This window comes from Arachis hypogaea, chromosome 13 (genome assembly GCF_003086295.3).
Source record: "Arachis hypogaea cultivar Tifrunner chromosome 13, arahy.Tifrunner.gnm2.J5K5, whole genome shotgun sequence".
NCBI classification, from domain to species: domain Eukaryota; kingdom Viridiplantae; phylum Streptophyta; class Magnoliopsida; order Fabales; family Fabaceae; genus Arachis; species Arachis hypogaea.
Genome location: NC_092048.1, coordinates 145655244 through 145939284, shown reverse-complemented (window position 1 = coordinate 145939284; position 284041 = coordinate 145655244). Strand labels below are relative to the sequence as shown.

The following is a 284041-nucleotide window of genomic DNA, read 5'->3' as shown; positions in this document are numbered from 1 at the left end:
AAAAGAAAAGAGAGAGAACGAGGAGGGAAAGGGGAACCGTGAGGGGAAGGGAAGAAGGAGAACGAGGGAAAGGGAAGAAGAAGGGAAAGAAAGGAAGAGGGGGAAGGGGGGACGATGAGGCTTGGAGCCGCCGTCGCCATTAGGAATTAGTCTCTCACCAAGCGTCGCATCATCATCGAAGTTACGCTCGACCGCATTCTAGCCCTCCTTACTGCTGCTGCCACAACAATGACGTCCTCTGCCAGGTCTTCTCCATCACCACTACTGACGATTTTCAATTTTACTAGAGTTCTAATTTTGTTTTTGTTTTTGATTTTGTTAATCAAATTGTTAATTATATATTTCTTATTCTGATTTTGTTAATCACATTGTTTCTAATTTTAATTCTTTGTTCTTCTACTTCTGTTATTTCTGCATTTGATTCTACTTCTATTTCTAATTTTGATGCTTTTGATTCTACTTATATTTCTGTTTTTATTTCTATTTCCAATTTTGCTTTTACTTTTGTTTTCAATTTTGTTTATGCTTGTATTTCTTCTGCTTAGGTTTTTGTTTTTTCTATTTTTAATTTACTTTTGTTTTGGTTTTATTGTTGTTGCTGAAGGAAAAAAAGAAGAGATGTTTTGCTTTATTGTTATTGTTGAAAGATGCTTCATTGTTTTTGCTTCTGATTTATTGTTGTTGCTGTGTATTTTGGTGACGAAGGAGAAGAGTATAATTGTTCGAAGGATGATTTTAAAATTAAGTTAAACTTTAGAGATGATTTTGTATACAAAAAAGATTAAAAACAAAAAAAAATCGACTTATACATTAAAGACCAACTTAATCCTTATTATTATTATTATTATTATTATTATTATTATTATTATTATTATTATTATTATTTAACTTCCACTATGGAAATGTAAAAAAGATTTTATTTTTATTTACATGATATTAATTATTCATTTTTTATTTTTTTCAATTTTTTTTTTTTTTTTTTTTTTTTTTTTTTTTTTTTTTTTTTTTTTTTTTTGTTTGCTGAAGAAAAAAAGAGAGTTTTTGCTTTTTTTTTTAAGATGTTTTTTTTGCTTTGTTTATTTTGTTCTGTGTATTTTGTGACAAGGAAAGAGTATAATTTGAAGGATGATTTTAAAATTAAGTTAAACTTTAAGATGATTTTGTATACAAAAAAGATTAAAAACAAAAAAAAATCACTTATACATTAAAGACCAACTTAATCTTATTATTATTATTATTATTATTATTATTATTATTATTATTATTATTATTATTTTAAACTTCCAACTATGGAAATGTAAAGCACAAAGACACTCTTTTTTTTTCAGGTTGAAATTTAGAGCATGAAACTTGCTTCTAGTCATGAAAATATTTAACTAATTAAGAGTATGTTTGGGATAGAAAGGAAAAGATTATCTAAAATAAAAATTAATAAAATAATAAAATAAAAAATTAATTATTATTAAATTTATAATTTCATTATATATATTTTTATTTTATCAAATTTTTCACTTGCTTGATTTTTAAAAAGAAGTTTGAAATAACAAAAGAATGGAAAGACAAATTAAAAAGGGTACTTACATAAAGTGACTAAAGCTCAATGTTTTTTAGCGGTTTTCATGGGAAGATTCCAAAGAGTGGAAAGGTTAATGTGCAAGGATTCATTGTCTTCATTTAATTCTTATCCTATTTCTCTAATGTATCAAATCGATAATCACTTTCCCGTTGTCTAGAATCACCCTCTTTTAGCTCCATCAAGCAGTTTAATAATTGTACTCTGTTCAATTATTCATAGATTGCCCTTTAATTTGTGTTGTCGTATTATATTGAAGAACTGTTTCAACAATAGAGGAATGCAGAGTTATCTTTTTCCTTAGTCATTGTTTCACTTAATAAAGACAAAATTACATATACAAACAGTCAAACACCCTATTAATTCAACAATATATTTGTACTTTTATGTGATTAAGCAATATTACATATAAAGTAATTACACATGGTACCAAGGAATTTGGTGTGTACAAAATATGCGAAACAACTATTTAATATTTACAATTTAGATACAGTAAAATATCCTAACTATTTTTAAGCCTGCTACACATACAAGTATTTTTGACTTACAAATTATACAAGTTGGCCAAAGTCTAAGAAAAAAACACGCGTACTACTCCTTTAAATTGAGCGTCCAACGCACGTGCCTTACAACACGTTTATTATGCCGCACTCTTCCTCTTCTTCCTCAATCAAAACGCAAACCTTCAAGATTCAAGCGACATTCGAAACAAACTACGATTCTACGAAGAGTAGAAGAAATCAAGAAGAAAAGATACAAATCTCCATAAAAAATCACTCAAAAAAACGAAGAAACATTATTCAAGGTACTGTTTTACTGTTCTTCTAGGTTTTTTTCTAGATTGTCTCTGCTGTGTCTCATTCTTAACCAGCAAAATATTAAAAGATTTCAAAAAGAAATATACTGTCTTTTCCCTGATATTCGGTGTATTTCTTAAATCCTTTGGGTGTATTTCTGTAATCCTTTAGGTGTATTTCTGTAATCGTTTGGGTGTATTTCTGAAGTTCCATTATCTTCAAAACAATTTCAACGCTTGATTTCAGAAACCATGAAAATAAAAAAAAACAGAAGGAGATCGAAGGCAAAGAGAAAACGCACGAAGGAGATCGAAAAAAATTTGGCAAGAAACTCGAAAAAGGAAACAAAATCTTTTGAAAAATGAAAGTTATATATTCACGCGTTAATTGATTTGGATTGATTTAAAAGTTTGTTAAAGAGACACGTAACATAAACAGCGCGTTTAGAAATTTCGTTCTTTTCAGACTTGTAAAGCTTGTAAGCGCAAAATACTTGCACGTAGAGATTAATCCTTTTAAATAATAACCAATGAAACTATGAAAGGAAATAATATTTTTTTTGGGTGTACTGAAAGGAAATAATATATTAGCTGCAGTAGGGGACAATAAAATTGGGCTTTCAAATAATGTTACGGGTCGAAGTTTCTTCAATGCTAGTCCATAATATTATAATAATAAATGCATTGCACAACACATATATTTAGGTTGCTACATTGTCAACTTGGCGTCATGCTATTGTAGTGAGTTCAAGCTAGGTGGGTCAAGTACAAGCCTTTCCCACATACTTGAATAGAAAGTTGGGCCAAAATGGGAACTAAATTAATTTCAACGAATGGGGAAACCCTAATAAATTTGCTCTTCTTGAACTGCTATTGTCCACCAGAATTCCGAACCCACTATGACGCTTGATTGCATTTTAAACTAAACCATAAAATTCATCCACAACACCAAGTCAATTATTTGAGTTTATGCCACCTAAAATGATTGAAGCATATACCATAAGAGCGTATTACATCAAACAAATTTGATAGTATAATACTATAAAGTTTACCCCCGTCTGCTACAACTGTAGTAGTGCATTTCTTAAGGTAAATTTTATTATTAGAAATTTAGCAGCAGAGAAACAAGTAAAAATGAAAGAGAAAAGGACTAAAAAAGACAACTATAACTATGCAGTACAAAAAGGAAAAAAGAAAAAGTAAATATGGAAAACGGACAGTTTATAAAACGACGGCAGAGGTCAAACTCTTTGTTATTGGTGTTTGTACACCAGAGGCAGTAGTATCAAAGTTGACCAGGCTAATTTGAGTCAAGGGTGCATTCAGCAATTTTCTCCCAAGACTTGCAAGTTTTGTCTTCAGTGTCAGTTTTGTACAATGCAAGGCGATTGATCTGAAAGCTCAAGCCATTGAGACTTTCATCAAGAACATTAGCCTTCTCTATAGCCTTCTGCTTCTCTTCCTCAGTTAAATCGCCATAAATAAGACTCAAGTGTGGCATGTAAGCTGCACATGTAAGCAATATATCAACTAGTTTTTTTTTTAATTATTATAAATAAAAAGAAAAACAAAAAGGGGTAAAAGTCATGTTCCATGAATCTCCCACCTACCCTTCACTTCACATTACAGCATTGTCACTTGTACCTAAAAGGGTTTGCCTTTATGATACTGCCTCACAAATCATTTAACCCATGTAAACTAGATAGGCTTTCTGATCTATAAACCCTTGCTGAACAAGTCAACAAAAAGGGTGAACAATGAACACAGTATATCTCTCATCAGAATAGCAGACCTTAAATCCTTAATGATTGGTACTGGCACTACAAAGTCTTAATTAACTGCATGTTAGCTTAAATCTCACAGAATTGATCGAACGATTTACTAATTACTAGCTTAAAGGCTCCTTTCTTTTTCTTTTCTTGAGATAAATTAATATAAAGAGTCAGATTTTGTAATTTGTATCCATCAATTAGTCAAATTAATATTTTTAATGGTGTGATATTATATCTAATAGTATAAAATTACACACATTTTTTTTAATAGTTAAATACCAACTAAATTTTAATAAAAATGCTGGCTCCTAACACTTTTTCATTACCATAAATGCAACAGCAACACTGTGATGTAATAATGTGTGGATCGACAAAGACATAAACAAGGCCGATAAATTGAAATTGGTCCCATGTTTTAATGATCATACCTACTATCTACAGCAATCCTATTCATCAATTTATTATAACAACATATCTTATTCAAAAAATGACTAAATTAATGGTAGGAATTAAGATCTGTAACTTACCAGTTGAACGCTCGTAACCAAAGTGGTTGCAGCAGTGTGAGCTAGCTTCCATAACCTAATAATTAGTTCGACGAAAAAATAGTTTCAGTTTCCCTTCTTCCTTTCCGCAATAACAGAAATGACGAATTGAATTACTGGAAATTGAAAAAATAACCTGAGGATGGGGGTGAAGGAGAAGATAGACACACTGATAGAAAAAGGTGCCAGAGGCGACGCGGTCAACGGTCACATCGTAGGCCTTGAATCCTTCACACGCCGATCGGAGCTTGTTCTGAGCCTCATCGGCGGTCAATCTGATGGCTCCGACCACCGTGATGTGCGGCTCGAAATGCGGACCACCGAACTCCGATCGAAGTCCCGCCATGAGGTTCCCCAGCCTTGCCGCCACGTCAGGCGGTGGAATCGCCCACACAGAATACACTTGCGTCGCCATCATTCACTTAAACCAGATCGAAGAGTGTTAGTAGATGAAGACCACAACTCTTTCGGATTCAGTCCCTCTCTTGGGTTGCGTTATCTATAAGCTGATTCATTCCGTAACTCATTATTCTTTATGTGTCTTAATAAATTCTTAACACTCCCAAGTTAATTAAATTATTAAATCGCACATGTCCGTTATATTATACACCTTTTTCTTTTCTTGAAATATAATTATTTTAATTGGAATTAATTTCTATTGTTATGAAAAACTATTATTTATATATAAAAATTACTCAAATTATTATATGTTTGTGTATAAATAATGTGGTATTTTTCATGTATATATTTTATACAATGAGTTAAGTTGGTGTTAAGTTTTTATATATATTCTTGTAACATAATAATACCTATGCTTTTAATTAATTAACATTAGATTATTTTTAAATTATTCTAGAAAATTTTAATTAATTAAGTTTAATCCTCAGAAAATATTTCATATCTGTTACAAATAATATTCGTCTGAATACTGTTTAACTCAGATCAATCAGTTTATGTTACACGAAAATAATTACAATTATTATTACCTCTATAAAACAAACTCAACATTAAATAAGCGTTTCAGAGAGTTGTATCCTCCTGACCCAAGATATGAAATCAACTTATAAAGAAAGAAAACATACACACATCAATACATTCATTCATTGATACGATAAATAAAAGGGAAAGTAGAGAATTCACAAGTTTTCATTCATTGGAATGGTCCTTCTGGTAACTGTAACTGAAGCCGTAGGTCCTTGAGGTCTGTACTGGTACCTTGTTGAAACCACCAAATACACAAAGAAGTTAATCAAACTCAGCACCGAAAGTAACAAGAAGAACAAGTTCAGATGGTTCCTGTTAATGTTATTCCCCCTCAACCACCCTCCACTTGCAGTGATATTCTTCGTTGCACCATTCACAATCTGAACCATTATGGTACTAAGAAAATAGCCAAGCGCCATGGAGCACCAAAGAAAGCAAGTGGACGTGGACTTAAGCGCTTTTGGCGCCTCCGAATAGAAGAACTCAAGTAAGCCGACGTAGGTGAACATGTCCGCTATTCCAAACACAAAGTACTGAAAAGAGAGCCAGAATATGCTGAGTGGCAATGGCTCAGCTGCATCAAGCATGTTGTTGTCTCTCGCAACGTTCTTTCTTTTGACTTCTATGGCTGCAGCAATTGCCATTGAGATTGAGGAGAGGAGGAGGCCGACGCCTATGCGCTGGAGGTGCGTTATGCCGGTAGGGATGCCGGTGATCTTGCGGAGGAGGGGGACGCAGATGCGGTCGTAGAGAGGGATGATGATGAGCAAGAAGAGGACCGGGATGATTGGGAGAGATGCAGGGGGGATGTTGAAGTGGTTGGTGATTCTTGTGTCCATGGTGTAGCCTTGTTGGACTGAAAAGGTTTGGAGTTGTGCTAAGCAAAGAGTCATTATTATTGTGCATAGGAATATTGGCACCATGCTTGCAATCACTTTTGCATTTTCCACTTGTGTCACTCTGCATACTTTCCATGGACCCCTCTCTGCTTCTTGGATTGCAGCTTTGTCCAAGAATCTAAATAATTACTCTTTTTTGTTAGTATTAGCAGAGAAATTATTATTAAATCATTGCGGAATCGGACTTACCTGTAAATATTTCTATGTGGTAGATATTCCAAGTCTAGGGCTGCTTCTTTGTCCTGTTCAATCTCATAGAGCTCCATAGGATCTGCAGGAAGTTGAAGGTTTCTGTTGCGAATTGCAGCAACATAGACCTGAATGATCTGAATGATGGCGCTTGTTTCACTTAAAACATGGATTCGGTAAAGTGGAATTCCAAAAGCAAAGATTAGGAGGCCTAAGAAAATAGCAACAGTGGAGATTCCAAAGCCCCAATCCCATCCTTTATGGTCTTCTACGTACACAAACAAGGTTAGGCTGACGGTGCCACCAACACAAACAGCAAATAACAGACCGTTGAAGAACGTGGACATCTGCACGGATTCCTTTGGGTGCTTCTCATCAAACTGATCTGCACCGTGCAATGGAAGCGAAGCCTTCACCCCTGCACTCCCCAAGGCCAAGACATAAAGGCCGAGATAGAGAAAAGCTTGATTACTGCCAGCGAGTTTGTCACACTTTGCAGTTGGATCCAGCACGTTGCAAAGTGGGGGTTTGAGGGTTTTGCTGTGTGCTTGAACTGTGAGCAATGCGAGGCCCAAAAACTCGAAGAAGGCAGAGATGAGAACGGATTTGCATCTGCCAATCCAGGTGTCGGCCAGAAGGGCCACAAGAATGGAGAGAATGTAACTGACACCCATGTAGTTGGTGACCATGTTAGCCGCGTCTGATAGCACATAGTGCATGGTGCGGTTGAAGTATGTCACCGAGTTCACTGCTATTGAGAGTGTTGCCATGTTCTCAAATGCAAACATCACTGCATGCATGCAACGTGCGTAAGTGCATGCATGTATGTAACACTCACTAGTTATATATAAGTATACGTACCTAGTGGGAGCACAGCAACTGTGAAGCCACCATGCTTGTTTCTCACAGCTCTTCTTCCTCTCCAATCAACTTTTCCATCCACCACCAACTCTTCTTCCTCCTGCTCCACCCACTCCATATTCCTTCTCCTCTCAACAGCTTCAGAGTTTTCCTGCATATAGTATATGTTTATCTTTATCAGCATATATGCATGCATGCATAGTGTACAGTTCTCTTTAGGAAAAGTTGACACTTGAGAACTGCTCAATAACAATTTAGTTAAATTTATCAAATTATTTAACTGTTCTTAGTTATCAATTTAACGTGAAAACAACTGTATGTGAATTTCCACCGTATAAAAAAATACGTACCATGGTTAATTAATGAACAGAATGAAATGCTTTAATGAGCTAGTATATCGATCTGTCCAATTAATGAGAAAGAGAGGTGGCACGTATATGCTTTGTTTCAACTTATCGTTATCATTATATATAGTGTTATAGGTGCTTGTTGCTTACAAATAATCATGTGTGTGTAATGAGACTGAATACATCACACATACAAATTGAAGGTAGTTGATGACCAGTTCTATGAGAGAGCTGTTATTGGCTGCTAGCAGAATTGAATGATATGCGACTTGCCGGCTTTAACAAAACCAAGATTCCAAAACACTCACCATCAATACTACAAATTTGGATGTTATCCTATTTTAATTTCATATACCTTAATGAAAAATATTAGGTGATCAGCTCTTTTTCTTTATTTTTGTCTTACATTTAAATCTAACAGACTAACACTAATCACTGCTGCAGAGTATCGAAGTAATTGTTAAATTATATATAGCTGCAGAACTATCTAGCTTTTACAGTACATTGAAAATATCAATTTTATGACAGGGATGTGGTTTAACATGCACGTCATAATGCTAAGAAATATCCTTTTTTTTTTTCAAAGTTAGGAGTGAAGTTCGAACCCAAAATCTGAGGAATTCCATAAAAATATTTGAATTTGAACTCTTGTTATGTTTGATTTTAGTGCATGCAAGTGAAGCAAACTATCCGTAAAGAAAAGAACTAAGAGATAGTCCAAAGATACCTTCTAGAGTATATGCGTATGTCTATTCTATTCCTTAGCGAATAACTTTATTCTCTTTGAAGGCGACTCCTAACACTCTTTTAACGATCCTTCGCAATCACTTAGGCTTAAAGTATTAATTAGCACTCAACATTGAAACATCACCACCTTTTGGTGATAATAACTTATAGTGTTCCATAATGAGTGTCACATCTAAGAGAAAATTTTGATGGTACATTTTACATAAAATCCAGAAACAATAATGCAAACAGATTTCACATCAGACTATACATAAATTTGGAGGATGAAGAAAAGTGTATGAGTTGCTATTGCTACCCCGCTTGCCACTTGTTGATTCTAGTTTAAGCTCTCAACTGGTACTGATGGCGTCTCCAATTAAATATATATTGGATTATTTGCCGGCTAATGATAGCTTTGCTGCCAATTATTATATTCAACTAGCTAGAGTGATATTCTTACATAAATAAATGCTCATTTTCAAACCATATATTGGATACCCCATGTCCTGATGATTGCGTTTAATTTATTTTATCTTGCATTGAACAAAATATCTTAGGATGAAAAAGGCATAATCTGTTAACAATATCATTATATTTTAATCAATCATTGAATGGCTTATAAAACTAAACTCACAAATAAACAATTCTACTAAGAATAAAAATGAAAAAGACCCTGTGCAAGGGAAAAAAATAATAATTAAAAGAGAAAGAATGTTAATCAGTAGTTAAGCAAAGAATACTTAATTCTGAGTACAATTTTTCCCTTGTCCACTCCAAGCTTAGCCCCTGTGACTAACCAATGACCAGGAATATCTTGAGGCCCTTTACACATCTCTGTCATGTCCACAATCTTTGCAAGTTTTGCAGTCTTGAGTGAATTCTCTTCCTTTCTATCATCAGAGTTTTTCTTCATCGTCGACGATGAAGAACCGTCCTGCTTATGATCCCAAACAGACCTCCTTATGGTGCATCCAGGTACCTTAGAGTAGAGGAGCTTGAGGTGCAACACATTCTTGGCACCGAAGTCCCAAACACAAAGCTGAGCCCCAGTCACAATGTGAACACCAGAGAGCTCCCCAATACTTGTTTCTGTGTACTCAACTGGTGCAGTGCTTACATGGGAGAACTTCTTCCATTTGATCTTTTCGAACCAACGGCTGTCTTGCTCCTCTGGACCTTGCCACTTGGGAGCACCTATGGCCATGTCTGCATCCCAGTGTGGTACAAGGATTCTTGGCAGGGAGACTAGATGCTGCAAATGAATTGCGAGTCGGTTCTGTTTGATGCCTTCTAGTCCAAGCCTTAGCCCAGTGACTGGTTTGCGTCCAACTGTTACCTGCAAACAACATGTCTAGGAGTGTAACTGCAACTTATTACCAACAACACTATAAATTGATCAACAACGTTAACTGAATCCATATATGGTTTCAGTTCAATTAAAGTTTAGCACTTTTTCTCTGAGTTTTGTATTCTGAATTTGTTAATTCCCTGGATCAAGGTTTGGTAAACAATACCTGATCTGTAGTAATATAAAGCTTTGGTCCCATCAAGCTGAACTGGAGGGATGGACAGACAGGCTCCTTCCTTTGTACATTGCCCTGCTCCGGTGCCCAAACTCGAGATATTTGGAAATCTAAGAATTGCTGAAGATCTTCCATAGGGGGTTTGTCTGGTGGATTAGAAGACAGAAGAACTATTAAAACTAGACAAAACTACTACTAAAACATTAAAAAAAAAGGGAAAAGAGAAAAGGGTATTTGCTGCTTTATTAAGTATCAAACTTGTCAAGAAATCATAATGTTAGGTATGAAGAATCTCCTAAAAGCTTAAGTTATTAAACAAAACTCTTGAATAGTTTAATCTGTATCAATATTTTTAACTTGTATATTTGACAGTTTATGATGTTAACTATTTCAAGGACTAATTGAGTTGCATTATCTCTTAATACATATCCACAAGAATAATGTACAGCACAGTCGTAATAATTATATTAGAACTTACATTCTAGATATAGATCAATTGCACGGGTCAAATGATTTACACCAGCCACTCCTTCAAGAAGAGAAACAATGGGTGTAAATGTCATGTTAACGATATCTGGTGCTAATTTTACAGTCTCAGCCCATTTGGCATGATCTTGCTCAAGATCATTACCACCTCTTCTTCTAAAAATGACAGTAACATCCTACACCAAGAAAATGAAAGGTCGTATATTGACGTAAGTTTAGTTAATCTATGGAATCATTGTCAGCATAATTTTCAATTAAATATATATAGCAACCAAAATGATGTAGCACATGATAGCCAGAACTTACACCTGCTTTTCAAAAAGCCTAGCCAAGTTGTATAAATGATCATGGATTAATAGTAGGAAAATGACATATCTTATACTAACCTTCTCCTTGTATTTTAAAGAGTTAGGGACAGGCAGGTTTTTCACACCAAGAAACCTATCATCTACAATGTCATTTACATACTTCTCAATGTCTTGGTCGCACAAACTAGATGTTTGATGCTGCTTCATATAGATGACATCTCTGCCACCAATTGTTGCAGATGTGACAATGTGTGTGCCGTAGTTCTCAATAAAACTGTGGTGGAGTAAGGGATGAAATGGTGAGTCAGAGTATGTATAGGATTAGATCCTTTTTCTACTCTAGAATTAAGTCAGATTACAAAAAATGCCTTATGCAGTCTATATTGTTAGTTTGTTACTGTACAACTTAGAAAGTATCTGTGATTATATGCTTACTACAAACATTTAGTGCTTAGTGGTTCAAGCATATCAAACCAAAACCATTTTCTACAAAATGAAGTTGAGAACTAGAAAATCATTGTTTACAGGCAATCAATGACAACGTAATTTACCTTGCCAAGGATGCTGGATCCCAAGAGTGAGGAACAGAACACTTGATTTCTTCATTCAAGACCAAATTCAGGCTGGTTAGTCTAACTTCGAAAAGTGGAATGAAATATCCAACAATGGCAAGGGATTTTGTAGCTGCTGCGTCAACTGTGTAGGAGCCATTAAAATTGAACATAGAATTGAAGCTTCCATTTGGAATTTCTCCAGTTAAGCCTGATTTCTCATTGAAATATTTTGCCATCTGCAAAAGTCGATCATCAAATAAGGTTTCAAGTACTCTTCGGGTGAGGAGGAATACTAGAGAACCATCAGAATTTATTATTTTTGGCCATCAGTTAGTCATCAATGTTTAAAAGTATGAGATAAAGTATATTGTTGAATTACTAGACTAAAAAAACTATACTAAAAAAGAATTGAGTTGATGGCTAAGTGATTGCCAAAAATAAGAAATTCTGATTGTCCCCTAATATTTTTCTTCTGGTGAGTCCAATGCGGCGAGAGGAATTACAATGCATGTTTCATGTAAGCAGAACCGAAAGAAAATAACTCATCAACAAGAAGAAACTAAAAACAAGGACTAATGTTTATAATGAATGCAGGTACTAAAAGATGAACAGATTGTAGCAAAAATGGAAATATAGGTTTTGAAGTTCAACACATCAAGAGAGCTACAAGATTATTATTATTATCCATCAAAACACTATATTTCGATTGCAGCATAAGACCAAACATAATGCATGCACTTCATAAACTACCAGTGCAACATTTCATTTCAAAATAAACAATTCTTGCCACCTTGCCACCAAATACACCAAGATTATTTAACAAAAGAAAACAAAACTACATATGAAAAGTAACTGAAAAAAAAAATCTTATGCCCCAACTTCGTTTTTATTCATCAAAACCAGGACAGAGCTATTGTGAAAGCAAAACAATCACCTGATGGAAAGTGCAGACAGGGAGCTTCTTCACGTGACTGTTCTCTGCGGTGCAAGTGATGATACCAATGTCAGCATGCACATTTGGAACAACTAGGCCATCAGAGACAATAAGATCCTTCTTGGCATGTTCCTGATGAAGAAGCCTAGACCCTTTACAGTAGAGAAGGCGAAAATCATTAGAGACATCAAAGCCTCTACCAAGAGCATGGGTTGTGTTGGTGAGAGTTGCAGTGAGGGATTCAGAGCTCATTGTACTTGGATTCTCCATTGCTGATTCTCATAATAAGGATTAACCAATGGACTGCTCGGATCGGTTGTGAATTGCATCATTTTATGTGGAAAGTGAAGTTCTTTTTGTGATTCTTATGAGGGGAAATTGGTGGGGTTGGGATTGGGAACCTTGGACTTTGTGATTGGTGGCCTTTTGTTACATTCATTGTTTCAAAAACATGCGTTTGACTTGAATGACGATAATGTCTGAAAAACGCGTGCTCCATGCAGATATGCAAAACTTTGTTGACAATCAAAGTTTGACAAGAATGAAAATTCATCAATTTTAATTTGAACTGTGACCAACAGTGATGAACTGATGATGACACTATGTTTGAATCATGTATCAAATGTCATTCTCGGAGCACATGTCAATGCGATCATACAACGTACTTTTTAAGTTTTTATTATTTTTATTAGTGTATACAAAAATGTTTTTGTTAAAAAAATTAAATGAAATATATATATAAAATAATTATTATTATAAATATTTTACTACTTAAAAATATTAAAAATAATAATAATATTGTCTTAATATCAATTTAAATTAATTGACTCATTTATTTAAGCAAGTATTAGATATTGAACATTTTTTTCTGTTGATACTTTGGTGGTTGATAATTATGACCAGCTAGAATTATCAATATTCTAATTTGAGGTAAAGGTTCTAGATTTTGTTTCTATGCTAAATTTGCTGACTTTACCCAGTGACTTCAAAGATCTATGAAGCCGTTACAGTATTTGTTGGTTTAAAGATGCATCAATCGTGTGGTACTTTTTGAGTAGCTACCAATTATAAATTCAATTTAATTTTTGTTGTTAATGTGTATATTGATTCAGAAATCAAAATTATGAGAATTGTTACTTATTATAGAAATTTTTGTTGATTTTCTAATACATTTATATACTGAACAAAATATTTTTACTATTGCAAATGAAGCAACAGTAACTCTTACTTTTACTTTTTTGTTGAATTAAATAAAATAAATTTAATTGTCTGTTAGTATGGCTTGATGGTATTTATATATTTTTTTCTTTGATGAGTTACTGAATTTAGTAGTATTTGTTATGTGTATATGTAATTATAGGTTGTTTTATTTAGTTGTTTTTTTTTTGTTATTTAAATATTTAATTATAATTTTGTATTATTGATGCTTAAATACTAGTATTCTCGTTCTAAATATTGAATATCTTAATTTGAATTAAAACAATAATTTTATATTTCATAAGGATTATAAATTGTAATATAATTTGCACTTTTTGTTCTTGATGAGGACATCATCAATTATAAGAAATTATTTAGTCATTTGAATTATGGCCTTCCTAAATAATTAGTGTACGCTTATATTACTTTTCATCTCAATAAAGACAACAATAAAAAATAACTATTTATTTTAAAAAACCAATATCATGCCCAATAATTATCTATTCTAAAAAATTAAACATAATAAATTAATACCTTTTTATAAATGATATCAATCTATGTAAAAAAAGTAACTGAACCACGACAATACGAATAACAATATACTACTTCACAAGTAAAATTGTGTATTTTTCACTTAATCAACACTTCTCTCCTATAAAATCAACAAAATAGGATTTAATTTTTTAATTTACACGTATATCAAAAACAGATAATTACTTTGTATTAAAAAAACAATAACATTTAATTTAATACGATTATCTCATATATAAAATATGATTCATTTATTAAAAAATTATTTTATTTAACAAAAATAAAATACATAATTAATATAAAATTGTTACCTTACCCAATACAAACAACTATTTCCATTCTTCATTATGCATCCATCCTCAATATTTTTTCTCTCCATATTATTCATTTTTCATGATAGAAATGAGCTTAATCACAACAACAAAAAAATTAGAACAAAAACCAAACACAAATTACATATTTTAAAAACTGAATTACATAACATTATTCTACAATCGGCCCAATATCAGGCCTGTAAAAAAATTTCAGCTGAGCCCCACAACAACAAGATAGACGACTCCAGCCGACATTACATCCAGCTTTAGAATTCAACCACTTCACATGAGTGCCACAACAGATTACCATGCCAATCAATTCATCCCGCACCATGGATCCCACGCGTTATATTCTACATTATTAACCAACGCCTCCATCTGAACCATCAACATATTTTAATTTATATCTACACAGTCCACATATTTGCTATACTAAATTTCATCTCTGTACATTGCCATACGGAACACCTTCCAATCTTATAATCTATGGACCTACAGATAGATAAAACAGCATGAATGAATCTTATTCATTAAACAATAAAATTAAAAATCATAAAAAATATTTCGTTAAGTTAATTCCAATCATAAAAAATATTGGCTCTATATCCAAGAGTTTCAGTTACACAACTACAGTGCTATAGTATGTATCAATCAATTTCTTTTTATATAATTAAATCGGGAAATAATAAAAAATATTAAGGACCAATATTTTTAATAAAAAAATAAAAAATTAAGCTAGTGTTAATTTAAATATAAAATAAATATAAAAAAATATTAGTAAATACTAAATAAGAATTTCTTTATTTCATTTTATATGTTATAGTAACAATGAGCAATAACTTGGGAGCAAGAAGAATATATAAAAAACCGTGTCAAAATAAATGAAAGTAGAAGTGCAATTCCCCTTGAAATTAATTTTGGTGAAGAGCACAAGCAGTAGCAGCAGCATTTCAACTGTAATTCCAATTCCCCTTAAAAACTTTTCATGCTTCAATTCCCTTTTTCTTTGATAAACCAAACACCATTTATTGCATGCATCTTCCCTCACTCACTCTCCCTACGTATAAATACACACACTTGTTCATTATCCCCACTTATCTCATCTCATTTTACCATAACCATTTTGTTTACACTTGTGACTTGTGAGAGAAACTAATATGGTGGGAACAGCAAAGAAAACCAGGAGAACTACCAACAAAGATGACTCACTTGCAGTAGTACATGGAGAAAACCCACAAGTTTCAACTATTATTGCTCCTATTGTCTCATCCTACAATGAGAAGATTCGTCCTATTCTTGATGCTGTTGAGAATCTCAGGAGACTCAACATTGCCAAGGAAGGGATTCAGCTTCCAACCATTGTTGTTGTTGGTGATCAAATTTCTGGCAAGTCTAGTGTGCTTGAATCTCTTGCTGGCATCAGCTTGCCACGTGGCCAAGGCATATGCACCAGGGTTCCTCTTGTTATGAGGCTTCAAAGTCATCCTCTTCCAAATCCTGAACTCATGCTTGAGTTCAATGGCAAGAGCATCTCAACAGATGAAGACAATGTGTCTGATGCTATCAACATTGCCACTGATGAACTTGCTGGAAATGCCAAAGGGATTTCAAACACCCCTTTGACATTGGTGGTGAAGAAAAATGGTGTTCCTGACTTGACAATGGTGGATCTTCCTGGTATTACTAGGGTTCCTGTTCATGGCCAGCCTGAAAATATCTATGATCAGATCAAGGATATTATCATGGAGTATATTAGGCCTGAAGAGAGCATTATTCTGAATGTTCTTTCTGCTACCGTTGATTTTACTACTTGTGAATCCATAAGAATGTCTCAGTCTGTGGATAAAACTGGTTTGAGAACCTTGGCTGTTGTAACAAAAGCTGATAAGTCTCCTGAAGGCTTGTTGGAGAAGGTAACTGCTGATGATGTTAACATTGGTCTTGGTTATGTCTGTGTCAGGAACAGAATTGGCGATGAATCTTATGAGGAGGCGAGGATTGAAGAAGAGAGGCTTTTTGAGTCTCATCCAATGCTTTCAAAGATTGACAAATCCATTGTTGGTGTTCCTGTTCTGGCACAGAGGCTAGTTCAAGTTCAAGGCATGATCATATCCAAAACTCTGCCAGAAATTGTGAAGAAAATCAATGAGAAGCTGACTTACAATTTATCTGAGTTGGATAAGTTGCCTGTGAATCTGACTTGTGTTGCTGATGCTATGACTGCATTTATGCATATCATTGGTTTATCCAAAGAGTCATTGAGGAAGATTCTTCTGAGAGGGGAGTTTGATGAGTACCCTGATGAAAAGAATATGCACTGCACTGCAAGATTAGTTGATTTGCTGGATTCATACTCTAATGATCTTCAGTGTTTCTCTGAAAAAGAGGCCACAAAAGATTTTCTCATGGACGAGATTAGGGAGCTGCAGGAAGCTAAATGGATTGGTTTGCCCAACTTCATGCCTAGAACTGCTTTTCTATCAATACATCAGAGGAAGGTTAAGGCAGTTGCTCACATGCCAATTGATTTTGTGCATAATGTGTGGGAGTATCTGGAAACAGTTGTGAGTTCTGTTTTGAACCGTCATTGTGAGAATTATTATCAGCTTCAGGTTTCTACACGGCGTGCCGGCCAGTCTCTTATCTCCAAGATGAAAGATAGTTCCGTTAAGCATGTCTTGGTTGTTGTTGAAATGGAGAAGCTGACTGATTATACATGTAACCCTGAGTTCATTGCGGAGTACAAAAAGTTGATTTTGCAGCAAGATTGTTTTGTCAAAGCTGTTTTGGATCGTCAGAATAATCAAACTTCAAAGGTGAAGCTTGAAGGTGTTGGTGAAATAGATGTTGCTCATCTGAAGCAGTATTCAAGTATGCTTACTCAAGCTTTTGACTTAAAAGTGAGGATGATTGCTTACTGGAGGATCGTACAGAAGAGGTTCATTGATAGCATTGCGATGCATTTGATGCTAAGTATCCATAATCTTGTGAACAAAGACCTGGAAAAAGAAATTGTTCATGACTTGATGTCACCAAAGGGTGGTGGAATTGAAAGGCTGCTGGAGGAGTCACCTTCCATTGCAGGGAAGCGTGACAAGCTAAATCGGAGCGTCAAGGTGCTCCGGGAATCCAAGGAAACTGTTGGAAATCTTATGGACAGGATTGGAACATATGGTGATTAGATATGTAGGCCTTTCTTAGAATGGAGCACTTTTAGTAATTGAATGTGTCTTTTAATATTTGTCAATGGAAGTAGTTTGTTATTTATAATTTTGAAAGTTGAATTAAGTTCTATTATGTCTTCTTTAGACAAAAATACACTAGAGTAATATTGAAGATTTAAAATGCAGTATTCATCCTACACACAAGTTTATACTAGAGTGAAAAATGGCTAAATCTAAGTCTGCTATATGCTAAAAAAGCCTAAACTATTGATCATTAAAATTGTGCTCCCCTATGATTTTGAGCATATCTCATGCATGTCATTGCCAGAGACTGAGGAAGAAGTAGGTACAAAATATCCTATTAAACTGCCTGTTTTGCTTGAAGTCAAACTTTGATTTTCGCCATGTTGATAGATGTCTCTTATGGCTCTAAGCCTTAAATCTTCACGAAAAAAATTTTCCGGTATAACATCTGGGATGCTCATTTTATCTTCAAGCATGTTCACAACCTCTGACATTGTAGGCCTAAGAGACGGCGATACATTCGTACACAGCAGAGCTACTTTCACCATGTTTTCTGCTTCGGTTGGGTTCACCTCTAATCCCAGCCTTTCATCAACCAGTTCCATTATGTTTTCAGTGAATTGAAGATGAAATGCCTGCAATGTTAATAATTATTATCTTTGTTATACAAAAACTGATGTTTGCATTGGATAGCTACCAAAAGAACAAGATGGTTTTGGTTTACAATGCCAAACATGGAAAAGAGATAGTAACATATTAGAATACCTTATCTAAAAGACAAAAACAATCATCACTTGGCATGTAATTTTTATTGTTCTTTCCACTGACAATTTCCAAGACCACAATTCCATAACTGTATACATCAGCCTTGTAAGACAGGTGACCCCATAATGCATATTCCGGTGCCATGTATCCTCTGCAAAACAAAAAGAACAGATTCAGTTCATAATAATGAAAACATTACCCAGATTTTGTATTGCCAGGTGACAGATAACTCACACTGTTCCTGCCACTCTGGTGCTGATGTGAGTCTCTTCCTCTTCATCAAGCCTAGCCAACCCAAAATCGGATATTTTAGGGTTTAAGTTCCCATCCAGTAACACATTAGTAGATTTGATATCTCGATGAACAATCTTGAGTCTTGATTCTTCATGAAGAAATGCAAGACCTTTTGCTATGCCAATACAGATTCTATGCCTTGTTGACCAATCAAGTTTAAGCTGATTCTCTGAGCCTGCAGAATGAACAAAATGAAGTTGTAAAAAATTTCTACTTCTGCTGCTGAATTTGTTGATTGAACTGCTGATATACTTACTGAATAAAGCATGAGCCAGGCTATTATTTTCCATGTACTCATAAACCAGCATTAGTTGATTGTTTTCAATGCAAAATCCATAAAGTTTCACAAGATTAGGGTGTTGCAAACAAGATATCATGGCTATCTCATTTAAAAATTCACGATTCCCCTGCCGTGACTTCGAAGAAAGCTGTTTGACTGCTACCCAAGTACCATCGGATAACTGACCCTGAAATCCAATGTTATTCAGAACTTTACATGTTGAGTCCAAACAACAAAATTCTGTGTGCTTTGCAGGAAGTGTGTTCACTCTTTAATACCTTGTAGACAGGACCAAAACCACCTTCCCCAATCTTGTTAGCAGGAGAGAAATCATTTGTGGCAGCTCTAATTTGTTCTAATGTATATGTCCCTGTCTGATTATATTGTCCATCAACACCTGTCCAATAAGTCAACTAAAATATGAATGTGTGCCAGTGAAATAAAATATTGTAGTTTGGGAAATCTTTTGCACTACCTGACCTACTTCACCATGCAATATATCTCATATGGTCTATCATATTTTCATTACCAAACCGGGATCCCTTAGCCCGGACGCTAAGGCTATGTACGTATCACTATGCGGTTAATTTTAGATGCTTAAACTCGGATATCACTGTAGAAAATTAAATGAACGAATTTTGGAATGATGTGAAAATGAAGGTATTCACCTTTTTCTGTCCTAATTATTCCTTTGAAGAAGAATATCCGCCAAAGGATCCCTACTATAATAAGGACTAGGCAAACAGCTGAAATTCCAAATCCAACTCCAACTATTATATAATTCACTGCTTTCTTTTGGACTGAACAAGGTTTAGAATCTGCAGGAGAAAAGAAGAAAACCATAAGCGAGTCGTCCTTGACATCAAACTTTCATGCACTAGCACTAAAAGGGAATACTGTCAAAAGTATTTAGATATGAAGCCTCCAGTTCAATGTGAAGATGTTTTGATCAAATGTTGCTTAGGCTGATATGACTCACTAGAAACAATAGAGAAAGCTGATATGAGGGGACCATAAGCTGCAGGATAAGGAATCCTTTCAGTTCCCTTGCCAGCATAGTAGAGTCGGATCTCTAGAATATTGTCTGTTACGCTGACGTTAGGAATTGTTGCTATATATGGTTTTTGAGCACCATGTGCTTTCTCTTCAATGTTAAAATCCTTCAAAACTAGTCCATCCTGAAACAGACCAATCTTTTTAAGTCCTGATTTGGACAACAAAACATATTAACTTCATTTTGACTGATACCTGGATATAGATATTGAAAAAGCGTTTCCCAAGACTGTTACATGTCCTATCATTAGTAAACTGTATTTCTGCAAAGTGGAGCTTTACTGTATAGTTCCCATTTTCCAGGCAATAATGGAAATAGGTGAGCGAAATAGGGGACACTCGTGCCGTTGCATATAATTCAGACAAATTTGAAGGTGACAATGCCTTGGTGTAACGTGTATTTTGGATGTCATCATCATCCATGAAGTCACCAGTGCTGCTAAAGCCCCAAAGCTTTTCATGGTCATTATAATATTCAGCAGTACCACCCGGCACACTATCCCCTATATAAAGGATATTTTCACCATTTTCTTTCATCATTACATCCTTACCACCACTATTAACATGCAAACAGCTTGAGTCTGAAACAGTATTAAATTGAAAGTTACATATATATAGAAATGAAAAATCATAGAATAACTAAGAGCATCCATGATAATGCATCTTCTGAGATGATCAATCATGTTAACATTCCAAAGTATTAAAGAGCCCATACTTACATCTAGGACACTTAAAGGTCTTTGAACATGGGAGAACAGCCTGTCTGTCAAAAATCAAGAGCAAAAATGATATCACCAGAACTCCATTTTGCAACATAGTTGAACAGTAAATTATTGAAAGATGAAAGAATTGAAAAAGGGCCTTACAATTTTGTGGTCCCCAAAGAACTCCGGAACAAGTTTAAGTTTAAATTCCTGACAAACTCAAACAAGGTGAAACCATCATCAGTACTAATAGCATCAAATTTGAAGATACTTTACTAATACTTCAAAAGATTTTGCATTTCTAACAAGTTATCTTGACAAGCAGGTTGCCCAGGTCCTTGCCACGTAAGGTTGTTATAAGAAAGATCACTGCATATGAAAAATGAGAAAAATATGTTATCAGTAATGAAATGAACATTTTCATCATACCAAGATGCATACAATTCATATTCAACTGGCGGAGAATTCATCCAATAAAATGACTGTTAAGAGACATACACATTGCCTCCCGCCGCCAAGATTGAGTCAGGTACATTACCAGTTAGTTTGTTGCCAGTTAGGAAGCTGAGGAAAAAAGTGTTACTATTTACATTTGAACACTGCAGTAGATTCTAAAATTTATATAAGCATACTCACATAAAAGTCATTGGTGCTGCAGGTTTAATAGTTGGAATTTCGCCAACCAACTGATTAAAACTCACATCCCTACAAAATTTGAAATAAATTTCCAAACTAAGAAGCTTGTGTGCTTTACTATTCTGAAATACAGTTATGGTAGCATACTACTAAGTTTTGTTCTTGTGAATCACCAAGTTATATGAAGCAATGTTATGTAATTTGCTCTTGGAAGCAAATACTAGTTAATGAATATGCTGTTTAAAACAGCATCCAAGAAACAGTAGATGCAGCCTAAAATGATAAAAGTAGGAAAGCAGGGAAACCATTCCATTTTACACTTAATTATATATGTTAATATAAGCTGCAGTGGCATATACATATGTATCTTTCATGGACATTTATCAATGAACATGTTTTGATGTTACCCCCGAATTTATTCTAGCATACTAGAATTTTCACTTCAGAATCATCACAGAACTCTGTAAAACTAACACAGCTTTGCATATTACCTTAATAACTTTTAGATTCCTCTAAATACTAGTCCCATTTCTTGTGGGCAAAAAGATCCATCTCCTTATACAACAGCATTTTATCAGGTATGAAAAAATGAATACGATGCAGGAGCATAATATTTTTATATACCAATTTATGTATGTCTGTGTACTCATCTATATATACATGGGAAAGTATGTCCTATTGATGTATCAAGGGGCAGAGAGTTATGATACTTGAATTTGATCTCAGTAACAAAAGAACTAAGGGGAAAAAACAAAGAAAAACCTTAGGCATAAAAAAATAAGGGGAAATCAAATGTCTTACTTACAGCATTTTCAAATTCTCCAGTTTCCAGATGTCACTAGGAATCTCTCCAGTAATATTGCAGTTTCTCAAAACCCTAAATTAAAAAGACTGGATTACTTTAAATCAAACAATGGTAGATAATGTGGTATCTACTTTAAACCCATAGAAGATAGAACTCAACATACAATCTTCTCATTTTCTTCATGCTGCTTAAAACTGGAAAAGCCTGACTTGGACCATCTATGTCACTAATCCTCCTGTATAGTATTCACCACAATGAGCTAAATATGATGAACTGGAGGGAAAACATTACAGAAACTAACAGTATAAATTTTACTTACAAAATAGTTAAATTACTCAAAAGAGATATATTTGATGGGATTGGTCCCTCCAGTCCACTTGCATGCATATCTCTTCAAATATGTACATATTTATAGCATCTTGTGAAGACTTGTCACATAGGTAGAATATTTTGTAAAAAGAAAAAAAAGAGCTAAATGCAATCTCACAGTCTTTGAAGTAGCTTCCAGTTCTGAATGAAGCTGGGTATTTTTCCACTGAAACTATTATCACTTATCCTACTGCAATGCATGATGAGAAGATATTTATCAATAAAGGTGACAGTATTTATTTTATAAAGAAAAATATCAATAGAAACTTACAACTCTGTCAAATTATGTAGTAGAGCAAATGTCTCTGGTAGGGTCCCAGACAAATTATTGGATGCTAGAACCCTGCATGAAGGAGTATGACATAAAATAACATTGTTCTTTGCAATAAAATACAAGGGTCTTAGAAAATAAATAGAAATTCATTGTCTTACAATCTTTGCAGGTTAATCAGATTTCCAAGTTGAGAGGGTACATGACCAGAGAATTGGTTTGCTTCAAGGTCCCTATGAGGTGAAAGAATGATAAATGCACTATACCCTATTGCTCAAAGAAATAACACTATTGGATTTCAATCAAAGTAAACCTCCACAAGATAAATGTATGAGAACAATCTTACAGGTTCGTTAGAGTTTCAATATTTCCCAACTCCTTAGGAATCTCCCCCGATAAACGATTAGCCATTAGGGCACTGCATAATTTGTTGCATTCATTAAAAAAAAAAATACAAGTTGTTGGATGCAAGCTTAATTAGTTGATAAGAACTTACATTGTTGTCAGTTTCATTGAAGCCCATTCCTTTGGGATGGTACCATTTAGGTAGTTGAGAGAAAGATCACTATAATGAGAGAATTTTTTTCATTTAAATTAACAAGACAAGAAGTTAAAGTAACTATATTTTAATATAGAATAACTAATGGAGCATTTTAAGGTGTACATAGTTCATACATTTCTCTGAGGTAAGGAAGCTTAACCATCTGAGGTGGAAGAGTGCCAGGAAGATTGTACCATTTGAACTCACTAAAAAAGGGGGAAAAAGTATTAAAATGAATATACATGTTAGACTCATTCCGATTGTGTTCCAACAAAGTTGACAATGAATTGGATTCCTCATATCCATGACCAAAGGGAAATTAAAATTTGAACAAATAAACAGCTAGCTATATCAGAATATAAATGACTCTGTAGCAATCAGATATGAAAAAGAGATTTTTACATCCTTACTACATGAGAGAAGTTGTCCTTTTCAGGATGGTACTCACAACCAATGCTGCTTTTAGCTTCACTGGGTGGCTCTAATGTCACCTTTTTAATTTGACAAGTATCACCATCAAATTCCCAGTGGGTGACACCCATCACGGTAGTGATTTCTCCAAGAGCATCAACTGGAAAACATTTCAGATGATATAAGAAAAGGAAACAAAATGACAAACAATGTTGAAGTCCACAAGGCTGGATTAAGGTATCTCCTTAATTATGATGATCCAACATTATAACTAACTAACTAACATGCTGCAGAGCTGTTAGAAAATGCAGTTGATAAAAGATTTATAGCTAAATTTACATATATCCAGGTAAACTTTTCTACACAGTTCTTACAAACAAGACGCCATTTAGAATAATTTAAAAATTAATGTATACTATATTCTCGAGGAGAAAGTCTAGGGGTAAGCACTTTTATTAAAATTTGGCCAGCACTTAACCAGCAAAAGAAAAGTGAATTAATCCCACACCATTAGATGTAATCTCACACCATTAAAAACACTAATGATGCCTAATTGATAGCTATAAATCACAAAATCTGCTGGCCCTAACACTCCTCATTTTCGAGTCCTATTGCCATGAAGAGAATAGGCTACAACTTTCATATCTCATATCCTCTTTCCAGTTTGCTATCTCAACCAAAAAAACTAACCTAATAAAAATAAGAATTGTCCATCATTTATAAATGCTATTGAAACCATATATTTGAGTAATGTGAAACTTATAACAACATTCATAAGTCACTGTCAAAATAAAATTTCACTATCTATCTAAGATGTGTGTTAGTGGCTTACTACCAAGTGCCAACACAGAAACAGTAAAGCAAAAAACAGATGATCCCAGTTAGATAAAATAAATGTTCTTAGTTCTTACCTTCTTCCTGTGGTAATTTGGATTCTGCAAACCTCATCCATCTGAAACAACTCAAAGCAATGATTGATAAAGCAAAGAAGATTCTGAATTCCATGCTCTCAGATGCAAAAAGTGTTGGCTTTTATATTCAAAGTTGGTTCCTTTTTTATATGAGCTATCTAAGAACTGTGCAGTGAGGACTTAATCAGAAAGAAGCAACAAAAAGGCACAGGCATTGTATTATTATATTGCATCATACATTTGAATACAATGCTACGAACTAACAAACAAGCAACCTTCTTTTCCAACAAAAGCATTACCGGCCATAAATGGCGTAAGAGGAATTGGATATTATCTCTTTGTATATCATGGTGCCACAAACTGTAGTGAATGCAGAATTGTGGGACCTCTATTCCATTATTGCAATTACAACGTCCTATTCTACCATGTAATGATGATGACCAACACTATCTTGCATTGGATGGTATACTTTAATTAATTAAATAACTTTGCTATGGAAAATATTAATTTTGATTCACATACAAAATACAAAATATGATACATACGAGGGGTGTTTGCATCGGTTTAAAAATAAAATAAAATAAAATAATTTGATGTAAAGTATATAAATTGGCTTATTCGAATTATTTTTTAAAAAAATTAAGGTTTATTATTAAAAATTAAAGTGAATTTAAGTTAATAAATAAATAAATAAATAAATTTTACATTCACAAAATATTTATTAATAATAATAGTGATATTCATAATATACAAATAAGATAAAAATGTGTGATAAATTAAATATATTATAAGTAAAATTTTAAATTTATAATAAAAATATATCATATTATGATTAGATTGAACTGATTTTAAAAAATAGATTTGACATTCGATTTCTGTGGTTTATAAATAACGAAATCAAATTAAATTTAAATTAATACAATTTTGATCTTTTTTATTTGAATTGAATTAGATAAACACTTATATTTACATCAATCTATATTTGAACTTCTATTGTATAGTTCCATCAAATTTATATTTTTCTGCTTTTATTTTCTCTATCCACTTTCCATTAGTTCTTTCTATTTTTTAATTTTCTATTCTTGTCTGCTTGGGAGTATATGTATATGAGCTGAACTGAGATAGGGCTAATTATTTAGATTATTCTATTTATACATTTGATGCAATTCAGCATTTTATCCAAAAAGAGAAATTAACAATATTCTAAGAAAATAAATCCTCTTAATTTATTTATTTCATGTCATTCGCTTATAAGATATTCCCACCAAACAATCTTGTTAGAGGTACAATACAAATATATAATAACGGCTCCAAAATCCAAATGCTTAGGTGCCATAAAAAATAGCATTTTGATGAAAATGAGATTCTTTAATTAAGCAATAATGTTTTATTCTGAGTGTGACCCTGTTGAGTCACTATCTATTTGTGTGTGTTGGTACTTGGTACGCAACCCATTTGTCATTTGTCACTATCACTTGTGACTTGTCCCTTTTCCCTTTTTTTTTTTTTAGCTCTCTTGGATTGGACCCTTCATATATCATCATATCATATGCCCAATTACCCATATTATACTTGTGAAGTTGTGAGTTTATAGCTCACGTGAAATTTTCCTAATTTAAGATTTTTTTAAAAAAAATTGTCATTTCAAGAGTTAATCTCTAGCACTCACCTTCTTTTTTTTTTTTTTTTAATAAAGTATCGATTTTATCTCCAATATTTAGAATAAGTTTTAAAATTATCTCTAACGTTTAAATTGTCCTATTTAAGTTTTTAACATTTTAAAATTGGCTCAATGTTGTCATGTCGTTAGAAATTTGTTAACAGAATTAACGGCGGAACAAAATTGAGACGATTTTAAAACGTTAAGAACATAAATAAGACAAAAATGTTAGGGACAAAAATGATACATAGAAATAAATTTTAATTTATCCTTCAATAATATCAATTTTTTATGGTAAATAGTTATTCTATTATTTTTTAATCACATCTAAGTAAATTACACTTAATCACATTACTTTCATTCTAAATAAATTTATTTTTTTATAATTTTACTTTTTAAAGATTTTTACTCTTAAACATTAAAGAATTTCGATACATTAGAGACAAAAGGTACAATTTATACTTTATTTATATGTATCATTTTTTTCGCAAGTTTATGTACTAATCATTCTACAAACATTTCATGATGAGTAAAAATCTTTAAAAATAAAATTATAAAAAATAAATTTATTTAGAATAAAAGTAACGTGATTAAGTTTAATTTACTTAGATGTAGTTAAAAAATAATTGAATAACTATGTACCGTAAAAAATTGATATATTGAAGGATAAAATTAAAATTTATTTTTATGTATTATTTTTGTCTCCAACATTTTTATCCCATTTAAGTCCTAAACATTTTAAAATTGTCTTAATTTTGTTCCGCTGTCAATTCTGTTAAAAGATTCCTAACGGCAGGACAATATTGAGTCAATTTTGAAACGTTAAGGACTTAAATAGGACTATTTAAACGTTAGGAACAATTTTGGGACTTACCCCAAATGTTGGAGACAAAAATGATACTTTACTCTTTTTATTTTCTCTCCTTTATTTGATGTTCTCCCTTCTTCTTTCAATCTTTCTCTTTTCAAAATCCTATTCTCTTTAGTAGTAAAATAGATCTATGCTCACTCTCGCTCTTATCCAACTCATTTTCTTCTTTCCAATTTCAAATCTTTTCCTATAGTTATGAACCATCAAACAGTCTCCAAAATTATGATGGAAATCTATGGAAGCGCAGAGAAATGTCGGGGAAAAACGATCGAACGACGTGATGAGATCCAGCAATAGATTCTTCGGGAGGGAGCAGGAGTGCGCTCACCATCTGGATGGACAAGATGAGCGGCGCGATGAAGTTCAAACGTAGTCTCCAGAATCGGAACCAAATCACGCCCTCTGCCGGTACCCACCTTTCTAATCACTTTTGCCACCTCTGCTATCCCTCAATCCCTCTTTCTATTTTTTTCATATCTGTGGTGAACTCCTTTTATTGTTTTATTTTATATTTTTCTTTTTTATTTAAAAGTCTCTAATTTGTTCTTCTGCTTTGCTTGATTTGTACGGATACATTGGCGATAATGTTTGTTGAGTTTGAAGAACTACAATGTTAAAATGATGACTAAACATTAGTGGATTTTTATCAAATTATTTGTGTGATTTATTTCGTTTAGTGTGCGAAAAATTAATTATATCACACCAGCCCAAGAAACATAAAATACGTGCTCACACGCACAAACAATCATGGCCCAAGAGTTATTTGTTCCATCATAAAAGCTTCTCATCAGATACAAAAACAAGTCTCTAGCAAATAAAAGAAAGAAAACATTGGCTCAAATAAAGGCATGAAGTCCAAACTGGTGATCCATATCCAAATCCATTCTTCCAACTTAGTTTCTAACTAAGTATTTCAAATCCCATTTCATTAGAACACACCACACCACACCACCGAACCAAATCTTCTCTTCTCTCTCTTGTATTTTCTTTCACATCACATCACTCTGAAACAAGAAGAAAGAATGAAAAAATTCTAAAGTTAGGGCAAAGTGAAATTCAAAAAATAAGTTTTTGATTTCAAGCAAGAAGAAAATGTCAAAGGATCTATGGCAAAAAGACAAGATCACATCCAATGGCAAATCACAAAAAGGAGTTTTCATATTTGTGCTTCATTGAAGCTTGGTAAAAAAAATCTTCTCCTTAGAAGTGAAAAGTTAAAAATGTTGAAGATGATAAAGCTCTGCTGTGAATCAACACTCAAAAATCAAATTTAGAGCCAAAGTAAGAAGACACGGTCCATATTTAAGAGGCAAGATAAAAAAGGTTGAAAGAGAGATATTGAAGGTATGGTTGCATGTTTGATTCGGTCACTGCTTCTACCCCCTCTCTCCTCTGTGAACACTGCTGCTACATCTGATTTTGGAGAAGAAGTCAAACAAGGTGCGGAAGCAAGTTTCATCCTAGGAAACTTCATTCCTCTATTAAAGAGATGAACGGCCAAGGATTGAGGCAAGAAGAGAAAACACAAAGTTGGGGTTCCCATAGCTCATTGAGCTATCCATTCTTCTCCTTCATGGTTCTCATTGAATAATTCTTTTTTTCAATTTACTCTTTATGTGTTTCAATAGTAAAAAGCAAATTGGTGAGGTTTGTAAATAAAAGTCATTGAGTGAAAAAAGGCAGAGAGTCAAATTTGGAGAAAAAGTCATAGTTATTTCAGAAATTCTTTGTAAGTGTTTCTGTTTTGTTGTCATGATTTTGAGAGAATTTTCTTGCAAGTTAGGTTAGCACTCTGTAGTTGAAAAAGTTAGGATGAGTTCCTAGTCAAATCTAGTTTGGGTTAAAAACTAGACTTGTCCCAGATATGGTTGGTTAGAATCCTAGGAAAAATTGGTGATTGTAACCTGTTGAAAGATAGTGAAATTTCATCACTATTGTGATGGAGACTTGATGTAGGCTACATTGTACTGAGTAGCTGAACCAGGATACATTTGTGTGTTATTATCCTTTCTCTTTTGTTTTTGGTTATGAATTAAAGGAGATAAAACAGAAGTATCTTCTTATTCCACTATCCTACAACTCTTCTTTATTACTTTCCTTGCACATTACTCAGTTTTGGCTCCTACCACATCAAGAGACAAAACTACAGTCTTTCTAGTTTTCAGCTCATTGAATCTTAACTAAATTCAAGGTTGAAAGCAAGATAAAAAAGGAAAACAAGATTCAACTCCCTTCTCTTAGCCACTGATAACCATCAATATTGATTGTGAAGATGAAGATAAACTATTGCTACGATGGTAAACCCTATCAATATTCAATATGTTCATTTCATTTTCATCATTTTGTGTCGGTCCTGCTTGAAAATAATGTTGATTGTGAATGAACACTACAAGAATAAGGCCTATTAGCTACTACAAAAATAGTCGAAAAATCATCGCTAATCTGATACAAAATATAATTTGTGACGGATTAGCTACTACCTAGCAATAAATGCTTTTCTCACTAATTACAAGTCGCAGATTAGTTAGGCAAACACAACAGTCGCTAATTCATTAGAAAGATTTTTAGCAACCGAATGGATAAGCGCAAATCTATCGCCAAATTATAAGCTAATTCAATAGAATAAATAGACTAATTAACAGGTAGTTGCTAATTAGAAACAAACTCTACTGTAGCTGACTCATCGCTAAATCCAAGCTAACTTCGTAGACAAAATGAAATACTTAGTTGACGCTAATTAGCGAGAAATTTTTTCAAACCTAATTCGTCGCAAGTTGTCTGCTAATATAATCTCAAATCTATCACATTTTGTAGCAAATTTATAGCTAATAATCCTTGAAAATTCTTAATCAAATTGTAGGAATTTTTTCGCTATACCAAAACTATTCTAAATAAAAAAGCAAAGTTAAGAAGTTGTCGCTAATTTGTTAGAAAATAATATGTAGTCAATTAATTGCAATATTATTGCCACTACAAGATAATCAATTTTTTTCCACGTTTTTTTGTACTGTAGATCTGGTGTGCAAAAAAAAACTGTCAATATAAAGATAGTTCAAAATGTACCTATATCAACAAAAAAAAGTGTGTTATTATAATAGGATTTTGTCTTAATATGCAGTCTTATTGCATAATTATATATAACAATAAGAATGTTGAATGTTAACTTTTTTTTAAACAAAGTTTTTTATTTATTTTTTTATTATTGATTTTATATTTATTCTATTATTTTTTCCTGAGATTTTATGCACATTATGATCTCTTGTTGAATATTCAATTTTTAATTTAATTTTCAAGGATTATAGAAAAAACAATACAAATGAAAGAACTGTGAAAAACACATTAACAAAGAAAAAACAAAGGATATCTTGATTTTTTTCTGATTTAATACCATAATATTTTGTTATATGTGTTCTTGATTTTATCATTGTCTTTATAAAGTCATTAGTAGATAAGTATGTTACAAGTAAAGTGTATTGAATACATGAACTATTTTGTATTTTGGGATGTTATGCATAACATCATTTTACAATTTTCATTGTTGTCGTTTTAGTTTGTTGATTTTTTTTGTAAATTATCATTGAAATCATACTAAAAAAATAATTGTTAAATAGATATGTTGTTCTACGTCACTATAAAATCTCAACTAAATATGACATCAAAACTGATCGATTTGTAAGTTTTTATAACTATAATTTTATAATTATTTGTTACTTTATTTTTTAGAGTAATTATCATTTTTTTACATAGTATATCTTGTATCACTTTGCTAAGTTACTATTTTATACCAGAGGATCAAAACACTGAAAGTCAGTTATTCAACCTTTAAAGAATACTAAAAGCTTCGGAACAAATATGTTGAAAAGTAAAAACAGAGAACAAGAGTACAAAATTTGTTCTAAGTGAAAAGATTTTGTGAAAATGTGTTGAGTTAAGAAATTAACTAAAAAAATTTGATGATGACAAACATATTGTTATTGGGTTAAACACCCAATAGGGTTCTGATTGTTTTAATTTAAGTAATGCAGGCCTAAATGATTAGAGCATCCCAATTCAAATGGAACAAAGAAACAAAAGCTACTGAAGTATACAAAGTGCATAAACCAAGCCCAAAAAGAAAAATAACAAAGAAATCACATGGGCTGAGAGGTAAGTGAAGCAAATCCAGCCCAAGATGCATCATTCAAGTGGAAGCCCTCCAAAGTCATCATTCACGAGCTTACTTCGGCCAGAAACATGAAGAAAGAAAGAGAAAGGTCAATCACAAAAGCAAATGTCTAATCACCCAAATCAAAATTGGCCAAGCTTAGTCAAAAGTTAAAGGTAATTTATTTTCATTTGCATGCAATTTATTTTCTTCACTCCTTCTCTAACTTTCTGCGATACCATTTTGGGATAAATGTAGAAATAAATCTCTGATTTATGCTGCTATAAATCAATGGTTCACAAAGTTACTTGAAGTCAAAGCACATTCTTAATGGTGTGAATTTAGGCTTACCACTGAACAACAATCATTGCTGCTCAGTTGACCTCGGTCAAATAAGAAAATCATAATTGAAATCCCTAAATTTAAGGGTTGATTGAAGAAAGTAAGTGGATGAATTATCAAAACTCAAAGTCCAAGAAGTTGACTTGGGGAGAAACTCTATCTGTGATCCAGCACAAAGTACAAAAAGAAAAAAGTTTTCTGGTTGAAAGGTAAGGAGAGAGAACTAGATTTTGAGTTCGTTCTGAAGAGTTTCTCTGTAAAGAGTTCATCAACTTTGGACAGTATTTTCTAAGTTAAAGAAGCATTCCACCAAGATGAAGAACTCAATCAGAGTCAGATGAATCCGGTTCAACTTATAGCAACAAAGGTTGTTGATGCATTAATCTCCTTCATATTTTACAATTTGTATTTCATTTTAAATGTATATCTTTCTGTAATTTTTTGAGAGAAAAGTTTAGAGTGCTTTCAAATTTCTTTAGGTTGTTTCATATGTCTTGTGTCTTGTACCTGTAAGGCACCCCTTACTAAGTTGGGTTATCACTTAGTGTGAAAGAATTAGGTATTAGCATAACCAAGTCAAGTTAGATGAGAACTTGAGAGAGAAAGGATTGAGAGAATCCTAAGAATTGGTGTATGTAATACTTTAACTATAGTAAAAATTTTACCATTGTATGTTGTGGTGGAGATTGGATGTAGGTTGCATTACACAAAGCAACTGAATTAGGATACATGCATGTGTCAACCTTCTTCTCTTTTTTGAAGTTCTGTTTTATGATATTTATAAAACAAAACCGAATTGTCTCATGAAGTTTTCGCTGCACAATTCAAACAGATTCTAGGTGAAAGTTTATAATGAAAGACTTTATTCATTAAAGTCAAAGAAGGTTATAGATTCAACCTCCATTCTCTAAGTCTTCTATAACCTTCAAAATGCATAAACTTAAAACCACATATTTCTGTATTTTTAAGATAGTTTTCAAAAAAGATAATTTAATTCGAGCTCATGAAACTTTGTGATATTACTTTTGGGATTGATATTACATTTTAGAACATAAACTTTTTCATACTCTAAGATTTAAAATATGTATAGTATATGACGTAAAAATGTGAAATCTTTAGTTATTTTTTCTCTTCGTTTATATTAATAATCAAATTAGTATGGTGTTTTTTTAAGTTATAATATTAATTAATATGTTGAATGATTATTATATATACTTTATGATTCTACTTTAATACAGTGATAATTTTTTTGTTATTTGAATATTAAAATATATATATTTTTATATATGTTTTGGTTATATTATGATATTTTTTTATTTGAAAATTTTGAGAAAAAATTTTGATCCCGTATAATTGTACGGATCCTCATGTCAGTTATTCATACATATATTGTACCATTAGAGAATGTTATTTCACATATTACCTTTGTGGGTGACAGAAATTAATTTAGTTATGGATCAAATAATGGTGATAATCATCGATATTGGTGCATGGTGTGTTGTCCACAAATGTGGACCTGCGTTGCTCAGTCATCTGCAAAATGCAGGTAACGTTTTGTATGGGACGAAAAAAAAGCTGCCACCTGTTACAAAACGCAGGATGCAATTAGCAGGGAAGGGCGTTTGGAAAATTGAAACGTATCGGTTGGCTCCTTGCATATAGACAAGAGCAACCTTTGACTAGTCTGGAATGCCCAAAACACAGCTTGCGATTGGCAGTCTCCAGCCTTGTATGCGCGATACATGTTGAATGGGCGGGAAAATCGTTCTTTAAAAGCCAAAACGCAAGCAAGTAAGAGTGAAACAATGTGTTGAGAAAGAGTAAAACATAATGAAAGAGAGGGTAAGTGAACCGAGAGTGAAAGAGAGGGTAAGGGAGTGAAATGTTGTGCTGGTGTGAAGGAAGAAGAAAACCGAAAAGGGATTTAGTCTCAAGTGAGAGAAGAAGAAAAAATGGTGTGTGATTTTACTAGACCTGAAGAATACATCATTAAATACTTGGATCATTCTCAATAGGTACGTTTTTTATTTTAACTTTATGATCAATAAATAAATATATTTATTTGTATTTTATATATTTATGTTTTAAATAGTAATTTTATTATTATTATTATTATTATTATTATTATTATTATTGCGGTTATTGTTATTATTATTATTATTATTGTTAGTGACATTGTTATTTTTGTTAGCCATTATTATGCTTAAGTCTGGGGAAAAAATTGTTATCATAGTTAATATAATAGAATACTGTTTAGGTCTCCAGAAAAAAAAAATTGTTATCATGGTTAGTATAATAGAGTACTGTTAAGATAATAATAATAATAAATTATTATTATTTTTATAATAATAAATAAATAATACTATGTAATAAATAAATATTTATTATTTTTTAATAATTTATTAATATTTATCTAATAATATAATAATTGAATACCATTTAGAATAATAATAATAATAAATTGTTATTATTTTTTAATAATATGTAAATAATGTTTAATAATTTTTTTATTTTTTGAAAATTGTTTAATAAATAAATAAATATTGCTGTTAACATTTTTTGAATAATAATAAATAAATATTATTTAATATTGCTGTTATTATTTATTGAATAAATTATTAACTGATATTATTTAGAATTTAAATAATTATTTTTTTTGTAGGTTATCAAAAATTTGTTGCACAAGAAATTCGATCCGCTAAATATTTTTAATGAGGTAGCTGCAGTGTTATTGGCGTTTTCTGGGTTTTAACATGTTTCGCGAGTAGGCGAAATGCGAGGTCATTCTGCACTGCTGAGTGCATTGGTAGAACGGTGGAGGCCGGAAAGTCACGTTCCACCTTCCAGTTGGGAAAGTGACGGTAACGCTGGAAGACATTACATATATACTTGACCTCTCGGTTAATGGTGGGGAGGCCGTCACAGGTAGAACAGAGACAACAGTCACCAATTTCTGGTGGAGAACTGCATTGCTTGTTTTGGTCGGGAACCAGGTCCACAGGATCACGTCTTGGGTAAGATGAATCTTGCATGGGTTCGGCGGTGCAAAGACACCGAACCGTGTGACACGCAGGAGTCGATTGAGCGGTATATCCGAGTTCACATTTTCTGCGTGCTTGGAACAATTGTGTTTTCGGATAAGTCCACCACTTCATTGAACTCGAAGTTTTTGTCTCTGCTTCACGATTTTCACCGGATTCCAGCTTACAATTGGGGACAGCTGTCTGGCACACTTATACAGATCGTTGTGTCATGCATCACGATACAACTGTAAAGAGATGGATGACTCACTCATACTTCTTTTTGTTTGGGCGTGGGAGCGTATGCCGGTCCTGGCACCTATACCCCGACTGCTGTTCGAACTTAATGTATAGCTCTATCATCGGCACGTAAAATCGGATTTGTTGATAAATACATAACATCTGTTGCATACTAGCATCGTCAGTGATGGGTATTATTTGAAACTGTATCAGCCTACCAAATACTTGTACATGATTTTTGTATAAAATGTTGCTCACCCTTTATGAAATGTGGCTTTGAATGTTATTACAAAACCCATTTTGCAACTCTACAAAATTTATGGTATATGAAATAGCAAATAATAACGAACATTCATAAATAAAGTCACTTCTTCATGTGTATTTGATATAACTTCACCGTTGTAATACACTCATAATTATTAACCTTTATTATTTATGTTTAAATATAAAATTATTAAATACCTAATCAACTAACCTAAGCAAATTCCATACAGCTGCGTGCCGCTATTGTCCCCTAAAAGGACACATGTAAAGCTTATTGCAGATACATTTATTTTCTAAGTGTATTGACATGTGTCTTTTTACATGTGTCAAAATTGTTTTTTTTTACACAATAGCATTTGCCTACATGTGTTTATAATTTATCAAGTTATTTAATGTTGTTTGTCTGCTCGGTTCGTTATTAAGATTTATTTAAATAATTACCTGTATAAAGATGTTTTTTATATAAAAATAATAATAATTAAGACAAAAATATTATTTATATATTAAAATTAATTATTATATATTTATGTATAAATATATATAAAATGTTAATTTAAGATAAAAAAAATTTTAAAGGACGCATGACATATTTGTTACGTAGTTTAGATTTTTGGTTTCATATATACTTAAATACACATTAAAACAATTGAAACAATAATAATAATAATATAGATTCATGGTAATCATATAGCCTAGTGTGAGAGTGATGAACAGTAGCATCTTAGTTATTCTTTATGAAAAAGTCTAAGAATTACTCATTTTTTTTAAAATTTAGTTAGTATTTAACTGATATAAAAAAATATAATTTTATATTATTAAATATAATCTTATACTATTAAAAATATTAATAGTGATTAATCAATGATTATAAATTATAAAAAAAATTTAGGGATCAGTATTTTTTTAAAATTTGGCCAGTATTTAACTATTAAAAGAAAAATGAACAATCTCACACCATTTGATGAAATCTCACACTATTAAAAATACTAATGATAAAGAATCAAACACAGTTGATTATTTATTATTCCAGCATGCTTCTTCTACTCTGATCATTGTGACTTTCTCTTCTACATGCAGCCATAACTTGAGTAAATTTAAAAAGTGAAAAGCAAAAAAATGGTATATACTTTTCCATATACATATCTATGAATGCTGATTATAATATATAACTGAAATACTTACCGAGATACTAATGTCTTGTCGGTGGGTAGAGAGTTATACACATTGCAATGCATGTACACAAAGTAACTTCTTTATTCTTATACAAAAATTCACAATCTTCTACACACTCAATAAGTTCGTCGTCATAATAATTTGGAGGCAAAGGGACTTCAGGAATATTTTTTTTGTGTGGAAGAGAAGGGACTTTAGAAGTAATGACATAGAATTTAGAATGTGCAGAACAAATAATCGTTCCAATAATCATCAATATGGTTATTAACACACATGTCACTTTGCTTATTGTAGCCATAGGAGTTTTCTCTTTTGTCTTGTAATTAGAAGTTTACCATCAACTAATTAAGTTTAGTATATATGCAATATGGTTTTATAATTAAAATATTTTTTATTTAGTTCGTGTCCTCTTCTAATACTAAAAGTTATGAATTGCTAATATAAATAAAATAATTTCATTGTATCAAAGAGTTGTTCTAAAAACAATTTATTATTTTGGTAGGTTAAACTCACAATTACCTCTTACAGTACATTCAAGAAATTTCAATAAACAATAGTTTATTTAAGCATCTATATGAATCTTTCAACAGGTCATCCTTGCTTCTATTGTCATGTTTTGCAGTTGCTCAATATTCCAATTATTATGATAATAAGTTAATTAGTTACTCATAAAGATGTGTCTTATGCCTTTGTATAATAGCCTATTCTGCTTTTATGTACTTTTCCATTTTAAGTGACACATAAATTTCAATTAAGAATGTTGCAATTTTGTGAGCCAAATATAAGTCGATGCTACATACTTGGAATATATTTCTACTCGAATATGTATTAACACCAGTCAATTAAGTAATCCAAGTTCAGTTAGGATTTAATTTTAAAAAAAAAAAATCATAAACAAAAGAGTAGAAGGGCAAACAAAACAATAAACTATATATAGTTCTTTTCTCTTATGATTGGTTTACTTTTCAAGAAGAAGTTCTTATTAAAGTGATGACCGGCTGGTTCTTTCGATAATGGATCCTCTCGATTGTTGAAAAAATTGAGAGTGTAAAGTGTGATTTTTAATCTTTTATTGTTCTTTTTCTCATATTTATTTTTAGTTTCACTTATAAAATTAATGGTAAAAGATCACACTTTATTCCTTTAATTGTTAAAAAAAATTCCCCATTCTTTCAGAATTGTTTTTAACAGGCCGCTTAATAGGCTTCATATGCTTTATTAATTGTGTGATGGCTGTTCTAAAGCATCTTTGCACAACATAATGCATTTCTTCCTTCACTTTTTAGTGTTGGTTTAGATGGGCTTTTTTGAGTTAAAAAATATTTTTTTAAATAAAATATTTTTATTTAATTTTAAATTTATTTGAATATATCTTTTAAAAGGTATTTTTATTAAAAAAATAAATTATTTATTTTTTAAAAAAATAATAATACCTTATTTTAAAAAAATAAAAGACATTTTTAATATTTTTTATAAATCTTTTTTAATTTTTCTTAAAAAATCAATTCAAAAGTAAAAATAGTTTTTGTTTATTAAAAAAAAATTTAAAAAATAAAAAATAAATATTTTTTTAAAAACCAATTCAAACTGACATTTAGTTCTAAGCATATTCTTGCCCATGTCGAGGCACTACATCATGTCATAACTATAATAATAAGAAGGAAGATGCATTTTAGGTTTTTTAGAAAAAAAAAATTATATACTAAAATTAGTCACCAATATATTTTTATATATATAGTTTAATTTACTTTTAATATATATTTATATTTTAATATATATTTTATATTAGAGATTAATTTTAGTGTATCCGTAATATAATCTTTTCAAAAAAATAATCAATCTAATCATCAATATTGTTATTAATACAAGTGTATCACTATTTCTAGTCATAGGTTTAGGTTTTCCTCTCCTTTATGTCTTCTGTTCTTCTTGCAATCACAAATTTTTCATAGGCCAAATATATATATATATATATATATATATATATATATATGTTTTCTTATTTCGCTTACTTTTTATCTCTTCCTAAGAGCTATAAGTTATATATATAAACAAAACAAAAGTAATGAATTAAAACAATTTGTTATTTTCGTTAAACTTGATTGGCTGGCCTCTCTGATATTATTATAAAAACTTACACGCTGTATGTTAGATATGATCAAGCCGTGTTGAATGTTATTTATAGGCTTAAAAAATGACAAGCTACATAAAAGCGTGTATACTCGCAGTGACTGCAATAAATAAATAGATGCTCTAATTATTAAAAAAAAAACATAGTTATATTAGAATTATATATATATATATATATATATATATATATATATATATATATATATATATATATATCAACTATACACATTTAATTTTTCAGTTTAAATTTATACTTTTTACTTTTATTATAATGTAAATTAGAGTATAGTGTAAATTAAGGATGGGTTTGATGCTCTTCTCATAGAACTTAGAAGAGGTTCTCTTCTTATCTACTTATATGATTATTAGTTTTCTTTTCTAGGTAATAGAGATCTTATTAAAGTGTCGACGTATTTGCTTTAGAAACTTCTTTACAATCGATATTATTAGAAATTAGCAAATACATCAACAATGGTCGCTTAATATATAAACTTCGTGTCCTTTATTATTTCACAGTGCTTCTCCAAGTAATTTTCTCTGATAAAAAATTACCTTAGCAAATACAGCAAATTAAAAACATATTATAAAAAAATGAAAATTTTTAGCATAACTCATATATATAAGATAATATAAATTCGTAAGTAAACGAACTATAACTTAAATAACATAATCTTTTTATTCTTACTTAAAAATTTTCGATTCACATCGCATTCCTAACTTTAGAAAAACAAAAATTCTCAAAAAAAAAAATTCACAAGTATTCATTGAATTTTATAAGTAAACGATTTGGATATTTATCATTATACTATTGGAAAGTTGGTGGGCACAAAAATCTGCAATCTTCAATGCATATCTTCATATCATGTTCATGTTCATGAGTCCTAAATAGATCATCACTCTCACGGTCATGGAGACACTGGATTATTGGATTTAATTAATAAATCTAAAATAAAAGAACAATAATAATAATAATAATAATAATAATAATAATAATAATAATAATAATAATAATAATAATAATAATAATATGCAGTAAAATCTACAAGTAATAATTAGGTTTTTTTATTAGTATGCCACATTTTTCGAAACTTATTAATATCAAAATATTCTTCTTTTAAAATTAGTTACTCATCAAATGCCACCTTTTCTTTATAATTATAATTAAAAATAAAATAACAAATCAACTACTACCTTAACAAAAAAAAATAGCATTTAAGTAATTAATTTAAAAATGATGATATTTTAATAATAAGTTTTAGAAAAAGTAGTGTTTTAGTAAAAAAAAGTTGTAATAATTAGATACTTACCATTATTAATGGTGTGATGGTCGTTCGTATGAATTTTTGCACAATGCAATGCACATCTTCATATCTTCTTCATTTAATTCCTTAGTCCTAAACATATCCTCGCACTCTTCGATGCATTCCATCATTTGTTAATTATAATAATAATAATCAGGAAGCGAATAATGCTCTTTAGGATTTTTTCCTCTGGGTGGATGAGGCCTACGAAAACTGCCATCCAAATTAAAATTTTCAAGAAAAATAACCAATCCAATAATCAATATTGTTGTTATTAATACAAGTGTATCACTATTTCTAGTCATAGTTTTTCCTCTCCTTGAATCACAAATTTATCATAGGCCAAGTTTTATATGGATTTACAAATGTTTATTCTTATTTCACTTAGTCAGTATCTCTTGCTTAATCTAAGAGCTATAAATTAGCAAAAAGTATTAGAGAAAGAGAACTAACTTTTAAGTAATTAATATTAGCAAAAAAGATTTTTAAAATTATTTTTTAACTTTTAGTTTTAGAAAATTTAAAATTTAAAATTAAAATTTAGTGCATAGAATTTAAAATTTAAAATAAAAAAAATGACCGACGTTGATAGAAAAAAAATTGACTCCTTACTTGAACATATAAATTTTCTATATATAAAAGGTTTTCATTGTAACAAAGAGTTGCTTTAGAACAACTTGTTATTTTGGTTGAATAATTAAACTTGATTGTCTCTATGATTGCTTTAAAAGGACTATTTAGATTTGCGATAACGTTAGTTAGAAAAACAAAAAAAAAATAATTAAAATTTATTTTATTTTATTTAATATTTATTAATTATTATAATAATTAATGAATATTAAATAAATTACTTTTTTACTATTTGTAAAAGCTTAATTATTTATGATACATTAGATATCATAAGGCGGTGTTGAGTGTTATTTATGTCTCTTTGTTCTCATTCAGCTGCGGGTGTACTTGAACGTTTCTGCCAATGCCACCTCGCGATTCAACGATTTCAATTACACATGTTGCATTAAAATACAAAATGATTAGGATGTCTAGTAATGATATGCAAAATAGTATCTAATTATCCTCTGTCCAATTTTGTTTTTCCCTCTAATTTCGAGTTTGGGTTTAGGTTTTGAGAAAATCTTATGATTTTGGTTATTTAGGGGTGTTCTAGTTTGAGCTATTAATGAGTTTCATTAACTATTTTTATGGGTTAAGGTAAGAATCCTCCAACCCTTATAATTTATGAGATTTTATAAATTCTAGTTTGATGTATGTATGAAATTATACATATCAGAGTATTAGGTGCTTTTGAGTATACATTTAAAATTTGGGATTAGTTTGTAGAGTTTTTGGGTGAGCCTTGAAATGGAGAATTCAAGTGTTGGGTGTGAACCGCCGTCACTAGAGGTAGGTTTAAGTTTGATTTAAGTATCATATGGTGTGATGAGAATTTCTAAGATAGATCTCTCTAGGATTAAATTTGAATTGTGTTTTTGGATGAACTTTATATGTGTAGATGATATGTTGTGATAATTGATGATTTGGATGAGAATAATGTGATGATGGATAGTTGATGTGTTGTTGGAATTGTTGTCGGGTAGTGAATTGTATAATTTTGAGTTATATATATATTGAATTGATAAATATTGGGTCGGAGACTGTGTATTTTGGGTCAGAGGTCGAAAAAAGATAAGAATAGTAAGTTGATGGATGTATTGGGTGAATAATGTTTGAAATTGAATGGAATTTGATAATGATTATCTGAAAAAGTTGGAATGATTGATAGGATATTGGGAATTGAGGATTTAGATGTGAAGTGGATGAAATTTGAGTTGAAATAAGTAAATGAAGTAGGTTTGATTTTGGTTGAGTGTGAATATGTGGATTTGGTTGATTTGGGTTCTCTTTATTGATTGAAAATGGTTAAAACTTGTGAATCTTTGAAAAATTGGTAAATTCTACTTTTGGTAAAAAAAAAAAAATTTTGACCAACTTTGACAGGTCATAACTCAAGTCTCAAAGTTGGAAAAGTTTTTAAATTGGATTTTTATGAAAATTCATTTATCGATATTTCTAACGGTTCAAGAATGATTGAAAAATGAATTTTGTACAAAAAGATATGAATGTTTAAAAATTGAGTTAAAAAACTGAAATTTTCACTTAACAGCTTTTCGCAATTCTGCAATATCGAGCTTATGCAGAGGTGCCACGCGACGCGAGGGAAGGCTGTTGTTTTCAACTCTCGTGTACATAGACAAGGGCTCGCATCGCGACACCCGAATTTTCAACCCGTGCGTACGCGATCAAGTACATGCTTACGCACAACCTTCAGATTTTACAAAAGTGTATTTTTTAAGCCTTTTAACCATTCTTTTAGCCTTTTAAACTTTTATAAACTCCGATAAGAGTATAGAGCTGGTGTAATTAAAATGGAAGAGTTAAAGACCAAATCTAAAGAGAGTTAAGTTAGTGAAATTAAGAAAAATAAAAAAAGATATAAAGCGATGCGTGATGAGGATGAATGTGATGAGGAGTAAAGATTGAATATGATGAGAATGATGATAATAATGAGCAAAATGAGCAATGGGTGTGAGTTATTGATAATTGGTGAATGATGGAAGATTGGGGAGGTTGAGGATTCCTTCCGAGTTATATGTTGTATCAGTGAGTGAAGTTTTGGACAAGATGATGATGGTGAAGTGTGACGAACACTATATTCCAGGATAAATAAGCGAGTTGAGGTAGAGGATTCTCTCTCCCGTGTTGTGATTATGATTAAAGAGACAATAAAATTTATGTTGTGAGGACGGTGGTGTTATTCCGCTCACGTAAAGGCAAGTTGAGATTAAGGATTCTTTCACTTCCTGTGATAAACAAGTTAAGGTCGAGAATTCCCTCTCTTGTTGTGGTAGACGAGCTTGAAGTTGAGGATTTCCTCACTTGTTGCACTAAAGAGTTGAATGGAAGGTCAATGATTCCCTTCAATTTAATTCTGTAATGATTAATTCGGATTGCAGGTATGTTTGCTTGTGTTGAATTGAAATAAGTTTCGAATTGAAATGGTGAGGATGGCGGTTGGATCCGCTCACTGATAGGAAAATTGAGATAGAGAATTTTCTCTCTTGTTGTAATGGACAAGATGAGGTTAAGGTTTCCTCTCTTGTTGTAGTGGGCAAGTGGGGTTGAGGATTCCCTCTTTTGCAACATTGAGAAATTGAATAGAGAAGGTTGAGGATTTCCTTCGATTCGGTTCCTAGCTGTGGTGTGAATGAATTAGATTGAGGATTCCATATCATTACATCACATTCTCTCTCTAAATGGGTGATTGAGGATTTCCTCCTTGAAAGTTGAGGATTTCCTTCGTGTTGAGAGATGATATATGGGTTAACTACCGGGTGTGTTGGATTGGCTATATAACCGACAGATGAGCTCATTGGCCATAGAGTAAGCATACATTATTTGCATATGTTTGATTTGATTGGGTTTACCTAATTGTATTAGTTTGCCTCACTGAATATGTTATATGACTAAATGCTATTTGCTTATTTGCCTTATTTGTGTATTACTTGTTTGTATTATTTGTGTTTGTACAACTGAGAGGTCCTTCATGCTGGTGTTGGTTGACGCTGAGGGCTATCTTTATTGAAATAAAATGATGAAATGATTGATTAAAAATTATGAATACTGAATGAGATGATTTGAGCTCCTTGAGTAGACGTAGTGAAGTGATTTCACTTGCTCCAGGTAAAGATGTGAAGTATTGATATATAATCACTGAGTCAAATTAGCTGGTACTGATTCTGGTCATGGTTTTGCAATGAATTGGAAGTTGGAAAATTGAAAAAGATGATAGATTGAATTAGACTTAGTATCCTCTAAGATAGTTGTCTAAGTTATGGATTAGTGAGAACTTAGGATGAATAATTGATGAAAGGGAGATTAAGATCCTTAATGACTTCTTATTATAATACATTGTATTTATTTGACACTTTTATTTTACTGGTAATTCATGGGTCGAGGATTTTCATTTCGTATATATCTCTTATTTTTCAGATGCAAGTCCAGGTACTCAGCAGTGAATTATACTTCATCTGAGAGATGGCGAAGATCATTGGATTCTGTTTATATTTTGTTTAGAGTCTCTCCATTTTTATTTTGAAAAACTTATATTAAGTATTTATTCCTTTTTGGAAAACTTGCCTATAAAGGCGATGATATATCCTTGGGAGAGATAAGAAATTCTATTGTCAACTACTAATTTTGCGGGTCGTAACCAGTGGCTATTTACTTATGTTATATATTTATATCCTATCCTTATCTTATCCTTCCTTACTCCTTATCTTTACCTTCGCTTTAAGATGAGTTTTATTTTCTGTTTTATTGATACATGAGAGTTTCTGTTCGTAATTTTATTTTACTCCTTTTAAGGCTTATCATTTAATATTTCCTTTCAATTTATATATGTATGTATGTATGCTTGAGAGTCGTACCACCTTATTATCATTGACTTATGAATCGAGTATAAGAATTTGAATGTTTGGGTGTTATAAAAAAGATAATTAAAAATAGGTTTAATTACTTTATTGGTCCCTATAGTTTCACTAAATTTTTAATTAGGTCCTTATACTTTTTTTTCCTTTCAATTGGATCCCTACACTGTTTTTAATTTTGTAATTACGTTTTTTTCATGTTAAAAATATTAAAATTAACATAATAATTTTTCCAAAATACATGCAGTCAAATATTTAATTAAATTTTTAATTATAAATACTTTTAATTTGCAAAGAAATATTCAGTTAACTCTAATATTTTTTATACTAGGAAGGACTTAATTACAAAATTAAAACAATGTAGACGAAAAAAAAGTATAAAAACCTAATTAAAAATTTAATAAAACTATATAAACCAACAGAATAATTAAATCTTAAAAATAAACTTAATTAACAACTTATTATGAATAGACATATTTATCTCATGCGATCTTAGTAATATCATTTAAATATTTATCTGCAACTACAACTATATACAATATCCAAGATTTTGTGCAGAAAATAGTGTCTTAAAAGCATTAGCCACTTAAATATACACTTTTTAATTAATTAAAAAGCTTTTTGTATCAAAGTCTAAAGTACTATGAAACAGAGTCTAAAATCAAATTAGCATTAGAAATGAGTTTACTAATCTATTAATCTTATAAAATTATCAACTAACTACATATGAACTAGCTAGGTAAAGTACAAACCTCAACATTAGAGTTTTATGATTCTATTAGGTTCTGAATTCTATTCGAAAGAATAACAAAACTTTCCTAATTCTGGCTACAAACTTCACAATTTAAAAAAATCAAAACTCTAGAATAAAAAAATCAAAACAAATCAAAAGAGAAGAAATAAAATTGAATTATCAATAATTAATGAGATAAACTCACTTTTGATTAGAAGAGAAATGTGAAAAGCGCCAAGAAAAAGAGAATGAAAAGCTTGTAGATTTCATTGAGTTCTTAATTTAAATTCTGGATTTGAATTCTGAATTTTACTTCAATAAATAACAAATTTATTAATTTTGGTCAATAAAAATAAAATTAAAACCCTAAAATAAGAATAACCGAAACAAATTAACGTAATGTAGTGATTGATATGAGAAATTCACCTTCCATTAAAAGAGGAGAATAAAGCGTGCCAAGAAGAGAGAAAGAACAGAATAAAGCGCACCGAAAAGATAAGAAAAAACGGCACTGAGAAGAGGAGATGAACGGCACCGAGAAGAAGAGAATGAACGGTGCCGCACGGAGAAGAGAAGAAACTGAGGAGCAATGACACCACGCATCGTGATTCTGTTTTGGCGCATAGGTGTATTGTGATTATTTCTATAACACCGTATATGTATATGATATTTTATCATATTTACATACTGCGGCTGAAATTGATATACAAATAATATTTTTGTAATTTTTTAATATTAAAATAATTTTGTAAATCAAATTTTATTTTTTATGGATATAAAATTAAGAGTTTAATTTTAACGTATTAATAGTGTAAAATATTTTATATAGTAATACAATTATATCTATTCTTTTGAATGACTATTTATAAAATCAATATAAAAAATAGTTATTTTATTAATGTGTATTTATATAATTAATTATATATATAAAACTATTTTACACACTAACGATATATCAAAATTAAATTAATAAAATTAATTTTGGTTTTTTATAAATAAATTTATGAACGTTTTGAACATTTGCGAGTAGAAATAAACAAATAGTAGTTCACTCAATCTTTTGAAAATTATGAAAGGCAAATTATCCGTTGTGGCTTGAAAATGGGAGGCAGAGCCGAATTGAGAATAACCAACCGGAAATAACCGAATAACTTCCTAACCAACTAACTTTGCCTCCACATTCGCAATCGCATTTCAATGGACCCCAACGACGACGTTTACTCAGACACCCTCAATGGCTCCGACGACCACGCCAATGACTCACTGGAACCTTTCTCCGCCTCCGCTCCCGCTCTCTGCGATCCTCAACCGCCTCCGCTCCCTCTTTATAGTCCTCCCTCCGCCAAGCTACGCCGCCGCTCCGTTTGCCCCCCATCTCTCTTTACGGAATCTACGGACACCGCTTCCCGGAGCGAAATCATCGATGACGACGACGCCAGAAAGAGCTCCCAAAAGCATCATCGGAACCTCCTAAAATTGAAGGAAATCAAGGCCTCCGAATTTGAGGAGATTCCCGCGAAACCTATTTCGATTCAAGAGAAAAAGGTTCCTCCTTTTCCATCTGCGAGTATTGTGACCAAAGAGAAACGCGAGGAATCGACGTTAACCACAGCTGTATCTGCAAAAGACGATGTTTTTGCTGATTCCGCTGACTCCTCTGAGGTGCCGAGGCTCGTCGATTCTCCTCCGTCGAATACGCTAGAATATGCAGCGGGATTTTTAATTAGGGCAATTTTGTTTCAAATCAAAATCTTGATTTGGTTAATAAAGTTTCCATTGTGGCTCACTGTCCACACTTGCATGTTCATCGTGGACCCTTTCGGAACATGGAGAAAGGGTATTCGTTTTTCGACTCAGGTTTTGGGTTGTGCCTTTGGGTTCGTTGGTATTCCAGCTCGGGTAATTTTTAAGGATCAGAAAGCATTCTGGAACGTTGCGTTTAGGTGTGGATGGGGGTTCTTGTGGTCTATGGTCGTGTGTTGTGTTCTGTTTGCTCTTGCTGTTTCCTCACTTGTTTTTAGTGGGTTTGTGGTCAGCGGGTTAGCGCAGAAGCCAACCCAATTGATAAAAGGTTTCAACTTTGACTACACCAAGCAGAGTCCTGTGGCATATGTGCCTCTAATATCGTGTGCTGCTGTTGTTGGTGGCCATGATTCAGTGAAGGAAATTGCAGCTAGTAAGTGGGTGGGTCAAAGGGTGTTACCTCCTAAACAGAATGTGCAGGTTACTGTTTCATTGGAAGTGCCCGAATCAGGTTACAATAGAAATCTTGGGGTATTTCAGGTACCTATTTATCCGATTCATTTCATTGTAAGCAAACTTTGCTGTTGTGAAGATTTGCTAGTTCTGCATCTTTACTTAATTTAAATGCATATGGTTCTTACGTTAGTTAGTATTGGGATCCTCTGATGGTGAATAACCTAATCTGGGGCCTTTAGCGTCCACGTTTGAATGTAGCTATGTGTGCTTAGCTGCAACTTCATGCTGTCTTAATTTAGTGCCCTTGTCTTTGTAAAATTTTGGTAGGTAACAATAGATTTATTAGCACTGCTCTTTTTCCGTAATTGCCAAGTCCACTTTTGTGTCAAGGTTGTGTTATTAAGATACTATATGGATCTTTTCATGTGAGAATTTCACGACCTTCTCTCATTGAGCCTCATGCTTGGCTCCACCTTCTCCATCGATGGTAAAAATAAACACATGAAAAGATCAAGCGAAATTTATTTTCATGGGAGAGGATCCATTCCCCTTAAGACTTAAGAGGCAGGCATTTGGTTGGCCTTTGCACGATAGCCAAAACGTTTGGCTGAAGTGTTTGTATCTATTATATTTATTTATCACCATGTTGATCAAGAGACTTGAAAACAGCTTAAGATCTACTAGTCAAAGTTCAAGAATATATTATAATTGTATTGGTGTTTGTTCATAGTTTCTTCAAGCATATGGAGGTGCATTCAGTTAAAATTGCCATTTCCTTCTAGAACCTTGACGATGACAAATAGTGCTCACTTATTATTGCTGGTCATGTAGCATTGCTATAATATTATTACTGTGTTGCTTACTTTTTCAGGACTTTCATTTTGGTCTTATTTTGCAGATCAGAACAGACTTCTTAACATATAGTGGTAAAACAATTGCAAGTTTGAGCCAACCTTGCATGTTAAAATTTAGAAGTGAACCTATCCGGCTAATGACGACTCTAGTCAATATTCTTCCTCTTCTTACTGGTTATGCATCAGAAACACAGACTCTGGAAGTGAAGATAAGGGGTTTTGTTGAAAGGGAGGAACCTACTTCGTGCTTAAGAGTAACCCTTGAGCCACGATCAGAGTATATACATGGTGCTGGCCTTCCTCAAATATATGATTCATCTGTGGTAATTGAGGCACAACTCCCATTTTACAAGAGGATCATATGGAATTGGAAGATAAGCTTATTCATATGGATTGCAATGACAACATTCTTTGTGCAGTTTCTGTTTCTCCTAGTGTGTTGTTGGCCGTTCATTATTCCAAGATCCAGGCAAAGGAGAGGTCCTGCTCCCCGTAATGGTAAATAAAGTAAAACATTCTTCACCCTCCATTTTTTTTTTCTCCTAACAGTGTAAAGCTAGCATGTTCTGACATGTTGAATTCATTTTTTCTTCCAATTTTCCTTTCCTATCAGCAGTGTATACATGTTTTATTTCACATTACATTATGTAATTTATAATAAAATATAGAGAGTACTCTTCAGTCAAAGAATGTTACGAGTACAATCTAAGAATTCAGACAGTTACAGTTTATTCGTGTTTTTTTTCCATTTTTTTTCCCTGTCATTAGTTGATTGTAGAAATGGCTTTTGAAATGGAATGTAGGCTTACCTAAAGCCTAGTGCCAGGAAAACCCAAGTGAAGCCAGTGGACCTTGAGAACCCTAATTCAATTCTTCTTTGATATTTGATGAATCAAATACTACTAACTGAAATGAATTGAGAAGAGCATTGATGAGTGTTTATATTCCCATTCTTTATTTAAAAGAAGAGCCAGAGTTGATGACCGCAACAAGTCGTGTTTAAATTTTGATGATCACATTCACGGGTTTTTAATGAGAATGAAAACACCAGGAAACATTGGTGGTTTCCGGGTTGATGCATGATGCATGTGAATCAGACAATCTTTTGATGCAGCCCATATTCCATAACTCTGATCTTATCTGCTTCAGAGTTGACTCAGTTATCGCTTGTTTTACTTTTCAATTTCAATCATCCCTTAAATGCCTGCGTACTAGTAGTAATAGATTTGGGTCCCTACACTCTAATTTTTCATTTTTCAAAGAACAAGACAGCATCTGAGAGGCATAAAATAAAATAAGTTACTACTATTGTGGAATGTGGAGCACTTATTATTATTATTATTACCTGTCAAGTTCAACTAACTAATCTCAAACATAAATGATTGTCTCCTCATTTCAACATTTAAAAGTTGTCCTGTAACGAAACTTGTTGAAATTTTGGTTTTTGCATGATGAGTTAGTCTTCCATTTCAGTTGTTGTTTCTTGACCCAAGTTTTTTATTCTGCGTATTTGGAGACACACACCCCCACCACGACGATTTTACAGAGCCAATTCACCCAACTTTTCCTCTTTGCTTGGAAAATATTAACACAACTAACCCAACTGAAATCATACCAAATTAGACTTGATAATTTATAACATTATGTTGAGAATTGATATAGTAATACAAGTCTAGTCTGTGATTGTGGTACAAGTTGGGCATGAGTCTAAAGACTAGCTTGTCTTTTGACGAAAGAAGCGGTGTTTTTAATAACACGAGAAGGAGGGTTGGCGGTGTGCCTGAGAGCGTTGTAAACCCAAGTACCAGCAACAGCCCCCAAAACTGGACCTACCAAGTATATCCATATCCCTTTGTATTGATTGTGCACTATTGCTGGCCCTATGCTCCTTGCTGGGTTCATTGATGCCCCTGTTATTGCCCTGTCACTCACACCATATTACTCTATTATTATTTATTTCCTTCCAAAATATCATCCTAAATTAATGTTGTAATAATACCATTACCGTACCCTGCAAACATCACATTCAGCAACACCGTGGAGCCAACTGCAAGCCCAGCCAACTCACCTACCTACATCATCCAAAATTAAATTACAATAAATAATAAGCCGTCCAATGCGCTCTCAGTCTCTCAACTGCCGTGTCATGTAATAACAATTATTATATTTACACTCTTCGTCAAATCATGTACCATTTTTTATGCCCTAGTAAGAATCAGAGTCTACCGAATTGGTCACCAAATAATAAAAAATTTAATAGAAAACATTGCAAGCAAGAAAGAAATTTGATGTTACCGCTCTGCTATCGGTTGCAACCCCGGATATGATGAACATAAGATAAAAAGTGATGATGAATTCGATGACAAATGCTTGTAGATCAGAGCCAGCAGGGAGTGTTCCTGCGAATTGGTTTTGATTCCCATCGAATAATAATCTGAGGGTTCCACTTGCAAGTGTAGATCCAACAACCTGAGCTGCTACATAGACCGGTACCTACAACATTAATGTGGAGCCATGAATTTATACATACCTACATGTGTCACATGGTTTTGGTAATTAATGCTCTAGTGTGAGATAAACTTGTTTGTTTGACTCTCTAATTCCTGTTTTATTTTTGTCTCTGTCACTAATATTCTAACCTGCTTGAAGGGGAACCTTCTAGTAGAAGCAAAAGCGATGGTAACAGCAGGGTTGAAGTGGGCACCAGAGATGTGACCGATGGAATACACGAGTGCCATAACGGCCAATCCCCAAACAATAGAAATCCCCGGTAGTGTAACGACATTGTCGTTGTTCTTGTTCACAACCACCGCAGCACACCCTGCAAATATCAAGAAATATGTGCCCACCACTTCTGCCACAAACTGTATTCAAATCTCATGTTATGTTATGTCAGATAGGTTGTGAAGAAAGATTAGGATTAATTATATATAAGTAATACCTTCTGCAACAAAGAGACAGGGAGAGAGGTGGGTGATGATGATGATGAGTTTCCATTGCTTGTGTTGTTGTTGTTGTTTTCTATATTCATAACCACTTCATGCTTTCCATTTGTTTCTGACGATGGATTCGCAGCCATAATTAATCACCTTTGATCCTTGTATTAAGCTTCAATAATGTTTTTAGGTTATAAGAGAAAATTAAAGCGCAACAAGTGCCGAAATTCAACAAGGAAGTTGGAATAGAGATGCTTTCAGATAATCCATATATATATGAACAAAACCAAAATGTTTATTTTGGAGCGATGTGATCTGTTTAATGTTTACATATGAATATGATATTGGAGGCTATGGAGATTTATATAGACACGGTAGGTGGATTTTGATTTTGATTTTGATTTTCTACGAAAGCCAAAATAATGGTGAATCAATAATAAAATACAATAATAATGTAGATAAAGCTTATATGGACTTTTCGTTCCCGGGAAAGCGGTACAAAATAAAAGTGGATACGACTTTCCTTTTTCTTTCATGACTAGTAATAAAAATGTTAATAATAAGTACACGTATACTTTCAATTAAATTCGTGTCTATCATACTGTTTCTTTGGTCAGATTGGACTCTCAATTTTACGTATCAGAAATTTAATATAGCATATTAAAAGGGATTATATATTATCACCTAACTAAAGTCTAATTGCAGCTATTTCTAAGGTGATACTATAAATACAAATATTTATGTAAATCTAACTTAGTCTAAACTCCAGCAAAAATTAACGACATATTAGAGTTTTTTTTATTGATATAGCATAAAAAATTTTGTACATAATATAAAAAATTTTATATATAATACATAAATTTATTGATATAATATAAAAAATTTTATATATAATATAAAAATTTATCAATATAATATAAAAATCTTTGCACATAATACAAAAATTTATCGATATAATATATAAAATTTTTTTTCTATTATATTTTATTTATTGAGTAAGTTAATATTTTAATATATAGTCCTTAAAAAATTTATGTTATGTATCAAATTTTCTATAACGTATTTCTATATTTAGTAGTTTTGCTGAACATTTATATTTTGTTAGTAGATAAGCTAATATTTTGAATATGTGATTATTCATAAATGTCTGTGCATGATAATTTTAATGATCATATTTAGGAGAAGAAGTGGATGAGTTAATATTTTAGACATATTATCTTTTAAAAATTTTTGTATTATATACTAAAATTCTTTGTATTTAATAGTATTGTTAAACATATATACAAGACGAAGAAGAGAATGATAATGACGACGATGCGATAATAATAATGATGACGATGAAAGTGGAAGAAAAGGAGAAAAAAAAATCAAATAAAAAAAAAGAAGGAGAAGGAAGAGAAAAAACAATTAAGAAGGAAAAGAAATCAAATGATAAAAGAAGAAAAAAAAACACACATACATACCAAGAAGAAGAAGCGTAGAATGACTTAGTTTAACTTAATTAAAAAATTATTTCGTTATTTAATATTTTTTATTTTTCAAATAATAAATTTAAAAATTAATTACTTCATGTAGTAACATAACGTAATTGTTTAAAATAATTAGTTTATAAAAATCAAATTTAGTAAACATTATATATCTATGTATATTTATTTTATATATTTTTAATATATATTTTATATTTAAAATATATATTATTTTGTATAAATAATTAATTTAATATCTTATTTTTGGTATTTAGTTATTGTATTATGGTTGAACTAATAAATAATAGCTGTTGAATAGGGTATGGAGCAATTATTATTCTATAAATAAATTAAATGCATGAAGGATGGATTTATTTCAGATTATATAATTTTATTTTTTTGAAGGGGTCAAATATCTAGGTAAATTCGTAGAGTTGATTTAAACTTGACTTATAGACTCGATTCGTAAATTCATACCAGATTATTTGTTATAATTTTTTTTAAAATATATATATATATATAGGCATTTAAATTTAACAATTTCAACATCAAAATACATAATAAATTAACATAATACTACAATTATAACAAATATTCTAAAATACACATTTAAATTTTTTACAAATATGCATTTAGTTCAACATAAAACACACAATCGCACAACCAAAATTTCATATAACACAACCAAAAAAAAATAATAATAACAACAAAACAACAGTTAAATATTCTAATAAACTAAATCAATGCTCCATTTATATAATCTTCAATATGTTCACAATTTCTGCTTCCTGCAATAATCATTTCTAACATGTTATATCAGATTCTTCAAACATGAGCTTTTAGATTTGTCTAAGATAATATGAATGGATGCAAATGCAGAGAGTAAATTAAATGGGATGATACCTTCTTGGAAGCACCAGAGTACAATGATTAATCACAACTGCTTAAGAGAGAATTAGAGATCCAAATAAATTGTAAAGTAAGAAAATCTTCTTGTTTAAAGGAAGAAAACAAGGGACTCAATTAAGATTTTATGATAAATTCACTGCTCAAAATTAGAAAGCTTTTAAACATTCTTGGTTATTCTAATTTTAGTAGGGAGGATTATTTAGTTTGCATATTCTCGCCACCTTTAACCATTTCAATGTTAATGTAACCATCTTAAACTTTCACAATTCGATACTAATCTAACAACCCAAGGTATATCATCATAATAGTTAAATACATGCAATGCAATGCACCTGTTATAAAATTGAGAATCTCTTTGATTAATTTGTTAATTCCTTGCTTCTTGAGGAGCATTGGTTTCGGGACAGCTTGGAGTCAGCTTAGTCAGTGCCGATTCCTCGGAAAGTAAACTAAATAATTAATTTATTTAGGAGAAAGTATGCGGAAGATAATGAGTTCGTGTACAATAGAGCTAAAGTTGAAATTATAATCAGTTAATAATTAATTTAATTAATTCCTAATAATTTCAAATTTTAAATTTTAAAAACATAAGAATTTGGTTAGAAAAGTTACGTATTCTTCCATTTTATGCGTGCGAAGAACGTGCTACAATTTCTTTCTCTTAGCAGTCTCTTTCACTGTTTCCGAACTAACTCCACGAAAATCACCACCGTCCGTCGTCCAGAACGCAACCCGACGCCGTCCACCTGTCCGAAAACGTCCAACGAAGACATTCCTTTGCGCACGTTTTTTCCGTCGCGCAGCCCAAGACCGCCATGGCGCCGCCTTCAATGACGTTGCGGCCTAATCCTTCTCGCCCTCACCGGAAAGACCGACGGTAGTGGCGACCACAAAAGCCCCCTAGTGTCCGTGTGAATTCTTCTCTACGGCTTGGCTTTCGTCATCATTTATATTATGAATTTTACGTTAAAGCATAAATAAATGTTCATGTGATTTTTCCCAATTTTAACCTTTCTCTGGTCCAAAGTATTAATTGGATGATCATGTTCAAATCTCCCACGCCCCAATGAAAAAGCTCCAATGATGCATGGACCATGTCAACAGAAAACTCCATTGGTAACATTGACAAAACCCAGTTCAGTGCGTAGACGTGAAACATTGGCAGCACACAGAGGAGAACCTCATCGTTGTGCGTGCTGTGGAGGTTTTCGGCTACCTTGATTTTTTTGGATTTCGCTCTCTTTACATCTTCAAGATATATACATTAACAAATGAATTTAGATGCTGGATGTTCAAATCACTAGGTATGTAGATGGTTATTTTAATTTTTAATTGGATGTTTTTGTTGTTTGATTCAGTTTAAGTATATACAATTAACAAAAATGTTGGATGGTCATTTAACTAGGTAGTCAGATAATTATTTTAATTGTTTGATGGCCAGTGAGAAAGCTTCTAACGCCGGAGAAGTGGGATGATTGATGAGGATAGGTAGCAGACGGTTGGAGGAGGAGGATGTTTGGGTAAATTCTATTGGTAAATTAGGATTGGGATGGTTAATTTTTGGAAATAACAGTTTGGGTTTTTTTCTTGTATTGAGTCAAATTTAAAATCCATTATACACATTGTCAAGATTCCTCATTGTCTTCCTAGCGAAGTTTTTAATTTAACAAAATTATACATTTATTCTTATCCATCTCTAAATAATGATTAGAAATCATGAAATATGAATTAACAAAGTTAATAAATTCAGATTTCAGAACTTCAGACATTCAGATTCAATAATAACTAACTAACACTAATAAATAACAACTACAAATTACAAAATGTAGCAATTTAGAACAGACTAAACTCACACTAACAAATAACAACTATAAAATGTATTAATTCAGTAACTATTTTTTTAAAACATACCTAAATCTGAATGGCTGAATGAAATAGAATCAGCTGACACTGAGGAACCAAGTGTTGTTGTGCTGTGCAGGAAGGTAAGCGACAGGCTGACAGAACGAATGGCGGAAGCGCGACGACCGAAAGAGAACACAACGAGTGATGGCAGCATGGCGGATGGCAGAGGCTCCACGAGTTCATGTGCTTCGATGCAGAACAGGATCAATACATAGAAGAATGAGAGAGTGGGAGAACGGCGGAGAGAAAGACAGTGACAAGCTGTTTGGAGAACGGCGAACGACAGCAAGAAATAGATGGTGGGGAGGGACGAACGACGAAACGCCAAGACCAAAAAGAATTGGAAAAAGAGAATGAGTGCGAGCAAAGTGAGAGATTTAGCCGTTTAAAGCTCAGAAATTTAATATAACATATTAAAAGGTAGTATATATTATCACTTAACTAAAGTCTAACTGCAACTATTTCTAATGGTGATACTATAAATATAAATATTTATGTAATTAAATCTAATTTAGTATAAAGTCCAGCAAAAGCTAACATACTGTTGCATTACATACTTAGAATTTTTGTTATTGATATAGTATAAAAAAATTTATACATAATATAAAACTTTTATATATAATACAGAATTTTTTACACATAATATAAAAATTTATTGATATAGCATAAAAAAATTTTGTACATAGCACAAAAATTTATCGATATAGTATATACAGAATTTTTTACACATAATATAAAAATTTATTGATATAGCATAAAAAATTTTTGTACATAGCACAAAAATTTATCGATATAGTATATAAATTTTTGTTCTTAATGTATTTTGTTTATTGGGTGAATCATGTGTTCTTTTAAAAATTTATATTATATGCTAAAATTTGTATGTTATGTACCAAATTTTCTGTGACATACTCCAAAATTTTTGTATTTAATAGTTGTCATTAGGTAAGTCAATATTCTAGACATGTGATCAAGACATGTGATCTTTCATAAATATCTGTACATACTAGTTTTGATGATCATACATAAGGAGAAGAAGTGAATAAGTTAATGTTTTAGACATGTTATCTTTTAAGAATTTGTGTTATGTACTAAAAATTTTTGTGTTCAGTAATATTGTTAAACATATATATAAGAAAAAGAAGAGAACGATGATGATAATGATGATTGCGACGACGATAATGATAATGATAATGACGAAGGTAGAAAAAGAGGAGAAAGAGAAAAAAATTCAAATAAAAAAAGAAGAAGAAGGAAGAAAAAAATAATTAAGAAAGAGAAGAAATCAAATGAGAGAAAAAGAAAAAGAAGTGCACATACATGCAAAGAAAAAAAAGTATAGAATAATTTGATTAGATTTAATTAAAAAATTGTTTGACTATTTAATATTTTTATTTTTTAAATAATAAATTTAAAAATTAATTACTTAATGTAGTAAATAACTGTTTAAATTAGTTAGTTTATAAAAATTAAATTTATTAAACATTATGTATCTATGTATATTTATTTTATATATTTTATATTTAAAATATATATTATTTTGTATAAATAATTAATTTAATATCTTATTTTTGGTATTTACTTATTTTATTATGGTTGAACTAATAAATAACAGCTGTTGAATAGGGTATGGAGCAATTATTATTCTATAAATAAATTAAATGCATGAAGGACGGATTTATTCCAAGTTGAATAATTTCATTTCTTTGAAGGAGTCAAAACTTAATATATAAAATAGTATCAGACACCCAAATAGAATGTAATAAGATTCTCAACTGTTATTAGAATAGTATGAGGACGCTGACATGCATGTTTTACTTTTATTTCGTTTTTAGTTTTAATGTGGATACCTTTTTGTGTATTTTTAATATTCAAATTCGTAAAGCCTAAGCCCTAAATAATCCTAAAGACCTAAAGTGTATTCAATAATGAATGAGTTTTGTAAGATACTAATTCTTTTAATTGACAATTTGCTTGAGTCCAAAATTATTAAATAAACATTAATTACATCAAAATCAAAAAGTGATTGTGAAAAAAAAAAAGCTAATGTGAACTGAGGGAGTATGTTTATTCTTTTTCTAGAAAGTAATGGATCAAGTACCTTAGGTTTATTTTAGTTTTATTTCATTTGATTTTTTTTATTTTGATTACATTCAAAGTTTCACATTGTAACTAATGCGAAGTAGTTAGATTAAAATAGTAGATATGTTGATCTCTTAAATAAAAATAAAAAGTTTAAATTCTAAAAATTAAAAAAAATGAAATAAAATAAAAGTGATTGACTGCTATTTATTATTGACACAACATTTAGGTTATATTTGTTTATTAAAATATAGATATTAATTATTAAATACGATAGTATACGTTTATTGTTTGTTTATTAAAATATAAATTTAGATAAATAGAGTGGTACATAAATATATACAAAATATATATATTTAATATTTTTTTTTAAAAAACACAATGTATAAGATACAAAATTTGATTTTTCTATTTTAATGATTTTTAAAATTACTAATACACAAGACACAATACATAAGACACAACAAATAAAATTAACATTTAATTTATATATTTTTATATTTATATATTTACATATGTATTTATATATCTCAAATATACTAACCAAACACAGCATTATGAAATTTGAAACTCTAATCAGAATGAGAAGGTTGGAACAGTAGCGTCATCTCCAGCGTCTTTTCACCATCAATAATTCGATTTAATTAGCACTCTTTCATTGAAGTCTAACGAGGACGCAACAACATAAGAAAAGTTTTTTCTACATAAACGAGAAATATAGGGTGATAAATTATTAATAAAATATTATATGTATACTAAAATTAATTATATAAATATATATATTATTTAATTTATTTTTAATATGTATTTTATATTTTAATATATTATACTAATAATTAATTTTAATATACACCCAATCTAATTTAAAAAAAAATTATTTCTCTAGTGTGTCAGTCGGTTAGATGAATTCAGTACACTATTATTAGTATACGGACTACGGTGTCATGTATTATGGAAGTTGCTTTAAACTATATGAGAGAAGAAAACGCCATTTAATGCAAACAACTTTTTTGTGCTAATTAATCCAGCGTCTAAAGCATTAAATTCATTTGAATAAGAAAAGAAGCCAAATTTTATGTAGAATAAATTTAATTAAATTATTATTTAATAATTTTTAATTATTAATCTCACAACAAATATAATTGCATGTAAACCGTAAATTTAAAAGGAGGAGGGGCAAACTTTCATTTGTATTATTAACTAATAAGGAAGCTAGGCACTTCTCCATTCCATTTCTTTATCAATCCTTTGATGGATAAAAATGATGATGAAGCCTCTCCAATTGAGATAAGAGAAGCGCAAGCAATTATTAATTTGATGGGCAATTATTATTATGAAAATATTTTGCGATCCCATGCATGCAAGCATGATGATGATTCAGTTGAAAGAGGCATTCTTGGTGATCTGAATGATGGGCTTGTCCTTCTTCTCCCTAAGTATGTTGTAGACCCATGCAGCCGCCACAGCTCCAATGGTGGGTGACAACAAGTATATCCATATTCCTCTGTATTCATGGTGCACAAATGCAGGTCCTAGACTCCTTGCTGGGTTCATTGATGCTCCTGACACTTGCCTGTTCATTCATTTTATTTTTATATACACACTATCATCAATATATCTATTTGCTCTACTCTAAGCTCACTTTCATAAATAAAATTATTTTAATTTATAAAAAATATCAATTAAATTTTTATTTTTTGTACTTATTAAATTATTTTTACAACTTATTTTTAAAAAATTAATTTTAAAAACTATTTTTAAAAAATTAAAATTTTACGAAATTGAATCTAAATATTTTCGGTATGATTTTTGAAATGTCAAAATTTTACCAAATTCACGATAAAAACAAAATAATGCTCAACCTAATTAAACTTCAATAATCACAATGCTACCAGTAATTTAATAGGTTTGGGATAGATTAATACGCTGCAATCAGCACATTAATTAGTATGGTAGACCCGATTGCAACTCCAGCCAAGGTACCAACCTGCACAATTATATATATTTAAAGATAAAATTACTAGATACGTTTAAGAATATAGTAAAGACTTACATATAATTGATTAAATTATTATATAATAATTTTTAATTATTAATTTCATATGATGATACTTGTGCATGAGTTTTTTATTTAACAACAATATTATATATAGAACAAGTAACTCTAATATGAACACGCATGCATGCATGTTATATGAGTATTGACTGGCACGAGCGGTGTGTGCCTTGTGGCTTGTGCGATGAAAACGTCAACCAACTCTTGCGCACGCACTTGCACGTCATCATGCAAAGGGTTAAAAACATGCATGCATGGACAATTAGTCAATTTAGGTCCCATTATTTTATTAATATGTAACACGGTAATAAAGATAAGATAAAGAAAAAAGAAAAAGGATTCCGGCAGCAATTGGCTAAAATGGCATACCAGAAAGAAAGATCCCTCATATATTCAATATGATAAAACTTTCTATAAATTTTTAATTATATCATTAAAAATACTTGATTCAATTATTCTTTATTTTAATTCAAAAAATATAAATATATAATTATAACATAACATAAAATTCTTTTATGTTAGCATGCAATGCTTGAATAATATCATTTTTTTTTTAAATTTGGTCAGGGATCAATAATATCAAACTAAAAATATGAAGCGAACATAGTAATCTCCTTTGTACCCATGCCCAATACCGTAGGTGTTGGAATTTATGAATAATAGATAAATAGTGGTCCGCAATTCCGCATATAAATATCATTATAATAACAATAATGTTAGGAAATCAAAAGTATATCAGTAAAAAATCAACTAAAATGTGTTTGGGTTCTGTGAATAACCGGGTTTTAGTTTGTGCTCCGTGATTCTAGGAGTAGTTTTCAAACATATTATTCAAAAGAGCAACACTAGGGAACCAAAAGGGTATTAGCTAAAAATCAGCCAAATATTTTTAGGTGAATTTAAAATCTCTACGAATTAATATATATGGATATTTCTTTTTCATACTAAATGGATGTTCTTTTGCTAAGTATAAGAATATTTCTTTTTCATACTAAATGGATGTTCTTTTATATATTTTTTGAATTTTTTTATATTGCAAATATGAATGTCTCTATTTCTTTAAGAATTTCATTTTTTTTAAAATTTTATAGATTTTTAATTATTTTTTGCTAAAATATAATTGGTTTTTTTTTTTGTTAAATATTATGATGTTTTTTTTTCATATTAAATGAATATTTTTTTTATAATTCATAACATTCACGTTAACAAACAGGATCATCAATGGAGAGTTAAGAAGTGTGAACCCACTATCAAATCCTAAATATTTTGATCCGGTTCGTATATCATCACAATTAGAAAAGTCAGCGAAATACATATTTACCACCCCACATATCCTGTCTAAGGCATGCAGTCCATACCCTTATAAAGATAACACAACAACCGAAGGTATTGGTGTTTATCAAGGGGAAAGATTCTGTGAAATCCTTGAAGAAATTACCAGAGAGCAGCCTCTAAATGTCGTGTCGAATTGGAGATGCAACGGCACTGATAATTTCTGCAGTAAATCAGGTCCCTTTTTATCTGATAAGATAATCAAAACAACAGATGGAGGGTTTCAAGATGTTAAACTTTATATGCGCTTGTTGAGGGCGTTGCGGAGAGTATGGAAGTCGTTGGCGCTTCCAGCAGCGTTGCTGAAAGAGAGAGGTCTGTGTGTGATTGTTGGAGGTGGGTAGGTTAATGTGAGAGAGAAGATGAAAGTTTTTATAGGTTTTAATTAGGTTTACTTAATCAATTTTAAATTTTTTAAATTTTGAATTTAAAAAACTTAAAATTAATGTGGTTTTGTTTAGTTTTTTGCTGATAATTTTTGGTTCCATATACTTTTTCTATTCAAAAAATGATTCTAATTAAACAATTTTGTTTACTTTTTGACTTGTCACATTTTGGTTCCATATACTTTTCCTTATAATAATGAGTACTTTTTCTTCAAGTTTGGCTAAAACAAAGCGCGCGTGATGAGTGGTTAATGGTGGTTATTGTAGTTAAAATCTAGGCAGTTAGGCATGTTGAAAATTGGGAAAAAGGATTATCATATAATTGTCAACGAAATAAGTAGAGAAACAGTAGTGGAAGAAGCATAAAATATATAAAAATGAAAGCGTTGGTTCAGTTAGCTTACCGCTCTGCTATCGGTAGCAACGGCGCAAATGACAAACATAAGGAAAAAAGTGATAATGAATTCAATGACGAAGGATTGGATGTTTGAGCCACTCGGCAACGTTCCTGTGAACTGAACTTCAACGTGGTTCCCACTAAATACTAGTCTCACTGTTCCGCTTGCTAGGATCGCTCCAAGCAATTCAGCTGCTATATAAGCCGGTACCTATGCCCAATAATAATATAATCATAATAATTTAATGTACATATTTAATAAATAAAAATATTAAAATACTATTAAAATTTATTATTTTTAACCGTTATTTACCTTCATCTCAATTTTCTTAGATTAGTCTTTTTAGTTTCATAATTTAATAATATATTTTGTGAAAAATTTTTAAAGATCAATAAGTTTTAGTATTTTTTATTATTATTTTAGTCAGTATAAATATTAAATTATTATTTTAATAAATAAATTTCATTAATTTATACGTACAAACTGTAAAAATATGAATATAAATTATATTGATTTATATGTATAAAATTTTAGTAAATATAGATATAAATTATATATTTATACAAACATTTATAAATATAAGTATAAATTATTGTTAATCAAATACTGATAAAAAATAATAATATTTGTTGATTATATAATATTATTTTATATTTTATTTCATACTTTTAAATATTAATTATTAACTCAAAACAATAAATTTTAACAATTCTGAAGCATTTTGCAATAAATTAATTAACAGAAAATGTGTTTATACCTTACCTATCCTCACATTTCATAATATTGTTGGCAAAGACTATTAACACATTGAAAAGGTGGTAATTGAAATGGTAATGGAAGTCGCCGTTAATGGAAAAATTGGAAAGTTGAAGGTTTACCTGAGTGAGTGGAAACTTTGTGATGGAGGCAAAAGCAATAGTGACGGCAGGGTTGAGATGGGCCCCAGAGACATGACCAACGGAGTAAACGATGACCATGACAACCAATCCCCAAACAGTTGCAATTCCAAGAAGCGTTATTTGCTTCCCGTAGTCGTTGTTCACCGCAATCGCTGCGCACCCTGTAAATATCAAGAAATACGTCCCCACCAACTCCGCCACCATCTGCACTTTCATTCCATTCACATTCACATTATTCCATCTTAATTAATTATTAATCATTAATTAACTACATCATCCTACTAGTACCTTCTGAAACAGAAGAAAATATTTGCCTGTTTTGCAGGTCCCACCTCCTCCTGCTTCCTCCTTACTAGTTACAGAGATAGCAACATCACCGCTTCTTGATGAATACTCACCCATATTTGATGCTTCTTTAATTTAACTTATTGTGTGTCTCTCAACTTATTTTTAGCAGGCCGCTCCTCCATTTTATATATACAGGAAATGCCACTAACACCTCTTTGGAATTTTCCCATAACCTCAGGCGAATCTTAAATTACGTACTGCTTTTGATTTTGAAGATAAAACCTAGGATCCATTAATAATTATCTTTATGGAATATATATCCTGCTAATAATAATCATCGTTTTTACTCATTCCTATTCAAACTTCAATTTTAATACGTTATTAAACTTTTATAAAAACTTAGTAAAATGTACAATTCATATTTTGTGTAAATTTATTGTATTATTTATATACATAATGTGACATGCTTATTTTTTTAACACCGGCGTCAACAATAATGTCAATGTATTTAATTAAACATACACTAATAATTATCATTAACAAATTAATGTTTAAAAAAAAACATATATATATGGATGATCCTATATCTACAACTTTTTAACATACAGTTATTAGATCATTAAGCATTTACTATATATACTAATAAAAAATCTATTTTTCAAAATTAGTTTATGAAAGTTAGTTTTTATAAAATAACTTTTTAAAAATTGTAATAATATCTATATTTGATAAATTAAATTATAAATAATTTTTAGGAAGTACAAACAGTAATAATTATATTTAGTAAAATAATTTTTAAAATTTAAAATATTATAATAGATATAAATGTAAGTTAAATTTAAAAATTAATTAATGTGTGAGATTATATCAAATTTTTAATTTTAATAAATACATAGTAACTTTAAAAAAATTATCTTAAGTATTTTTAAATATCTTTATCTTTTAAAAATTATAAGTATAAGTACATGACTTTTTTATTTATCAAACATAAAATAATAAAATAAAAAAACTTATATTTTTAAAATACAGATGTACCTTTTTAAAAAATTTCATCGAACCAAGTCTAATTAATATGAAAAAAGAAAAAGGTGCTAATAATGTGAAAGGAAAATTAGTTGTCCTAATTAATACAAGAAATTAGACCTAAATTAATAAATTCAAAAGATAAATTAAGTAAAAGTCTTTTATTCTTTTTCGCTGGAACATTCAATTAAGGGTTAGATTTCCTTAAACTGATAAAATTAGTAAAGTGACAAGGTGTATATTTAATCATGTTTAGATCAAAATAATAAAAGTGACACATCAGTATAAAAGTCATATTACTAAAAGTTATAAATTTTCCATTTTTCTCAAATTTCAAGACCACAATGAATCTACCCGAATCAAGGGTGGCAGTTTAGCGCGATGACGAGTAGAGAGGACAAATGAGCTTGCAAACAAGCCACCGCCATCATGAATGCTCTTCAGGATATCCGGCCCAAAATATTACCACCTACAACTTACTTCAGGCCACTACCAATTTATAAAATGGGTCATTATATGACTTATTATAATTATTATGGTATTTTAAAAAATATTATTAAAATAAAAAATATTTTTTATTATTAAATAACACTTTTAAAAAAGTATTATTTAAAAAAAATATTATCAAAATATAAAAAATTGTGATTTTAATTTCAACAACATTTTTATAATTATCATAACTACTATAATATAGTTATATTAGAATTTACTTTATAAAATATGATAAAATGATATGATGAGTTGATGATGATACGATGACGAATAGATGATACAAAATTCCAAGACGTGCGAAATTGTTATTATTTTGAAAGAAACAAAAAACGAACGGAATGAAGAAAGGAAAACCGGAAAGCTATTAGACTTTATTGTAGGAAATGACTGGAATAGATAAATATTTCATATGAAGAGATCAGGGTTCATAAAGAAACAAACTGTATACATATTATTTTAAATAATGAGACTCCAAACGATAAAGACTACATCACTTGTCTTGTGTTTAATACATACCGATTAAAGAAGGTAACACACAGCTTCTCATAGTCACCACCATATAAACATTACATCACATATATACTCTCATGAACCTAGCAATCATCTTTACTACTATAGTCCGTAGCAGTAAGATATATTAAATTGTACAATATCATCAGTATGTATTTTGAATTTAACAATTGTTTTAGAAATTTAATAAATAACGGGCTTAACAATGTGCATATGTTCAAAAAATCTTAAGAGCCAAATTTGTCCATTTACCGTTAACCTACATAATTACTATCTGAATAAAATACACGTGACCTGTAGTGCGCAATAATATACCCATTATTAGTAATATAATATTCTCATTTGGCTATGATGTCGAGCGGCTAATCTTGTCCATAACAGTGTCAATTTTTTGGTATATTTTTTTATATAATCTCTTTTTATAATACAAACTTTTTAGTTTTATACTTTTTATTTTTATTCCGTTCAATGACGGACGAAAAAAATTTATGAGAGAAAAAAATAATATACATTATATTAATTTAAATTTAATAAAATAAAAGTGCACATTAATTATTCAAATACAAAAAAAAAATTAAAAATTACATTATTGTTAATTTTTTTCTTCTTCAAATTTTGAAGGTACTTCTCTTTTTGTTTTCATATTTTAAAAATATTAAATAATTATTTTATTATTAACTTGATTGAATGTCTCTCTATATGTAATCAAACGATCATTACTATTTTAAAATATTTTTCATTGCTATTTTCAAAAACAAAAAAATATATTCTAAATTAATAAATTGATCAATTGACTTTAGAAATTTATATGCGATATAATTACATATAATAAAATACAACGAAAGATAAACAAATAAATAATAAGGATCACTAAATTGAGAATAAAATAAAATATATAAATTCATGAAGAGAATAAAAAATTAGATTACTTTAATTCCTCGAATTAAAATTTGTAATTGAAAATATCAAAAAGAGAAACAATGAAATTGAAAAATACATAGAGTCATAAAGAGGTATATAAACAAATAGAGGATTTAAAATTTACCTTTTGATGAAGAGAAGATAACCACTAAACAAAGAATAGAAAAAAAGGTTTAAAATATAAAACTGAGAAAATGGTTTAAGAGAATAAAGAAGTGGTGACGACTGAGATTTGAGAATGGGAGAAGATTAAATTTGATTAGGTTAGTTAATAGTCAAAATGATAAAAAGATAAAGTGGATTTGTGATTTTAAATAATTGGGCTTAGTTTATTTGTAGTGAGATCATTTAAAATTTAAAATGAAAACATATTATATATGCATTTTTTTATAAAAAAAAATAAATGAGAGTGGGGCAAGTGCCCCTCCTGTCTTATGTATGTAGGTCCGACCATCATTCATTTCAAAAGTTTAAACTGATAAAAAAAATTATAAAAAAAATTAAAACACAATACGTAAATTATATTTTTCACGTTAATATTTACTTTTTTTTAAATATATTTCATATTATTATTTTTACTAAAACATCCTTATATTTTAATAAAAATAAAAAATATTTTGTTATTTAATTTTACAAAAAAATAAATATTTTTTTATATTAGACAAAAATTACTCTTTTGAATGGGTCAAAATTTAAAATTCAATTAACTTTAATTTTATAGTTTTAGATTTTAAATAATTTAGAAAATAAAATAAAACATATTTAAAAAATTAATAAAAAAATTGTTCATCTTTTTTAGATTCTAGTGTTCTTAATCTCCTGTTTTTTTTTTTCGTTTCTTTTTTCTCTGGTAAAGAAGAAGAAAACTCTTTCACTTTCTCCACGACCATCTATCGATGTTAATCTAAACTGTCTCTACTCCTTCCCTGGGGTTTTCTCGTCATTGTGTCTTGCCACCATTAATTCCCACCTGTATCTGTTAATCCTATCACATTCATCATTTTCCTAACTTTTTTCTTTTAAAAAATTCTCCAAATTAATATTAGTGATCAATCCAAGAGCCAAGAAAAAAATGTCTCTAGAAAGCTCGGTTAGGATTTTGACTCAAGAGTACGACTCAGTACAGCGAAGTATCAAGAAAGTGAAAGATCGGACGGAACTCGATCTGAACCAAAGAAATGAGATCAACGAGGAACGTATGCTGGAGGTCGATAATCCGGACTCAAGGGCAAATGTATCCTATAAGAATACACTGCTGATGTCTCTAGAAGTTCTATATTGAGGATGAAAAACCTTATGCTGAAGATAGGTGGTATCCAGAGGAAGGTGAGTCCTCCAAAGAAGATAAACCCTTTGATACTTGCCCTATCATTGCGGTTTCAAAGGATGAATTTGATGAATGGTGCAAACCATGGAAAGCGGCTCTTATTGTCAAAGTTCTTAGAAAAAGGGTGCATCTTGGATTTATGGAACAACGACTCAGTAGAGATTGGATCAAAAAAGGTAAGATTCATGTTATTAATATAGATCGTGATTACTTTCTTGTTCATTTTTCAGAAGAGGAAGATTATAATCATGCTCTTCTCGGAGGTCCTTGGATGGTAGCTAGACATTATCTTATCGTTCAACATTGGAGACCCTTTTTCTTATCAAATGAGAACACAATAACGAAGATAGCAGCATGGATCTGTATTCCTAATCTTTCTGTTGAGCTATACAATCATAAATTTCTGTGGAGGGTTGGATTAACCATCGAAAGCATGCTAAAAGTTGATCGTGCAACCTCTATTCATTCCAGAGGAAGGTTTGTGAGGATATGTGTTAAGATAGGTCTATCTAAAAAGCTGGTGCCTAGAATCTCGGTCATGGGGTATACTTTTAACATTGAATATGAATGTCTTCACCTTATTTGTTTCGAGTGGAAAAAATATGGACACAAATCAGACCAATGCCATGAAGTGGTTGCCGGCGAGAATGTCCAACCGGGAGTGGCAGATCTTGACGATTCAAAAGAGAAGGCAGTCAATCAGGATGTGGACATTAATTAGAGTTAACACGAGAATTAAGGTAATAATGGAAATCAGCATATTCAGCGAGCTAATTAAGATCCTCCGAATTTCGGACCTTGGATGATGGTAAGAAAGCAAATTAGAAGAAAACAAGAGAAAATCTCACTGGGAAATAAAAGAGTGAATAATATGAATGATAATTCCAATAACAGAAATGTTTCCAAAAATGGATCTAAATCTTCGATAGAAGGTGGATCAAGATTTAATATCCTGACAGCAAAAGATGATGAAACAAGAGTAGATAATGAGGCGGGAGTTTCGCAATCTGATTTTAGTCATGCCAATGTTGTGGAGGTTCATCCAAATGACACAAACAATGTTACTATAGTAGCCATGCAAACTGGGCCAGGCTCCTTGCAGGCCCAAAACTTTCCTTTTCTGGGGAGTATTGTCCAAAAAAAGGTGCTGAGGTCAGAAGCAGGCAAAAACCCACAAGGGCCAAGAGAAAATTCGAGCATATGTATTGGGCCCATCCTCCCCAAAAAAAGGATTCAAGACCAAACAAAAATATCAATAAAAGATTCTTGTGAGTGCAAGCAACATAGCTGAATCTTCCCAAGCCAAGACTTCTGCCTCGACGAACCTTAATACACAAGCTATAGAGATGGTGATGCTGGAGAGCATGAGAGAAATAAATCTCCAACTAATTGAGGCTTACGAAATCTCCAAAAAACTTTCTAATGTGCTCAAAAATCATGTGGTTGTTAATGCCTTCATGTCTTAGCAACCCCTGTCCCAGTAAAGTGGCAGTGGTGGCGATCGACAAAGGAATTAAGAAGGTCCCTCCTGATCCAACTTCAAGTAGCACAATGGGGGAATCGAATTTAGGAAAAGGAGGAATGAAGGTTATCCCTTCGGCTCGGATCCCTTTGACAGGTAAGCCTAATTCTCAGAACTTGGGATAAGGTTGTTGGGTCTGTTTGATCTCCCTTCTCGTGATGTTTACCATGAATATCATTGTTTGGAATTGCCGTGGAGTGGAGGGTAAAGCCTTTGCTTCCCTTATCAGAGATATTAGGAGAGATTATGAGGCTCATTTCGTCGTTTACTTGAAATCCACATCAGTGAAAACCATGAAAAATTTGTTAGAGATAGAATGAGCTTTTATAAGTATTGTATTGAAGAGGCTAGAGGCCACTCTGGTAGCATCTGGTGCCTCTGGAACTCGAATTTTCAAAAAGTGGATGCCATTCTTCAGAATTCTCAGCTCATTCATTTAAAAGTGGAACATAAACACTCTATGCCTTGGTTGCTTACTGTTATTTATGGGAATCCCCAGCGTTTGATTCGGAAAGCTCTTTGGAATAATCTGAAAACCTTGAGTAACTCCATTAATTTACCCTGGAGTACGATTGGGAATTTTAATGCCTTGCTCCATGATTTTAAAAGGAGAGGGGGTGCGGGATGGAATCAACATTTTGCCTATATGGAATTTAAATCTTGCATTCAAGAGTATGACCTTATTGACTTAGGTTACTCAAGCTATCCTTTTACGTGGAAAAGAGGCAGGTTAATGAAAAGACTTGATAAAGATCTCTGCAAAATTGACTGGTATGTGACCTTTTTGAATGCTTGTATCAAGCATTTACTTCCCCTAAAGTATGACCATCCTTTGTGCCTTCAGTTTTCAACTCCAGTTGTACCTAATAGAAGACGCAGACTCTTTAGATTCTTGGCTTCTTGGCTCATGCATCCAGATTTTAAGAGACTGATTTCTTCTAACTGAAATTTTAGAAACTCTTAGAATGATTGTATAAAAGAGTTTTAACTATCTCTAAAACATTGGAACACCAATGTCTATAGGAATGCTCAAAAAAAAAGAAAACAAAATTCTGAGAAGGCTTCATGGCATCAATAATAATCTAAACGGAGAAAATAATCGTTTTTTGAAAAACTCCAAAGGATCTTAGTACGAGGATATTTTAGTGTAAGAAAAACTTTTGTGCTTTCAAAAATCAAGATGTAATTAAATTTTATATAAATTGCAAATAATTTTTACATTTAAAAAATGACTTATGCATTTAATTTACTATTTAAAAAGAATATATAAAAGTTCGAAACAGAAATCGACCTTTATTTTAAACATCTTTCGTTATTTAGAAAAAATAGTTTTGTATGTCATAAAAAATTTTAAGAAAAATCATTTGACCAAATTGTCACATTTTTTTTGGGCTTATCCTTCGTTAACACATTTTGGATTATTTCTTTTAGCAATAAAAACTTTTGAATACTATTTTGATAATTTATTCTCAAAGAAACTAATATTTTGTTATATAATAAACTATTATTTTTATTATAAAAATTTAAAATGTTGACAAATTTATCTATAAATGAACGAAATTAATTTTGCACCCACCAAAATATTTAGACATTAATTTTATTCATAGATAAATTTTCTAACATTTTAAACTTGTATAGATAAATATAATAGTCTATTCATTTTTAATTGGTAAAAAATAAATTTTGTTTATCTATGAGTAAATTTATAGATAAAAATAAGAGTCCATTACAGTGCCAATTATGCATGCCAATTATACAAGACAACAGACAAGAAGATGTTGTAGGACCACGAAATCAGTTCTACAAAATAGTAATTTCAAGCCCAACATTAGAGTGATGAGCTAGCTGGAACATAACATAATGTTGCATGTTTAATAAGGTGAATGCTATAGTATCTATCACTTTCTACTTAAGTTGTTAAAAAAGATAAATAAATAATATTTAATAAATTTTATATAATTTATTTTTTATTTTAAATATTTTATTTTTTATTTTAAAAGATAAAATTAGACAATTTAAGTACCATAACAAAAGCACCATATAACTCACCTTTTAATAATGTCACTTCGAAACAGCATGTCGCCATGTCATAAGATTGAGTTGGGACTGGGCATCATATTATTGACTCATCTAACTATTATTACTACCATAAAGATCAGGTATTAATGACTGAGGTCTGAGACACTAATAACTGAATTATTAATTATGTTCAGAGTAAATCAGGTAAGTCCACAATAATCAAGTGTATGTATATAATCTAATCTAATTAAAACACTTATTAAATCTACACTTATTAAAAACTCACTACAGTAATGGGTTGCATTAATGCTCAAGGAATTCTTTTATTATCTGATCTTGTGCTCTAACCACTAACTCATTTCACAATATTTTCATGTCTTGCTTTCTGTTCAAGGTTAAGCAAATCCACAGTTGCTTCTAGTTTACTTTAATTACATTACATGCACAAAAATTTATTTTTCAGTGAGGGTAATAACGATGAAATTGAACAAGAATGATTCTTTAAACAAATAATTCATCAGCCTTAAGATTAAATCAATATAAATAAATAATAAAAATAAATAAAATACAATACTTACTTGTTCTTCACGTCATTTCGAACACCAAACTTGATAGGATCAGATCAACTCAAGCCAAGAAATAGAGAAAAGTCTTCGTCATATCTAATCCAAAAATTGATGGTGCCATCGCAGAGAATGATAACCACGTAAATCAAATAATAACTGATGAACTAATTGTAAAGCGCAGCTAATTAAAGACGAAAAAGAAACAGAGAGCAATAACTACATTTTATGCTAAGAAGTGAAAATTATTTTTCTTAACAAATACACACTTTATTTTATTTCACTTATTTTGATGAAGAGTTTAGATTTCATTAAGGGAAGAAACTCATAATGTATAATACTATAATGTATGAGAAATTGAGAATAAATTTAAAATTTTAATTAAACTTTTTCATATTTAAAATATTGCATTTGAGGTAATAAGAGAAAAAAAAGTACAAAATGACTTCTAAATGTTATTTATTGTAAAATTTCAAATAATGACGAATCACGCGTCACGCACTCTCTTCTCCTCCTCTTCCTTTTATATTTCTTCTTCGTTCTTTCTTTTTCAACATCATCGTTACTATTACCACTGTCGTTATCGTGGTAGCTACAACCATCGTCGTCTTCTTGATAATAGTGTTATTGTTATTTAATTTTTTTTTATTATCCTCTTTTATTAGCCTTATCATGATACTCATCATCTTTATCTTTTTTTTCTATAAATATTTAGAAGATTAGTGAACAGAAATTTTGATGTACAATAAATAAATTTTGGGTATAACACACAAATTTTAGTATATAACACAAAAATTTTGAAAGAAGCATATGTCTAAAACATTGACGCTCAAACAATGAAATACGCATAGTACATAAATTTTGATCAAATTTTTGGAAAACTATATATATAGAATATTGACTTACCCAACTACTAAAATATATTCACAGTAAAAATTTGTGTGCTATATACAAAAATTTATGCACTATATTTAGAGGTGTTCAAAAAAAAAATTAATTTCTTTAATATAAATGATTAAAAGTCTTGTGTCACAGTGTACTTATAAATGTATAATTTTAATTTGATTAATTTATGACCATATTAGAATGAAAGATTTTATAAGAGGATAATAAATAAGAATCTTTGGATCAAAGAATAAAAAATAAAGATAAAAAAAGTTAAATGATGATAGAAAAAAAAAAGGAGGTTGAGAGAGAGGAAAAGAGGGAGGAGAGAGGTAGAGAGAGGGGAGAGAGGTTAAATTTAATTTTTTTATGTTAAAAACTAGTTTTAGTATATAAACTAGTTTAAATTAGTTTTATTTGTATAAATTGGTTTAAATTGGTGTACTATATTTTAAATTGATTTAAAATAAGTTTCTTTGTGAAAAATTGAAACATAAACATCCCTAATTATATTGATAAGTTTGTGCAAAATTTTGTATACTATATTTTGAAAATTTGTGTGCTACGTTTCGAAAACTTGTTTACTATATGTAAAAATTTGTAGACTGTCGATAAATTTGTGTTATATATAAAATTTAGTGTTATATTTCGAAAAATTATGTGTTATACTTTAAAATTTGTATGCTTTTCAATAAAATTTGTGTGCTGCAAAAAAGTGCAACAAATAAAATACACACTTTAATTGGATGCTAGTGCAGCGCGTATATACGTGTGTTATTTTAAGAATAATATCTTTTATTGTTAATAAGTTAACTTAATCATTAAAAAAATTTGTACATATGATATCACTTTTTCTATAATAAGATGTGATATTAAAAAAGAACAATAACAACATTTTTTGGTAGAATTAGAATGTACTACTTTTTTAATTATAAACCAAATTAATTTGTGCAGAAAAAAATTCAAAAGAATATAAACCTATATAGAATTAATCTTTTATTAATTTTTTAAAAAACTTTTGTGTGACATATAGGGCTAATTTTTTATATAAAAAAATATTAGTATTTTTGTTAAAAATAAAATTATTTGGTATAATTATAAATGGATGAATTTTGTAGATAAAGAGTTCATATGTAGAATGTGTGTTGGGTGTTATTATTTGAACATATTTTTTATACATTCATAACATTGTAGAATACTTTAAATATTAATATTTAACCAAAACACCAACTTCATCTCCATATTAAAAATAATTTCTGGACATATAAAGTATATAATTTATGGAAAAGTATAGGGTACCAACATATTATCCGCCAACTTCTGCCAACTCTTATTTATATTTGTGTTTCATGGAAGTGTATTCGTAGATGTGTCTAATAATTAATATATTTTAAATACATATATAAAGAGACACATCCATAAAATATATATATAAAGACACTTTTATTAAACACAGTTATAAAAAAGACATTTTTATTAGACACATCCACAAACACACTCCCATGAAACACAATTATAAATAAGAGTTGGCAGAAGTTGGCAGATATGCTGTTGGTAACGTAGCGGAACCGATAATTTATTTATTAAGTAAATAGTCAAATTAGTCATTGAAAAATCACATGTTCTTCAAATTGGTTTTCGAAATATTTTTTTAATCAAATTCATCTTTTAAAAATTTTAAATTAGTAATATTAGTCCTTATATCACTTTCTTTATTGTGGGTGGCAAAATTTGCTAATGTAACACATTAAGTGACACCACAACACTTACATAGAAGTCTTAATTGACTATTAACATAATAAATTTATAAAATTAAATCAAATCAAAATCTAATTGAAAGGAGAATTTGAGACATTAGAATCTCTCAATTTAAAATTGATGTGATCTAATTTTATAAACTAATCATATTCATAGTCAATTAGAACTATTAGATGTGTATTATTTTGGTGACTATTAGATATGTATTATAATATTACTTAATGTGTTATATCAATAAACTCTAACATCTTTAATAATAAAAATAATGAAATAACTAACATAACTAATTTAAAATTTTTAAAAAACAAATTTAATTAAAAAAATTATTAAAAATTAATTTAAAACGAATAATCTTTTAAGACTAATTTAACCTTTTACTATTTATTTATTTAGTTATTAATGATATGATATCATATCATATTGATATCACATTGATTAGATGAAGATGCGAAACTGGCCCTAAGAATTTGAGGTGTGCTCAAAAGTCAAACAATTCTAGAACACGTAATTTGCATTCGTTGACCGTCCATTCACCGGAAAGAAAAAGAAAAAGAAAAAGAAAAGGGTTATTGAGAAAATACTCTGAACTAACGCGGTTCAACAGAGAAGAAGAAATTGGAAGCCTCTGCGAAGCGTGAAGGACCTTCTTTCATTCTTTCTGCATCTTATCACCTTCTTTCTTTCTTGTTTTTTTCTTCTCTCTTAGCAAAGCTTCGGACCCATAAAACCTCGATCTTTTCTTTATTTTATTTCATTTTCGCTTTTTTAATTTTCATTTGGATTTGATTTGTGAATTATTGTTACTTTCCCTGCAAGCTTCCCCTGATTTGCACGTTCGAGTAAAAAAGAAAAGATTTTTTTTCTTTTTTCTCACTCTTTTGGGGGAATTCAACGTTGTATGATGGTGTAAGATTTGTTTGATCTTTTTGTGGTAAAAAAGAAAACACTTGACTCTTTTTGGGTATTTTGAAGTTTACAAAGGAAAAAGCTGAAAGCTTGTTTTGCTTTGTGATTTTCATGACATAGTGGATCATGGCGCTGTTGCTGAAATTTAAAGTTTTGAGCATGGTTCTTATCTGTAAATAGATTAATGGGGATTCTTAGAAGTTGTTGGTTGTTATTAATTAGGCTCTAGTTTGGTTTTATTGGGTTTTGTCTTCCGCAGGTTTTTAGAAGGAAATTTTGTTATACCTTTTATATTCTGTCATGGCCTTGTAATTCACGAGCGGATTGATCATTGGCTTGGTTTGAAGCTTTTGGAAGGAGTTAATTCGTTTTGGGGTTTTGAATTCGGTAGAGGGTGAGATTTGTGACTGAGGAGATTGGGATTTGAGTGATGGATGAAGCTCAGAGCAGTTCCAATTCCCTACCACCTTTTCTGGCAAAGACTTATGAGATGGTGGATGATCCTTCCACTGATCCCATTGTTTCTTGGAGTGCCTCTAATAGAAGTTTCGTTGTGTGGAATCCTCCGGATTTTGCTAGGGATTTGCTGCCTAGATTCTTCAAGCACAATAACTTCTCAAGCTTTATCAGGCAGCTGAACACTTATGTAAGTTAATTTGAATCTGAGTGATGTTGTTTATGATAATCTCTGGTTGCATTTATTTCCACATTCTGCTTTTTTTGAATTTTGATTGCTAAAATTGATTCTCTAGTCACTACTATTTATTTGGACAGGGTTTTAAGAAGGTTGATCCTGAACAATGGGAATTTGCAAATGATGATTTTGTAAGAGGTCAACCACATCGCATGAAGAATATCCACAGACGAAAACCAGTTCATAGTCATTCTTTACAGAATCTTCAGGCGCAAGCTCCACTGACAGAATCAGAAAGGATGAGTTTACAAGATGAAATAGAGAGGCTTAACCGTGAAAAAGAACAGCTTCTTATGGAGCTACAGAGACATGAACAGGAGTGGCAAGAATATGAGATTCGAATACACTGCTCGAAAGACCGTGTGGAGAAGATGGAGCAGAAGCATCAAAAGATGATCTCTTCTGTTTCCAGTGTACTGCAGAAACCTGGAATTGACTTGAATCAATTGGCATTGCTAGAAACCACAGATAGAAAACGAAGGTTACCAAGAAGTGGCTATCTTAGTGATGAAACTAACATTGAAGATACAACTGAGACCGAACAAATGTTACCCACAGAAAATTCACAGGACACCTCCGTTTTGACAATAATCACAGAGCAGTTGGATCAGCTCGAGTCATCCATGGTATTTTGGGAAACCATTTCAAATGATATTTCTGACACGACCATTCACATTCATTCAAGCTTGGATTTTGATGAATCTACAAGTTGTGCTGATAGTCTGTCTATATCTTGCCCCCTACTAGATATTGAAGTTCTGCCTAAGTCATCTGGAATTGACATGAACTCTGAGCCTGCTTCTGCTCCTGTTTCCGAGCCTGCTTCCGCATCAAAAGAACAAGCTGCCGGCACAACCCCTGTGGTGGTTGGTGTTAATGATGTATTTTGGGAACAATTCTTGACAGAGAATCCTGGTTCATCAGAAGCACAGGAAGTACAATCAGAAAGAAAGTATCATGATACTAGCAAGGGTGAAGGAAAACCTAGTGACCCAGGAAAGTTTTGGTGGAACATGCGAAATACAAGTAATCTTCCAGAACAAATAGGTCATGTTAGTCAAGCAGAAAAAACATAGTGACAATTGAAATTGATTATTTCTTCTAGATTGTGATGCCTCGGAATCAGATGTAATAAAACTAGGTATGCGTGGTTTTCTGTGCAGTTGTTACATATTCCATGCTTCGGGTGGAATAAATGTTTGTATCCTCCATTGTTGTTAGTTAATTATACTGCTCTCTATTATCTTTTAGCTCTTCTATGCCAAAACTTGCATTTACTGGATTGTGATTTGATTCAAGGTTTTAAATTGTGGACTGCATCATGCAGGTGCCACATTGCACAATAACCACAACTGCAATTTGAAGCATTGGTGTGGTCAGTTTCAGCTTGTTCCTTTGTCTGCTTTGATCCTTGCTGATGTTACTATGCTGTATTAACAGAAGCCACCTGCAGATACCTCTGTTACCATTCTTCCACTAATGTCTCTTATATTGATGGAAATCACCTTGCCACTGAAGTTTAGCGATCAATTCGAAATCGCAAAACACCAGTAGTGCATGGCTACACTGGTTTAGAAACTAGAGTTGAAAGAGGATGTTGTTTTTCTATATATAAGAGAGTGCTTGAAACTTGCATAGTATAGTTTGGATACTTGTTCCTTGATTTTCTTCATCCAATAATCTCGAGGTGAAATGTATGAATTCAAGATAGAATAGCATCCAAATCATTCAATTGATGAAGTGAAAATCAACCATATGCCGATCGTCCCTCAATGGGGTGGATGAATGAGTTTTTGGTTTATTTAACTTCTTTGTGTGCTGCTTAGCACATTATGTATGTCAACCTTGTTATTGAAGCTTATTTGGAGTATCGAGGAGGTAATGGAGCTAGACTACATCATGGATATTATCAAACTTATTTGCTCTATTTTAAGTAGCATAGAGTAGTTGACCAAAAGAAAATGGCCTTAACAAAATAATGAATGAAAGAAAATGGCCTTAACGTGCCCATGCCTAATTGCCTCTGTCAGGAAAGTGAATCACTCCTACTACCTCTTAGCGAGGCATTAGCAAATAGCAATGGCTTAGTTTTGTATCTTGTGCGCGAGAGGGGTGAAATGGGAAAAACCAGTTTGCTCAGCCATAACGAAACTGGATGTCAGGACTAAGTTTTAAGTTGCACGATATAAGGGTGAGTATAGCCAGTAGGAACATATTTGATGACCTCTTTTTTGGCATAATAGTTGTTGTTTGTTTTAAGTGTAGTTATTGGTTTGCATGCCTTGTACTGTGGTAGTTCTTATGAAAGAAATTCAGGATGTGTTTATGGTTGTATCAATGTGTATGTGGCTAGTTCTGTTATCAACATTTACGAGTATCTATAGAATGATTGAATGCCAAAGATGTAAATGGGAGTATATATTAGTTTTTCTTAGTAAAGACCACTTGCTACAAGATTAAAGTCGATGGACCTATTTATGAGCCCCCTAGCAAGTTAGGTAAACTTCATTGCTTTTTGCTTTGTTAGATAGTTATCCCAATAACCACCAAGTTGACTTTTATTTAGAATTGTTTTGATCTTTAGGTGTTACTTGGGACCAATTAACTAATTTGGCATTGTGTAGATGTGGCATAAATGCTTCACAAAAGAAGAGGATGATACAGGCTCTAGGTATAGTTATCAAATTTAGCATTGTTGTACCCATCAGTTTCCTGATTGTAATGTTGTCACTGCATCAGTATACAGTGTTAGTAAGCTATGTTAGGTTACATACTTTATTTATCCCCTGAATATTTAGATGGCAGGTGGCAGATAGAACCACACAAGAGCTCTAACTTGATGAACAATGGGCATAGTTGGCACAGAAATGGTAATAATTAAAATTGTGCAGAGGGCCTAGATGGAAATTCATGTTAAGTTTAGAGGATGGGAACAGAAAAGGGATTCTTATATGGTCCTGGTCAACCATGTGAAGATGGACCAAACATAAGGGAGAAGGGATTCTTTCATGGTCCTCACCTTAGTCCTTACCTCTTTCCACCGTTTCTTCAACAAGCTTGAGAATAGTGTTTATACACTTGTTTATAACTTGACTTGGTTCTTTGAAAACTCGAGAACAAAGTGTACCATCTCATTTGTTGATGCAAAAGAAAATAAGATGCAATTACATTCATAATTATCCATATAATGCATTCTTACTCAAGATTCTTAAATTCTTGCTCAAATATGTAGGGGAAAAACACCGAGGAAGGACCGCACTCAAAAAGTATTGGAAGCTATTTTATGAACCTATACGTTTTGGAGAAAATTAATAAAAATTTTATTTGGAAGCTTCTTTATTTTCTTTTTTTAATCCTTGCATTAAGAATATACTCTTCTATAATTTAGGAAGTGTATATTGAAAACTACTTTTACAATCCATGGTCTGTACTAACAAAGAAAGAAAGGGCTCATAATCTCATCACTCCCTTCCATTCTGCCTTTTCTAAACTAACCAAATATAGTTTCTAGGACCGTACCCATGTGCTTAGAAGAAAAGTATTCAATTATGCACGTATTATATGTTCATTAATCATTATCCCTCTTTTAGAATATGCCTCATTTCTTCAGAAGTTTCATTTGTCTCCACTGTTGTTCTGGCTTTTTTCCCCGGTATCCTATGTTGACTGTAACAACTTGCAGTATGCAGTTTGCATGCACAATACATAGAAGTTGAACTTTATCAAATCTGAAAACAGTAGTTTAGTTGAGATCTTGTTGCAACTTGTTTTGAATTTTACACACAAGAAATGAAGAGAATGGTGAAATCCAAGAAGAAAAAATTAAAAAGCATAACTAGAGAAAGAAATGTTTGTAGAGTTAGAATAACTATACACATTTCTTCTAAGTTCTCCTATAAATAAAGCAGCAATTGTTGATCATTGCAACTGCATTGCTTCTGATTTAAGACAACAAACCTTGTTCACATATAACCACACCTCCCTAAAAACCTTGATGATGATATCATGATACTCACTAGAATTCAGTGTGAGATAACATGCCAACAGCTCCTCCATTTCTTCTGGCCTGCTGATCTTCCTCTGCACGATCATCTCCATCATCGAATCTCTGAAGTCTTGTTGCGGATCCATTGAGCATTTCACCACAGCAAAGCTGTCTACACCTGCCGTTTCCTCTGAAATTTCCTCCTCTTTCTTCATCTTTAGTTTTGCTTTCTTCATGTCTTCTATGGCCTTTATTTTGCAGATTTCGACCTTGGAAGCCATCCTCGGAGAATGCACTCTTACCCTTGGACTATTCCTTGGCTTCCTCCTCTGAAGTTCTTTGCTTACATGTATTGATTGCCTTTTCTTGTTAACCTTCACTCTCAACTCTTCAGTATTCTTCCCAGAGTTAACACCACCTTCTTTAATATTTCCATGGCCAGAATTCTTTGAATTTACAGAGGAGATGTACGAATTTGTTCTTGGTGTTCGAATCGTTCTAGGCGATTCGGATTTCAGCACATCATTTTCCAAGGACTTAGAGTTGCTAGATGCAAATTCAGATTCTAGATTATCTGCAGCTTTTTCTAGTTTCAAGAGTTGATCTTGAAAAACCTTTTGTGCTTTCCTTTCATATCTCCTCCTTAAGAATTCAAATTCCTTTCCTCCATGATCACACTCATTCTCACTTGGCAACTTTCTTTCCTCTCCCATTCCAATATCCTTCTGCTTGAACCTCAGACTAGCTTCTCTTCTTCCATGTCTTTTATCACTCAGTCCAAATTGTGCTGAGGACTGAATGACATCATTGGCATGATCACCATCCAAATTGTGCAGTGTTGATTTCAAGATATCTTCACTACTCTTGTTATGCTCATGACTCTCTTCACCAAATGAGAGTCTCCAGAAGGCATCATCTTCCCCTCCATAAAACCTACCTCTATTCCCACATGCATCCTTTGGTGCTGAACCATAAGATGGAACAGAATTCTGCTTTGCATTCTGCCCTGGCTTTCGCTCCGAGTTAATCCTCATCTGCTTGAACTTGGACAGCCATGAAAAAGGAGACACTTGAGAGATGAAAGAATGCTTAGTATTATTATTAATACTATTAGAAGAAGAAGCTGGTGATAATTTTCTTCCACCCCACTTCATCCTTTGTTGTCAAGATGGTTCTCTTGGTTCTTCTTCAGTTCTTTGGGTTAAGGTTTATCAGTTTGTAGTACTGAAGAGAAGGAACAAAAAAGAGAACCAAAACTGAAGTAAAGTGCAAGGTTGTGGGGTTAGATTCTTCTAGCAGTTAGTGGGACGGTTAAGCTGTTAAATAGGAACGTGGGTTTCATACTGCTATGGTTTTCTTTTCTTTCATTTTCTTTTTTGTTTTAATATGTTTTTCAAAAGAGAAACCCGCCCCACAATTCCTGTGATCACTTTAGCCACTTTTCCTGCTTTTTAGTTTTCTTACTTGAAAATTGATTTTTGCCACTCAAGGGGACCACGTTGTGTTAGCCTCAAAGAATAAATTCAAGCAGTTACACTAATTGGCATATTAACACAAGAAGAGAAGATCAAGATAATAATGCGTTAGTACCATACGTGAGGAACATGACATGATTAATTTGAAGGGGACTAAGTTGGAATTGGTTGTGTGGAACTTAAATGTAACAATGAAAACTTGAACTGCATCAACAGGAGTGGTCTTTTTCCCAAACAGCTACTTCAGAATTGGCAGTTGGCAATGGCATTGTTTGTTAATGGTGGCTAGCTAAGCCATGCTTGGAACATTAGGGAGGCTAATGTTGAATAGTCCCTACTTCCATATTTGAATTTTTCACAACAATCCATGCAGAGTTTTGTAAAAGAGGAAATAGTTAAATAACTCAATAGTTCCTTTTTGGATTTTGTGATGGACTTGGAGTGCCTTTCCCGATTTGTCATATTGGACAGCTAAATCCTTGTTTCGTTCGTCTTTTGCTTTTTTTTTTCTGCCTTTATTTTAATTGATTTCTTTGCAATTTCACCAATTATTTTACAGCGAAACAAGTTTGTTATTTTTAGGATTAAAGTTGTGGGTTTGGCTTTTGAGCTGCTCTAAATTTGGTAAAAAAATCCAATATACCTAGAGTAAACTGTTATTTTTAATGATGAAACTTTAACACACTGACAATTTTAACCATGAATAAACGAAGCTAGTTTTGTACTCAGAAAAGATGGTTTCTATATGATTAAAGTACCAAAGTGTTAATTTATTCATGTGTAAATTTGTCAATATTACGAACTTTCGTGAGGGTAAAAATGATAATTTTTCATCTTTTATAGGTACAAAGTTAGTTTCGAGTATTCATGGATAGAAATGGTAGTTTAGTGACTAAAAATTTTGAAGTTTTTATCATTATGGCAGATCTACTATGCATGATTTGGCAATTCCTATAAATTCTTTTGGCTGAGTGTTGGTGTATTAAATTAATTTCAAACTAAAAAAGGGTTTGACTTGCACCACTTTTTAAAAACTTTAAACATGCAGCATGATCCCTAGAAAAAATATCAATCTTTAAGCATGCAAAACTACTGGAATGAATTTGTCAGTCTGTGTGAAATGAATTCAAAGTCTTAATAATAATGTCTACCTCAAAAATTGACTGAATTTGACCCTCTCAGACCCAACACTAGTATAGAATCTATCAAGATTGGACCTTATGTTGTTTCCATTGTGTAAATAGTAGAAATTTACAACTCTCTTTTATGTTATTAAATCGTTATCTGGTTTCTAGTAGTATTCATTCATTTGATCAAAATAACCAAATGGTGATTTAGAGGTCTCATATTAAGAGATCTTCATGGACCTGAACAGAAATATGTGCTAAAATAACATTTAGTTTGTATTTGTACTAATTTCAACACACCTCAAAATTCAAAAGTGGAAAGATATGCCTCATATCTCGGGGCTCTTCAATAATTCTGAATACTCTATCTATCTATCATAGATTTGGGTCCTTTGCAGGATTTTGTGCCAACTGTATTACTTACAAACACTTACAATTATAGAATATAATACTTGATTAATTTTCATGTCATTATTATGAAAAAGAAGCTAAACACAATTTCATGTCTATATCATACAGTTATTATTATATCTTCAGATTCTGCTTTGTCTCCTCTAAATTAATATGTATGGATGGGCTCGAGGTCCAATAGTCCCAAGGAACAGGTTTAATACCAAAAATAAAATATGGTAGGTAAGTCATAAATATTCTGTTAGTTAATGATATTCCTATTAAATTTGTCAACAAATAAGCCTAATCTACTTGATTCTTAATTTAGGGGTTGACCCAAAACATCAGCAAAGTAAGGAATAGGCTTTTGGCTCATAATCTTTATGGAAGCTATTTCCTTTGCATTCACTACAAGAAATCAATTCTATTGACTCACAAGAATCATATCATATGCTTCTTTTTCACTCTGACATGATCAAGTCTTTGATATTATTAACTTGGATTGAAAGAGAATCTTTTTCTTTGTACTCTATTATTGTATAAGATTGCATGTATGTATGAATTTGAAGCTGGTAGAGAAAAAGTGGTCATTCAATTCAATATATAAAGGAAGAAACTTCCATGCCCTTTTTCTTGTTTAATTCAATCTATTAAAATAAATAGTTAGGTTTGTAATATGCTAATCTTTCTATGGCTTTTGTATAACATAGATAATTTGGGGTGGTATGATCCTTTTTCATCAAGTTACTTAATATCACAGTAACTGTTGTGTTGACAGACATTGGGGTTTGGTTGGATTTGCCAAAAGTCAATAAATTAATATTGGAAATATATGAATCATTATTCCCTTTTGGGAATTATGGTTACTTTTGAATCTTTTCTCTTCCCTTGATCTTCTAACAAAAGAATAATTAGCAGTAATGGCAGAACTCTATCTAATATAGCTAAAATTCATCTTTGGCTGCTGCTCATAAGAGCTTCCCTATTTTAAATTTTAGTTCCATGCTCTAAGAAGTAAGAAGTGCTTTTAGCACTTCAAAACACAAGTACCAAAATTTTTAATTAATGTATATATGCTACTGAAGTGGGGGAAGAGGAAGAGCAGTCCCTACTCTTAAGAGGTTTGATTATTTGGTTTAAAACCTCCCCTCATTCTAATTATCCTCTTCATTACTGATTAACACCCAACAACTGGGGCCTTATTATGATAATCACCTGATATTCCTTTTCATCAGTATTATTTATGATATGAGTTAGTATCTATGTACAAACGTGTGATTTTGCATGTAATTTACTTTCCATATGCTTTTGCGCTATCATATATAGGAAATGTTTATTTTTGAGTCATGTATTGCTTAGCCACTAGACAATTATGTGCCAAGTTAAAAATTTCGAAACTACCAAGTTTGCAAGAAAAGTGTGGGACTGTCATTCTCATATCTTGTTGGTAAATGGCAATGGTTTTGCTGCAAGTGTAACTCTACAACTTGTGGAATTTTTTCAAACAAATTCAGATTGGATCTCCTCCACTTGCTGAGCAACAAGGACCAAAATACTATAAACAAAGCACATAATAATAAAAGAAAGAAGACTAATAACAGTAAACAGTTTTTCTATGATTCCCTTACCTCCTTGTGTTTGGAAAATTATACAAGAGACAGAGACAGTGCATGACTGAGTTTTCTTTCATTCGTTATTGGTCTTTTAACTAATGGACAAAAATAGGAGTACCTGTTTTCTCTTTGCTCTTTTTGATTTGCTAGTCCTTTCAACAGCTCATTTCGCGAGTGGTGTTGAGTATGTATCGGCCTTAGGCGACCCAGGGATGAGAAGGGATGGCCTGAGATTGGCAATAGAGTCATGGAATCAGTGCAATGAAGTTGGAGAAGAAGTTCCACAAATGGGTAGCCCAAGAGCTGCTGATTGTTTTGATATTTATAAGGCAGAAGAACCACAGACCAAAGGTAAGCTTAAAATTCTTAAGATACTGTTTTATACTTGTAAACATTAACACTTGTTGCTTCATAATAGTCATAAACTGTACTCTAATCATGAACCTTGATTGTCATGTTTGTTTCCCTTAAGAGAAGAACTGTTCTATGTGCAACTTTTCTCCCTACACTGTGGTCCATAAAGTCACAGAAGATGACAACAAGCTTGGCATTGGTGATACCTTTCATGGAATGCAAGTCCAAGCCCTTTACAATGCAGATCTTTATGCTGCAGAGAAAGAACTCTATTTGGGATCTAAATGTGAGGTTGAAGACATCCCTAATCCATGGCAATTCTGGATGATCATGCTTAAGAATGGAAACATGGATACATTGGCAGCCAAGTGTCCTCGGAACGGCCAGAGAGCCGCACCGTTTTTACCGGATGGTAGCTTCCCTTGCTTCGGCATAGGCTGCATGAATCAACCATTGATTTATCATGAATATACCACACTGCAAGGGCCCAATAGGACAATGCTCAAGGGAAGATTTTTTGGATCATGGGACTTGGATGCTGACTTGAGTTCAGGATTAGTGCAAAACAGATCTTACTACTCTGTGACATGGGAGAAGGAAATTAGCAAGGGAAGCTGGATTTTCCATCACACTTTGAGGACCTCAATAAAGTATCCATGGTTAATGCTTTACCTAAGATCAGATGCTACAACTGGTTTTTCTGGAGGATACCATTACCCTTCTAGGGGAATGTTCAAAATTGTGAGTCACATTGTTTTTCTGTACTCTTACTCAAAACTTGTCTTTCAAGCTATCCAAAATAAAGTGACTGATTTCAGATTAACTTACAAGTATGTGTATTGGTCAGATTCCAGAATCACCTAACTTCAAAGTGAGATTCACTCTGAATGTGGTTCAAGGCGGTGGAAATAGCAGCCAGTTCTACCTGATTGACATTGGAAGCTGTTGGAAGAACAATGGGAAGCCATGTGATGGTGATGTGAAGTCAGATGTGACCAGATACAATGAGATGATTATTAACCCAAGCACAACTCCATGGTGCAATGCAAACAGCCTAAGCCTATGTCCACCTTATCATACATTCCCCAACGGCACGCGAGTGCTTCGCAATGACACTGCTCGCTTCCCTTACGCGGCGTACCACTTATACTGCTCTCCAGGGAATGGAGAGCATCTTGAGGCTCCATACATGTTGTGTGATCCATACAGCAATCCTCAGCCTCAGGAGATATTGCAGATTCTGCCACATCCAGTGTGGGGTGAATATGGTTATCCTACCATCAAAGGACAAGGTTGGATTGGAAGTCCAAAGACATGGGACCTTGATGTTGGAAGATTGTCACAATCACTTTACTTTTATCAGGTTATCACCTTCTGTGGATCTATATTCTACATCTATATTGTATCATCATGTCAACCCAATTTTTATTGAATACCATTTCTAGCAGGATCCTGGAACTTCACCAGCTAGAAGGCAATGGACATCTGTTGATTTGGGAACAGAAATTTTCAAAGATCCTCAACAGATTGCTGAATGGACTGTGAGCGACTTTGACATTCTCATACCTAAGCAATGAAGCCAATTCATCAGAGATTAATGAGTTTCTCTGTGGACATACATATTCAATATTATACATATTTTATTGCTTGTAATCTTTTCATCCTCACTCTCCAAAAATGTTGGAGCAAATAAAACAGAATTTAAATTTATTACTTGAAGAGCTTGCATAGTTAGCATTACCTTAACTCCCAACTTATTTAAGGTATATTTGCGACCATTCGTGACATGTAAGATACCACCAGGTATTAAAGATTCACTCTTTCAACAAAGCTTTTTTTTTTCAAAGTTCGCTACACCGATGCAAAGACGTCATTATATAATTTATACTGCGTCTATGTTTTGAGATGCGTCAAATTTTTATATAAGTCTTGGCAAGCCTAACACAACCCATGTTGTTACCAAAAAATAGCATAATTTTGTCTCATTTTAATGACATTAAATAATTGTTATAATTTATTGTTAATAACTAATTCTTTTATTTATTATGTCATTAGACTATTCAGTAAATTGGTTTTTGATAATTTATTATTATTTTTTTTGTTAGTTTGTTGTTAGAATCAACCATAAAAAATTATTTAACTTTTTTTAATTAATAACAATGTTCTTTAAACTTAATATTTTAAGATTAGTCTAATTTTTATTTTTTTAAGAGAAGTGAACAAATTTTAGTTATAAAAATTTTAATTGAAAAATATAAATTTTTTTATTATTTTATATTTTAATAAATAAATATATTTATTATTTAAATATGATATTATATTAATAAAAGATAAAATTATCTACTACAAAATATTAATTTTTGATAAATATTCTAAATAATAGAATTCAATTCAATTCTATAATTTACTAATTCATTTTAAATAATAGAATTTAATTCAATTTTATACTATTAAATTTTTTTCAAATAGATGGTTAATTTTATAATTAATTATAAAACAATCTATATAATTCTTCAAAATGAATAATTATATCATAATAGATTCTATAAAATAATAAAAACTAATTCTGTCTATCTATATTATATATATTGAAGCATTTAATTAAGTAGAATATTTTTTACTCTTAAAACAAAGAGTTGTATCATAATAAATTCAATAGTATAATAGAAAAGAGTAAGTATTGTTTTGCTTCCTAACGTTTAGGGTCAGAATCGAAATCCTCTTTGACGTAATTTTTGGTTTAGAATCGTCTTTAATGTTGTATTTGATTTTGAAATCGTCATTGGACCCTCTTCATTATTATTCCCGTTGTTTCCATGGTTTATTTGGTTACCCAGTGCCTCGGCTGTAGCCTGTATAGCCGTAGCCATGTTTTCAAGGGCAACCATGAAGTCTACAGGATTACTCCTTGTCGGTTCAGGAGTAGCATTGTCTATTCTACCTCTACCTCGCCCGCGACCGCGTCCACAAGGTGCCATCTGGTTTCTATACACACCAAACAAGTGATATTAAGTTGATCAATATCAATATCGCAGGTCTAATGCTTCAAGTCCCAAATGCATGCTCATGAACGTTTATGCCACATATATCAACTAGATATCCTAATAGCACATAGACACATACACAGAGAATGCATAGAAGCATAGTCAGTCCGTCCCTCAGACTCTATAGGAACGAACTGCTCTGATACCATAATATAACACCCTACCACACAAAGCTTTACGTTTAAGCTATAAAATAGAGGTGGTGTGGTATTACGACCTCTAAAATAAAAATATATACAGATAGTAACTGAAGGATATAATATATACAAAGAGTCTTGAAAAATAGGTAAAACAAAATTTCAAAGTTAAAAGCCAATGCTCAAGATTAAGGATTACTTGCGTGCGAAGAAAAACTAAAGCTCATAAGTATAACTAAAAAGAAGGTAGGAATAGAGGGTCAAGAGATACGAAATAATAAGCTCCTAACTTAGCATGTGAAGCTAAGGCTAGCCGGAGAATATTTACATACAAAATATACAATCTCATAACCCAAAATACATGTTTAAAATCCTAATTCTCCATAAACCTCTAAGAGGTGCAACAGTAAAGCATATATATACATGAGGAGAGTCTATACATATATAGTAAAAGACCAAAAATAAAACCCCAAAATGAATTCATTTCGCTGCAGAAGCTCTAGACACCTACCGAGGTGCCTCTCGACTTGCATCTGAAAAATAACAACATAGTATGGGATGAGAATAGAAGGCTCTCAGTATGGTAAAGGTGCTACGCACATAAGATATAAGATCCTAGAAATGCCAGAGGCAATCCTAGAGCGTCGCACTCAGATTATAAGACTTAAAGGACTAAAAATAGAAACCATAAGCGGGTGGTCTTCTAAGGATTTCTAAGCATAACTAAAACTTAATTTAAACATTAAATCTTTCCACCTTTCCTTCGTAACTCCATCTCTGGTAAGTTTGCACAGACAGACAAGCAGACAAAGACAAACACAGGTAGAGTACAAATAATACAGATAGCAAGTATAACAATTAGCATATTATAATCAATTAGGCATTCCCAATTAATGCACAACAAGCAAGGAAAATAATATGTACATGATGCATGCCTGCCCTATGACTGATGAGTCTCATTTGTCGGTTATCAAGCCAATCCGACAAGTCTAGCTGCTAAACCCTGGACTATCCCCCGTCATGTATCCTCATGAGTCTATACATAGTTTTTTCTCTTATATATATATATATATATATATATATATATATATATATATATATATATATATATATATATTATAAGTTTACTCAATGAGGGTTAACATTCCCGAGAATTTATAAGTGCCCGGTCACCCTTACGACATAGGGTGAATAGAGTATCGAGTCTTAACCTGGAACACGTGGTGGCAAGTCACGGTACTTTACTCAAGAAAACTCGTATATCAGATAAGTAAGTGCATAAGCCAATAAACATTCATAATCATTTGAAACCATGGAATAATCATATCATCAAAGTCATAGCATCAAATGCACTCCAAGTATTCACATTTCCATATATAATTTATCAATTTTCCAACCTTATTTCACCCTCAAGTTACCTCTGTTTCATCTTATTACTAAACTTAATACTATGAATTAGGTTTAAAGGAATGAAAATAGAGGTTTAAAAGTTCAAAATTTAGCTTTAAAACATAAAACCTTGATTTGCTGAAATAGGGGCAACGCATACGTGAGATGCCCAACCCAAAAAGGTTGGTCGCGTCGCGTGCAGGTAGTTGCGTATGCAACCCCTAAAAAACCATTGTTCGCGTACGCAAACACACTGCTCGTGTACGTAAGATGCCAAACCCAAAGAGTTTGGTCGCGCCGCATGCAGTGTCGCGTACGCAAGCTGTGCAGAACAACAAAAATGCTGAATGCTGCAGAATTTTCAATTTTGCCCTCCGAACTTTCGACGCGCATAACTTTTTTGTTTTAAAACATTTTTCATCCGTTCTTTGAACAGCATAAACTTCACGGACCCAATTTTCATTTGAAACAAGTTTGAAACACTTTAGGGTCCGAAAGCCGAGTTATGGCTCTTCGAAGTTCGGTCAAAAATAAGTTTTTTACAAACACTTCAAACCTCAATTTTCGTTACAAACCAAACTCAAATCCTACTTCCTTTACACATATTCAACACAGCAACATACCATTTAAAATGCGAAAACCTCCACATCCTACCTCAATCAATTATACCTCAACATATATATAATCTCATACCAAACATTCATTACTTAATCAACAAGATTCATTAACAAATCACCACAAACTCACATTTATTCTCCTACCTTGTCAAACACCAATATCAACAACAGACCAAAATTCAACCTTGTGCAAGATATATCATTAAAGCACTAAACAATTTACATACTCGAGCATTCATTTTTATCCTAAGGTCGTCTAGTCTAAGTTTTCACAGAATATTATATATTAAATACGAGAAACTTAAACAATATGGCCGATTTCCACGTATTACCCAAGGCAACCCACTTAGGCGAAAAAGCAAGCCCTCAACACCAAAAATTCAGCTCTAGCGCCAACCCAAAAGTCCAACTGTATTCGATGCATTTTCCTTAACTTCTTTGGATAAAAAATTCTAAATTTCCTTATGACAGGAATCTGATTGCAGAAAATCAGATGGCCCCTCTATTTTCAAAACCTCACATATCTCTCAAAGTGCAGAAAGCATCTATTGTGCGACCTTCCTTGGTTTGAACTTTATAGGAGAAAAAGACTATTATGTCATAGGGGACCCTTATTAGTACATTCCTGGTATTGTCCAAATACATTGGTGTATGACTCTATTCATTTTTCATTGATTTCAATCAATTGTATGGTTTGACACTTAAACATTCTAAACGAAGTTTAACGTTTTATGTCTTGTTAGTTAAAATAATAAATAAATATAATCCATACAGTGAGAAACAGAGTTTAATCAAATTAGAACGAATAATGCTTCTTTATGCCTAACAAGGAATCCTTCCTCACATTTCACAATTGAGGCTAACATTGGAATCTCCAGCAAGACTCAACCCATTCTTAATCTCAAGTGATGGCCGAAGACTTGACAACAAACAGAACTTATTCCCACCCTTTATGCAAAGACGATGACTGAGAATCAAACTTGAAACCAATGGTAACAGCAACACACCATGTTTATTGAGGGAAGTGGAAACAGATGTCACAGTTAAAACTTCTCGGAGATTTTATTTTCTTTCTTTTTAAAGGAAAGAAGCCAAGCAGTATATTAAATTACGTATGAAAATCTATTTTCCTTTTGAAAAAGTAGTTTATATAAACTGCATATCTTCAAAAAGCAAAATATATGATGATGAGAAAAAACAAAAGCAGGATGTATCTTTTCCAGTGAAAAGTTTAAGGAAAAAGGAGAGGCGTTGCATTTCAACATTAAAGATATTTCGGTGGTTGATTAGGATGTCTTTTAGAGTCTTACCAATAAACAAGCACAATAGCACGTATGCTAACATCTAAGTTTTACTAAGACAGTGATGAATATGAAATGCATACCTTCTTGGTTAAGGCCAAATCAAAGAAATGGACACCAGAAATGGTTCAATTCATCTTTCGAACATTATATATTTTTTGGACAATACATTGTTTTCTTTTGGTACATGTTATTCCTATATTTTCTAAATTTCAATGAAAGAATCTGTAAAGACTTGAAAAAATAATGGGAACATAATAAACATTGGGGTATTATCACTACAATACAGGTAGAGAAATGGACATTGGTACTGAAACATCACCAGCAAAAATTGTTGTATCCCTTGTTGATGCTGAATTACTAGCCAATGCATATCCTAGGCCCAATCCACCATAATGCAGAGAGGCATTCTCACATCTCTGAAACACTCTTGCAAGTGAAGCTGCTTTTCGTCTCGCTCGCTTTGTTCCTGTGAAGAGCAGGGTTTGAAGTAATCCTGCCAAAGCCGGCACCCTAACCACCCTTTCAGTTGCAGCTGTGCCACCGCTGCGGCACAACTCCAGCAATGCGGCAACCGCATTCTCTTTGCCTCTTGGTGTTCCACAACGCATCATTCCTATCAATCCAGCCACTGCTGCTTGCTCACTCACCACCGCTTTTGCCCCAAGTGGCTGCCGGACAATCAAGGCCAAGGCACCTGCTGCTTCCTCAGCAATTCCTTCGTTTCCCAATGCATCGACTAAGCCCGTGACTGCTCCTGCTGCTATCATCCTTGCGCAGTTCTCAGTATGGGTGGAAAGATTAAACAATGCTGTCACAGCATCCTTCTTCCCCCTTCGGGTTCCCTCTTGCAACAGACTTGCCAGTGCTTCAACAGCTCCCACATTATCTGCAATCCTTTTTTTATAGTCATGGACAGCAGAGAGACTGAACAATGTTGCAGCAGCATTTTCCCTTGCCTCAGTTGTTTGTCCAAATTTCAAAACATCAACTATTGATCCCAAGCACCCTGCTTCATCCATGATGCGACTCTTGTTTCTCTCAAAAATGGATAGGTTGAGCAATGCAGTTACTGAGTTCTCCTGCGCGACCGTGTTAGGAGAAGAAAGTAAATCCCGAAGATAAGGAATTGCCCCTGCCTCTCCAATGAAGGCACGATTCTCTTTTCCAGTTTTTGCAAGCAATCTTATCTCCCTTGCAGCTACAGTCTTTCCAGATTGTGACCCATTAGCTAGCTGCTGAATGAGAAGCGCCACAGTTGCTTTATTGGCTTCCATGGTAGCTTTGGCAGGACAAGCTGAGGCAAAAGTTTCAGCAGATGGATCAATTACCTCTGGTGGATCATAGGGTATTCCATGTGCACTGCACCACTGCACGATCAAATTCCTAAGTGTGCGGTTAGGAACAAGCCGGTTGTGTGCAAGTGTTTGGCCTGTTTTTGGACAGTTAGAATGCCCTTCGTCCATCCACCTTGATATGGAACTCCGATCATAAGTCTGACCTGTTGATATTATCACCGGATCACGCATCAAATCCAATGATATTGGACAGCAAAAGTCCTTAGGAATGGTCAAAATCTTGTCCACGACATCTTGATTAACCAATCTCACCTTGGCCTTCTTCTGATTCTCATTCCCCAAACCAAAGTCATCATCTTCCTCCTCAAACCGAAAGAGTAGAAACCTGCTACACCGCGTCATTGCCACCAGTCCATTAAGCACAGAAACGGTTGGCTCAATATCACCCTCATGATTAACAATCTGCTCTTCCAAAGCTTCAATCTCAGCCCTACAACTCCTAGCATCACTAATCTTCAACTCATCAACATAGAAACGCCTCAATTCCTCAGAACAAGGAATCCTCCCATTCTCGAATGCCTCAAGAAAAGAAAAGAACTTTATTCTAAGGCCATCATCCTTCTTATCCACAAACAATTTGGCCCTCCTAGACTGTCTCCTCATCAACTCAATCTGTTCCCTAACATCGTCGCTAAGGTCAACGGCCCTAACAGGGAAAACATCCAAAAGGGTCGAAAATTCTTGACCCAAATCATGGAAGTGACCGGAAATAGAGTGGTTCTGAAGCAAAAGCCATAACTTACTCGATTGCGCGCAGTAATCAAGGAGAATCTTGGAACGATATACCACCAAAAAGAGCTCCCTCAAGCAGAGCGCCGCCGTGGGGAGAAGACTCACACTTGAATCCCTCAGTGACTCTAATAGAAGCTGAAAAACCTCGACCTTTCGGATTAGGGAGCGAGAGTTCTTGCGCTGGAAGGATAATCGGTGATCGGAGAAGCCAGTGACGAGGTCGCCGGCGACTGCAACGACGGTCCGGATGAGCGACTCGTCGGAAAGGTCCACCGGCGCCAGAAAGGCCTCTAGCGACGGCGACCGGCGACGCCGCAGCGACGAGAATATAACCCCAGAAGCCATCCAAATTCCAAAAGTTCAGTTTTTTTTCCCCTAGGGTTTACAGAATTTCGCGGAGTTAGCGAAGGAATTTGCAAAATCTTTAAGAAACCAAATGGTTAATCGGTGAAATGTGCAATTCGCCCAAGGAAAGAAGACTTATTGTCGCGGCGATCATAATTTTCCCGGAAAATGTTTTCTGAGTGTGGAATCGGCAAAGCATTGACCCAAATGAATACGAACCAGTTTGGGGGTGGTTGGGTGAGAAGTGAGAAGCTTTGAATGTTGAAAGAGTAGGTTATAAAGAGAGTAACTTGGAATCGTCCAAGTAATATAAGGAAGGGATAAAGTGACGATGAGGATGATTCGAGCGAATCCGCGTAGGAAGGAGAAAGAAGCTGATAAGAAAAATAAGGGACTGAATTTCCAAAGACCTATCTGTATGTGTGAGTTTCAACGCGGCCGACGTAAAATTGACTTGCCCATCTTAGACGGATGATAGATTCTGTGGTTCTTTCGTTATTCATTGTAAGTACTATTTCCTTCTATCTGTACTGTTTGTTTGGTTTACTTGATTGATGTTGTGTAACTGCCAACACGGGATTAGGACTTAAGACTTGGAGGGAGTAATAACTTGGAAATTACTGCACCTTTGTTGTATGGTGATTGGTGGCGCATGAGTGATGAAGGGTGAGGTCACACACAGGTTTGTTCTTTGCTGTCTTCTTTGCAGTACTTGTTCTGGTTTTGACTTTTCTTGGAATATTAGTGAGTGTGAGGTCCTAGTGCTATGCAAAAATTCTTTGGTGTTTATGCAAGTTGAGCTTAATTTGCTTTAACATAAAGATAGAATAAGATCGAACCTATTGTTTTATGTTTGAATTTTATGAGTAAGATTTAGGCGTTATGGAAAATACTTATCTATAATCAATAGTTTACTAAAATGATTTGGTTTCGAAGTGTATTTATTTTTTGTTTTTTCCTCTTATGACTTGTGAGCTGTCACTCCTCTGAATCCCACCTTAATGTTTTCGGCCCTTTCTAGAATTTTTAATTAAAACTTTTTTGGAACAAAAATTGGAAAAGGTTATTGAATAGTTACGGATTTTTCTTTTTAAAATAACCATGTGAATAAAGTAATAATATTTATTTGAAGAGGTCTGTTATACATACAAATTTTTTTGGCATACAAATCTATACAAATTAATTTAAGTCTAACAAAAACAATCCTCAATTTAAAGAGCGTATAAATACACACTTCTTCAACTTTGAATAGCGCAAAATGAGAAACAGTTCTTCTCCAATGTTTGTATTTCACGTTCTTCCTCCTCTTCTTTCTCCTTCTTCTTCTCATTCTTCTTTGCATTCCTCCTTCTTTTTCTTCGCGTTCCTTCTTCTTCTTCGCGTATTTCATTCTCATCGTGGTTCTTTTTATTGTTGTTATTGTCGTTGTTGCATTTTTTTTCTCCTCATCTTTTTATTGATTTTGCAACATTATGTATTTTTTTTCTTTGTTTGATTTTTTCTCCCAAGAAAAATTATAAAAAAACGAAATAAGAAGATAAAGAAGAAGAAGCAGCAGAAGATGAAGAGGAAGAAGAAGAGTTTTGAATTATGCAGAACTTATCTGAATAAAAATACACCGAAAATTCTTAAACAATACACTCAAACATCTTCGTGTTACACCCAAATATATTCATGTTACATCTAAATTTACTGCAAATATAGAAAAATGTTGTTATTACATTTATATCCTAGCACTAGATAATGTAAAATAGAAGTGCAAAGGTTAATTCATATAAAAAATATTACAAATCAATTATCAGACGCATTTACTGACCTAAAAAGAGTAACTAAATCTCACATTCTAGCTACAAATGCACCAATAAAAACAAGTATTTTGGAAGGTCAAATTCTTAGTGCAAATGAAAGCAATTCACGCCTAAAGCGTGGAAGACTAATCAGTTCTAAGAATGAAAATCCCCTAAAAAGGAGAGAGATAATCAATTATGATGGTCACAATATGGAGGTAAATAATCAAAGGGGGTCCGAATACATAACTATTGATGAAACCTCTGAAGAAGTTCAGATACCTGAAAATGAAGAGATCTCGATAAGTTATGTCACTACTGAAAAAATATGGGATCGAAAGAATACTGTTGTCGACAACATTTTTGCGTATAATATTGTTGTAGAAATAGCAAAGCAATATGAGAATCATGAACCAAAATCTGTCAAAGAATGTAGACAAAGAGATGATTGGCTAAAATAAAAAGACGCAAGCCACGCTGAATTAACTTCACTTAGGAAACGTGAAATTTTTAGTCCTATAGTTAAAACCCCTGAAGGTATAGAACCAGTGGAATATAAGTGAATTTTTGTGCACAAACGAAATGAGATAAATGAAATAGAAAGATACAAAGCATGACTAGTAGCACAAGGGTTCTCACAAAAACCTGGTATTGACTATGTAAAAACATATTCTCCTGTGGTGAATTCAATAACATTAAGATATCTTATTAGTCTAGTTGTGCATGAAAAGTTTGACATGCACCTAGTGGATATTGTTACAACCTATTTATATGACTCAATTGATAAAGAAATTTAATAAAAGTCCCTGAATGACTCAAAGTGCCTGAAGCATACAATAATTTTTCGAAGATTTGTTTAGTAAAACTTCAAAAATTCTTGTATAGATTAAAACAATCTGGGCTTATATGGTATAAACATTTTAGTGAGTACTTATTGAAAGATGGATACAAAAATGACCCTATATTCCCATGTGTGTTCATAAAAAAAATCAAAATTCAAATTTGTTACTATTGTAGTACATATTAATGATTTAAATATCATTGGATCACTTTAAGAGATTTCAAAAACTATGAATTATTTAAAAAGAGAATTTAAAATGAAAGATTTTGGTAAAACAAAATTTTGTCTTGGTTTACAAATTGAACACTTGAAAGATGGTATATTCATCCATCAGTTAACTTATACTGAGAAATTTTTAAAAAAAATTTACATGGATAAGACACACCCATTGAGTACACCAATAGTGGTGAGATCAGTAGATGTGAATAAAGATCCATTTCGACCATGTGAAAATAATGAGGATCCCCTTGGTTCTGAAGTACCCTATATTAGTGCTATTGGTGCATTAATGTATCTCGCTAATAATACAAGACCAGAAATAGCTTTTTCAGTAAACTTGTTATCGAGATTTAGCTCATGTCCAACTAGAAGACATTGGAATGGTGTCAAACATATATTAAGATATCTTTAAGGATCTGTTGATAAGGGTTTATTTTACTCCAACGAATCAACGTTTCAATTAGTTGGATATGCAGATGCAGATTTTTTTTCTGATCCGCATAAAGGCAGTCAGGCAGATCAAAAACATACTATCTATTCACATGTGGAGACACAACTATATTTTGGCGCTCAACAAAGTAAACTATAGCTACAACATCCTTAAATCATGTAGAAATTTTAGTAATTCATGAAGCAATTCGAGAATATATTTGGTTTAGGTCAATCACCCAACATATCCAAGATATGTGTGGCTTACCTAGAAAACTCTAACTCTAACCTTAACCCTAAATACTAACTCTAACCCCAGTAAAATCTAGAAAACCCTAACACTAAAATTTAACCCTAACCCTAACTCTAATCCTTACCCTTACCTTAACCCTAAATGCTAACCCTAACCCTAACCTTTATCTTAAATGCTAACCATAACCTAAACATAAATACTAACCCTAACCCCTAACGCTAATCCTAAATCCTAACCCTAATGCCAATCCTAAATCTAACCCTAACCCTAATTATAAATGCTAACTCTAATCCTAACCCTAATCTTAATTCCAACCCTAACCTTTATTAACCCTATCCCTAACTATAACCCTAACCCTAACCCTAATCCAAGTGTAAAGAAAATGCAAACAGTCATACACAAAAATAACTCTACTTGCATATATCAACTAAAAAAAGGATAAATCAAAGGAGATAGAATAAAGCACATTTCACTAAAGCTCTTCTACTCTCATGATCTTTAACAAAGTGGTGATATAGACGTTCAACAAATCTGTTCCAATGATAATTTAGCAGATATGTTCACTAAAACACTACATACTTCAACATTTGAGAAACTAATATACAAGATAGGAATATGCCGACTAAGAGATATATATCAAGAGATGTAATTATCAGGGAGAGTAATACGGGCTTTACTCTTTTTCTTAACCATAGGTTTTATCCCACCTTGAATTTTTCCTAGTAAAATTTTTAACGAAGCAGCTACATACTCTTTTTCTTTCATTATATTTTTTTTAGTAAGGTTTTTTAATGAGACACTAGTCTACTATTATTACTAAAGACATACAAGAGAAGTGCTATAAATATATTTATTATGGATGCTCTAAAGAGGTGTTAGGCCCTTGGTTAAGAGTTGGACCCTTGACTAAGAGTTAGACCATTGGTTATAAATAGCCCCTCTTATATTCTCTAATATACACAATTAATAATAAAATTACTTATCATTCTCACTATTCTCTTTCCTTCTTCCTTCAAACCCTAATCCTTATTTTCATAATACTAAACTTGTTTCCCAAATTTATTTTCTAACTTATTATTTTTCATTGTTGTTATACAAATCCTCAAAACCTTATTGTTGTCATTTATTAAAATAAATAAAAGCTCCAGTTTATGCATACATATGTGTTAACAATTTGTACTTAATTTATTTGTTAGATTATATTCATCTTTTATTTATATAAATATACAATAAATTTTTATAAAACAAATCTCTTTCACTTGTATGCAAAATTATTAACTACAAAGTTAAAGAATCTATTATCTTAATTAATCATATATTGATTATTATTATCATATGTATCTTGCATAATAATAATATAAAAAAATGTGAATGATGATAAATGTATTTAATGGGATTGTTTAATTGTCAAGTGAAAAATTTATGGGATGAAAAATTTTACATGGTCAACAATTTTTTTATTTTATCCTATATTTAAATTAACACTAATATTTAAAGAAAATAAAAATATTAACCTTTGATATTATTTAAATACGAGTGTAAATTATTATTAATCAAGTACTAACAAAAAATAATAATATTTATCGATCATCTAAAATTATTTTATCAATATAATATACAAATTCTTTTCTATGAATGGCAAAATTTTTTGAAGCGCAAAGATCTCCGGAGACTGCTTCATATAGGAATTTGAATATGAAAATTTTTTTACGTGAAAAAAGGGATGGGACTAAAATTTTTTCGAGACTCGAGCAAAAATTTCCTGCGTCTTTGCTAATCTATGAATTATTAAATTTACTTAAATACTAAGATTGTGCCGTTTCACTCCCTAGTTATCCTAAAAGGCCTGAACTTGTAAATCTCAATCTAACCACACCCTTTGCCACTCTTGTTTAGTACTCATCGTGTCGTCATCTCTTGTCGTCTCATTGTTTCTAATCGCAACATCTTTTTTTACTGCTATATGACTGTATTTTTGTATGATAATAATATTTTTGAATTTTTATATAAATGATCAATATAAAAAAATAAAAAATGAGATTTGCAAAAAAATAAAGAACCACAATCCACAAAGAATGAAGATAAAGGACAATATCTCTTACAATAGAAATTAAAATGGGAACGAAAAATAAATCTAGAGGTAGAAACGAAAAACAAAAAAGTATCTCCCACTTCCATTCCCGTCTTACTTGGTTGCCATTCCTACCTATATGTCCCGAAGTAAGGACATAGCTAACCTTTTTTAGTAATGACTTCTAGTCTGAACCTGAAGAATTATATAAACAATGCAGCTTTCGAATTTCGATATGTTTTAGCTGTAAATTTAGCAATATGAATAAATATGAATATGTAATAAAATAAATAATCACCTTTTCTCTTATAAAGCTGGTTTCAAAACATACAAATTAAACAATAAAGTCAATAAGACAGCTGAGCGAAGATGAATATACCGGAGAATTTAAAAGGGAAATAATAGTATAATAATGAAGAAAAAAAGAACAAAAACGATGGATGAAGAAAATGGAAATAAAATACAACTCACCATGCATGCAGAGATACCCAAATGCCCCCCCCCCCCCTTTTCCCACAAAAAACAAAAAAATTCCTATACTCTGTTTCAGATTAAAGCATGGTTGCACCAACCAAAGCCACTGCGACAGCAACATTCATCCACACTACCACCTTCACCGATTCTGCAGAAGAAGCATCTGTCGGCAATGCCTTGTCGTCATCGGTGTCACCGGCGTCGCTACCACTATCGTCCGCAGCCGTCGTTGAATTTCCCTTTGCCGCCTTCGGCAATGCCTTGGCCGAAGCAAGACCCGGCGCCGGAGCCGGGGATTTTGCAGGAAGCACGAGGTCAAGTGGCAGAAGCACCTTGTCCACCTGGTATATGGCAAGCTTATTGTCTGAGTAAATGGTGCCAGTAATGGTGGCGTTGACGGCGCCGGTGGCCATGTTAACCTGGCTACCTCCATAGGTGGTAACATTAAGCTGAAGCCTCTGAGGGTCATCACCGGCTTGTGTCTGAACAGGGTTGGTGAGAGTATCGAAGTTGGAGATGGCGATGAAGGAAGAGAGTGAGTGGAACTGCAAGAGCTCAACCTTCTGGCGATCGGTGAGGGAGTTGAGGAAGCCTGGTTTGAGCTTGGAGAAGGCGGAGTCTTCAGGCGCGAAGAGGGTTAAGCCGCCGGAGGAAGTGGTGACGAGCTGTGAGTTTAGCTGGTTGATGAGCTGTGTTGTCTTGAGGAGGCGGATGAGGACGGAGAATCTCTTGGCTTTTTTGAGGATTTGAACGATGTCGATGGTGGGGCCCTTTGGGACCGTTACGGTAGGTGTGGGGGCCCCACTTGGTGTGGTTGGTACTAGGGGAACGGTGTTGAATCCCGGGGCGGGTGCTGTGGGCTGTGAGAGGGGCGGCGCTGGGGGTGCGGTTGTTGTTGTTGTTGTTGTTGGGGGCTGAACTGGTGAGAGCTGTGCTGAAGTGATGGTGCTGAGTGTTATTAGTATGAGTGATGAGGAAAAGAGTAATGATTGTAGCTGCATTCTTCTCATCATTTTTTTTGGTTATTGGAAATATTAGTTGGAATTAATGCAAATAATAACTTGCTTGCTTTGCTTGTTGCTGTGATGGAAGAAGGAGAATGAGATTGGATTTTATATCATTAGGGGGGTGCTGGATCGGAAGAGACTGTATGATTAATTAGGATTTTTAGGTAGAAAGTTGTGCCAATAACATAATAAATCTGATTTCCTTTACATGTCAATCGAAATCATGGTTCATGGAATAGAGATAGAGCATCGATCGAGATTTAATCTTATAATGGTATAAAATGGTTCCCTTGGATTTGGAAAGGAGACGAATGATCTGTATCTAGGTTTGGGATTTCCATCAAGTTAGATCCCAATTCAAAGGGGAAGCACTCTCATGTTTATGAAAACGATGGGGTTTCTAATCCGATCCGATCCTCTACCTCGCACCTTACACCTATCATCCCGTTTTCTACTTCTCTTCCAGATTAACGCAACATTGCATATGCATTTGCATATTTTCAGTCCGCGTAAACTTTCAAAAAATGCCACTTTTAAGGTTATGTTTTGTTAGAAGAAAGGAAATAGAGGAAGGAAATAGAAACAAAAGAGAGAAAGAGAAAAAAATTGAGTGAATTTTTATTTTCTTTAGATGTGTTTTAATGAAAAGAAAATAAGAAGGAAAGAAATGTTATAAAAAGATAATTTTATTCTTATATTATAAATGATATAGAAAAAAAAATAAAGGGGTAATATTGGAAGTAGAGAGAGATTTAGTTTTTTCTCTATTTTCTTTCCATTGTTGGAGGGAAAAAAAATTGGTAGGTTCCACCAATATTTTTCTATCCATTTTTTTTTTTCATTTTCCATTTCTCTCCTCAACCAAACAAAGAAAAATAACTATTTTCCTTCCTCCTAATATCATCTCAAATAAACACACCATAAGTGTAAGTGTTTGGTATTGTAAATTTTAGATTTTTATTTTAGACAATAAATTAATAAAATGTGATCTCTCGTTATTAAATGTTTTTTGTTATATTTTTTCTTAATCTCATTTATAAAATAAATTGTGAGAGATCATACTTTATTTTCTAAGATAAAATATAAAATTTAGAAAATCCAAATCATTTATACTATGATTCCAAAAATATTAATTAATTCATATATTACTACTGTTCTTTCTACACTCATGACAAAATTTGTTTAATATTATATTATGAGAAATATTAAAAGATCATTTAAATTTAGTTTTGGTCATTAGTTAGCTATTAATATTTAAAAATATGAGATAACATATGTTATTAGATTACTAGACTAAAAAATTTGAGTTAATAACTAAATGATTATCAAAAATAATAAATTCTAATGACACTTAATATTTTTCTTGTATTATTATACTGTGTATTAAATTATTAAAATTGTTCATTTGTTATTTTTAAGTTCTAACCTAAACTTTATTTGAACATGAAAACCTTTTGGTGATTACTCATGAAATAATTGTACAATAATTAAAAAATATTAAATAATTTAATATATTTGACTAAACTATTTAATATATAATTTTGTTAGGTAATTAGTTAGGTACCTGTCAACTTATGAACCAACCTTTTAAATTTAGAAAAACTTTAAAATTTTAAAAAAGCGTGCTGTCGCGTCTTTTTTTCTGAAAAAAAAATCCTAAATTCTAGAAAAGAAACATGCAATTAGGGTTGGCAATATATATCCTACTCGTAGTATTCAATCTGAACAAATTCGTTTGGATAGAGTTGTCTACTCGATCCACTGCGAGTAGGGTAAGATATGTGCGAGTTTGTTTGCGGGTAAAGTAGGATTGGGTAGAGTTTGGATTTTGGGCTTCGATTTTGGTGAAATTGAACTTACGGCTCCGATAGGTAAACAACAGACTGAATAATGTGAATAATGGGTTGAAAATTTGGCCCAATAAAATTAAAAAAAAAAAAAACACTCCATCCTAATTACCCAACCAAAAAATCTCGTTTAGTAATTCAAAAATTTTAACCATTTATTATACCCTAATTTACCAAAACACCAGCTTCTCCTCCAAATTCTCTGTCGTTGCCATCGTCGCTTGGTTGCTACTCAGCCCCATTGTCGCCATTGGGATCTTCCTCACCGCCGCTGATTCGTCAACAAAGACTCTCATCGGCGCTTAAGGATAACCATCCACTTAAGGATAAAAATAATCATCTGCATATTTAGTGAATTGTACATCCAACATATTTAAATTATATCTAACTAAATCAATTTCAATCAAATAACCATCCACGTAATAATTAAAATAACCATCTAACATCTCATGGTTTCTTTTAAAGAAAATATAAAGAAATAAAATTTCACATGTGAGGTCAAGAGGCATGCGCGACTCATAAGATCTTGGTATGAGCCACTAGGCAGGTTATGACGCTTAGAAATAAGCTCCACATTTGGGCAACATGAACCCGTAAGGAGGACGTTGTTGTTGCGTTGCCAAGAATGGATAAGCTTTGCATGCCCGGGGCCAAATCCAGGCATCGCCAAATTCAGCAGAAGAGGTTGATAGGCAGAGCTGCGAATCGTGAGAAGAGACGTGGTACAGTGGTCAGGCGGCGCTGCTGCGAATCGCGAGGAAGAGGTTGCTGCAGTGGTCGGGCGGCGCAGCTACTAACGTGAGGGAGAGGGACTACGGTGGTTGTCTTTGCTGTTGCGAATTGCGGAATAGAAAAGGATTGCAATGGTTGGGCGACGCTACTACGAATCTCGACATGGGGTGGGACTGCGGTATTTAGCGGTGGCTGCGGCGCGCGAGCATGAAGCCGCGATGGTGGATGGCTTTCAGCAGCACTACACGTTGCGGTGGTTGAAACTACAGTGCCGTTTTCGTCGTGACGTGAAATAGAAACAGACGTGACAGAAGAGATTACGTTGCCCTAACTCTAATAATTTAAATTCAAAAATTGATTCTGTTAATAAATTAAAAATCTGATTTAAATAATTAATTTACGTTATTCAATATTTACCTTATTTACCTATACTTTCTCCTGCACTTATTCTGGACAAAGTCGTGGGAGATGCTTACTAGTTACTACATAAGTGGGTTGGTTAAATTCTCGGTGGACAGCAGGTATAAACTTCAGACGAAGAAAAAAACAAGTAAAATGTTAAAAAAATCAAGATGAATTATGGGGTGTTTTTAATGGTATAAAGATGGCCTGCGAGATTGGAGTGAGAAGGATCATAATTGAGAACTTGATATAGACTCATACGAAGTTTTTTAAGAAATTAAGTGGCCACCGAGTTTCTCCCATGCGCAATTCCCTGGTCAGAGACGTTATGGAGTTTAAACTTTTGAAGCAAGGCCTTGGGAAATTAAGTTTCACTGTTTCAGCAAGTTCATAAGGAGAGTAATATGTGTGCGGATTGTTGGATTGTTGTGTTGGGCTTCGGCCCGGTTGCTTTACCTAAAAAAACTATTAAAAATTTTATTTTCCCGTTGGAAAGCAATCTTTCTCACCGGCGTTGGATTGGATGGAGAAGCAGGTTTGCGTGGCTCCAGTTTGATCGCCCTTCATCTATTTTCTTTATTCATGATGTTTTTGCCTTGGCCGTTTTATGCGTATGATCAGGTGAGGGAGTAGTTAGAGTGTTTTGAGAGGGAGGAAAGCTTGTTTAGTGTATCATTGTTATGTTTGTTCTATGGGCTGGGTTCTCCTAGCCCATTTCCTGACAACAACAAAAATTATTGTTAATAAAAATATTTTTTTACTTTAATTAATACACTATGACTCTATTTAAAAAAAATTAAATTCGGTATAACTTTTATAACAATATTTTCAATTTATAACCTTTAACAGTCATCAAAGAAAAATTTATAATCTTAACACATACTTTTGTTAGCTAAATCCAAAAATAAATTGGGGGTAAATGTAATATAAAAGAAATTGGAAAAAGGTCCTACAATTTTGAGTATTTAAAATTGTAGCGCAGCGTCGTTGGCACACGGGATCTTCCTTCCGCTCGTTCATTTTTCCATTGCTTTGTGTTTGTGCTGCGTTTCTCTCTGTCTCTCTGTCTAGGGCATTGGAGTGTTGAGAGCGCGTCAAGATGAATATCTTCAGGCTCGCCGGTGATATGACCCATCTTCTCAGCATTCTGGTCCTCCTCCTCAAGATCTACGCCACCAAATCATGCTCAGGTCTCTCCCTCTCTTCATTTCACTCGCATTCCTTCCTCAAACCGATAAAACACTAATTTTTGAGTTAGGTCATTTCGATTCCACTGATCTACTGATCTGAATTGGGGGCGGTTACGGTTTGTTTCAGGAATTTCTCGGAAGACGCAGGAGTTATATGCGATAGTGTTCCTGGCGAGGTATCTAGATCTGTTCACGGAGTTCATATCGTTGTACAACACGGTGATGAAGATAGTGTTCATTGTGAGCTCCTTGGCGATCGTCTATTGCATGCGCCTTCACCCACTCGTCAGGAGAACCTACGACAGGGAGCTCGACACTTTCCGCCACTATTTCCTCGTCGGTGCCAGCTTCTTCCTTGCCCTCATCTTGCACGAGAAGTTCACCTTGCAAGAGGTTCCTTCCTCTTCCCCTAATTCATTATTTCATCCTCTTTCTTCTTTCACATCTATTTGACTTCTCGAGGGTTTTTTTTGTTTAGTAATGTGCATTTCTCATCATAATATAACACTTGTTGCAGGATAATTTGTGCTTTTTAGGTTTTACGACTGTTAGATATTAAATTAGATGATTGATTGATTGGTTAATACGATTTTGCTGGTTCAATAGGATAACCAAGGTCCAACTCAGTTTTGCTTTCGCCATTGTAGATACGAGAATCTGAGATTATGCACTCTCCTGCTGTCTATTGCTTGAAAATCTTACATGGCTCCTTAGGCAATTTTGTTACTAAAAACAATTCTTTGTAAATGGTTATTCAGATGTAGAGTTTTTCATTTCCCCTTTTGATGTTTTGTGTTGTGTGCATTTGTCGAAGCCTTCTTCATTTTTCAGGTTGACCTGTGCTTATCTTTCGCGTGAAAAATATGATTTTTCTGTGCAGCGACTAACCTTGCATTTGTTGTGAACTAACTAGACTATGAAAACGGAATAGTGGATGAAGGATTGTTATATTTATATATCTATGACCCAACTTGAGGATTCCAATCAGCAAATTGCATCTTGAATTTTCCAGTGCATACGCTAGATTATAATTTTGCTTGAGACTATATATGCCATCATAGTTAGAATCTTCCCATGCTCAAGTACTTATTGAAAGCCTGCAGATTCTTTTCCCATATATTTGTGCATGCAAAAGCTGTAATAGATTATATTCATCTCAACATTTTGATACTTCATTGGAAAACTGTTTAGGCTTTGTCACATATTTTGAATTTTTTGTTGCATATCCCAGTGAGCAACATCATGAATATGGTTGTTTACTTAATGCGAATCTATTGCAGATCTTCTGGGCATTTTCAATATACTTGGAGGCAGTTGCAATACTACCCCAGTTGGTTTTGTTGCAACGAAGTGGAAATGTGGACAATTTGACAGGACAATATGTATTCTTTCTTGGGTATGTATGCTTCTGTTGATGTTAGTTTCCCGCTCTAAGATTTGCCTTATGATTTGGTTGCTTATACTATGAGCATCCACCTTTATGTTTGAACAGTCACACATCAATAGGGTTTAATTTCCACCACAATTGCTAAGGAATTAAGTCCTGGAGAGTGAGATAATTTTTATCTGAGCAATTAGCTCTAGAAGTTATCCAGATTTGTCAATTTGAACTTGTCTCAGACTATAGTTATTATTGAGGCTAACATATAAAAGGAAATACTAACCATTTTTGGGATGCAGTGCATATCGTGCGTTTTACATTCTCAACTGGATATACCGCTATTTGACTGAGCCACGTTTCACCCGATGGATAGGTAATAAATGCTGAAGATTGGAACTACCTTTTAAATTGTGTTTCTACTCTAGTAATATTCTGACTTCTTTCTTGTTTATGCAGCTTGTGTCTCAGGTGTGGTTCAGACAGCTCTCTATGCTGATTTCTTTTACTATTACTTCATCAGGTAATGCTATTTACCCATTAAGTTAAATCATATTTCTGCCATGGCTGTACAACAAGTAGGTAATACGAAGAATTTTGTTTTGCAGCTGGAAGAACAATTCAAAACTAAAGTTGCCTGCTTGAATTAACACTAGCTTGTTTTGGATTTTGGACCATTGTGAGATGAGTAACTGCTGGATTTTTACAGAGCCTGGTATGGATAATGTATGTTTAGAGAAAGACAAGATATAAGCAACTCCACCCCCCTATTCATGAGTGGGGTAAATGTATTTTTATTTCTGGCCAATGTACCCATCTCATAGCAATTCAAGATTACATGTTTTTGTTGATTTCACATATCCGCCGCTTATTATTGTATAGCTTCTAGTTAGAGGTTGGCTGATTTTTGTTGATTGATAAGAAATTATTCCTGGCTCAGGTATTACACTGTAAGAATTAGGAGAAAAGACATTTTATCATATTGAACAACAGAGCATCTGCACTTCAACCCCTACAATTAAAAGTGCAAATTAACACACTGAATTTTTTGGGTTGCATTGCCAATTTAGTCAATTATTATACTCTGCTAAACTTGCAATTTGATCTCAGAGATATTTCGAACGAGTGTTATGTTTATTTAGAATAAGTTGATTTGCACTTCTTATAAATGTAGGGGCTAAAGTGTGAAGTCTTATAATTTACATAGTCAAGTGTTTTTTTTTTTTGGGTTTTTTATTTAAATAAAAATGCCTAATTTACCAATGTAACCCGTACTAAGAAGAATTATGAAATTATGTATTTTGTTATAATTTCGTAGGCGGTACATGCGAAAAAAATTTGTATAATTTTTGCACTCTACCAACGGAAATGAAGAAAAATTCTTTTTTATTTTCGCATTCATAGCCTGAGAAAATAGAGCAAAATGTTTTCACTGATTTTTTTTAATAACTTGGGGTTTAGTGGTAATAAATACCGTCGGAGAGAAAGACTAATTTATTGTCTGAAAATCAATGTGCTAAATTTTTTTCTTTTATGGACTAAAATGTATCGACGTCTTTGGTATATGTAAAATCTAGCGCATAATGAGGAGGAAAAATGTCTAGGATGTGTGGTAAAATGTGTAAAATGTGTAACCCCCTCTCCACCTCAAAGGTTTAGGGTTCAAACCCTAGAGAATGTAATTGAAGAAGAAAAATGTGATAAAATGTGTGAGGAGTGTGTGGGTGTATTGTGTACCTAGAATTGGAGGTTATCCAATTTATTGGGGTACTTAAAATTGAGTGTTGTCCAATCCACCGACAAAAAAAAAAAAATCTAGCCCATAATAGTTTTGCAAATAAAATTCTATTACATTGCTGCTGCTGCAAATTTACATTGAAAAGTTGTTCCTTTTTTCATAACGGATGCGAATTTTACACCACAACAGTATTGGCACGTGCATCAAGTTGTACTAAATAATAAATTTACGGTGAGTGAGTATTAATTTTATGAGAATTAACAGATTAAGTAAATAATAGTCAATTGATTAATCTAGTCAAATAATAAAAATTAAGTATTTGAACAGTTTGATCATAAACTGCAATGTAATAAAGCAAACAATGAGTATTGAAAGGTAATATAATTACAAGAGTTAAGGTTTTAGAGATGTTAAGACGTCCAAATCAATAATTTTCACTTTTCACGTTGATTATGTAAAGATATTTCCATGACAAATCATTAGTAATTAAATCACAATCCTTTAGTAATTCAATTTCTCTTTAACCTAATTAATCGCTAATTCCTTAGTCAATTACTTAAGAAAAGAGTCAAGCACATTCAATGATTCATAAGCCACACAATTCTTAAGAGTTGTGAGAATTGGTTTCAAGCTTAATTCAATTAATCAACTTTTTCAAGAAGTTAAAAGAATTCAAGTTAGAGAAAAATTGTTTTCCAACACATTCAAACCCTTTAGGATGAAGAACAAAAACCTTTTCTTAAAAAGATATCAATGCGTTAATCAAAGGTAGAAAAAGCTAGAATATTAATAAATGGAATCAACATAGCTCCTAACATTATCCAAAGAGAATTAGTTGTTCATGTTTTTCAGAGAAATTTTAGAATCATAAAAGATAAAAGTGTCGAAGAAGAGAAGAGAAGAATTCAAAACATCTCACTTCTCTGCTTAAATACTAACCCTAAAAGGAGTTTAAATTCAAACTAAAACAGAAATCTAATTAATTAATGTTTTTCTTCCGCCAAGCTTTCAATCTTTTCCTCTTACAACTCCTCAATTAATGTTGTGATTGGTGGGCTTAAGTTGAACCTTTGATTAACCTTACAAGTGATTAAAAATTGGAGGTTTTGGTGGTTAAATTAAAGTCCCTGGTGTGGCAAACAATCTCACGTGGCACGTGAGGGATTTACGTCACACATAGAAGTCCAAATCTTGATTCAATTCACTCCTGACTTGATCACGTGGTACGTAGAGTATCCCTAGTTGAACGTGGTTTTGATTTACTTCAATTGTGGCTTCTGTTTAGTGTTTACTCCCAGGAATTGTACATAAAAAAACTCACATGCTACGCAAACTAAGTGTTGTGCCTACGCATGCCTCATGCGTACGCCTGATAGCTTAAAATTCTCTTGTTGTGCGTACGCATATGTCATGCGTATGCATGATGGCTAACGTCCTACATTCAATTGGGGTTATGCGTACGCATGAATGAGCATATTCCACGATTTGTTCGTATGCATATGTACGACTTTCATTTTAGCGTTGCATGCCAATACTCCCACGTTTCATATTGAAGTACCTAACGCCTCTAGGAGACTTAATTGGTTTGGCGTGGCACGCTGCTCTTTCCTGCGTTGCATGTGAAGCTTGATTTCCAACACTTTGTATCTAATGAGCCTTCTATTTGTTCTAGTACCATGTACTTCTTGTATTTGATGACTCTTATCTTCTGTTTTTTTTTTTTTTTTTTTTTGTCAATTTCTTTCTAAATTTTTCTATAATCAATTAATTCAACCAACTCAAAGTAATGGTCAATTAATAATGAAATCATTATTAATCCAACAAAAATTCTTAGCAAATTGAACAAAAATCATAAAGGAAAAACAATAAAAATGCTCAACCTAAACGAACAAGTTGACAGACCGAAGAAATGAGAAAAAAAAAAATCAAGTCCCTCATTCAACACGAACTCGAGACAGATCTTCACAATTGTCTGAACGCGCACTGATTTTATGACGACGTCCATGGCGAATGGACTGCATTATGCAAAAGAATATAACTTACTAACATAAAATTATGTTATTTATTTTACATATAATATAAAATAAATGAATATAATATTTATGTAGTAAATTTTATTGTGTAAAATTCTTTTGTTGCCATATTATTGATGAACAAAAAAACTGTTATTTAAAAAAAATTAATAATATATTTTTAATAATATTATTAATGCAAAATAATAAATTTTAAATGTTCTTTTAAATAATATATTTTATTTAAAATAATATATTTATTCTAAATAATATATTTTAAATATAGTAAAGTAACATATTTTAATAAAAAATTTATTATTAAAAAAATTATATCAATATTTTTTATATGAATTTTTTTTATTAAACTTCTTTTCCTTTTGCAAGAACAATAATATCGCAAGACTTAAGAAAAGTAAACATAAAGATTTTGTTTTATTTTCTATTTGGTTCGAATTTGGTCAGTAATAAAATATAATATATACACATATATAAATTATAAAAAAATACAAGAAATCAATGGAATATTTGTTATTTATTGGTAACATATCAAAGTTTTGAACGAACTTAACCTAAAAAAATTAGTTTAGAGATGTTATTTTCTATATTCGATGTTTAATTTACAAAAAATATTATTTATATACGAAATATTTTTAAAATTTGTATGAAAATATAACTATTATTAATTAATTATGTATTTAAATTATTTTTTATTAACAAACTAAAAAAAAGCGTATTAATTCACTAACAAAATGTTAGTTTCAAAATAGTATTAATGCTAAAATACTCTTTTAGAATAAAAATTAAAATACTTTCAAGAATAAATATTTTTAACTATATTAAAAATTATAAATTTAAACTTTAAATTAAAACTAAAATACCCCTTTAATTAATTTTTATAAGAACACAACAACTTCTGAATGTTACTAAAAGTACTAAAGTAATTTTATAAGAACTAATTCATATTATTTAATTGTATTAGAAATAAAAAATTTAAAATAATTTTAAAATATTAAAATATTCTTATATTTAATTTTAAGATATTAATCTTTTAAGATTAATCTTGAAAATAATAAAAGACTCTTTTAAAATTAAGATTGTTAATTATGTTTAAAATTTTACATTATAATTTTAAAACATTAAAATATCTCTTTAAAAAAAAAAGATATTTAAGTATTTTTGTTTGTTTCAATCTTTATATTTATTTTAATAAAAAAAATATTAAGACATAACCCAATCTTATACACTTTACACCAAATACAGATTTATGTAGTCTGATTCAAATAGAACATTATTTTTTTATTGTTATTTCTTTTTTACTATACTTTTGTTTGGAGTTACTTAAATTAAATCATAGAGAATTTGTTTAATCTTAATTTAAATAATTGTATTTTTTTAATGCATACAATTCTGATTCTTGGTTGGGCCAGTTTGATGGCTCTATATGAATTAACAGATTTTGATCCCTCTGATTCTATTTTTGACCTAATGTGAAGACAAAATATATTTATCTTTTAGTTTGTATCGATATTAAGCCTGTGTTCCAGACGCACCTTAATAATTTTATTCATATTTAAAAAGCTAGATTTAGTTTTGAATAAATAACTAATAAGTTAATGTCACAAAATTTATTATCATCATTATTGTAATTATCATTATATTATTGTATGTTTTTTATTTGAGTATATATGTTTTTTAATTAAATTTATATAACACAAAAAATTTTATTATTGTGTTCATGTTTAATGGTATAATTTTATTTTACACAAAATAAAATTTATTAAGTTTTAATATTATATATATAATATATATTTAATATTATTTTTTCTAAGTTTCTAATATTTTTTTTCTAGGATTGAATGAGGCAAATGTCCCCCACATACATATATATTTAATATTATTCTCCAAATATTTATCATTAATTCCTTGATATTAGTATGATAGGTTTGAGAATGTTTTCTTATGTTTACATTTAAAAATAGAAAATTTTATTACATTATTTTATTATTATTATTATTATTTTTGCTTCATGTGGTATATCAATTATGCATTATGCTTTTTTTTTTAAATAAAACCATGATGAGAGGCTGACTAGTTCACTCTAATTCCATTAAGTAGTCCAATCAACAAGACATAATTTTATTACATTGTAAATATTTGACTAAGATTAACTAAGCTAGTTTTTTGAGGAGCATGCCATCTTATCATTTTTAAGTATTTATTTTCTGTAAGAATTAAGTGTCATTCATACTTTTAACTATAAAGAATATCTATATATCTTAATCAACTTATTCCCATAAGTACCTTTTTGATATTTTTGATTCATCTGGATTTTTATATTTTGTCATAGCCTAAACAAATAAGTTGGCAAAAAAAAAAAAAAAACAAGTCCCTCGTTTAATATCATCCAAGACAAAACGACTATTAAATGAGTGAACTTGATGGAATTCTTCCGTTACTCCATTTTTACCAATCTGACCTCTTTAAATATTTCCATCCTTTTCTAATTAGCCGTTCATCTTCAATGCGATAGTGCTCCTCCATTAGTGCTGCTCCTTCTCTTGTTCAGTTTATCTATACTTCGATCTCTTTGTTGAAGATGGCATCCCATCTTCAAGGTATTAACAACATTCTTCAAATAAATTTGAAAAAACTTCTTTTCATTTCGAGTTGCTAGTTGTAGATGTCCAAACTGATAAAATTCTGCCATTGCATGAATGTGATTTTTTTAGATTTAGTGCATGAATTTTAAACTTATTTTTTATGCATTATTTATTTTAATTCCAAAGTCCAACTGCTTTGTTTATGAACAAATATATTATTTTTAATATTTATATATTTTTTTTTATTTTAGACTTCAACCCAATATCTAAATTCTGCAAAAAAATCTAAAATTTATTAAAAAAAATTGTTAACCTGATTAACAAGTTACCTTTTTAAATCTAAATCATTTAAATAAAATATATTAAATAAAAAATTGAGATTTAATAAATTAACAAAAAGGGCAGTATTCTATACTTAGCAGTTAGTAAAGACTATAGGGCTGTACATGGTTTAGTTAATGCAAAAACTAAACATGTTTTTTGGTTAACTAAACATTTAATCTTAGTTAATTAATTAAATTAGTTTTATATGATAAAATTGATTATTAACTGATTATAAAATTTAAAAATCGATTTTTAATCAATTATAAAAATAAAAATCAATTTTAAAAAAGTAACTGATTTTTAATAGAAAATTGGTTTTTAAAAAGATAAACCGGTTTTTAGAAAAAAATCAATTTTTGAATAAAAAACTGGTTTTCTAAAAATTATTTTTTAAAAAAATTAAATTTTTTATCTAAAAAATTAAAATTTAGTTTTGATTTTGGTTAACTGATTAAAAATTATTTTTTAATTTAATTTTAGTTAATCAATTTTAAAAAATATAAATATAATTTTAAAATTATTTTATTAAATTAATTAACTAAAATGTAGTTATAATTTTTTAACTAGTTAACCACAATTTAATTTTTTAATATACATCCCTGACAAAAAGCATTTAAGGATGAGTCTAAAAAAAATATACATTAAATTTAATATATTAAAGATTAGACTAGCGAGATATTTTGACAGTTGCACTATTTTAGAGTTTTGGATTAACTGTTAAAGAAAATTCTAGTCGAAATAGTGACTATATTCGAAAAGGGAGTGAGTTTCTTTGGCATTTTTATTAAACTTAAATAACAAGAATCTTTTTCAATTAATCTTTTTTTTTTTAAAGAAAATCAAGAATTGGTAATATCCCCCATAACTGAAAAAGGAAAACTTGTCTGATACAAATATTGATATAAATAGAGGTTGATGAATATCAGTTGGAGACAAGTGAAGATACTGCTACACTGCAACACAACACTACCAAAAGGAAACAAAGCCTAAACCTCCTCAAAGCTTTTCAATTTCACTCAAGATCTTCCATTGCTGATCCTATCGTATGCTCCTTTCTCTGTGTTTTCTCTTTTCGGTTTTCACTTTTCTTTCTCATTAGGCATTACATTTTTCTTTTCTTGTTCTGCAAGTTTCAATCCCATTTTTCTTGTTTCTTTGCTTCTATCATGTATTTGACCTTGCAATCTTCAGTTTGATTTGAATGTACACTATTTTTAACTGGTTTATCAAAGATTTGATTCAACGGAGGAAAAATTTTGACTTTTGAAGATTTCAGTGCTCTTAATGTTTTGGCTGAGAAATTTAGATAGCTGTGTGTATGTATAGTGGCATTCATGATCTAATAACTATTTGCTGTTAAATGTTAATAGATTCGCACTCAATTATAAAGATTTGTTATCTTGCATTTCTTGTGGAAAATTAATTGTCCTTGTCCGATTTATTGAGCATATTCTGAATTGTTCTGTGTAATATTTATGTCTAAGTAAAGGGGGCTCTGCTCTGAGTAAAATGAGACTCTATAGTTATTCATTACAAATGACAATAGCTCCAAGAAGGTTTTCATCTTCAATGATTCTTTCTTTTCAATTACCTGCATTTTTAATGATATATTTGAATGGTTTTTGCAGGGGGTTAAACAGGCACAAATCAGTTTTTCTAGTCCAAATGGCAAGATTACGGTTCGGAGTTCAGCTTTTGCTTAATCCATTTCTTCCTTATCTTGTAGAAGTGCCGCAAGCTTCCTCGAATCTCCCCTTAAGGAACATGCTGATAAACACTCTGGCCTTTTGGTTAACCTTTCTTTTCTGGAGCCATCTTTCTCTTTCTGGAATACATTCAACTAAGGTTGCTGATCCCTTTCATCTGATGCGCCGCATCTTTGCATCAAGCCCCAGGACATTTATGGAGCTTGGCATCTATCCAATTGTTATTTCCAGATATATGATGGACTTCTTGGCAGGATATCAGCGTCCTACAATAGTGTAAGTACTTTTAGCCAGTTTTGCATCATGAGCACATTAATCTTCTAGATTTGTTTCACTTTTACCATGCTACTGATTTCTTGCATTATGACTAATGAGTATTTTCTAACCTTTTCCCATGCAGAAATTCATATCAGATGATCCTGGGAATCATCATTACAATTGTTCAAGCCTTTGGCTGTATCAAATATGGACTGTATGGCCAACTCGGATGGGTGGATAGTCTCTTTGTAATGGGTCAAATTTTATTTGGAGGAATAACTGTCATATACCTTGATCAATATTTTCAGAAAGGATATGGTCTCATTAGTACTGGAGTCACACCATTCATCGCTGCGAATATATGTGGGAGCATAATTTGGAAAGCTTTTAGCTTCACAAGAATCAAGAGTGGCAGGGGAGCTGAATTTGAAGGTGCTGTTACAGAACTAATCCATGTCCTTATTACTAGGACAGACAAAGTTGGTGCTCTCCAAGAGGCATTCTTTCGACAGAATCTTCCAAATGTCTTCAACCTGCTTCTTACAATCGTGATCTTCCTTCTTGTCGTTTATTTTGATCGTTTTTACTTTGGTCTTCGTGTGAGATCAACTAATGTTAGAGGGGCAAAGAACACAATTCCAATTAAGCTTTTCTATACCTCTTACATGCCCATCATTCTTCAATCTTCTTCTGTTTCCATTATCTACTTGTTCTCCCAGGTAGTTTTAAGTTTTTATACTGCCTGTTATGGATATTGATTTTGCTTGAACCAAGATATCTCATTCACCGATAACAAGAACTGTTTCATTGCAGTTTCTGCATTGGAATTTCAGTTCAAGTCTCTTCACAAGCATACTGGGAACATGGAAGTTGTGCGAGCATTCGGGCCAATTTATTCCTGTCGGCGGTCTAGCCTATTATGTCACGCCACCAGCAAGGTAAGACATGTTTGATTCTTTCATTGGCTTATTTATCATTTTACACACACTATTTTGATCATTATGCAGCTTGGCAAACATGCTGGCCGATCCTATCCATGGTATTCTCTATGTGGCGTTTATGGTTGGAGGTTGCACATTGATCTCAAAAGCATGGATTGAAGTTTCTGGTCGTTCTTCCAAACGTCTACTTAAGAAGCTTTGGGTATGACAAATGCAGACCTTTCTTTTCCTTCTTCTGCTTCATGTTCATCTTCATACATACTCTTTAAACAATGTTTTGACTTTTGTAGAAACAACAACTGACGTTGGATGGAGAGAGGAACTCAAATATGGGAAGGAAACTGAATCTCTATATAGTTACTGCTGCAGTTTATGGTGGAATGTGCATCGGGGTGTTAACTGTGCTTGGAGACTTGATGATGGGTCCATTTGGCACAGGAGCTGAGATCGTGCTTGCTGCTACCATCTTTTGTCAGTTGTCTGACACATTAGAGAGGGAACATCGCCTCTGAACGTGGCTTTTAGGAACTAGTTTCTTTCTTGATTGGCAACTAGCTTACATACAGTTAGTTTAGTTAGTTGGCCTTCTTGTAAATAACAATTGATTTTTCCTAGAATTTTTCTTTCTCCTTTTATCCTTTGAACTTCAAAACTAGCTAGAGATTGATGTATTGAAGCTTTCACAATGGTTTTATTGTACCATTGAAACATAATATTTGCAGAAGCAATACAAACAAATACACTAATTCTTTGTGACTTCAAACATGGAGCCACCAACATAGGGTAGGTCCTATACTCCTGAGTTGCAATCTTGAGGGATGTTATTTATTATTTGAAGCGTATTTATCAATTAATTTAGACTCTGTAGATACATTGGTGTATACATGCAAAAACCAGAATAGTTTTCCACCATTGTTGCATAACATTTGTAAAGGCAATACAACTCAAGTGAACTCACTAATACCCGAGAGAAAATATAGTATGTAGTGAAATAAAATAAATAGGCTCTTATTCAAAGATAGATATGAATTACTCTTGATAAGTATGAGGTTCAAAGATACTTCATCAAGTCATGGTAAGTAGGAGACACAATCTTCTTGCGAGTGTGGAAGTAAGCAACCATGTCATCTCTAGGGGGCAATCTGTCCTTGATCACAGGGTGGTTGAGGAAATTGGTCATCCATGCATTGATGGCTGGGAATCTCAAAGGATCTAATATCTGCATTGATCCAACTTCCTCATAAACAGGGATCCAGTAAGATATCCATCCAAGTGCAATGTCAAGGTATCCGATGTTGTCTCCTCCAAAGAATTTCTTCCCCTTAATCTCTTGTTCTATCTTTTCTACCGAGTCTCTTGCTACATTCAGAGCCTTTTCGGTGTCATCCCCAGTCGCGACCATGGCAATGAATGAAGCATATAATAGCTGTTACATATATACAAAGCATAGTTAGTGATAGTTTTAGGTTGGTTATTGAAGACCTAAGATATTGAATAGGAACAGAGAAACATTGAGAAGGTGCTATGCAAGCAGGCTTGAAAGATTAAGCTTGTTACTAGAATTCGAAAACAACACCAATAATACCTTATTTTCAGCAAAATTAGCCCAAAAGCGATCATGAGCTCTTTGATAAGGATCCTGAGGCAGCAATGGATGCTGCTTCCATGTTTCATCGATGTATTCAAGGATGACAAATGACTCAAGTATTGGTTTGCTGGCATGAACAAGAACCGGAACCTTCTTGTGAATGGGGTTCAGCTCCAGAAGGAGGGTGCTCTTGTTGAATACATCTTGTTCTATGTACTCATAATCAACACCCTTCAGTTTCAGAGCCCATTCAACCCGTATGGAAAATGGACTCGCCCAAAAGCACAGAACCTTCACATCTTCGCTTCCCATTATCTTGTTCTTCTCCTCACACCCTATCTTAATTTTCTGTCTGAATTTTATAGCATTGTTATTGTAGAGACTACAATCTTGACAAAATGTTTAATTGGCATTGAATTTTCTGTCTCATACTTTTCTCAATGTTCAACCGCGTGATTTTCTTTCTTTTCTGATTTGTCCAATGTTTTATCAACAAAGACCAGTGTCGTGTACTATATTATTTTTTTATTTTTAAAGATTAGGTAAATTCATAATATATCGTTGCCATTGATAATATAATAGATTGTTTAAACCAAATTGAGCACTTGTTCCTATTTTTAAGTTTTGGTCAAAAGTACATCTTGTCTGAGGTGTCAAAGGAGAAAAGTGACAAAAAGTAGAACAAAAATAAGAGTCTATTCATTTTTATTCATAATGGAACAAGCATGGAAAGCGAAAGACATCAAGATGGAGACACTTCCTTTCTGCGACTGTGGTAGTAAACAACCATTTTGTCTCTTTGGGGCAGAGTGTCGTTGATGGTAGGGTGGCTGAGGAAATTGGTGATCCATGCATTAATGGCTGGAAATTTCAACGGGTCTAATATCTTCATTGATGCAACTTCCTCCCAAACAGGAATCCAGTAAGAGATCCATCCAATTACAATGTCAAGGTAACCTATCTTGTCCCCTCCAAAGAATTTCTTCCCCTTAATTTCTTCTTCTATCTTCTCCATTGCTTCTCTTGCCTCATTCACAGCCTTTCCCTGTTCTTCCCCGCTACTAAGCCTTGCGATCCGCGCAGCCACCAAAAGCTATTACAATTTACATACATATACATGAGAGAGAGAGAGCTTGTTACTGGAATTCCAATGCAAGAGAGAGTAACTACCTTTTGTTCGGCAAAATTAGCCCAAAAGCGAGCATGAGCTCTTTGATAAGGATTCTGAGGCATCAACGGATACTGCTTCCATGTTTCATCGATGTATTCAAGGATCACAAGTGATTCTGCAATTGGTTTGTTGCGATGAACAAGAACAGGCACCTTCTTGTGAACGGGGTTCAGCTCAAGGAGGAGGTTGCTCTTGTTGAAGATGTCTTCTTCTATGCACTCATAATCAACACCCTTTAGTTTCAGAGCCCAGATCACCCTCTGACCAAATGGACTCGCATGAAAGTTGAACAGCTTCACATCTTCGCTTCCCATTGTGTTGCACCAAATTTACCACTTCAATTATTTCCTTCTCATCTTTCACTATTATATATGCGAAAAAGTGGTTCATGCATTCATCTCTTCCTTCGTACTATCCGACAAATTTTTTATCTGTGGATCTTGGAAAAGTATGCTCCACGTGATTTCTACTTTGACCTTTCATAATTTTTTACTCGAATACACTAAAATCAATCATTAAAATAAAATACATATTAAAAATAAATTAAATTATACATATATTTATAAATAAATATATAATAATTAATTTTAGTGTACAAATAATATTTTTATTTTTCACTCTTGTGATTAGGGGGTATAAGTTACCGAACCAAACCGAAATTTATCGCAAAACCGAACTGAAATTTACAACAACCCAAAAAATCGATTTTTTTGGTTTTTTTTCGAAGTTAACCGATCAGTTCGGTTTGGTTTTTGGTTGGCTCAGCAGAAATCGAACCGAACCGAACCGAATCGCAGAAGTGGTTTAGTAATATATTGAAATGGAAATTTTAGACTTAACAAATGTGTTTGTTTTATGTTTAGTTGTTGAAATGAGTTGAAATTGTGTTGAATTTGAATGTAAGGTAATATTATTTCAGTTTATTGATTGTTTTGAACATCATTTTACTAAGATTAATTTTCTATTAGTTAGGATTTAAAAACCGAAAAAATCGACCAAACCAAATTGTTTTTGGTTCGGTTCGATTCGATTCAGTTGTTGCACAGACAACAAACCAATTGATTGGTATTATGTAAAAACCGAACAAATTAGTTCGATTGATTTTTAGTCTAAAATACCGATAACACTCCTACTTGTAATACCGATAAAGCAACAGTAGTAGGTTCCACTTTTACCTAACCAACTTATCAGTATATATATATTATTACTAAAATAGTTAGTTAAGCTCTAAAGTAAGTTACGACTTTTGAGATTTGCCTGATTGGATTCCAAGTCTAAATCTATGTTATCGCATTTAGATAATCACTACCATAGCAGAATGATTAAGCATTGGAACATTATGTTGATCATCAATTCAAGCGATAACCGAATCATGATTTGTTATCACAACGTTATAAATTACATCCAAACAAGCTACGACAAATTTTTAATGTTCAACCTCACCAACATATACTCAGCACTATAAAAGAACACAACGCCAGCCATCCACAATAACGTAGTACGAATGTCACGTATAATGATATAATAACAAGTCATAATATTTTGATACAATCATACAACATTTTTAATTACTAAACAATATATGATGATGTTCACAAACACACATTAGCATACATATGTATATAATTAATTAGGAGTATGTTTCTTTACTGAGAGATGGTAGTAATCAAGGGCCTTGTCTCTTGGGGGCAAGGAGTCCTTGACCACAGGGTGGTTGAGGAAATTGGTCATCCATTCATTGATGGCTGGCAATTTCAGACGATCAATTATTTGTATTGACCCAACTTCCTCCCAGATGGGAATAATGTAAGAGATCCATCCAAGTGCAATGTCGAGGTATCCAATGTTGTCCCCTCCAAAGAATTTCTTACCCTTAATCTCTTCCTCTAACTTGTCAAGTACCTCTGAGGCTGTATTCAGAGCCTTTTCCTTTTCTTCTCCGCTCTTAACCAGCGCAGTCCATGAGCCTTCCTTCCCAAGCTACGTATAAGACAGAAATCTGTTAATTAAATCAAGTGTACTTTGTAGTATTTACCCTTTGTAACTTAGCAGAAAAGTCAAAGTCATCTGTTCATTAAATAAATTAGGGTGGGGCTCAAGTGCAATTTGATACTTGAGAACCATTAGATGATTTGACTAAATTGACTAAATTTTTATGTAAGGGCTCTCAGCCATCAACTTGACTGAAAAATATAACTAGTAAAAATGATAAATTAAAAGCGGACAAAATATATTTGCTGCATCTTAAGCACCCGTGAAGGGAAATAAAGTGATAGAATTTTACAAGTCACCTTTTGTTGAGCAGACGTAGCCCAAAAGCGAGCATGAGCCCTTTCATAAGGATCGTGAGGCATCAATGGATACTGCTTCCATGTTTCATCGATGTATTCGAGGATCACAAAGGACTCCGCGATTGCCTTGTTGCCATGAACAAGAACTGGAACCTTCTTGTGAACCGGGTTCAGCTCAAGAAGGAGGTTGCTCTTGTTGCATATATCTTCTTCTATGTACTCGTATTCCACACCCTTCAGTTTCAGTGCCCACTCAACTCTTTTACCGAACGGACTCACCCAAAAGTTCAACAACTTCACATCTTTGCTTCCCATTGTCTTTGTTTCAATTTACGCACTATTTTGTGTAACTTGTCAGCCATGGAACAAACTTGATTATTATTCATGTGATGACTGGTTCATCATGTAATTTGTGCAAATTTCCAGTGTCATTTTGGACGCCAATTTTGACCAAATGCCATTTTTATTTGGAGAGTCAATAGCACTTCCTCGTCACCTCAGTAGTCAGCCACGTCTCCATCTTACCATTCTGGATCTGGCTTTCAAAGATAATTTAAAAAATTTATTATTTTTAGTTATTAATTAATGATTAATATTTAAAAATATAAATTAAAATATATTATTAGATTATTAAAATAAAAATTAAATAATTAATTAAAAATAATAAATTTTAATAATTTTTTAATTTTTTTATGTCGTATGATAACAGTGTGTTGTTTTCACATTTAAAAAAATTATTTACGTGTGATAAAAATTTATGTTATTATATATTAATACAATAATTAAAATATAACTTTAATTAATTGAAACTAAAAAAGGATAAATCTGTTCAAACAAAAAACAAGCAGATAAATAAACAAATAATAATAATATAATCTAATTACTTATTTGTCCAAAGTCAATCATAATTTTTTAAATATGAATGAGACCATTAATATTTTTTGTTATCTGTGGTTTATCAACAATGTCCAGTGTTTTGTAATATGTTTGAATAAATGACGTATGTTCTTGCGTTATGATAATTGACTAATGTATATCTAAACTCCATAAGTAGGGATAGTAATGGGGTGACTAGGAACAGATTTTTATTTTATTTAATTCTATTCTATTTTAAAATAATTTGCATAAAATTCGTTAAATTTTTTATCTATAATAAATGGTTGAATTCTAATCTATTTTTGTAGGTATTTATCCTACTTTTATCTATCTATATAATTATTAAAATCTAATAAATAAAATGAAATTTTAAAATTTATATAACTATCATTACATACATAAGTAAATACCCGCAAATTTAAATATTATTGCCATTCCTATTCAAAAGTAATTAAGCTTTGTTTTTCTTATCTAAGAAGACATACTTTACAGAAAATGAAATAGATACTAGCAAAAGCATTTCGGTATTTAAATTAAAAAATATTTAATAATAATAAAAAACAGAAAATAAATAAAAAACTTATTTTATTTAATATTAATTAATTATACAATTAATAAATACTTGTCTTTCTAATAGTATTAGGGTACAAATTAGTTCACAGGATAAATACTTGCTCCAAATCTGCCACTTTACTTCAATTATTCCCTTCTCATCTTTCACTATCATATAGGACATCCAACATGGGGAACAACAATAGCAAGGGTCTCTATAGTCTATACGCTATTAAACACAAGTGTAGAGCTAAATCCAAATATATTATTTTAAAAGAATTTAATTTTAATACTTTATCGGTATAAAAGTAATTTTATATGTGCATCCAATTATATCTTATCATATTGTGCATTGGTCATGTAAATAGTCATTCAAAAGAACAAACGTGATTACACAACTGTATAAAATACTTTATACTGTCAGTACATCAAAATTAAACTCATTTAAAAAAAATAAGGTAAAATAGAAAAATCATTTGCAATTAGAGCAAGGAAACCTGAGACTACTCTGCTGTTCCTTGATGGCCTCATGGCCTCTGGGGGTGAAAAAGCGGGCCAGCCCGCCCCAACCCGCCCCGACTCGACTCACCTTATATTCGGGGCGGACCGGCCCGCCCCGCTAACTAAAATGGGTTCAAAATGCTAACCCGCCTCGCTTTATGGCGGATTGGCGGACTAACCCACTTGACTCTTTTTTCTTTTTAAATAAAATTCATTAAAATTAACTAAAAAATAATAATTAAAAAATCAAATACAAATAAAAAATAGTCAAATTATAATATAATTTTTTTACTATTTTTTTAAATTTTTAAATTTAATAAAATTGTTCAAAATAATATTTGTCAATAGAATCATCTTTATTTTAAAAAATAAGTTACATAATTTGAGCATATATACGAAATTGTAAAATAAAATAAATAAAGTTAATAACTAAAAGAAGAATAAAAACAAAAAATGAAAAAAAGTGTTTAAAAATTTTATAATTATTAATTTTATAATAGTAATCACTCTTTTATTTAATTAAAAAATAAATAAATAAAAATTCTTCGACCCGGCGGACCGGTCCGCCCTGTCCCGCCCCGCAGATTTGGCCGTACGGGTGTAGTGAATTTTTTTAATTTGGCAAGCTCCAAATCCTAATCCAATCCACCTTTTTTAACGGATTTAGCGGATCGGCCCGACGGACTCGACCCGTGTTTGCCACCCCTAATAGCCTCAATGCTCTGCTTTCCCTAAGTTATGAACTTTGTTTTTGTGGGCTTTAGTTTCAATTTGCATTATATGTGCTATTGCAATTGGGATTTGGGGATCAGTAAATGTGTAAAACATTGTAAACCCAAAAGTACCCTCCGTTGCTCAATAATTGAAGCTCATGAAAGGGACATTTGGCTGTGCATACTAGATGTAGAAAAAGAACAAAGGCAAAATGTTTTTCCTCTCTGTCGTCTATGGCTACGATACAATTGTTTTGAGAGTTACGGAAACGTTAATTTGGGCTTAAACATGAGATTTAGATTTTTTTGTATGGCGGCGTCTAATTTGTTAATGTTGAAATGTTCTCTGTCTGTATTCCTCATGAAAAGTTAGAGTGGTACTTAGGGTGTAATTTATCGAACCAGACCAAAATTTATTGCAAAATCAAACCAAAATTTACAACAATCAAATAAAAAATCAAAAAATTGGTTTTTTTATTTTTTTTCGAATTAAACTGATCGGTTCAATTTGGTTTTTGGTTAGCTTGGCAGAAACTGAACCGAACCAAACCGAACTAAAAAAGTGGTTAAGTGATAATTCTTTTTACCAGTTTATCCTTTAACCTAATAACAAAATCTCCAAATCCCTAACCCTTTCAGCTTTCATGCAGCCACAACGCAAGCCCACAACTCAATCTCACATCCATCTTTCTCCTCCATGCCTGAGTCCTAATAGAATGAGAGCCTGAGAGAGCCAGAGAGCTGCCGCCGTCCTCCAGTCGCAAGTCGTCCATCGTTGCTCTCAAGGACATCGTTGCAGGTCGCAACTATAGCAGTCATCTCTGTCGCAAGCATCGGAGAGAGTTGGAGAGTGCCATCATCTAGCCCGTGGGGTTGTGCAATTTGCATAATTTTTCAGTTGACGCTGTCGTCCAGTCCGCATCGTTGTCCAATCTGTGCCGTCACCCAATCGACATTGTCACAAAAAATCCTAAACTGAGCAGTTCTTCTCCGTTGAATGTTATAAGTTGATAATGGTAGAATCTTCAACCTCATTATGGCTATAATTTTGTTGTTATTGCTGGTCTGTTGCAAACTTCTCAATTTTGTTGTTGTTGAGGCATTGATTTGCACATAAAATTGGCTTGGCGCTTCTTTAATAACAATTGATTTTGGGGAGCTTATTGAGAAGTTTTAGAAACTTGAATTAGGTATACAAAAAAGAAATTTAAAGTTCCTTTCAAAGTTTATGTTTATAATTTATAATCTATATTGATTTCTTTGTTTTGCTTTTGTAAAAATTGCACCAACCGAAGAAGATGATATTGAATCTGGTGTGGATTCAGATTTAGCATGGTGACTGTTTTGGTTTTTATTTCGTTTTAAAGTGGCTGGTTCGGTTTTTATTTAGTTTTAAAGTGTGTTTATTTTTGTTGTTTGTTAGATATTTCTAATTGTCTTTGTTTTTATGTTTAATTATTGGGACAAGTTAAAATTGTATTGAATTTGGATGTAATGTACTCATTTTAGTTTATTGACTGTTTAACCTTTATTTTATGATGATTTAAATTCTGATTTTTGGCTTTATAAAAAAAAAACCGACCGAACCAAATTGTTGTTGGTTCGGTTCGGTTAAATTCAATTATTTTGCAAATTGCAAACCGAATGGTTGATATCATCAAAGAACCGAACATGTCGGTTCGGTTGATTTTCGGTCTAAAATCGAATCAAACCGAACCGATTACACCTCTAGTGATACCTACAAGAGACTCCGATACTTAAATTAGCAAGAATTTTAGGCAGATTTTTAATATATTATAACGTACATTTTATCTGTCAGTATATTTATAGTAGAGTTGATAACCACTTTTGTTAGAGTAGTTCTATCTTTTTTATTGGATAACTGTTTTCTTTATTTTGGGAATTTATTAGGATACATCTTTATTGTGCTCTCTTGTTGGTGTCTGACTTTTAAAAAAATCGGGTGTGTCGAGAAGGCCACCCTTCTTAACGAGTCTTTTATCTTATTAGGCTTGACTTTATTTGTTGGACTAGAATCAATAATTCTGAGGTGAACCTATCAAAAATTAGAAAACAGAAATATATTTATTTAATAATAATATAATAATATACTCTCTATTTAAGTGGTTCATGTATTCATCTTTCTTCTTACTATCGAACAAATTTGTTTCCTCTTGGAAAAGTATACCCCACGTGATTTCTACTTTGACTTTTTGCACTATCCACTTCTACCTAACCAAATTGTTTTGCTACCAACTTATCGGTATATATATTATTACCAAGATTACTAAGCTCCAAAATGAGCTACTTTTGAGATTTGCATAATTGGATTCCAAGTTATCGCATTTAGATAATCACTACCATAACAGAATGATTAAACATTGGAACATGATGTTGATTATCAATTCAAGAGATAACCGAAAACGTACATCAAATCATGATTTGTTGCCACAACGTTATAAATTTCATCCAAAACAAGACAATGTTTTAATGGAAAAAAGAACACAACGCAAGCCTTCCACAATAACTTGGTATGAATGTCACATATCATACCAATTTACCAACTCATAACATTTTGACACATCCTTTTTACTAAACGATAGAAAATAGATGGTAATAACTCACATAGACACATTAGCATACATATGTATATAATTAATTAGGTGCATTTTTCTTTTTGAGAGAGTGGAAGTAATCAAGGGCCTTGTCTCTTGGGGGCAGAGAGTCCTTGACAACAGGGTGGTTGAGGAAATTGGTCATCCATTCATTGATGGCTGGCAACTTCAGAGGGTCAATTATTTGCATTGACCCAACTTCCTCCCAAAGGGGAATAATGCAAGGGATCCATCCAAGTGCAATGTCAAGGTATCCAATGTTGTCCCCTCCAAAGAATTTCTTACCCTTGATCTCTTCCTCTATCTTCTCAAGTACCTCTGAGGCTTTATCCAGAGCCTTTTCCTTTTCTTCTCCGCTTTTAATCAGTGCAATCCATGAGCCTTCCCCAACCTTTATAAAGTGCACCTCGTATTATTTAGTATTTACCCTTTGAATTTGGAAAATTGTTACACTAACTTAGCAGAAAAGTGAAATTCCAAGTTGGGAGAACGAAAAAGGACTGTGGCAGAAGCTACTCTAATCTATCAGAGCCAGGTTTCGATCCTGGGACCTGTGGGTTATGGGCCCACCACGCTTCCGCTGCGCCACTCTGATTGTTGGTTGAAAAATGCTATTTATATAATATTGAGTATTTCAAAATGAATTTTGATTTTCAAACCCTCTCCAAGCAACGGTGAAGATAGCAAGGTTGGACGAATTTATTTTTACTCAGACTCCGATTTTATTCTAATACTTATAAATTGTAATGTTATTTTTCGGTGCTCAAATTTAATTTTAAACTAAATCGAAAACATTGAATTTACCAAATGTTATAATATAAAAATTTAATTAACAAAATTTAATTAAACATGATTTAAAAAATAATATTATATAATATAAAAATATAAAAATAAAATATAAAATTATAATATTTTATTATTAAGACTAAAAATTAAGTATATTACTATATATTAAACCAGACATTATATAAAATATATATTAAATATAAATTAATATTAAAATAAATTAAATAATAAATATATTTATATATAAATATAGAATAATAGTACACTCTTAAGATTATTTTGTGAACCAAGTCCAATTAATAAGTTAGTCTAACATTAACAAAAATTATTCACAACACTTTCACAATCTCATTTGCTCACTCACTACTTATCTAAATTCTATTGTTTAATTTGGGTGGTTTTAATTCATAAAAAGATGTGTATATATAACATTTTTCATTAATATTTTGTGTAAACAATATTTTTGAAAAAAGTAGCTTTTAAGCCAAATTGAATCAATATTAGATGATTTGATGTTTCAAAGTAACAAACTTTTCTCTCTAACTAAAGCTTCTATTTTTTTTTGGTATCTAAATCTTAATAGATCGATTAACCCGAGAGAAGTCATAAAGCGGAAGTCATCTATTGAGAACAGGACTATGTAGATGGAGGTCTAGGAAATATAATCCAAGCTCGATCAAAAAATATAACTAGTAAAAATGATAAATTCAAAGCGGACAAAAGATATCTGCTGGACGTTAATTACCCGTTGAGGGAAATAAAATGAGAGAATTATTCAATTTTATATAAGTCACCTTTTGTTCAGCAGAAATAGCCCAAAAGCGAGCATGAGCTCTTTGATAAGGATCGTGAGGCATCAATGGATACTGCTTCCATGTTTCATCGATGTATTCAAGGATCACAAATGATTCCGCGATTGCCTTGTTGCCATGTACAAGAACTGGAACCTTCTTGTGGACCGGGTTCAGCTCAAGAAGAAGGTTGCTCTTGTTGTATATATCTTCTTCTATGTACTCATATTCCACACCCTTCAGTTTCAATGCCCACTCAGCTCTTTTACCGAACGGACTCACCCAATAGCTCACCAACTTCACATCTTTGCTTCCCATTTTCTTTGTTTTGCACTCTATTTTGTTCCTTCTATGTGTACCTTTTCTGCTTGTATATATATATGCAAGACACTTATAATTCATGTGATGATTGGTTCACCACGTAATTTGTGTAAAATTTCAGTGTCATTTTGGACGGCAATTTTTGACCAAAGGGCATATCCCTTTGGATAATCAGTAGCACTTACTCACCACATTCTCTCAGTAGCCAGCCACGTGTCCATCTTCTTTCGAACTTCTCTCTTTTAGGCCATGTTTGGTTAAGAAGAAAAAAATAAAAAAAAATAAAAAAAATTTGAGTGAAATTTTTTTTATATGTATTTGAATGAAAGAAAAATAAAAAAATATTATAAAAAATAATTTTATTTTTATATTATAAAATATATTAAAAAAATAAAAGAGTAGTATTAGAAGTAGAGAAAAAAAATTAACTTTTTTTATTTTCTTTCTAATGTTAAAAAAAAAAATTAATAGATCTCACCAATTTTTTTCATCTTTTTTTTTTCTCTAATTTCTCTTCTTAATAAAATAATAAAAAATAATTATTTTTCTTTTTATTTTTTTCTTTTTTTTTTCATTTTTTCTTCATAGCCTTAAGGTTGTTTGACCAACTGTACTACTCTATTATATTCTGTATTCTTATCCTTGACTTAATCAATTTATTTTAGATTAGATCATAGGATAATATAATATAATGCAGTACACACTTGACCATTTATTGTATTGAAGCATTGAGTTTTGAACTTAATTAACAGCACAGGTAAAAAATATCATCACTCCATCATACATAAATAGCACTAATTATTTAAGCATACGTAACTGATAATTCATTAATGATAAAGAGAAGGATTGAACTGCTTTCTGCGACGGTGGTTATAAGCAAGCAAGTCATCCTTAGGGGGGAGGCAGTCGTTGAGGAGAGGGTGGTTGAGAATGTTGTTGACCCAAGCAGAGATGGCAGGACACTTGAGGGGATCCAGAATCTTCATAGACCCAACCTCCTCCCAAACAGGGAGCAAGTATGTGATCCATCCAAGCGCTATGTCAAGGAATCCAATCCTGTCACCTCCAAAGAATCTCTTCCCTTTGATAAGTTCTTCTAACTTGTCCATTCCTTTCCTCACCTCATCCACTCTCTTTTCCTGCTCCTCCCCGATCGATATCATTGCAACATATCCACCGTACATAACCTACAATGCATCTTAATATGTTATTCAACTCAATTAATTTATAAGGGAAAAAAATTTTAAGAATTGAAATTAAATAAAAAAATAAATTATAATTAAAATAAAAAAATAAGTTAAAATTGAATATAAAAAAATCATTCTAATTTTTATTTAATTTATTAAAGTAACAAAAAAAAACTCTTTAACTTGTCCATACTATAGTTTAAGAATTGAATCGAAATGATTTCTTAATCTTCTACTCAAGTTAATTTTTAATGCAATAAGAGATCGACTTACTCAACTTCATTTGTCACATTATAGTTTCATCATAAAACCAAAAAGTGTTTTGGCACATTTAATTATTCAATCGAAAATATTTGGTAACCAAAGAAAATCAGACAAAAATAGCCATAACTTGCCTTATTTAGCATTAATTAATTGTTGCGACAATTAATGAATACTAAATAAGACAAGTTCTCACTATTTTTTTTTGTTTCCTAGCATTACCCTAATTAATGAGACTCTTAATTAATATCATAGTCATAGAGATCTTGGTTCTGTTACCTTTTCATCGGCAAACTTGATCCAAAAACGTACAAGAGCTCTTTCATAAGGATCTTGAGGCAGAAGTGGATATTGCTTCCATGTTTCATCCATGTATTCGAGGATGACGAGGGACTCGGCAATTGCCTTGTCACCATGAACAAGAACAGGAACCTTTTTGTGGACAGGGTTCAGCTCCAAAAGGAGGTTGCTCTTGTTGAAGATGTCTTCTTCTATGTACTCGTAATCAATACCCTTCAGTCTCAGACCCCATTCAACTCTGCGACAAACTGGACTACACAAAAAGCTTATAAGCTTCACCTCCTCCTTTTGGCTTCCCATGATTCTCTTCGCTTTTGATTCATCTCGTTATTTCTCTTCCGTATTATAGATATGTGTGTGTAAATTTTCCATGGCGTTTTCTAGAACTACATACACTAGTCAGCAATTTTGACAAAGTAGATCTTTTTTAATGTCAAAGATGTAATATGGCCATTGGCAGTTTAACAGCTAATGCATAGATCATAATTTAATAATGGAACCACTTGATTCACTTTCTCTGTTTTTGGCCAAATGTTTTTCGAGCGAATCAGAGGCTGAGTTACACAGAATTGGTGTAATCGATAAAATTCAACTTATATAATCGATTAAATTATTTTATTTTGTCAAAATTAAATCAGATAAATTGGTTTAACTAAAAAATTGATAAATTAAATTTTGAATTAGTCTAAATTAATTTTTTTATAATATTAAATTAGACCAATTTAAAATTTAATTTATTGATTTCTTAGTCAAACCAATTTATCGAGTCTAATTTTAATAAAAATAATACGATTTGATCGATTACATATATTAAATTTTAATTACTAAAATAGTTATAATTTGTTGTATATTTTTAATTGGGTTTCGAAGCAACAACTACTTGGAGTAGGCAGAAGATGCATGAATTTAGCTATTGTTAATTAAACCTAATTTAATGACTTATCATGTTGAGCTTAAGCTTGAAGTCAGTTTTTGACCGTGTCATTTCTTTTAAAACATGAATACATGGTGTTTCGTCCTGGCTCTGGGGTGACCGAGCTTTAGCTGCTCCGAGCCAGCGGCTGTTAGAGAAGAAGAGTTATATGTCGGTCTGAATCGAACACTGCGACGGAAATATTTACAAAAGATACTCCAACACTCAAGTTAATAAGGATCTTAAATAAATTAGTCAAAATAAGGAATAGAAGACTGAGAGTAAGAGAATCTGACTCTTGGCTGAGGATACTAACTCGGCTTTATAGGAGTTGTTTTACCGTTTATTGTGGATAAGTCCTAGTTTGTAGATTGGTTATGATATTTCTATTTTAGATTTGTTGAGCACGTTTCTTATTTTCGAATGGGTGAGACCGAGCTTATTTGCCTGCGTGCCGAGCTTAGCTGCTCACGTGCCAAATTTTTCGGGCGGCTGAGGATAAGGATGACATATCACATGATAACTCTGCTAAAATGAGTTAATATAATGGCAAAGGATTCGGTGACCTTCTCTGCAGGGAAGACACCGGTAGCCTATTAGCCTATTCACAAAATAATTATGATTGGAACCCACCTCTTTTTATGGCAAATTACAAACATCCCTTTATTTTGTTTTATTATGATTAGGTCTCCTTTGCTTGTTCCATTCTTGGCTCTTCTCACTTCAAAACCAAATTTGTGCATCCCTCGTCTGTTTCACACTTTCACTCAAATTCTAGTTTAACGCACAAATCACCGAAGCTATTGTCATAGAAACCAAATCCATTGTAGGTGTATCCCTTTTTGTGGCATTTTACCGGTCTATGTTGAATTTTTTTCACTAGTTCATTATTTGTATTGCCAATTTGACTATTTCTTGTGAGTTTCCGTATCCCTTTTTAAAGTGTTATTGTGTTTCAAATAAAAGACTGTAGAAATTTAATTTCTTATTACTTGTAATATTTGTGTAATTTCGTACACAAATTGATATTATTTCTGGACAATAAATAAATCATGTAGTAATCTTTTATTATAGATTAGTTGCTATGAAAGTGTGAAATAAGTATGGTTTCGTTCTCAAATAAAAGAAAAAAAAAGGCTTACAAGATAGTTGGATCATGGAAACCACATCACAATTTCTTAATTCTGAGTTCTGGCCCAAAAAAAATGAACAAAAAAAAACACAAAAGCATATTATTAACATAGGGTCATAGGCAATTAAGTTGAGTTGATCTAGTGGTTAGCTCACTAGTCCACTTAAGCAAGTGTTGGGGGTTCAAACCCCGTCTTGTGCATGCAGCAATCCATTGGCCAGCGACAAACCCTTAAATGGAGTTCAGTACCGCGACGGATGGGTTATCTCTTAGATTCACGCGTGTGCTTAGATTTGGAAGGACAAAGACACAAAAGGGTTAAGCTGAACCAAAATTGAGTGCAACACTTTAGGGCATTGGTCCAATGCCTTTCCTTTGTTACCCTGGGGTATATACAAATAATGCACTTTCTGATCATTTTCAGTTCCACTACTTTGGCTGCATTTTGAGCGTGGGGTCAGGGTCATCCCTATTTTGCGCTGACATTGTTTCCTGCAATCCATTTCTGATCTGCCTAATTACAACACAAGCTGTTTATGTGTTGCTAATCACTAATGTTATTTTCAAGGGGAAAAAAATATTAAAAAACTATTATAATTTATTGTTCTTGGTCAATTATATCGTGGGTGAGCAAATGGACTAAGCTAACAAATAGCTAAATAATTCATAATTCCCCTCTGATCTTCATTTTTTAGTACTCCATAAACCATATTTCTATAGAAGCCCATGTACGATGATTAATAAGCCCAAGTGCCAATTGTGGTCCGTTGCAAAAATTGTTCAATAACACTTAAGATGGATACTTCAATGACAATAATAATGTCTTCATATTGACTCACTAAACAAACGTGACAAAATGATCTAATGATTCATAAACTTAATAATAATATATAGCGACTCAACAACTATTAATTCCTTGAAATAGACAACTACTTGGTAATAATAATCATCTACGTCGAGCTACCACTACTTGATAGTGATCCTCTTTCAATTTGAAATGGCCTCCAGAACATGTGGAGCCACATTATATAATTGTTTATTATTCCAATAATTTGTTCATATATGTCAATGTGAGAAAATAAATAAATGAATCCATGTGAACATCACCTAACGTCTATTTCTGTACATCTACCAAAAGTTGGATTTTTTAAAATTTTTCTGTTTCTATTATTATTCAATTTTTCTTTATCTTTACTACTCATGCAGGTACCAACTACCCAGGCAATCGTATAGATAAATCTTCTAACAGTAGAAGGCTTCACATAGAATTCATTATTAGCAACATAATATTAATAGTATATAATAAGCATGCATGCCACAAAAGATCTCAAAGATAAGTTTGAATGTAAGACAAATGATTTTCTCTCGCAAGCTGTACATCCAAGAAGCAAAGTAATAAGCGTTGATATAATTATAAATTTAACTCTAATTATTATGCCATCCATTATATGTTTTGAACCCCACCTATAAGGATGTATTAAATTGCAAATTAAAAGACTTGAGACGAAATGAGAAAACGGATCCCAAAAGACTACTATGTTATATACAGACCTTATTAATGAAGCTTTTCAGTCTATTATTTATCTGTTGTGCCATGATTTTGAATATGCACATTGTTAAACCAATGCAATTATTGTTAGCATAATTTATTTAATTGGATGTTAGACATGACAAATATCATAAATTATAATGAATGGAAAATGTACTAATTTAATAAAAAAAATTCTATATACACTAAAAATCAATTATCAAATAAATCATTTTATGTATTTGAGTATATTATTTATACATATTGATTCACAAATAAATAATCAACTCTAAAATAATCAAATATATATGTCTTAATAGAATAATTAAATTTATAATAGAAAAATAATCAAACTCGTTTAGAATAGTATAATAAAAAAATTACAAGAAATCAAATACGTAGTTCTATACACATGAATAATTGGTAAATTATTTTTATATACACGTAATAGTATGATACAATTAATTAATATACAACAGAAGAAGGTGAGAATAAAACCATTAATTTGAAGACTTAATTAATTTTTCTTAGAACCAAAGCCGTGTGCATTGCCTTAAGCAGTTAAGCCGATTAGCAAATGATAAACATTAATCCTGGAATTCATTCGTTAGCCTATAGTCGCTTATAAGTGAGAACAATGTTTCCAAATGATGGAGATGACTTGGGAGAAAAAAAAGGCTTAAGAGTTAAGACATGACCTCAACTGGTACAATAGTATAATAGTAATGTTAGAAGGCTAAGTTTATTATTAATATTTTTAATAACGTGAGATTACATATTTTTTTTAATAGTTAAATGCTGATTAAATTTGTATGAAAGTGCTGACTGTTAAGACTTTTTCATAATCAAATGTTTTCTGACATCATCAAACATTGACAAAATTCAAATGGTAAAAGATAGCTCTGCATATGACTCGAGTATATTGAAATTGGTCTCTAGCATAGACATCCAAATTCACTTTTGTGCAACACTATATAACAAGTCAAAGGAACCTCCAAATGTGTAGTAGCATGGACCTATCAAATTGCTTGCATTCAAGTTAAAGTGATCAAACTTTTATCCTAATTAAAACTCAAATGCGCTTTAGCTTTACATACTGAAATCATACTACTCCCACCATTTCATTTTTATTTTACCAACAATGAGACAAAACCATGATGGTATCGTATGTAAACCATTTTACGAGAGGGTCCCAAGTTGACTATGATGCATGTTATAAGCTAATTAAGATCCTGTTGGGGGCAATGTGTTTCTTCAGTCACCATCGTTCTTTCGGCTACGTCTGCTTGTGATGTTTTCCCACCAATGTCCCGTCGTTATATTTGACGAAATAGAGTACATTTCTCAATTTGAAACATCGCAATGAAGACAAGATAATAATAATAATAATAATAATAATAATAATAATAATAACTAATACTTCCAAATTTCCAATCTTAGACAGACAAAATCACAAAAGAAATACACTACTGGTTAGTACAATATCTTCATTTTAATTCAACGATCCCGATAAAATAAAGTGAAAAATGGAAGAGAAGAGATTCCAGCTCCATCCTCATCAATCCCCATTTGCTTAATTATTAGCTGGATTAGAAGACAGAGAAGAGACAGCTCCTCCCTCCTAACTACCAAGAACAAATAAACCTTTTTAGTATTATCTATGACAAATTAAGGCATTCAATTTATTAGATTAAAATACATCATATTATTACTTATGAGAATTAACATATATAGTTACACATAATTGGGAATTACATTTGGCAAAATGTAGTTAGATTTAACCACGCACGGGCTGGTGGGCCACTTGTTTATGGTGTAGTGTGAATAGTTCCAAAGCAGAGAAACAGTAACAAGCACAAGAAGCCTACTACTCTTTTTGCCGTTAATATGCTAATTTACTTTTATTCAGCTTAGCCTACTACTATGAATCTATCATGATACTCCATTTCCCAATCGGATCTATCTACTACTATATTTATTTGTTGATTCATATACATGAACATGATTAATTACTGTAGCACGCTTAATCATATCATCAGTTGCTTTAATTTTTCCGATTCAAAAGATAGTTAACATGTCACCCCCACCACCTTTACAAAAACAAAAACATCCCTTGGTCGTTGTTTCCATAGATCCCTGATGGTTCATGATGTTCTCCAACAGTCAAGCATCACAGACTCACAGTTTCATAGTCGGTAGGGTCCATAATTACATCATGGCCATCAATCACGTATCGACCCCACACACCATGATATCTCTAGGTAGCACCACTGCAACTTATATTATTATTATTATTATTATTATTCCCTAATAAAGGATGGGAATTAGCAAACAAAAAAGAAAAAGAAAGAGAAAATGAGAGTGGCTTATATGTCAAACTCCTTCTGCTTCAAGCCTACTTCCATACACCATCTTTTTCTTTTCCCGCTCTTTAATCTAGTTTTCTACTTGTGTTTGCTTTAACTATTCATTAGTAATATAAATCAGTGTTTGCTCCAACAACACTGATATAAGAGTAGTAGTCAATGATTTGTGGCTACTTTTCGAACCAAAATCTGCTTCTGCCTCTGCCTCAAACATTGTAACAAAGAGATGGAAACCATAAAGCCAAAATCAGCATTGAAGAGCAAGAGATTCGGCAAGACATTCCAGAAAGTAATTAGCCTGAGAAGCAGCGCAACAAAAATCGCTTCAAGCAATGGAATCTGCATCCTCAACCCTAACAACATCAAAGACAACAAAGGAGCTCGGAACAGGGCAGTTATGGAGGCGCTGGTGGCGAGGCTCTTCGCAGGAGTGACTACCATTAAAGCAGCATACGCAGAGCTTCAAATGGCTCAGCACCCTTACAACAACGATTCAATACAAGCCGCTGACCAAGCCGTTGTGGATGAACTCAGAGCCATCTCAGAACTCAAACGCAGCTTCATCAAAAGAGACTTGGATCTCTCTCCACAAATCACCATCATGCTCGCAGAGGTTCAAGAACAACAGAGCCTCATGAAGACCTACGAGATCACCATCAAGAAGCTCCAAGCTGAGGTTGACAACAAAGAACGCAACATCTCATCGCTCAAGAAACACCTCCACGACTGCGTTTCCTTCAACAAATCCTTAGAGAAGAAGCTCAACTCCAGCGGCTCCTTCTCCATCTTCGACAACCTTAAACTCTCCGCGCTCAACCCAACGCATTTCCTCCACTTTCTTCACCACGCGTTGAGACCTATAAGGAGCTTCGTTAAGATGATGATAAGGGAAATGGAGAACGCTCATTGGGACCTCGAAGCAGCCGTCAATTTCATCCATCCAAACGCGGTCTTCACGAAACCAAGCCACAAGTGCTTCGCCTTTGAGTCCTTCGTTTCCATAACAATCTTCGAAGGCTTCAACTACCCAAACTTCAATGTCCAAAACGACCAAAGCGTTCGCCACCACAACAAAAACCAGAGCCTCTACTTTGAAAAGTTCAAGAAGCTGAAATCACTGAGCCCGAAGCAGTACCTAACCCACAACCCGAACTCTTCCTTCGCCAAGTTCTTAAAAGCGAAGTACCTGCAAGTGGTTCATGCGAAGATGGAGTGTTCCTTGTTCGGGAACCTGAACCAGAGGAAGATGGTGAACTCAGGAGGGTACCCTGAGTCTCCCTTCTTCACGGCGTTCGCTGAGATGGCGTGGCGCGTGTGGAGCTTGCAGTGTTTGGCGTTGTCGTTCGAGGAAGAAGTGAGCATCTTCCAGGTGAAGAAGAACGCGAGATTCTGTGAGGTGTACATGGAATGCGTGACGGAGGATGCAGTTTCAGGTTCTTGTTCTTCAGGGGAATCATGTGATGATTCGGATTCAGGGGAGCTTAGGGTGGGGTTCACGGTGGTGCCGGGGTTCAAGATGGGTAAAACCGTCATTCAGAGTCAGGTTTACGTGTCTCTGGTCGGTTCTTCTTCTCCGGCGACTTCCTGATAGAAATAATAATATAATATACTCATTATGAAATATGAATTAGGTGTTAGTTATGTATGAAATAAACATATACAGATTTTTAATTAGAAAGGTGCAACAGTGTTTTGTGTAATTGTTGTATGTACAATTTTTTTTCTCTTGTCTGATTAGGTCCTCGTTGTACATTAAGATGGAGAATTGGAGATTAGGATTCTACATAGATTTGGTAGATAATAGGCCTTTTTGGACCCATCTCTTTTATTTACTCTTATCAATAATAAGAACAAAATTGTAAGTGCCTATCAACATCGCTTCATTCGATTCGAGTCACAAAGGAAACTATTCTTGTAAAGAGATGGTGATATTAATTTTGTATCAGCACTCAGCATAGAGTATAGTTGCTCTAAAGTCTAAACCTAACTTTTGGCGCCGCATATGTATGTGCTCGATTATAAACGTTGTGCAAAGATAAGATTAGTTTATTATTATGGTTATTTTAATATAAAGGGGTTCAACTTGTCTATAAAGCTATTGCCGTCGCCTAGGTAAAAGGACCCAGTGGTATTTGTGATTTGTCATGGTTTGCTCATACAATTTGGATTTGATCTTACCTTATATATATAAATTGCTATGCGTGCTATGTGCATGATTAACTGACCGGCCAAGAGTGCAGTGAGAGTAGGGAGATGCATGAGATTGGAGGAGGGAGCCACAAATGGCGAGGGCCATGGGCATTTTTGGACCCACTTGGCCAAGACGGTGGTGACTAGCTAGTAACATTATTTAGAGTCAACCAAGTTGGATTGATTTATTGGAGTTTGTTAGCTCCCTAGTCTACTTAAACAAGTGTTAGATGTTTGAATTTCGACTTGTGCATCCAACAACCAATTAAACAACAACAAACCCTTAAATAGAATTTCGAGGCTACATTATTCCTTAGTCTACTGTACTAATAACAAAAAAGTATTTAGAGACACAGTGGTGGGGCACAGAATAATCAAATTAAAAATGTTAGGCTATGTACATCTCATAATCTCTTGTTGCCGCACAGTTTTTGCCACTACATGAAATCGATTCAAAATCAGCAACTTGCTTCCATATGATTAATATAAATTCAAATTGAATACAAAAGCAATAAATAAGATGGAGTGACCTAGACCAAGTATTAAGTAACCTTAGCTTTCTGGTGGTGAGATGATATGAAGAAAAGAGAGAAGAGACAGTGATGATGACTACGGTTCACGGGGTTGCAAGGCAACAGGTCAGGAATGGCCATTTCCACACTGACCTGCTACCCACCAGAGACAGAGATCAACATGAACATGCGGACCTTCAAGGCTTTAATTAATCAATTTCGTTCTTAGGTAATACTGGACTTGTTAGGGTGATTTCTTTCCAGATTTGGATATTTTAGTTTATTCGTAGCTTAATGTGCACTCCTAATACAGCCATAAATGCTAAAGACCTAATCATCAATAAGTGCCTTTGCTTCCCTTTAACAAAATTAAAGTCCATGATGTCAATTGATACAACATCAATCATGACTAAAGGAAATCTTTTTTTTTTTTTCAATGTTTTGAGGTTCTTGAAATGATGCCTTTGCCTAAAAACGAATTAAGGCAAGTAGTATTAGTAGTAGATTCTAGAAGTGGTGGTGGGTCGCTCTTGAATGAGAGAGTTGGAATATATTCAAGAGCCGTGTTATTTTAGAGATAAAAGTGAATATATAGGGGGAAAAAAAAAACTAAATACATTAAATGTGTATTATTTCTCAAAAAAACAAAAAGATTTACACTTTAAGATATATTAAAGAACGATAGAGACCTTATTTTTCTATATTTAACTCAAGCATGTTCAGCAAATCATTGAAGCACATTAATTAGGGCATATTCTCACTGTCTTTTGTCCGTTGGGGGAGAGGAGATGGGACTAAATCTTGGGATCAAATTGTGTTAAGAGTAATGCTAGGGGCACAAAAATTTAAAATTATTTTATTTAATTTAATATTTATAATTTTATATATACAATATTTAAAATTATATATTTATTATATATAATATTATATATTTATTTTAAAAATAATTAATAAATATAAAATAAAATAATTTTAGACTGATTTTATTACCTCTCAAATATTTTCGTGATGTTAAATATTTCTATAGTCTCTTATACATTCACTTTTTTTCGAACCCAAAGAAAAGAATTATATATGGTTAAAGACTATTGGAGAGTTTTCCATCCCAATCCGTGCCTAGCCGAGATGAGACTCTGTATAGTAATACTCAGAGCAAGCAACAATCCTTCCCCTCCAAAGTTTATGGCGGTGCTCTACTATCATACAATCATACATCATAATATCATTGTTGCTTTTGGTAAAGATGAATGATGTATGCACGGATATTGTGCATTGTGCATATATTAAACACAAGGATAAATTATTAAAACTACATTTATTATCGACAAAAATATCTTTAAATAATTTTAAAACACGATAAAAATAGTTAACATTAAATATATATTTTTTAAAAAATATTTTAGAGATTAAATTTTGATGTAATTTTTTTACAAACAGAACTAAAAATTGAGATATTTTTATTCTTAAAATTTAGTGATTTTTTATTAAGTATATATTATTTTGTAATTTTTTAAAAGTATTATTAGTTGTTGATACAAAAATCACAAATATATATATATATATATAGCGAAAAACGACAAAATTTTAAAGATAAAAATATCTTATTTTTTTAATCATGCTTGCAAAAAATCGTATCAAGATTTAATTTCTAAAATATTTTTAAAAATACATATTTAATATTGGATTTTTTGTCGCGTTTTTAAATTATTTGAGAGTTTTTTTGTCGATAACAAAATCTGAATGTATTTTTATCAACAACAAAATTATTCGAGTGCTTTTTTATGGTTTATCCTAAACATAATTGATAAAACAAATAGAGAACAAAAAAATTATAAATATGCCCAAAATAATACCTAACATGCATAAAAAAGTATCAAAAATTCATAAACACCTGTCCTAATTGGCTACTTGCGGCAACAAGACAACTTTGTCACAACTAAGGGTGGTAATGGAATGGGTAGGGTGGGTTTTTGTCCTACTCGATATCGTCCCGTTTTATAATAATTTCATATAAAATTTGTTTTGCTTGCATTTATGAGTCGTAAAAAGTTGAACTCTAATCCGTCTTTGTAGGTATTCGTTCCATCTCTATCTACCTCTATAATTATTAAAATCAACAAATAAAATAAAATTTTAATTAGGTTAGAGGAGACTAAATCACTAAAACATTAGGGTTTAGTCTTGACAGTTTGCCATGAAATGAGTCTTATATGATTAAATTAGTTGGTAAGAAAACCTTAATCCGAAAGAATAAACATCTCTAAAATTTTAACTGTTTTTTCTCATATAATCTATATCAAATCCACCGTTTGCTTTTTCATTCTTTGAATTAGTGTTTAATACTTTTGAACCCTAAACATCACTCTCTACTTACCTGACTAAGTGAGTCATTCGACCATTTTTGTTCAATCCATCAATTCTCGTAGAATCAATCCTCACTCACCTGAGATATTACTTAATACAATCCGATACACTTGCCAATTAGTTTATGAATTGAAAAATTTTGCACCAAACTTTGAAATCACACACCACAGTTAGTTGCGCCTAATGCCCCCCTAAAACAACCATTAATTACAACAAACATTGAAAGAAAAGCAACGAGCAAAGTGATATATAAAATCTTATTTTCCTCACACACATGCTTCTTTTTTGGTTTGCTTATATATATATATATATATATATATATATATATATATATATATATATATATATATATATATAAAAGGTTTCTAGTTTTTTTCCTAACAAAGTCTCAAAAATTTCAAAGCATGAAGCGGAGTGATATCTATGCTGTATCAGGTGAAGCTTGATCAATAAACAAAAAAAGATGAATATTGATCTCTTAATATAAGAAGAATTAATTTATAGTCTGTAATAAATTTGTACACACATACTCTTTATTATGATTTTGTTTGTCTGGAAATAGTTTTGGTTGTTGTTGAATATCTTCTGTTAGAGCTTGGTAGTTGCATAAATTCAAGAAAAAGAATTGTTGATTCATTCACTACTTTAATTGATAGTTTCTTTGCCACTATTCTACTGCCAATTTAAGGTGTGAAGAAACTAATACATAATTGAATCGCATCATCGATATGTCAATAGCAGTAATTGCATAAATGCAGAGAAAAAAAACCCTAATGATATTTTCTTGTTTCTTTAATCCTTACAACGGAACAGAATGTGATTATACTATCGTTATAATACGCCTATGAATGCAAATTTAGAGCCAATATGCTACATGTACACCAAAATCAGTCAAAAATATAAAATATATGTTAAAATATAAATACATATTAAAAATAAATTAAATTATACATATATTTATACATAAATATAAATATATTAGTGTCTGATTTTGACGTACGAATGGTATTTTTGTTTCCAAAAACTGGAAAGAGAAGAGAGACATAAAAAATGAATAGGGAAAATTTTTTGTTTGCGTATTCAGATGGAGTAGGGACAAATCAGAGGCCCATTTATAAGTGTCAATCTTGGCCCAAATCAGCTCCTTATAATTCACGCATTTAGCCCAAGTTGGTTACTACAAAAATATGGGCCTTACATTCGAATGAATTCTAACCCCACTTCTAAGGTTAACCCAAGTCGGTTGGTTTCATTTACATCGAATTCTAACCCCACTTCTAAGGTTAACCCAAGTCGGTTGGTTTCATTTACAATTGACGGCTTGACGCTACTTACAAGTTTATTTTATTTTATTTTTTAAATCCACAAGTTTAAATAAATAAATAATCAATACAAAAAAATATTTATTACTTATCTGTTCTCTTTTGTTGTTGGTTCGTCTGAACACTGAGTAGGCCGAGCTTAAGTGCTTCCGAGCAAGTCGTCAACCGAGAGGAAGAGCTTTACGTCGGTCAAGGTCAAACACCGCGGCGGGAATACCTGCAAAAGATACTCCGACGCTCAAGTTAGTAAGAATCTCAGAAGAGAGAGAGAGAGAGTAATTAAGTGACAGTGAATAACTGAATATGAAAACTGGAAGTGGAACCTGCCTGTAGCCGAGGATATTGACTCGGTTTTATAGAAGTTGTTTTTACCGTTTTCATGTGGATAAGTCCTAGTTTGTAGGTTGGTTATGATATTCTGTTTTTATGTGATTCAGTTTGTTGAGCACGTTTCTTATTTTTCGAATGGGTGAGAGGGAGCTTGTCTGCTTACGTGCCGAGTATTCCGGGCGTCTGATGCGGGACCGAGCTTAGTTGCTCACGTGCCGAGCTTTGCGGCCGAGGATAAGGGTGACGTATCATAGCCCCCAAGCTTGCCTTGGTTTGGACAGGACTAAGGCGAGCTTTTGGACCAAGAATGCCGTAATCCTCGGTCACCGAGCTGTCGTATATTTCCTTTGCAGCCCCCAAAGCTCGGTTTAGTCCCATGAAGAATGCAAGAGGTTTTTGTAGTAGTGGCTTTGTTTTGTGTGCCACTATGACATGATTGATGTGAAAACTGCCCGCTTTTCTAGGTACCCCTGTCCGTTGGATGTTGTGGTCATTTAATGCTACCTCTTTTTTAACATTTTGGATTAAATGTTTTGGTAACCGTTTGTCTTTTGGGGGGTTATCTCTAGTGCTGCATTTTCCTTTTCCTTCATTCTGCTGTGTTTTGAAAAAAGGCTATTTTTCCTTCCTGTCTGAGAAAAAAAATGAGCAAGCAAGGTTAGTTCTGGCTCTTTTCTGTCTTCTGTCTTCATTTTCTTGCTTTTTTTTTCTTGTTGTCTATGGAGAACTGTAATGCGGGCGATCCTTATGACTGGGTTGACGTTAGGGTGAGAGAGCGTATGTCTCAGTTTGATGATGAAGAATCCGTAAGGCTGTTGGGGTCGAGTATTTGGGTTAGGCAGGGTAGTAGCATTAGGATTGAATTGTTACCTTGTGGGAGGGGAGATCGGGTTTGTGATCATTTAGATGACTGGTCTTTCTTCTATATGTATAGTTGTTTATTTACTGAGTTGGGTGTGAAGCTTCCTTTTACGGAGTTTGAGTGTGGGGTTCTGTACTGGTTAAACTGTGCTCCAACCCAACTTCACCCTAATTCCTGGGGCTTTGTTCGGGCCTTCGAGATTTTGATGGAATTACTAGATCAGCCGCCGTCTCTTAGGTTATTTTTTTCCTTATTTCAGGCGAAAGGGGTTAATCGGGGTTTGTGGGTGAACCTTAGTAGTTATCCTTGCCGTGCCATATTTGGTTTGTATAAGTCTTCGTTTAAGGATTTCAAATCCATGTTTGTGAAAGTTAGAAGTTTTCCTGAGGAGTTCCCTTTTTATTTGACCGAGCATTTAGTCGAGAGATTTCCTTTGTTTTGGTGTCCCGAGCCATATCAAGCACTTGACGTAGATGATAGGCTCCCTGACGATGATATTGTGATGGATTTTCTCTTTAAGTCTTTGGGTCCAAAGGGTTTATTGTCGGTTGCCGAGATGTTGAAATGGGATACTGATAGGCAGGCCGTATATCAACATATAGGTAATTTGTTTTACTGTGCTTGTTTTCTTACTTTTTGTTTTGACATGCTCTTCCTGATTTGGTTGTTTATTGGTTTGTAGCCGAGAAAGCTCCTGCTATTACCACTGCGGGGCTGAAGTCTTTCTTTAGTCAACGCAAAAAAGGTGAGAAGGAGGTTTCTTCTAATGTGGGGAAAGGTCCTGCTGCTTTGATTCAGGGTGGTCAGAAGCATAAGAGGAAAAGGGGACATGTTTAGGGTAATCCTACCGAGGTCTTAGAGTGTAAAGGAGAGTCCTCCATGATATTGCAGATGGTTGAGTCTGCGTATGAATCGCAGAAAAGGCTCCATGGATATCCAGCCAACGAACATGCTAGATCTCTATGGGCCAAGCTGTATCCGTTTACTACCATGGCTGATGAACTCTGTTGTTTCCCGGATGATATGAGGATGATTGACGAAGTTGGTCGAGCTGGTGTCAGCCGATTTCTTCAGGTATAAATTACTGTGTGTGTTTGCAAGGCTTTCTTCATAGTGTTTTTTGTTTACTGACTTGCTTTTTCCTTAGGTTATTGGTGCTCGGATAGTTGCCATTGGTCGGTCCCAAGAGCTTGCCTTAGAGCGGGAGGAAAACGAGGCTACGCGTGTTGAAGAGCTATCTGGATTATCCAAAAGAAAGATGAAAAGATTGCTGAGCTGTCTTCCTCCATGGAGAAAAAATATTTGGAATTGGCTGATGAGAAAAAACTTCAAAAGGCTTTGTCTGAGAAGCTGAAGGTTATGGAGTCCGAGAACGATCAGCTCTCTGCTCGGATCAAAGAATTAGAAAGCGGGATTTACGAGGCTTTTGCTCAAGGCTTTGACCGTGCTGTTTCCCAGGTGAAGGTGCTATACCCGGAAGCTGATCCTTCAAAGTTTGATGTTCTAAAGGTGGTCGTTAATGGCGAGCTTGTGGATGATGAGGCTGTTGCTGGGAGTGAAAGTGAAGGATCCAGCATAGGTGATAAGGCAGAATAGGCTTTTGTCAGTTTACTCTTTTTGCTTTGTACAAGGTGTAGTAGTTTTTAAACTTGTGACTGTTTTGATTTTGGTAAACAACTCCGAGTATTAATCTCGGTAGCGGCATTTTGAGTTCCGAGTATGTATCTCGGCTTGATAATGACTTGAAATGAAATTTGGTATTTCGATAAGTTATAATGGTATGCTGTTATTGAAAAACAACTGTGCGCGTGTATTGAAGGTGGCGGGAGCCATCCTTTGTCTGATCAAATTGTCAATAAGGAGAGCTGAGGCTCTAATATAGGGCTTGTGTTTGAATGAGCTTTTAAGATTTCGCTCGAATAACTTGGTGATTGCTTATGTTTGTTCGTATTTGTCCGAGTATTATGCTCGGAATAACTTGGTGATTTCCGAGTATGAAGCTCGGATTAGTTTTGAATTTTCATGTATGGTAACGGCCGATGTAAAAATGTCTTGATACAAGGTACATCGGTGTGATGATTTGTGGCGTCCGGCCTCGTTAAAACCCTCTCCGAGTAAAACCCGTGTATTTTGGGAGAAAACCTTCGGAGGGGAAAAAGAGTACCATCATTCGCAAATTACAAACTACATCATGACTGATATTTCCTTAGGGAGGAGATGTTCCATGTTCCTGGAAGTTGATCTCCTTTAATGGTTTCTAGCTTGTAAGCCCCCTTTCCGAGATTTTGAAGAACTCGGAAGGGCCCTTCCCAGTTTGCCGCTAATTTGCCATGTGCCGGAGGTTTCCGAGCTTCTTCTGTGCGTCTGAGTACGAGGTCTCCATTGTTGAAAGACCTGTGAACTACTTTTCTGTTGTGTCTTCGTTCTAGATATTGTTTTCTGGCTCGTTGCTTTATGGCAGAAATGTCCCTTTCTTCTTCTACAATATCCAACTTGGTTGTCCGGGCTTGTAGATTATTCGATTGATCATATAGCTCGGTCCTTAATGTTGGGACGCTGACCTCCATTGGGATAAGTGCTTCTGCGCCATATACCAGTTTGAAAGGAGTCTCTCCTGTGGCAGATTGAATGCTGGTGTTGTAACTCCATAGGATTTCTGGAATGAGGTCGGCCCATTCCCCCTTAGCGTCGCCGAGCTTTTTCTTTAATCCCTGCAAGATAATTCTGTTAGTTGATTCAACTTGTCCATTAGTTTGCGGGTGCTCTACTGAGCTGAAATGATGTTTGATGTTAAAGTTTGTTAGAAAGGTAGCGAGCTTATGATCTGTAAACTGTCTCCCATTATCCGAGATTATCTCTCTTGGGATATCGAATCTGCATATAATATTTTTCCATAAAAAAGATCGCACTTTTTCTGCCGTTATGTGTGCCAGTGGTTGTGCTTCTATCCACTTAGAGAAATAATCTATTGATACCAAAAGGAACTTTACCTGGCCTGGCGCTTTCGGAAAAGGTCCGAGGATATCCAATCCCCACCTATCGAAAGGCCAGCTTACCTCTATGGTATGGAGCTCCTCGGCCGGGGTTTCTGAGAGGGTGGCGTGCTTTTGACAATTATCACATGCTTTGACTTTCGTGATGCAGTCCCGTTTTATCGTCGGCCAATAGTATCCTGTTCGCAGGATCTTTGTTGCTAATGCTCGGCCGCCGATATGGTTGCCACAGACTCCTTCATGCATTTCAGCCATAACTTCCTCGGCTTCCTTATTGCTGATGCACTTGAGTAGTGGTTGTGAATGTCCTCGCCTATATAGGGTGTTTCCGAGCACTGTCTAGAAGCTTGCTCTTCTTCGGAAGAGTGGTAAGTTCGGCTCATCATTTGGCATGGTGCCTGTGTTGATGTAATTGAGAAAAGGTGTTCGCCAATCTGGGACCTGCATAATGCTCAGAATTGTATCCTGCTCAAAACTCGGTTTGTCAAGCGTTAGCTGGGTCAGTGCCGATGTGTTTTTGGCTTGCCGAGTTGTGGCTAATTTAGATAACACATCGGCCCTGGTGTTTTGTTCTCGGTTTACATGAATAATATCAAATTCTTTAAATTTTGAAATTAGATCCTTTGTTATGAGCCAATATTTCTCTAACAAAGGATCTTTTACCTGGAATTCGCCCTTTATTTGATGTACCACTAACGAAGAGTCGCAGTAGGCTGTTATTCAAGGTATTTGTAGTTGTAGGACGAGCCTTAGTCCAGTGAGTAGGGCCTCATATTCTGCTTGATTGTTGCTTGCATTAAAGCGGAACTGTAGTGACTGCTCAGCCACCACTTTGTCTCCTTCCCTTAGTAGAATTCTTGCTCCACTGCCCTCTTTATTTGACGCTCCATCAACGTGCATGCTCCAACTGACCTTTGTAATTTGTGTATCGTTAGTCATTTCCGATATAAAGTTGGCTAGCACCTGTGACTTCAGTGTCTTCCTTGTTTCGTATTGAATATCGAACTCAGAGAGCTCGATCGCCCATTTTATTAGTCTGCCGGCGAGCTCGGGTCTGGTTAGTATCTGCCTTAGCGGTTGGTCTGTTCGTACTATGATTGTGTGGCTCTGGAAGTAGTGCCACAGTCTTCTTGCCATAGTGACTAGTGCCAGTGCCAATTGTTCTAACTTCGGGTACCTTGTTTCTGTTGGTTGTAGCACCCTACTGCTGAAGTATACTGGATTTTTCTTTCTTCCTGCTTCTATTACTAATACCGAGCTTATAGCATGGTTAGATACTAATAGGTATAAATACAGTGGCTTACCTGTCTCTGGTCTTTGGAGGATTGGCGGGGATGTCAGGTGCTGTTTAAGTTCGGTAAAAGAATTCTCACATTCGTCCGTCCAGGTGAACTTCTTGCCTTTGGAGAATGTCTGAAAGAAATGATAAGATCGGTTTGCCACTGCAGGTAGGAAACGTGATAGGGCAGCTATTCGTCCTGCAAGTTGCTGGACCTCCTTCACCGTTTTTAGGCTTGTCATGTGCAGTACGGCTTTGCATTTTTCTGGGTTGGCCTCGATGCCTCGAGATGTTAACATGAATCCAAGGAATTTCCCTCCTTGTACTCCGAACGCACATTTGTCTGGATTGAGTCTCATGTTATATGCTCGGAGTTGTTTGAAGATTTCTACTAAGTTGTCACAGTGTGACCCTTGTATAGGTGTTTTTGCTACCATATCATATACATAGACCTTCATATTGCGGCCTATCTGCTGTTGGAATACTTTGTCCATTAGCCTTTGATATGTCGCACCTGCATTCTTTAGGCCAAAGGGCATTACCTTGTAGCAAAAGTTCCCATGTTCCGTTATAAAAGCTGTTTTGCTTTGGTCTTCTGGGTGCATTAAAATCTAGTTATAGCCAGAGTATGCATCCATAAAACTCAAAGCTTTGAAACCAGAGGCGTGATCAACTAATTTATCAATGCAAGGTAATGGATATGCATCTTTAGGACAAGCTTTATTTAAGTTTGTAAAGTCGACGCACATGCGCCATTTACCTGAGCTCTTCCTTACCATTACCACGTTGGACAACCATATGGTGAAACGAATTTCTCGGATGAAACCTGCGTTGAGGAGCTTTTTGGTTTCTTCTAGTGCTGCTTGTTTTTTCTCCTCTCCGAGGTTCCTTTTCTTCTGTGCTACTGGTCGGACTGTTCTGTCAATTGCCAGCTTGTGGCAGATGACTTCTGGGCTTATTTCGGGCATATCATCTGGTGTCCACGCAAAGAGATCGGCGTTCTTACGCAGTATCTGTATGAGTTTTGCTCGGTCTTCCCCTTCTAATGCTTCTCCGATGTATGTGCATTGATTGTCATCTGCCGTTAGTGTTATTCGTTGGAGGTTGTCCATTGGGCGAGGTCTTTCGCCGAGGTCTTCTCTTGGGTCGAGATCGGCTAGCACGGTGGTGTCAGCCGAGCTATGTATGGATTGGACCTGGGGCCGAGTTATCTCTCTCACCTGGTCTTGCTTTAGACAAGCATTGTAGCACTGCCGAGCTTCCTGATGGTCGGCGTGAACTGTAGCTATCTTGTTTTCCTGCACTGGAAACTTAACACACAGATGTAATGTGGATACCACCACTTTGAATATATTCAAGGCGGGTCTCCCGAGTATAATATTATAAGGGCTATAACAGTCTACTATTAGGTATTGAATATCGATGGACTTCGACATAGGGATTTCTCCCATTGTGGTCTTCAGCCATATATGTCCCATGATGGGAACTCTCTCTCCGGAGAACCCAATCAGCTCTCCCGAGGAGGGCTGTATTATTTTTTCTGATAATTTCATTTTTGTAAATGTAGAATAAAATAAAACACCAGCACTACTACTTGGATCCAGTAATGTTTTCCTTACCAACAGGTCTCCGACCTGGATAGTAATTACCACCGGGTCGTCGAGGTTAGGGCTTGCCGATCTGAAGTCTGCTTGGTTGAAGGATATGGTGACGCCTGGGTCTTTGTCCTTCTTTGGCTGTATGGTTCATTCGATTGCTAGCATCGTCCTGTAGCTTCGCTTCCTGGCCGAGCTTGTTTCTCCTCCGCCTGCGAATCCCCCCGATATGTGGCTAATGACTCCCCTTGGTGGATCGGGAATCGTCTTCTCTTTTTTGTTATCATTGGCTGTTGCTTGCTTGTGCTCCATCTTGTCCGAGTTTCCTCCTTTGCCTCTCCGGTTCTCGATATATTTGTCCAAGAGCCCTTGGCGTGCCAGCCTTTCCAGGAGGTCCTTCGCGACTATGCAGTCGTTCGTGGTGTGACCGAACTTCCGATGGAAAGCACAATGCTTTGTCCTATCTGCAAACCTTTGATCCTGGTAAATTTCCTGCTCGAACTGGTGGCTTTATGATTTTGGCGTTGAGAATTTCTCTGATGATGTTTTCTCTTCTGGTATTGAATCTGGTGTACGTATTGTATTTTGATGCGAGTTTGGAAGTCTTCTTAATGTCTCTGCTACCTAGGGATCTGAAAGTTCTTTCTTCATCTCTCCGATGAGGTTGTTTGTCCGATTTCTGGGCTTCTCGGAGTTCTTCGATCTCCATTTGACCTGCCGCCCTTTCTCGGAATTCCTCTAGCGTCTTTGGCTTTGTTATGGCAATGGTCTCCCGGAATTTGCCGGGCCTGAGGCCGGCCTTGAGGGCGTGCAGGTGAATGGCCGGGTCTAAATCCTGGATTTCCATAGTTGCGTCAACGAATCTGGTCACGTAGTCCTTCAGGCTCTCGTGCTGACCTTGCTTAATGGTGCCGAGGTAGTCCGATCCATGTACGTGGATTCTTGATGCAGCAAAGTAATCAATGAACGATCTGGCGAGATCTTTAAAGGAGGAAATTGAGCCTTCAGGAAGTTTAGAGAACCAGAGTAATGCAGCACCGTCGAGGTAGGTAGGGAATGCTCGGCAGAGAACGGGCTCATTCTTAGGGATGTTGAAAAACATCATCGATTGAAACTTCTTTACGTGGGCTCAGGGGTCGCCGAACCCCTTGTACGGATCCAGTGCGGTGGGCAGAGTAAAGTTTTTTGGCATCTGGTAATTTGTGATCTCTTCGGAGAAGGGGTTGTCGAGGGTAAGCTTCTCCTTTGGCGGGACGATGTTTAAAGGGTCTGCAGCACCTTGAGCCGAGCTTTTGGAGCTTTTTCCATTGTTCTGTGTAGACAGCTCAACTATTCTTCGAACTTCCGCCTGAAGCTCGGCGATTCGAGGCAGGAGGTCATCCTGTGAGAGTTGTGGACTTTCCTTGTCAGCCATGTTCGAGGATCGGGAATCCTGCAAAATAGAGTAGAAGACTAAACGAAGGAAAAAGTGGGGTTAGATGTACTCCGGCCCCACGGTGGGCGCCAAGTGGTTCGTCTGAACACTGAGTAGGCCGAGCTTAAGTGCTTCCGAGCAAGTCGTCAACCGAGAGGAAGAGCTTTACGTCGGCCAAGGTCAAACACCGCGGCGGGAATACCTGCAAAAGATACTCCGACGCTCAAGTTAGTAAGAATCTCAGAAGAGAGAGAGAGAGAGAGAGTAATTAAGTGAGAGTGAATAAGTGAATATGAAAACTGGAAGTGGAACCTGCCTGTAACCGAGGATATTGACTCGATTTTATAGAAGTTGTTTTTACCGTTTTCATGTGGATAAGTCCTAGTTTGTAGGTTGGTTATGATATTCTGTTTTTATGTAATTCAGTTTGTTGAGCAGGTTTCTTATTTTTCGAATGGGTGAGAGGGAGCTTGTCTGCTTACGTGCCGAGTATTCCGGGCGTCTGATGCGGGACCGAGCTTAGTTGCTCACGTGCCGAGCTTTGCGGTTGACCGAAGATAAGGGTGACGTATCAGTTGTTAATTTAGTTTTTCCTACACTGCTTGGCATTCTTATTTTTATATAAATTTATTATTACTTTCTCATTTACTAATTATGTTTAATTTATAAAATATTGAAACTTATTCTACTACTTTTATCAATTAAAAATTGTTGAGAGTCTTGTCTTTAATTATTTATCTCATTATAAAAAATATTTTTAGAATCATAAGTTTTTTAAACAACAGTAGATTTTAGTCACCAAAAAACAACAGTACATTTTATTTATTTAAACTTTGGTCAGTAACCGTGGTTCTTTTTTATTTATTATTTGGTGATATAGGTTTTTGTGTGTTGTAAACTTATTTTTAGCGTGACTTTGCTAAGCAGCGTGAATTGTAAGCAGCGTCAATTATAGGTTGAATCAACAGACTTAGGCTTACCTTAGAATTCCGCAACTTAATGTTTTTGATTAATAGTATTTATTAGCACAAATAGCACAACGAGCGTTTGTAGTCCAACGGTTAGGATAATTGCCTTCCAAGCAATAGACCCGGGTTCGACTCCCGGCAAACGCATTTCATTTTTCTGTTTTTTATTTTATGGTAGAGGCTAGAAGCTTAGAACTCTAGAAGGTGTAGAATATGTTGAAGAAATTGACACGTTTGTTGGATTTGTGGCTTATATTTCATCCTTGATCCTTGCATGCAAATATCGAAGCACTGTTGCCTACACTAAAACTGAACTATACACTTCTTTGGAAAATGGAATGGTGCTCCATCACTCTCTCCTCCCCTTCTTCCACTTCTCTTCTCAATTTCCAGGTACCAAGCATTTCCTTTTTCCCTTAGTTTTATTTGTTGCTCTTATCTAAATTCTTGCTGCAGGGCCCTGAATTGCGTACTGGAAAGCTTTGCAACAAGTCCTTACACCATTTTGGGGCATCATCTGCACTGCCCAATCACCTTCTTCGGATTCGGGAGCGAAGATTATCTTTCAGACCATATAGAGCAACCATATCAGCTGAAGCTGGAAGACAAGGTTGGGATTTTGGAAGATTTATAAAAACACTATACTTCTTTAATGGACCCCCATCTCCTGCTAAGGTGACATTTTATTCAATTTCAGACTAGTATGATCAGTGAATGATAGAGAGAAGAAGAATAATAGAACAAATTAGAAAGCTTGGTATGGATCAAACTAATGGGTGTTTTGTCATTTTCTGAATTGTGAAGTTCTTTGACTTTCTAGTTGAGAAACTGTCCGGTCCATCCCCAAGTGAATCAGTTAACTCAATGGGAACTTCTGATATTGTTCTGGTCGCTGGAGCTACTGGTGGTGTTGGTCGAAGAGTGGTTGACATATTGAGGAAGAAGGGAATTCCAGTTCGAATATTGGTAATGTTCTGGGCTTACCTTGCTTACAGGATTTTATTACAGATACCAAAAAAATGAAAGAAACATAAGTTTATAAATCTGATACATGTTAAATAAAGTAGTTGATAAGTGTTTCAAATGTTTTTGAAAAAATAAGTTTATAAATCTGATACATGTTAAATAAAGTAGTTGATAAGTGTTTCAAATGTTCGTGAAATGAAGAGTTTAAATATTATTTAGAAGTTATTAGTTTATATTTTTAGAATGTTCAATTTAATTTGATGTATTCTAATTTTGTTTATTTAGTTACTAGATTAGGTTGTGTTTGTGGGTTTAGGATTTTCCTTGTTTTAACCTAATAAGAGGTTATAAATATCTCATAAACTATTGTAATCGTAGTATTCAGTAATTAAAGGTTTGAAACTATGATGTGGACAAGTGAAGTTGAGTGAGTCCTCTCTTGTTGCATCGGGGAATTGGGTAGAAGGTTGAGGAGTCCGTCCCTTCGATTCAATTCCCAAACTATGGCATGAACAAGTTAGTTGACGAGTCCCTCTCTTGTTGTGTCAAGAAATTGGATAGAAAGTAGAGTGATTCTCTTTATATTCAATTTAAATCTATCTCTTTTATTTCTATTTCAATTTTAATGTATCTTTCTTATTTAATTTCAATTCATGTCTTGTTTATCCTTTTTTTTTTCTTATCAGTAGTGATTAGTAAATATTACTTTCTATATCAATATTTATCAGGTCAGAAACGAAGAGAAAGCACGAAGGATGTTAGGCTCAGATATTGACTTGGTGAGTTACTTTGATTGTATATGCTGCAGTGCGATGCAAATAGTCAAATAAATATGTCCAAATTTACAACAATTCGTGTTAGGGTCTTACTCTTCCAAGATTTCATAGTTGGGATATTTACCATTTTGTTGACAAACCGATGTTGTTGGACATATATAATGAATCCGGTAAAGATGGATGATTTATGTTGGTTTGGGAGGTTACCAAGTTTCAAGAATTGTGGGTGAAAGATAACAATGCACAATAATGTAGAATTTTTATGTTATGCATGTTTTGTTTTGAAAGGTCATATAGTATTCTACATGGAAAATCAATACTGTCATTACTCCTTAGTTTTTACTTATTCTGCTGCCATCTAAGGTTGTTGGAGACATTACAAAAGATAGCACTTTGAAACCTGAATACTTTAAAGGAGTGAAGAAAGTGATCAATGCTGCCTCTGTCATTGTTGGCCCTAAGGAAGGAGACACTCCGGACAGAGCAAAATATAGCCAAGTAAGTCCACAAGCAAAATAGTTACTCATTATTTGATGAATGCATCATAATTATCTCTTTTTAATAGAACTAAATTGTGTCTGTTGCAGGGAATTAAATTCTTTGAGCCAGAGGTAGATATTAGTAAAACTCTTGTGTACTAAATTTGGAAGTTCATTAGGTCTGCTAGCTCATTGGTTATTGAAAGCAGATAAAAGGTGATTCACCAGAAATGGTGGAGTACATTGGGATGAGAAATTTGATCAAGTCTGCGAAGAACAATCTTGGACTTCGAAGGGGAAAACTCTTATTCGGATTTGAAGGTAGATTCCTTATTGAACAATAATAAATATTGGTTCAATTTCATCATTTAGCTTGCAAGCTGATTGCTGCAGCCTCCAAAAAATGTAGAAGACTGTCTCTATTGCATGGATTCTCTTCAGCTTACCACATGCTCCAAGACATATAATGACTTTTAGTTTGTATTGAAAGAACAAGTATAGTTTTGGTTGGGTGCATGTCAATCAAATTTATTTTTTATTTGCCTCTCAGGTGATAATTATAGGCAGCTTTCTTGGGGTGCTTTGGATGATGTTGTAATGGGTGGAGTTAGTGAAAGTACTTTTCAAATTGACCCAACTGGTGGTGAAAGTGGTGGACCAACTGGTATTTTTAAAGGTATGTGTCAATTTTTGCATGTGACTGCACATTCTGTGTACTAGGATAACTTGTCTTCTGTGTATTAGTACTCAAAATAACACAATTGTGTGTCTAGTCCAGGTGTTGTTTCGACAGCAAACAATGGTGGCTTTACAAGTATCAGAACAAAGGTAAACTGCAATATATTTATATTCGCCTTTCAATCAAGCTTGCTATTGGCAGTGTTTGCTACTTGATTGACCTAAAACAGCATATGGGTATAATAGATGATGTTTTGTGGACTTTTTTTTGTAGTTACGATATATTTTTTATTTCACTTTAACTAATTAATATCTAGTCGAGTTCCTAATATGAAAGGGAGAGAGCTGATGTAATTGGTTTTCAGAATTTCTCAGAACCAGAAGATCTCTCTGCATATGATGGTTTGGAATTCCGTCTAAAAGGTGATGGCCGTAGATATAAACTCATTGTTCGCACAAGCCGTGATTGGGACACTGTTGGTTACACTGCAGGCTTTGACACTGTGAAAGGCGAATGGCAAACGGTAGTTAACGTTAATATCTGATGCAATAATTTCAGCCTATATTTTATCTAACAACTCTCAAGTGTTTTGTTGCTTTGTTTTCTATAGATTCAATTGCCATTTTCTACCCTGAGGCCTGTATTCCGAGCAAGGACTGTGTCTGATGCCCCACCATTTGATCCAACCAATGTTATATCACTACAGGCATGGCTCTGCTGTTAGTATTTCTTTACATCTTTTGGCTTAGCAGTGTCCTGCCTGGTTGATAACCATGAAGCTAAATTCTCTGCAGCTAATGTTCAGCAAGTTTGAATATGATGGTAAATTAAATGGAACTTTTGTAGAAGGTTCATTTGAGCTCCCGGTATCCAGCATTCGCGCATATATAAAAGAACCAATAAAGCCAAGGTACAGCCTTATGTTTGTTAGTTGTCTTCCCCCCCCCCCCCCCCCCCCCCCCAATTTCCCCCTGACATGCATGAGTTTTTACTGTACAATTTTGTGCCAATGTCAGGTTTGTGCATGTGAGCTCAGCAGGAGTTACCAGACCGGAAAGACCTGGAATTGATCTAAGTAAACAGCCTCCTGCTGTTCGATTAAACAAGGAATTGGGTAACATCCTCACTTTTAAACTAAAGGTACCAAATTCAGTGGTGGCTCCTTATCTGCCATATATATGTTACTAAATCTACCATGTCGACATGCATGAATGTCCTTGGCTAAAAGTGGTTAATTGCAATAACAGGGAGAGGATTTAATTCGAGAAAGTGGCATTCCCTATGCAATTGTTAGGCCTTGTGCATTAACTGAGGAGCCTGCTGGAGCAGATCTTGTCTTTGATCAAGGAGATAATATTACGGTATTGCGAAAACAATCTTATTGTATTTCTGTGTATCTCCCATATACTTTGGCTAATCTAATGCCAAAAATGATAGGGAAAAATATCAAGGGAAGAAGTTGCTCTTATTTGTATAGCTGCACTTGAAAGCTCTTATGCTCTTGACAAAACATTTGAGGTCAGTCTTTCCATTCATTCCCTCATTTTTCATCATGTATAAATAAAATATTGTTTGAAATGTGAATTTCTTGAATGAGGAATCTCCTCTCTAGAGAGGCAGCATCATCCACTACAGACCTTATGCTGAATAGTTAATATTAGACTTTTTATTAAGGTATTGATGAAATATCAAAATTTCACTTTATTGCGTTTTTCATATGGCCAAAATGCATGCAACTCTTTAAGATTAAGATAAACTACTTTTCTCTTATGTAGAACAGTGATTTGATTGTGAACTATCTCGACCTCTCTAGTCTGCAACCAACATGATCTTTACATATTTGTTGCAGGTGAAAAGTGTTGTTCCATTTAGCGAGCCATTTACCGTGGATCCAGCCAACCCACCTCCAGAAAAGGACTATGAAAAATATTTTAAAGATTTGAAAGAAGGCATCACTGGGAAGGAAGCCCTCCAACAAGAAAATCCTGTTCCTGTTTAATCACTTTAATGTGCCTGCAAACACTTGCAGCTTTGTATATTTTTTAAGTCAGTCTTTTTGTAGTTGCACCTAATAGTCTTCTTAATCAAAGAAATAAAATGTAGTTGAACAAAGCTGCTCTTCACATCAATTTTGGTACCTTTTGAGAATGTAGGTGGTAGTGAATTATTTACTTCAGTACTATTTTGTTCCTCTAATCCTTTCGCTATGCTCCTCTATTTTGAATAAAATAATTTAAAAATATAAATAAATAAGAGAAAGTTATCATTAGCAAATCTCACTTTTTACATTTTTCTTAGTTCCCAATTAATGTCCTTACTTGTCTGTCTATTAAACATTGTACCTGGAAGGTTGGTAACTACTAACTAATGCTCCACTGAAGATTCCACGTTGTTTCATCAGAAAATAATCATGTTTGGCTGTTCCAGATCGAATAATACGTGGTATTGTGAAGTTTCGAGGCATTACTATGTGGGGTCTCAGATCTGTGCTCAAGTTTTGATTCTGAATTTTTGAGAAGACCATGAATGAATAATATATGAATTGGTTTTAGACATCTTAGAACCTTTTTCAACGATGAATAAAAGGGACTTTTAACAATTATGCAATAAAAAATATCGATTTTGAGGAAATTTAACAATTTAACAGTCTCTGAGAGTGCTTTGTATTTTGAAATACGAGATTGGACAGAGTGGCATGGGGCCATTGTGTCAGCACAATAAAGATAACGTTTGGATGTTCTTCTATTACTATATATCTTTTCTTTCTTTCACAGGTATTACCATATCTATATCAAAACATGTGGCTGCTACCATCTTAATCATCATTAATGAAACCCATATACTTTAGAACATGGTAGTGTGGCAAATTAGTATCCCTACAAATTAATATGGGTACCAGATATACTGTTCCTATATATGCGCTTGTAGAAAATTAACATATAACAAATTGATAGGTACCATACCATAGGAATTTCCTCTAAAAAAAAACTAGTAAGAAATTGATATTCTATATATGCTGCTAACATATACATCAATTTTGACATATTTGTATATTTCTGGTTACAAGTGAAGTAGTAGAGCTTGGAAACCTTCCTGCTTTCTCTTCATTGATCACTTTGAGTTAGGAACAACATAACACCTGCAAAAAGAATAAGAACCTTTCACTTTCTGAGTACAAATTCAGAAAGAAGAGACAAAGATGGTAGTTGCTAGATATCTAATATCATCTTACAGTGAAACAATAAAGTCTGGGTTTTCTGCTATGCCTTGTTGCATCTTTTCTTCTGAGTCTTTCAAGCATTTGTTCATCTGTTAAGATCCTCCCTGGGGAACTGAGGAACACTGAGGGGCGAATCGGAGGAGACCACAAGCCGCTTTTCTCGTAATCAAAGTCGAACTGTGATCCATCGTAGAACTTCTCAAGCAACCTATCTGAAACAGACTTTGGAACAAGCTGAACATGAACCTTTCTTGGAGAGGCCTCATGTGAAACACTGGTTTTAGCAACCATTTCTGAATGGCAAAAGAAGAAGTGAAGAGTGATAGATAATATGCCAAAGTGGTAGTGCATGTGAGATATAGAGGTTGAAAAAGGAGACAAATTTTGAAGAGGGACTAATGATTCAGAAGGTGGGAACAGTGACAAGGACTTGTATGGCTGTATGCAATCAGTAATGTGAGATGTTTTCAGATCCCTTTGGTGTATGTTTGAATGGCATTGGCATGTGTTCAGATGCTGTAATGTGTGAGTTGTGAGCCCTTTGCAATTAAGAAGACTTTGTTTGGTGGAAATGGAGGAACATAACTCCATTATTTCATGGCCCTACTTCATGAATTATCCTCAAGTTTTTCCATTTTTGTTGTTTCTCAGCACTGAACCATATGTGTGGCTAATCATTTCTGGTACCCACCTATATATCTTCGCCATATTGTGAAGGGATACCTTTCAAACAGGAATCTTGTGGAGATACTCCCTCAATTTTTTTTAGTATTAGTTATTAATGCGATAAACAAAATAAATGAATCCTGTATTATCACATTATTAAAAATAATAATTAATTTTTAAGCATATTGCTTAAAATGTTATCTAAATGTATAAATTTGATCATTTTTGTTTGTTGTCTTAGCATCAATATATATATAAAGGTGAAAACTGAAGTTGATATCTGAGAGTCATTAGATGAAAATTTAATTAGTCAAATCATGTAAAGACTCTCAAGTATCAACTTCACGTGAAGTCGACTGCACTTGAATTTCCACCGTATATGAAACTTGTACCGTGGAATTCTTCAGTAGTAATTAAATAGAATTGGACATGGGGGCAGAGCAGGGTTAGCCAGTGGTCCAGCAAGACCAACTTGTCAACCATTTGATTATTCTGTGCATTTTTTTCAGATGTAAAATGGTTGGCATGTACGGAGAAATTAGGTTGCATATTTAAAAATTGTTTTTGCATGCATATATGTGTGTATGTTGGGTGGCTAACTCCGGCCTTTATTCATTGTGTCTAGTTAGAATGTCAGAATGTGATGTTAGGAGGTACAATGATGAAGTATCAATGATTCCTCTGGGAATATTTCTGTTTTTAGCAAGATGGGTTTGTGAGTTCCCTCCGTTTCTCCCCAAAAATTTCAATTGAAATTGTGGTAGGCCCTGAAACAACGAGAGAAAGATCTGCCGAGGTTGCAAATTGTAAAGCTTCGCAGTGTTCACAGTTGGATGAACGAATCCATAACCTTTGTTTTTGGTAAAATGAATGGGCCAGAGCCCAAAAGATAAAAACAGAGGATGGGGGAAGAACAAGAATAATGGAGAATTGGGCTGCACTAAAAGCCTTCTTTTTGTTACTGCTGAACTTGCTACTGGGCTCACTGGGCTCTACCTAATTTTACTTATTCATGCTATAGTTTAGCTCATATAATAGGCCCGTTAAAACTGATTTTTAACAAAAACATAAAAGAAACAGATAAATCAAACATGTTATCCTGACCCCAAAAAAAAAAAAGCCATGTTATAAATTAATTATGAATGTAGATGTCCTACCACTGATAATAGAATATTATTCATAATAGATATTTTTATTAATAATAAGTGAATTAGGATATATTTAATCTAATTTATTATTTCGAAAAAATATCTATTATAACCGACGTTCTATTATGAGTGATAGGACATCCACACTCGTTATTTTTTATAACACAACATATATTTTAGATTGATTTTTATATTTTTTTATAAAAAAATATTTTATTTATAAAAATAACCAAACAATACTTACAAGTAGAAAAAGAAAAATTAGATCTAATTCTAAATAAGAAGATAGATATTTTCTATATTAAACTATGTACTAACAAAGAATGCGAATTTCAATTACAAAAAAGCTCAACAAAAATAAATTTAAACCTCTTTAATTTCTACATCTACACATAATGTACTAAAATATTATGAGATATTATTTTTTTAATTAAATATAAATATTTTTTTATTTGAACATATTTTTATGTAAGAAAAATTTTTTTTACTGAATATTTTTCATAAATCTAAAGACACCTCCATTATCATCACCATCATCAACAATAACAATAATAAAATTTTATTCTACTAAGTGGAGTAGATTACATAGTCAAATAATGTCATTGAATTTTATTATGTATGATATCTACAATGAGATTATTTATACTTAGATCTACTTTTTTAACTACCTCTTATATGATCTTTTTAGGAGAAAAATTTTTCTCTAATTTTCACCACCTGTTTATATTCTATATGATCTAATTCTGTCATCTTTTTCAATAAATAAATGCTATTCAAACCTTTTCTTTTATATCTTCATTTCTTATTTTGTTCATACATGTTTAACCGTTTATTCATCTTAGTATCTTTATTTCTAACATAATTTATATTTATGTTCACTTTTTGTTGTCTAACACTATTTCATATAATGTAATTGTATAATAATTAAAAAGGTTAGTATTATGTTGAACTAAAATCTAAGCAAAAACTACCACAAAAAAATATACTCTAAGAAGGTCAATAAAATTTGAAATCTATAAAAAATAAAAAATATAACCACAAATAGAAAAACTAATTAAGGAGAGGTAGAAAGAAAGAGAATCAGATGAGAAGTGAGAAGAAATGGATGGAGAAGAAAAAGAGGAGGGAAGGCAACAAAAAAATAGAGGAAAGAAAATAGAAAGAAGAAAATAAAGGGGTAGGTGATGGAGAAAACAAAAAAGAGGAGTGCCTAAAATTAAGGGAAGGAGTTGAAGATGGAAAGAAGAGAAGAAAGAAAAATGTGAAAGAGATATGGCAATGATAGCGTTTTAAAATATTTACTTTTCTATTTTTTAGAGAGAGAGAGAGTATAATATTTTCAATTGATTTTTAGACTTTGAACTTGCAACTTTTCAAATTTTGTTACGTGACCAAATGATTGATTTTGATTGTTTTTGAAAAGAAAAATAAATTGTGCATGGAAGCTACATAGACTAATGATTAATATTTAGGGTCTTTTACCAAAATAAATAAAAAATGAACTCATAAATCGATTTTCTTGATCCAACATTATTTACATTTGTTCTGTTTTATTATGAGTAAATCACAAAGAGTCCAAATTGTTTACCTATATATACAAATTTTGCATTGGATATGAGCAACTTAATATTTTTAAAACTATTCATAAATTACATCAATACCAAACAATTAGAGGTGTACACTAATCGAATAGGATATTATATTCACATTTTTTTAGGTATTAAATATTGGGTATTTCTGCATATGAAAAATGTTTAAAAAAGCTCTTATTTTTACAAAAAATATCAATAAAACTCGTTTTTTTTTTACTTTTTTAAATCTAGTTAGTTATATTTAACTGGTGGATTTGTATTCTTGTTTTTTATATTTGTATTAATTTTAATATTTTTTTTGTGTTTTTGAATATTGTTGATGGATGAACATTTGCAGAGATTGTTGGGGATCTTACAATAGCAGCTGCAATGTGTAGCAGGTTCATTTTTTAGAATGTTTTGAAATGATGTTAAACTCGTTGGACTAACAATTCTTATGAAAAATGAGATTCAAAGATGCTGTTATGAACCATATCGTGCTCTTTGTTTGAATAAATAATTCTTACAACTCATGTTGAATAAGTGAATTGGACTATTTTAGCTGTTCTTTCTTTCCCACTCACTAATCATTATTCATCTTCAACTCTTTTTTTTCCTTTTTTTCCTCTCCAGTTTCATGGAATTCCCCATCCTAAAAGGTGTTGCATTCATAGGCAAAGTTGGCCTCAGTAGAAAACTACGCATGGTGAGCAAGTTCTTTTCATTAAAATTTTGCCACTTAAAATATTTAAAAACCTAACTTAGAGTCTTCAATAGCAGTGTTGTGCTGGCCATTCTGCTGAAGAGCTTAATGATATACTAATGTTGCATCCTATTTTCAGTTATTAAAGTTTTCTTTTTAATATTTTCTCACTAATTCTTGTTGGATCTCCGGAATGATTTTCTGTTAGCATCTTCTAAAAATGATACAAAAATGATATTATTTGCCCATGTTTTGGACTTGATCATTTGATCAGTATGCTTTTGACAAATAATATATGATCTATAGCTAAATAATTTTTACTACTTCATCCCTAAACTATTCACTAGAGCTTGATTGAATTTAACTATCATGCATCCTACAGTAAAATTGAGGATATCATATCTATTTGTTCCATCAGATCTTTAGCTTTCATAATTTTTATTTTCTTTAAAGATGTTTGAAACAATACCTTTTTCTGAAGCTTTCAAGAACTGCAGATTGCTTTTATATATTAAGTCAAATTTTAACAAATTGGTTCTCTAGTTTATTTATTCATATATCAGGTTAGCTTGGTAATTTATAGGCCTAATTATTTGATGATGCAGGTCCCAAGAATAGAGAAAAGGGTAAACACGGTGACAAAGCTAGGCTACAGAACTTGTGTTGTACCAAAGCAAGCTGAAAAAGTTTTAGAAACAGAAGGTCTAGGAAATATGACAATTATAGGTTGCAGAAAGAGGTTTTCGATGCTATATTCATCACATAATGAAAGGTTGCTAGTGTTGTTAATAATTTGTAATTTTTTATCCATTATTATCACTTGGTGTTATAGCAACATAGCCATCATACTTTGCCTTTTGTTCGATATGTTTCATCACAGTCTTTTGTGAATGTGTTTAAATTATAACTATTATGTAGATAAGTACTTAAGTGGTTAAAAAGAGAAGCAATGAGCAAAATAACCATGAATCAAATTTTTTAAGCTCGTGTATGAAATTACGGTGATTTAAAATTGTCACATTTTTTTTAAAAGACTCACATAACTTTGCGGCGATTTCAAAATCGTCGCAGTTTTTTTAAATTCACTGACTAAAATAGCGCAAAATCAATTATCTGATTTAACTGTGGTTGTGCCAGCAGTTCGTTAAAACTGTCGCAAAATCAAATCTCCACTCCTTAAACCACAACGTTCTTGGAGCCGCCGGTATGTCATTTTACGACAGTTTAAAACCGCTGCAAATTCATAAAAAATGCCGTTATTCACTGTGTCTCTTGTAGTCGATGGAGAAGATGAAGACGTGGTATGACTTTGAGGAGACGACAAACAAATCCGTCGATGGAGAACACGGTGATACGACGATGGAGGAGAGAGGCCAAGAGGAAGTAGCATGGTCTGAGGAGATGATGGAAGAGACACGATGATGAACAAGACGCCGGTGACGAAGGTAAACGATGGTGTCACGGTTATGGATGAGGTCAGAAGAGCGCTTGAGAGAAGAAGAGAGGGTTGAGGAGTAGGGGAGTATGGGGTTGAGTGTGTGTGAGAGAGATGAGAGTAGCGTCATTTGAGTCTAGGGATTACTTGGTTGAAAATTGCATTTTGCAACTTTAGTATTTATATTATTCAATTATTTATTTATTAAATGTGCGGATCCGCAGATTTGCAAATTGGATACATGGATATAAATGTAATAGCTTGTATCCGATTCTATCAGAATGCGGATCGAATAATATTCGCAAAATACAAATCGGATGCGGATAAATATTACAAATTTGTGAATATTATCCAATCCATGTGTAACTCTACAAGCAATTTAAATATTAGGGAAAAGGACAGATAGGTCCCAGACCTTTTAAATTTTTAACAAATACATCCCTGATAAAATTTAAATACAAAAAAATCTTTGACTTTAACAAATGGAGGACAATTTAATTCTTTCGTCCATTTGCCTCTCATACACTAAATGGAACTGGCTAACGTAGTTGAAATGGTGTCCAGGTGTCTGTTACGGTACCATACTGGAAGGAGGATAAAATTTGAAAAACAAATAGATCCCTAGTGATGAAAACGACGTCGTTTGAGGGCAATAGCCTAAGACAAGCTTCACGAACATCCATTGAATCCTTAGCATCAGGCTTCAAGAGACAATCCTTTACCATCTACACACACACCACATCAATCACATACATGCATGCATACATACATACATACAACATGAACAACGAGAGAAGAGAAATAAGAAAGTAGCATTACCATGACAACAATATGATCAGGAACAAGTTGACCTTTCTCCATATACTGTTTAGCAAGCTTTCCATTATCACTGCCAGTGGCAATCTCATCCCTAAGCAAATCGCCCAACAGCAACGTGCACTAAACCGTACTTCACAAATTACATACGAGTAATGAGTAAGTGTTTAATAAGTTCGCATTGAGTGTCTTTTTCGGAAGCAGGAGCACCCGAAATCATAACCTGAAGTCTGAAGTGGCTCGTAATCACGTTAAGGCTGTGCATCGATTCCAGGCGTGGCCACAATCTGAAAATCAAAGTCAACTACAGGATCAGCTAATGGAAAGGAAGATAGAAATTGAAATAGTGAGAATAGAATGATACCACGGAACTTGAATTGGAATTGGGGAAGTGAAAGGGAAAGAAGAAGAGGCAAAGACGGCAGCACCGCAACAGAAAGTGAGGGCACAAGAAGAAAGATGACGACGAAGAGTTGAATTAGAAGAAGGACAGTAGCTGAGAAGTGAAGTAAGTGTTTTGGAATTAGTGAAGCTGACGGTGATGGATGGAGTGGCCAGGGATGCCATTGCCACCATCTCTTGATGCTCATAGCTTCAATTCCAATTATCCCTATTTGCAAAATGATGTCGTTTTTATCAGCAGGAATCTATTTGTCTTTCAAATTTTATCCCCTTTTTAGCATAGTACCGTAACAGACACCTAGACACCATTTTAACCACATTAGTTAGTTTCATTTGGTGTATGAGAGACAAATAGACAGAAAAATTAAATTGTCTTCTGTTTATTAAAGTCAAAAAATTTTTTGTATTTAAATTTTGTTAGAGATGTATTTATTAAAAACTTAAAAAGTTAAGGATTTATATGTCATTTTTCCTAAATATTAAACCAATTAAAACCAGTACGCTTATATAAACAGGTATTAAAACTTCATTCATAAATCACAAGTCGTAGAGTTCTATAATTTGTTGCAATTTATGGTTTATAAACCAAAAAAAAAAAACAAGCCGTTGAGTTGCATTCAAACATTCATTCATGGATTTTTTTTATATGATCTTTTTATAGTATAAAAATAATTTAAATTTTTTAAAAAAATAAAAGATTTATAAAATAGATATACAGAGGCTTAATGGAAATGTTACCTGTTGTATGTATTCTGTGGGTAAAGCTGTGATGATCAAGTACTCTTGTAGTAGAAAATATATGAGCTTCAAAAAATTTGATTACCATTTGAAGGTAAGATATGTATTGACTTATTGTAAAACTATATGATATATATGGTGCTGGGAATTGAAGGAAAATGAGAGAAAAGATGGGGGACCACACAAAAAATAATAGAAGATGGCTGGTGATACACGGCCAAGTTATGCTAATTACAACCACGTTCATACAAGATACAACACATACACATACCCTCCCTAATTAATCTTTTTTTAATCTTATTTATTCCCCTTTTCATCCCCACTTGTTCCCATTCCTCTCCTTTTCTATTTTCTTTTTTTTTTCCCTATCCTCAACAAACCGAAACTATAAAAAAAAAAAAAAAAAAAAATAATTGAAAATGTTGAGTATCTTCCGATCCAAGCTGTAGCACCACCAGCTCCGTAATCAACTTGGGGTCCCACACCAGCGCCGCCGTTGCTCCGCCGTCTCCAAGAGCCCCCGCCGGAACACAAGGGAGCACTCGGGCAGCTCTCCGAGGTCCGCAAAGAGCGAGTCGTCGTCGTCCCCCATGGGCAGCACCACCGAGGCCGCCACATCCGCATCGTCGTAGCCAGAGAATATGGGGCTGTCCAGTACGGCGGGTGAAGACGTGCTGGGAACCGCCGAGATGTCACGGAACCAGCCAAGGTCATGAATGATGGAGTCGTGGCCCTCAAGATCCGGTTCGACCGGGTCCACAAGTAGGTCCTCGGCGGAGGGCTGGGGCTTCTTAGTAGACGATCTATTGTGGTTCCGTGAAGAAGGCCATGGATGGTTGTGTTCGCATGAATATGTAACTACCAGCATGGTGGGGTCCACTCGGCTTCTCTCTACTTGCTTTCTCGCCGGACACCCCTTTGAGCTGCTACATCTGTAGTATCCTCTCGGGTAAGGGGAACCTTTTATGGGTTTCTGGCCGTACTTCCTCCATGCCCATGAATCTGAGGGTGGTGGAGTGTTGTTTTCCCCTTTTAGCCTCGGTCCTTCTCCCTCCTTTATTCTTATATGCACCACCCTTTTTTCTACGCCTCGCCTGCTTTAATTAACCACCAATCATTACTTACACATATAATTCATTTACTTAATTAATAGTTCATTATTCTTTAAATAAACTAACCTTCTCTTACTTGAAGATGATGGAGAAGAAGTAACCAAGGCATCAATGTTGAAGAGGGTGGAATTTGAAGGAGGGGAGTCCGAACCATCATTGTCTTCTTGTTCCTTCATATACAGATTTCTGCTACTCCTACTACTCCTGTTCCTCAACTTACTATCCATGTTTAGGTGCAAGAATAACTCCTTTGATTTGACTATTGATCCCACAAATGCTGATGCTGAATTATATTGTGGCTGTGGCTAAGCGCCTAAGCTACAGCATTGAAATCAAAATTAGGGTTATTATAGCTAAGCTAATAGATTGTATATATTCCAATAGTGACGATGAAAATTGAAGAGAGGTGAGAGAAGAATTAAAAATGGGGATTCATGTTGACAGATTGGCCAACCTATCTCTATGGCCCTTTCTTTATTAGACGACGTGCGATCAAATACTTCATCAGATCGTAACTCATACTCATTTATATCAATAAATAAAAAAGATATCCAATTATATATGTCATATGAAAGCAACCCTAGCTTTCTTTAATGTACTCCTTATTTTATATCAGATTTTTCCAATAAGGATAAGCCCTTTCTTTATTTTTTGAGGGGCCTAAAGTCTTCCCCCTCTTTTGTCATATGTGCAAGTACCCTTTCAACCAAAATTTAGTATAGTTTTTTGCTTACATATGCATCTCGCCTGCTCTCAATAAATTAACTGCTGGCTTCTTATGGATGGAATATAATGCCGCATCTAGAAGAATAATACATACACATGTATAGGATTATTAACCATTCTAATTTAGTCCCTAGCTATGATTTTAAACTTGGTTTTTTTCCACATTTACAGCCTCAGTTAGGCTATAATGTAAAGAAGGTACTTAGCACATAAATTAAGAAAAAGGGTGCAAACTTTTCACCAAACTTTAAAAGGGCAGGCGGAGGGGCCTCACGATGATAATAAACTTGCTTTCTTTCCAATAAAAATATAGACATGTTGATGTTTGCATGTGGGGTTTCCTTAACCTAAACCAACGAGAACTTTATCCATATAGAAGGGATAATAATATTTATTAAATCGGATGGCTATTGTGGAATTAGAAAAAGTCTCTTTTATTAAAATATAGTTAGCATTTAATTATTAAAAAAATGTGTAATTTTATATTATTAAATATAATTTTACATCATTAAAAATATTAATAATAATTAATTAATAATTACAAATCACAAAATATACTTACTCTCTAGTACTATTGTTATGAATTATGTGTGTCATTGCAAATTATCATCAACACCATCATCATCATATTATTTGCTATCAACATTAAATATTTAAGGGTTTTGTTCACCAATATCTAAATAACTACCATCAGTTCAAAATATTCAAATGTAACACGAATAAATTATTAGAAATTTAAATATTTTAAAATTTTAAATATTAAATATATTTAAACATTGTATATTTTACTAACAATAAATGAAATTAAATCCTAAAGTAGTCTCTGAGACTCACAAAATGTATCGATTTAATTTCTCACTTCCTAATTGTATTATTTATGTCTTCGAAATTGAAAAAAAATGCACCAAATTGATCCCTTTCGAATTTTCCGTTCAACTGGCTTCTCGGCGAGAGTGACTTGGCAAATGATTGCCACGCTGGACAATAGAAAATGTCGTCGTATTAAGTTTTGGCGCTAAACCCATGACAAAACGATGCCATTTCAACTAGCTAGGAAGGAATTACAAAACGTTCAAACCCCCCATATTTAAAGAGATCACTTTGTCTTCTTCATTTTCTTCGACCTGAAAGCTCCAAACCCTGGTATATGGGAGTCTTGGTGAGGGTTTTCAGGGTGAAGCAATTTCGAATTCAGAAGAACTTGGTCATCGTTGGCTCAACATGGTTGTCAATCTAGGCAAAAGACTTTGCACCTGCTAGTTCTGGATGTTAACATGTGATATCTTTTACCTTTGCAATAACTTTATTTTCAGTTTCAATATAAGTGGATTTTTTTTGAATTATTACGTGACTTGGTCTGGAGTTGAACTAGTTTTTGATTAATTTACTGTAGGCATTCTCTGTGTTCATACTTGTGCTGCTCTTGCATAGGTGAACAAGAGACTAGAGAATTTCTGTCACCCCTTGGTCACAATAGAAACATACAAGAAGATCTATGAACATCACATCAATCCTCTCCTAGGCCAATCCATGTAGAAAAAATCAGTCTAGCTACAATTAGCCACAAGCTCCTAACATTAAACGGAAACTAGAAAAACTCACGACCAAAAGAAAAAAGGACGCTAATGAGAGTACTAAAGGAATAAGAAAGTTAAGCAAACTGTTACTCTAAAGAGACATCTAAAATCACACATGCACATATTGTAGAATAAAGGGCCACACCAAAAGGGGATGCAAACAGAAAAGAGTTGATGAAGTTGATGTTGCTCTTACAGCTGCAGCAGCTGCTGTGGCAGCTTCCAAGGCCAAAGCTACTCCTACTAGGAGTACACCTGTAGCTGAAGTAAGTAACACTACCAACGAAGCACGACAAGTAGCTGAAGCTCCCTCTAGTGCAGATATCCAAAATTCTTCTCATCTGGTTGTCACAGACAACCTTCCACCACTAGTAGCTGCACCCCAATCTATAGAGGTTGACTTATCTCAACCAAACTATGGTAAAACATAAGATGAGATAAAATTTTTTAAAACTTTTGTTTTTTTACTTCTTTGTCATAGCTCTCCTATTCACACTAACTCGAACTAATTTTCTAACTTTACTCAGGCACCACCACCAATAACAACAAAAAAGCAACATAAATTACCAACCAAAAGAAGAAACTCACCACCACCAAAAACTGCTTCTGTTGATCCCATACAAGAAGCAAGTACAACAACATCTTTTAGGTTGGCAAATTTTTTGAAGTTTGTTCTAATACCAGGATTCAAGACACCAAAAAAAAAAACACTTGATATTGAATGTACTAGCTATTGATGTTTGATTATATATAGAATTTGGGAATTTGTTTTTTTTTTTGTTACTTCTATTCAAGAATAGCACATAACCAGACTGTATGGTTTATTTTTTTTAGTAATTAATACTTTACAAGAGTTTAAACTTAGAGATCTTCTTGGTTTAGAATCTAATAGCTATATTATGGTGTTTATCATTATGTGGTACATTGATAGTGTGTTATATTGACAATGTATTATTTATAATAAAAAACTGCTATTATCAATTTACTTGTTCTATTCATTCAGTTTGAATTTTATTTTTGTAAAATCTATCTACACAGAATACACCAATAAACCAAGGAGTTTTCATACATTCATTAACAAATACTTTCAAATATAGTTCTTACATTTTTACCATCACAACTAAAACTACAACTAACAAGAAAAAAAAAACAATCCTAACATTTGTATTATATATTTCTAGATCCTTAATTCAGTCTTCAAATTGCCAATCCTCAAAGCAAGACTGACACTCACTTCTTCATTGTTGTATGCTGTAACGTCTTCCAAATTCTCATTATCATCTTCTATAATGTCTGGCCATCAAAAAATCTCACACCATCTTTTTCCACTACTCTATGAGCAGCAAATTTAAGAATTAACATAAAAATACTCAACAACAATTCTTAAGGAAACACTCACATTGTAATTCGGGCATCTAAAGAAGGGCTTATTTGAGTGGGTATCCGTTCCAAATCATTGGAGCACAGGCAGAACGTTTTCTACACCCACACTGCTCTGGCATTCGCAAGGCTCACGTCCAACCATCGTTCCAACCAGCACAACAACGGCGACGAAAAATGAGTAGAAGAAGAAGAAGTGGTGCGCTACTTCTGCAGTTAGAGTTAAAAAGGGGATCAGGGACTAAATTGGGTTAAACACTTTCAATTGCCACATCATGTAACCGTTTCCAGCGTGGCAATCATTTGCCAGGTCACTCCTGCCGGAAAGCCAGTTGAACGAAAAATTTGAAAGAGACCAACTTGGTGCATTTTTTCAATTTCGAGAACATAAATAGTGCAATTGAGAAGTTAGGGACTAAATTGATGCATTTCTAAATCTCAGAGACTATTTTGGGGTTTAACTCCAATAAATATCTTAACAAAAGTACTTTTAGGGTATCAAATAGCAAAATTTATATTTAAATTACGTATGCAAATTATATATAATTTTTTACAAAATAAATATCTTAATTAATTGATAAAAAATAAATTACTTGAGATGGTATGTAGATTATATAACTTAATTAAGAGGACTTTATTAGGTTCAAATCTTAAAAATAGTAAACAAAAATATTTTTATTGAATTATATATAACAAAGTATTTTAGAAAAAAATTGAACACCAACTCATATCATATTCTTTTATATTATACATATAAAAGAACTTATTTACTACATGATTTGTGAATTTCAAATTTGTTCGAGAGATTCCTTTCAAATTGGTACAAGGTTGTCAGAATATAATCGCATAGGCCAAAACTTTAACGTATATTATCCATCATGATCTTACGCAAAATAATTACAAGCTCTCTCTAACCAAAGTGTAGGAACACAACTTTTTATATTCGTTTTCATAAACGCTTGATGCCGCATTTGAGCAAATTTTCAACTTTTTCCATGTTGGTGAAAAGAATAAAATATGTATAAATTTAAGTATATTTAACTTCATCTGAAATTGATAGTTAAGAATTGTTAAATAATTTAATATATTTAATTAAATTATGATATAACGACTCTCAATTATTAACTTTACATAAAATTAACAGTATTTGAGTTTTTACCGTATATATTACTGTAGCTATTACCAGCCTTCTCACACATCTCTAGTGGTAAGTTGTAATAGATGATACATGATTAAGATTATGATTCCTTTCTGAAATGGATATATAATATGTTAATAAGTGATTATCGACTTAATAATTACATAATATAAACAAACATATCATTAATTAATTAATTAAGTGAATAGGAAAAGGCAACGGTTACCACTTCAAATTGTTACAAGAACAAATAATAAATATATATTGATACAACATTTATTTCGGATATAAATTCTATATAATGTGTATCTTTCGAAAAGTTTAAATAACATTTGATTTTTGTCATTATGCATTCTCTTATATAATATTCAAATCCCTAATGTTTTGACTAAGTCACCCATTGCTGGCTGTGTCGCTGTCAAGATGGAAAGGGATAAGTGCTATGGTATTGGCCAATGTGTTACATCAAAAATATCAAAGACCAGAAAACAAATAAATCTTATAAGGTTACTCGAAGCGTGAAGCAATGCAACAACTATTTTTATATTCTTGATATTTTATTATTCTCCAACAACCCTAATTTCATATTTCGAGGCTCTTTCCCACAAGCCAATTTTCTTAATTTTCTAGCTATAATTTTATCAGAAATAATAATATTTTAAATACCAATATATAACTTATTAATCTACCCAAAAATAAAAAATCCATAACTTATTAGCAATGATCCAGTGTTTTAAAATATGCGTATTCAATTTTTACAGCTAGCTTTTATATAAATAATGATCCAATATTTTTTTCATATTTTTTTAAATTCGGCCTATGAAATAAATAATAAGATATTACACTCTATGCAAGTGAAATTCAAAATTTAGAAAATCTAAAATACTATATTAACATAGAATTATTGTATCTTTTATGTGAAAAAAAAAGTGTATATATATATATATAACGTATTTCTTAGGTTTCTTGTTCCCCAAACTTTGACTAGCTTTCCTTGCGGCATTATTGTGGCTACTTGCTACTATTATTCTCCTTAAATCATTTCAAACTATCGTTTTTGTTTATTTTATTGCACATCGTCAAACGCCTCATAAAGTCACTGCCACAATTCAAGAAACAGAAGTTTCCTAATCTCTTCCCGTTCATATTTTTAAGTTATCATCAGATTTCTTTAGAGTTTATCCAACACAAATTAACCATCCCATATGACAGTATTTAATTCCTTTCGATGGTATTCTAAAGTTGATTTTTCTCCTTTTTTTTAAGTTCTAGAACATTAATGTACTTCCATCTATTAATGAGATGCGAAAATAAAACTTCTCTCTCTTCTCCAACATGCTCTATATATATATATATATATATATATATATATATATATATATATATATATATATATATATATATATATATATATACTTGTCATTTTATTATCTAAGAAAAATGGATAATGGTGTACCTTTAAAAGATAGTAAATATAAGGGTATTAAGCACAAATTATATAGTACTAGCGGTTATTAAATAAAATGATATGATTTGTTTATATTCATCCCAAATTTAATAGTGTAACGTTTTCACCTTTCTGGTGAAGCTTAACTTGAACAAATCTTGTTATACTTTTTACATGAATGAAGTATATATATTGATTCATTCATTCAATAAATTTATCAATAGTGCTAATCATCCCAATCATTTGTGCGATTACCTTAGAAAATATAGACAAGAATATGATACGATCTTAATTAATACGGTACTAGCAAATGATATCCACCTATTATTGTCTGTATGCTCCGATTTTCAAAGAATAATGTGCGATGATCCCAAGGCCCACTGACAAGCAGCTAACCAATGCAATGCAATTCACGTGCTTATAGAATCCAGATCCATGTAATATGTTACTTGCATTTAATTGGAAGACTTTTTTGCACCAGTCTTTTTTTTTTCTTTTTAATATATAAATAAGTAAAAATGGTCTATTGGGAGATATAAAAATTGGACCATAAGAATTCACAATAACTTTAGGTGCTCACTGTTTCAAGATTTGAAATTTTACCCGTATTTTTTAATAATATGACTTTATAAAATGTTATGTTTAAAAACAAGGTTAATTTTAGGCTGGGAAAAATATCTTTGTATCCTTTGATACTTTCATAATACGAGAAAGTATGGATGTATATGGTTCGGTTTGGTTTAAAAATTTGGTCTAATTTTAAGTATTTTAAGAATTAATTTGGTATAATTTTACCAAGTTTAGAGTTGGATAAAAGATCTTAAAAATAAACTCGGTCATAATTTCGAGTCATATATAATTATTCTGTTAATAGTTTAACATGGCATATATGATTATTCTGTTAATATAAAAAAAATATTGAAAAAGAGACTAATCAGTTTTATAAAAATAAAGATAAAAAATAAAAAAATTTATTTTTTATTGAAGTTTTCATTATCTTTTAAAATAGTTGTCCGAATTTAAGTTTTTTTTTTCTTTTATTTATTAATCGTCTGAGTCAAATTTTGAATTCGAATATACTTATTGTAAGACAAAAAATTTTATCACTCAATCACGACTTTGCATATATGAAAGTATTATGGTTTTTTTTTTTTTTTTGGTTGGTCATATGAGAGTATTATGATTATGATGAGTTGGAGACTTGGAAGAGGTTAGAGGTTAAGATGGGCTATGTACTAAATGACCAAAATTAACATAGTCTATATAATCGTAAAAAAATGGGCGATGCTGTCCACTTTGGAAAAACATCATAATAGTCCAATTGGTCTATCCAATCCATCTTTTCACTCGCCATATAAAGGTTGGGTTAACCCAATAACCAATTGAATGCTTTAGGGAAATAGTTTGGGCTCAGAATTATAACATCAGATTGGGTTTAGTTGCATATTGATATTTATCGTAAAAAATCATTTAGTGATAATTAATTTTTAAATTTATTATTATATAAAAAATCATCTAGATAGAAAAATTAATTAAATGATTTTGTAAAGATTTTTATACTGATAATGCATCTATTTTTTTGAATTAGTGGATCGGTATAAAATAAAAATTAAAATATATTTTTTTTCTTGAAATTTATAAAAAAAATTTTAAAATATTTTTAAGTTTTATTTTATTTTTATTTTATTCTAAAAATTTTTAATTTATATCAAATATATTTTTAATAATCAAATTTTAAAAAACTTAAGACCAATTCAATAATATATATATATAGTCTTGAGCTCGACTGAATTTTTTCATCTTTCTATTGGACTAATTTATATATATATATATATATATATATATATATATATTTCAAAAAGAACATATCCTCACAAGTAGGACGGACCAATCTTATAAGGAGAGAAAAGAACATATCTTCACAAGTAGGACGGACCTATCTTACAAGGAGAGGGGTCACATTTTATAATTTTGAATATATATATATATAACTACATATATTTATCCCATTATGATATTATTTTTTATTCCCATAATAAATTATATGTATTTTTTTTATAAGATTTATCTTAAAAAATATTTTATTTAGTTAAACTTAACGTGGAGTAATGTTTATTTGTTAAATCTGACTTAATATTAAAATTAAAAATAAATAGATCAACTTAATAAAAAAATGAGTAAATTATTATTTTTATTCATAAAAATTGAAAACGCTGACATATTTATCCATAAAAAATAAAAATAATTATCTGCAGCACTTATTATCTGCAGCACCTAAACCACCATTACTGTAGCATCATCTTCCTTTCTACTCTCACTCTATCACTCAGTTACTCACTTTTCTTTTTCACCTCTTGAATATCAACATAACCCAACTTACGTGCTCTTCAAAATCACAAAAAAAAACCAAACTCAACTGAAATTGAAGAATAGAACATGTACAGATTCAAAATAAAATTCTAATTTCTTAGAACCTTCCCAAAAAATTGATAATTTTTCAGATTTCAGATCACCATTTTCATTGTAAATAACACAGAACACGAATTTGATTTTGGCGACACTAGGAGGAGATGATGAAGACGCATCGTTAGGAGAAAAAGAGAGCAGTGATGCCAAGAGAAGGAGAAGACGAAGTGTTCTTCCTCTTCTTCGGGCTCCCTCAACAACAGCGACGATGATGCGATAGCGGCGGCGAGTTCCCACATTGCCAGTGCGGTCTCCCTCCCCCTCCTCTCCTCTTCTTCTTCCTCGGGTGGGGGTGTGTGTAATGTCTCTGTGTGTGAATTTTGGAGGAAATAGGGGTGGTGGATGGGTGAAGAGAGTTAGGGTTAGAAAGGTGGATGGGTGAAGGGGGTGGTGGTGGAATTTGAGATAAGAAAGGAAAAGGGGGTGGTGGTTGGGTGAAGAGGGTTAGAGTTACAAAGGTGGTTGGGTGAAGAGGGTTAGAGTTAGAAAAGTGATTAGGTGAAAGAGGTGGTGGTGGAATTTGAGATTAGAAAGGAAAAAGGAGTAGTGGCTGAAAAAAGAGGGTTAGAGTTAAAAAGTGGTTGGGTGAAGGAGGTGGTGGTGGGATTGGAAATTAGAAAAGTGAGGGTGAAAATAAGGATAATTTAGGGATTTTAGGTAATTTTTTAGTGGTTGAATAATTTTGTTGTACGAAACCCATATTTCATGGATACAAATGATAATTTCCTTTTTTTATGGGTAGATATGTATGTCAGCGTTTTAAAATTTCATGGGTAGAAATAATAGTTTACTAAAAAAATTAATAAAAAGGATAATGTATTTTTTTTAAACCAACCAATTAGTTAATTAACAAACTAAAGTTTAATTTTCTAAACATACATAAAATTATCAATGTCTTTTTTCGTCTTCAAAAATCATTTGATATAAGAAAAATCATTATCTATCTATCTATTAATTAATATTATCTACTTTAGCTCTTAAATTACTCGTTTAAAACTGTTATTTATGTTGAAATTTTGTTTTTTGCCATAAATATTATAACAAATGAGTTTTATAATTAAGAGGTAATCAATAATTAAGTTTTTCTGATGTCTAAATAATATAATTCTAGTTTCAAATTATAAATATTAATTAGTGTATTAATAGATTTCACGTGGCTATTGATTAACTTTTTTATTTATTAAATAGGTGTAAAAATAGTAAAAATGTAATTAATTGAGAACATAGGATAACAAATTGCTTATAATTTAACTAAGATTTGAGTTCAGATTTTAGGAAATAGCAAAAAAATTATTTTTTAAAAATTGTATATAATAAAAGATATTTTTTAAATAAAATTTATGTACTAATTCTTTCTATTCTCTATTACAAAAAATATAAATATTAATATTTCAATAAAATTTATTTTAATATATTTTCACTTCCACTGTTAAAATTTTTCGGATCTATCACTACTCGCAATAACATATGACACGAAAAAAAAAAAGAAATAACTCTATCTAACAACAAAAAATAAAGAGAAAAAACACTAGATAAAAAGACTAAAAATTCATCAACTAAAACAAATATAAAAATAAAAATAATAAATAAAAATGTTGTTTTATACATTTCTAATATCAACTTTGTACTATAAAAATTTTAAATAAAAAAACATTAAATTTAACATTAATTTACTTATATTTTAATTAATTTATAAACAATATAAACTTGTTAAAATATACTATATATTATTATTAATTTATCATTCTCTGCATCGCGTATGTCTAACTCTAGTACGAATAAAATGTTAAGACATGAATTGATAGTGAATAATGATGGCAGTCCTGAAGGAAGGAGTATAAACTTAAAAAAGCGGATGAATTTGCTATACATTACATTGGATGAAAATGAAATGACATGGTATGATCGGAAAGAAACATAACTAAGAACATATGGACTATGATGAGAGGGTGGTTACAATGAATTCATTCACTCTGTTTTTCAATGGCTTTCAGAAGAGCTTCTGTAAGGTGTGTTACGTCCAGAGTTTTGTCGTTTTCTTGTGCCACAGCAATAATGGCGTCCATGCTGAAACCACCCTCGCATGATACTTTGGCATTCTCAACATTCACACTCATTTCTTCAAATGCCTCCAATATTGAAACCAGCTTTTCACCCTCTTTCCCTTTCCCTTTCTCGCACTTTATCCTCACCACAAACCTTCCACCCTTCACCTTCTCCACTTTCACTACTTCCTTCTTAAGGGAAACTGCATTTTCATACTCTCTTTTAATGCTTTCCAGGGCCACCTTTAGCTTGTATATGTATACAATACTCCTTCTCTTGCCCTTCAAAACATAAACAGTAATAACTTAATTGGTTAGAATAGTGCATATGGAATGTAAAGGAATAAGGAGGAGTAAGTTTGGTTACTTTGAGAGAATTATTAGAGTTGGCAAGTGTTCGCAGAATGTGAAGTTTTCTGCGCAAAGATATCCTTCTCTGAACCCTGCAAGTCATTGGTGAGTTCCTTCCTCTCTTTCCTGCTTTGTATAATTATTGTGTGAAGAAGAATGTTAAAGGTGGGGTTCATGCCATGGGGATTTATATAGTATATTAGGTGGTGAATGTGAATCTGTCGTATATGAAAAACTAATAATTAAATAATTAAAAAGCACCATAAAGCTCTTCTTGATTATTCACCCTAAAACACCTTTTAATTTTCTAGGAGTAGGAGAATATATTGGTATTGGTAAATGGTAATAATAGTGCTCTCTATCCATAAAGTGCCTAGCTCCATAATTGGTATTATATTATTTAAATTAGGATTTTGGATTATTAATGACAACATTATTATGAATGGAATTAAAGTGCATGCACCCCTTAATGGAATATGGACAGCAACAACACAAGAGAAGACAATATGTCTCTGGTGCATGGTGAAAGGGATTGGAAGCAGAAGAGAAGCTAAACAAAAAGAAACAAGGGACAAGTAGTTGTCATATTCATCATGAGACTGTTAAAATGTTGCATGGGAAGTGAAGCAAAAGAAGTGATGATGGATGGATAGGGATGGTCTCAATCTTCAAACAGTACAGTGGTCAATATGGGTACATAGCATATACCAGTCACTCACCATTAACCTTGCCCCTTCAGTCACGGGCTTGTGTTTCCTTTCCCTTATTTTTTTGTTTTTGGTTTCTTTCTTCCATTCCCCTTCACTAGCTAGTGGCCAAATGTTTTATCACATGCACTGACACCATTCCCTGTTTTATTCTTTATACTCTTCTCTTCTCCACACTTCTTATCAATATCAGATTCTCTCCCTATAGGCAATTAGGCATGGCCTACCTCTGCTCCCATTCAATTCCTAAAGTATAACATTTATTATTATTATCATTTTTATTTATGTACTACAAATTCACATGCATGATGACCATCATAATATATAGTTTCTTAATGATATATTCTTTGATCACCTGGGACTAGGGAATGTATGTGAAATCAATGCATACTTAACTATTATATTCACAATCATAACTACATCTTCTCTTGTTTTATTTGATGCACACTTCTGCACCTTAATGATTTAAGTAGTGTTGCATGTATTTAAAAATATATAGTTCAGTTATATCAACAACAAAACTGTTGGGGCCAAAATGGATAAGGAATGGTATATAAAAGAATTAGTAGTTTATACATTATCCATACACTGAGTAGTTAATTACTGACACATACAATAATGCATGAATTGATGATATATATGATACATGTGTTATTTAATTAATCCAAGTAGGAATGATCCTTATGGAATCAACAGGGGGTGGGATTGGCTGGTCATTCTCTATAGCTAGAAAATGCCAAACATATATAACATAAAAAGACAATGGAAAAGGATTTGTGAACTGTTATATATCCCATTATTCTTGCACAGCCAAGCACTAGAGCTATATATTTGTAGCTTTACAAGGCAAAAAGAAACTTTGGAATTTAGTAGTTGCATGTCTCCTTAAATTGCTCTTATTAGCCTTGTTTTCTTCTAGGCACTAACCTCTCTTTTTTGAAGGATACGTATAGTAGAGGGCTACTATTAACCTTGTTTTTCATACTATTTTGTTTGTATCAAATGGAAATGGTAGAAAGATTTCATGTTTCCACTGGTTTAGCCTTGTCTACTTGTGCTTGACGCGTCTCTCTCCAAATTGGAGATTGATTTGTATTTATTTATTGGCTTGTAGCAAAAAGATCCTATGCACTTTTTTTTATCTGCATTTCGTCCATGGAATATAATCCACCAGACTCACATGCTCAAAATATGGATTATGGAGGCAGTAGTTTTCTGTAAAGTGAAACATGTCTATGGGCATGGTCATCGTCATGTCTTGGGTCTCTACTTCGAGGCAAAAGCTCTACAAGCATGTGTAAATTGGATATTATTTTGCCTCAGTATTAAAGCATCATATATATATAATACGTTCTCATCAAGTTAATCATTTGTATGTAGATGGATTTAATTTTAGAACAGCGCAGCCAAAAACGTGGCCAATAACGATGTTATTACATGATTTAATCACCATATATCACATTAAATCTCATTCAAGTTTATATATGCAACTATCCAACCAGGGTGTATGTGTTTGGTTTGGCGTTTAGAAAGAAAAAAGTAGGTTCAAATTTTTTGAAATTTTAATTTTTAGATTGATTTTTTTTTTTTATTGAATGTAGAAATAATTTTGCAGTCAAAATCACATTTAAAAGAAATAACAATTCTTAACTTCTATATTTTACTAACTAATCATTGACTTTAATTATTTATTTTCTTTCTACCAATCTTATCTTTTATTATTATCATTTTCTTCTTTTTTTTGTTTATCTTCTTTTTATTTTACTCTTTTAATAAAAATAAAAAAAATCAAACAAAAAATACATAATGTTACAAAATCAATAGGAAGAGGAGGAAGAAAAGAAAAAAAACAGTTACAGTAATAAAAGAATGACGATGAGGAACGCAAAGAAAGAGGAGGAATGTGGGATACGAACATTGGAGGAGGAACGCAAAGAAAAATGACGTGATTTTAAATGAAAATTACATAAATTTTGTTAGATTAAAATTAACTTGATTGAATTTAATTGATTAAAAGACTTAAATATGTAGTGGAACTGTTACTGATATTGGTACAAAGAGTTCAAACTATAACTGTGATTCCAGTTTCTAGATACTAAATAAGCACTACCGACCACCGTTTCCTTTTTTACACCGTAGCCAAAGAACATGTCATGGTATCTTCTTTCGCATAGCATATATTCTCTTCAAACTTGAACTATACATCCTCTTTTCTTTTTTATTATATATATTTATATATATCAAAAAAAGAACAAGAAAATCAGATTCTTATTAGCATATAAATGTTAAAACTCAAAATCTAAACCATATATTCCGATTTATCAACTCAACTCTACTGTATTCAAATAGTGTTAGCTTTCTGTACTGATTTCTACTATTCTATTCCAAGTTAATATTGGGTTGGCTAATTAATTAAGTGGCTTTAATTTAATTTATACAGAAACCTATTAACAGATTTAACTGTATTTAGCACAAGTAGTAACAGGCTTAACAGATTAACAGAAACATTGCTTAGCTTGCTTTTTGTTCCTGGGTGTTTGATATCATGGTTACACTTCATGACAATCTAGACATCAACACATTTTACGAAATGTTAAATTGCATGTGAACAACATCAACAATAACTCTTAAGTGGCATAACCCAACGGACTTTGCTAAGTAGATAATGACTTTTATGAACAATGTGAATAATGGACTCTAAAATGAACCCAATAAAATAAAAACACACTACACTTCAAATTATTTACCTAGATCTTAATATTAAGATAACCATCTGCAATGCTAATAGACCTAAAAGTAAAATACTCTAGAAATATGCTAATCTGTTGAGAAAAATGTTGAAGGTGGCATTGTTCCAAGGCATATGCTATTTCTAACTAGATATATATACTATACAGCATTCATTCATTCATCTTCGAGGGTATGTGGCCAATTTTCATTGCAGCTACAATTACAGGGCAATTTCTCTTTTGGCAGGAGACCATACCATAATGATTAATAAATAGGTCTGGGCTCGCGCCAAAGGGGATTTGTCCAGCAATTTTTGCTGCAAATACTTTTAATCTCTTTTTTCATATTATTATTCAACATGAGCTTAGTTATTCTACAAAGTCTTTTATATATATATATATATATATATATATATATATATATATATATATATATATATATATATATATATACTTTCTTTAATCTATTTACAAGACGCTTTTTTTTTAATGCTAAAATCATCAAAGTTTTTGACAAAATAATAAGACTTCAATTTTGATGCATTACACAGTCATGTAATTATAAATTTCTTTAGATAACTATTTATACGGTCAATTTAAAAAATAATTATTTTTATTAATATGATATTATGTAGTTAGATGCATGTGTAAAATAGTTTTATATTAACAGTTCATCAAAATTTAATTCAAATAATAAAATGATGTCATTAATTTTTAAATGAATAATAAGTTTCAATCATTTTTATATAAAAGCAATATGTTTTGATGAACCTTGCTTTTATATATATAAACTTGAGAGGCTAATAAGGTACTTTCATAGGTTTTGTAGCTAAACTAATGTTTAACCTTTCTGTAAGAATTTAGGCATTTCATATGAATGCACATAATAACTTATTTGGATATAACGACAGTAACTTAAGATATACCGACAGTAAATCATTAGATAAAAATTTAATTATTATTTATCTGTATATTGTCACTCAATTGCTATGCTATATTAAATGTGAAATTTTGAAGACATAAATAATTTTTGAAATAACTACTAATTTAGTATTTGAAAGATTAGGTTGATAAAAAATTGTGAAAAATATTATCAACAAAAATTTTTTTTAAAAAGATAATTTTAATAAAAATTATTGATTGTCAATTGAGTTACCTAGAATTAAGGTTAACGTGTCAATTAACAATTTGATAGTATAAAGTGTTTTACGTTATAATTACATCCGTTTTTTGAATGACCATTCACGTTGTTAATGTAAAAGGTAATTATTTTTATTGATGTGACATTACTTAATTAGATACACCTGTAAAACTACACAATGCATCAAAATTAAATTTTTATTATAATTACAAAAGTTATTCATATTTTTAATTTTTATAATTTAAAAAATATCCCATTTCAATTTTTCAAAAACCTTGGAACTCTCATCTCTTTCTATTCTTCTCGATCATCTACTAATATTTTTTCGTCTTCTCCAATATCCTCAAATATGTATTTCAAATTCAATACATATTTTGTTTTCTGGAGTTTATTCAATTACATGTAGCAATCAATAAACTCCTCATTTTCCTTCGACGTCGCCTCTATCTTCCTCCTCATTTTTTCTCTGACTAATCTCCAGCTTTGCTTCACTTCAACGGCGTTACCTTCCTCCTTCCTCCTTCTTCTCTCTCTTTAAAATAGGCCAGGTAGGGAGAAGAACGCGTGGGAACTTTGACAAATTTCAAACAACGAAGCTATTGTTGGTGGAGCTGTTCCAAGAAACGATAGAATGGTGCCGGTCCACCTCCTGCTCCTCTTCCGGTGGATTGCGGCGCTCCTCCCTCCATTCCAAATCCTTCTAGAAAATCCTCTCCTTGAAGTAATTTTAGAAAGAGAAAATAGGAAAGAAAAAAGATTTGTAATTTCGATTCCAATCGAAATGTGAGAGAGAGAGAGAGAGTATTATAAATTCAAAATACATATTTGAAGAGATTAGGAAAGAAGAAGATATTTGATCGATGATAATGAAGAAGAAGAATACAGGAGAGCTTTTAAAAAAGGAATTAGGATTTTTTTGTCAGCTTTTGAATTTTTTGAATATTAAATTAATAGTTATCTTATAATATTTTTTGGGTGTCTCACAGTGGCCATCAGTTCGTAGTCTAAGAATTAATTCACCATGAACTCTATTTAAAAATTTTTGTTGGCTAATAAATTATAACACGTATAAAATGATATTCAAAATTTTAATATTTATTTAAATGAATGAGTGAGCTAACTAGTCAATCAACCTAAATTGGTTGAAGACATAAATAATATACTACATAGAATTTTGTTATGTATTTGGGCCTTGTAGTGAAAATAGGTTTATCTGCTTTTTCCTTTTGTTAATAATAAGTAAAAAGTTTAATATACGTAGGCATACCCAGCTGACCAGTATCCCAACCGCCTCCCTGAAATGGGCCAGCCTGGAATCAGCCCGAAGTTGAGGATTAAGTGACTGCCCAACTTCAAAAAAAAACAGGAGTCTTCTTCACAAGTGGCTTTATTTATTAAGAATTTAACAATATCTATATCTTGACCCAAAAAAAAAAAGATTATCTATATAAAAAAATTTCAAAGTTTATTTGTAATAAATACATTGTAAAATATAGAAAAATGTAAAACTTTTTAATAAATAATCTTTATATCAAACATTGGATTTAGCTAAAAAGTACTTTTGTAGGCATTGATTAAGAAAGTGAAATAAAAAGTTTTGATTATTGTAATTTATTCAAAGTAGTTTCTACTCAAAATATTCTTAAGTACAAAGCACAATGACTTATTAACAGGACTCTGAAACATTTAATAAGTATCTTTAAAAAGAAAAAAAAATACTGTTATGGGACCCCTACTATTTTATTTAATTTTTTTTTTTTTTGGGTCAACAGGGACCCCTACTATTAAACTCAATTTTATTCAAAAATGAAGAAAATACAATTTTGTCCATATCTGTATCTGTCTCTCATACCCCTTAACTTAAAATACTTTGATTATATCTAAATATTTACTACTCAAAACATTGCAGATAGCATCAGAAACACCTAAAAAAGATCGTAGTCTTTTTATATCTAAATATTTCTTTTTGAAGATGCGTCCCTATACAAATGCACTTCCCACTAGCTAGAACACGATTACATAACCGAATATGATTTTTTGATTATATGTCTAAGAAACCATAAAGGGAAAGTTCTTTATGGCACTGCTTTTAGAATATGATGATAAGCTTATAACCTAAACGCAGAAAGATCAATTGTCGTGTTAGTGTATTAGGAATTTCATATCTGGAAAGAGGTGCCTTCGGCTTTTGCAGCTTTGGAAGGTCACCAACCTATAATACATAATATTATATTATAACTCCCAAAAGAAAATATTTCATTATAGTAAATAAAGTAAAAAATATTAATAATTTTAGTATGAATAATTATATATAATTTAAAATTGATATCAAATATGAGTGGTCTCTCAATAATCAATACAAATATTTTTCATCTCTAAAAATTGAATTTTTTTAAATTATTATAAATTAACAAATTGAATTATCACTCAATCTGAGACCTGATGAGTACATAAAAAACGCATAACAATTAGTATTTTAGGTCGTATTTGTTTAAAGGCACCAGATACATAAAGTCATAAAATTATATTTGACAGATGATATATGTATAGACAGAGATATTATTTTTAAAGACACTGAATTAGTATATTTTATATCTATTTTAACAGAAAAGACATAAACAACTTATTTTTTTATTATTTTTATTAATTTTTTATTGTTATATTTTTTTAAAATTTTTTAAATAAAAATATAAGAATAAATTAAACTATATAACTAAATAAAATACAACAACATTAATTTTTATATCTCTATTTTTTATATATTATTTTTAATATCTTATTTTATCCTCGTAACCAAACAAAACCTTATATCTTACATTTTATCTCGTTTAGAGATGTAACTTGTAAAACCTTATATTCGAGTGTCATTCCCTTCCTCAAATAAATATAGAGAGAACCTATAACTTGGTTATTGATGTAGAGAAAGGAATAAAAGCACGGAATGCAAAAAGGAAGGTATTGTCCCAAAGGATATGCCAATTGCAGAAGGCAATAAATAACGTTGCCATGCTGCCATTGGTGAGTGTGTGAGATCATTCATACTTGCAGATGCATTACAGGGCGAGTTCTCTATTGGCAGGTACCTCACTATACCGTTTATAGTGTAGCTTCCTGCCAAAGGAGATTTGCCCAGCAATACTACTGTAATTCTCTATCACCAACTGCTTCATTCGTCATATAAATTAATAATTGCTATTTTCTCACCTCCTTGTTTCTGTTTTTATTTCTATCTTCTTTTTCTTTAATTTCATTATATCTTTTTTCCCTTTTTAATTCATTTTTTGGTTTATTTATTATTTAGAATTGTTCTGTTGAAATTGTTGCACTTGCAGTGATTAATGATTGTATTGCTATTCATGATCACTAATAATAGTTTAGACTTTTAAAAAAGATTTAACTAACATGTATCCTAAAAATACATGATAAATTTATAAAAAAAATTTAAATATTTTTATTTAATGAAGGTAAAACAAATATTTTAAAATTTTAAATTTTTTATATTTTTAATAAAAAAAAATTTAACTTGTAAACTTACTTAACATGTGTCATAATTTTTTTTAATTTTTTTAAAGACACATGTTAGCTAATAATCTCTTTTAAAAAAATGTTATGGTGTAATTTGTAGTTGCATCGCTGCAATTTATTACGTAATTTTTTGTGCATTTCTTTTTACAATTTTTTATATGCAATTTAAAATTAAGAAAGATGATTATCAGAATTTATTATTTTTGTTATTATTTTTAGTTATCAATTAAATTTATTTAGTCTAATAATTTAAAAATATACTTTAGTCTACATTTTTAAATATTAATGATTAATTACTAGTCAAAAATAATAAATTTTTATTACAAGAAATTCGTGCGAATACCGTCGGTAATATATTTACCGTCAGATATAGTGTTGAAAACTTGAAATAAATTCGACGGTATAAACTTTGCCAGTAATTATTTACTAGCGAATTTTTTTTCTGCCATTAATTATCGTCGAAAATTTTCTGCCGATAATTTTTATCGCCGGATTTATTTCCCAATAAATCGAACAATAATATACTATTAACTAATAATTAAAGTAATAATTACCAGCAGATTTAACTCACATTAAATCCGCCGGTAAACTTTAATTTTTAATTTTTTTAAATAATTTGATTCAATCCGATCAAATTTCAAATAACAATTTTAAATAATAATTTTAACAATAAAAATACGTTTCAATACAAAATAATGATAAAAAGTCACTCATTAATCATTAAACTCATCATTTTGACGTTGTAAAAATAGTAACACACGGTCAAATACTCAACTATAGCTAGTTTGAAAAAAAATCTCAAAATATAATCAAAGACAATCATGCAGAGCAATGCCAATCACAACTATATTTAGGCTAAACTTTTCACATGAGATCCGACAACTTAGCATGAGGTAGTTTGTGTTTCTAGGTTCACATACAGGCTCCCTAGCAAGAGGGAGTATCTTCAACAATTGAGTCTTTTATCTTACGGTTCTAACTCTATACAAAAAAATGAAATTATCACTTACAATAGAGCAATCAACTACTATCTACAATGAAAAATCACAAGCATGCATAATAGACTAATTGGTCACATCAACACAGCAATAAATAATATAAATTACATCACCCCATAAAGAAACAAATCTCAATGTAAAGAAAATAACTAAAACTAATTGAATATATTTTAATTCCCAACAACTAAATTAAAAAGAAAGAGACTCATCTCAAAAACTATGAAACACAAATCAAACTTAATGAATGAAGAATCAAGACAATGTCAGATACAAGAATCAAGAACAATTTTCAAGTCAACTTAATGAATAAATATTGAACAAAGTTGAAAAAATTTTAAAAAAATCTTACTAGTTGTTACCTCTAATACAAATATTGTTAGAGCGAGATATAAGCCACATTTAACAATTTTTCATAATCTAATTTAATCAATTTGTATCAAATACAAGAATCAAGAATAGAATACTGGAATTAGTTATTCTCTTAGAAATATGAATTAAATATTCTCTTTTAAAGCACATCACTTTTAAAATACAGAAATTCTTAAATTATTTACCTGCAAAGTAGAACAATATCTTGTTCAATTTCTCGAGTCCAGAGCAACCAATTTGTATTCATAATTAGCGAAATCAATTCAACAATTAACAAAATCAGCATATTCATAGTCAGCAAACTCAATCCCTAACCTAATTCAACAATAAAATTAACAACAATAATATTTCAATCATTTCAATATTTTAAATTCAATCTCTTCCATATTCTAATGAGATTCATAAATCATATTCTAATAAATGAATCAACTATTAAAAATTAACATAAAATATTAGAATAACTAAAAACTTACATGTTGACTGTTGTTGTAGTTGCATAATTGAGCAGTGCAGTGCAGACAGCAACACCCACAGAAGAGAGGCGGGGGAGGGATGGGGACACGGCGTGGCACGGCGAGACGCGAGCACTCACTAGGCGTTGGGTGCAGTGATGGCGGATGAGCATAATACAAGATAGAAGGAGCAACACAGCTAGTGACGAGCATGCAAGGGACGACGAGTGGAGGAGACACGACGAGATGCGAGTGTGCGGTGGATCCAGTGAGAGCACACGATGTGGTGTATCTGGAGGAGACGCAATTTGCAAGCACACGATGTGGTAGATCCTGCGAGAGGCGCGGTGACGAAGGCGAGCATGTGGTGCAGTGAACCGAGGTGAGAGTGAGGGGGCTGGGGGAGAGGGGGTGGTGCTGTGCCTCTGTGTGTGGGAGTGGGAGTGAGAGTGAGAGAGCTGGGGGTGGGGCCTAGGGTTTTTTGCTTTTTAATGAGGGAGTAGGTTAGAGAGAGTAATGCAAAAACAGAGGGGGTTTCCGATTTGAATTTAGGGCAAGATTACCAGTAAATTTTGGATTTATTGGCGGATAAATCTCCCGATAATACTTTGTGAGTGACCAAAACAATCCGACGTAATTTTTTTACTTGACGAATTTATTGTCAAATTCGCCAGTAAATCCGTCAATAAATTTGCCGTTAACGCCCGACAATAAATCCGAGAATATTCAATATTTTTCTTGTAATGTCTGATGACCTTTTAGCATTTTTTTTAAATTATCTAATCTTATTTCATGTTTATTTGCAATAAATATTTTGGAGTTTAGTAGTAAGAAGTTTAAATAGTATATAATAAGATCTTTAAGTTTAAATCTCATTGTTATCAATTATACTAACAGAAAAAAAGAAATGGTAATAAATATCTTGACGAGGAAATATAATTGCACATTTGCACTTTAATCTGTTGGCATAACTAACAATATTACACAATAAGACAAAAAAATTTGATCTGAATCTTCATTCGATTAGAAAAAAGGTCAACAGACAACAACTAGTAGCTGTGCATATCCCTACAACAGATTGACAGATTTGTTAACCTAGCTATTCTCCTTTCCTAATTTTAATAGGTTCAAAATCAAATTTAGGATCTTATCTATACTAACTATGATTTTGCAAGGGGGTATTGAATATAAGCCCAGAATAAGAGATGTAACTTGGTGTTACAGAAACCCAAGAATAAAGAATGTTCACTAACTACAATAATTCTATTATTCTATTGTGCTGTTAGCTTTGGTTTCTGTTAGAATTAGTCTCTAATTCTATTAGGAATATTTCTATATATATAGTAATGTCTCTCTCTTGTGTAAGGTATTACACTATTCAGTAAAACATTCAGTACAATTTATCTCCTCTCTGTAGTAAACCTAATTCTATTTTTCTCTCACATTCACAACAATCTACTCTATTCCTTGATTTGGGAATGGATTTTTTTCAGTGAAAAAAAATAGATGTTGTCCAGTGTTAAATTTAACTCTTTATTATTCTCTGTCATATTTATTTTTGGTCTCACTTATAGAATTAAAAGTGAGAGATCATACTTTATTCTTTCAAATGTTAAACCGTGTCAAAATAGCATATTGAAGGGATCCTACAATAGAATGATAGTTTGTAGGATTCTCATAAATGTCACTGCCATGATGAATAGATAGTTTAGTAGAAGTGATTGGCATTGGGTGTGCTTCTTGTATATGAGCTCTAGTGAGAAAGTCTCTAATGTATTTAGATTGAGATATGATATATGAGTCTGAGGCAGTTTTTGTTGCTTCTATTCCTAGAAAATAATTGAATTCACTTGAGTCATTGAGTGTAAAAAGAGAATGTAATTGGTGTATAAGAGTTGTGATTTTTGAACAACGTAAACAATAAGTTGTATTTTATGCTCATTAACCATCCAATTTCACTTTTATTATAAATCCACCACTTTTACTTGATTTCACCTTGACCTAATTACACCCCCTTCTAATCCAAACCCGCTTTTCACCATAGCCAGCCATCTGTCACCTATCCCATCATGCAGTCTCCTTTACAGGCGAGGAAGCTCCTCAGTACCGTCATCTCCCGCCGTCACCAATGCCGAGTGCAGGTGAGTCGTTCCGTATTAAGAACAAACATCTCATTCGCATTAAGAACAAGAATCCTATTTGCGTTAAAAATAAACATCCCATTTACATGAAAAATAAACATCTGCATGTGCGATGGAGGATGAAGTTGGGCTGCTTGCAGCGGCGCGATGGAGGTGAGGGGGGCAGAGGCAGTCTCCAAGGCGTGACGAGGTTGGGTTGCCTGCAGCAACAGACGGGATGGAGGCGCGACAAAACTGGGCTACGTGCTTCAGTTGGAGAGGTGCGACGGCGGTTGCGGACGCACGAGGAAGTTGGAACACTTGCGGTGGTTCGCGAGAGACGGTAGGGGATTGTGGGGAGCAGGAATGGGGTGCGGTGCGGATGTGAAAGAAAAGATTTATGGTCGTTGAAAGTCAAATTCAAAACAAGGATTATATCTAATTAATTCAAATTTTAATTTTTAAAATTAAAAATATATTTTTTAATCTATTATTTGCATTGTTAAAAAAAAAAAACATTGTTCCTAACCTTTCTCTTTAGCTAAATGCCCTATTAATCAATACACTAGAGGCAGTTCATGACTTTTTGCCCGGATGCTGAACCACAAGTGATCATTGATTCATTGTAATGCAACTTTCATGCACCATAGGATGGTCAATGATGTGTAGATCGGCAAGGATTCGAAGCTCACTTTTGTTTACTTTAATCTTTTACTTTATTTTATGCGGGTAAACTTCTTGTCCTTTATGTTAATTACGTAAAATAATTTTAACTAAAGGTGAGAATATGGTTCCAAAAGAAAAGAATAAAACCATATGAAAGGTTAGAAATAGGAAGTACAAACCATAGGATATACCAATTTTACCAACCCATAAATAACATGCACAGCCATGCATTTCTCTCCCTGGGCCTTGCCAGTTGCAAATGCATTACAGGGCAAGTTCTCCTCTGGCAGTTTTCCACTATTATTAATTTATTTATTTATATGATAATGTTAATTAATTAGTAGTGTGTAGCCTGCCAAAGAAGATTTGCCCAGCGATTCTCATGCAACTTCATTTCAACTCTCTCATTAAGAAAGTGAGTCTTTTTTAGTGGAAAAAAAATTAAATAGTGTCTAATATCTAATCTAACCTTTTATTTTTATCTTTTTTTTATTTAATTTTGATTTCATTTATAGAATTAAATATAAAAAATTATACTTTATTCTCTCAAGTAGATTTTTCATTACAGAAAATCCATTTCCCCCTCACTACTCACTAGCATTATACTCTTCATTTATTTTTGACGACCCTATCTCATCTTTCCCTTTTTATCTCAATTTGTTAAAGAAATAATGTAAATTATATATATTTATTTTTGATCAATTTTATGTTGTCTTTTGTTTAATTTTTGATGTTTAATTTTTGTCTAAATTATTTTTTATAGTAACTTTAAAATATTAAATTTTTTTTAACATTTATACTTTTAAATTTAAAATTAATTATTTAACCTATTTTAATAATTAAACAATATCTTTTAGGTACTATAGTAAACACCTTTATCTTTTCTCTATGCTTATGATTCTGTAAGATTATTATATTCACAAAAATCAGAATATGTGTATGTATTTTGTTCCTTGTTTTTCTGAGAATCCGAAGCATATGTATATATACATCTAAAAATACCTGGAATTACTTTTCAACATGTGTAATGTGTATTACAAGCATAGAATAATCCAAATAATCAAATATCCATGCACTTATTGCTATATAATTCCTATATAGCTCGCTGCTTCAAGTTTCTCCATAAAGCAAACAACTTTTGTGGTCCATTATTATTATTTATTTCATAGTCACTGATAGCAAAATCTTGAAAGCATATATGTGTAAGTATTGGGAACATTCTCTAGTATCTTCCTTCCCTCTCTCTCATCACGCCTCTGCACCTATTCTTTTTAAAGCTTATACTTTCTCTATCTTTTTCATTGATCTCGATCTCTTTTCCTACCCGACCAAAATCAGATTCCTTATGCTTAATTACTATCAGCTAGTAATGGTCGTCGTATGAACATATAACACAATCGAAGACCATATATTCTGATTAATTGAATACTTTACTATGCCTGAAACATGTAAGCATATTGCATGCATGAATGCTTCAAGTTTTATTGAACCTTACATGTTTACATAGGGGCGTATAAATAATTAATTTTCTTTCCATATACAGATAGAGATATAGAAATAACTAGAGAAATGTTATCGGCCACACCAAAACTTAATTTCATGATACTATTTAGTTACTTGTTGGCAAGAGTTCCATCTGTTTTAAATGTTTCATGAATAATTTGCCCTATCTCATTATATTATTAATAAGTATAAGAAATCATCTACTTTTAATTAATTAATATTAATAATTTTTATTGCAAAATTATTTTTAGAACACTCATTTTACAGATTATTACAATCAAAATCAAGAGCATCTATAATATCTAGAGTTTTTTCGGTCGAAGATAAAATAGTTTTCTATTTATGAATAGGTTATTATTAGTTCAAAAGCATTATTATCAGAGAAATTTTTGTACACTATGGCACATTAACTAGTATATTTTAGATGAAAAGTCAGATTACGTGAAGTTGATAGTTCAGAGTCGTTCAATAATTAAATTTATTTGACTAAATTTTTATCTAACTATTTTTAGTTATTAATTTTACGTGAAATTGACTGCACATGAGTTTTTACCTAAATTTAATAATATTAAATATATTTGACAAATAGTGCATAATAAAAAAGAATGCAAAAAATTATTAAAATGTATTATTTTTTAATTATTAATAATTAAAATATAAAATAAAATATATTATTAAATTATCAAACTAAAAAATTAAATTGATGATTAAATAATGACAAAAAAATGATATAATTGAATGGTTTAAATTTACAAATAAGAAATATATGGACTATGGAGTGGGGGTGAGGCGGAAGGAGATGGCGCTCCAGAGTGGCACGCTCTTGCCGTTGCTATTTCCGAAGCACAGTTCAGGCGCCATGGCACATGCACAAGAAATTCGGGTCTGTACCAACCGCACTTGCCGCAAACAGGGATCTTTTCAGACCCTCGAAACCCTCTCTGCCCTCGCTCCTCCCAACCTCGCCGTCAACTCCTGCGGCTGCTTGGGCCGCTGCGGCGCCGGCCCTAACTTGGCAATCCTCCCCGACGGCTTCATCGTCGCCCATTGCGGCACACCGGCTCAGGCGGCTCAGCTCGTGGCCACCTTGTTTTCCAGAGATGATGCCGATGCCACGAGCAGTTTGGAGGCCCTGGCTTTGAGGAAGAGAGCCGAGATTGAGTTCCAGAATCGAAATTTGAGTGAAGCTGAGTTGCTTCTCTCACAGGCTATAGATTCAGAACCCTTTGGTGGCATGCATGTCCTCTTTAAATGCAGGTAATTCTTCAACAATCACCACTTTAACTTGATTATGATGATATTGGACTGAAACTGTTTCGTATTATATTGATTCAGGTCAGTTGTAAGGTTGGAATTGGGCAACTACCGTGGGGCCCTTCAAGATGCTAGGGAGGCTTTGAACTTAGCTCCTCGCTATTCTGAGGTCACTAACTCTTGATTCATGTGTTCTTGGACCTTCCATATAAATGCCTAAAATGTTATTTTCTCATTTGTATTTGCTCTGCTTATGACGAAACAAACAGAGGCTGATATTTAGATATAACTTATCATGTAAGGGTTTGTCTTAAATTTAAATGCACTTCTGTTGTTGTAGAAACTTGTCACCAGATTTCTTAATTCACTTTGCAGGCTTATATTTGCCAAGGTGATGCCTTCTTGGCATTGAATGAATTCGAATCAGCAGAACAATCATATTTAGCTTCTTTAGACATAGATCCTTTGATCCGTCGCTCTAAATCATTCAAGGTAGCATTGAGTCTTTGACTTTGGATATTCTAATAGTATGTATTTCACTCTTCTTTCTACTGTCCCGTCTGTATTCTTGAGATCTTGGTTAGATTCATGTATACAATTTTGAATTGGCTATTGTGCTTGAATAATTGTTTTCTTTTTTTGGTTTACATTAGGCCCGAATATTAAAGCTTCAGGAAAAGGTTGCTGCTGTTAATACGTCATAAGATTTGTGTTGTGAATAAAGATCCAGTCAATTCTGATATTGTGATCATGTACATTCGATTATTTTATATACTTTCTCCAGGTATGAAAAGGAGCCTTTTCTGTTGTTCAGTGTGTTATATTAGGCATGATAGGGTAATCTAGTATTATGTGCTATGTTCTTGTACTCTTTTACATTAATTAGTTTTGGTGTACTATCAATGTAAGAGTTTTATCCTGTTATCAAGTTAATCAGTTTTGCTAATGTGTCCTTTTTTTATTAGCCCTTACAGTTAGATACATTAATAATAAGTATAAAATTAGATCAATGAAAATGAGAGAATTTATTTTTCCGTATGTCTAGGTGTTTATCAAAAAGACACTATAGGCTTAAAGCTCATAATGTAGGCTGTAGATATATAGGCATTTAGTAAATTGGTTTTTTTCCCCCTTTAAACATTTCAATTCCAAGAGTTGTAGAGATGACATGGGGCTATGAGACTCTTCTTTATTGTTATACGTATTAATGTAAAAGACTATACAATAGGACCACTTACAGATATCCTGTACAATTATGCAATGATACTGTATCATAATCAAACTAACCTACATTATTTCTTTCTTTCTTTTTTCCCTTTTTTCCCTTTTTTTTGACTTCTGAAGTTCTTAACTAAACAAGAGAGCATCTGGCTAAAGTTTAGATCATGCATAGTGGGAATCAATTCTATAATGTAGCAGCTGGTTTTAGCATACATAGAATCAACTTTGAACGCCATTTGCAGTCCATTGACAGCCATAAATGAAAATCTAGAAATAAAACTATAAGGAACATGCTTTCAGAATTTTCTTTTGAAAGCTCAACTTATTTTATTATGTCCCTCCAAGCTCACATAGGGGTGCATATATAATAGATTTCAAGTACCACTTAATAAATTATTTTGCAACTAAAAGTTGGCAGCAATGAAAACCTGTTCATTCTAAGTAATATTTTCTGACAAGTCAATTTTGAAATTAATCTGTGAGGGTGTCAGTCACCAGAACACTTATTATTGATAACTTACCTCTGCACAGGGGAATTTAGTTAATCACTTATCAATTTGGCTGAGGTATCAGAAATCATAATAATCCTTATTGAACGCAAAATTCTGAAAAGTAAAATCATTGTCTCAAGCAAAACTTTTGTTCAAGAGATTAGTCATGCAACAGGACTCCATGGCTGATTTTATGCTGCTAATCTCTCCTATAATTAGTTATAAAGGGCAGCTCGATGCACAAGCATTCCGGATTAACATAGGATCCGGGAAAGGGTTGCACCCAAAGGGTGTTAATAGTTATGTATTATAATAATTCTTTAACATAGTCAGTCAATAAAAGAATCTTGTCCATTTAAGTCCTATGAACCATTTTCTCCTATCCTATCAGAGCTCATTTATACTTCTAGTGGAATGAAATAGAATACAATGTATTCAACTTCATTTCAAGCGAAGTCAGTTGATGTTGAGTTGACAGACCAAAGTAATAAGCTGATTCTTATAGATTTCTTCTTTCAGTTGATGTTGAGTTGACAGACCAAAGTAATAAGCTGATTCTTATAGATTTCTTCTTTCTCAAAATGCCAGTCATGTAAATTTTGTATTGTATCTATCGAACTATTTAATAAAGGATATTCCTCAATTATGCTCATAGATGGTATAAACCATTCAGATATCATAACTTAGAGTTCGTCAAGTCATACTGTCACCACCAAATATTTCAATTTTTTACTTTTGGGTTTAGAGTTGCATATTGCAATGCTTTCGTAATTTTGAAAATTTTATTAGGATCTTAAGATGTTAGGCACTTAGGCATAAACTTCCAATTATGAAAGTGAGACCAGTTATCAACCCATGTGAACTCCGGTTATTGTTATGGCTTAATAGTGTTGTACATTAGAAGATTGTTCTGCTATAACAAACACACCACATCTATAAATGAATTCTATTGTACTGTACATCAAATATTATGAATATACGGGACTAAATACCTCCTCCATTGACAAAGCATGTGAGTTATTTCCGAGGGTGAATAATAACATCTCATTTTGAAACGGTTAAATTGAAGTTCCTTTGAACAGTAGGAAAGATGCTGACAGTTTCTTGATCAACAACTAACTATTTTGTGCCTTAGAATTCCTTTGGTGAGTAGTATATGCCAGAAGATCCACTCAGCTTCATCAACACCCCTCTGGCCCTCTCTCCCGCCCCCCCCCCCCCCCCCCAACCCCGTGGACAGTAGTAATGCAGAAAGTACATAGGACTTCGTGCATTCAATGCTTTATGAAAGAGCTTTTGCCAAAGTAAAATTCCAAGAACATTAATCTTTTTATGTTGGATATGCCAAACGAAGAACAGCATATGCCATGCTAAATCTTCTGGAGACACAATCTTCACAGCCAAAATGGATTTTGATTCTATGTTGATCTTGAATGATTTATATTTAGATTTAGATTTTCAAAAGCTGACGGAAGAAGGAATTTTCAATAAACTGACACGACAGAAGAGACAAAGAGAAGGGGGGAGAGTACATGCCTCTGGATCTTCCTCCTCAGCCAGCTCATTCTCTTTCCTTTTTCTCTTTTTAAGATTGTTATTCTATTTCTATCTCTATGGGGCTGAAAAGTTGAAATACCTACATATGATACGACCCTTTCTGCTCTTGGTCAGTTTTTAAAGTTTCCATTCCGTCTTGTCAAAAGAAAAGTCTTATTCTGCTATTTCTGACCCTCTAAAATTTGAGGGGCTGCATAATGGAAGGACCAAATAGTAATGCAAGGGATCTTCACAGAATTTCAGGGTCTGAAGAGTTAAACCTTTTCATCTATCATCCGTATGCATGACATGTAGTTAAGTTAATAAATTCCTACATTCATGAAATGGCATTAAAAGAGTACTTGTTATTCAAAGGAAAAAAAAAAGAAGGGGAAGGGGACCAACCTTCTGTTTTGATTGTATCTTTGGCTTGGAGATAAAAAATTGGTGGATTTTTATATCATACTATGAATGCCGTGAATTCCAGACTTAATTTCTGCTTGATAAAACTTAAGTTATGACACAAGACAAACTTGTAAGCATATCAATAGTATTGCTACAATCTGGTTATTATCTTCAGTAAGCATTTCTCAGAGTACTTGGAGTGTGTTTGTGTGTTTTATTTTAGAGAAGAAAGCAGGGAATTAAAAGGGGTTTGAAGAGAAAAATGGCCTCCCATTCCTTCTTTTTACACTCTAAACCCTTTGTTCTCTGAAGTAAAACTCACAATCACAAACATAACTTAGCGCTCAGGTGTATGGCCCCCTCTGACCTTGCACTCAAATTTTACATTTGTTATTATGTGAGATCACGAGCTATCTGTGTAGTATAGGTGACTCATTTTAACACTTCACAAGAGTAATTCCAATTCACCTGGGACAGATGCATGGCAACTAGCTAGTGAAAAAAACAAATGAAAAATCTGACAGATGCATGGGAAAAAAATTGTTGATTAGAAAAAAGAAGAAGGAAATATCCACTTCTTCCCATGTTTTATGCTCATTTTCAAATACTAAAAAGCTTGAAGTTTTGTTTGAACTTGATGAGTTGCCAAACGTGCCATGTAGATGGAACATTAACTTATTCAAAATGAATGTTGAGCTGGACAGCCTAAAAGTGATACATTGGCTGGAACAGGAACAGTAATGAGAGAATAAGTAGAAGAAATGAAAATAGTTGACATGATTCCAACACCAGCAAGTGCTCAAGTCTATCTATGGCTTCGTGTTCTTGTTAGATGGATTTCTGAGGCACCTTAAAATATATTATCTCCTATAAAATGAAATCGTCAACCAATCAGGAGGCTCATATATCTCCTTTTCTGTTATTGAACGTTGAGTAGTGGGAACAAAATATTGGCCATTTGATTTAGACGATAGTATTCTAGTGAATGCAAACCAATTTGACAGTGATAGGGTAAAGAAATTACTAAAACTGGAATACTGAATTATAGTATTTAATATGTCTTGAGAAGAAACACGCTCGTCCACTAGTTAATGTTAATATTTTATAGCTTACTTATAAATTGTACATTAGCAATGCAAAGAACAAAATTGCTAACTGAAGCTTCAATGTCTGTCTATTAACTTAAAGCACATCATTATAGTGAATAAGCGTCTACTTAAGCCTTCTTGACCCTTGATGCTGTTGTCTTGGATAACCTCTGTTTGTGAGTCATCTCTCATTTTGTTTTTCTCTTCATGTTGCAGAAATTTGAAAATCTTCTGTATCCATCTGTTACATATTGAAAGGAAAAGCATCAGTTAAGAAGTTCTATATATATTTGCATAGCTAACATGAGAGAAATTTAATAAGCTTACATATGTAATTATACTACAAGAACATAGCATGTGTCTTCTAGGACCTGAAAATTATACAGTTATTACAATTTACTAATCATAAAACTATCAAGTAAATGGCAGGGCAAATCTCCTTTGGCAAACTAGAAGAGAGCATGTTCAAGTTCTCTACTTCTGTGTGCCAAAGGAGAATTGCACTCTCATTCCGTTGACAGTGCAGCTCAAACTCTTTCAGGACCAAGTTTGCGTTTGAGGACATAATCACAAAATGGAAGTATATATATAGTAAGTTATAAGAGCACCTCCTGTGGATATGCCTGTGAAGGAGTAGGAGCAGCAACAGCATATGCCAGCACAATTCCAATTTTCCTATTAAAGGTTCTGTTTTGTTCTTTAATGGTCCTGATTCTCTCACCATCAGTTCCTTTCAATAACCAAGGAGTGGTCTATATCAAGGTTTCTCTCTATTCTTGTAAAAAAGATGCATTTCTTTAGAGGAATTGGTCATAATCTCGTTCCATTGTATACATGCATGGAATATCAGTGTTTATATATCAATAATTTTTTCCATGCAGAAGTAGACTTGCTTTTCATCTGCATTATTAAGTTCATAACATGTTCCACTGTTACCATGATCATTATCATTCATGATAGATATGCTTTCTTTTGCTGTGACACTTTTCTACACCGTAGGCAAAGAAATGATCGGATCGTTATATGTATGAATATGTACATAGAAAGACAAAATCTGCTAAGATTATTATTTGTTTAAAGAGTAATCTAAAATTTCAATATTTGATCAATATTTGTATCATTGCCAGTAAATAACCAAAAGGTGGATTTTAAGTGCTGTAAGTAGTCAATGATTAGCCTCAAATCTCTCTTCAGAGGAAGAATATATGTTTAAGCCTACTGATGGAGTTAGCTACTTGAATACAAAGATCCTGCTGATATTACTGGAATTGTATGAAAAAAAGTATAACATTTTAGTAATACTTTACTTTGAAATCAGAAGGGGTTGGAATTTGGAAATTAAACCAATTTGAAAGAATGCAATTAATTCAGGAATAATAGGTATTCGCTACCAGCATATTCTTGGACAAGAAAACAGAAAACACCAGAAGGGAATTATGCCTTCCATTAAGAATTAGTATCAGCCATTTATTACCTTGTAATACACTCACATTTCACTGCTAAATAGACAGGTCTTCCTCATCAAACCTAAATGCATGGAATTTGATAAAACAAATATCTGTGGTAAAACCAATGAGAGAAAATGTGCAGGGGCATGAGCTGTGAGAGACTAAAGGCACAAGTTGGACCACTTTCTTTCTAGTAACTAGTTGCTTTGTAGAGGATGTGCTTGGAATATCCTTTGGCTAGTGCATATGTATATGTATTCATTTCTGAGTTAGTTACATCATCCAGTGCGTTATATATAAACAAGGGACACCCCCATATTATTGGTCAACAACAAGAAAGATCACACAGGTGAAGTCATGTGTGGGCACATTACTGGGCAATGACTTCTTTGGCTGTTGGCAATTCAACATCATCTTGTCATTCAAGTAGTTAGGCTCAGAAGCTTAGCTCACTGCCAAAGAAGATTTGCCCCGCAATTCTCCCTCACATTATATCAACATAAAGCTATGTATATATTGCTTATTGCTAATAAGTTATAACATGTTCATATCATAAGGCATGGTGTGAAACATATGCTTTTGTAGCTGTCATTTTTGTGTGGACTTTGGTCACGCAATGACTGCTGAGGAGTTATAATTAATTACAGTATTATACATGATGCATGGCTTTTAATTGTGTTATGATATGATGTCTACATATACAGTTTAGATTCGGTGCACAATTATTTGTAGGCTAGTTCCCAATAATTATGCAAAAATAAAATATCATATATAGGTTAGTTGCACATTATTTTTGCCAACCGTCATCATTACCACTGTCTTTGCAAAAATATCAACTAGTAGGGAAAAATGTTTCTCGTCATTTTTTTCCTTTACTTTTCTTTTTATCTTTAGCTTCTTTTGGCAAAAGAATACTCCTCTGGTTCTCTAAAAAGTCTGTGATATTTATTGGTAATTCGTCATCTTTATATCTTTTGAGTTTCATCAATGTATAAAATGATAAGAATTATTGGTAAATGTGATAAAGGTTTAGAACATATTTCAAAATAATGTGAGTTCGAGTTTTTTCTGTCTTTGTGAGAACTTCTTTAGTATATAGGGTTTATAATTATCTCTTTTAAGTGTTGCCTTGACCTGACTCTGGCTGAAATCATCTAAACTTCTATAAATTAAATTAAAAGTGTTCAAGAAATTTGAAATGGAAACAAGCACCCTGTATGCATGATTGCATGTACAACACGCAAATCGTGTCAGAAATATAATAATAACTGATCCTCACAATTTGTTTCTCAAGGGGGTAAAATATAATTTTTTATTATGTATTTTTTAAATAGAACTAAAAATTTATGAAAAAAAAGTATATGATTTGTACTTTATACTCTCGATTAAAAAAATAATTAAGATAATTTATTTTCTGTTGTGGTCAATAAATTAGTCCGATTTATTTAGGTCTAATCCGTTTAAATTTGTGGGTTATATGAATAGGCTTATTTATTTTTTGTTTGTTTACGGACCACAATTTTTAGACCATAACCATTTATAATTAATCTGATATGTTATACGAGTTGGTCTTTTTATTTTTATTTTTGAAACAAAATAATTTAGACAATTATTATTTTCAAGTAAAAAAATCTTAAATAAACAGAGACTTTTAGTTGATGAGTTGAGTTTTCAGGTTGGATTATAAAAATTTTGTTAACGAAGTGCTCTCTTTTTAGAAATACAAAAAAAAAAAACGTGTTTCTGTTTAATCTGCAAAGTCAGCAAACTGGCCTTTTAACCTGAAATTTGAATAGATCTAATTTTAAAGGTAAAAGACTAAAAGTTCGTAGTGGATTAATCCTACGAATTTAATCTATTTTAATGGATTTATAAAACATAAGCCCAAAAAAGGGGTGGGTTTTCAATTGGGCTTCACCCAATTATCCAGCGCATATCAATTTCTCCAAGGTGTTGCCGTTCTCTTTTAATCTTTCTTGCAGTTATTGACTGTAAAATTCATTTCCTTTTTCATAGTCTCTAATTTAGTTTGACACTTTCAGAAATTTTGTGAGAAAAAATGTGACGGAAGTATGCCACGCGACATATCATATAATCATATATCACACGTGGCATATTACATACATTAATAACATCTTCGTATTTTATTTTTATTAAAATATAAAATATGAAGATGTTATTCACACACAACCAATTTCAAATTTTTTCCTTCTACACATTCTAACTCAAATATATCCATTTTACATTTCAAAAACCTCATTTTTTATTATTTCATCAATCAATCAAATTCTCATATATTTTATACCAATTCTTCATTTAATTTCATACATTATCATACAATTCAATCATCACTTATTATTTTTATCTTTTTTAGTCTCTGTTCCAAATTCACAATTTCGATACATATTCTACAAACTAATAATTATTATTTAATTTATCAAATTTTTCAACCCACCAAACATATAAATTCATACAATTTTCAACTTAATCGTTAATTTACACAACACATCATTTATACATATTAATACCAACTATTTACACAATCCAAATTTAATTCTAAAAATAATTAATTTAAAAATTTTCATCACATCACATAATATTTAAATAAAACTTAAATCATATTTTAATAACGACAGCTAACATCCAAACACGTCATAACTCAAGCTCATCACCATCCAAAATAGAAGAAAACACAATTGGTTCGTAATTCGTCTCCTTTGACATAGTCATCACTCAAGAATATCAAAATAAGGATGACATGGGATAAAAAGAAATGGCAAAAAGCCATCAATCCATATGGTACCGTATGGGAAGCACGTGATGCACGTGTAGAATTAGGCTTATTTAACAGTATCCCTTTAAACTTAGGTGGAATCCGCATTCAGCAAGTGCCTACTGCCCAGTCAACATCCAGATTTCATCAAACAGAATATTCTCCACGAGGATAGGAACTCTTATAATATAATATAATATAATATAATATAATATTTTTTCTCCTTTTCCCCTCTCATTACTACATGCTTAAGTTAAATATTAAAAGAAAAGTATGTCAAATTATTTAATCGATTACGCTTATGAACTCGGTTTTCAAGTATGACCCAGACGCAATTTTGTATTTTTTAATTTGAATATAGAAATAACAATGAAATTAAACTAAGATATAAAAAATATTGGTGTTTTACAGCCGTGTGGTGTTAGAATAAAAGAACTTGGACTATGCGAATTTTTTCTAGCTAAACGGACGGTCTAAATTTCTACCTACAAAAAATATGGAGGATCCGATTTTCTTTTTTCGAAATTCAAATTTTTTTAACTCCAAATCAAACTATATAATTTGTTCAGCAAAATTTTTAAATTAAATAACTTGCAAAATTCGAGCTCTACATCCTGACATTCACAAAAGACTATCCCACAAATTTATCTTGTATCCTATGAATCCACATCAAAAAAGATCACACACAAGACTTCTATAATCATAAAATAAAATTGAGCCGCAATTTTGACTTCAACCAACAAAATTGTGTCAGGAGACGATCCGTGTCTATAGTCTATACCAGTTTTATTTTAATTTATTTTTATGTCAAATCAAAGGTGTTTCGACTATTATTTATGTAAAATTAAATATAATTTTATTTATCATATTTCTATCAAAGGTTATTAAATTTTTTTTTCGATAAATATTTTATAGATGTATTGAAAAATCTAAAAACTTTTAATTATTTCTCAACAAAATATGTTTTATTAAAAACCTTAATAAATATTCTTAGCTAAACACAATTAAATAATAGCTAACACAAATGTTAGGTGTTAGTTGGTCATTATTGGCCAATGAATAGTTGAGATACGTTCACAACACACATTTTTTCTTCCGCTGGTTTTAAGTATCAACATTTTGAATTTTAATATTAATACTTAATAAGATGAAGAATTATAAAGAGAGGTGAACACTTTTGATTTTTTCTTAAAAAAATACTTTGTGAGGCTCAAACACGAAAGTATTAATAAAATATCAGCACAACTATTAATCAATCTTGAATTAGAGACACATGTAAATATATATGAGTGAAATTTTATGTTTTTGGTTAAAATAGTGATACATTAAACGTGCACAGAAAGACACAAAAGCAGGGGGAAAAATCCAAGAAAAAAGGCATTAAAACATTACAGAAACACCTGAGGAAAATTATTCAAAAGGGAAAAAGAATTAAAGAGAATACAAAATTAAGAAAATAAATGCAGGTGTATTATATTGTCTTTATAATCTTGTTCACACATGTCAGCAAAAGACATTTATTTATAATTATATAATTAGGTTGACACACATTTATAATTATCCTAATGCTGCGCTATCACGTGCATCATATTTTAACGTAAACTGTTGTAACTACCGTGGAGTGAGTCGCAGTCCAATAATCCATGGCCCAACCTAATAATTAGATAAGACATTAATTACACCCAATATAAAATGCAAGAAGAAATAGAAATTAACATGCGTATGAACTATGAAGTTCAAATATCACCGGGCACTGCATTAAATAAATTTATATTTGAAAAAATTCAAACACTCAGTGGCCTTAAAGATGCTGTTCTGAAAGGAAATTGCCAACCGCATTACCACAATGACATAGGGATCTATCCAAGCTTTGTGTACTTTGGAAGCAATTAATTATTGCTATTATTGTCAATACTATATTAATAATAAAGCCATTAATTTTACATCAGAACCGCTTGGTGTAATCATCAATCAAACAAGAAAGAGTTCCAACCAGCACACTCAGCACACAAGATTTCATAGACCAATTAAGACCCAAAAGGTAAAGGTCGAAGCGACAAAAGGTTGAGATTTGGGACATGGAACATAGGCACTCTAACAGGAAAGTCCATGGAGGTGGTGGATACCATGACAAGGAGGAAGATTAACATTATGTGCCTACAAGAAACGAAATGGGTTGGTGCAAAGGCTAAGGAGTTGGATTCTTCTGGTTTCAAACTTTGGTATACAGGAAAGGTGAAGAATAGGAATGGAGTTGGAATAATTGTGGATAAGCAGTGGAAGAAGGACGTAGTTGATGTCAAGAGGGTGGGAGATCGGATCATCTCTATCAAACTTGTGGTGGAGGGAGGTGCTTTTCATGTGATTAGCGCCTATGCACCGCAAGTGGGTTCGGTCGAACAACACAAGATAAGGTTTTGGGAAGATCTAGAGAGTTTAGTTCAAGGCATATCTTTGGGAGATAAGATTTTCTTAGGAGGAGATTTAAATGGCCATGTTGGGAGAGAAGTGACTGGATATGGGAGTATTCACGGAGGCCATGGTTTCGGGGTGATCAATGCCGAGGGTAAAACTATTTTGGACTTTTCCTCAACTTTTGATCTTCTCATCGCAAATACATGTTTTAAAAAGAGAGACGAACATCTTATAACCTATAAGAGTGGCATGACAAGCTCTCAAATCGACTTCTTCTTGTTGAGGAGAGTCGACCGGAAATTTTGCATTAACTGTAAAATTATCCCGGGAGAGAGTTTGACAACACAACATAGGGTGCTCGTCATGGATTTTCGCGTTGAGCAAAAGTTGAGGAAAAGACATCATACGAAGAACCCAAGGACGAGGTGGTGGCGGATGAAAGGTGAGGAACAAAGAAGCTTCCTAAGACGGGTAGGAGAAGAGGCAAGGTGGGATGGGAATGGAAGCGCGGAAGAGATGTGGAGGGAGATGGCAGAGGTTATTAGAAGAATAGCAAAAGAAAGTTTTGGTGAATCTAAAGGAATAGGACCAAGAGACAAGGAGTCCTGGTGGTGGAATGCGAGTATACAAGAAAAGATAAAGATAAAAAGAGAATGCTTTAAAGAGTGGTCTTTATGCCGCAATGCAGATAACTGGGAAAAATATAAGGCGGCTAAGAAAGAGACAAAAGTGGCTGTAAGTGAAGCAAGAACAAGAGCATATGAGGGTCTCTACCAGTCTTTGGACACGAAAGAAGGAGAAAAAGGTATATATAGAATTGCAAAGAGCCGGGAAAGAAGAACGAGAGATTTGGATCAGGTTAAGTGCATAAAGGATAAGGATGGAGAGGTGTTGGCTCAAGAGGAGAAGATTAATGAAAGGTGGAAGAGCTACTTCTACGAGTTATTCAATGAGGGACAGAAGACTCTTCCGAGCCTTGGTCGATTATGCACAAGGGAAGAAGATCAAAACTTTGACTACTATCGAAGGATTCGAGACTTCGAGGTAAAAGAGGCTCTAAAGCAGATGAAAAATGGCAGGGCAGTAGGACCTGATAATATCCCGATTGAGGTTTGGAAGGGTTTTGGAGGAAAAGGCATCAACTGGTTAACCAAGCTTTTTAATGAGATTTTAAGGTCAAAGAAGATGCCTGATGAGTGGAGAAAGAGCACCTTGGTACCTATCTACAAGAATAAGGGGGATATACAAAGTTGCGGAAATTATAGAGGGATTAAGCTTATGAGTCATACTATGAAGTTATGGGAAAGGGTGATAGAACGGAGGTTGAGAAAAGAGACACAAGTAACAGAGAACCAATTTGGATTTATGCCAGGCAGATCTACCACTGAAGCGATATACCTATTAAGAAGGATGATGGAGAGGTATCGTAGTAATAAAAGGGATCTACACATGGTGTTTATTGATTTGGAAAAAGCGTATGATAGGGTACCAAGGGAGGTCTTATGGAAGGTTTTAGAAAAGAGGAGAGTAAGGATCGCATATATTCGGGCAATTAAAGACATGTATGATGGGGCCACAACTAGTGTGAAGACTCAAGGTGGTGTGACAGAGGAATTCCCTATTGGTATAGGATTACACCAGGGATCATCCTTAAGTCCATACCTTTTCACATTAGTCTTGGAAGTACTCACAGAGCACATCCAAGAGCCTGTGCCATGGTGCATGCTTTTTGCCGATGATATCGTCCTTATGGGAGAGTCAAGAGAAGACCTAAATAAGAAGTTGGAGTTATGGAGAGAAGCTCTAGAAGTGTATGGTCTGTGCATAAGCCGTAGCAAGACGGAATATATGGAATGTAAGTTCATTCTGAGAAGGGAAAACTCCAATATAGAGGTGAAAATTGGAGAGAACACCTTACGAAAAGTTAAAAGTTTTAAGTATCTTGGGTGCATCATACAGGATAATGGAGAGATTGAACATGATGTAAATCATAGGATCCAAGCAGGTTGGTCAAAATGGCGGAGTGCATCTGGTTTTATATGCGACAAAAAAGTGCCTTTAAAACTTAAAGGTAAATTCTATCGCACCGCTATAAGACCGGCTATGCTGTATGGTACGGAGTGTTGGGCGGCTAAAGGAGAGCACGAACATAAGCTGAGTGTGGCAGAGATGAAGATGTTGAGATGGATGAGTGGTCACACGCGATTGGATAAAATAAGGAATGAAGATATAAGGGAGAGAGTTGGAGTAGCACCCATTGTGGAAAAGATTGTTGAATCGCGTCTCAGGTGGTTTGGACATGTGAGAAGAAGACCGATAGAACATCCAGTCAGGAGGGTGGATGAGATGGAAGATGGACAAAGGGCGAAAGGCAGAGGAAGACCTAAGAAGACCATTCATGAGGTGGTCAAACGAGATCTACATGTAAACGGTCTCTCTGTAGACATGATACATGACAGAGCACAATGGCGTCGTTTGATTCATGTAGCCGACTCCACTTAGTGGGATAAGGCTTTGTTGTTGTTGTTGTAAAGCTAATTAAATTTTGATTTAATTATAATTTTGAATTAGTAAATTATTTTGATGATTTTACTATTCAAATCATATTATGTTAGTCAATGATAAGTGGTGATATGAACTATCCGCCAAATATTATATCCAGCATTATCTAGTAGCATCCATAGAATTCAGTCAATTCAGTGGTCATTCACCTCAATCAACCATTTCGCATTTGCCACCTTTTGATTCATCATGATTGATGAACCCACCTCAAAAAACATATGGACTTTTCTCACTTTTTTTTTTAATTAATAATATTATAAAATATCATTTTTTAAGTGAAACAAAAATGATGTAAATGCAGTTCAGAATATTAATTAAAAAAAAAAATTAACACGTGTCCTTTTTTTCCTCAAGAACAAAACAAAACTTCCAATCGAAAAAATAGAAAGAAAAAGTTCAACACTTCAACAAACCAATATATATTAATATATTATTTTATTAATATAAAATATATATTAAAAATAAATTAAATCACAGATTATATTTATATATAAATAAATTTATTATTAATTTTAATAGTTAAATTTAATGTCTAAATAACATTTTTAATTTTCACCAAGAGCCCTCAAATGCAAAACGTGTAAATAATCAGGTATTTTTCCCTTTAGTAATTTGAGGGTAACAGGAAGGGCAAAAAGGTCATAAAGCAGAGTATATATATATAGGTATGAGCATTATGTAGGTAATTTCTTCCTTGTCTGCACGCAATAATTATTCTGATTCACAGGGTTTTCATTTTGATTTGTTTTCCAAAGCCGCCGTTGATGGAAACAGAAGCTGCTGCTGTCTTGAACCTCTTTGATTCTTGCTGGTTTGAGCTCAATGTATTGATGAAAAGCTCAACAATAATCCCACCAAAAGCAACAAGTTCTGCAGAAAATCTAGATTGTAAGGTTAGAGGAGAAGAAGAAGAAGAAGAAATATCAGAGTCAGCGTCAAAGCTTGCTCGGATCCAAACAAGTACTCATAGCAGGTCGATGAGTGACCAATCCGTGGAAGCAACGAGCTTCAAGCATGAATCTATGTCACCAGATTCCGTCCTTATGATCCCCTCAAAGCTCCAAACCATTCTCTCAGGAAAAGAAGCCACAGACTCAGAAGAAGAATCTCATCAGAACCCTCCGCATGAGGCGGTAGTGTTGGTACCTGAGAAGAACATGAAGAAGAAGAAGAGGAGGAGGGAAACAAAGAGTTTGTCAGACCTTGAGTTTGAGGAGCTAAAAGGGTTCATGGATTTGGGTTTTGTTTTCTCAGAAGAGGACAAAGACTCAACCTTGGCTTCAATCATTCCTGGGTTGCAGAGGTTAGGGAAGAAAGAAAGCTCAGATTCTGATGAATCAATGGTTCAAAGGCCTTATCTTTCAGAAGCATGGGAGGTTTATTGTTATGATAAGAAAAAGAAAGAGAAAGAGAATCCATTGATGAATTGGAAGTTCCCTGCTGTAAACAATGAAACTGACATCAAAGATAGCCTCAGATGGTGGGCTCACACGGTTGCTTCCAGTGTCAGATGAACCAATCAAAATCCCTATTTTTTCTTCTCTTTCCACATTCCCATCTTGCTAATTTTTCCTCCAATTTTTCTTCTCTATTTATTGTGATATTCGAAAACTTGTACATTGTAAATTTAGCCAAAAAATGAAGGAAAATTTTCATTTGGAGTTTGAATTCTGTTCTGGCAGATTTTTGTTTGGTCTATATCCTGTATGAGATTAAAGAGAGAATATTATTTGGTTGCTTAGCCAAAGAATTTAACTTACAATTTTAAAATAGCAAATAGTAGTAATAATAAAAATTGGGGTGTTAGATACAAGGTGATTGGCATAAGCAGTTAAGCACAATGGGGTAAAGAGGTAGACGGATAGAGTGACAGAGTACTTCAAACAACAGAAGCATTATGGCATTCAAGTGCACCACAAAAGTTGCTGTACCTTTTGGTAACTATTAGTGTTGTAAGTTGTATGATTAGCTCAGGTTATGTCTTGAGAAAAAACCTTAGAATTCTTGGTACTCAATATACTACTTTAGTAGTTTTTTCACTTTATGGTCTCTTTTGTGCGTTATGTTGCTTGGGTTAGGGAGAGAGAGAGAATGAGAAGTTGCAAAATCTAATGCTAGAGCCTCTTGTGAAAACATCCAAAATGATTTTAAAGGGAAAACTGATCATGAAATAAAATTTAAGAGGTGGAATCTGATAAAAACTATGATCAGAAGATGTATAGGAGGGGAATTAAGGTAGAGTTTGGTTAGTGGGTGCGTTTATACAAGACAGAGACATGTTGACACACGTTTTCTTTTGTTTGGTTGTTGAGACACACAATTACCTTGGTACACAAATTGACACAAATTACATATATTCAGTGTACCTCTAATAAGTTGGGACACAAAATTAATATTGAGACACTGATTTTAACAATTTTACTCTTCTTTTTTCTCTCCATTTCAATTTTCGTCTGTTCTCTCTTCGTGACCAACCAAGCAGAATCTCTTCTCCCCTCCCTTCTTCCCATTTGAACTTCTGTTTCTTCTCTTTTCATGAACAACGAACGTCTTACTGAAGTGTCTCATTACCACTACCTCACTTCCTCCTCATACTCTCCAGCAGATTGGGTCTCTGTCTTTTTCTTTTTTCCAAATCTCTAGATCTGCGACTTGTGTTTCTGCCATGTCGCAAGGGAGCCTGTTCCTCCATCTTCATCTCTGTTCATCTTTCTATTTGTCCTCCTCTAAATTTTTTTCCTAAAATAAAGTTTTATTTTTTTGTTTTTTATTATTAATTTGTGTTATTTTTAAAAAAAAATTATAGTGTGAATGCTATGAACAATTTTTTCTTTTGGCTTTTATGCTGTTGAAATATTTCACATTCCAATTAATTTTTTAATTTGATATTCCATTGTTTCATAGTCACTTCAACAACTTAAAATTAACACCAAGATTCAAAAGGAAAATCATGTCAATTAAAATGAAGAAAAGGTGCATAGCATAGGTTATTTTAAAAATTTTTCCACTACCAGTACAATGGAAGCCATGTATAAATTTTTTTGTTGGATCTGCCAGACTCAAGTGAAAAAAAAAATTAATTTCTAACTGAGCATATATCAGAGAATTTTAATATCTCCACAAATATTCAGTGTCGGGTGGGTTGTTGTTGACCACAAAATATGGGAATTTGTTACTTCAGCGGATTCTTTAACGCACGTGGAAGATGTTGAATGAATAGCCAGCATTTTTGCCCCTTCCCCCTTGGCTCTCCCTACAGCCCTACTAGGCTGGCTACTACTAATCACGAGTAATAAATTAAAAAACGAAGGGATAAGAATAAGATTTTAATATCTGAAAACATCAACAGAATTTATCTTTTACTTCATTTAGTATTTCAATAAAAAAAAAATAAAAAGATATTAAGAATACCAAAATTCAAAAATAAAACATTTCTAAATTTAAAAAAAACAACAAATGTAAATAATTAAAATAGCAAGTGAAAATAGACATTTACATCATATCATTAACAGTTTTTCACTTAAAGAGAGAAAAAAATTGATAGTGAAACAGAATTGATTAATTGAACATCTTTTTTAAATCTTTTCTTTGGGACTAATTTATCCAAAAAGAAAATTAATAGTCACTGAACTAATATACTTAGCAAAGACCAAATAAATTTTGGATCCCCAAAATGATAAAATTTATCGTAAAGGTTAACTATATACAAAAACTGAGAGTACATAAAAATAGGCATCATGGTTCAGCCTAATGAGCAAATCCTAAGAACTCGTATATATGTTACAAATGCATCTGCTCTTTTAAATTTCCAAGAGGGCCAAAGCCTTTTTTGTCTTTCACTTCCTCCTGGTTACAATTACAACTGTTGATGTTGAAGTTTTGGCCACATTTCATGCAAATGCCTTTGCACCACGGATCACAAACTGAATTCATGGTAATCTCAAGATGCACCCTGTCTCTTATGTTCTTTGAAATGTCAATTTCTTTGTCTTCCAGGGGAAAATGCAGCCTATCATCCAAATCGATTAGTGCATCATTGTCCTCATCGTCATCCCCGTTGCCCTCACCACTGTTTCCAAAGGTTGTATATATGTCTTCCCCATAAATAACACCCAGATCAATAGTCTCTGGTTCTTCAATGGGTTCTTCAGTGAGTAAAAGAGAGAACTCGGAAAATACACTCTCAGCAGATGGCATACCACACCTTCAACAGAGAATGATATTGAAACAAAGTTGTTAAAATTAAAAATAACAATAAAAACAACCGAGATGGATAAAGGAATGCTTATTAGGCAATACAAAAAAATATTTTTCACAAAATACACCAATCATATTTGTTCTGTTCTGTTAATGATGAGGGGAAAGATGGTACCATCTGTGATGATATGGTATTATTAATGCTTGGAAAAGGATTCTACTACCTTAGTAGTCACCTAGAACCTGTTCTATTTCAGTAGTTAGCTCAATCAATAATAGTGGAGAGGAGAGGATACATCAACTTCTGCGCTATCCATTTTTTGCTTACCTCCCACACTTTTTTTTCCAAAGTTAGCAATGAGACTCGAACACACAACCTCTAGGTGAGTATAGGGAGAATATGCCATTTGAGATATCGCTCGTTGGCACTTACCTCCCACACTTAAATCTTTATAAAACAAACAGAATAATATATAAAGATACACTTAGAAAATCCCTCAAAAAAATATATATAATAATAAATAAACAAATAAGATACTTATGTTGCCATTATTGCCTTTTTTCCTTTTAAATAAGGAGCAATCTATCTTGTACCACGCAGACTTTAGCAGTAAAGAGCTGGTAACAGCGTCCTCTTTGAATCTAGCAGCTGATTAAACTTACTGGCCTGCAAATCTTATGCAAACTAGCTTGGCCAGCTGCATATAGCAATCAATTACTTTGTTTAAGCAAAATTGTCTCAACAGGTTCATCTTCTATGGCATACTTAGATGGAGTTAAACAAATTATAAACCATGATCAGGATAACAATTACTATGTTGTTATAATTTCACTATATAGAAGCACAGATTAAACCACATCATAATGAATGCAAAGAAAATTTCAGACATGTTAATGAGAAAAGTCACAAGGGTAGTACCTACTGCAAAGAAGACCAATGACAGTTTTTATGATCCCATCAAGCCTCAATTTTTTCTTCTTCCTGACCACATCTATTGAGATCTGAACAGGAGTTCCATTAGGATAGTCCTTCACGGCTTTTGTGACCCGCAATCCCATGACAGAAGCCCTATTTTTCGATAAATCTGTGGAAAGATTTCCTAGACCTAGACTCTCCAAGGTAGTGCAGTATTCCACATGTGAAATTGATGCGTTTCTCTTATATATAACAGCACCTTCCCATGGGGACCCAGTAGATTCAACTTCATCATCATCATCGTCATCCCAATCCATGGACTCATCAATAAATGACTCAAAATCATCAAGTCCCTTGCATTTAGCAGTATACTTATGCAGCACATTTGGTTCAATTCTACGGTTTGTATATAAATGTCTGGTTTTACTATTTGGAACCGGTCTATTCCAAAAAGGGGTGAAGGAAATATATGCAATTTTATGCTGGGAGTTTACATTACAAGTCTTCCATTGAGAAATTTGTAAAGGGACTGCAGCGGATGAAGGGATAAGAAGTGACATTTTCAGGTTCCAATGATTGATAAACCTAAAAAATCAAACTCTGATTTGGAATTCTAACAATTATGCAAAAGCAATAGTTTCCAAGTAAGGCTCTATCAGCATTCAGTAGCTATATCTTTCCAAATAATTTTGCAGTATATATACTGACTCACAATATTTGTGCTTATGTAAAGCAGCTACAGTTGACAGGAACTGTATTCTGATAAAGAAGAAGGATAGACAACAAGTGTAATTATCAGCGTTAAATGTCGCAAATGGGTATAAAAAGGGGAAATTTACGACGGGGTAAAGAGAAAAAGAAACCCTAAACCCTAATAAAACCCAAATTCAAATAGAATGAAAACGAAATGCGAAACATGAAAGTGAAAGAAAAAATGGTAGGCAAGTACGTGTTAAAGAATGAAAATATAATCCAAAGATTATGAACAGAAATAGAGGACTTACCGTGAGTGAGAAGATAAAACGCATCAGCGGCGGCAACACGAGCAGATAACGGGGTTGCCCATTGCTCAACTGGCTCCATGACAAAACACCCGACTGGATGAATGCCTCTCTCACTTCGTGTGCTTCTGCTGTTAATTAGGAGGGTTCGGTTTGCGGTTTAGTTCGGTTCTTTGGAAACAAAAAATCATTCAAATCAATTATACATAAAATATTCCGTTTAATTTAAGGAAAAGTCTAGATGCCACTAATTTTTGTGTTTTCTGACCAGTACTTAATCATCAAATAAAAGTAAGTAATCTTTTATCATTATATGTAATTTCACACAATTAAAAATAATATTGATGGTCAATTGATAGTTACAAAATATCAAAATTGCTGGCTCTCTAACATTTTTCTTAATTTAATTTGGTTTTTTATAAGACCAACAAAATCAATTAAAATTGAATTAGTTTATAGTTTTTTATGTCACTTATTCAAACAAATTTTATGTCTGGCTCAAATCTAACTCTTTTTGGAACCTCATTATTATCCCATTTTAAAGTTATCGTCGAACTCTTTTCCTTCAGTAGAGGGTATTGTCCTTACTGGCGGAGATCAGACAGTGGGTTCTGTGGTCGCCTGTGAAAGTTGGTTCAACCCTCTTCTCATCGGTTTTTATTAATTTTTTGCTTATTCTGAGTTGCTAATTTTATGAAATAATGGTTGAATCGAATGATTCTGTTAAATTTTTTGTTGAATTAATTTTGTTGATGATTAATATTTTTGGCTGTATGTTGAAGATGGAACAATCACAAAATGATCAATAGCCACAAGATATGTTGTCCAAAAATTTCAAACAGATTTTTCTTGAAGAAAATTTGATCTAATTTGACAATATTTCACTGTAAAGTATAACAAACATCACAAAGTATAATATACATGTATTTTTTGTATAAATACTTATAATGAAAAAGAAATACATAGAATAAAATATCATCCTACAAAAATTTTTAAATAAATTAAAGTATGTAATAGAATGACTAAAGATATTGAATTTCAATTTAAAAGACTTTTGGAAAAAAATGAAAAAAGGTAAGACAAAAAAAAAATTTGTCCATGATTGTTATAATGTGAAAATAAAAGCACAAGGAGAGTGTAACTCTCTTAACCTTGTACAACCTCTAGCTTCTGCAACAATAGGAGATAAAAAAAAAGAGAGAAGAACTATAGATACTACACCAATTGAAAGTTAATTTAAGAAAAGAATTATTTTAGGATTTTAATTGATCTTGAAAAGTGTCTTAATTATAAATTAATTGTGCATAAAGCTAAATTAAGACTTGCAAAACGGATTATTGATGCACGTAATTTCATTTAATAAAATTCAATCACCTTATTTTCAACCGAATTTGGATGATATTGTTAAAATTGAACCTAGTTTTAAAGGATTGTCATATGATGAAATAGAAGTTTATTTATTGGCCAATCTTAAAAAAAAAAGTGTCAATTGCTTATTAAAAACTATATGAGCTTATGGAAAAATACGACTGGTTGTACACTGATGGTAAGTAGTTGAACTGATCAAAGACAACAAACTTTAATTAATTTTTTTATTTTATTGTCTTGTTCGTATGTCATTTATTAAATCTAATGATATTTTTGATATGATAAAAAATGTTGATATCATGTTTAATTTGTTTGTTGATATTATTGAGTGAATTAAACCTAATAACATTGTACATGTAGTTAATGCTGATGCTGTGAATTATATATCTACTAAAAATTTTATTCATAAAAAGTATTCAAATATTTTTTGATCTCTGTGCTATAGAAATAGATTCATTCAATAGACAGCAAGGACAAATGCTCTCAGTAAGATTTATAAAATTTTTGAGTAGTTCCTAATAATATTGTTAATTTGTCCCATTGTATCATTAATTTTGACCTACTATGTTAAATTATTATGATAATTACTTTATTAGATTTGACTTTACTAATATATAAAATTATGTTGAGTTATCTTAAATTAAATATAATTATGTTATTAAATTTAAAAAAATTGATAAAAACATATTATCATCATATATAATTAGTAATTATTCAAAGATCTAAATTTTTAACTTTGGATTATTGTGTTGTGCTTTTCTTTGTTCAATTCTCATCTTTAATTTTTTTATTTTAATTTTTTTTAAACTGCCTGCATTTTTTCTTAACATCGCTTTCTTTTAAGTTTTAACTCTTATTTTTGTCGTTGTTTTTGAAGTTTTGGACTTCTACAAAGTGGTAATATTCATTGATCTACTTGCTTAGATTTAATATTTTGTTTAATAAATTTGATTTTATTTTAATTAATAATAAAAAATTAATTTTAATTTTTGAATTTGTGATGTACCGATGTAGTTGGACATTGGTTCATTATTGATGGTTGTTGTTGATGTAGTTGTGATGTAGAAATATATATTGATATATAATTTAATAAATTTGATTCTATCCTAACTAATAATAAGAAATTGATTTTGATTTTGTGAATTGTGATGTAGTCATGCAGGTGGTCTTTTGTTTGTTAACTGTTTTTTATAATAAAATAAATATTATACTACTATCAAATGCTGTATCTTTTAGATTTATAATTTTATATTATACTTTTAAATTTATAAATTTATTTTTTTACTAATAGAAAAATATTTTAGAAATTAGTAGATATTCAAAAAGATATTGCTTACTCATTGGTATTTCTGTTTTTTTAAAGTTAGTTTTAGTTTCATTTATATCAACAATATAATTTGAAAGAATTCTTTTCACTATAAATATCATAAAGAATTTATTTCGTAATTATATAGAAGATAAATATTTAAATAATTATTTAGTAACATATATAAAGAAGAGACATTTAATTATATTGACAATAAATGATGATTTAAATAATTTATTATTTTTTTATTTTTTTATTTTTTTATTAGTTAGATAATTCTAAGAATAATCATATTTTATAATAACACAGTATAATTATAAAAATTATTATCATATTATATATATTTTGTCCCTACTATTAAAATTTTTTAGATTCGTTACTATTGTACTGCCAATTACATCAATTTTATTTTAAAAGATATAGCAAGTATTTCTCACATAGCTGACCTTACCTTCGATGTTTCAAAAGTGATTGTGTTTGTTTATAATCATATATATGATCTTCTTGTCTTGACTTAAAAAAAATACAAAGTTGGAAAGAAATTGTTCGACTAAGAGTCACATATTTTATCATTATTTTCATTACTTTAAAAAATATATATGATCATAAGAAAGATTTGTAAGCATTACTGGTGGACAAATTTTTCATTTCTCATAAATTAGCAAAAAATATGAATTGAAGATTGTTAGTTCAATTGTCTTAAATAAGTTTTGACAAGATTATGTCACTGTTGTGAAAATTGTTAGTCCTCTTATTAAGTTGTTAAGAATTGTTGATGTTGATAAAAAAAATCCTCTTTGAAATATATGTATGAAAATATACAAAGAGTAAAAAATGCTATCAAAAAAATATTTAGAAATCGAAAAGTTGCATACACACGCCTTATACAATTACCTTGAAAATGCATTGGGATACATTTTTGAAACGTAATCTCCATTCAGTGGCTTACTTTTTTAATACAATTTTTTTAGATAGTGAAGGTTTCACTAAAAAACCAAATATTTGAGGTCTTTACTTAATTTATATGATGTTAAAACACTTTTGTTATGATTAGTTACGTTGCTACAATGTATGAAATACAATTGTATCGATGTCGTAAAACAAGTGGAAAAAAAGTGCTTTAAGAGCGACAAAGAAATTTGAACCTGGTAAGTTATTTTATCTCTAAGTTCAATTTACTCTAAAGGTTTTTTAAACATTGAGTGATAAAATGGTGGAAATACTTCTAATTTACAAAATATAACAATTCATCTTTTTCATTAAACATTTTCTTTATTTCGATGTGAGAGGAATTAGAACTTTTTTGAACAAATTAATTTAAGGAGAAAAAACCAATTATACATCAAAAGTTAAGTAATAATGAAAGAATTGAAAATTTGACATACACTGATAATGCTATATGCTTTTATATCCTAAAGGTGAGTAAAATAGTAAAATTTATTTCATTCAATAAAGATATATGTTGTTAAGTGTTAATTTTGGGTTCTTCTTGATTTTTATTTTATTTTATTAGATGGAGGAAATATGAAAGTTAATGTGAATATATATGCCTGATATTGTAATTGATTTTTTAAATACGATTTTTTGTATGATACTTTTAAAGATAGGGACTTTAAATTACCTATTTATAATAGAAATATTAAAACACTTAATGACAATTATGATTTGTGATGAGTAATATTTTTTATTAGTTAAAAACTTGTTTGTTAATATTTTTTTGGGATAAAATATTATATGTTTATTATTTATATGTATTTTGATTTTTTTAGTTATTAAATTTTGGTATTTAAAATTATTTATAAATTTTTAATATTAAATTATAAATATTTTATTAGGTAAAATTGTGAATTTTAAAATTTATTAACTTAAAAATTATTAAACTTAAATATTTAAATTATATATTAAATTTGTAATATTTTTATTTTATATTTAATTAAATCAATTAAATTTTAATTAAACTACTAATTATTAAACTAGTTACCTGTTTATTATTCGGTTCAATTCTCGCAGCCTTTGATGGTAGCAGATCAAATAATGTAGTAGTTTAACAAATTTATGTTTTGTTAAATCGAATATATATTATTATATTAGTAATATTTTACATATTCGAAATTCGTGTAGAAGAACTAATATATATTTGGGTGATAGATTCTCCAAAAGTTTTAATTTGGGCACCAACAGAGAGAAAGAAATTGCAAGACACCCATCAAAAACGTAATAGCCCACAAGATATTTATGATATATATCCCCACATCCATCTTAATCATCTTTGTTATTTAAAGGGCAAGGTTTGGGCCTTGGATTATTATTGATGAGGCCTTAGATATCCTATTCTAATAATAGGCTTTTTTTTATAAAAATGATATGAATAATATATTTTAATATTATAATTTTTATATTTTTTGAAATTATAGAAGAAATTAAAATTAGAAGATTTAATTTCTGTACTTTTAAATTTTTTTAATTTTTAAAATAGAAATTAAAAGATCTAATTTGATATTCAATTTCTGTACTTCTTACAAATCAGAAGGTTCGATTTTTACACTTTAAATTAAATTATTCCATATTTAAAATTAATATCCCAATCATTTATAATCCAAAAAAAACTATTATTAATCTAATATATCAAAAATAAAAAACACTAACAATAATAATGTCAAATATTGTGTGTGAATTATTTTTTTTTCTTTTAATTTTGGCCTGTATATGAATTAATTCATTATTCTTTTAACATTGTGTAGTGTGTACCATTATTGTACCGTCTAGTACATTAATATCTATTTGAAAAATGTTATTGTATGTTAAAAATCAATCACTAAATTAACGTTATATATTTGAATATAAATATACGTATTATTTAATTTATTTTTAAAATATATTTTATACGAATGACTAATTAATTTAGTAACTAACTTTTTACATATACATAATATAATTGTATATAATCATAAAAGATTTATGATTTATCTGATGCTTCTTATTAAGTAAAAAATACAATATTTTTTTGGTTAATTAACAAATTTTAACTTTTATTTGTTATATTTTATATTAATAATTTAAATTTAAAAATATAATAAATTAAATAAGTTAACAAGTTATTTTCCAAAATATACTGAAGTATGAAAAAATCTCCTTGCTACAAATCCTTCATATAAAAATAAATATTTACATACAATTATTTTTATGTTGACCGTGGTTCCAATGCACGGCGCACCAACTTTAATTTCACTAGTTAACACAGAAATCAGCAACGACGTTAATGCAATGGTGGTGTATGTTGGAGGGAACTCACATCAAACACCCCTAAGCATGACAAATGTGAGCGAGTTGAACAAAGTTGTTTGTTTGCTTCTCTGAGTCCGAGTGGAGCCAACTAACTATGGTACCAAAATGGATCGTCTCTAATTTTTTTGAATTTGGATCCTCTAAAATTTGAATTTTATTTTAAAGAATAAAGTATAATCTCTTACCATTTATTTTATAGATGAGACCAAAAATAAATATGAAAGAGAAACTATTCAAAAATAGAAAATCACATTTTATTTTCTAAAGTAAAATTCAAACTTTAAAAGATCCAAATCCATTTTTTTTCCTGAAGAATAAAGTGTGATCTCTCACCTTTAATTTTATAAGTGAAATCAAATATTAATAAAAAAAAAACAATAAATAGTGAGATCAAACACTAAATACTATCTAATTTTTTTTCACCGAAGAGAATCCATTTCCACTATCATAATCATCATCATTGACATCACCCGCATTCAGAGTGCCCTTCCCAATATTCAGAGTATACTTGGTGGACCTCATCAACAACACTTGTCTTGTCTCATTTTCATTCCATCTCCAAATTAAGCATCACCTTTTATCCTATTCTCTACTCATCATTTTACCACTATCACACTATATATGTTACTATACACTTAAGTGAGTGTCAACACACAATAATCACCACTTAATTACATTATGCAGATTACCATTTATAAGTCCCTTACATTTAGCTACCCTCATCTATCTCATTCATTCCCGCCTTGTGCATGCAGCAACCCATTGGCCAGCGACAAACCCTTAAATGGAGCTCAGTACCGCGGCGGATTAGTCCCCAACTGTCGGGTTGGGGGATACCGTGAAAAACCCAAAAAAATCTATCTCATTCATTCATTCAGTCAAAACGATCTTCATTTCTCAAACTTTCAATACTAATTAACTTACTAATCATTTAATAATATCAGGTTTAAATTACGTGGCCTAACTTTTTGGCACAATCCTAAGAGCAACTCCAATGCTAAGAAATAAAGTTCCTCTTCTGACATATGGGGACTCAATTATCATTGGAGTGAAAAGGAAAAGAGGGCTCTTCACGGGGATCAAGGTTGAGAGTCCCTCTAAGCAGGGACTTGCAACAACCAATAAAATCATGCCATGTGGTAAGTTAATAAAAAAAATAAAAAATATATTAAATATATATTAAATACTTATATATCTATTTAATTAATTATTTATATTAATTATTTAATAATTAGTTATATTAAATTATAATTAATATAAATAATTATGTTAAATCAATATCAAATATTATTTATATTGTTATATTAAATCATAATTAATTAAATTTATTTTACATAAAAAATAAATTTAATTTTTATATATTATAAAATAATTTTTAGTTGAATTATTTATTTTTATTTATAAAATTTAAAATACTAATCAAATTTAAGTTATTTATTTTAATATTTTATAATATTGAATTATTTTGAATTTATAAATTTAAATAATATTATTAAAAAATAATAATTATTATATTAATTTTAATTACTTAATTAATTAATTAGGTGGGACCACAATAGGGATTAAAGTTAGTTCCTTCTAATGGAGAAGAGAGAGATTCATTGAGTTCCTATTCATTGGTTATGACGCAAAATCTAATGTGGAGTCACTTCTTATGACAAGTGGGCCATAAATAGGGACTGAGATGAGTTCCCTACTGGAGATGGTCTAAGAGCATCTACAATGGTGAGTTCCTCTTTCACTTTTTTCCGATACATAGGAACTCTAACCATTGGAGGAGAGAAGGAATGAGTTCCCGCACGGGTCTCAAGATGAGGGAGTCCCTCTAAACAGGAACTCAAATTAACCAATAATAACTTGCCATTTGGCAAATTATTTAAAAAAAATAATAATATAAAATATGAAATAATTAAATAATTATATTAAATAATGAAATAATAATTAAATTAGTAATAATTATAATAAAAATTATATTAAATAATTATATTTTTATTTAATTAATAATTTATATTAATTATTTAAATAATAATTAATTATATTAAATAATTAAATTTTTATTTAATTAATAATTTATATTAATTATTTATATCATAATTAATATTAAATATTATTTATATTATTATATTAAATTATAATTAATTAAATTTACTTACATTAAAAAATAAATTTAATTTTTACACCTTACAAAATAATTCTTAGTTGAGTTAGTTATTTTTATTTTTAAAATTTAAAATGTTAACGATATTATTAAAATTAGCAGTTGTAAACACAAAACTATAAATTAGTGTAATCCACAATTATATATTATGAATTTATTTAATATTAATATTTTTTAATAGTTAATTATTTTTAAATTTATAAATTTAAATAATATTATTAAAAAAATTAATTACATTAATTTTAAGTATTTTAATTAATTAATTAAGTGGGACCACAACAGGGACTAAAGTTAGTTCCTCCTAATGGAGAAGAGAGAGATACTTTGAGTTCCTATTTACCGTTTATAACGCAAAAGCTGATGTGAAGTTACTTTTTATAACAGGTGGGCCATAAATAGAGACTGAGATGAGTTCCCTACTGGAGATGGTCTAAATGAATGTATTTTGTAGAAAGCGAGTGGCTTTACTGATTGAAGTGCTGGTGGCTTGTTTGCTTTAATTTCCTTTTCTGGGAGCAGGTGTATCTTAGAGCATCTCCAACGGGAGAAAAAAATGAAGCCCAGTTCCTATTGTGTCAGAAGGAAAGAAGGCTTATGCGTTGGAGTGGGAAGAAAGGGAGTTCCCACACGAATTCCAAAGAGCAGGAGTCCCTCTGAATAGGGACTCCAATGAAACAATCAAAACTTGCCATTTGGCAAGTTAGTTAGAAAATAAATAATTATATATAATGTTAATTAGCTAAATAGGTATATTAAATAATTAAATAATAATTAATTTAATAATAATTATAATAATTAATTATATTAAATAATTATATTTTTATTTAATTAATAAATTATATTAATTATTTAAATAATAATTAATTAAGTAATTAAATTATAATTAATTTAATAATAATTATAATAATTAAATATTTATTTAATTGATGTTTTTCTTTGTATTAAGTAATTTTATAAATTAGTATAATTCTGAATTCATCTATTATGTATTATTGTTATATATGAATTTATTTAATATTAATATCTTTTAATAGTGAATTATTTTTAAATTTAAATATTTAAATTATATTATTAAAAAAAATTAATTACATTAATTACAAGTATTTTAATTAATTAATTAAGTGGGACTACAACATGGACTAAAGTTAGTTCCTCCTAATGGAGAAGAGAGAGATGCTTTGAGTTCCTATTTATTGTTTATGACGTAAAAACTGATGTGGAGTTACTTTTTATGACAGATGAACCATAAACAGAAATTGGGATGAGTTCCCTATTGGAGATGGTCTTATATGTCAGTATTTTCTTCTAAAATTTGTGTTTTTCCTAAACAAATAATGTGACATATACAACAAGAAAACACAGCCTTATTTAATTATTTTAGCCCTTAAATTCTTTATCTTCACCATCAGATTCAGATGAGCGTCAATAAATACTTATTTCAAATGCATAAATAACATTATAATCTTTTTCAATACAGATCCTAAATTAGTTGAAAAATAATATATTATAAAATATTAAAATTACTAAAATGGTATGAAATCATTTGTTAATACTATTTATTATTTCATAATTAGATTTCATTTAATAAAATCATTATAATTTAAAATTATTAGCTTGCCTTTCTAATTATAAACTTAAGAAATATTATTTATAATTATAATATAAAATCAAGATATAAATAAATAAAAGTAATAAAATAAAGATTGATGACGTTAAAAAAAAAAGAAAGAGATATATAAAATGGAAAAAAAAAAGTTCTTGTAAAAAGACTTGAACTAAGTACCGGAATATTATGAAATAACTTATTAGAGGAGTGAACACTAACCCAACTCTTTTTATAAAATATTTCCATTTTTGTTCTTATATCAATGTCACTATTTTTTTCTTTATTGATTACATATCGCTATAATGAAAAGAACTGTATGCAGCATTAAAAAATAGAGATGACATTTAAATTTATAATGTAAGAACAAAAATACATTACATTACATGTGAAACATAAAAAAAATAGAGATGGCATTTAAATTTATAATATAAGAACAAAAATGCATTACATAGCTTTTAAATAAGTTAGAATAATTAATCGACTTTTTTCGGCCGTTTAACAAACAAAATATAATACTCTTTTTGTAGATAAACAAACAAACAATATAATATTTTTTTTGTCATACAAACACATTCACACACTCACTTAGCATATAATTATTTGGAGTAATTCTCCGGTATAATTCATAGGAAGATTTTTACATGTGTCAATGTATTTTACTGATACACTAATATGGCAATGATTATCTAATGTCCAAATAATGAATTAAATATATAAAAAGCTGTAATATAAGTAAAAAAATTTCATATGAGGATGCTAACATGTAGAACACGGTAAAAACTGCTCCTATGCTCTGTTATTCCAAAAAAAAGGTTCAAAATGTTGTTTTTGACTTCTGATAGTATGGTTGTCAGTGTAGTTTATGAAGTATGAACGACTGGTGTTTCAGCTAGCTATAGAATGAAAAAAATCTAAGTATTAATTGTTTAGGTTTATGTAAATTGGACCAAAATAATAGAGCTCTTCTTTAATATTTGAGTATAATTTTTTTTGTGACCTAGAAAATTAGTTAAGGCTTCCTTTGTCACCCAAAAAAAATAAAAAGAGTTGAGAATAATACAAAAAAAAGATTAAATTTATCATATTGATGTAGGTTTATTCAATTAATTTATTCTAATAAATTGTCTTAGGAATATTTTAATTGAGATCACTACTATTACAATAGGTTTTTAAAAGATAGTATTTATGGAGGATTAAACATATGTTACTGATGAGATAATTAGTAAAGGACAAAAAATTAAAAAAATATATATTTAGTATTTATAACGAGAAAGTGATATGGTTATTTAATTTTTATTTATTAGAGTTTTTTTAATTCAACTTTTGAAACTTAATAATTAAGTTAATAACTCTTTATTAAATGTATATACAATCTAAATATAAATTATCAAACTTAATTAGAATTTGTTTTATTTTTTAAAAATTGTTTAAAACTATAAATGATATGTTTATCTATTGATATTTTTGCTTTTGAAGTTAATTTTTATTTTGACAATCATATAGAGTTGAAAGAACTCTTTACTTTGATTTTGTAATTATATGAAAGATAAATAATAAATTTATTTTAATAATTATTTATTAGTATATATAGAAAGAAAAAGATTATGCTCTTTAAAAAAAAGAAATTGGTAAAATGAAAAAAGGGTGTTTTAATCAAATTTAAATTAAGATAGCAAATTCACATGTTATAAAAATTATAGATATAATAGTGACTGAAATCTTATTTTTTCACATTAAAATATTTTATTCGAAAAAACTTGATTATATTAAAAATAAAAGATTGTTTTATATTTTTTTAAGATACATGCTTGTCTAATTCTCTTTTTTTTTTGCTCTGTTTTAATTTGGTTTTAGAGATAAAATGTGAAAATTTTTTTGCAAAACCTGCTTCCACGAAAATAGACAACGAACTTCAATTTTAAAACTAACTTAATTCAACTCTTTTTTCAAATTCTAACTTAACCGTCAATTTCTATAATCTTAGGTGGCGTTTGTTTTGAGGTATTGAGATTGAGACTGGGAGACTGAGACACAGTATCATGTTTGTTGGCTCAGAGATTGGTACTAAAATTTCTGTCTCTGTCTCTAAAATTTCAGTATTTCAGTACCTCCAAAAAGTAGGGATACAAGGGACTGAAATTTTTAGAGACGGAGACTGAAATTTTAATAACATTTTATACTTAAAATACCCTCATTTCAATTAATTAATTTCAATTAATTAATTCCAATTTTATCCTTTTTGCAAATTAAATTAGAATTTTATTCTTATTTCAATTTCTGTCTCTCACTTTATACCAAACAGAATACTAAAATTTATTTTCGGTCTCTGTCTCTTAGTCTCTGTCTTTCAATCTCAGTTTTTCAGTCTCTGTCTCTCTACCAAACGCTACCTTAATTTCATAATAAATGATATCTTTTATCCGCAATAATAATTGAACTGCTTTTATCAATTAAAAAATCTAACTTGTTTTAATTTTCTTTTAAGTTTTAAATTAAAAATTTTAAATTTTTTATCGTTTTGGTTTTTTAAAATATATATTTAAATTTTAACATATTAAATATTAATAAGATAATTAAAAAATAAATTAAAATCCTTAATTTTCTTTTAAGTGTTCTCATAACAATGTAATACAATACTCTTGTTTTATTTTATTAATTGTCTTTCATATTACTACGGTGAATTTACAATAAATATAAATTAAATAAAAAAATGATAATATAAAACAGTTTGATTATAAATGTATGCCCTGTTTGATTATTTTCAGCTTCAGTTATATGTTTATCTGCTGGGTTTGATTATTCTGAAGTTTAGTGCTTATTTTCCTTCTTTTTTAATAATATCATTCTAAATAAATATTTAAATATTTTTTAGGAAAATGCTTGTAGTGAATTATATTCATTTATTTTGAAATTTTTTTATTTTAATATTTTGCTATAAGATTTACAATAAATATAAATTAAACAAAAAAATGATAATATAAAACAGTTTGATTATTTTCAGCTTAAGTTATATGTTTATCTGCTGAGTTTGATTATTTTGAAGTTTAGTGCTTATTTCACTTCTTTTTTAATAATATCAGTCTAAATAAATATTTAAATATTTTTTTAGGAAAATGCTTGTAGTGAATTATATTCGTTTATTCTGAATTTTTTTTATTTTAATATTTTGCTTGATAAAAGACATGTACAAAAATAAAACCTGAGAATATCTTGAAAGAGGGGTTTCATTTATGTGGCCGAAAGTATTCATTTTTGGTCTTCTCTTCCAATCATCTGCGGGATCGTTCTGCTTGGTTTTTTGCTAATGCAAGCAACGAAACTTGTGATACCATAAGAAATTGGATGGGAAAGTTCAAAATATACAATATTTTTAATAAATTCATTTTTATAATAATCAAATTTTAATCAAGTCGTATTAGTTATATGCACATGCAGTTAAGTATCTTCTTTCTTTTTTTTATTATCCTTTTTCTCCTTCCTCCTGCTTTTACCTCTTTTTTTATTATTTTTTATTATATCTTTATATAATTTGTTTGAATGAAATTTACTATTTTTTAAGAGAAAAATACAAAGACATATAAATTATTTTATATCAATAATAAAACATAAAAAAGAGAAAAAGAAAAACGATAAAAAATATTTACACTATTTAAAATAACTTTTTGTGTTTTTCTTTATTGTTATTCAACAAAAAATTATAAATTCAAAATAAATTTATTTTATATAACTAAAATTCTTTTTTTTTTATAAAAAAAACTTTGTACTTTTTTATTTTATTTCCTTTTCTTGTTTCATATTTTTTGGCACTTTTTATATGATAATATTTAATAGGTTTATTTTTTCACATACTCTGAAATATTATTCACCTATTTTTTTCATAATTAAATTAATAATACACTCTGAATAATTTTTTTTTTCACTTAATATTATTTATACTTTTTAATAAAAACATATAAGATTTTAAAATTAAATTGAGTTTGCTTCCCTGTACATATTATAACTTTTTAAAAATATATTAATATTTAAAACCTTTTCTATTTTATAAATACGATTTGGAATAATTAACTTAGCACGACTCTATTATGTATATATAATGACTTGAGAATTTTATTAAAAACAATAGTATGTATAATTTTAATATTTAATAATATTCATTAATTACTATCAATGTTAGAAAGATACACATATAACGCATTAAAGTTATGCCACGTAGAGCTTCATTGCATGATTGGATTGTACTATTCACAGCTTTGCTGCAATAGACTTGGCTTCAACAATTTTTTAACTTTATCCTCATTGCTAAGCAATAGCTGCAACATAATTATCAAATGGAGAAGTATACAGAAGCAAAATGTTATCAGGCAAAAACTAAACAAAATCACACTAATTTATATTAATAATTAATTTTAAATTTTTTAAATTCAAAATTTAAAAAATTTAAAATTAATTAAATAAACCTAATTAAAACTTATAAAAACTTTTCTCTTCTCTCTCACATTAACCTACCCACCTCTAACAATCACATACACAGACCTCTCTCTCTCACCAATGCTGCTGGAAGCGCCGGCGATTTCCATGCTCTCCGCAACGTCCTCAACAAGCGCATTCAAAATAACTGCGGTGTCACTCACAAGAACGCGTTCGATTCCCTCATCACTCTCAACTTTCGGTGTTGCTGAGTGTTTCAATTTTCTGCCATGGATCCAAACCACGTTAGGAACACCGATTACATAAATCCCTATGGATTCGGCGACGATGGTGGTGCTTTGCTTTCAGATTTCAACGATTGGGATCTACACGGACAATACAATCACCCTTTCGATTTAACTCCAAGTAATACTTTTGATCGGTTTGACGCCGACACATTTGGCTTGCATGCACATGCGGTTTCGAATTCCGGAAGCTTGGAGCCGTTTGTTCCACCCTCTTCCGCGAGCCGTGTGGAAAAATCCATGCCGGGTTCAGCTTTTGCGGATGTGGCTTCTATGCCGGATCCTTTCGTAGAAGACACGGACTTTTCTTGAGGATTATAGCACATGCAAGGCTTATCCTCAAAATTCTCTTCCAAGGATTATAAAAAAAACATTCATTTAATATGAAAAAAAACATCCTAATACTTAACAAAAGAAATATTCAGTTATATTTTAGAAAAAATAATTAAATATCTATAAAATTTAAAAAATATATGAAATTCTTAAAGAAATAGAGACATTCACATTTGCAATACAAAAAAAATTCAAAAAATATATAAAAAACATCCATTTAGTATGAAAAAGAAACATTCTGATACTTAGTAGAAGAAACATCCATATATATTAACTCGTAGAGATTTTGGATTCACGCAAAGGTATTTAGCTGATTTTTTGCTAATACCCTTTTGGTTCCCTAGCATTGCTCTTATCAAATTGGTCTTTTAAGCAAAATTCGAAGGATGTTTATGATAATTCATTGCACACAATATGACAAAAGTTTTAATTTTGATCGGACCGTATTTGACATACTAGTATTACAATAAAGTGAATGGCACACTTAAGTTTTTCAATTCATAATATATTATGAAGGCCAAGAAAGACCCAACTAAGAAAAACCTAAAGTTCATTTTCGAATACTCCACTTTTGAGTAAAGATGGGTCTAAAAATTTTATTGGATTAAACCCAACACCTACATAGCCTAGATACCAGTAACAATTATAAAAACATACGTTGAGAATAACATGCTTCAAGGTGCATGCCAAGTACTCCTTGTCGTCGGAAACCAACGAAAATGTGGATGGCCAACGCTGGCTTTTCCGACGTTTTCGTTGGTCTCCGGGAGCGAGGAGTGTCCGGCATGGACCTTGAAGCATGTTGTTCGCAATGTTGAGGATCCAAAATCTGACCACGAAGATAGCTATGGCGCGTAGGCAGGCCTTCTTCTCGAGTGAGTCACCAAACATTTGTCCTATGTCAACAACATAACTTATAAAGAACACTCCGATGGCGACCACTAAGGCGTAGGCAGCAATAAAAGGTCGTCGGCGTCCAAACCGCGATAGACGAGCATCTCCTTATTCGTCCACAGAGCCAGACGATAGACGCCATAACGATGATCTTACAAAGAGGACTTGGCTCCGGTGGTAGTGCGGGCTGGTTCTCTAAGTGGAGAGAATTAGGCTTAGAAGAATTGTGGTTGTATTTGGTGAAAAAAACTAAAAGGGACTCCATTGTGTGTTTAAAACAGCTTCAATTCAAGTAGTGTGTGTGTGTTATGGTGTGCAGTTGAGGAGAAGCTGTGTGGGGGGGTTTTATAATAAAAGAGGGAGGGAGAAATCGTATGTTAAATTAATTTAAGAGCCTTTGGCTACTTAACAAATTGATTTAAGATTATAAATAGCATACACTTTTGTTTCTTGAAGCACACTCATGGCTCTTTAGAAATCAACCGACTTAATTATATCAGCATTTTTCTTGTATTTTATTATGAGTTCTGCATTGAGCCTGTCGTTGTTCTCTATCTGCATCACAAAATTCAGAGTTGCATTGTATGTAAGTCTGTAATTTGTTACCAACAAAATATATCAGATAGATATATTAAACACTCGATTTGAATGGGCAAATAACATAATCATTATAAGTTATAAGATGTAAAATTTACCTACTGTTTAGCAGTGTCTATAAAGTGACAACTATTGTCATTAAATATGTAATTTTCTTATAATTTCTACATTTTGTGGTAACCACAATTTAATAAAAAACATATGAAGTTAACCAATTAAAGATGCTAGGTCTCTGTGTGTGTGTTCCATTCTCTAAACATGTAAATGTTGCAAGCGTGAGAAATAGTGTATGGAATTAGTCATACATTGAAGAAAGTAAGAAAAACTGAGGAGTTTATATGATGAGAGACCCATTAACTTACTACCTTAAGGTTTTTGAGTTGGATGTAGTGTCTTCTAATTTTATATTCTCTCACTTGGTTCTTCTCCGAAATCACACTGGTGGTCAAGAGCTCTCCACGGTGGCCCAACAAGTGGTACCAGAGTCGATGGTGGCCTAACAAGTGATATCAGAGCTGATGGTTAATCGGTTTGGTTTAAGGAGTATTCAAGGGGAAGCATCAAAAGTCTTCCCGACGAAGATGGTCCGAGCAGCCTATCTCGCGATGTGGTGGCCTAACAAGTAGTATCAGAGCCGATGGTTAATCGATCTGGTTTAAAGAGTATTCAAGGTGAAGCATCGAAAGTCTTCCCATCAAAGGTGGTCCGGGCGGCGCGTCCCACGGTGTGGTGCGACGGTGGAGTTATGGACGAATACTCATATATGGTAGAGGAGTTAGAGGGGAGTTGATGCTTGATGTGGAGACACACACTTGAGGAGGAGATTGTTAATGTTGCAAGTGTGAGGAGTAGTGTATGAAATTAGTCCTACATTGAAGAAAGTAAGGAAGAGTAAGGAGTTTATAAAATGAGAGATCCATTAACTTACTACCTTAAGGTTTTTGAGTTGGATGTGATGTCTTCTCATCTTATGTTCTCTCACTTGGTTCTTCTCCGAAATCTCTCTGGTGGTCGAGCGCTCTCCACGGTGGCCCAACAATTGGTATCAGAGCTGATGGTGGCATAACAAATGGTATCAGAGCATCGGTTTGGTTTAATGAGTATTCAAGGTGAAGCATCGAAAGTCTCCCCGACAAAGGTGGTCCGGACGGCTTGTCCCGCGATGTGGTGGCCTAACAAGTAGTATCAGAACTGATGGTTAATCGATCTGGTTTAAGGAGTATTCAAGGTGAAGTATCGAAAGTCTTTCCGACAAAGGTGATCTGGGCGGCGTGTCCCACGGTGTGGTGCGACGGTAGTGTTATGGACGAATACTCATGTGGTGAAGGAACTAGAGGAGAGTTGATACTTGATGTGGAAACTCACACTTGAGGGAGAGATTGTTAATGTTGCAAGTGTGAGGAATAGTGTATGAAATTAGTCCTACATTGAAGAAAGTAAGAAAGAGTGAGGAGTTTATAAGATGAGAGACGCATTAACTTACTACCTTAAGATTTTTGAGTTGGATGTGGTGCCTTCTCATCTAATGTTCTCTCACTTGGTTCCTCCTCGAAATCTTCCTAGTTATCGAGAGTTTTCCACGGTGGCCCAACAAGTGGTATCAGAGCCGATGTTGGCCTAACAAAACACACACACCTACTAGCTATATATAGAGACATATGTTGTATCCTATTATGAGTTCGACAGAAAAGCTAGCTAGATGGTAGTGGGTGGTGAAGTAGAGATAGAATTGACAATAATGAAATTAAAGCATGTTCATAATTTGTTTCTACTTTGCCTAAATATTTCTATTTTCAAGAGTGACGTACATATGTTTTTAGCTAAGGTGGTTTACACAAGAAGCTAGTCACTCATCTCATCATTATTATTATTATTATTATTATTATTATTATTATTATTATTAATAACGGGGTGGTGGGTGGTGAGATAGCGATAGAATTGACAAATAACGAAATTAAACATGCATGCCATGATGCCAAGCCCATACCAATCTATGCATCTTTTAAGTTTGTTGACCATGTTCATCATCATCATCATCCGCCAACTTGCTTTAAATTAAGCTTGCATGTTTCATAATAACCACAAAAAATCTATATGGTATTAATTATTGATTATCCTTTATGTTAATCAACACTCTACTTTAGTAATTGATTCAAATGTAGCACCTTGAATCACTGTTATGGTCCAATAATGTTTTCAACTGTATTTTTGATATAATTGAACTATAAAATATATTATATTTTTTTCAAAAGATATATTATTAATTAGATAGAACACTCGTCTTGACTCTTGAGATATGTTATATTTTTTCTAATATTATTTATATCTCTTAGAATTTAAATAACAAATCTTATAAGTACTACTCTCAACTGACTCGGATTGTGATTGACTAGAAATATTTATTTCTTTAAAAAATAAACGCAAGTTCTACTACTGAACAATCATCACCACAAAAAAAGAGATTCATCTATGAATATATGATATATCTATGATCAAATAAACATTGCATCAATTGACGAAATACACACTGCCTTGTTAGCTTTCACCGATAATAAGCATAAAATTATTTTATTCCCACACGACCACACAGTGACTTTATAGGTAGGGAAATAAGATAATATTACTTTTTTTTACCTAAATTATTAGAAAGAAAAGGTAGTAGCCCAAGACAACGCATTATGCAATATATATTATGAAAATATAGTATATTGTTGAAGATGGTAAGAAATTTGATATATAGAAGATTATGGTTTCGTTCTTTTGAATTTAATTTCTCTCTTAAGTGAGATAGCTGACATCGCAATTAAGAAACAATTCATTATCACATGTTGTGCTTTATTTGATCTTTGCGGGCATCCAACATTAGAGAATGGAATTTAATTGCATTGCAATTCTAAGGGACATGCATCATGTTGGATCCAACATTTCAACTAGTGCATTTTTGATCTACTTCCTAAATTTGAAAAATCTATAATATAACTCAGGAGTATAGAAAATATTAAAAATATAACTCAGAGAACCATCCTTTAGTCTAATCGGTATGTGTCCTTTTCCTTTCATAGGAATCTCTGTACTATTACTAAACTTCAATAATAGTCTAATTGAATCATCTAATGAAGAAAATAACTCTTTTATATCAGACATATGACTACTATAAGCATTATCCAAGTACCATATATTTTCATCTTCAGCACATAAATTATTTGTAAAAAATAAAGTCCGAGTACCCGAATTATCATCAGTATTTTGATGTTGATTTTCTGCAAACATGTGCTTGATTGTTATTTACCATTTTAAATGTACCATTTTAAATGTACCATTTTAATGTGTTCCATGCTTCTTTTGTACTTTTAACATTTGCTATTTTACCAAACACCGTATAATCTACTTCTTGATGAATTTGAGATAGCGCCAATTGATCTCTTTTCTGTTGTGCAGCATCTGCTCCTTCTTGCAAATCCAGTTCAATAAAATTTCACATATTTTATGCTTTTAAATGGATAGACATTAAAATCTCTTAATAACTATAATCGATTTTTTCATCTAACTTGGGATTGGACCATACAATATTGAAAGTGTTTGCCATATTGACTCTATGAATAAATAACGATGTGAGAACTCTCTCACACTTCACAAACTCTCAAATACCAAGTGTTGGATTAACCAGTTCTGATGCCAAATATAAGTATAATACCCACGCTATATTGGCCCCAGGATCACTCACACACATAAATAACGTTATCATATTTTTTTATCTCTCAAACTCACTAACACTCAGAATAAAAAAAATAAGGAGTACCTTTCAGTTCTCATAACATATTTTTTATTGTTTGGAACACACAAAATACATAAGGCATATGTGCCTTTATATAGGCAATGCTTTATACTAATAATTTATGACTCTACTAGCTTCCGAATACATATACTTATCTAACTTTGCTTTTAACTTTGACTATTCAAATAAGTAACTTCTACATCTTTATTAGTTGGCATCTTGTAATTTTTAACACAACTACTATGAACATCTTAAAAATTCTTCAAGCTTAGTCATCAATTTGAAACTTCTAATGTAATTTATGATTCTTTTAGTATGGAGGTGATGAGTGCAACTTGTTATATATATAGATGCTTCATGATTCTTCCAACTTGATTTGGAGCCTCTAATTTTGACTAGGAGATAAAGTTTGACTTGTGATTCTTCTAGCTTCTAGTTTCATCACTTGTAATTCTTGTAACTTCTAATTTCATGATAGTTTTAGTATGGTGCAGGTTGATTTAGTTTTTACTAATAGTGAAGAAGGTTCTACATCCCATCTTCGTACATTAGTGATCATTATATTCACTCGGATGATAATATTGTGGAGGCACAAATTTTCGACAAGGTATTTATTAGAGATTTTATTTGTATGCGAATGTTCATTTTACATACAAAAAGGATGATTGTTCTTATTGCAAATCAATTATTATATTTTATTTTACATACAAAAGGGATGAATATTCATTTTACATACAAAATGATCGTTGTTCTTGTTGCAAATTTATTATTATATTTTATTTTACATACAAAAGGAATGAATGTTTATTTAGGGTACAAAAGGTATAGTTGTTCTTGTTGTAAATTCATTATTATATTTTATTTTACATAAGAGATGATTGTTCTTATTGCAAATTCATTATTATATTTTATTTTACAGGGATGGAGGCATAGTTGTCAGAACCGAACCGGTGATCGAACCGATTAGGTTACTGGGTCAGTGGGTCACTGGTTCAACCGGTGGATCACTGGTTGAACTGATAGAACCGGTCGTACGTAAATAAAAAATATAAAATAGTAAAAAATTGAATAAAGTGACAATTAGATCTTTAAAATTTTTGACTTCAGATTAATTAGCCCTTGAAAAAAATAAAGTACCAATTTAGCCCTTCAAGATAGTAAACGATGAACACATTATGTCCCTCCATTAATTTATCATGTGAAATTTAATGGTGATATTTATATGTCCCTACTAATTAGTTCTAAGTCGAAATCTTCGAAAACCTACTAATTCAATACTCTAAAAAATTTAAAATAAATATCTTTACTAACATTTTAAAATATTTGATACTTATTTTAATAATTTTATAAATTTTAAAGAATTAAAAAAATTGAGTATAAAACTAAAATTGAATTAAATAAATATGAAATAATCCAGTTGTGTTTGTCTATAATATATAGATTAATTAGCATATTGTATTACAGGTAAATACCCCAGCTTGGTGGCTTTTCTTATTGGAACTTTCCAAGGATACCTGGGTTGTTGCAAATTCAGTGGGGAGCTGGTTGGGTAATAATAACGCTGATAGGGTTTTCAGGAGAGACAGTAATGATGGATGGTTAAAAATCTGAAAATGTAAGGTAAAAAGATTTTGTTACTTGATTGGGACGGATTTTTTTATTTTTGATGGACCAAAACATTGACCTATTGTTCATGTTGTTCAGATTTTCTTTTGTCTACCTAGTGAAGCTTATTCTAAAACATTTGATGATTTGATCTCATCCAAAGTAAAGGAGTGTCATTAACTACATAGAAGATGTGCGATGCCATGATTAATTTCTTATAATTCCAGTGAAAAAGAATCCTAGTTTTGGACAAAATATCTTGGGTAATAATTTAATTTAGCTAATCATAGGATAAAACTCGTTTGAAAATTATGTAAGTTAAAAATAATAATAATAAATCCTGAATAATCTTTTACAGAAAAAAGTGGCATACTTTTTTAGATTGGCAATTTGGTGAGATATGACAAGATCCGGTAGAAAAATTGAGAGAATAGTAAAAGGCTATGATGAATTGAAGTGGGGAGCATTTTGTAGGAGAGGGGCCATCACAAATCTACAAGAAGAGTAGTAATGGTAATGCCACAGTATGTGGCTAATGTTAATGGACAACACTTCTTTCCTTTTTTTTTTCTTTTTTTTTTTAAATCTAATCAGTGCTAAGAATCCAAGTTGCATCTATCTTGTCACTTATGCTTAAGAAAAAAATTAAATAAATAATACAAGAGAGTGTGCTGTTGAAAAATAAATGGTCATACTCATATGGACCTTGTTACCCTCCTCCCTTAATATTCACAAAAAATCATTAGGTGTATCATGTATGTGCTTTTGTGTGTGTGATGGACATTACACAGTTACACGGCACAAATAATTTCAATTGCAGAAAAAGGTTGCAGGGTGGATCTCTTATTAGGAACACTACTGCCCCATCACTACTGTAATAAGAGATGGTTATGATTATGATAGATACATACAGATATGATAAGAGGGACTTAAGGATTTTATTTGAGTTTGAGATTTGCTGATCTGAGTCTAGAAAGAGCACTTCATGAGAAATAATATATTTTAATATATCAGATATTCTTTTCTAATCTAATATATATCTTTAATCATTAGGTGAGCAATAATTTGAAAAAAACCCCATTAAAATATTTTTGTCATTATTTAAGTAAAAATTAGGTATAAGTCAAGGCATTTGTACATTCAAAAGTAAAATATTTATTAATATTTAATTTAAAGCAAAAAAAATTGCATGTTATTATTAAAAGAAAATGTTAAGGAAGCAATATTTTTAGTAGAAGAAGATGAAAATAAGTGTTGCAACGATATACTAAAAATGGAGAGGTTAAGGAATTATTACACAGGAGAGAGATGGTTGTGTATAGAAGAAAAATTAACAAACAATAATTTTTATTTGTGCTGTTTGCTTGGTGTATGGTGCACATATAAAGGAAGAGAAGCTTGCTGTGTGGGAAGAGTTAAATTTTTTTTTATGGAAAATATGTCAGGCTCCTCTTTGCTGCATGGGTGTCTTCAATGAGGTTGTGTAGTTGGAAGAAAGAAAAGATGCTAGTGTGTTAACAGCATTATCAAACTGGAGGATATAGAGCTGATCGTAAGTTTACATGGTTAAGGGATTAATCTTGCAGTCAAATTAATAGAATATTGGTGAGTTTGATTTCATTGTTATCATTTGGAACACTTGGTTGAAAAAGAATGACAGAATTTCAGGAATCAAGAATGTATTGTAGGAGTATTTAACAGGTCTGATTAAGAGTTACAAAGAACGAAGTGATATTTGATCTTTTGGGTTGTTCATAGCTTTTGTCGAAAATAATTAAGAATTAGTTTATTTTATCTGTTTAATACTTTTCTGTTGAGACATGCTCCACTTGAGCTTTTTATTTCAAAAAAAATCTAAAAATGGAAGGGGAAGAAAAGAACCGAAAAACCATCTTGATCACCTCGATTCACTAACCAAAGTGAAAGAAGGAGAAAGAGTAAAAGAACAAGTGGGGTGGCTGCGTAGAACACTAATGAGAGAGACTAATAATATTATCATGAAAACAACAACACCTGTGAAGACATTTTACTAAAGGAACATAAAAAATTCTTTTTTCTTTGTGATTATATATTATATTTCTTCATTTTAATATCAGTATTTCTTGATTTTCTATGATCATGCGAAGTCATTATTTGTGTACATGCTAGTTCTTTTTCAACCGAATAAAAAAGCTCTAGACTTAAGAGGGTTGATATATCAATAATATTATTCTCCTAGTTTTTCTGCTTTATCTTACCAAAGATTATGAAATGACTGACATTTTATTCTAGCTTTCCAAATTTTTTGATGTGGGGGCTGCTTCTCAATACTGTATTAAAAGGTAAAACAGAAAATTAAAGAAAAGCATTAGATGCCAAGCACCTTTTTCTAACACACACAGTTTCTACTACAAGATAGAGATGCCTGTGAACACTCAAAAAAAGGCTCAATCAGATGCAGAAAAGAAAAGGATAAAAGAATGTGGACAATTTATATGAATGAATAAACATGAACTGTACTCTATGCCTAGCTGAGATGAAATGTACACATGAAAACCAATGGACTAAAATTTGTTAGGCCAATAATATCAGTGTGACTCATGATGATTTATACTTTTGAATCAACCTGGAATTCATTTTTACCATTCCCTGAAATTGATTCCAGAATAATCTCCATCTGTGGAACAGGAACAGTTAGGAGTCAAAAGAAAACATGTGGAGGAGCATCTTCCACACGCACACACTAAATATTTATTTAATTACTGTCCAAGATAGTTTCTTAAAGGTGTTTGATTTGATATCTGCAATATGAACTTGCTTTCTTATCTCTTATTATTCTGAAACATATATATAAACCTACAGGTTATGCTTATAGTTGCATTGCAAGCTTGCTACCATATAGGAACCCTTTTTTTTTCCTTCTTCTTTCATTGAAAGAGAGGAGAGAAAAGGAGAAGCCCTGAACTAATTATTATTTTGCATTGGTGAAAGAAAATGAAGACTTCTGAGGAATGGAAACCTTTTATGGTAATGATAGCAATTGATTTTTCTTCCACCATAGTGAACATTCTTCTAAAGAAAGTTCTTGAGGAAGGGATGGACCATTTGGTGTTTATCACATACCGTTTGTCAATTTCAACCATTTTCCTAGTCCCTATCAGCTACTTTTGGGAAAGGTAGGTTCCCTCAATTGCTAGATTTTGTTAACTTTCCATTTATAGAATTATTTTGGCATTTTTGACATGCTTATAGTATATAGCCCCATGCTGCAATGATTAATCACTTTGAAGTTCTTCCACTTTGAGAAAACTAACTTCCTTTTTCTTTTGTCTCAATAATGCTAAGCTGAAAGTGAACCATCATGGAAATTATAGGACTTGTAGTAACTTGTTATATTTTTCTTGCAGAAACGGAAGACCAAGGCTCACATTTAGAATTTTGTGTTACCTTTTCTTCAGTGCCATTGTTGGGTTAGTAAGAAAAAAATTGCAGTCTTTCTTAGTGATTCAGCTTCTAATCAGTTTTTTTTTTTTTTTTCCTTTGAAAATTGTGTGCTATGGTCAATACATGAGTGCAGCCAAAAGAAGTAACAAATAATGTCTTGTAGGGCATCAGTCACACAGTACTTCTTCCTTCTTGGGATCCAATACACCTCTGCTACCTTTGCTTGTGCCTTTGTCAATATGGTACCTGTGATCACATTCATTATGGCATTGCCATTTGGGTATGAATCTATGAATTATATATTCTTATAGCTCTTTATTTATTGTAACAACTGCATCATCAATCAACTTTTCTTGTTTCTTTTCTGTTGATTGTAATGTAGATTAGAGACTCTGAACATCAAATGTAACAGTGGGAAAGCCAAGATTCTTGGTACACTGGTGTGTGTAGGAGGGGCATTGTTGTTGACACTTTATAAAGGAAAGCCCTTGTTTGATGTTTCTCACTATGAGTCTGCAGCAGCATCAACAGGCATGAGATCTGCAATGAAGCAACGTTCTTCTCCACCTACTAGAATCATTGAGAAATGGACCATTGGTGTAATAGCTTTGATTCTGGGAACACTGTTTTGGTCTTCATGGTTTATCTTGCAATCAACTATAGGGAAGCTTTATCCATGCCGGTATTCTAGCACAGCCATCATGACTTTGTTTGGAGCCATTCAATCAGCCATCCTTGCTTTGTCCACTGGCAGAGACTTGTCCATGTGGATCCCCAATGGCAGGATACAAATACTCACTGTTCTCTATTCTGTAAGTAATAAATTTCTCCACCATAGTTGTTTAGTATTCTGGATTATGCTCTATGATTGTTAAGTGAAGAATATGTAAACTAAATCACAGAATGTTTTGGTGGGAGTTTTGTGATGGAAGTATGATTTTCAGGGCATGGTTGGGTCAGGGTTGTGCTATGTGGGGATGTCATGGTGTGTTAAAAAGAGGGGTCCTGTGTTTACTGCAGCATTTAGCCCTCTTGTTCAGATAATGTCAGCCATGATTGATATCCCAGTCTTGCATGAGCAGCTCCATCTTGGAAGGTACTAAACAGAACAATCTTATTCTCTCTGTCACATTGATATTGATCATTTTGGATGTTCAATTTATTGTTAGTGTGTTGGGATCCATGCTGGTAATGGTGGGATTGTATATTCTTCTGTGGGGTAAGAGCAAGGATAATCAGAATGGTGTGACAAATTTAGTAGAAGAAGGTGGAAACAAGGAACAAGTCCCTCCCCCACAAACAACACAACATGTTGCTATAACCTGCGATACACGCTCCAACTGAAACCACCCTCATCAATATTAGATACGGTTTAGTGGCAATGTTGTACAATTTTCATCATGCATTGTCCAAAGTCATAAAAAAGAGATGCTGATCCATGTTGAGTTGAAGGACACCAAATAATAACATGTTCAACACATGCATGTGTAATTCATCTTGTCAACTTTTCATCGTGGTTTCTTTTTTTGTTCGACTCAAACCACTGCAAGAATCATTCCTCAACTGTCAAATAGATTATATTTTCAATAATGAGTTGTTCATTTTCATGTTATCTTACCGGATTTGTTAACCACCAGACAAACTTATTCTGTTTCTAAATTCTAATCATCTTAAACTCGAATAATGTCAAAAGGGAAAAACAAATTGTCTTATTACTATAAGAATTAGTGGATTAATATACACTAACGTAGATTAATTCACTTACATTCATAATAAATATTATAAAATACTAAGAGAACTAAGTCCCAAGAGCCAATGTCTTTTAAGCTGCATTTCATTATAAAAATAGGATTAGATAAGATGTTGTAAAATATAAATAGTAAAGATACAATAATTAATGTTCTTTTATTTTGTTTAATAATAAACTAAATATAAAAAAATAAATTATAAAAGTTTAATTTATTTTTATTTTTTTATACAAAATAGTTAGAAAAAATATAATAATAAAAATTATAATTGTAAAAAATTATTGAGTTTCGAGAACTAAACTATAATTAAGATGATGACTAAATATTATTAGACTATTATCCAAGTGGTTGTGTAATTTGTTTTGTTTAGTATGCAGAAATTAAATTGAATTAAAACTGGCCCAAAAAGCAAACGCTGCTCAAGTCCATACGCACACACAATCATGGCCTAAGGATATATATAATTGCTACCATCTAAAATCCTTTTATCAGAAACAAAAATAAGTCTTTTTTTTTGTCAAAAAAAATAAGTCTTTAAGTCAAGTGAAGAAAAAGAAGTCATTGGCCCAAGATTCTTACAAGTCATTTAGCATCTAGTCCACTCACACAAACAAACTCATAAAACTCAAATATTAGTTCACCTTGAACAAAAACCATCACAAAAAATTTACATCAAAAATAAAAAAAATGCTTCAGGGATCAAAGAAAGAAAATAAGCCCAAGAACATAAACAAGCCCATATCCATAACCTAAATCTGAACGATGGTCCACACTTAAATCCATTCATTCACCGTAGTTACTAACTAGATAACTCAATTTCAATTTCATTTAAACCTCCTCACATCCACCGAACCAAAAAATTCTCACTTCTCTCTCTTCTCTTTCTTTCATATCACATCACTCTGTAACAAAAAGAAAGAATGGGAAAGTTCTGAAGCTATGACAAAGGGTAGAACAAAAAGCTTATTTCCAAAATCAAACAAGAAGAAAAAGAAAAATGGTTATAACAAGAGGAAAGATTTCTTCGGAAAAGAGAATCACAAAAAGGTGATTTCTCCATTTGTGCTTCATCAAGAAACCATGAAGAAATTAACTCTGTACAAGCACCGTTTTGAAAACTATGGAGAAGGTGAAGTCAATGGTGCTCTATTTGGAATCTACGGTCAAGAAACAAACTTAGGGCCAAAATAAGAACGCACGGCTCAAATTCAAAATGCATGGAAAAAAGGCTGAAAGAGAAGACTGAAGGTAAGGTTGCATGTCACTGCTTCTACTCTCTTTCTCTCTCTCTCTCTCTCTCTCTCTCCTCTGTGAATGTCGCTGCTGCATTTGTGTATTGGAAGAAGAAAAATTAACATGTGCTGAAGCAAGGTTTCAAGCCCTAGAAGCTTCACTCCTCTATAATATGAGTGAACGGCCTAGGATTGGATTAAGGAGAGAAAAGTACAAAGTTTGGGTCCTCATAGCTCTCTGAGCTGTTTATGTTCTTCTCTTTCATGATTTTCATTTTGTATTTTTTTTTAAATTTAGTCTATCTGAGGTTCATTGTAAAAGGCAAACATGGTGAAGTTTGTAAGAAAAAGTCAATAAGTGAAAAAAGGAAGTGAGCTAGACTTGGAGAAAAAGGCTAAGTTATCTCATAAATCTTTTGTTAGTATTTCTGTTTTGTGTCATGATCTTAAGAGGATTCCCTTACAAGTTGAGTTAACACTTTGCTGTTGAAAGCTAGGGTGAGTCCTAGTCAAGTTCAGATTGGGTTAGAATCTAGACTTGTCCTAGATAGGATTTGGTAGATCCTAGAGAGAATTGGTGAATGTAATTCTGTTGAAAGATAGTGAAATTCCGTTATTGTTGTGATGGAGACTGGATGTAGGCTACATTGCATTGGGTGGCCGAACCAGGATACACCTGTGTGTCATTCTCTATTCTCTTCTCTGTTTCTGGTTCTGCACTATAGGAGACAAAACACAAGTATCTCATACCGCGTTAAGAGACAAAACTATAGTCTATCATGTTTTTTACTCAAAGTATCTCTATTGAACTCAAGGTTAAAAGTTAAAAAAAAAAAAGAAGACCAAAATTCAATCCTCCTTTTCTTAACCACTGATAATCATAGAATAATAAAAATAATAAAATAAAAAATAAAAAATATATCTCTTAATAGTATTTATGTATTTTAAAATAAAATATACTAATTTAATATTTAATACATCTCTCATTTATCAAACATAATTTTATATGTTCCATATCTATAAAAAGACGGCGTCTAAAACACGAATTTTTTTTCCAGTCCCATTCTTCTTCTCCATCACTCACCCTTTTTCAGCTCGAGCCTCCATTCCTCTTTTCCATCGCTCACTTTTTCTCAATTCCAGCCTCTCATTCATCTTCTCCGTTACTCATTCTTTCTCGACTTAGGGTGCAAGGTTCATTTTGAAGCTAAAATTATAACTTAGATATAACTCACTCTATTTTTGAGGTCATTGTGTGCTGTATAATGAAATGTTTATTTTGTTAAGATTCATTTTTTGAAAAACCTAGTTCAACTTTCCAATAATATAATTTAAGCTTAAGCTTTTCTAATAAAATGGAAATGATCCATTCTTTGAATATCTATGTTATTTTATTGAATTCTGATGTGATTGTTATAGTTTGAGGAAAAAGAATGAAATCACTTATCTTAGGCATGTAATTTATTCTTTGAATTTATACTTCATAAAATATAAATAAAATGTGTATAAATTATATTGATTTATGTGTATAAATTTTAATAAATATGAATATAAATTGTATTGATTAATATGTGTAAATTTTAGTAAATATAAGAATATTTTATTTATGCAATATATTTACTAAAATTATTACTGACCTAGTATTAATTTAAAATAATATAATATTTATTGACTATGAAGTATGGTTGTTTATTAAATTCAGCATAAACATATTTTAATTTGAATTTTATAATTCTTAGTTATATTATAGAATAAAATAAAACATTAATAATAAATTATTTATGAAAAATATATTCAAAATTTATAAATTATAATGATTAATTTAAATATTAAAAAAACACTTGGCACATAAATAAACGAACGTATTACGTAACAGTTTTTTTTTCTTTTGGACGGATTATTACGTAACAGTTTTTTTTTTGGACGGGTTATTACGTAACAGTTAACACCAGTCATCCACAACGTTATGGACCTCATAATGGGCTTTAACTTGGTGTGAATTGTACGCAAGCCCACCTTGGACCTAGCCTAGCTCAATAGCGTCAGAGCTCACTTGCGTCTTCACTACACAAGAGTTTTAGTGTAATTATTTTTTTGGGCTCCGGACCCATTATACTAGAAAAAGTTCTCTTCATGTTTCGACGATGCACGGCAGCAGCGACGAGAAAACGTACACAAAGAAGAAGGATTGAAAGCGAAGGAATCATTTTTGATGCTGATGAACAATTTAAGATTCAAGAACCAGCAGCATTATGCCGTAGAATAGTGTTACCGCATGTTATGTTCTTATTGAATAGGTAGAGCACACGCACCCGTTAAGATTTGTGTTGAATATAGAATGGATAAAATTTAATTTATAGTTGCAGATGAATTTTGAAGCTTGAAGTCAATATACAAATAGAAAGAGGCATAGGTAAAGGTAACTTTTGTTGGTGTTTCGGTATGGATGTTAGTTTCAGCTTGTTGCTTCTTATTCGCGAATTCATTGAATCAGTTGCTGAGGAAGCGTTGGGGATGAAGATTGGACCTGAGATGAGATTTTGCGGTTGCAAGTCGTCGGTTGGTCGGCGGGTGGGGCTACTTATAAATATACTTCGATGTCAAAGTAAGAATCTGTACGATGAGGCGATTAATTAGGGTTGTAGTGACGTACCGATAGAGAAAGGTAGGTCCCTCCCCTTTATTCCTTTTTATTGGGTGGGATGTTTCGTTTAGGTCCCGTTGTCTAGAAGCTTTCGCCAGTTGTCCAGACCTCTGCCGAGGAGATTGCATCATATGAGGAACACTTTTTTTTTTCATGCGGGTCATAGACCCGTCGGATTGCAGGTCTGTTAGGTGGACTCCCGGTTCTTGTTGGGTTGGGCCAGAACAGTTTCCCTAATGTGTCAAGTCGTAGAACTTACAGCTGGCGCATTAGTTTAGCCCGTATCTTCGTGTAAAGTAGTCTTCCTCTAATCGCGACTTCGCCGGCGGGACTTATATTTCTAGTGCTTTCTTCGTGCACGTGAGTTTTCCCCCAACCATTGCTTTGAGACATCGTTTCAGTTCCCGTGCGCAGAGCATTAAATGCTCTTTAAGAGTGATTTAAAAATGCGTGAAAAGGTTAATTCTACCCTTGACTTTTCATGCTTTTTCAGTTACAGTTACCATTCTAATTTTTATCACTTCATTTCATTTTCTTGTAACTGCTACCACCATTTCCTTCATTGCTACCATCATTTCTCTCGTTGTCACTGTCCTCCTCTTGAAACCTTCTACATTTGTTTTTACTGGTAAGTGACCTGCTGTTTGCATTACTTTGCTTTACTTTCTGCCATTACCATACTGGTTTTCTTGTTGTTATTACCTTTTGGATCCAAAATTGTTGTTATTACCTTTCTGCGCACAGGTCTTTCCTTTGCTCCAAGCACTTTTTCAGCCCTTTCAGGATGACCTTGTTCACTGCCTTTGCTTTCCCGTTGTTTTGAGGATGCTCCATAGAGGAGAACTTTTGCTTGATACCAAGACCTGATAGGAACTCTCCAAATTTTTTATCGAAAAACTGTGTTCCATTATCCGATATCACGATCTCAGGAATTCTTAATCTTGCGATCACTTGCCTCCACAAAAATTTCTAGCAATTTACGGATGATATACTCACCAATGGCTTTGCTTTTACCCACTTGATATAGTTGTCAATGGTCACGATTAGGTATTTGACTCGTTATGAGGCCGTCAGAAATAGGCCCGACAGATCAATTCCCCACTAGGAGAAAGGTCGGGAGGCCATGTTGGAGGTCAGCTCTTTTGCCGGCACCTTATGGAAGTTTGCATTTTCTTGGCATCTGAGGCACTTCTTCACATATTCGCTAGCGTCGGTCATCATAATGGGCCAATAATAACCAGCTTTGACAAGCTTCTGGGCCAAGAACTTTTTTTTGCGCGCGAGCGGGAGTTTCGGCTATGCTTGGGGTGGTAGCGGTCTCTCGCCGCCAATTTCCTCTTAAGGTTTTGGACCCTGTGTCTGAGTTCTTGCATGATCTGAGAGTTGTCGCTGCCGATATCCTCTAAGGGACACTTCTTTGGAGATCGGTCATAGCAGTTGTCTTGGCCATAGTGGGTTTGTCGGTGCCTCCAAGAGGTTCCTGTACTCACCCTACTCATGAGGCGATCTCTTTGGCATTTATTGTCCTCATCCTCTCCTAGCTTGTCTTCTCGGTGGAAGAAAGCCTCCATAATCAACTCGTGTCAGGTCCTCATAGACAGTACTATTTTTTGTGAGTTTGTTGAATCAATTGGTGAGGAAGTGTTGAGAATGAAGATCGAGACTTGAATGCAAGGTTGAGATGAGATGTTGCGCCTGCGAGTCGTCAGTTGATCGACGGATGGGACCACTTGTAAGGACACTCTGATACCAAAATAAAAATTCGTACGATGAGATAACTAATTAAAATTATAATAAGGTAGAATTGTAGTGACGTATCTGTGAAAAGAGGTATATCTCTCTCTTTTATTTTTTTTTATCGGGGGACCCTTCCATTTAGTCTAATTGTCTAAAAGTTTATTTAAACCTCTGCTGTAAAAATTACGTCATGCAAGAGACGCTTTATTATTCGTGTAGGACACTGTGGGTCGTGGTCTCGTGGACCCATCAGATCGTGGGTCCATTAGGTGCTAACTATTGAAAATCAGGAAAATCATTCTTTACTCTTTAGAGAATATCGAAGTTTTATAATTGTGAATTGTTAGTATATTGTGAATAATGAAAGTTTAAATGTAATTGCTTTGGTGTTATTTTTATCCCAACATTAAATTCTGCTTCCATTTTCCATTCCCAACGTCTTCCAATACAGCTAACAGGTTCAGCATAATAAGCACCGCCATCAAAGTAACGTAGGCCGTCGATGGCGGAGGCGGGGTCATCGGAGGCAGCTGCAACGGCGGTGGCAGATAAGCATAGTAAGCCTCGGCGGCTGAAAGGACACAAGGACTGCACTACCTCCTGTATTGCCTCACGTGACAGGCCACGTGTCATCGTCACCTCCGGCGAGGTTCTTTCTGTTTTCCTTCTCTTACCAAGACTTGCACGTGTGGCTGCGTAACTAGGGTTCATAACGCTTCCTTTTAATATATGCTATGTCATGTCTGATTCCTCATCATGTTGCTTTAAATTTAACTGCTTTGTTCTGATTTAACGCATTGATTTTTATCTGTTTCTTAATTGAAAATATTGAAATAAAAGGATGGTCGTGTTTGCTGGTTTGACATGCGGTGCAAAGATGTGGCGAGACTGGTTATGGATGTTAGCGTGGAACCCGTCACTTCCTTGTGTTTCAAGACTGGTGAGACCATTTTCTTCTTTTAAATGTCATTTGTTCTTAATATTTGTTTTAGTATCTGTTTCACAAGGGATTCTAGTCATAAACTCTTTCTTTCAAGCTGAAAAGTGATTAACTAATCTTTTATTGATTGCAAATAGTTGTGCTTGGTGGTGCATCGTTACACTAATAACATGTTAATACCTTGACTCAAAGATTAATGATACAGGAACTTAGTGGCAGCTTGAAAGATAAATCATGCGGTTTCATATGTATTCTTGGCTTGATAGTCTTCATTGAGGGCTTCCAATATAACTTCTTTTATGAACAGCCTGTCAACATATTTGTGATCCTAAATTTGATAACTCCTACACCATTAACTAACACTTCATATTCCCTAAGAAGTAAAATATTTTTTAGCTGACAAAAGTACTTTTGCTTGACAGGGAATGAAGATATGATTTATGCCTCCTCAGGAACAGAAATCAAGTGTTTTGATGTGCGTCTGGTAAGCAATGTATGGGCAACAAAGAGGCTTGATTTCCAGTTTTACAAAATCATACACTCTTCTGTGTTCCACTTTCTATACTGAGTCCCTGTATATTATGTTCTGTCCTGCTGAAGGCCACAAAAGAATGGAAGCCGCTGGAGAATTATAATTATAACAAAGAGGAGATAAACAAGGTGCACAGTATGACTTGTATTCAGTTATATTGCTATGCATTTTCTTGATCTTATTGAGTGTTTCTGCTGCTCTCTTGGCATGTGAAAATGAAACGCTGTGTCTTATATATCTGATTTCACACCTGTAAATAAATGCTTGCATAACACAGGTTAATGTAAAAGGCTGAATGAATAATGTAACATTTTCATGGTTTTGCCTCACCTATTTCAGCATTTTACCATGCATAATTTTCCCATCAGTTTCTTATTCTAGTGTTTTCTCTTGCAAATATTTGTCAAATTCTCCTAAGCTTTATAAATGCCAAGTCATTTAGTTGGACAAGTGGTAAATAGAAAAATTAATATAAAATGAATTGTGGTGTATTTGTAGACACTACTTCACACTCTCTTCTACATGTAGCTCAGAAATGTTAAGTGTGGTGTTTGTTTGAGATGCCATGTTTGTCTCTTGGCTTTCTTGCATGAGATTTTGAAATGGGATTTTAATCATTGTTGTGAACACTAATTTGGTTCTGTGGGTTTCTTGATCTACACAAACTATTGAATCGTTAAATTGGATTGCAGCATTATACCTGAACTAATATTTGCTTGCACATTCTTCCATTCTGCTATAATACAAACTGATCCCCCCCCCCCCCGGTTCTTTTCTCTCTCCTTTTTTAAAAGAAAAACAAAGCTGGAGGTGCACTTTCATTTGCTAAGGAGTGGCCTTATGGTTCAATTTTTCATGGTCTTGCAGGTTGTATGCAACTTGAAGTCCTCGTTTCTTGCTGCAGCTGATGATAGTGGTGAGGTGAAGGTATGCTTCATATTTATTCAACATGTGCTGTCTGATTTCTCCTATGCAATACCACATATATCAGTTGTTATGAGCTTCTTTCGTATTTGGTACTTTGATTGGGATCATCATGACCTTTGGAGTTTGGACACCTGAAATTTCTTTGATTTCCTGTTGGTGACATTCACCAAGTTTTCTTACTCTATTCTCTCATTAAACAAAAACATAAAAGTTAAGTTATACTTTCCTGAGAACATGGAAATCGCATTTATGATTTAAAACTAATTTCTTTTTCCATTCTAATTTGATATATTATTGGTTTTATTCTGTATGCTTCTAATTTCATCCGTTTCACTACTGATTGAAATTGTCTTTGAAAGATTATTGACATTCGCCAGCCATGCCTCTATAAAACTCTACGAGCCGGTCATACATCTGTATCCTTCTTGATTCCTAGTGGTGCTTCGGAAAATGGGCGCTAATTATGCAGATCTGGAGTTTTGTGTTTAAGCTACTTATACTTTTGGTCTGTTCCTTGTATATTACATTATAGTACTGTTATAGTCTCTAACTTTGCGGCTAAGTTCTAATTTCGTCTCTAACGTTTGAAACGTTCTATTTTTTGCCTCAAACGTCTTATGTCATCCTATTTTAGTCTTGTAGTCAAAATTAATTTTTTTTTATTCTAAAAGTCCCTTTTTTCCCTCTATTATTATCTTCTTCTTTCTCTTATTCTTCAACAAATTTCACTCTCAAATCACTACAACTACCACTATGGTCACCACAATTATGATTGTTGTCGTTGCCTAGAAGAAGATGATAATGGAAGAAAGGGGTGTTTCAGGAAGAGAAATTTTTAATTTTGACCAGAGGACTAAAATAGAACAAAATAAGACGTTTGGGACAAAAATAGGAGGTTTCAAATGTTAAGGACAGAATTAGGACTTAGACTAAATGTTAGGAATTAAAACAATACTTTACCCTATAATCTATTTATCTTGTTATTGTTTGTTTCGCCTTGACTTTATGTGGTAGATATGTAACACGGTGCAATTTCTTCCTTGGAGATCGTATGAAGGTACTTATCTTTGTTCTTTCTCTTTTACCCTTATATGAATAAATCTATCGTTTCTCCCTCCCCCTTCATATTTATGGAAATCTGACTCCAACTTTTTGTTCTTTGGCAGTAATTAGTGGAGGTCTTGATTCTTTGCTATTGATTTGGGACTTCTCCAAAGGGCGATCACACAAAGTTGTGGATTTTGGTATGTTTTTCCCTATAATGTCTAACTCTGTACTTGTTAATTTAAGTTTTGCCTGAAATGACTTTAACTATTTTATAGAGCCTTCTTTTGTGTTTGTTGATTTTGGCAATGACATAAATCTCCTCATGCCTTTTTATCAACAACAAGATTTTAACAAGCAAGGTTTTTTCTATAGGGTGGAGGATATTATGCGGGTAGGGAGAATATGCGAGTTCATTTGGGTATGTGGAGAGTGGAGAGAATGAATGGCTTTCTTATACCCAGGACCATTTTCTTTTCCTTGTCATATCTCTAATACTTAACCCAAGTTCATTTTCAGAAATATACAATTTATTGACTGAATTTCATACTGAAATCAATATCTGAGGGCATAGTTCTTCTTTCATCTTATTTGATGGCTTGATGCTAGTTCTAATATGCTTCTGCTCATTTTTGGTTGAGAAATGCTGCAGAATAAGAAAGCTCAAGTGTAACTATTGCTTTTGACTCCGTTCAAAATCTTGGTCTCAACCATGAATGGAAGGTTAGGCCGTTTTAAAAACATTTTAATTTAATGAAGTGAAACATGAATTAGTGACTACTGACTTTAGAGAATGCAAGTCAGAAACAAGTAGTTTTTTAAATTTGAAGAAGCAAAAAGTCATCTCTGTAGTTAGGCATACATGCATAATGCATGTACTGGGATAATAACTCCATGCAATGCTTTCTAATGATCTTCTTGCCGATTTTATTTTCATGGTTGATTTGAATATTTTTATATGGTGGCTTTTTTCTCTTTTTAAATTACTCAATCATGGATATGTATACCCAAAAAAATGATGAGTAATATATAATGAAAGACAAAATAAATGAAAGGGAAAGAACGCTACTCAATCTTTCTGCCCCTTCTTGCTGCAGGTTCACTTGAGGCAAACAGTAGCAACACTGGCCAGTGTGTCAATCCTGCTTTTGTTTATGCAATAGCTGTTCCAGAAGTTGACATGCTAGATAAATCAGATAAGATCTGTGCTGTTGCAAGGGGAGATGGAGTTGTTAGTGTGATTAATATTGAGTCTGAAATTGCTGCTAATAGGTCAAAGAGCTCTTCAAATTCACGAAAAGGATCTCAATCAAGATCAAAGGATGGTGCCAGTTCAAGTAGTAATGTGGATGCAGGTCAAAACGGAAATAGGAGGTTGCATTTGGATTACACTTTGGGTGGCCATACTGCAGCTGTTTCTTGCCTGTAAGTCAAATCTTTATCGTCGTAGTAAAGACTATATTTGCTTGCCAGTTGCCCCCTAACTCATGGGTAACTCAGGGAATTTTCATTGTTTGGGGAAAGAGGGAAGTTCATAATATCCGGAGGAAATGATCAGTTGGTGAAGGTATGGAATTGGTCCAGTTATCGTGATTCTGGAATAGGCGACAACAGTGATATCCTAAACTCTACCATCAATGTAGGCCATAAAGTGAGTTTTCTTCGATGATTCCATACAAAATTTTGATGCTGGTTACTTATTTTTCTTCAGCTTAGTATGTCTATTGTGCATTCATGTAAACACCTTCTTTGGCAGGTCAATTCACTGTGTACCGTCCCAGCAGATACAGACAACCTTGTCGTGTGTGACACATCTAAATCAGTAAAGGTCTATTCCGTAACTTAGTCTAAAACTGGATGAAAGTGGCTTTTGTGAATTATCCTGGAGAGCAATCAGAACTTTCAATAACAGATTACTCAGAGGATCATGTTCCTGGGCGCAAAACACAACATAAAAGCAGCAGAGATTTAATCTAGGCATACCTGCATATATTGCTGCTTTGAGGTTCACTATGACCTATTCTTTTGCTTGTCCACACGGTCCAAGTCGTTTCATGTGTACTTGTTATCTTCCAGTTTTTTCATGCTACTTGTCAACCTTTTTCATGTATCCATTTGATTTTTAGGCTGGTTTTCTCGTCAAGACTAATAATTTGTAGTTATTGTGTTTAGAAGTAAAACTTGTTTTGTTTGATGTTCTCGTCGTGCTAATTTTCGTGTTTGTTCCTGCATTTGAGATTTATCATATTAGACCGGTTGTTAGTGAAAAGTGAAAACAGAGCACTGAGCAAGCTCAAGTTATTCTCCGGTGTCTAAAGAAACTAAAATGAATAATGAAATGAACCTTGATACTTGGATATTATCATTGTACTTATGTTAGACTCTATCCTAATTTCTATATAGGGATTTTCCAAACTAATTATCCATGTGGATCCTGTGTAGAAAGTATAAAATATCATTTCTAATTGGAGTATATAAATTCAAATCGCTTATCTAATTCAATTCAGATTGAAATCGGTCAAAATTGTAATAACTTTAAATTTAATTGGATTTTTTTCTAACAAATTATGTGGATTGGATCAAGTTTTGATCTATATTTTTAAATCAATCTAATTTTATTATTTTATTGTAAAAAACTATGATTTTTACTTATAATATGTTTTAATATATTATGTAATTTATTTTATTCGTGCATTACTTTTAGAGATAAAAAACATGCTATGTCCTTTTAATTTTTATTTTTAAGTACTAGAAACTTTAAATTCTATTCCACAATCACGCTATATATTTACACACACACACACAGTCTTTAGATTTAGTTATTTTCCTAAATCGACTACATTGCATTGCAAACAACCTTGATTTCTAGTATTCACAATTTGCAGAAGTAATGTCATAGTTGATAGACATTAAATATTTGAGGGATATAACGTTGGAACAAGTTAGAATCAGAACGTACATTTCAATAGCTACAAATGAACCCACTGATATAGAACTTTGCATGCTAATAGTGAAGTATCTTTATCAGGTAGTATCAGGTATTAGGTAGGTACGATATTATTATTTATAATGTTGTGTTGGCGGGGCTTATAGTTAAAGAAGTAGGCCGTGCAACTGTCAACTGTTCCATCAAACATAACAGACATTGCCTCTCATCTCATCTCTCTTTTTCTGAAACCAAGATCCCAACCCCTCAACCTCCAAAAACAACACACTACTTGCTATGCTCCATCCTCCCAACATGGCCAACACCAATTGCTTTGTGCTCTTCCATATAAAACCTATAATAGGAGCAGTAGTACCAGCCAGATATACTGATCTTGAACTGGAAAAATGACCGAGTCTGGTGTTCCCCTATGCAACATTTGTGGGGAACAAGTGGGGCTTAATGATAATGGGGAAGTGTTTGTGGCTTGTCATCACTGCGCTGTCCCAATTTGCAAGGATTGTTTTCAGCATGAAATCAATGAGGGTCATACGGCTTGCTTGAGCTGTGGTGTTCCTTATCAAGGTCTCAGAAAATCTTTCACACTTTACTCGTTCAATACATGCCTTTTTCCCCACCTTACATATGTTTCCTTTTGTATTTTTTTAATAGCAAGAACAAACCGCAACGATGATGACATTCTCGATGAAGATGATGATGTTATAATGGTTTCTGAAGATCACTCCGCAATGGATTCTCAGCCCAGTAGTTCTCAGGTAATGAGTTATAGCAATTATTAGAGAAAAAGCTGTTAACATTTGCACTGACAAACCACACCACTGAAAATTCTGCAGGATGTTGGACTCCATGCTAGACATCTCAGTTCAGTCTCTGCCGTGGATAATGGTAAATGATATAGACTTAGCTACACTTTCTATGCAACTTATGAAGAATTCAAGGTCCTTCATCATCACAATATGGTTTTGTTGATCTTGTAGAAGTAAATGATGAATCTGGCAAGTCAAGCTGGAAAAGCAGATTGAAAAGCTGGAAGGGAAAGGATAAAAATAGCAAGAAGAAAAAGGCTGCACCTAAGGATGAAAATCAGGCCCCAGTTCCACCACAACAGCATATGGAAGATAAACGGTGAGTTCAATGAGAAACATAAAATAATTTACCTGAAGTGGTGCTTAATTTGATTCTGTATATATGTCATACTGTCATGGATTTATGATCTTTTGCAGGCCAACAGAGGGAGATGCTGCTGCTGTGGCTGCGCCACTTTCAGTAGTGATTCCAATATCAAAATCCAAACTGGCACCATACAGAATTGTGATAATCATGCGACTCATAATCTTGGGTCTTTTCTTTCATTATAGGGTTACAAATCCTGTTGAAAGTGCTTTTCCTCTGTGGCTGACATCTATCATCTGTGAGATCTGGTTTGCATTTTCCTGGGTGTTAGATCAGTTCCCAAAATGGTGTCCGGTCAATAGGCAAACTTTTATTGACAACCTGTCTGCAAGGTTAATGCACAAAGTTCTTAAATGTTTCAATACATTCTGCTTTATACTTTGGATGTTGATGATCACTTATATACCGTGATTTCAGGTTTGAAAGAGAGGGTGAACCCTGCCAGCTTGCTGCTGTTGATTTCTTTGTCAGTACAGTGGATCCTCTGAAGGAACCACCATTGATCACAGCTAATACAGTGCTTTCTATCCTTGCCATCGACTACCCTGTAGATAAAGTGTCCTGTTATGTATCAGATGATGGCGCGTCCATGCTCACGTTTGAGTCGCTGGTGGAGACAGCTGACTTTGCAAGAAAGTGGGTGCCATTTTGCAAGAAGTTTTCCATTGAACCACGTGCACCTGAATTTTACTTCTCTCAGAAGATTGACTACCTCAAAGACAAAGTGCAGCCTTCTTTTGTGAAGGAACGTAGAGCAATTAAGGTAAGGAATTCCAAATTGAGTAACTCCACTTAACACTATATTCATTCATCTCTTTGTTTTCCAAATTGAGTATCTTAGAGCAACACCTTCATGTTTCCCTTTCAATTCTATTAGAGAGAGTATGAAGAGTATAAAGTACGGGTCAATGCTATGGTAGCAAAGGCTCAGAAAATGCCCGAAGAAGGGTGGACTATGCAAGATGGAACGCCTTGGCCGGGAAATAACTCTCGTGATCATCCTGGCATGATTCAGGTATATCCATTGTTTCTGTCTGTAATGAATTTAATCTGAATGTTAATATTGTACTCTCATGGCTGCCTCAAACTTCCAGGTTTTCCTTGGACGCAGCGGTGCTCATGACACTGAAGGAAATGAACTTCCTAGGCTAGTTTATGTTTCCAGAGAGAAAAGACCTGGTTATCAACACCACAAGAAAGCTGGTGCTGAAAATGCACTGGTATGGATAGATACTTCAATTTCCATTAGTATTAGTATTTCATATAAAGTCACTAAGAGTTTATAGTGCTTGATGTTTGTTTGGATTATGCAGGTGAGAGTATCTGCAGTTCTCACAAATGCTCCTTTCATTCTCAATCTTGACTGTGATCACTATGTTAACAACAGCAAAGCAGTTCGGGAAGCAATGTGTTTTCTCATGGACCCAGAAGTTGGTAGAGACGTGTGTTATGTGCAGTTCCCCCAAAGATTTGATGGTATTGATCGTAGTGATCGATATGCCAATCGCAATACAGTTTTCTTTGATGTAAGTTCATAGAAAAAAACAGAGTTTCTCTCCTAGATTCAATCAAAGTATGTCATCTCCTTATGTAGTCAGTTCACCAAACAAGTTTTTGCAGAATTGAAAATTGTGGAGACAACACCTTCTGTTGTTTCTAACTGTCATATGTAATGAATGTTCTATTAATAATCATCCATTTCAGGTTAATATGAAAGGACTTGACGGCATTCAAGGACCAGTGTATGTGGGGACTGGATGTGTTTTCAACCGGCAAGCGCTTTATGGCTATAGCCCACCATCCATGCCGAACTTACCATCTTCATCATGCTGTTGCTGCCCCTCAAAGTCCAACAAAGATGTCTCTGATATTTGCAGAGATGCAAAGAGGGCAGAAATTAGCGCTGCCCTTTGTAATCTCAAGGAGATGGACAGTAAGCACTTCGAATTATGTCAATAAGTACTAGAGAAAGATGCAGCAGAATCTTTCTTAAGTGACACTACTGGGTTCTTTTCTTCTTGCAGATTATAATGAGGATGAGAGGTCAGTGCTGCTTTCACAAACAGGTCTTGAGAAAACTTTTGGTTCGTCTACTGTTTTCATTGGATCAACACTAATGGAGAATGGCGGGGTTCCTGAATCTGCGGATCCTGCCATGCTGATCAAGGAGGCAATTCATGTTATTAGCTGTGGATATGAAGAGAAGACTGACTGGGGAAAAGAGGTTTGGATTAAATGCTAATAATCTTTGTAATGAGTCCATACCATCTTCACATTTTAAAATGTATGTTTGTGTGTGTTTCAGCTTGGATGGATCTATGGCTCAGTGACAGAGGATATCTTAACAGGGTTCAAGATGCAATGCAGAGGATGGAGGTCAATATACTGCATGCCCTTGAGGCCTGCATTCAAAGGGTCAGCACCTATCAACTTGTCTGATAGGTTGCACCAAGTCCTTCGTTGGGCACTTGGATCAATTGAAATTTTCCTAAGCAGGCACTGTCCCCTCTGGTATGGATGCGCCGGTGGCCGTCTCAAATGGCTGCAGAGAATGGCATATATCAACACCATTGTCTATCCATTCACATCCCTTCCTCTCATTGCTTATTGTACTTTGCCAGCAATTTGTCTTCTCACTGGAAAATTCATCATACCAACGGTAATAGTTACTTCATATTTCTTATTATTGGTCTAAAACATAACTAAATGCATAATTCTCAATCATTCGGTTTGATCCCAGCTTTCGAATGTTGCGAGTGTTCTGTTTCTTGGCCTTTTCCTGTCCATTATAGTGACAAGTGTGCTGGAGCTGCGTTGGAGTGGTGTTACCATCGAAGATTTGTGGCGAAACGAGCAATTCTGGGTGATAGGAGGTGTTTCAGCACATCTGTTTGCAGTGTTCCAAGGACTACTTAAGATGCTGGCTGGTGTTGATACCAACTTCACAGTGACAGCAAAGGCTGCTGAGGACACAGAGTTTGGAGAACTCTACATAGTGAAGTGGACTACACTCTTGATTCCTCCAACAACACTTATCATAATCAACATGGTTGGTGTTGTTGCTGGATTCTCTGATGCACTCAATGGAGGCTATGAGTCTTGGGGACCACTCTTTGGGAAGGTGTTCTTTGCCTTCTGGGTGATTTTCCATTTGTATCCATTCCTAAAGGGTCTCATGGGTCGCCAAAACCGCACTCCAACCATTGTTGTGCTCTGGTCAGTCTTGCTGGCCTCTGTCTTCTCTCTAATTTGGGTTAAGATCAATCCATTTGTCAACAAAATTGACGATGCTACCTTAGCTGATACCTGTGTTGCTATTGATTGTTAACAAGCCACTACAAGTTTTGTGTGTAAGCAAGAATTGTTATCATTATACTATGCTTTTTGGGTGGTTTGGGCCCTCAAAATTATATAAGCAACATGTAGTCTATGTTTACTAATAGCTAAAAGGTTTGAAACACAGATTCAAAAGTGTAATGTTAGTTGCACAATAATCTCAACTTAGACTTGGTTTAACTGTTGATACAATGATATGATGTGCTGTATTAAATTTGATGGATCGCTATACTAAAATAATCTAGCGATAAAGTTTAGATTTTGTTACGGCCTGACCTAAAGAGAACATGGGCCGACCCGACCCACTAATCACCCGACCCGAACGGTCGGGTATGAGGCATTCATTTACTGACTCGAACACGCGTCTAGGACAGTTCGCCACTACAGCTGTACAAGGAAGCTTTGAAGAAGGTGGGTTCTGCCCTTGTGAGACTCACTTCTGACACAGTATATATGGAGAGGGTCCTACCCCTCCCCCAAGGTAGGATACATACTACTTTATCTCTTTTTTGCCTGCACACTAGACTGACTAGAGAGTCAGAGTGTCTTTGCAGGTGACACCCCCTTTTACCTCAGGAGCTCGGAACGTCGGCTGCTCCAACTTCGCTCTCGCGACCCGGTTTCAGGTCGCGCCCCACATATCAACCCAAAGATCCCTCCGAACCGTCCGGTATCCGACCTACCGAACAGATTTATATCATTGGACCTTAGTACATGAAAATATTAAGAGTTCAATTGAAATGGCTGGTAACTAATTTGGTCACAAGAATTAAGTGGCACTAATGGACATTTATTACACTATGCAATTATGCATGCATGGATGATATGCGCTACTTAGAAGCTTGCAGAAAAAAAGAGACAAATAAACGTCAATTAAAAGTATGCCACGCTTAAGCAAGTGTCGGGGGTTCGAATCCCGCCTTGTGCATGCAGCAACCCATTGGCCAGCGGCAAACCCTTAAATGGAGCTCAGTACCGCGGCGGATTAGTCCTTGGCCTGCCGGGCTGGGGAATACCGTGGGAAACCAAAAAAAAAAGTATGCCACGCAGTATTGACGTAGTTTCAAAGTGTTTCCTATAATCTTACATATAAAATCTAGTTATTGTGCTTTTTCTTCCCATAGAAGAAATAAAGAATGCAAGTACAACAAATGAAACGTAAGAATGAGGGAACCAAAATGATGCTACTAGTATTTCCTTTAAAAAGGAAATAAAAAATGAAAGGAATTGTTTTTGCTACTACACAATGTGCTCGAGTATTTGGTCCCTTTGAATGACTAATAAGTAATAATCAATTGTTTGGAGAATAATTTTAATATATAAAAAATAGATTCCACATGGCAAATACACTATTGCTTCGGTTTTCATTTTATAAAATAATTTTGTTGGCATGATAATGAAGTCCAGTTATCAATCTTGAGAGAATGATAAAAAGGTGCAGCAGCTAATTATAGTTTAGAGAGAAAATAAAGCCATCAAAGGTTGAGCCCCAAAAGAAGTAAACATGGCAAAGGGGAACCCAATGCAAGAGCTGGATTCCACTCATCTGACCCACCTGATGCAAATAAAATAAAAATACCAACAAATAAATAATCTAGTTGAAAATAGTAAAATACCATTGCTCCGACAAATATATTATTATATAGTATTTTTTATAGTGTTTAAAAGTTTGGTGTCTGATTGTTAAAAATGATTAAATAATTAATATTTAATATAAAAGTATAGAATTAATAAATTTTAAATATTTAAAATTTACTATAAAAAATATATTCAATAAAATATATTATATATTATTAAAATTAGATTTTTTTTCAAATTAATAACATAGCTGACATGACATGTTACTAAAATATTTTTTATTTATTTTATTTGATTGGGATAAATATAAAATTATTTAATATTTTATTTTATCACATTAATTATAATTAATCAATTTTAATTATTTGATTTGACTGAAATAAAAAATTAATTTTATTTTAATTTGCATTAATTTTTTATTTTATGTATTTTAATTAATAATTTTTAAAAATATTATAATTTTTACGTGTTATATTTATAAGATATTCTTTATTTATTTAACTTACTTCATTGAGACAAATAATTATAATTGATTTATTATATCAATTATTTAGTTTAATTAATTTAAATATATGTTATTTGATTTAATTTATTATTTCACTAATATTTGAGTCGTTGATTATTAAAAGTTTTTTTTTTATTTTTTTTATTTTAAATATTTTGATTTTAAATTTTAAATTTTTATTCATTATTATTTTTCTTTTTAATTTAATATAAAATCTAATATTTCTATTAACATATCTTTATAATTTATTGTCTAATAGTTATGTGTCTACCATTAATTATATAGTCCTAACATTTTTTAATTTATTAAAAAAATACAACTTTATTTCTTCTTCTTTTTTATTCTATTTTATTTTTTTTTATAATTTATTCATTATAAAAAGTCATATATATACTAAAAGAGAATTTCATTTATTTATCAATTATTTTTTATTCAATAATACTTTTTTTTCTCTTATCATGCATTATTTCTAATCTTTAATTTTTTTATAAATTATATAATATTATTATTTGTTATTATACTCTATCTCTTCTATTTTTTTATTTTTTTATTTATTTAAATTTAATTTTTATAAGTTTTTATTATAGATTATATCTTTTTTCTCATAAACTCATACAAATTACTTTATCATAATTCTTCACATATTGAGTCTTTTCAATGTTAAAATTATATTCTTTACGTGCTTAATTTTATTCCTAATTTAAAAAATTGTGTGATAAAATAATATCGATGAAGGTTGTTATAAGTCTTCTTATTCATGTTTTTGACTTATTTTTCTTTTGTAGAGATCATGAGTAATTATATTCAATTGTGCTTATGTATAAAAGGTAAGTATAAATTGTATCCGATTTTCTTTTAGTAAAATTTTTATTATCTATCTTAAAATTAAAAAAATATTATAAATTACTTTTGACTAATAAATTTATCATCGTTGTCACAATATATTATGTATTTAATTGTACATTCATTTTATCTTTAGCCGTTTTGATAAATTGTTTAAACTAACAAAAAATATAAAACTATTTTCAAGTATAAATACAGTTACTTCAACACAAAAATAAAGAAAATATATTGATAAGTTTTAAGTTAAATAACAATGTTGATCATATTACTTTGATTTTAATAATGAATATGATACAAGAATACAAAACCATTTTAGATAAATTTTAACAAAAACAGTTCTTTATAATAGTTTTTTTTTGCTATAATAATAGAAAAGATAATTCAAAAACAAATTTTATTTCATATTAGATTGAACTTTACTTATAAATCATGAAAAAATATTTACATATTCAACCATTAATGTTAGCTGAAAAAAAATCTTTAAAATAATAGAATTCTAATATAAATATTTTAATCTAATAATAAATTATATATTAATATTAACGAGTAATTGTTATATTTTGAAATAAATAAAATTATTAATGATTGATTTTATTATTTTTAATATTAAAAATAATTAAATTTTAAATTTAATTAATTTTATGAAATTTTTATAATAAGAATTATTATATATATTTTTATTTAAAAAATTTAAAATTTTTTATATATTTTTATATATTATCTAATGCAAATTACAGGTACATGTACTAAATTGATACAAAATAGAGTGAATATCTCACTCGATTCCTGACAATTATCTCGAAAGGACAACGAGACTTTCAAGAAAAAAAATACCCAACCCAATAACTTCTTATTTTTTTTGGGACTGATTAGCTTCTATGCCAAAAAAATAATTAACTTTTTTTGGCACAGAAATTAATCAGTCCCATAAAAATAAAGTTCAAAAATTAAATTATGTATTTTTTTTGTCAAAAATCTCATTATCTTTTGAGATAATTGTCAAGGCTATTTTATGTTTTCTCTATAGCACAATTGAATAACTAGTACTATGAGATTGGCCTTATTGTGTGGCTGTTCCTTTTACCGCCCCATATTTTAACATTCAATAGACTTCACTTTTCAGTTTTCATAGATTTGAAGTAAGCATTATTCTTTGCACTGTACTTTACCAAAGAAACACAAGATTATGATAATCATCTATTATATTTAATATTATTTTATTCTTTAGTAAATGAAGTTTATTAGAAGTCTTCTGTCTTGCCGCATTGCTGCTTATAATTCAGGTGGGCTTGCGGCTTATAATTTATACAGGTTAACACCCACACCTGATTTTTAAGAAGGAAATATGACAAAAAAAAAAAAAACTTAGTTATAATTATCATTATTCTCACCCATTATCCCAAGCAAATGCCACTTGAATCCACCAACCATTACTCATTGCAAATGTTAGCATAACCAACTCCATTAATTGATTACATAATTTGTATATCTGGAAAACTCTTTGATCAGCATTGTAGGTGAAGAAGAAAACTCACCTACCTGCATTTTCCGGTTCATTAAACATAGGCACCAGTTCAACAGGAAAGAAAAAGAAATAGCCATGAATGCAGAAACGAAAGGTATGCTACAGATTATAGATTATAGTGTGTGAACTAGTTATTGGCAAATCATAAGACTAATTAATTAAACATTTTTTTCCCATTTTGACCGTTGTTATTTAAATAGAAGAATATCAAGGAGACAAGGACCCATCGCTCTTCTCTCTGTAATTTGTAGCAAAGCTGATTTTCCAATATTCTATATTTGTTACAGTTCCGGTATAACCCCATTTTTGTACTTACTTCAAAACACACTCACTTCCAAGTTCCAAACCCTCACACTCACAGCAATGGAACCATCACAACCAATTCCGTTACTTCTTCTTCTCATTCTCCTGTTTTTCCCCTCCATTATCATCTCATCATCCTCTCCACCACTCCCTCAAACACCCTCACCTTCCCCCAAAACTTCACCCTCTTCTTCTAAGCCATCACCTTCCCCCAAACCTTCACCCTCCTCTAAACCATCCTCACCCTCACCCACATCTTCACCATTACCCTCACCAAAGGCATCTACTTCACCTTCATCTCCCTCATCCTCATCCTCATCTTCATCACCCCTTGATCCAAAGCAACTGAGGGCACTCGAGTCCCTCAACATCCCAACCTCAAAGAACCCATGTTCCCCAACACCACTTCACAACACAACCACCTGCGACAACTCGAAACCCTTCCGACACATCATCTCCCTCCGCCTCTCAAACTGCTCAAGCTACGTTTCACTCTCATCCACAGCACTCAAATCCCTCTCACCAACACTCCAAACCCTTCACCTCCTCAATTGCCCCCACAGAATCTCCGGCGTCTCCCTCTCCCACCTCTCAAACCTCACCGATCTCTCTCTCTCCAATGTCCAAATCAAGGCCTCAGGTCCCTACGTCATTCTTGCCCACATGAACAAGCTCAAAACTTTAACCATTTCCAATGCTAATCTCACTGGTTTTCTTCCAAAGCACGTCCATTCCAACCTTACCCACATCGATTTGTCCGGTAACCAGCTCAAGGGTAGCATTCCGCCTTCCATTACCATGCTTGATAGCCTCGAAACTTTGAATCTTTCTTCCAATGGGTTCAAGGGTGAGATACCTTCTTCCATTGGTGACTTGATTTCATTGAAAAATCTCTCTTTGGCCTCAAATTCATTCTCTGGGTCAATCCCAGATTCTATATCAGCTATACCAGAGTTGATTCACATGGATCTGAGTTCAAACAAGCTCAACGGTACAATTCCAAAGTTCATATCTGAGATGAAGAGCCTCAAGTACTTGAATCTTGCAAACAACAACTTTCGTGGGGTTGTACCTTTCAACTCCAGTTTCATGAAGAGGTTGCAAGTGATTAAGGTTGGTGGGAACAGCGACTTGTGTTACAATCACACAATTTTGTCTTCAAAATTGAAGCTTGGGATTGCTCCCTGTGATAAGTATGGGATGCCAATGTCTCCTCCACCATCAAAGGATTCTTCTTCTTCTGAGGATGATAGGAGTGATGATGATTATGATGACGATGATGATACCAGTCACAAGAAAGGGCACCATCATGGTCCTAACAAGGTGGTTCTTGGTGTCGCCATTGCTCTTTCTTCCATTGTTTTCCTCATTGTTTTCCTCATCTTGTGCTCAAAGTGCTGTCGGTGATGCAAAATTTCATTTTATTGGTTTTAAGGACTTAGGTTAGGAGAATTTATTATTTGTTTAAGTCTGATGCTTTTGTTAAAATGCACTGATTAATTTATACATTGGTTGCAAAAATGGGGAAGAATTTATTTATTTATTTTTGGTGTGGATAATGTATGGAAGGTACCCAATAGGATAGGAAGAATCATTAAATTGATGTCAATATGTTTCTTTTTCTATGTTGTCAAATTGCTACTGTCTCAATTCTTTTAATTTTGGCTATTTTGTGATTGTTCTTCATTGAGATTGTAACCGAAAGGGAGGGAGGGATGCATCACAGAACTAGTTTTTTTTTTCTTCCATTATATTTGTTTTTCAATAATTTCTTGTGCATTGCTACATGAAAAATAAATTAATATTGTGTATCATTCATGTTTTGGGCTAGAATTATTTTCTCATGCTTTTTCCTTCTTTGATTTCTGTTGCTGAGCTGACCCAATGTCGATGAGCATATATATCATATCTAATCATTTTCTTTTGCTCGAGTATACTATTTAACAGTTCTGCTATTTTAAAGTTGGATTTTACTAACATCCTAAAAGAAAAGGAATTTATAAATAAAATTTATTTATATTTATTATTCAATTTTGTATTCTTAAGAACAATTATTAGTAAAAAATTTTGAAACCTTTTAGTTTTGATCACATGGGTAGAACAAAGTTTTTAATTGATTAGAAGAGGGACATAATTAAGGCCAAGCTGGGAATTGCTTGCTAATGATGTTAATATATGACAGGATATGATTTGGTGTAAAGAAGAATATTGTGTTGTGGAAAAAAGAGGACGATGATGATGTATTAATGTTGATGTATAGGTCTGGTCCAATTATAAGGCCGATGCTAATTTTCTTGTAGATTGTTGGATATGAGCTGTCTATGACTGTCCACGGTTCCATAATGTGTACCTAAGTTGAACTAAAGTAGTTTTCATTGCCAAACTACTGAATTAATTAGACTCTTCTTCTTTCATTTTACTTCATTGCCAAATCAGATTTCTATACTAAAATATTCCCGCACATCCCCACAAATTAAAAAACATAATCTAAAATATCCTTCAATTGAAGTATGCTCATACCATGACATAATTAATAGTTCACATAAATGAACCGATCAGTAGCGGATCTTAAAAAAAAAATTAGGAGGGTCAAATATATAAATTATGTAAAAGTATTTATGCTCAAATTAAATGTATTTTTTATTTTTCAATCATTATAAATTTTTAATTATAGAATTCTAATAAATTCTAAAAATATTGAGAAATTATAATTAACATAATAACATCTAAAATTACAATAGATAGATATTTTTGTTTGTCTAAATCAATTTTTTTAAATATATTAAAAATTAATAAAAAAATATAAAATGATAAACTTTTAACAAAATTTTTTTATTTGATTTTATTATACCACTTATTCTATTGTACAACACATTTTGGCATTGACATAGAAAATTAAAAGATTAAACTTATTTTAATAAACACTACTCATATATATATATATATATATATATATATATATATATATATATATATATATTTCTGACCATTGAAACATTAATAATACTAACCATAACTAATTTAAATAAACTTTGTAACCATAAAAGATTATATCAGTTTGATATTTCTAACCAAACGTCAATTTGTGAGATGTGCCGTTAGTTTGACTTCCTACTTAGTAAATATCCTTTCAGCTTGCCTTAATGCACACCCCAATGTGACATTATTTCTTGATTTTACCATAATGATTCTATGTGCTTGTTCTTCGTAAGTGTGTGTCCTTTACGAATTTGAAACCCTAGTTATCAAAGTCTGAAAAAACTGTTTCAAAGGAATTAGTTGAAAAAATATCTAGGAGCCAAATCAAAAATTCAGTTACTTCTAATGCGAGTTACAGCTGTTCTGGAAGTGCTGAATCAAAGAAGAAGAAAGCTAAAAATCTGAATGGGAGATATTATTATCTGTAAATATTTTATTTGGGTGGATGAGATTGAAAGTAGGTGAAAAGTTTTAGCAAAATCTGTGATTGGGACAAACAATGAACCTGATTTTGTTGATACTATCTCCATAACAAAACTGTCCGATGAATCTAAAATGAAAGTGATTATGAAGATAGGGAAAATTAAGGGAGAGAATAGAAAAATTAGAGTATGAATTTTGTCAATTGGTATAGAACTTATGCTGTGTTTCCTTATAATTACGTTCCTAGTATTTAAAATATAGAATTGAGGTTTGATTTGGTTTACTTCTTTTCTTGAGTTGAGATAAATTGAAATGAAAGTGCAATGTTATGTTAGAATTCTTTGTGAATGTTTACTGTTTTTTTTTTTATAAAAATATCCTGACAAGTTTGCATGTGTTGACATATTTGACCACGAAAATTAAAAATTTAACAAAAATAACCTTTAAAATTTGAAATTCGACATAGTTGCTTATATTTCAAAAAACAAACACTGATCTAAGCTTGACATGCAATATATATAAATTGTGATAATTACAAAATGAAAATTCCTGAAACCAATCAAATATAGGACAAAGCCAAATATGTAATTATCTTTTATTAACATAGTAAACATATAAGTTCATGCTAATTCATCATATAGCTATTTGATGAACATAAGTAACAAAATAAAGTTAATCTCTTATTCGAGTTGTTCTAATCGACCGCAGTGTTCATATACGAGCCTCAGAATCTTTGTAGGATGGAGGGCTCCTCATCCTCGAGAGGATAGATTTCTAAATGAATTTGTCGTGGTGGCGATTTTTTCGATGTACCTTTTCCGTGGGGGCCACTTGTTCTTTCGTGTGGTAAAAGTAATACGAGTGCTTAATCGTCGTGATTAAGTTCTGGCTTGGACTCAAATGCAGTGTGTTCGTCTTCAAATTATTCATCCGCCATGGTAGGGTGTAGACTTCTAGGGTCCTGGCAACGATGCCAATGTTCCGGAAGTTATTTGAAACTAGATTGTTCTTGGGTCAAGACGTGAGGTCTAGGCTCCTTCTATAATAGCATTCGACTTGTATTGATGCCGAGGTGCTGCCGTCCGAGTTTCTCATGAGGAGGTGGGGATGGTACCTACAAGAGACTCCGATACTTAAATTAGCATGGATTTTATGCAGGTTTTTTATAGATTGGATCTTGAATATATTTGAGGGTATTAGTGTATTTATAGGAGAGTAGATAACCACCTTTTAGTATAATTTTACCTTTGTTGGTAGATAACCGTTTCCTTTTTCTTGAAAAGTTGTGGAGATCTCCCTTCTAAGAGTTAGTTACATCTTTAGATAAGTAGGGCTAATCTACTAACGTTGCGTCCAGCCTCTATAAAGTCAGGTAGGTGTAGATGAGGCTGATTTTCTTCAATGGACCTTTATTCATTATGGCCTGACTCTATTTTAAGCCAGAATATAAATAATTATATTTATGTCTTGTAATTAATTTATATAAACTATTGTAAGGAACATAAATTTATTACTTATCTAATAAATGATATGAAATTAATTTATCTATTTTATAATTTAATTAAAAAATAATTTTATATTATAAAATACTAAAATTACTATAATAGTATGAATTTATTCGCTTGTCCTTCTAATTATAAACTTAAGAAATATTATTTATAATTATAATATGAAATGAAGATATGAATAAATAAAAATTTGATGACATATATTTAAACAAGAAAATGTTAATTGGTAATATATTTAAATTTATTTATTTTAAGCTGTTCATTATTAGAATAATTTTATAACATATTGTGATTTTTTTTAAAAGTTATCGGCTTTCTTTTGCATGCATGCAATGCCATTGAGAAGAATAAGGGTTAGTTTGGTTTCTCGGTGTGGCAATTCTATACCTTGCCGCATTGCATAGATAGCGGATGATGAAGCTTATTTAACAAGAGGATGGTTTGAATTTGCACGAATTCTAAATGTTGATATTTACGATGTTATTTCAGTTGGTTATCGTTACGATAATGACTCTATATTATACGTGACTAAGAACTAGAATAAATTCAATATTGTTTAAGTAATTTGGTTTTAATATTAGTATTTGATTAAATTATAATTAGAAAATTTTAAATTATTTCCTCAATTTATATATTATGAGTATTTTTTGTGGATGGACTATTTTTAAATAATTTAATAATTAATAAAATGAAGTGGTGTCAAATATATTATTTGAGTTTATTTTTATCCTTTATTTATTTATTTGTATTTTCATTATATTTGACAGAAAATCTCTACCTAAACATATGGTTTTCGTTGACCTAAATACAATTTAGTTGCCAATAAAAACCGATTTTATCTATAAAAAATAATGAAACATGTATCTTTTGATATTATATTAATATAGTAAGAAGACATTATGATATAATAATATCTTTAATTGTATTATAATTAGCTCATAAATAATGTACGATTATGTTATTTTAGGAAACTTTTTTCATTATAATTATATCAAATTAATATTTAATTATGATAAAATATGTTAATTATAATTATATCATAAAATTATAATAATTATGATAGTTATGTTATATATTTTAATCATTTATATAAGTAAATAAACTAAAAAACAATCAAATCAAATCATGACGATAAATAAATAATATAGAATAATATTATACATTTAATTACATTATAATTAGCTCATGAATAATGTATGATTATATTATTTTAAGAAAATATTTCTATTATAATTATATCAAATTAATATTTAATATATTATTTAAATCTATTTTTATATAACAATAATATTATATATATTTATATATCACTTTTTTAAACTCATTCTTATAAATATTGGCATATAATTAATATAGAAAACATATATACTTAATAAATATCTTTCTTAAGTTAATTATAACGATTAATACAAGATAATCTCATATGTATAACCTAATTATAGCAAGAATTTTCATAAAAATAATTGACTACTTATTTGAATATAATTGATATAGTTAAATTGATACAACCGATAAGATTGAGAATATATAACAATTATAGCAATTATTATATCAATTATAATAATAATTCATGTGACTTCATATACAGTAATTTTTTAATTATAATTATTGTCACATAATTAAACTTGAATATTATTTAATTTTAGATGTTTTATAAGTAATATTCATTATCACATGAATTATCATCATTACTCAATAATAATAATAATAATAATAATAATAATAATAATAATAATAATAATAATAATAATAATTTTGAATTTATATAATTAATGTAATTGATATAGTTCTAATTCTGATTCGTATGTAATAATTTTATTAGTATGTATTCACAGTTTTAATCAATATACAATAATAATAATATTATATGGACATAAAATTAATTAGTTAACAAATTAAATTTAGCTTATGGATTTTTATTTTCTACTCAAATTTTTAATCATTAGTGATTTTATTTTTTATATTTACAGTAAATTTTGACTATAAAAAATTAGTTTTAATTGTTTTCTATTTTATTTATTTACAGTCATAATTAAATTTGATATAATTATAGTAATATAAAGCTACTTCATATATAGCAATAATTTTAAAAAAATATTATTGCAGGATTGTAGAATAAAAAATAATCATATATATAAAACAAAATAATTATAATAAAAAAATTAATACATGTGATTTAAATATTTTTAATAGCTAGTAACATGGAGTTTAACAAAATATAATTCATATATTTTTTATTTATTTATATGTATATAATTATATATATATATATATATATATATATATATAGAATTATTTAACAAAATTAATATATACGTATATATAAATAAAAAAATTATTATAATTTTTAAAAATTATACATGAATTTTTGTTTCAAATAAATTTATTTTAATTATATTACAATTAGCTCATGAATAATGCATGATTATATTAGTTTAAGAAAATATCTTCATTATAATTATATTAAATTAATATTTAATGCGTTATTAAACTACTTATAAATCATCGATATTTTTAATCATTCTAATTATATCAATTGATATAGTTCTAATTCTCATTCAAGTGCAATAATTTTATTAGGAGATAATTGATGCACACATTAATAGTGACCCATTTAATTTGATATCAATTAGTGAATAATAATAATAATAATAATAATAATAATAATAATAATAATAATAATAATAAAGTCTACACGGTACATGCATTATATTTTAAAAAGGTAAAATATATTTTAAAAAATTAGAGTATTAATAATCAATTATGATTAATATCAATATCAATAATTAATTTTTATAATTATTTTTTGTACTACTAAAGACTACATATAGTGTTTTTCTTTTTTGTAAAATAAAAAAGATTATGATTCATAACATTTTTGTAAAGTTATATCGTATGGACACAAGATTAATTAGATAACAAATTGAATTTTAATTAATATGTTTTATTTTTTGCTCATATTTTTTCATTAATTATTTTACTTTTTATATTTATAGCAATATTGAATGTAAAAAAGAAAAAAATAATATTGAATATTATCTATTTTATTTATTTAGATTCATAATTAAATTTGATAATTATAGCAAGTATCTAGGATTAATAATAACATGATAGTATAATTTTAAGTTGTATAACATAATAAAAAAATGTAGCAATTTATGTATGCTTCCTATATAGCAATAATATTATATATATTTATATATCTCCTCTTTTAGCTCTTTCCTAAAAATATTGGCATATAATTAATGTCGATAACATATATATTGAGTAAGTATCTCAATTAAAAATATTTGTTAACTATTACCGTGTATAATTAGTGTGTGTGTATATATATATATATATATATATATATATATATATAAGGATTAATAGTGAATTGTTGCAATTATTTATCATCTAGAAAATTCGTACCTCAGACATAGAACTTCTTCTGTTTATTATTTTTCATACTTAAAGGATACTAATTACGATTCTATCAACAGTATTATTACCTATGATAGATTATGTAATGAAAAAGTTTGAAAAATAAAGGCAAGAATTATAAGGTTATGAAAAGTCTCATCCAAATTTGACAAGAATAACACGACTTACATAGAAATGGTTCTTATGGATGATAAGGTAAGTTGATTATTTTCCATGATTCTTTCAAGTGATGCTAGGTCCATTTTATAAATATTTTTTGTTTATATTTCAAGTTTATTTGATAAATAAACCCTTGCACGAATTAAAGACAGTGCGATTTTATAGATTTATATGTGCGTGCTAATAACCTTTATATTTAATTTGTTTTAGAGTGTGATAATAGCCAATATGTTTGTTGGTAGATTTAACTATTACTATATTATTTATGATCACATTCAGTATATATGTCTGATTTATTGAAAAAAGTAGATTATTAAAATCGATTAATAACTATTTTAGAGTTAATCCAATTAATACTAAATTAAAAAAAAACAAACAATGCATAACATATTAATTTTTTATTAATCAAATTATTATAATTTAAGTTAATTTTAAAAATAATTTAAAATTATAATTTCAATCTTATCACATGTGCATGACACGGGTAATTACACTTGTTAGATCTATTTTTGAGATTTTTATCTGATTTTAGATCTAATAAAATCACACTATTGAGTCATATTAAAATTAAGTCTAGACCGATAAAATTTAGACATTGATAAATTTTATATAAAAAAATTATGATGCATTTATTTATAAAAAAATATATTTATTATTAAAAAATTAATATTTATATTTAAATTTAAATTTATCTATAAATTTTAAGTTTGTACTTTTTTAATATATTTTTAAATTTAACTAGTGTAATTAAAAATAAAATAATAAATTTATAATTAATATAGCTGAAGGAAAGCACTAGTAGTGATAACTAGTTATTGAGGAACAAAAAGTCTTAGGGTGGGGGTCGGGTGAAGGAAAGCACCAGTGATAACTAGTTATTGAGGAACAAAAAGTTAAATTTCCGTTGCCGGGACTTGAACCCGGGTCTCTCGGGTGAGAGCCGAGTATCCTAACCACCTAGACTACAACGGATTGTTATTCAAACTTATATAACTTATTAAGAAATAGAAAACTATTATATGCATTAATATATTATTGATAAGATGCGTTTGTTATGTTGAATAATAGTATCACATACACGGATTTGAGCAACTAAAATTGGAGCAATAGTAAAGGGCTTAAACCTACTGCCAACTAAAAGAAAAGAGTTGAACAATCGTAGAATAAACCAAAGGCTCGCAAAACCAATTGTACTCGTGCCTGAGTATGTTAGAACTTTTAGAATTTTGAAAATAGAAATACTAGATGGCTAACAGAATTTATTATTTTTGACCAACAATATTTTAAAAAATGAGTAGTTAAAAATATTAGCTAAAAATAAATTTTAATGGCCATTGAGTTTTTCTCTTTTGAGATATGTCAAGTATACACACTTTTTGAGATATGGCTAAAAATATTGGCTAAATGATACTAGGTTCTCTTTCAACTTTGGCAGACATGCCAACATTCTAAAACATAGATTAAAATAAAGGAACCAAGAGAAGAAGGTATTACTGTTTTTTTTTTTTTTTCAACAAATTAGGTACTGAATTCTAACACAACATCTAAACCACCACAAATAACTTTTTTACTCTTTCTTTTTTGGATCCCTTAAAGTAATCTCGCTGTATGAACAATGTATATATCTCAGAAGAGAAGACACACTCAAATCCGTGGAATGTCATGTAATGAAACCATTTGGCAGTGAGTTCCCTAGCTGGTAACATTTTTTGTACATTGAAGCTTCAAGGCACAAACCTTGAGATATGGAAATTTGGACAAGGTTAACACCCCTTCCGAAGTATGTGTGCCGGAAACAATGAAGAACTCATCACAGTGTCTAACTCTCTTTCTAGAACATATTTACACGGAAGAACCATGGTAGAACGAAAGCTATTACCAAGCATGCCATCAAAAAGTTACAGAATGGCTGTCCACGCCAACATCTTCCAAAGAAGCCGGTTGAGGTACTATTACCACCGTCGATGAACCTACTTTCGTTCCACTCTTCCATAAATGAATGATTGATAACCTGTGATTCTGAAACATTTTTTGCAGTCTCACCACATATTTCACACAACCTGTGATTGTGAAAAGGTTAATAACTTTAACAACATACTCGGCATTCAACAATGAGCAGTTCATGCAGGAGATACATAGTTATGTATTAATTCTTTTGGGGATTCAAAGTCATGTATAATTTCATTCCTGGTTTTATGTAATGCTACATAATTTCAGCAATTCCACATATTATTCGTTGAAAAAAGATATTACCAGTGCACACACATACAGCAAGAAGAATGCAGGAGTGACGGTTTCTTTTCAGAAATTAAGACAAATATCATTATTAAAGAAATGGAAATTTAGAATCCTTATGAAATGTTTGGTATTGTCCATTAAAAATAGGTAGTGCCAGCACGATGAATAAGGTCAATGTTTAAATCTTAATCATATCATAATATTCCAAACCACCAAACACTTGAATATATAAAATTAGGAGAAAAACAGATATTGAGGTAAAAGAGACTGTTACCTGTTTCCTTTAAGCTTGAACCATGCCTCAGCACAATGACTGTGTGCAATGCCTAGCTCATCCTTACATGCACAACCAAGTTGAATCAAATCTGTACTAGTTTCATTGTTAGCAGTCCCAACCATCATTGCTTCTATTGGTTGCCCTGATGCCAGATGACAAATTCTACAAATCATTTCACCTTCCAAGTTCTCACTAAACTCTTTGTTTATATCAATTGCACATGAATTTTTATCTGTCTCAGACACTGCCTTTGGTGCTTTCATGGCTAGCTTGCTCAACCCTGATTCATTGGCTTTTGCTTTCGATTTTCCCTGGACATGCTCGATCTGAGCAGGAGGATCTATTACAACACAGGTCTCAAGTACATCCTCCCTACTGACCAAATTTCTTGAGCTATAACTAGTTCCTTGCTCAACCCCACACAATGTATCACTGATTTTTTGCAACTCAGCTGTTTCCTGATCCTTAACCACTCGAGTCTCCTCCTCCTCCTCTAGCTCCGTATTCAAACCCAGATCTGAAGTTCCATTTTCTCCAACTACATCATCTCTCTCAACCAATTCACTACCATCTCCTGCATCAGTTGCAACTCCTTCTCCAACTACATTATCCAACACCTCAGCACTGTCTTCACTTCTTGCCTGATCCATCACACCAAAATCAATCCCTTCCACTGAATTTGTATTTCCAAACCTGAAAGGAAACTCCTAGTAACCCATGCATCCCACGCTGACAAACCCCAAAAGAACAAAAATTACTAAGAGAGTATGAATAATGTGATCAAATGAAAGGTAGCAAAGCCACATCATTCAACCACCCGCTTCATGATTTAACACACAATCTTCAGAGATTGCAACAAAATCATGAAAAAGGCAAAAAGAAAGGAACTTTGGTCATATGATGGATCACCTAAATTAACCATAATGAATCACCCAAACAAACAAGGAGAAAGTGACAAAAGAGAAAGGGTTTACCTCAAAATACTAACTTATGGAAAGAAATTAAAGTCTGGGCATGTTAGAATCCATCCACACCGCGTTGAAGGTAAGTGCTTTACTGCTTATGGATGTGGGTGGTGTTGTAAGAAAGAGCATTATTAATATTTAATTTATATATGAATGTGAATGTGAATGTGAACAGAAGGGTAAGAAGAGTAGCAGGGTTAGGTGAAGAAAGGAACTTGGAAAATGGTAAGAAAAAGGGATTGAGTTTGAGTGCAATTGAATCATTTCATGTCCAAAGCAAAGGATAGCAAATTCAGGGTTTTTGTCTTCATTCCATGCTTTTCACAACAGAACCCTTTTTACTTTTTTATTTTTTTCAATTGCAAAATACAAAATTTATTCCATTTAATAGCTATTTTTATTTAATTATCTGCCAAAAATGTTATAGTTTTGTTAACGAAATTTAACTTTATATTGATTATTCATGCAGCTTTGTGTTAAAAAATAAAATACTACTTTCTTGAGCACCACAATTCATGTGATGGTTTGATATCAAGTCAACTAGTAATAAAAATAACACAAGTGGGAACAAAAATGACTTTTCTTTTTGAAGTTATCTTGCCACCTTTGCTTTTCTTCTGTGATATGAAAAATTGACATTTAATTTGTGATTAAGCATACCACATAGTAACAGAATTTGCATAATTGCATTAACAAACAAACATTACTGAAAGTTAAGAATCTAGCTATTGCCATGAATTGCATCTCCCAGAGCAAACAAACAAAATTAAGTATCTTTCTATTTTAACACTATACCTTAATTAATCAAGTTCCTTAAACCGCGAATCTTTAACAGAAATTTGGCGCTAGTTATGTCTAACTTAAATAACGTCTACTTGCACATTACTATGCAGTATGCACTTTACCTTATATATATATTTTGGTGTGTGTACAAAGCAGTTGGAATGTGAAGACAAGAATAAGTATTCCCTTAATTTATTCAAACTAATGAAGGTTGTTCTTAAATGGGACAATATTCACGTGTCAATTGACTCAATTCTTTATTACATTTAGAGATATATGCTAAACAGATAAAGTATCATCCAGTTGGATTTTCCTAAGAAAGATATTCTCTCTGGTAACTGTCAACACTCAAATAAATACTGGTCAAATTTTCAAAGTACGAAACTCGTGTTGTTAGTGTTACATAGACCAAAATGGTACGTATAAATTGACTAATGCCGATAGATTTGGTACATTTGAAGCTTCAGTAAGCTTGAGCTATGAAAAAGTTAAAGAATAACTACTTCCAACGGCATGGGATATTTGTTCAACATATGGATGCATTCATTTCCTGAAAAATATTTTGTCTATACAATATTGTCTGTCTTGTACACTGAATTGAGATTGTGTTATTTTGATATTGTTTGTAATCATGAAGAAATGTGTAATTAAAAGTCAGAATAATAACACCACTCTTAATCTTGGGTCTAAGATTAACTAAGACGTTGACTCTGGAAGATGGTATAACCAGCATGTCACGTGCAAACTGCAAAATGATAATCTTTCTAATTTATTAATTAATTAACAAAGTATTACCTCTATCCAACAAGATATTTTTTTCTAGCCTATCTTAACAACCTGCCATGTTAGATTACCAGATCTGTTTCCATTAAGAATTAGTACTAAATGACTTGTAAATCATTGCCAAATACGGCTGATGTTTAATAAAGAAATATACCTAAGGCAAGTTCTTCACATGGTCTGCGTACATAAAAATATCTTGATTAATTTTTTTTCCCAAAATTCTTATTAATCAATCATGGCATAACCTCAAAAGTTCAGAGAAGATTGGAACACAAGGGAGAAATAAATAATTCTCTGTATATAAAATAACAATATCACGCATGAAATATAAGAATTCATATAAATAAACTTTAATACGGATAGGAGGGTGAAGACTGAAGAGAAGAAACAGCATATTGACATTCAATAAGAACATGACTTTCTTTTTTTTATGTGCAACATGGCCAGTGAGTCACATATATTGACATGGGGACATAGCCAGACCCAACAAATCAACCTTATCCGCCCTCAACATTCATGAACCATCCTCTCTCTGGTTTACTTTGCCCTTCACAGAAGCATTGTGACCAATACTAGAAGTAGATGTTTACAAATATCATGGAATCCCAGAGCCATTTGCCTGGGGAAATATAGATCCACCATAAAGAAGCAAAAGGAGTTTAGTAGGTATATATGTTGGTTGAACCGATGGATCAACTGCCGCCGTCCAGAAACCCGAGCCTCAGTTCTGGTCGGGTGCAAAATTTACACTGGTTGTGTTGTGCGGCAAAATACATGGCAAATTACACAAAAGATGGAACCCCCTCTGTTAAGTGTTAACTTATCAACCAGAATACTGTGCCCTTGGCTTAACATCATGTTCCTGTAGAATGGGGAAGTTGCAGCCCTAGTTGCCGCTTCATGTGGCCAGGGATCAACTTGTTAACAAGCTCTGGAGGTGCTGTGGATAACTGTAAACAGTAACAACAAACAACACAACAGGTAAAAATTACTACTAGTTAAGATACCAAAGTAACTATAGCTATCAGATCATGTAGATTCATAGTTAACATGATTTCTCCTATGAGGGTACCCTTGGTACAAGCAATTTGACAGATTGAAAAACTGGTGTTCCTTTCTCAAGATTTATATTCATAGTTGTTTAGATAGAATGTTTATATTGATGGTTGATCAGAAAAGTGCATCAGACTATTCAAAATTATCCAAGTTTAATAGAATTTCCAAGAATTTGAAGCTCCAGCACAGTCACCTCTTGTTTAAAGTTGAATAGTGGTGGAAATGGACGACCATTTGGCAAGCGAGCATTGGGTTCACGAAGTTCATCAAAGAATGGGTGTGCACAAGCTTCTAGCTGCAGAACAAAAGTAGAACCATCCTCAAACTTCTAAATTATCTTTTCATTTATGCATATGTAAAATTAGCAGCCAATAACCGAACAGGTATATCATATTTGCAGCAATCTCACTCACTGCAGTACATCGGAGACTAGGAGAATACTGCAGAAGCCGGGAAGTGAGATCAATTGCTTCAGGAGGCATCTTTTTGTGGAATATCTGTAAAAATCGTCATGTTTTAGAATGTCCCTTTCTATCTACTCAACTTTGATTAGATAAAAAAACATGTCGCAGAAGGGAGATAGAAATGCAAACCTTGTGCCATGGGTGTGCTTTTATCTGTGGAAACCTAAAGTTGTTGTAGTTTGGATTCATGCAGCGGACTTCCTCTCGAGTGGGTGTGCCAAGGACCTGAAACCACATAATATTATAGGCCTAAATTCTTATGACAATAATGACATGGTAATACCAGAATAGAAAAGTAGAAACATAGCAGGTGGCATCAATTGCAGCACCTTGAAAATCTCTGCAACCTGGTCCACTGCATTTTCACCCGGAAACAATGGCTGCCAAAATGCCATTTGTATATCAGTTGACATATAGGCAGTAGATAATAACAAAACCAAAGATTGTTTGCATGATTCACAGTAAATGCCACATTGAAACACTCAGAGAAAAAGCAGATATAAACCTGGCCCAAAAGCAGTTCCGCAAGGACACAACCAGCTGACCAAATATCAATTGAAGTAGTATATTCAGTAGCACTAAATATGAGTTCTGGTGCGCGATAGAACCGGGAACATATATATGATATATTAGTTTCTCCTTTGACCTGACCAAAAAAAACACATATCAGTTAGATCCTCTTCATCGACATTGTTAAACAAAGTTGAAAGTTCATTACAATTGATAATACTTGGTTAATATTCTAACAGAATTACAGGAGAACCTGGGCAAAGTTATTAAATATAATAATGCAAGCGACACAAGGAAACATAATATGATGGATTAATATATGTTTATGCCAACGTACCAGCACTTTTGCACTTCCAAAATCACATATCTTAACCTGGTGTGTAATAGGGTCAACCTGGGAAAATACAAGAATGACATCAGAGCTGGAAATAATAGCTACTTATGGGAAAGACTATTACTTATAAAGTCCATTTAGAAAGCATATTAAGCCAACCAGTATATTTTGTGGCTTCAAATCTCTGTGGCATACTCCAGGGACAGTGTGGATATAAGCCAGCCCCCTGAAAATCTGGATGTGTGCCAAACATGTGAGAAGTGAAAAGGAAAGAATTATTTCCTTCTTTTAATTTTTAACATAAAGTTTAAGACTTACCTGGTACATATAAAGTTTAACATAGATAAGAGGCATTCTTTGGTTAGCAGTGCTATAGAACTTCAAGACTCGATACATAGACTCGGGAACATATTCCATCACCAAATTAAGGAACAGCTCACCAGTACTTGTAGTGGAAAAGAAATGATGCTTCAGACAGATGATATTTGGATGATCCATTATGCGCATTAACTCTAGTTCACGACACTTATATCTTTTGTCCTGTAAAACTTTCTTGATGGCTACTGCCTCCCCATTTTCTAAGCATTTTGCCTAAAAGAAAGAATTATTACAAGATGCAAAATATATGGAGATTGCAGCATAACAGTGATGAATAAAATCAAGTATTGGCATACCTGGAAAACGATTCCAAATGACCCAGTACCCACGACACGTTCTGCCATGTAACTTATAGTCTACAGAAATTCTCATAACAAAGATGTTAAAGTTTCAATCCAAGATCTATCATGATTCAGATGTGCCATTGTCTAAATCCAAAAGCATGAAGGTATAATGCTGTAAATTTTACAACTCAATGAAAGAAAATCATAACTATGAACTCAGGGAACAAGGACAATACCTGTTTGGGCTCCCCATCTTTTCCACCAATTGTAGTGGATATTATATTACCAGGGAGGGAATCATTCCCATTAACAACAGAAGCAGGCAGTTCCTGTCAAAATTGTCACAATTATGAACAATACTAGAATTTCAAATATTTCACAAGGCAGTTCAACATGATTTGTCACTACAATCAACGGAAAGTAGGAAAAGTATAGTTAACTAATTCGCAAATATAACAGATACAATAACACACTCAGTAAGCTTGTTGGATAAAAACACACAATGGATTTCTTGGCTAGGTTTATAGATGTGAATGAGTGTCTGTACACATGTCTCACTATCCAACTTGAAACTACTGCTTATTGTAAATATAAAGCATTGGCACCACTACATATTGAAAATAAATAAATAAATAAAAATCCTTTTGACTGCATAGGAAATAATCAAGTTTAAAAATTTTATTTTTCCAACAAACTGAAGGGATCTCAACTTATTAGTAAGTTGCTACAACAAATTAAAACAAGGCAACAGGATCTAGTAAATAACAAGCAAAAGATCACAGCCAATTGAGACTGACTCTTAAAATATCTTCATCGTCCTACAGAAAAAAATTATTCAGAACTTGTCACAAGACACCCCTACCCACCCACCAAAAAGAAAACAAAAATCAAAATCAAAAGAGGGATCTTGTCTTTTGAGCTCATAGACAAAAATGTTGTGCAAAGGAGCTGAATTTCTCCCATAAGAAACCCTAACAGTTGCTGAGCCACGTTAGGAGGGAAACAAAAATACAATTGGAGAAACAAGAACACTAGTGTACAACACGCTCCTCTAAAGTCTGAAACAAGGAAAAGTGGAAGGCTTTTTTAGACCCAAGTATAAATTGGGTAGCTTTCTCTCACCAACCAAACATCAATGACATGAACAAACTTGAAAAGGACGAAAAGGGAAAAGCAGAGGAAAGTAGGTACCTTAAGGTGAGCCATGGAGGAAGAGAAAGAGAATGGAGTGGAGTGGAAGCGGGTGAAGAAGAGAAGATAGTGATGGATGGATGGATGATTGTCAAGGGAATAATGGGATTGGGATGGAGGAGACAGCAAGCTTCAGCGACAACTCCATGTGATTCCAGCTCTCAACCTTTTCCTTACAACTTTTCAGTTTTCACTATCAATTCACCATTCTCTCTCTCTCTCTCTCTGCAATTTTCATATCAAATTTTCTTTTTTTAGCAACACATTATTAGGTTTGATGATAATTTATATACACATTAACAGTCAAAATAAATAAATAAATAAAAAGGTATGCATCATTAATATTTCATTATAAGTCAATGAGAGAAGTTAGAAATTAGAAATTAAGTGCATGGAAAAATATTGTCAAAGTTGTATAAATATTTTTTATGTTCAAATTTGACATTTAAATGAACAATGTCAAACCATATATGTCTTGTTTATTCAGTCAAACTTCTGGGTTGCAGTTAAAAAATAAAAAATAAAAAATAAAAAACGAACCTTGACCGATGAAAGTATAAATAAGTACATTATATTTTATTTGAAGGTCAAGGTCTATAGGGATAGGTCAATTGACTCTTCCTCGTTTTTACATGCAGGAATTCAAGTTTTGAATGCTTAAAAACAAAGTTGTTTAAAATAACTTTTTAAAAGAACATTGAAATACCTAATTTATTCAAATAAAATTAGCACAGGTAAAGAATCAATGTCTGGGGATCCATCGGATAAAGTTTATTAAATGCTTTTCAAAATGAAAAAAGGAAGCTTTCTTTTATTTGTAGGGTCAACAAAAAGAAAACAAAGCAAAAAAATAGTTAGAAGTTATAAGTTATAACGAAAGGGGAACGAATGCTAGCGGCTTTTAAATTAAAATATTATCATGTTGGTAACGAGTAACGACCCCGCCAAAGTTAACGGATTTCACATTCAACAATCCACACAACACCCAACATAATTTATATTTTTGGTCTCTTCTCAACTGCTAATCATTCATTGTGTTTTACTTACCAATATTGGACCCAAATTGGACTCAGCCCATTTCGTTTAATTTGTCATCATATAACTAAACAATTATTTTGAGATATTAGCACAGACACAGAAATTATACTTTCTACAAATTAAATTAAAATTTTATTTTTATTTTAATTTCTGTTTTTCATTTTATACTAAATATAATACTAAAATTTATTTTGATTTCTTATCTCTCAATTTTAGTCTTTCAATCTCTGTCTCTCTTTCAAACGTTACTATATGGTTAGGAAATTTTTTTTCCATTAAAAAAAATTAAGGATTATTAAAATTTATTAATTGTAATCATCAATTCAATTTCTTTATTTTAGTAATTCAATAAGATACTTTATTCTATATTTTTTAAATATTAATAATTAACTAATTCTAAAAATAATAAATTTTGATAATTTTTTAATATTTCTCAAATAATTATATCGCTCAGCAACAATTACATTGATTGTAAATCAACCCATATATTATATATCACTGAATAGAATAGATTATAAATCGCAACTAAACCTTGATTTTGTTCCTAAGGAATTTTATTGAGTTGTCCAAGATGTGGATAGAACTAATTAGAAATAAATTATATTGTTAAGAATAACGACTTTATGTTGTGAAGTTATTGGTAAGAAATTGAACTATTCCGTTCCACCTATTATTACCAAACATAAAATATAAAAGGAAAAAACGTTGAAATTTTGTTACCCCTGTGACCCTTTGAAAGAAGTAAAATTGTGAATTGTAAACCAAGAGTTGGAAGGTTTTCCCGCTTTAATTAGTTTGTTTGGTGGCAACTGGCAAGTCGTTGTTCAATATGGTTACGACTGTTACATTTGTTTCATGCTTCAGTTTTCATCTATTTTTGCTTCCACTTCACTCATCATATATATATATGTGCATGGCATTTTTGTACTTTAATTTCTTAGCTTTCTTACATCAACACCTACTCCTTAATTTGCTTCACTTGGAATCCATATGAGAAACTTACATTCTCATTAGCCACACCAAACTTGAAATGGATGATCATCACTTCATCGTGTAATGCCCATTTTGTATTAATCTTGAAAGAAGAGGGAACCGATAGTTAGTTAAGTATGTACGGTATAATGGGGAATGGAAGTTTAGGCTTATTAAGAATAATGAAAGCTACCAAGTATAGATGCAATAATAATAATAATGATCCTCCATGTTGGAGAAGGATCAGTGGTTGGAATTCCAACACTACCTTGTTGCTTCATCATCATCATCATGATGCTTCAAAATACAGCACTAGTTCTTGTAAGGGACTCTATGCAGGGAAGAAGCACTTGTGGCTCCAAAAGAACGTAATAATGACCATGGTTATCATGTTAGGATTTCTGGCTTGTTTTTTCCTTCTTGATTACGTTACTGCGATTTCTTCCCATGATTCTGCTTCAAGTCGGTTTCTTTATTTGAATGAGAAGAGAAGTGCAGATTCCTACACGTGCAAGAAACAATCATCACCAATAGAAATGTATGGTAGGCTTTTAAACATGGCTTCCAGCGCACTTGCTGAGGTTTGTATCAAATTTTCAGATTATGGTCTATGGTTTCTGTTACCATGCATGTTGTTATATATATATATTGTATGCTTAGTGTAACTTGTACTTTATTATGCATTATAGAAGGAGTTGAAGCAAGAGTCATCCAATTTGTGGGTGGAACCGTATGGAATAGCATCTTCATGGGAACCTTGTGCACACAGAAAGCTTCACAACACTCCAGGTTCGTATCATGTTATTATCGTCATATATGTGTATGGCAATGCCAAGTATGTTTTCATTTTATTATTATTATCCTTGATATTGTGACAGGGAACCTTGTGGAAAATAATGGCTATATCTTAGTCAGTGCAAATGGAGGTCTCAATCAACAACGAGTTGCAGTAAGTTTGACAGTTATTTTGAGTTATGGTCTCTCTTTAATATATTATAAATGGATAGATCATAGATAGATAGATTGATAAACTTGACATACAACAAATCATTAGTTCACTAAATAATAGTAATTGAGATTCAATACATGGAACAAATTAAACTTTGTTTTCTTTCACATTTTTTAATACATTAGTTTCTATCCTACAAGCTAGGATTTTGTTTGTGACATTCCTTTGGCATCTCAAATAATGGAAGTGACCAAACTAGTTCAGTGATTACAGATTTGCAATGGTGTTGCTGTGGCATCCCTCCTCAATGCAACTCTTGTTATTCCTAAGTTTCTTTACAGCAATGTTTGGAACGACCCCAGGTAAAATCATTTAATAAGCAATTGTTTATATCATTGTGGTCAATTTTTGAGTGATAGTATTTGATGAATTTGGTCAATATACAGCCAGTTTGGTGACATATACCAAGAGGAGCATTTCATGAATATGTTGAAGGATGATATCAGTATTGTGAAGGAGCTCCCATCTCATATGAAATCTTTGGACCCTGAAGCAATTGGCAGCCAGGTATTATAAACATCTTACATTTTGTGCACTTGATAACACAACTTGCACTTGTATTAACTATAACAATACAACACCTTCAATTTTAGATTACAGATGCTGATCTTCCAAAGGAGGCTACAGCTGCTGACTATATTAAAATTGTGCTTCCTCTTCTTTTAAAAAATGGACTTGTTCACTTCCTTGGATTTGGAAATCGACTTGGCTTTGATCCCTTGCCTTCTCATATTCAGGTCACAACATTTACCTTATCAACAATATGGTTTTGAATACTTTTTGTTGCATAGTTTACCTCAAGGCTAATGGTCCACCCCTGAAATAATTGCAGAGGTTAAGATGCAAATGCAATTTCCATGCTTTGAAGTTTGTTCCCAAAATTCAAGAAGTTGGTGCGCTATTGGTAAGAAGGATTAGAAAGCATAGTGGTTCGCGAAGCATGTTAGACACTGAGTTGCTAGGAAAGTTCATTGACAAGAAAAAAGATCATGATTCTGCCAAAGGGTCAATCAAGTATCTTGCACTGCACTTAAGATTTGAAGTTGATATGGTTGCCTATTCCCTTTGTGAGTTTGGAGGTGGTGAGAGTGAGAGAAGGGAACTTCAAGCCTATAGAGAAAGCCATTTTCCTTTTCTTGTTGAGCGCTTGAAGAATTCAACAAGGTATGATTGTTTCTGCAATATTCTTTTCAAAAAATTGTTTTGATACATACCCTTGTATTGTGACATATATATATACTACTGATTGATGTTGTAGCCCTATATCTCCAATGGTTTTGAGGAAAATGGGAAGATGTCCATTGACACCAGAAGAAGCAGCACTTGTGCTAGCAGGTCTTGGTTTTAAGCGTGGAACCTACGTTTACTTGGCTGGCTCTGGTATTTATAGAGCAGATTCAAGAATGAATCCCTTCACCAGGCTCTATCCCAATGTTATTACAAAGGAAGATTTCCTTGCTCCCAATGAACTTGAACCTTTTAAGAATTTTTCTTCTCAGGTAATAAATATTCATGTTAATAATTTTCAAATTCAGTTGAAGCATGATTACTAATACTTAACAACAAAGGTTTGATGTTAATGCAGCTTGCTGCTTTGGACTTTATTGCATGTGCAACTGCTGATGTATTTGCCATGACAGACTCTGGTAGCCAACTCTCATCAATGGTGTCTGGATTCAGAAGCTACTATGGTGGGGATCATGCTCCCACCTTGAGGCCTAACAAGAAAAGGCTGGCAGCAATCTTGTGGGAGAATGGTACCATAGGATGGAAAAGTTTTGAAGAAAGAGTAAAGAAGATGATCCAAGAAGGTCAGAAAGTTACAATGAGAAAATTTGGTAAAAGCATTTACAGACAGCCAAGGTGTCCAGAGTGCATGTGTAAACAACCTTAACACCATCAATCAACACACTCACCCTTTTAGACTATGACCAGCCCAATGCATAGAGAGCTGAATTACTTATACTATATAGTAGTATAGATCAGATCTAAAAATGTTATATTTATTACTTATATTTAATTTATGTATAATTTTATTGATTTTATAGTATTTAAATTTTGAATTAATTTTTATTATTTTAAATTATCATTTATTATTAACCATTACAAAATTTATATCAATTTTGATATGCTATTAATAAAATTTAAAAAAAATAATAATCAATTAAATTTATTACATATTATTATTTAATTGAATTATAAAATAATGATTAAACATAATTAAAATCTATATTAAAACAGTATATTTTTTATATTTTTTTTGGTTGAATAATAATACTGAACCATATATACATTATTAAATAAATATATTGTACAATATTTTTTATAAATTAATTTTTAAGTTTAACATTAACTTTTTGGTGACGAAGTTTAACATTAACTTATATATTATCTAATATCTTCCTAAACAATATAACATTTTAAATATATATTATATAGTATAATGAATTTAACTCTTCGCATATTGCACAGATGTTAATCTAGTAATATATATTAAAACAAAATCTAAAATAATTTTTTGATACATTGTTACTCTTCTGACTTTTTAATATCATGCAACATCAACATAAGTAGCTA

General features: G+C 32.2%; 33 protein-coding genes, 4 long non-coding RNA genes and 3 other non-coding genes across 53 annotated transcripts; 16 read left to right on the top strand and 24 right to left on the bottom strand.

Annotated features, from left to right (window-relative positions):
- Nucleotides 1–3379: 3379 nt before the first annotated feature.
- Nucleotides 3380–5678, bottom strand: LOC112792759 (cyclic phosphodiesterase-like). Its single transcript, XM_025836110.2, has 3 exons — nucleotides 4823–5678; nucleotides 4669–4723; nucleotides 3380–3875 (listed from the first exon to the last, which is right to left on the bottom strand). The coding sequence occupies exons 1-3, from the start codon at nucleotides 5102–5104 to the stop codon at nucleotides 3670–3672; spliced, it is 543 nt and encodes a 180-aa protein (XP_025691895.1). The 5' UTR covers nucleotides 5105–5678; the 3' UTR covers nucleotides 3380–3669.
- Nucleotides 5637–7776, bottom strand: LOC112771836 (protein NRT1/ PTR FAMILY 4.5). The gene is made up of 3 exons (XM_025816656.3): nucleotides 7620–7776; nucleotides 6759–7548; nucleotides 5637–6687 (listed from the first exon to the last, which is right to left on the bottom strand). The coding sequence occupies exons 1-3, from the start codon at nucleotides 7774–7776 to the stop codon at nucleotides 5823–5825; spliced, it is 1812 nt and encodes a 603-aa protein (XP_025672441.3). The 3' UTR covers nucleotides 5637–5822.
- Nucleotides 7777–9269: 1493 nt separating this feature from the next.
- On the bottom strand, nucleotides 9270–12936 carry LOC112792758 (MACPF domain-containing protein CAD1). The gene is made up of 6 exons (XM_025836108.3): nucleotides 12498–12936; nucleotides 11561–11799; nucleotides 11088–11283; nucleotides 10694–10877; nucleotides 10207–10361; nucleotides 9270–10028 (listed from the first exon to the last, which is right to left on the bottom strand). The coding sequence occupies exons 1-6, from the start codon at nucleotides 12765–12767 to the stop codon at nucleotides 9411–9413; spliced, it is 1662 nt and encodes a 553-aa protein (XP_025691893.1). The 5' UTR covers nucleotides 12768–12936; the 3' UTR covers nucleotides 9270–9410.
- Nucleotides 12937–15561: 2625 nt separating this feature from the next.
- Nucleotides 15562–17884, top strand: LOC112792757 (dynamin-related protein 4C-like). 2 transcript variants are annotated; one of them, XM_072213326.1, is made up of 2 exons: nucleotides 15562–16452; nucleotides 16621–17884. In XM_072213326.1, exons 1-2 carry the CDS (start codon nucleotides 15697–15699, stop codon nucleotides 17719–17721), a joined length of 1857 nt encoding a protein of 618 aa, XP_072069427.1. In that variant the 5' UTR covers nucleotides 15562–15696; the 3' UTR covers nucleotides 17722–17884. The 2 variants fall into 2 exon arrangements, with proteins under 2 accessions (XP_072069427.1, XP_025691892.1); XM_025836107.3 differs by having other exon boundaries at nucleotides 15562–17884.
- Nucleotides 17810–25220, bottom strand: LOC112792756 (probable LRR receptor-like serine/threonine-protein kinase RFK1). 5 transcript variants are annotated; one of them, XM_025836102.3, is made up of 25 exons: nucleotides 25067–25220; nucleotides 24768–24932; nucleotides 23848–24016; nucleotides 23580–23651; nucleotides 23401–23469; nucleotides 23251–23322; nucleotides 23066–23137; nucleotides 22905–22976; nucleotides 22752–22823; nucleotides 22584–22655; nucleotides 22428–22499; nucleotides 22265–22336; nucleotides 21460–21528; nucleotides 21322–21387; nucleotides 21130–21192; nucleotides 20986–21033; nucleotides 20839–20882; nucleotides 20315–20700; nucleotides 20046–20244; nucleotides 19735–19884; nucleotides 19345–19463; nucleotides 19043–19253; nucleotides 18727–18961; nucleotides 18493–18643; nucleotides 17810–18362 (listed from the first exon to the last, which is right to left on the bottom strand). In XM_025836102.3, exons 2-25 carry the CDS (start codon nucleotides 24859–24861, stop codon nucleotides 17994–17996), a joined length of 3018 nt encoding a protein of 1005 aa, XP_025691887.1. In that variant the 5' UTR covers nucleotides 24862–24932; nucleotides 25067–25220; the 3' UTR covers nucleotides 17810–17993. The 5 variants fall into 5 exon arrangements, with proteins under 5 accessions (XP_025691887.1, XP_072069425.1, XP_025691890.1 ...); XM_072213324.1 differs by having other exon boundaries at nucleotides 25043–25134; XM_025836105.3 differs by having other exon boundaries at nucleotides 23856–24016; nucleotides 24768–25082.
- Nucleotides 25221–36180: 10960 nt separating this feature from the next.
- LOC140178088 (uncharacterized) lies at nucleotides 36181–36628 on the bottom strand. The gene is made up of 2 exons (XR_011870327.1): nucleotides 36491–36628; nucleotides 36181–36375 (listed from the first exon to the last, which is right to left on the bottom strand). It is a non-coding gene; the product is annotated as an uncharacterized lncRNA (long non-coding RNA).
- A 9539-nt stretch (nucleotides 36629–46167) lies between these two features.
- Nucleotides 46168–48913, top strand: LOC112792754 (seipin-2-like). Its single transcript, XM_025836099.3, has 2 exons — nucleotides 46168–47412; nucleotides 48227–48913. The coding sequence occupies exons 1-2, from the start codon at nucleotides 46327–46329 to the stop codon at nucleotides 48686–48688; spliced, it is 1548 nt and encodes a 515-aa protein (XP_025691884.1). The 5' UTR covers nucleotides 46168–46326; the 3' UTR covers nucleotides 48689–48913.
- Nucleotides 48914–49791: 878 nt separating this feature from the next.
- LOC112792755 (nodulin-26) lies at nucleotides 49792–51651 on the bottom strand. The gene is made up of 5 exons (XM_025836101.3): nucleotides 51124–51651; nucleotides 50822–51046; nucleotides 50478–50675; nucleotides 50193–50254; nucleotides 49792–50103 (listed from the first exon to the last, which is right to left on the bottom strand). The coding sequence occupies exons 1-5, from the start codon at nucleotides 51259–51261 to the stop codon at nucleotides 49890–49892; spliced, it is 837 nt and encodes a 278-aa protein (XP_025691886.1). The 5' UTR covers nucleotides 51262–51651; the 3' UTR covers nucleotides 49792–49889.
- A 6999-nt stretch (nucleotides 51652–58650) lies between these two features.
- LOC112792753 (nodulin-26) lies at nucleotides 58651–63039 on the bottom strand. Its single transcript, XM_025836098.2, has 5 exons — nucleotides 62840–63039; nucleotides 62531–62755; nucleotides 61659–61862; nucleotides 59406–59467; nucleotides 58651–59053 (listed from the first exon to the last, which is right to left on the bottom strand). Exons 1-5 carry the CDS (start codon nucleotides 62951–62953, stop codon nucleotides 58858–58860), a joined length of 801 nt encoding a protein of 266 aa, XP_025691883.1. The 5' UTR covers nucleotides 62954–63039; the 3' UTR covers nucleotides 58651–58857.
- An 11245-nt stretch (nucleotides 63040–74284) lies between these two features.
- Nucleotides 74285–77373, top strand: LOC112792752 (heat stress transcription factor A-4c). Of its 2 annotated transcripts, XR_003197535.3 has the most exons (3): nucleotides 74285–75411; nucleotides 75540–76600; nucleotides 76787–77373. XR_003197535.3 is itself a non-coding variant. In XM_025836097.3 (2 exons), the coding sequence occupies exons 1-2, from the start codon at nucleotides 75196–75198 to the stop codon at nucleotides 76533–76535; spliced, it is 1212 nt and encodes a 403-aa protein (XP_025691882.1). In that variant the 5' UTR covers nucleotides 74450–75195; the 3' UTR covers nucleotides 76536–76709. The 2 variants fall into 2 exon arrangements, 1 of the variants encoding a protein (XP_025691882.1); XM_025836097.3 differs by lacking the exon at nucleotides 76787–77373 and having other exon boundaries at nucleotides 74450–75411; nucleotides 75540–76709.
- Nucleotides 77374–79377: 2004 nt separating this feature from the next.
- On the bottom strand, nucleotides 79378–80478 carry LOC112792751 (uncharacterized). Its single transcript, XM_029297505.1, has one exon. It carries the CDS (start codon nucleotides 80476–80478, stop codon nucleotides 79378–79380), a length of 1101 nt encoding a protein of 366 aa, XP_029153338.1.
- A 262-nt stretch (nucleotides 80479–80740) lies between these two features.
- Nucleotides 80741–86245, top strand: LOC112792750 (uncharacterized). The gene is made up of 4 exons (XM_025836094.3): nucleotides 80741–84400; nucleotides 84522–85144; nucleotides 85251–85766; nucleotides 85852–86245. Exons 1-4 carry the CDS (start codon nucleotides 84148–84150, stop codon nucleotides 85978–85980), a joined length of 1521 nt encoding a protein of 506 aa, XP_025691879.1. The 5' UTR covers nucleotides 80741–84147; the 3' UTR covers nucleotides 85981–86245.
- A 4770-nt stretch (nucleotides 86246–91015) lies between these two features.
- LOC112792749 (U-box domain-containing protein 17) lies at nucleotides 91016–93978 on the bottom strand. The gene has a single exon (XM_025836092.3). The coding sequence runs from the start codon at nucleotides 93324–93326 to the stop codon at nucleotides 91170–91172; it is 2157 nt and encodes a 718-aa protein (XP_025691877.1). The 5' UTR covers nucleotides 93327–93978; the 3' UTR covers nucleotides 91016–91169.
- Nucleotides 93979–99305: 5327 nt separating this feature from the next.
- On the bottom strand, nucleotides 99306–100496 carry LOC112792748 (fasciclin-like arabinogalactan protein 11). Its single transcript, XM_025836091.3, has one exon. The coding sequence runs from the start codon at nucleotides 100411–100413 to the stop codon at nucleotides 99478–99480; it is 936 nt and encodes a 311-aa protein (XP_025691876.1). The 5' UTR covers nucleotides 100414–100496; the 3' UTR covers nucleotides 99306–99477.
- A 3402-nt stretch (nucleotides 100497–103898) lies between these two features.
- LOC112792747 (ER lumen protein-retaining receptor A) lies at nucleotides 103899–106814 on the top strand. Its single transcript, XM_025836090.3, has 6 exons — nucleotides 103899–104578; nucleotides 104706–104971; nucleotides 105859–105974; nucleotides 106259–106332; nucleotides 106416–106479; nucleotides 106565–106814. Exons 1-6 carry the CDS (start codon nucleotides 104488–104490, stop codon nucleotides 106599–106601), a joined length of 648 nt encoding a protein of 215 aa, XP_025691875.1. The 5' UTR covers nucleotides 103899–104487; the 3' UTR covers nucleotides 106602–106814.
- Nucleotides 106815–114295: 7481 nt separating this feature from the next.
- On the top strand, nucleotides 114296–116047 carry LOC112792742 (uncharacterized). The gene is made up of 5 exons (XM_025836086.2): nucleotides 114296–114612; nucleotides 114737–115313; nucleotides 115408–115532; nucleotides 115602–115737; nucleotides 115826–116047. Exons 1-5 carry the CDS (start codon nucleotides 114296–114298, stop codon nucleotides 116045–116047), a joined length of 1377 nt encoding a protein of 458 aa, XP_025691871.1.
- Nucleotides 116048–116334: 287 nt separating this feature from the next.
- On the bottom strand, nucleotides 116335–117726 carry LOC112792743 (glutathione transferase GST 23). Its single transcript, XM_025836087.3, has 2 exons — nucleotides 117121–117726; nucleotides 116335–116961 (listed from the first exon to the last, which is right to left on the bottom strand). Exons 1-2 carry the CDS (start codon nucleotides 117433–117435, stop codon nucleotides 116587–116589), a joined length of 690 nt encoding a protein of 229 aa, XP_025691872.1. The 5' UTR covers nucleotides 117436–117726; the 3' UTR covers nucleotides 116335–116586.
- Nucleotides 117727–117800: 74 nt separating this feature from the next.
- On the bottom strand, nucleotides 117801–118650 carry LOC112792745 (glutathione transferase GST 23). The gene is made up of 2 exons (XM_025836089.2): nucleotides 118294–118650; nucleotides 117801–118216 (listed from the first exon to the last, which is right to left on the bottom strand). Exons 1-2 carry the CDS (start codon nucleotides 118606–118608, stop codon nucleotides 117866–117868), a joined length of 666 nt encoding a protein of 221 aa, XP_025691874.1. The 5' UTR covers nucleotides 118609–118650; the 3' UTR covers nucleotides 117801–117865.
- A 1128-nt stretch (nucleotides 118651–119778) lies between these two features.
- On the bottom strand, nucleotides 119779–121084 carry LOC112792744 (glutathione transferase GST 23). The gene is made up of 2 exons (XM_025836088.3): nucleotides 120586–121084; nucleotides 119779–120274 (listed from the first exon to the last, which is right to left on the bottom strand). Exons 1-2 carry the CDS (start codon nucleotides 120898–120900, stop codon nucleotides 119921–119923), a joined length of 669 nt encoding a protein of 222 aa, XP_025691873.1. The 5' UTR covers nucleotides 120901–121084; the 3' UTR covers nucleotides 119779–119920.
- Nucleotides 121085–125601: 4517 nt separating this feature from the next.
- Nucleotides 125602–127964, bottom strand: LOC112792741 (glutathione transferase GST 23). Its single transcript, XM_025836085.3, has 2 exons — nucleotides 127423–127964; nucleotides 125602–126233 (listed from the first exon to the last, which is right to left on the bottom strand). The coding sequence occupies exons 1-2, from the start codon at nucleotides 127819–127821 to the stop codon at nucleotides 125883–125885; spliced, it is 750 nt and encodes a 249-aa protein (XP_025691870.1). The 5' UTR covers nucleotides 127822–127964; the 3' UTR covers nucleotides 125602–125882.
- TRNAM-CAU (transfer RNA methionine (anticodon CAU)) lies at nucleotides 126366–126437 on the bottom strand. The gene has a single exon. It is a non-coding gene; the product is annotated as a tRNA-Met (tRNA).
- A 460-nt stretch (nucleotides 127965–128424) lies between the features above and the next one.
- LOC112792740 (probable glutathione S-transferase) lies at nucleotides 128425–130051 on the bottom strand. Its single transcript, XM_025836084.3, has 2 exons — nucleotides 129468–130051; nucleotides 128425–128927 (listed from the first exon to the last, which is right to left on the bottom strand). The coding sequence occupies exons 1-2, from the start codon at nucleotides 129786–129788 to the stop codon at nucleotides 128568–128570; spliced, it is 681 nt and encodes a 226-aa protein (XP_025691869.1). The 5' UTR covers nucleotides 129789–130051; the 3' UTR covers nucleotides 128425–128567.
- Nucleotides 130052–135141: 5090 nt separating this feature from the next.
- LOC112792739 (protein GRAVITROPIC IN THE LIGHT 1) lies at nucleotides 135142–137296 on the top strand. The gene has a single exon (XM_025836083.3). The coding sequence runs from the start codon at nucleotides 135654–135656 to the stop codon at nucleotides 137013–137015; it is 1362 nt and encodes a 453-aa protein (XP_025691868.1). The 5' UTR covers nucleotides 135142–135653; the 3' UTR covers nucleotides 137016–137296.
- Nucleotides 137297–151331: 14035 nt separating this feature from the next.
- On the top strand, nucleotides 151332–151403 carry TRNAG-UCC (transfer RNA glycine (anticodon UCC)). Its single transcript has one exon. It is a non-coding gene; the product is annotated as a tRNA-Gly (tRNA).
- On the top strand, nucleotides 151348–156285 carry LOC112792736 (protein HIGH CHLOROPHYLL FLUORESCENCE PHENOTYPE 173, chloroplastic). 3 transcript variants are annotated; one of them, XM_025836079.3, is made up of 16 exons: nucleotides 151348–151649; nucleotides 151713–151931; nucleotides 152061–152222; nucleotides 152951–153001; nucleotides 153362–153496; nucleotides 153586–153609; nucleotides 153687–153798; nucleotides 154028–154153; nucleotides 154256–154305; nucleotides 154521–154679; nucleotides 154767–154862; nucleotides 154951–155066; nucleotides 155173–155296; nucleotides 155404–155517; nucleotides 155594–155674; nucleotides 156006–156285. In XM_025836079.3, the coding sequence occupies exons 1-16, from the start codon at nucleotides 151590–151592 to the stop codon at nucleotides 156153–156155; spliced, it is 1779 nt and encodes a 592-aa protein (XP_025691864.1). In that variant the 5' UTR covers nucleotides 151348–151589; the 3' UTR covers nucleotides 156156–156285. The 3 variants fall into 3 exon arrangements, with proteins under 3 accessions (XP_025691864.1, XP_025691865.1, XP_025691866.1); XM_025836080.3 differs by having other exon boundaries at nucleotides 151387–151649; nucleotides 151713–151866; nucleotides 152077–152222; XM_025836081.3 differs by having other exon boundaries at nucleotides 151470–151649; nucleotides 152077–152222.
- Nucleotides 156286–156943: 658 nt separating this feature from the next.
- LOC112792735 (uncharacterized) lies at nucleotides 156944–158263 on the bottom strand. The gene is made up of 2 exons (XR_011870326.1): nucleotides 157389–158263; nucleotides 156944–157295 (listed from the first exon to the last, which is right to left on the bottom strand). It is a non-coding gene; the product is annotated as an uncharacterized lncRNA (long non-coding RNA).
- A 6782-nt stretch (nucleotides 158264–165045) lies between these two features.
- Nucleotides 165046–166230, bottom strand: LOC112792733 (probable WRKY transcription factor 65). Of its 2 annotated transcripts, none has more exons than XM_025836077.2 (2): nucleotides 166034–166230; nucleotides 165046–165949 (listed from the first exon to the last, which is right to left on the bottom strand). In XM_025836077.2, exons 1-2 carry the CDS (start codon nucleotides 166192–166194, stop codon nucleotides 165322–165324), a joined length of 789 nt encoding a protein of 262 aa, XP_025691862.1. In that variant the 5' UTR covers nucleotides 166195–166230; the 3' UTR covers nucleotides 165046–165321. The 2 variants fall into 2 exon arrangements, with proteins under 2 accessions (XP_025691862.1, XP_025691861.1); XM_025836076.3 differs by having other exon boundaries at nucleotides 165046–165952; nucleotides 166034–166194.
- Nucleotides 165187–166529, top strand: LOC114927440 (uncharacterized). Its single transcript, XR_003817985.2, has 2 exons — nucleotides 165187–165804; nucleotides 166050–166529. It is a non-coding gene; the product is annotated as an uncharacterized lncRNA (long non-coding RNA).
- Nucleotides 166530–176539: 10010 nt separating this feature from the next.
- On the bottom strand, nucleotides 176540–177247 carry LOC112771820 (uncharacterized). Its single transcript, XM_025816642.2, has 2 exons — nucleotides 177114–177247; nucleotides 176540–177028 (listed from the first exon to the last, which is right to left on the bottom strand). The coding sequence occupies exons 1-2, from the start codon at nucleotides 177198–177200 to the stop codon at nucleotides 176666–176668; spliced, it is 450 nt and encodes a 149-aa protein (XP_025672427.1). The 5' UTR covers nucleotides 177201–177247; the 3' UTR covers nucleotides 176540–176665.
- A 14790-nt stretch (nucleotides 177248–192037) lies between these two features.
- LOC112792732 (uncharacterized) lies at nucleotides 192038–193507 on the top strand. Of its 2 annotated transcripts, none has more exons than XM_025836075.3 (4): nucleotides 192038–192564; nucleotides 192643–192730; nucleotides 192937–193053; nucleotides 193215–193507. In XM_025836075.3, the coding sequence occupies exons 1-4, from the start codon at nucleotides 192074–192076 to the stop codon at nucleotides 193263–193265; spliced, it is 747 nt and encodes a 248-aa protein (XP_025691860.1). In that variant the 5' UTR covers nucleotides 192038–192073; the 3' UTR covers nucleotides 193266–193507. The 2 variants fall into 2 exon arrangements, with proteins under 2 accessions (XP_025691860.1, XP_029153183.1); XM_029297350.2 differs by having other exon boundaries at nucleotides 192049–192564; nucleotides 192937–193088.
- A 3731-nt stretch (nucleotides 193508–197238) lies between these two features.
- On the bottom strand, nucleotides 197239–197867 carry LOC112792731 (uncharacterized). The gene is made up of 2 exons (XR_003197534.2): nucleotides 197630–197867; nucleotides 197239–197543 (listed from the first exon to the last, which is right to left on the bottom strand). It is a non-coding gene; the product is annotated as an uncharacterized lncRNA (long non-coding RNA).
- A 9155-nt stretch (nucleotides 197868–207022) lies between these two features.
- LOC112792730 (uncharacterized) lies at nucleotides 207023–208168 on the top strand. Its single transcript, XM_025836074.3, has one exon. It carries the CDS (start codon nucleotides 207265–207267, stop codon nucleotides 208012–208014), a length of 750 nt encoding a protein of 249 aa, XP_025691859.1. The 5' UTR covers nucleotides 207023–207264; the 3' UTR covers nucleotides 208015–208168.
- A 1990-nt stretch (nucleotides 208169–210158) lies between these two features.
- On the bottom strand, nucleotides 210159–212812 carry LOC112792729 (large ribosomal RNA subunit accumulation protein YCED homolog 1, chloroplastic). Of its 4 annotated transcripts, XM_025836072.3 has the most exons (4): nucleotides 212618–212795; nucleotides 212326–212372; nucleotides 211617–212198; nucleotides 210159–210704 (listed from the first exon to the last, which is right to left on the bottom strand). In XM_025836072.3, the coding sequence occupies exons 3-4, from the start codon at nucleotides 212171–212173 to the stop codon at nucleotides 210281–210283; spliced, it is 981 nt and encodes a 326-aa protein (XP_025691857.1). In that variant the 5' UTR covers nucleotides 212174–212198; nucleotides 212326–212372; nucleotides 212618–212795; the 3' UTR covers nucleotides 210159–210280. The 4 variants fall into 4 exon arrangements, with proteins under 4 accessions (XP_025691857.1, XP_025691856.1, XP_025691858.1 ...); XM_025836071.3 differs by having other exon boundaries at nucleotides 211617–212372; nucleotides 212618–212812; XM_025836073.3 differs by lacking the exon at nucleotides 212326–212372 and having other exon boundaries at nucleotides 212618–212784.
- Nucleotides 212813–237087: 24275 nt separating this feature from the next.
- LOC112792728 (WAT1-related protein At3g30340) lies at nucleotides 237088–239288 on the top strand. The gene is made up of 6 exons (XM_029297349.2): nucleotides 237088–237408; nucleotides 237640–237702; nucleotides 237840–237956; nucleotides 238059–238488; nucleotides 238621–238772; nucleotides 238846–239288. The coding sequence occupies exons 1-6, from the start codon at nucleotides 237227–237229 to the stop codon at nucleotides 239018–239020; spliced, it is 1119 nt and encodes a 372-aa protein (XP_029153182.1). The 5' UTR covers nucleotides 237088–237226; the 3' UTR covers nucleotides 239021–239288.
- Nucleotides 239289–245398: 6110 nt separating this feature from the next.
- LOC112784223 (cellulose synthase A catalytic subunit 8 [UDP-forming]) lies at nucleotides 245399–256128 on the top strand. The gene is made up of 25 exons (XM_072210968.1): nucleotides 245399–245686; nucleotides 245878–245977; nucleotides 246400–246461; nucleotides 246578–246637; nucleotides 247377–247436; nucleotides 247796–247852; nucleotides 248451–248493; nucleotides 248603–248680; nucleotides 249578–249905; nucleotides 249981–250131; nucleotides 250237–250325; nucleotides 250557–250587; nucleotides 251805–251991; nucleotides 252079–252182; nucleotides 252261–252312; nucleotides 252405–252552; nucleotides 252651–252932; nucleotides 253018–253363; nucleotides 253478–253615; nucleotides 253695–253820; nucleotides 253914–254126; nucleotides 254305–254533; nucleotides 254625–254824; nucleotides 254906–255259; nucleotides 255341–256128. Exons 1-25 carry the CDS (start codon nucleotides 245540–245542, stop codon nucleotides 255926–255928), a joined length of 4173 nt encoding a protein of 1390 aa, XP_072067069.1. The 5' UTR covers nucleotides 245399–245539; the 3' UTR covers nucleotides 255929–256128.
- A 4192-nt stretch (nucleotides 256129–260320) lies between these two features.
- On the top strand, nucleotides 260321–262376 carry LOC112792727 (receptor-like protein 51). Its single transcript, XM_025836067.3, has one exon. The coding sequence runs from the start codon at nucleotides 260751–260753 to the stop codon at nucleotides 262095–262097; it is 1347 nt and encodes a 448-aa protein (XP_025691852.1). The 5' UTR covers nucleotides 260321–260750; the 3' UTR covers nucleotides 262098–262376.
- Nucleotides 262377–270081: 7705 nt separating this feature from the next.
- TRNAE-CUC (transfer RNA glutamic acid (anticodon CUC)) lies at nucleotides 270082–270154 on the bottom strand. The gene has a single exon. It is a non-coding gene; the product is annotated as a tRNA-Glu (tRNA).
- A 424-nt stretch (nucleotides 270155–270578) lies between these two features.
- On the bottom strand, nucleotides 270579–273016 carry LOC112792726 (uncharacterized). The gene is made up of 3 exons (XM_025836066.3): nucleotides 272672–273016; nucleotides 271695–272426; nucleotides 270579–271242 (listed from the first exon to the last, which is right to left on the bottom strand). The coding sequence occupies exons 2-3, from the start codon at nucleotides 272345–272347 to the stop codon at nucleotides 271014–271016; spliced, it is 882 nt and encodes a 293-aa protein (XP_025691851.1). The 5' UTR covers nucleotides 272348–272426; nucleotides 272672–273016; the 3' UTR covers nucleotides 270579–271013.
- A 1491-nt stretch (nucleotides 273017–274507) lies between these two features.
- Nucleotides 274508–278707, bottom strand: LOC112792724 (shaggy-related protein kinase eta). The gene is made up of 12 exons (XM_025836064.3): nucleotides 278446–278707; nucleotides 277491–277583; nucleotides 277267–277326; nucleotides 276911–277183; nucleotides 276752–276826; nucleotides 276596–276652; nucleotides 276254–276394; nucleotides 276078–276128; nucleotides 275878–275973; nucleotides 275698–275781; nucleotides 275478–275579; nucleotides 274508–275178 (listed from the first exon to the last, which is right to left on the bottom strand). Exons 1-12 carry the CDS (start codon nucleotides 278458–278460, stop codon nucleotides 275083–275085), a joined length of 1143 nt encoding a protein of 380 aa, XP_025691849.1. The 5' UTR covers nucleotides 278461–278707; the 3' UTR covers nucleotides 274508–275082.
- Nucleotides 278708–280416: 1709 nt separating this feature from the next.
- LOC112792723 (O-fucosyltransferase 8-like) lies at nucleotides 280417–283531 on the top strand. The gene is made up of 9 exons (XM_025836063.3): nucleotides 280417–281036; nucleotides 281145–281244; nucleotides 281334–281404; nucleotides 281678–281766; nucleotides 281851–281971; nucleotides 282058–282201; nucleotides 282297–282628; nucleotides 282723–282963; nucleotides 283050–283531. Exons 1-9 carry the CDS (start codon nucleotides 280593–280595, stop codon nucleotides 283356–283358), a joined length of 1851 nt encoding a protein of 616 aa, XP_025691848.1. The 5' UTR covers nucleotides 280417–280592; the 3' UTR covers nucleotides 283359–283531.
- Nucleotides 283532–284041: the final 510 nt, after the last annotated feature.

What these genes read in the sequence shown, in the direction of transcription:
- LOC112792759 (XM_025836110.2), bottom strand. Translation starts at nt 5,104, where the DNA reads ATGATGGCGACGCAAGTGTATTCTGTGTGGGCGATTCCACCGCCTGAC. An exon ending in TCCTTCACCCCCATCCTCAG is followed by an intron (nt 4,724 to 4,822) that starts GTTATTTTTTCA and finishes ACTAATTATTAG; the next exon opens with GTTATGGAAGCTAGCTCACA. An exon ending in TGGTTACGAGCGTTCAACTG is followed by an intron (nt 3,876 to 4,668) that starts GTAAGTTACAGA and finishes TTACATGTGCAG; the next exon opens with CTTACATGCCACACTTGAGT.
- LOC112771836 (XM_025816656.3), bottom strand. Translation starts at nt 7,776, where the DNA reads ATGCAGGAAAACTCTGAAGCTGTTGAGAGGAGAAGGAATATGGAGTGG. An exon ending in AGTTGCTGTGCTCCCACTAG is followed by an intron (nt 7,549 to 7,619) that starts GTACGTATACTT and finishes GCATGCATGCAG; the next exon opens with TGATGTTTGCATTTGAGAAC. An exon ending in CCACATAGAAATATTTACAG is followed by an intron (nt 6,688 to 6,758) that starts GTAAGTCCGATT and finishes GTAATTATTTAG; the next exon opens with ATTCTTGGACAAAGCTGCAA.
- LOC112792758 (XM_025836108.3), bottom strand. Translation starts at nt 12,767, where the DNA reads ATGGAGAATCCAAGTACAATGAGCTCTGAATCCCTCACTGCAACTCTC. An exon ending in GATCCAGCATCCTTGGCAAG is followed by an intron (nt 11,284 to 11,560) that starts GTAAATTACGTT and finishes ACTCCACCACAG; the next exon opens with TTTTATTGAGAACTACGGCA. An exon ending in AATTGATCTATATCTAGAAT is followed by an intron (nt 10,362 to 10,693) that starts GTAAGTTCTAAT and finishes CTAATCCACCAG; the next exon opens with ACAAACCCCCTATGGAAGAT.
- LOC112792757 (XM_025836107.3), top strand. Translation starts at nt 15,697, where the DNA reads ATGGTGGGAACAGCAAAGAAAACCAGGAGAACTACCAACAAAGATGAC.
- LOC112792756 (XM_025836102.3), bottom strand. Translation starts at nt 24,861, where the DNA reads ATGGAATTCAGAATCTTCTTTGCTTTATCAATCATTGCTTTGAGTTGT. An exon ending in CAAATTACCACAGGAAGAAG is followed by an intron (nt 24,017 to 24,767) that starts GTAAGAACTAAG and finishes AATGTTTTCCAG; the next exon opens with TTGATGCTCTTGGAGAAATC. An exon ending in CTGATTAACCTGCAAAGATT is followed by an intron (nt 22,977 to 23,065) that starts GTAAGACAATGA and finishes TCCTTCATGCAG; the next exon opens with GGTTCTAGCATCCAATAATT.
- LOC112792754 (XM_025836099.3), top strand. Translation starts at nt 46,327, where the DNA reads ATGGACCCCAACGACGACGTTTACTCAGACACCCTCAATGGCTCCGAC. An exon ending in GAAATCTTGGGGTATTTCAG is followed by an intron (nt 47,413 to 48,226) that starts GTACCTATTTAT and finishes CTTATTTTGCAG; the next exon opens with ATCAGAACAGACTTCTTAAC.
- LOC112792755 (XM_025836101.3), bottom strand. Translation starts at nt 51,261, where the DNA reads ATGGCTGCGAATCCATCGTCAGAAACAAATGGAAAGCATGAAGTGGTT. An exon ending in GAAGGTTCCCCTTCAAGCAG is followed by an intron (nt 50,676 to 50,821) that starts GTTAGAATATTA and finishes TTAATGTTGTAG; the next exon opens with GTACCGGTCTATGTAGCAGC. An exon ending in CTGAATGTGATGTTTGCAGG is followed by an intron (nt 50,104 to 50,192) that starts GTACGGTAATGG and finishes TGTGAGTGACAG; the next exon opens with GGCAATAACAGGGGCATCAA.
- LOC112792753 (XM_025836098.2), bottom strand. Translation starts at nt 62,953, where the DNA reads ATGGGTGAGTATTCATCAAGAAGCGGTGATGTTGCTATCTCTGTAACT. An exon ending in ATTTTCTTCTGTTTCAGAAG is followed by an intron (nt 62,756 to 62,839) that starts GTACTAGTAGGA and finishes ATGAAAGTGCAG; the next exon opens with ATGGTGGCGGAGTTGGTGGG. An exon ending in ATTAATGTGCTGATTGCAGC is followed by an intron (nt 59,054 to 59,405) that starts GTATTAATCTAT and finishes ATGAATGAACAG; the next exon opens with GCAAGTGTCAGGAGCATCAA.
- LOC112792752 (XM_025836097.3), top strand. Translation starts at nt 75,196, where the DNA reads ATGGATGAAGCTCAGAGCAGTTCCAATTCCCTACCACCTTTTCTGGCA. An exon ending in TCAGGCAGCTGAACACTTAT is followed by an intron (nt 75,412 to 75,539) that starts GTAAGTTAATTT and finishes TTATTTGGACAG; the next exon opens with GGTTTTAAGAAGGTTGATCC.
- LOC112792751 (XM_029297505.1), bottom strand. Translation starts at nt 80,478, where the DNA reads ATGAGGATTAACTCGGAGCGAAAGCCAGGGCAGAATGCAAAGCAGAAT.
- LOC112792750 (XM_025836094.3), top strand. Translation starts at nt 84,148, where the DNA reads ATGGACAAAAATAGGAGTACCTGTTTTCTCTTTGCTCTTTTTGATTTG. An exon ending in AGAAGAACCACAGACCAAAG is followed by an intron (nt 84,401 to 84,521) that starts GTAAGCTTAAAA and finishes GTTTCCCTTAAG; the next exon opens with AGAAGAACTGTTCTATGTGC. An exon ending in AATCACTTTACTTTTATCAG is followed by an intron (nt 85,767 to 85,851) that starts GTTATCACCTTC and finishes CATTTCTAGCAG; the next exon opens with GATCCTGGAACTTCACCAGC.
- LOC112792749 (XM_025836092.3), bottom strand. Translation starts at nt 93,326, where the DNA reads ATGGCTTCTGGGGTTATATTCTCGTCGCTGCGGCGTCGCCGGTCGCCG.
- LOC112792748 (XM_025836091.3), bottom strand. Translation starts at nt 100,413, where the DNA reads ATGATGAGAAGAATGCAGCTACAATCATTACTCTTTTCCTCATCACTC.
- LOC112792747 (XM_025836090.3), top strand. Translation starts at nt 104,488, where the DNA reads ATGAATATCTTCAGGCTCGCCGGTGATATGACCCATCTTCTCAGCATT. An exon ending in CGCCACCAAATCATGCTCAG is followed by an intron (nt 104,579 to 104,705) that starts GTCTCTCCCTCT and finishes GGTTTGTTTCAG; the next exon opens with GAATTTCTCGGAAGACGCAG. An exon ending in CAATATGTATTCTTTCTTGG is followed by an intron (nt 105,975 to 106,258) that starts GTATGTATGCTT and finishes TTTGGGATGCAG; the next exon opens with TGCATATCGTGCGTTTTACA.
- LOC112792742 (XM_025836086.2), top strand. Translation starts at nt 114,296, where the DNA reads ATGGCAAGATTACGGTTCGGAGTTCAGCTTTTGCTTAATCCATTTCTT. An exon ending in TTATCTACTTGTTCTCCCAG is followed by an intron (nt 115,314 to 115,407) that starts GTAGTTTTAAGT and finishes GTTTCATTGCAG; the next exon opens with TTTCTGCATTGGAATTTCAG. An exon ending in GTCTACTTAAGAAGCTTTGG is followed by an intron (nt 115,738 to 115,825) that starts GTATGACAAATG and finishes TGACTTTTGTAG; the next exon opens with AAACAACAACTGACGTTGGA.
- LOC112792743 (XM_025836087.3), bottom strand. Translation starts at nt 117,435, where the DNA reads ATGGGAAGCGAAGATGTGAAGGTTCTGTGCTTTTGGGCGAGTCCATTT. An exon ending in CTAATTTTGCTGAAAATAAG is followed by an intron (nt 116,962 to 117,120) that starts GTATTATTGGTG and finishes TATATGTAACAG; the next exon opens with CTATTATATGCTTCATTCAT.
- LOC112792745 (XM_025836089.2), bottom strand. Translation starts at nt 118,608, where the DNA reads ATGGGAAGCGAAGATGTGAAGCTGTTCAACTTTCATGCGAGTCCATTT. An exon ending in CTAATTTTGCCGAACAAAAG is followed by an intron (nt 118,217 to 118,293) that starts GTAGTTACTCTC and finishes AAATTGTAATAG; the next exon opens with CTTTTGGTGGCTGCGCGGAT.
- LOC112792744 (XM_025836088.3), bottom strand. Translation starts at nt 120,900, where the DNA reads ATGGGAAGCAAAGATGTGAAGTTGTTGAACTTTTGGGTGAGTCCGTTC. An exon ending in CTACGTCTGCTCAACAAAAG is followed by an intron (nt 120,275 to 120,585) that starts GTGACTTGTAAA and finishes TCTTATACGTAG; the next exon opens with CTTGGGAAGGAAGGCTCATG.
- LOC112792741 (XM_025836085.3), bottom strand. Translation starts at nt 127,821, where the DNA reads ATGAATTATAAGTGTCTTGCATATATATATACAAGCAGAAAAGGTACA. An exon ending in CTATTTCTGCTGAACAAAAG is followed by an intron (nt 126,234 to 127,422) that starts GTGACTTATATA and finishes CACTTTATAAAG; the next exon opens with GTTGGGGAAGGCTCATGGAT.
- LOC112792740 (XM_025836084.3), bottom strand. Translation starts at nt 129,788, where the DNA reads ATGGGAAGCCAAAAGGAGGAGGTGAAGCTTATAAGCTTTTTGTGTAGT. An exon ending in TCAAGTTTGCCGATGAAAAG is followed by an intron (nt 128,928 to 129,467) that starts GTAACAGAACCA and finishes GATGCATTGTAG; the next exon opens with GTTATGTACGGTGGATATGT.
- LOC112792739 (XM_025836083.3), top strand. Translation starts at nt 135,654, where the DNA reads ATGGAAACCATAAAGCCAAAATCAGCATTGAAGAGCAAGAGATTCGGC.
- LOC112792736 (XM_025836079.3), top strand. Translation starts at nt 151,590, where the DNA reads ATGGAATGGTGCTCCATCACTCTCTCCTCCCCTTCTTCCACTTCTCTT. An exon ending in TAGGCTCAGATATTGACTTG is followed by an intron (nt 153,002 to 153,361) that starts GTGAGTTACTTT and finishes CTGCCATCTAAG; the next exon opens with GTTGTTGGAGACATTACAAA. An exon ending in ACAGAGCAAAATATAGCCAA is followed by an intron (nt 153,497 to 153,585) that starts GTAAGTCCACAA and finishes TGTCTGTTGCAG; the next exon opens with GGAATTAAATTCTTTGAGCC.
- LOC112792733 (XM_025836076.3), bottom strand. Translation starts at nt 166,194, where the DNA reads ATGGATAGTAAGTTGAGGAACAGGAGTAGTAGGAGTAGCAGAAATCTG. An exon ending in TCATCTTCAAGTAAGAGAAG is followed by an intron (nt 165,953 to 166,033) that starts GTTAGTTTATTT and finishes GGTTAATTAAAG; the next exon opens with CAGGCGAGGCGTAGAAAAAA.
- LOC112771820 (XM_025816642.2), bottom strand. Translation starts at nt 177,200, where the DNA reads ATGACTTGCAGGGTTCAGAGAAGGATATCTTTGCGCAGAAAACTTCAC. An exon ending in ACTCTAATAATTCTCTCAAA is followed by an intron (nt 177,029 to 177,113) that starts GTAACCAAACTT and finishes TATGTTTTGAAG; the next exon opens with GGCAAGAGAAGGAGTATTGT.
- LOC112792732 (XM_025836075.3), top strand. Translation starts at nt 192,074, where the DNA reads ATGGACTATGGAGTGGGGGTGAGGCGGAAGGAGATGGCGCTCCAGAGT. An exon ending in CATGTCCTCTTTAAATGCAG is followed by an intron (nt 192,565 to 192,642) that starts GTAATTCTTCAA and finishes ATATTGATTCAG; the next exon opens with GTCAGTTGTAAGGTTGGAAT. An exon ending in TAGCTCCTCGCTATTCTGAG is followed by an intron (nt 192,731 to 192,936) that starts GTCACTAACTCT and finishes TTCACTTTGCAG; the next exon opens with GCTTATATTTGCCAAGGTGA.
- LOC112792730 (XM_025836074.3), top strand. Translation starts at nt 207,265, where the DNA reads ATGGAAACAGAAGCTGCTGCTGTCTTGAACCTCTTTGATTCTTGCTGG.
- LOC112792729 (XM_025836070.3), bottom strand. Translation starts at nt 212,696, where the DNA reads ATGGAGCCAGTTGAGCAATGGGCAACCCCGTTATCTGCTCGTGTTGCC. An exon ending in GTTTTATCTTCTCACTCACG is followed by an intron (nt 212,143 to 212,617) that starts GTAAGTCCTCTA and finishes CATCCGCTGCAG; the next exon opens with TCCCTTTACAAATTTCTCAA. An exon ending in ATTGGTCTTCTTTGCAGTAG is followed by an intron (nt 210,705 to 211,616) that starts GTACTACCCTTG and finishes TCTCTGTTGAAG; the next exon opens with GTGTGGTATGCCATCTGCTG.
- LOC112792728 (XM_029297349.2), top strand. Translation starts at nt 237,227, where the DNA reads ATGAAGACTTCTGAGGAATGGAAACCTTTTATGGTAATGATAGCAATT. An exon ending in ATTATGGCATTGCCATTTGG is followed by an intron (nt 237,957 to 238,058) that starts GTATGAATCTAT and finishes ATTGTAATGTAG; the next exon opens with ATTAGAGACTCTGAACATCA. An exon ending in GAGCAGCTCCATCTTGGAAG is followed by an intron (nt 238,773 to 238,845) that starts GTACTAAACAGA and finishes ATTTATTGTTAG; the next exon opens with TGTGTTGGGATCCATGCTGG.
- LOC112784223 (XM_072210968.1), top strand. Translation starts at nt 245,540, where the DNA reads ATGGCGGAGGCGGGGTCATCGGAGGCAGCTGCAACGGCGGTGGCAGAT. An exon ending in TCCTTGGAGATCGTATGAAG is followed by an intron (nt 248,494 to 248,602) that starts GTACTTATCTTT and finishes GTTCTTTGGCAG; the next exon opens with TAATTAGTGGAGGTCTTGAT. An exon ending in CAGCATATGGAAGATAAACG is followed by an intron (nt 252,553 to 252,650) that starts GTGAGTTCAATG and finishes GATCTTTTGCAG; the next exon opens with GCCAACAGAGGGAGATGCTG.
- LOC112792727 (XM_025836067.3), top strand. Translation starts at nt 260,751, where the DNA reads ATGGAACCATCACAACCAATTCCGTTACTTCTTCTTCTCATTCTCCTG.
- LOC112792726 (XM_025836066.3), bottom strand. Translation starts at nt 272,347, where the DNA reads ATGGATCAGGCAAGAAGTGAAGACAGTGCTGAGGTGTTGGATAATGTA. An exon ending in TTCAAGCTTAAAGGAAACAG is followed by an intron (nt 271,243 to 271,694) that starts GTAACAGTCTCT and finishes TCACAATCACAG; the next exon opens with GTTGTGTGAAATATGTGGTG.
- LOC112792724 (XM_025836064.3), bottom strand. An exon ending in TGAAGCCACAAAATATACTG is followed by an intron (nt 276,653 to 276,751) that starts GTTGGCTTAATA and finishes GTATTTTCCCAG; the next exon opens with GTTGACCCTATTACACACCA. An exon ending in AAGCACACCCATGGCACAAG is followed by an intron (nt 275,782 to 275,877) that starts GTTTGCATTTCT and finishes CGATTTTTACAG; the next exon opens with ATATTCCACAAAAAGATGCC.
- LOC112792723 (XM_025836063.3), top strand. Translation starts at nt 280,593, where the DNA reads ATGTACGGTATAATGGGGAATGGAAGTTTAGGCTTATTAAGAATAATG. An exon ending in AAAGCTTCACAACACTCCAG is followed by an intron (nt 281,245 to 281,333) that starts GTTCGTATCATG and finishes ATATTGTGACAG; the next exon opens with GGAACCTTGTGGAAAATAAT. An exon ending in CGCTTGAAGAATTCAACAAG is followed by an intron (nt 282,629 to 282,722) that starts GTATGATTGTTT and finishes TTGATGTTGTAG; the next exon opens with CCCTATATCTCCAATGGTTT.